General features: G+C 41.5%; 5 protein-coding genes across 9 annotated transcripts; 4 read left to right on the top strand and 1 right to left on the bottom strand.

Annotated features, from left to right (window-relative positions):
- Positions 1–92,864: 92,864 nt before the first annotated feature.
- On the bottom strand, positions 92,865–95,002 carry fam43a (family with sequence similarity 43 member A). Its single transcript, XM_069153463.1, has 2 exons — positions 94,933–95,002; positions 92,865–94,816 (listed from the first exon to the last, which is right to left on the bottom strand). Exon 2 carries the CDS (start codon positions 94,785–94,787, stop codon positions 93,747–93,749), a length of 1,041 nt encoding a protein of 346 aa, XP_069009564.1. The 5' UTR covers positions 94,788–94,816; positions 94,933–95,002; the 3' UTR covers positions 92,865–93,746.
- A 1,450-nt stretch (positions 95,003–96,452) lies between these two features.
- Positions 96,453–104,815, top strand: lsg1 (large 60S subunit nuclear export GTPase 1). The gene is made up of 14 exons (XM_069153473.1): positions 96,453–96,660; positions 99,339–99,465; positions 99,878–99,998; positions 100,374–100,460; positions 100,665–100,751; positions 100,852–100,912; positions 101,299–101,475; positions 101,699–102,028; positions 102,262–102,363; positions 102,452–102,595; positions 102,738–102,861; positions 103,173–103,252; positions 103,874–104,047; positions 104,202–104,815. The coding sequence occupies exons 1-14, from the start codon at positions 96,562–96,564 to the stop codon at positions 104,379–104,381; spliced, it is 1,893 nt and encodes a 630-aa protein (XP_069009574.1). The 5' UTR covers positions 96,453–96,561; the 3' UTR covers positions 104,382–104,815.
- Positions 104,816–105,607: 792 nt separating this feature from the next.
- tmem44 (transmembrane protein 44) lies at positions 105,608–112,326 on the top strand. Its single transcript, XM_069152902.1, has 10 exons — positions 105,608–105,844; positions 105,925–106,051; positions 106,131–106,221; positions 106,442–106,623; positions 106,956–107,042; positions 107,154–107,324; positions 107,531–107,683; positions 107,979–108,068; positions 108,201–108,314; positions 112,078–112,326. Exons 1-10 carry the CDS (start codon positions 105,660–105,662, stop codon positions 112,264–112,266), a joined length of 1,389 nt encoding a protein of 462 aa, XP_069009003.1. The 5' UTR covers positions 105,608–105,659; the 3' UTR covers positions 112,267–112,326.
- Positions 112,327–115,198: 2,872 nt separating this feature from the next.
- On the top strand, positions 115,199–151,602 carry atp13a3 (ATPase 13A3). Of its 2 annotated transcripts, XM_069153461.1 has the most exons (34): positions 115,199–115,420; positions 123,915–123,995; positions 128,301–128,387; positions 128,485–128,658; positions 130,018–130,251; positions 130,553–130,623; positions 130,916–130,999; positions 131,756–131,825; positions 132,802–132,936; positions 133,548–133,620; positions 134,426–134,557; positions 134,679–134,861; positions 135,305–135,462; positions 136,387–136,575; positions 136,798–136,859; positions 137,304–137,454; positions 138,137–138,256; positions 138,798–138,815; positions 139,154–139,307; positions 139,688–139,808; positions 139,982–140,106; positions 140,575–140,735; positions 141,340–141,468; positions 141,574–141,653; positions 141,853–141,895; positions 141,999–142,108; positions 142,546–142,642; positions 142,739–142,811; positions 142,925–143,102; positions 143,289–143,467; positions 143,563–143,651; positions 143,796–143,876; positions 144,641–144,733; positions 146,053–151,602. In XM_069153461.1, the coding sequence occupies exons 3-34, from the start codon at positions 128,337–128,339 to the stop codon at positions 146,248–146,250; spliced, it is 3,816 nt and encodes a 1,271-aa protein (XP_069009562.1). In that variant the 5' UTR covers positions 115,199–115,420; positions 123,915–123,995; positions 128,301–128,336; the 3' UTR covers positions 146,251–151,602. The 2 variants fall into 2 exon arrangements, with proteins under 2 accessions (XP_069009562.1, XP_069009563.1); XM_069153462.1 differs by lacking the exon at positions 144,641–144,733.
- A 2,715-nt stretch (positions 151,603–154,317) lies between these two features.
- opa1 (OPA1 mitochondrial dynamin like GTPase) lies at positions 154,318–192,332 on the top strand. 4 transcript variants are annotated; one of them, XM_069153457.1, is made up of 31 exons: positions 154,318–154,501; positions 155,484–155,808; positions 155,968–156,064; positions 156,195–156,302; positions 157,865–157,918; positions 159,892–159,974; positions 161,606–161,761; positions 163,622–163,675; positions 163,839–163,943; positions 164,278–164,364; positions 164,813–164,926; positions 165,131–165,211; positions 165,314–165,388; positions 165,490–165,561; positions 165,823–165,922; positions 166,036–166,166; positions 166,598–166,670; positions 166,952–167,024; positions 167,111–167,226; positions 168,595–168,659; positions 168,877–168,953; positions 170,044–170,209; positions 170,513–170,665; positions 170,939–171,047; positions 171,629–171,708; positions 171,947–172,087; positions 172,289–172,405; positions 172,519–172,612; positions 173,333–173,443; positions 190,380–190,454; positions 190,644–192,332. In XM_069153457.1, the coding sequence occupies exons 1-30, from the start codon at positions 154,473–154,475 to the stop codon at positions 190,442–190,444; spliced, it is 3,111 nt and encodes a 1,036-aa protein (XP_069009558.1). In that variant the 5' UTR covers positions 154,318–154,472; the 3' UTR covers positions 190,445–190,454; positions 190,644–192,332. The 4 variants fall into 4 exon arrangements, with proteins under 4 accessions (XP_069009558.1, XP_069009559.1, XP_069009560.1 ...); XM_069153458.1 differs by lacking the exon at positions 157,865–157,918; XM_069153459.1 differs by lacking the exon at positions 161,606–161,761.
- The last annotated feature ends 62,692 nt before the right edge of the window (positions 192,333–255,024 follow it).

The raw sequence follows: 255,024 nt of genomic DNA, 5'->3' as shown, positions 1-255,024 counted from the left end.
GTGAAACTGTAAATTAATCATGCTAAGCTAAGCTAAGCTAACTGACCAGTGTCTGAAGCCTTTATCTTGAACAGACAGAGAGTGGAAATGATTTTCTCGTCTCATGCAAATAAGCAAATAAATCAGTTTCAAACTTTTCCTTCAATAGACACAAGTATCAACAGAAAGCCTTCTTCAGCTGCTTTTCACATTTTCTATAAGTGAGAAATGAATAAAGTCAGCAGGAAATAAACCTCAAATAATTTATGGATGTATGCTGATACTTGACAAAAAGTAGACAGAAAGCTAATTATATTCAAATTATTTTACTGATATATTTATTTTATTAATCTGTCATACAACACTTCTTTATATTTCAACTTTTATGTGTTTTTGTCTGCTGAAATGAAAAAAAGATCCTCTTAGCCTACCTGATGCATCAGGTACTTACAGAATAGTAACAACGTGGTTGATGTCAGTCCAAGTCAGTCGAGTGGAATTATCTAACATCAATGTTTTCACAGATGGCAGCCGGAAGCTAAATGAGATTTCCATACAGTGAACACAGTATGGAGTAACGTCACCACGAAACAACATGCTACTAAAGGCCTCAAAGGGAAAATGTTCTCAGTTCCTGGAACACGGGGAAGCACAAAAACTCTTGAGAGACTTAATTTTACTCATGTTCTGTATGTCCCGTTTTTAATCATGAGAATGACATGACTCTATGTGAGATCAGGTGAGCGCGGGAGATAGATTCGGGAGGTGCGTCACAAACCACAGGGGGAACCCACCGCCTCACAAAGAGCAGAGACTGAGGTATATGAACTGACTGTCTCAAGAGCTACACCTAGACATATTACAGCTGTTTATTCACAAGATATGGAATCACAATGCCTTCATTGAGGATGCAATCTGTGAACACTGGCTGGGAGCCTGACACACATAATATATACCTCTGTCTGCTGGAAATTAGGTTTCTGTGTCGCCGTACTTCAAAGTCCACAGGAGAAATGTCCACGTTGATGTCTAATCTTGTGTTCAGCTGTAGAATCGGATTTAAAATGTGGGGTGGCAAATTATTCTGTTAAAATGAAAAGAGTTTGACTACTCGTCTCGAGGTTGTTGGGTATTCAGTGTACCCTAACGGTTGTGTTGTAGGCCCTCTAGAAACTTAATTACGTTTAAATAATAATATTATGTTATGAGTTTTATCTGTTTGTCCCTTTCCCTCTCAGTACATTGTTTATCACAGCTCATGGCTAAACAAAATGGTGTGAGATTTTAGGGAAGGCAAGGTGTGTCTATCTGTCCAACGTTAGAGATTGGATAAAACCTCAACAACTAGTGGATAGGCTGCCATTCAATTTCTTACAAACACTCCTGGTCACCTGAGAATGAAACCACAGACTTTGGCAATGCCCTGATTTTCCTTCAAGCAATACCATCAGATCAAACTTAGTCTGTATTCACATCAATTATTTATTGGCACACACAGCTCATAGGTGCATAGTTTCAGACAATGCATTGCCACAACTTCCTCTGAGCTAATATCAAAGTACCATTCAGCAATAACTCTAGGTGAAACCAAATATTGTAGTGTGTTGGGATAGGTAATGGGATTTTCCCAGAATGCCCTGAATTAATGTGTTAATTTTCATATTCGGCACCACGAGTGATGAAGGTTGGGCGTTATTGTTATCCCCTCTGCTGTGTATGTTTTAGTGTGTAATATTAATGGCATGTACTATGGCCAAGTAAATAGCAGGTCCTGGGATTGTGCGGTGTATGGGACACAGGATCTGCACTAAATTAGTGTTCATCTTTCTGCCTAATATTTTATCATTAAGAATCCCTGGGTCATTACAATATCAAAGGAAGTGTCCTTGCAGCAATACTGACCATGCCAGATTTGACAGATAAAAAAAAAGAAGTAAAATTTATATTTTGAAGTTCATTTTTGTATTGTAATGAGATTGTAATTTCAGTCAGTGGTTAATTGTTGATCTGAGGCACCAAACTTTCAGTACCTGGAAATGACTTCGACGCTTAAGGTCAGACTGTCAGGTCAAAGGTGAAAGGACACCACAAAGAGGAAACAGCTGAAGACAAATGGCGACGCAAGAGTGAAGATATTTATGAATGAAGCTGATCAAAAAAAGCGTAATCTAGCAGGTCAGAATCGACATCTGGCAGCAGGACAGATAATGAACAAGTACTCCAGTGAAATGTTGGCCAGGAAGAGAAGGTGAGGGGGGGCGCCAACGGCTAACGGCTAACAGCGCCAGGCTTAACGTGCAGCCGATCTAAGTTTATTTGTACAGCTCATTTTATACACAGGTGCGATTCAACGTGTTTTACATGAGATATAAAAGCACACTTAAGCCGACTGTGGCTGTAGTGGCTCAGTTTTAAAGCGTCGCATCAAATTACTGGTTTCATAATAAACTTGAGACATCCACATACATACACGTCCTGTGTTCCCCTCTAAAACAAGCAGAAATTGGTTGATGGTGCATCTGAGGGTTAAAGATATATGAGAATCTGGTTTTCATAACAGCCAGTGCACAGCTGCTGTTACATCATGTTTTTGTTTATTTTGTGTATGTTCGCTATAAGATCATCATCTCCTGCTGTGCATGTAAATAACAAGTCAGTGGGTGCTGTTTTATCACTGTTTGCTGTTTAAATCAGGCTTTCATATGAGTCGGGGTGCAGCTGCTAGTGTGTGTGTGTGTGTGTGTGTGTGTGTGTGTCCTATATTTTGTGTATTTTTTAATGTATGATGATACACCTTTCACAGACAAAAATCTTACGTTCATCTAGGTATGCAATGGATTTTGTTAAGGGCTATAATTATGTACGTGAGAAAATGTGCACAACCAGTGTGCATTTTACAGCGTATATCATTTATACAGGTCTTTTAAATGCTGTCTACATTTAGTATTAACATCTGTCCTGGGTGATCAGATCACAAGTGGTCAGCTCTAAGTTCACGTGTGAACGCAGAGATCCGATCTGCTCAGACACATGCGGATGTGGTCTGGGACACGCATGGACACATTCTTTTAACAGTGCATTTAAATGCATCCTGGGCCACATTGAAAGGAAACCTACTCATCTGACGTCCTCTAAATAAGCGATAGAAACATTGAATGTGGCCCTCGGTGTCCTGTTGCTGTGTTTCTATCTGTTTCGGTGCTTCAACATGTTACCGTAACGTTACACGCTCTGACGCTCTGTCTATTCTTTTTTGAACATCTTTTGTTTATCTTGCATCCCCTCACAGTTCATTTATCCACCGCAGCCCAGAGCCGGGCTCTCTCAACCCGGTGGGAGTAATTTAATAATCTGAGTCTGAAACGATCGGGTCAGCGCAGTAGAATGAGGCTCCGCTGATCAAGGATGTCTTCTTGTGTTAAATGCCCGTCGCTTCGACTCCTCTGCTCTTGATTCTGTACGTGTTCATGTGTTTGTTTACTTGTATATTTACGTGGTGTACATGTTCATTTGCATATGAAGTGGGGAAGTGAGATCTGATCACAAGTTGTCACTCAAGACGTATGCGGAGACGCATAATTCCCGGTGTGAACTGCTGCACCTATTACAGCAGTCCACTTGTGATCAGATTTCCCAGGACGTGTTATGCCAGGTGTGAACAGCCTCATGTGGCCTCATCCGCACACCAAACACCATCAGCGGTTCAATCATTAAGCTGTTAGGATAGTAGCTGACTGTTTACATGCTACCATCAGCATACAGCAAGGCCCTTATAACCTGCCACTTAACACTGTGGTGATCCACTCGTGCCTCCATCCCCCAAATCCCCTACTCGTGTGGTCAGCTCGTGGGATATTTGATCGAATTAAGATTTAATATTCATGACCGTATCAATTCTACAGATTTCTTATTAATGATCAGATTCTCCACAACTTTCCTCAAAGAACAGAACATTTATGAACAAATCTACTGTAGTTGTAGCCATTTGTGCCAAGTACATTTCCTCAGTCTCTTCCTTGATGTGAGTGTCTCTGATTTGAGCTCCCAGTCTACTCTTTGCTTGCCAGCTTTGGCTGCCAGATTCTGCTGTGCCTTAATGCATTTTAAAATAAAATAAAAAGGAAATAAAACGTTAGTACCTTCAACACATGCTGCTGATGATAACTGATTAGTTAACCTACTTCCTCCGCCCTGACTCAGCTCTGTTCATTCCTGTCAGTTCCGGCCGATGATGAGGATGATGACTGTGACTGAGCATAAAGTGAATGACCCATTTTGCTTGTTGGAGATTGATCAACTAAAAAATAACAACAACAAAAAATTCAATAGAATCAGAGCAATCAAACCAGAAAATCTTCTCTCCTATAAAGTTAAATTCGTTGATTACAAGACACTACAAAGACTTGTATATGTGACCGTCACAACTCCAGCAGGGCATCAAAATGTGAATGACCCAAAAGTTAAAATATGTATCAGTTCATATATCAATATAAGTTAATCCCTAATGTGTGTACTGTGAAGTGACACAACAGTTCTGTCCGCGTGGAGCTCAATGCTTTTTGTGTTAGCTACCTGACAAGAAAAAAAAATGTTGACCCCATTTTGTGGTATTTATCTGTGATATGATGTCCGATGCTTATTGAGGCCACACGGATCGCTTCTGCCGAGATCACAAGATGGCCTTTCTGAGAAATCTTTGAAAGAGCTGGCTAGAAGGTGTGTGTGTGTGTGTGTGTGTGGCTGTGCGTTTCGGTGTGTGTTTGGTCAGTGTGATGCTACAAGCGGTAGTACTTGTAAAAGACCTCGGTCTGCCTGTATGATTTGATAATACTGTCACTACCCTGCTCTGTTACTCAACACATATTTAATGGACATGCATTCACACCTACTCTTGTGCACATATTCACACACAGGCATTTGCAGGCATGCACCTACATACGTAAGTACACACAGGTAGTATTTATCTTACACAAGCTGGCTGATGGAAATATCTTGAGGGGGAAAGCAGAGGGAAAGGTTGAATTTGTGATATTTCGACCCTTTCGGATGACTGTGTCAGGCAAGATAGAAGACTCAAAGGGCAGACAAAAAAAGTAGGTCAGTGTGTTACAGTACATGCAACAGGCAGGCGGTGGAGAATCTCCGGGGGTGATTAACAGCCACTCAGGACTTGCCGCCGCACATATTGTGAGGGCAGCAGACTTTCTAACAGGATGCAGATATTGAGGTCACACTCAGGAGACCATCTGTGGGGAGATTTGTCAGATGTGCTCGGCTGGTTTTCTATTTAATCAAGAAAATATTTGGATTCTTCTTAGTTTGTAAAGATTGAAATTCTTTACAGTGGGCTGGAGGTTGGTGTAGTAAGTAGATCGAGGCCATGAATGGGAAACTTTGAGTCCAACCTTTTTGACAGTGAGCAGCTGAAGGCAAGCAGTGTTGTTCTGTAGTCGAGCCCTGACCTTTCACCTGAGTATGGAGACCACACATGCAATCAGACCACCGTGTTTCATTGTAATCAAGGCAGTGTACAATGTAGTGTTTCTGCAATGACGATATTCTTGCCGATATAAGAAAATATAAAAAATAAATTACTTTTTAAATTTAATGTCAAATATCTGATAGATAGCCAATTTTATAAAAATGCTCAAAGGTCCACAGAGGATCAATCTTAATAACTGTGATGACAGTAAAGTAAAAATTTACATTTGTGCAATTCTTTTATGACTCTACCTCTTAAACTAATGATTCATTTCTATCAGCCTTAGCTGTCTTTCAGGATTAATGATAGAACAGAAGGCAAATATTCTAAAATTGACCCACTAACATGTTTTTGTGGTACATATTTTCATGATACAGTAGTGTTGTAAAAAAACATTATAGTTCAGCTCAAAGCTGAGCCGAGTGCAGCTGAGGCTGATGAAGTGGAGTGAAATCATAAACTGCAGAATTGAGTATGACGTCCTTTAATGGCCCCTGTACACTCTCTGTTCACTCAGTGTTTCACATTTATTTAACTCCCTCCGTCCAAACACTTTTTCCTGGTGTGTATTGATCACTCCATCCTCGTGATGCTGCTGTCGTAACAACAGTGAACTTGCACGTGCAGCCCAAAATTTGTCATCGTGCAGACTGCTAACATGTCAGAAAAGTAAAGTGGATGCCCATTCCGTACGTCATGATTTATATCCTGTAATTCACATCCTTTGTAATGTTCTTATCAAGTATTTGTACCCAGTTTTCCTTTTGTGACTTTTACATGCTGTTCAGCCAAACACTGTAAACAAAGGAGGTCTTATAATTTGTCCACTTACAGTCTGCGTCCATCCTGGAGTATGATCAGGGCTGCTTCTTCTTGTGTAGATGCAGAGTGAATATTGACCAATCTAAAAAAAAAAATCAATAATCAATACCGGTAAAAACATTCTGTTTTACCATGGCAACAAGCTCTGTGCAACTTCTCAAGAAGCGCTGTTGGTAGCATCGTTATAAGACACCTTCAGATGGCTGTATGCCCCACTGGCAGTCGCTGTGGCCACAGCTCTGTCCTCATTCGTTGGCCCACATGGCCAGCGTCCACACCCTCTGTCTCTGCCAAAGCAGTGGTGCCGACTCAGTGGCATTTATGAAGTCAAACAGTCAAAGCCTTCTGAGCTGGTGCACATGCTGTTATTGGAGTGACATCATTGACAGGGTGGCACCTTAATCACAAGTCCCTCTTATGTACAGGATGTGAACGTGGAAGATACAGTGTGGCCGAATTAGTCGTGCGTTAATTTTAACGAGCTGAGCTTTTTAAAGGGATTAAATGAGCCCTTTCAGCCAAACCCTTTATTGTTATAATCAGATTTAAACATCTCTTGCTATGAGAAAAAAACTTTTCTGTATTACATTAATTATTAGAGGACAGATGCAATATACTGTATACTAAGAACTACATTAAGAAATTGCTTTAATTATATGCTGCATAATTAACACACTGTAAATGCATGTACACAGTACATTACATCTGTGCAAGTCTTAGCTGATGCTTTCCAATAGTGAACAGGGAGAGTTTTTTTCTGGGTCACCATAGAAATGGTTATTGTCCATTAACATATTGGCTTCTGAATGATTGAATAATAAAGCCTCTTGTGTTCTCAGAAATCCTTTATTCTGTCGCCACAACCTCATAATTCACATTCGTGAACCATCTTCAGTCTGATGGGAACAACAGCAGTCGGTGAGAGCAGAGTGAGGAATTCCTCAGTAACTCAGCTCAGTAATACAGGCAATAATTACCTAACCAGAGCAGAGATCTATTCAAGCCCCGTAAAAAATTCTCATTCATCACAGATGGCTTTGACTCCCAACTATGACTTTCTGAGGTCAGGGGGGCAGCTGCTCGTGACATCAGTGAACAGTGCTGAACATTTTTTTGACACTTGCTTTAAATTGCTCCTGCTAGATTTTCTGACATTTACTCAATGTTGTCGTAAATAATGTAAAACAGACTAAGAGCAGTGAGCAACGTAAAAGTACGTGGCGATTGGTATTGGCTTTAATTGCAAAAATAACTAGCGATGATTTTTGTATCACCGTCTTATGCTGTTTTGCAAAACATCTTGAGGTTATCTGAGGGTCTTTGCTGACCGATGAGTTGGCAGAAAGGAAAACCAAAACAATTAGCTGAAAGACATTAGAATGATCGACTGAGCTGAGAGGCACTGCAGAAATTGGTGTTTTTTTTCTGTGGATTTGTAAGTGCCCCTTCCACACTAAATCATTGCTTTGAGAGCTGCCGTTCTGAAGCTTGGCGTAGGGATTTCGGCCATCGCCATCTTCCTATTTTGGAGCCAGAAATGACCATATTTGGACAAGCTGGGGAGGAGCAAGCGGTGAATCAGACTCAATCCGATTGGGAACCCGAGGACACTACGCCCCGCCCACTATAGCGCAAACCTGACATGCCGCTTTTTGAGGCCTAATATTTAATCCATGTTTATTTTTAGATGGACCGTCAGAAAAATAGTAAAAGGCAGTGACTTAAGGGGATGACACTATAATGACTTGTGGAAACAATTTATTGTATTTCATGACAGAAGTTGAATGGGAGTCTATAAAGCCAGAGGCATTTTGGAGACAACCCTGAGCTTGCACTTTAAGGCATTTCTCCACTGACTTTAAATTTTTTAGATCAGGAAGCTACATCCACTTTTCTCTACAGTCTCTGCACTAGATGCTGTCCTTTATCTTCTCTGTTTTTCTCTCTTTCCCACTCTCTGCCTCTCTTATGTGACTGACCCCGCATACAATTACTGATGACTAAGTGTTAGTATCATGTCCAGTGACCTTGATAATATGCCGCTAATGTGCAGGAAAGGGAAATTCACTCACACGCAGATGAAAGTAAAGCCTTGCTTTTTTTTGCTCTCTTTTACATTTTTATCACTCAGACAAAAAAAAAAAAAGATTTATGTCCAAATATGAACATTTACTAAAAAATATAAGTTGTCTTCAACTGATCAGCATCAGTAAAATGTAAAAGTTTAGCTTATGAAACAGCTTTCAGTTCACTCCACATTTTCTCGTACATCTTCACTTTTTAAGCAAAAATTCAGTTTTAATATTTGCTGGGAACTAGTCAACTATTACTGGAAGACCCTCTCCCCACATGCAACTACACACACACATACACAGAAAGATAGTCTCACAAACTTGCACTCAACAAATACCACCAGACTTCCACACCCACTCCTTTTGACAAAGCTGATGAGAGACATGTCTTTCGCTTCATCTTTGAGATAACGGCTGTTTGTTTTTTTTTTTGCTCTGCATGTCTAACATCAAAATCACTTCGTTTGGTGACACAGCTAGCTGTTGATTGTTGATGCGTGGATGGACCATCGGCTCAATGCTTTGCTCTGAAATGACTTTGCACAGCTGTTGTAGACCGATGATTTGCTAGCTCTACATGTCAGAGTTTGCGCTGCACCTCATTTTCATGTATTCTTTTGCAGGAGCTCCACACAGAACTTTTTGACGTTGCTTGCAGTTTTTGCATTTTTATGCATTTTGTATCGTAGCATCTGATATCACAGCACCACGCCTTTTACGGACATCTGGTCGCAACATGTTCCTTTTCTTCTTTTGATGCTTAATGGTGTTTGGGAAAGAGCTTTTAGGTGCATTACTCCCACCTTCTGGCAATAGTAACACATTACTGATAATAATCACATATACCTTCGATTTTATATATATATATATATATATATATATATATATATATAATTTAATGTCTATCCAACAATTAAACACAATTTTAAAAAAATCCCTAGTTTTGATCTAAAAAGAATATTACACCATTTACTTGCCATTTTTCATGAATGATCCCACTCAGCCCACACTGTTTTATTATGCTTTTCTTCTGGCTTATGGGGCAAATCTTTGCTTGAATCTGAAACATAATGTTTAGGTAAGTGCTCAGCTCTAAACAATTTTCTCTCTGTTCTATCTCAGGTGACAAAGTGAGGTTATACAACAATGTAGGTCATGTTACTCACTTAAATGGCTTGTTGTTTTCTTATGAGAGTACTTTGCCATATGTTAGGGAAGAAAAATGATGAATACCAGGGATGAAAGAGAAAGGCCAAGAGTGACATCAAAGCTGTGAATGACGCAGAGAGAAACACAGGGCAAATAAAAGAGAGGGGGGGGGTTGTACCTGCAGGTGAGTAGCTGACTGATTACATCTCTTGTGATGAGGCTGAAGATGAGCAGATGTAAAAAAAAAATGTCTGTGTTAGCATACATGCAGGCACACACAGGCAGTTGTGAACGTCACAGGGTAATTCAATTTGTCCTGATGAGCAGAGGGATGTTCTGTTGACACTGCTGGTGAAAAGTGTCAGGCTTTGCCAGTTTGACCCACATTCTGCCTCCAAACAACACACAGGTGCTCCCACTGCTTCAATCACACTACTCTTCCTTTCTTTGTGCTCACTTCTTCTCTCTCAGATGAGCCCGCTGTGTCAAAAGAGGGATGACTAATGAAAATTACTCCTCCCTCTCCCTCAGAAGGTACTTTACAAACCAGCAAGCTTTTAAATGTGCAGCTGTTTCATCAGCGCGCCGTTGATGAAACAGCTGCACATTTAAAACTGCTGTATAAGTGCTGCTCTTTAAGTTTTGTTCCACATTGGAGTAAAAGCTTTGATTCAATTTAAATCAGCAACATAGCAATGGACTTTTTTTTTTTTTTTTTTTAGTTCAATATAATTTCTGCCAGCTGCAATATGAAAAGCAAGCTGCAAAGCTCCTTACTGTCAACGCTGGCTGTTTGAACTGAAGTGCACCCACAGGGGCTGTATTGTAACTCGCTTTGACGCAGGTGACCTTGTTGAATATGCGGCGTGCATTTTTAAGCAACAGTGTCCTTCTCTTTGTGTATAAAAGCGGCCCAAGGTTGCCCTCTGCGATTTTTATTGTTGCAATATGTATGCCCATTTGAGCGTTTCATACCTAATATGACTGTAACTTTTTGACAACTGCACACACAACATAGACATGCTTTGTACCTACAATCATGTTCCAGCTGTCCGTCAATCGACAGCTGTTGCTTTCCTCGAGAGATTTAACGTTTAACGCCAACGTGTGCATCATTATGACTCAATACTTGAGTAATGAGAAATAATACCTGAGGCAAACCGTAGCTGACCAGCTGCTGACCATGGCAGTTACAGTTTGTCTGTTTCATCCCAACTCCATTAGAGAGACGGTAATTTCTTATAATAAAGTAGATTTAATAATCTTTGCAAAACCGCATTATTTGTCTCTGTTAAGACCGTTTGATGGGTTAGTCTGGTAAATTTCAGGACCAGGAGAGCAGAATAGTTGATTCAATAATTATTACGTGGTGCTCCATTTATTTTTATCGTGCTCCAGCCCTCCGGTTGAGATAGGATTACACACCTGACAGCCATAAAACTTGGTTTGCATGCCATGCCTTACAAGTTTTTTCCTCAGGAATTTATATAACTAGAACCAAGCAAATTACTGTTACATCTGTGTTTGCACAAACTCGTATAATATATATGTATTGAAGAAATCCTTATGTGTCAACATTCTTGTCCAATAAAGCTAATTGACAGTAAACAATGCTGCAAATATGGATGTTGCTGCAAAAAAGCTACAAATTCTAAAACGTAGATGCTTCACACTCATCTCGAACTTTACAGCACAGAAGATCAATCGCTGGGAACGAGTGAGCAGTTTTGTCAAATTTAAAGGAATTTCTTTCAGGCGTTCTCTACATTTTGTGTTCACATGGTGGTATGTTTGTAGCCTTTATAGAACAGACTGCATCTTTATGTGACAGGTTATGTAGTGCCATTGAGGGATATCTTTTGATAAAATCTGATCCTATCTTCGTCTTCATCTCTCCAGTTTGATGTCTTGAACCACTCAAACGAGATATCACATGGACAGCAGTGCAACCACCCGTCCCACCCCCATGGCAGTGTCACCTCCTCCGTCTGCCCCAGAGTGGCTGCCAGTTCAGCCTGGCGTAGCACCCTGTCCAGCCACACGTCTCTGCTGTGACTTCAGCTCGAGTGACACCGGCCATGGAAACTTTGATCTTCTACGCACGGCACACATACATACACACACATTTTGTATGCACACGGTTGCATCTGTTGCTGTGTATGCTTTTTCATGTTATAAAATTTCACATATTTATGGAGTCAGATGAGGCATCAGACAAAATCTAGGACGATGATGAGAGTGGACAAATTACTATGGAGAAATCTCAAACACTTTTGTCCAGCACACCCTGTGCACAAATGCATACCATCACATAGACACACAAAATACACAGCTACTCCAGAAACCCACAAATCCACACATAGTTTGTCTAACACTGTCTCTACTACACGCTGAGGCTGCAGTTAATGGGGGGGATGGTATTTGGGTCTTCTTGGAAATGCAAATGGATGCTGCTGTGCTTCCAATTAATTGTGTTGCGTAACTTTGGTCACGGATCATTATTTATGGGTATCACTGCAGGGGAAGTTTGATTTATCAATGCCAGTTTGATCGCAGCTGCTCTCATTCCCGTCTGTGCTGGCGCTGTGATTTGGGCTACAGGCCTCGGTAGCATGAGGTGGCAGAGCAAGATGTTTGTTGTGCATTTTGTCATCTGCACTTAGTCTGCCTGCAAAGTTTTCTCTTGTGCTTGGTACAGGCACTTTGAAGTTTGACACGTGTTCATCTAAAATGAGAAAACAGCATGAATCTTTCCTCGAGCTGATTGGAGAAACATGCCATGCTCTTGGCATTGCTCTGGATTTTTCAAACTTGAATAACAAATTTGTTAATTTGATTACTGAACCAAAGTGAATCTTTAAATAAGCTATGCTAAATTTATATATGCAGCAAATAGATGGAGGAGCTGTTCATAAAGTTTGGAATACACAAAAGATAAAGATAGAAATAAGAACATGGGTAGAGGAAGACCTAAAGAAACTCATACCAGTAAAACAAGTCTATTAGTCAAGTCATAGTCAACTATTTTTCATTTATATATATAGTGAGTCATCAAAGGACATACAGATTGCTATATTAATAGAAGGATGGAAATCACTGACTGAACTGAGCCAGCAGCACAAACACATTCAGTGTGTTCTGCTGTACTATATGTTCTGTTCACTATGCATGAAATATGCTACAAATATCCTGTGGGCCACCTAACGGAGGCGCTGCTGTTCTCTGATGGGAACATTGTCGCTAATCATGAAATGGGACAATGCATTTGCATGCGCACACATTATCCCTCCCTATTCCAGGCAGTAACATGAAGTCCATGCAGTGCAACATGTAAATTTGTGTTTGTGTTACTGTTGGTGAGCACTGACCGAGAGCACTAGATAACGTGTAAGATATGTGTACCTCCTGCCTCGAAGGCACAGTACAGTTTTGATGCACAAAGGTGGTTGGAAGGGATTTTTTTTGTGGCTTATAATGGCCTGTTGTTCATTTATTACCATTAGCCATCGCCTCAGGTCGGTTTAAAAGATTTTCGTTTGTGGTTTAAATCAATGTCTTAGTTCATCAATTCTAAAAGAACTTGGCAAACATTGTAAACTGCAGTTTAGAGCCTGGGAGACTTCAGTGACTGATTGTTGACTGAAGTTCACTGTACTTATGTCTCAAATTGAAAGTTGGAAAGTTGAGGTATTTCTTTTCAAATGCTAGTACATATTGACATGTTTGAGATGAGAGGGGACAGAAGACACACCAGAATGACTGAAAACCTATGACTTTGAGTTGTTTTTGCGCTGTAAGCTGCACAGATCACAACAGTCATTGGTTTAAAATGTTCCACAAACCCAGGAGACAAAGGAATGTTTTAACGTTAGACATCTAACTCGGCTGCATTAGAAGAAAAATAGAGCCATTTCAAACACAAAGTATCTCTGCAGTGGCAGTACAAAATTGAATAAAAACATTAAATGACCTCTTGTCTGTCTGTAGTTAAATATTTGAACAATGTTTACATTTCTGTGCTTAATTGTTCTTCTGCACTGAACCCACCGTTGGACTGTTAATTGCATGGTTACACATTGTGATTCCCGAGCAGTCCAGGGCCATACATAATTAAACAGAGAATCGATTTGCCATAAAATATACGGCATCATTCTCTCATTTTACTTTGTCTCTTCTTTGCTTTCTAATTCTCTCCTGACTTCTAGATCCACTCTCCTGCTACTTTTAGCAACCTTTTCCCACATTGTTCATCTAATCATGTGTTTTTGTTTGTTTGGTGGACTGTTCTTTTTCTGTCTGTCATGCTCCACCCTGAGGTTATATCCCTTGTTTTTAACACACTGACACACATTTCTGTATTGGCGACCTACATTCACAACTCATCTATCACTCATTATGCCTCCGTCTGTCCCCCCGTCCATTATCGCTCTCCATTTCCCGCTCTCATCCTCTTTCCCTTTCACATGCTTTGCTGATATTCGGCCATCCTGTAATTTCCATCTGTAGCTGACTCATTATTTGTTTTTTAGTTGTCAGGTGTTGAGTGGAATATTTTTTATGAGGTTAGGCTAGCTTTATTACAAGCTAGAAATGTATTGCGACATACAGCAGTTTATTGTTATTGTTTATTGTTTATTTGTTGTTATTCAGTGAGTAATTCAGTGCAGCATCTCTAGTTGCTGCGTTTTTTGCAGTTAAGGTGAGCTCAGGTTTTATAGTTCTCTAAGGTAGAGGGCTATGCTTTTATTTGTTCACCGAACCTTACAAATATCAGTTTTGAAAAGGCGTATTTCTTACCTTAATCAAAGCCTGTCTTCCTGTGCTGGTCGGGGGTGCAGCTCTGAGTTGGACTGCTAGTTTGATCTGCAGCGGGGCATCCTTGCTACTTTCGGTAGATACAGGTAGGGTGCATTTTAAAAATGCTCATATTTTGGTCCGATTTTTAGCAGTTTGGAGTCATAACGAGTATGTTAACTGTATGTTCACCTGTTTCCACTCTCTGTTCTGCCTCTTCTACTCTGCTGCGTGTCTGTGAGTGTGGCACAGCCCTGCCTTTGTGAAAAACAGCGGTTCAGAAGAAATGGCACATAAAGTAGCACGACCCTGCTTTCATCTGCTTTTTAAAAAAAAAAAGAAAAAAAAAGGGTTTTATGTTTTTAAGGAGGAGAAGTATGTTTCAAGGTGATTAACAGCTCTGTCAGCCCTTGTACTTATAAGCACACCTCAGTTTCATATAGTACACAAGCACTCCAATTTGGACTGTCGGATTGATTCAGATGAACTGTTTTTCTGATCGAGCTGTGTTTTTCTTATGTTGTACAGTATCATTAAGAACCCACTGGTGTGCAGCGGAAATGCTGCTTCAGAAATAGCAGTCATCATCAGAGTGTGGTGGCTTCATGTTGTCACCTCACACCATGTGAACCTGCAGGAGAGTTAATCATGTTTATAAAGACGCAGCTCTCCTGGTAATGCAAATGGGCACGTGTTTAGTTTGTTAAACTGAGGCCAGCAGTCGAATATGTAGAGGAAGTTTTTGAATACATTTTCAGAGCAGAGATTTTTCTTTTTAATGAAGACATTTTTAGGATAATGAAAAATGACTTGCGGTTTATACAGACACTTTCAAAAAGCTGATAAGTAATGTCCCCTTCCAATTAACATGGACACAGAGACCCGAGATTGTTCTTTGTGTAGATAACAGGATGGTAGTTTGTGAAACAAAGTGTGTTTCCACTTTAAAAAAGTAAGCACGGGAAGAAAAAAAACAAACAGCTGTAGGTAAATAAAGTATTTTCTTAGTGAATCCTTTCCCCTCTCACCTCCTCTTCGCAGCATTTGTTCGATATCGGCATCAATCATTTCTCACTCAGAAGACACAGTGACAACCTTTGAACGTGATTCACAGTAATCAACAAAGAAAAGAGCGCCTCCGTCATCGCATGTGCCCGACACGTGCACTGAATGTCATTAGAAACAAGAGGGTAATAGATGGTTTCACCCCTCCACCTCCAACTGTATGTCCTTCTGGCTGCAGGTTCTTCCTAACAACAGTTTATTATGGTGGCGAGAAAGTCTCTTTCATCTCTCTTCATCTATTTCTCTCTCTGTTTTCCTTTTCCCTCTTCTTTTTTTCTGTCTCTCCTTCTTTTCTCCTTTGATCCCTTCATCATGTTTTGCGTTTGTTTTCTCTTCTGATCCCTAAATCCTCTTTTTCTTATTTTTGCTTCCCTCTATCTCCGCGTCTCTCTGTGGTCTGTGGACTGCAGCAGGTGATCAATCGGCCCGCTTTTTTTTCTTCCTCCCCACAAGGCACCAGGGTGCCACAGCAGGCGGCCATGACACGTGCTTGTGTCGTGCTCTCCCCACCCTCCCACCCCTTCAAACGCACTCACTCACAGCTGCACAAACCCCATCTCTACCGCTGAGCTATCGGTGTGCCCTTCACAGTGGGCTTTTTTTTTTGTGCTTGTTTGTGAGTGCTAACAGAGTATTTATCCTGCTCATGCAGGACTTTTTGATTTTGGTTGGAACGGATCCCTTTTGAAATCATGTAACTTCGAAAAATGAGCGCAATTTTTCTGCAGTTATTATCCCAGTCAGCATACTATTTATTGTCTCATGAAAACCTTTTTGAAAACATACAATGTATTTTGGCAATGTAACAGATTCTCCTTTTTGACTACTCAAAGCCTCTCGAGAGGAGCTGCTGAGAGTTGTGATTCAGACACAATGCTTTATTTGTGGCAAGAGTTTTATTCACATCTAAAATTATACAACGCATTAACAGTTTGTATAGCTCTATAAAACTGTACTGGTCAATGTAAGATAAACCTCCAATTATATTAAAAAAAAAAGTACAATCATGTCATCAAACAGAACATAAGTTCCGTACATGTGAACAATTCCTTTTGAATTTTGCCTCGACCATAAAGTCTTGTTTATAAATCCTTAGCAACCATTTTTGTGTTGCATAATTCAGACACAAGACAATTCAGAGTGCTTTTTAGAGGCATAGAAATACATTATGAATAAGGTATTATCTGCAGTTTTTCTCATTGGTTGTTCTTTGCTAACTTTACTTTTAAATGAGAGATTGGCCCGTTACAGTGATGCTGGCTTACAGTACAATCATTACATGTTTATCTCTCCATGTTTCTCCCTTACACTGCCGTGGTTCAATCCTGGGTTTCACTTTTGCTCATCTCTGTCTAACCTGCTGAGATAACCCTACACGAGGAGAAGAGGACATTTGGGCAGACTATACTGGAGTTACTCACTCAGTAATTACTGTTTCTATTTTGATTCTGCTTGAGTGTTGCTATTGGTTAAAAAAAAACCTGGACGAGGATGAGCCAGTCATTAATGTAGGTCAGACTTCTCACACGCCTCGCTCTGAGAGGCCCGAGTGCCAAATTCACACACTTGGAGAACATGCAATGGAGACACAGTAGCTGAAAGAGTTACGAAACTCAAGCAAGAATAATGTGTAAATAAATGCTACTCATGTCTATGGATGTGATCAGTATAGGGACAGAGGATACTTTGTTTTTTTTAACGAGGTCAACTCTGAATTATACATACACATTTTCCTGGTACACTTTCCAACCAAAAGAGGTTCACATAAAATACAACACCTCTTTTATAACTAGAGATTACTCCACTAAGTGGGGCCGAGACAATATGCCTATGTCCCGATCCGATACTATCAAGACACTTGAGTTATTTATTGATTTATTAGTACTGATAATTTCCCAAGTATTGTGATTCAATTTAGATTTATTATACTTATTGTAAACTTTTTTTTAATCATGGGGGAAGTAAATCTTCTAGAGACTATGTATATCTTCAGTTATATGTCCAAAAACAATGCACATAACATGTCAGGCAGTCATTTTTGAGTTTTATTACATCATTGTATAATGCCTTTTGTCTTAAAGCTATACTACTGCTTTACTTGTGAGTTAAATAAACCACAGTTATAATGAACTGAATCAAGGCAGAACCACTGGTGATTTTATTCTGAGGTACCCGACTCGTCTTGGGCCGGAAGTGTTGACGTTGTTGCAGCTTTGGGTCAGCGGTGCTCTCTGGTTCAATTTCTTCACACGCCGATGCTAACAGGCTAACTGGCTTGCTCCCGGGCTAACCGAAATAATAACACAAACTCAGTGTAAATACTAAATTAAATATCAAATTGTCATTCAAAAATAACATTAAGCGTTTCGTGAACTACTGGGGAAAGAGGATAGACATTGTCAAAAAAAAAAATCATGTATGGTAGCTTGACTGTCGTGCTTAGTTTTGCTGCGATGCTGTTGAATGTTGCACCACTTTATCACCACCTCTTGTCTCCTGAGGTGATCTGTTCTCACAGCAGTGAGATAATATTCAGTGTTTCTGCTCTCTGAGTGAGAGGCTAAAAATACACTTGCGCAAACAAGCTGAACTCATTACTGAACCAGCTGACAAAATCTTCTGCCCACTATCCTTCACTCAGTTATGATGTTCAGCTTCACTCGCACCATATACAGAGATCTGTCTCAAGTCCTGTCAAAAAAAACTTTCATTCCACCTGGATGGTTACTGGCTGAATGTCCATACAAGTCTGACCTTGAAGCTGGACTTGTGCTTGAATAATTTCTAGCTCAGTGTAAACTTCATTTGTGACTATAATATGTTTTCCCTCCTATTTTAGCAATTTACAAATTTTCCCTCGGATTAATCACACCAGATTCTAAATGTCCTGTGATACACAGTATAAGCAGATTTTCTATGTGCAGCAGAACATTGTTTAACAATGCAATCTAAGGCCGTGTTCACATAGGACTTTTATATCTGCAATTATCAAAGATCCTAAATGGCACTTCTAACGGTTGAACCCCCAAACAGATGTGTAGAAGAACCAAAATCATCTCTATCAGCATAGCAAAGCGTGAGAAGGTAATGAGACAGACACATGATGCTTGAAGGTATTAGATGATCTAAATACTCCACTTATGTCTTTATATTAAAACTGTGCACCCTACCAATTATTACATTAGCGCCCAATTTACCTTCTGCCCCGGAAAAAAATCAGACCTGGTTACAATCTTGTGTGAATTATTCCTTTATTATATGACAAAAATAATCATTGTAAAGAGATCGGAAAGTTTTTGTTTGAGACTGATTAAACTAATCAAAACTCATCCCATATCATCAAAATTACACATTACAATAATTTTTTTTCTAAAGAAAGTTCCCCTAATATCTTAAACTGTGTTAGCTGTAGCTCTACATCTTTGCCTTCATTCCGTATGCGCGGCTCTATAATTATGCAAATAGTCTCTGCCTCTATCTCCACCCAGCCCTCCGCTGCTCGCCTGCAGCTCAAACCAGCAGCTTGATTATATGAAAAGTTGACTGGATTGGTTCCCTAGATGTGGCATATAAAAACCCTATCCGTCTGAATGCATATTTTTCAGCTCCAAAGGGAAAATGCTCAACCATTGACTGCTTCTTTGATTCATTAGATGTCTTCAAGCACATAAAAACCACCACATAGACACGTTCAATTACTTAAAAGCTTGATTTTAATTGGAAGTGGTGTTAAATGATTACCATTATGTATCAGTGAAACTGAAGGACCCCCTCGACAAAGTATTAAACTTTTTCTGGGAGAGAAAGGAGTGCCATGACAAAAAAACAGTTACTGTGTCTCAGTCTGTGACCTGCATGTTCAACAGAATGATACAAGAAGAGGAGGAAATACAGCAAAATAGAGAGCGAGAGACGAGAAGAGGACAGAGTGATCCCAGGCTGATCTCAGTTTAAGTGCAGAGTCCTGGAATCCAGGATTACTGCAGGATGTTTGCCAAAGATTTTATTTCAGTCCTTTAATGGAGATAAAAGAGAGAGGGAGGGGTGTGTAAGGCAAGAAGAGAGAGAGACAGCAAGAGAAAGCAAAAGGAAGAAAGGAACAGCATATCTCCACATACTGTTCAGCTGACATCGATCTGTGCAGTGAGAAAGAAGAGAACAATTTGTGCTTAGTTTTCAGGTCAGTCGGTATTGAGCAACACCACATGCATTAACAATTCAAGCTTTATAATGGAATATATAACTGACACTGAGAGGCAACAACGTATGGGAAATTATAATATATAGTGTTGTGTCATTGTATGTGCTTTATCATCTTTTTTTTTTATCTTAACATACAATTAGAAGTAATTTGTGATTCAGTGTCTTGCCAAAGGTCACTTTAACATGTGGACTGGAAGAAATGGGTGATCGGATCACAAACACAGCGGTCAGTGAGCAACCTACTCCACCTCTCGAGCCACGGCTGCCTCGGTTTGGCTTTGTGTGTGTGTGTGTGCGCGCACAAAATGGCAAAACCTATTGCTCAACCACAAAACAAATTAGATATCAATTGAAGATCTATTTCAATATACGGAGGAAAAGATTCAGCAGGACTCAGGATATATTTTTAAATCAAGTAACACCTGAAGTGTGAGCGCAGCAGGTGTTTTGAACCTGTGAGAGGTGCTTTGTCACATTCTCAGAGTATTCACATTACTTTGCTCATCTTCAAGGCTGAGTTTCGTGAGTTTGCATCTGTCACACAGACTGCATCTGATACCAGTGAAAGACAAAATTCAATGGATCTGACCTGGAAGTGTCATCTTGTTCTCTTCTGTGTCTTTGGAGCGTGTTAGCTAAAAATTGAGAAGAGATTCTCCAGTGAGCACGGCACACAAAATCAGGATTTGTTTTTGTTGTTGTTCAGTTTGTTGTAAAGACAAGAATCCTCCCCCCTGCAGTTTCAGACTTTTTTGTGTTTATTGTTATCGTCACGTGTAGAAAGACACTCGTGTGCATGTGCGAGACCTGATGACCTGCGGTCCAGACCTCAGCTCTGCAGCTCATTACAGCTATAAGAGGCCAGAGCTGTCATCCCTCACAAATATGTCTCATCACCTCAACTTGCATATTAACTTCCTCTCTCTTCCTCTTCCTCTCTCTGTTTACAGTGAGGCTGAAGGGACAGGACTGTGCAGATTTCCAGCTCCACCTGCCACATCAAACAGTGCCCTGTGTTCCTTCAGTAATATACAGTATTTCCTGTATTTTATGTGGCTTCAACAATTTCATAACTATTTTTCATAACTGCTCTGGCATTTTGTGCACACTCCTATTCAGCTGGGTTCCCAGAGGGTGAAATGGGATCATGTTGTCAGTGGCTTTGTGATACCTTACTGTTCCACTTTCTTTGCTATGACACCCTTTCTTTGTAGAGCTGCAAGTGCTAATTATCTTAGTTTTTTTTTTAAATTGATAGGTGTGACTTCATTTCAGCTGTCTCAGGTGGAACTTCAGTCACATAACAACAAGGTTAGCACCCTGGTTATTGAGAAGAACTGCAGATGAAAGCTACAGAAGCCAGGGAAGTGGACCTTTGAGTTTAGATTATTTTACATGCACCAGAAACCCAGACTTATGAAAAATGATGTTGCACACACCCATCGTCAGTCACGACATGTCCTTCCCAGATTCGTCACGCCCATGTTACTGTTTTCCAGAAGAAAGGCATTGCTGTCCTAGTTGTCAATGGTTTCAGCTGTTGTGCAGTTAAATTCTGCTTTTTATAATTCTACTACTGCCTCCATGAACGTGAGATGATCTATTATTCGAGAAATTTTTGACAATTCACAAATCCAGCGTTGTTATCAGCTCGACATGGAGCACTGGCGTTGCACGGTATTTGGCGAACCATCAGATTCGTGTACGTGCCCTGATATTCTTAGCCTAAATGGGCATCTGATGGGTCATCAAATGCGATGTAACACTGGTTTTTGTTGGCATGCCCAGTGTATGTGTATGATATGCGTTTTCAGGCATGTTGGTATGGACATACATTTTTTCTGAAAAAGTGCTAAAAAGCTCATATGTATTGTTTGATACGTTTTCATTTGAAAATGTCGTTCAGTCTGGACGTGGACTATGACCAAGCCTCACAAGTTGTCCTGTTGGGGGCACTGTGGAAGTACTGTGGTTCCAGTTAACTTCTGGCACAGCATTCACTTTGTTTGGCACTTTTTTGGTCTCCACAATACAGAGCTCCTGTTGGTTTCCCAGCCAGTGTGTTGTGCCAAAGTTCTGTCCTGAGAGATGCAGGCTACCTTCCACCCTCTGCTCGGGCGTGATCTCATTATGGCCTCATTGGCTGGCTGTTAATATGCAGTGATGCCGGGGTGAATGTCAGGTCACAGCATTGACTCAGAGAGGTTTCCTAAAGCCTCTCACTGTGGATGTTAATTGGTGCTCCAGTCAGCCGGGGGCAGCTCTCCGCCTGCAGAGTAATTGGGAGAAATAGAGTGTTGGCCAGACAAGTCACCGCCCTCGCTCTTTTCTTCTATCTGTCTTTCTCATAATTAACTTGCACTCAGTCACTACTTCACAGGGATAATTTGACATGAAAGCGATGAAGACTGAGGACTGACTGTGTCAGAGAGCAAGACAGAGAACAACAGGGAGGGACTTTCAAATATGACTGCAGTTTCCAAGGTGATACTAAAGTCTGTCTAACTGTTACATTAATAAGTAGCCTCTTCAGAGGCTCTCAATCTTTGGAATTGAGTAAAAGTTTACGCTAATCTGAATCATTATGTGCAATAATGTATGACTAAAAACAGGATCTGGGATATGAGAAAATTAACAAGTAAGAAAATAGCTGTCAACTCAAAGAGAGGACACTCAATACTTTTTACTTTGAACAAAAGGTATTGATAGTCTCAGTGTCAACACGAGCTTTGCTGAACAACCTGACAACGGATTTTAGATCATGCTGAAAAGTATTGCTGTCAAAAAGACATGAAGTGTAATTAAATCACCCCTCTCCTCCATCTATAACCAGATACCAACAAGATTTAGATTGTTACTTTTTTCATAAATTCATTAAATCACATTTAAAAGGCATGCAGCTCTCAATATGATATAAAGCTACAACAGCTTGACTTTTTCTTCTTAACACAAATCCTTATAATTGGGCACCCAGGTGGCCAGGTGTGCTTGCACCTTAGTGTACAGCTCTTATGACACAGATTTACCATGAAGTAGGAAAGAAACTCTTCTCTGCATATCATCATATCTGAATCATATCTGTTTGTGCACAAACTTATGCTCGCAATAATATGTTTAATCCTTTGCATGTTTGTTTATGTTTTTGTTGGTAAATTGTTCAATGGCTTTCTGTTGCCTTAAGATAGCAGTGCATTAACAATGTGCTTGACAACACCTCAATGGGTGCTCAAATGGGAACTAGTATATTTGCTATTTAAACAATGTGACCACTGGCTGTGTTTATATGCTTTCCCATATTAAAATCAGTGCGATTTCTTTTGGGAGATCAGTGTATTTTAATCATCACCATGCTCGGTAGGTAAATATATTTCCAGGCTTGACTGGGTTCTCTTCATACAAAGTGAATGAATGGTTGTGTTTCATATCTTTTCATTTAGAGCAAGATTTGTTTTTTATGTCTGTATTTTAGGCAAGTAATTGTTTCTCCTTTCTCCTCCCACCTGTTTGATTTTCCAGTCTTCTTGTCACACAGAGTCAGCTAGGGGCATGTACACAGAACAATCACACTATCTAGTTGCAGGGATGACCTCTTTCTCCCCAGTCGCCCTCTGTTTGCTTCATATTTGATTACTCAAATCAGTCAGAGCCCTTGAGAGTATTGCATTTGCCCATGGCTGTCTGACAGCTTCCTGATTCGCTGAGGTAGTGGGCAAATGGTGGATGGGGACAGAAAGTCTAATTCAGAGATGGAGGGATGAGGTGAGAGTGAGGTTAGTGTAGGTATACTGCAACTTTTTTCATTTTTAGTGCGAAAGTCAGGTCACTACATAAACCAGAGCAAGAACAAAAGGGCTGTAAATGTCAACATTTGAATAAGTCAGTGCTGAATGCAAAGTGTCCACCATGGTACAGTGCACACAAAGAGGTACAGAACTGCTACATAAAAGAAAATCCATATCTGTAAAGCTGCAATAGGTAAGGTTCACTGAAAAGAACTGCCTCAGTAAATGAAAGGCACAAGATAAAAGATCTGTTGATTCTTGCCTTGAGAAATTTCCTCAGTATTTCAAGATAGATTCAAGACACTTGTCAGTGTCTTTCACTTTGTTGGATTAATTACTGGTTCATAAAGACACAAGATCAGAATGACCTTCAGCCATTACAATTATGCAAATTAAGAGAAATGCACATTGTCAGACACCAGCTGAAACTCTACACATGCTGCTGTTTCCAGGGATCTCCCTCGTTTTCTTTCTTGTTTATAGTAATGTTTTATCTTTTTCATTTCTTTTTTTCGGACACACCAAAGCCATATTTGCAGAGAAGCCATATGACACTGAAAACTGTCTAACAATTTACAACTGGTGCATTAAGATAGTCTTTATTTTAAGTTGCAAGAACAAAAAAAAGGAGACTCTGCCTTCACTTCTGCTTCACCTCAAGTTGCTTCATCTTTTTTGACTACACAGCAGATTCAAGCTTTTTCCATTTTCTCCTAAACTGATTGTGCTCTTCTACATGTGCCTCACACACAGGTCATGGATAGCCTGATATATTTACCTAACAAGAGCACAGCAGATGTTTTCTCCGCCTCTGTTTCCCCTTGACATCCTCACACACAGAAACTGAACCCGACAAGGATCCACTGATAAATGAAATGAGCTCCTATAGAAAACAAAATTGAACAAAATTGCCTGAAGTGACAAGTCGACCATTCGTAATCTTTATGGATGTCAACGTGACTGTGAATTTTATAAATCAGACTGAATGTTCCTACAGATTAAATTAATTTGTCACCGATTGCTCTCAGCCTGCACAGAAAACTACATGTGCTACTGGACCTTGAAAAATATTATTTGAACACTTCACATGAGCCTGTGTATTTTATGTCATTTCTAAGAACTGACTTGGGTTATGCTGCAGTGGGTGACTAGGTTAGTGCTCACTTTTTTTTGAAAATGAAGCTGAAGTTTTCACTGCCGCACTTCATACAATTATATTCCACAGAGTTACAGTCACATAAATGTCATCAGTCATTTCACCCAAGATTGTGTCATCTACAATTACAGTGGGCAATATGGCGCTAACATAATATTATAGTATTTCAGGCTATTTTTCCCATAACAGTATTCTCGACAACATACTACAGTACGATACAACACAGCCCTACATGACATACATTTATTCATAGTTTTGGCTGCTACGGTTATTTGTGGCTGTAACTGGGGCTGAAATAAACAGGGGATTGATAGGTACGACTTTTTAACTGTGTAAACCGAAGCTGATCTTTTGACGTTTACACTGAAGCCTGGGCTGTTATAAACGATGCACACTCAATTGGCATTCGTTGTTATGGTGACAGATGACACACTCAATGGCACAACATGCGTCTTCAGATTCCACAGTAGAATCTGTTGCTCTCTATGGAAGCAGCTTCCTTTTCATCTCTCAGTTTCTTCATGTACGGAAGTAAATCATGTCCTTCTCTGTCACCAACAAAGCCAAGAAGCTCTCTAAGGCCGCCAGGGAAGCCACTTGCATCACAAACATTTTTCTCTTCATGCTGTACTGAAATTATATTTCTAGAGTTTTTACTCAGAGTTTAGATGAAAAAGATTCTTCTATCGACCTCTGTAATTGCGCCAGTCATGGTTGTCTGAAGAAGAGGTACATTTGATGCCACTACTTTAGTTTTCAGACTACGACACACTTTTCTTTTTAGGGTCTATTGAGACAAAAATAAATGGTTAAAAGAAGAACAAGAAGGGACAAAAACAATGAGACTCAGGTCTTAGTAAAAAGCACGTGTTGTAGCACATGCTGCAGTGAAACCAGTTATTACTTTCCTCTGTTCTCACTCTCTTTTGAGAGGCCTTGGACAAAATGAAGAAAAAAAGGAACACAGATTGGGTTTTTAGTCTTCTGAAGGCAACAGTGTCTTTAGGGTTAGAGGCTACAGGAAATTGAGGTTTTAAATTGGGCCAGTGATGATGATGTGTCACATGAATTGTTACTTGCTTCTGTGACTGAAAATCGAGTGATGTACGAGCACAGCTACAGTAAATAAGCTTTTGTTGGCTGTCCTGACACTCACAGTTTCTTATAATTCAGCTATTGTCTTTAATAATTACATTATTATATACAATATATTACACCGGAGTGCTGTGTTTTCTAAAGGTTTGGTTACTGAACTTTGATGCTGTCATGACATTAACTGAATTGCTTCTGTGGTATCTAAAATTAAAAAAATGTCTTGTCATTCGGTACCAAAATGTGATACCTCGACACCACTCTAAAATGTTTTGGTTTTAAAACGTATAACTGCACACCAGTAAATACAAAACTCGAGTCCTGCTTCATAATTTAGACATCCCACTTACTTTACATTAAACAAAATGCCAGATATCCACCCTGCGATACTCCTGAAATTCAACATCTTTATTGATCCTGAGGAACTTTGTAGGTAAATAGTACAACTCTTCTTAGAAGCGCCTTTAAATCGTCTTTCTGTCCAGACAGTGCAGGCTGCAAAACACTCTCGTCTCTTTGTGTTGAAGGAAGTGGCATCACTTTGAACACATTCAGAGTACATCAGTCTTGTCTTTGACTAGAAAAAGGAGAGTAGGTTAAATGCTTCTCTCAGTCCTCGATATATGTTTCTTTAAGGCTTTATATAAAGAAAAATGGGAAATGTGAGGTTTTTTTTGTTCCTTTTTTGGCCTAAGATGCAATGTCCTTTACATCTCACCAGCTCAATTAGATAAATTGGAATTTGTTCTTTGTTTGTTTTTAATGATTTACGAGTAATTTATATGATATATAGCTATGATTAACAAAGGTATTTTTGAACATTTCCATTGATGTACAGATTGAATAGCACGAGTTTCAATAGCATTGTGAAGTGCTCTCTTCCATAATGAATGCACAGGCGCACAGGCACAAAGTGAATTTTGGGTTTGTTCTTTGGGGTTTGAAGGGAATTTGCATGAAGGATCACCTTGAGATCAATAGACTTGTAATCTCATGCGCTCCATTGAGGTCTCCTCCTCATGGCTAATCCATCGCTACTGGCTGGAGAATAACTGAATCCTTTTATCAGAAGCACTTAATGTCATCACAATACCAGCTGCTCACTCTTATATGTTTTAGTTTCTACAAGCTTGGAATTGGGTTTTAATATTTTTACATGACTATGTCATTTTAGACTTTGCAATATCGTAGTGGTATTCCTCTCTTTTCCTCTGCTTGGACAGTTATTCTGTAAAAATTGCATGAAATTTTCCACAGGTACCAATGGTCCCCAGATGTTGAATCTCTATTGCTTTGATAATCCTGTGATTTTTTTTTTTTTCCTTAAGGGGCCACTGAGATGTCAAAGTTTTCACTCATCCAGTGAAATGTCTCGTCTAGTGGATGAAGCAGTGCATTTTGGTGGACACATTCTCCAGAAGATAAAACCTCCTGACATTTTGTCTGATGCCAGCATCAGATCAAAATAATAATTTGTCCAATAATTTGGTTTATGACTAATTACCAGCAGCACTAATGCCATCAGCGCTAATTAGCAAATGTTAGAGTGCTAGCATGATAAACTAAGATGGTGAACATGGTAAACACTAAACCTGCTAAGCATCAGCATGTTGTCATTCAAAGCATATTAGCATGCCGATAATAGCATTCAGCTGAAAGGCCTGAGGGTACCTATGTACAGCCTCACAAAGCTGTGAATGTGGCTATGGTTACATAATCTTGTCATTACTATGTCTCAGCAATGTGTGTGTGTGTGTGTGTGTGTGTGTGTGTGTGTGTGTGTGTGTGTGTGTGTGTGTGTGTTTAGAGAAAGCAAACTTTCACTCTAAATTTTAAACAGTGATTAGCCTCAAAAGCCTCGGGGGGGGGGGGGGGGGGGGGGGGGGGGGGGGGGGGGGAGTTTTGGGTTCATATTTTCCCTCCACTCTGCATCTCTCACCAAGCCAGCCAGTGCTTCACACCGTGACAGGCTGCAGATGAGAAAATATTTTCCCCTAAGTGTCAATTTCCACTCAACAACAATTCTGAAAAAGGTTTAACTGAGTCATGAATTAATTAATTAAAGTTAAGAAAATTAAGCATGAATTTAGTGATTATTGAGTTGCACGTAAAGTGAATGGCTTGTTTCTTTTTCTGACAAGACAAAACGGTTATCAAGCATCTGTAATATGAAGTATCAGAAGCAGATGTAAGAAAACACAAATAAAAGGACATGGCTGATTGGACAGGTTTGCTATCATCTCTCATTAAGGAATATTGAATCTTTCATCACAACTCGTGTTTGACGATGCCAACAAATTCTTGCAGGTGGACATGACACATTTTCCAGTTTTCATAGAGAAAATCTAGCATTATCACACTTAACTAGTAGAAGTCATCTCCAGGTTTTTGTGATAACATATGTATGCAGAAATATAGAAAAAAAAAATCGAAAGGGTTCGCAAACTTTCAAGCTCCACTGTAAATCACAGGTTTTTTTTCCAAAGAGAGAAAAAAACCAAAGGCTTCTCTGAAGTAACAGCAACAGCATGTCTGAAATCAACTACTTCCTGAAATGATTCAGGAAAACCGCTGGAAGCCATCAATTTCCAGTTTCTCAACCCGCAACAGCATGACATTTTAATCTCCCCTTGCAAAGTCAATGCCAATCTACTGCACAGAAATCGAGTTTAAGACTTCAGCCCACTGAGAACATTTCTGCAGAACATAGCCAATAACTCAGCCGTCTGACTTTGATGAATCAAGCTGACAGATATAATTAGTTTATTGTTCGAGTAACAAACCAGAACTAAATTCTGATAAGCTGTAATATCAATTTGGTGACTCACTATTTACTGTATTCAGTACAGGACGGTGGTGATGACAAGACCCCCCCCCCCCCCCCCCCGACCCCTCCTCTCCTATCATTGTTTTTTGAGGATATAAAACACTAACTCTCATCCTGCTGGAAGATTTCACAAAGATACTATTAATCTAGGAACAGGAGAGTCCTTATCATTGAAGGCGGTTGTTTCTGCTTGAGGCAGTCAAAAGAATTTTCTCTGACACTGAGCATCATCTGCGATAGCTGTAATTCTCTGCTGTTTTAAAGATTTCTCTGGTTCTGTTCTGCAGTGAAGACTCAGAGATTTGAATCTGATAACACGCAATTCTCTGCTCTTGTATGACTTGAAAACAATTTGCTTATATGACAGAACGTGTAAATTCATGTGCATTTTGAATTACCTATAAAATTTAGTATTTCCTCCAGTTTAAAATATGTTTAGCTTGTGCTATCTTTGGTATTTCATCAGGTGTAATGAAAATCTTTAGTCAAGTAATGCACAAAAACACAAGGTCATTGTGCCCTCCTTGCTCAACAGTCGACAGTGGGCATTGTTATGAGAAGACATACTCTATACAGATTACTATGTTATAAAAGCTTTTTACTCATACTTTAGTCTCTTGCTTTGATTAGGTAGACATACCAAATCTATATATATATATATATTTTTTTTTTCTGCTGTTTACCTGTTGTCTCTTATGATTTAGACTGTTGTTATTGTGCCCCGTTTGTTTTCATTTATTGCCCATGATCACATCAGTGTTTATTCAGGGTGCATTAGTCTAAAACCCCAGCGTCAACAACTGGTGTATGGGGAGCATGATTGCATTAAAGCTGAAGGATCAATAGTTTCTGGGATACAGCAGAACCCCGGAAGAGGCGAGGAAGCGCTGACTCTCGGCACAAATAATGAGAAAGTGACTTGGACGTTTTATGAGTTTTCATAATTTTTTTATGAGCTCAGAATGACATCATTTTAAGTGATAGGAACTTAGATCCTGATCCTCTTTTTCATTAAGTTCATTAAACTTAATTTGTCACCTTTCACTACATCATACTGCACAGTATGATATAGTGAAAGGATCTGCACCACTCTCTGTGGCTGCTGTATTGAGCCACAGCTCCTCTTTCTCTCTTGCCTTTTTTCTGTCTCTGGATCTCCTGCTTTGTCTTTCAACTTGTGCTGAATAAGGCACCAGTGGTATATAACCGATCTTTCCAGCCTTCTGTTTTGTCAAGCTGCTGCATTTCAAATTATTAGATGAACTGCAGCTACAAATTTACACCCCGTCGACCCTATTTGCTTCACTGATTTGTTTATTATCACATGAAAGCCTTTTGGCAGTAGGCAAAGAACAAATAAACTGAGTAATAGCGCCATTGGTATTTGGCTTAGCACACACACATAGAAACCCCAGCCGTCCGTGTTATGTAAGAGAACTTAGTAAGTTGGTTAAGTTCATGCAAACACATTATTCATGCTCTACTAAGTCCTGAACACAGCCTCATTAGAGAGCACTGGCCTTGCATAACAGACTCTTAATTCTGTCCAAAACATTTATTGAGGAGTTCTTTGTCTATTCTTTTGAGGTTTCATTCACAGTTTTTGTTTATGTTTCTGCATCTACTGTCACACAGAGTCTTTGTTGATGGTCAAAAGTTCAGAATAATAAAGTAGTGGTTCTATCAGCAATTACTGATTCCCTGCTCTGCATCCAGAATATAGTTTACAAAAATAATCAAGAACAGTAATGAGAATGGAAACATACATAACCATGTGACAATCCGCAATCCCTTGGTTCTGTTCAGAAGAGCGAAGCAGAGCTGCCCGGGCCTCCTTACAGATCCTCCGGTAAGGACACAGATGTGATTGGACAGAAGGCACTGCGATCTCGTCCTCCTGGACGCCCTGGACGAAACGAATGCACTGGACGAAAACCAATGCACTTGGAGAATCTGTCAATGATGGTAAGTACAGTATTGTTACCTTGAGAGGGTGGCAAACCGGTAACAAAGTCCAAGGCGATATGTGACCAAGGGCGGCTGGGGGTGGGAAGAGGACGCAAGAAGCCAGTAGGTGGTTAGTGGGAGGACTTGTTGCAGGAGCACACAGAGCAGGCGTTGACAAACTCTCGGGAGTTCTGGAACATGGATGGCCACCACAAGCGCCGCTTGAGGAGAGACAGGCTTTGATTGAGACCCGGGTGGCAGGAGAGTTTCCAATTGTGGGACCACTGGAGAACCTGGGAGCGGATAGAATTTGGGCCCAAGAGTTAGTAGGGCAACCGTCTGGGGTTGTTTGAGTCTGTTGAGTCTCCTTCACTGCAGACTGCAGCCACAACACAGGATGCAGACAGGATGGTCTTTGGAACGCTGGGTTGATCTTCTGAGGAGAACTGGTGGGAGAGAGCTTCAGGTTTGATGTTACGGGATCTGGGGTGGTAGTTTTTTTGAATACTGGATCATCGGGTACAACCCTCGATAATTTTATATACTTTTGCTTAGTTTCTCCTGCTATGCTAAACCTCTCACCATTGACTGATTTAACTCAATTCAATCTGATGTGAAAAACACTGGAAAAACAAAGCAAGAAACAAGTCACAGAGAAGCAATCACTATTGCTTGACTCTGCTGTTCTCCACATCTCTCATCTCACCATGTGCAGTAGTTGTAGTGAACATGTGGCTGGGCCTGTTCCCCTCTATGTCCAGCTGAAGAGTAGACAGTTCTGGCACTGACCAGCCTCCTACAGTGGGTACGGAAAGTATTCAGACCCCTTTAAATTTTTCACTCTTTGTTTCATTGCAGCCATTTGCTAAAATCAAAAAAGTTCATTTTATTTCTCATTAATGTACACTCAGCACCCCATCTTGACAGAAAAAAACAGAAATGTAGAAATTTGTGCAAATTTATTAAAAAAGAAAAACTGAAATATCACATAGTCATAAGTATTCAGACCCTTTGCTCAGTATTGAGTAGAAGCACCCTTTTGAGCTAGTACAGCCATGAGTCTTCTTGGGAATGATGCAACAAGCTTTTCACACCTGGATTTGGGGATCCTCTGCCATTCTTCCTTGCAGATCCTCTCCAGTTCCGTCAGGTTGGATGGTGAACGTTGGTGGACAGCCATTTTCAGGTCTCTCCAGAGATGCTCAATTGGGTTTAGGTCAGGGCTCTGGCTGGGCCAGTCAAGAATGGTCAGAGTTGTTCCGAAGCCACTCCTTTGTTATTTTAGCTGTGTGCTTAGGGTCATTGTCTTGTTGGAAGGTGAACCTTCGGCCCAGTCTGAGGTCCAGAGCACTCTGGAAGAGGTTTTCTTCCAGGATATCTCTGTACTTGGCCGCATTCATCTTTCCTTCAATTGCAACCGGTCGTCCTGTCCCTGCAGCTGAAAAACACCCCCATAGCATGATGCTGCCACCACCATGTTTCACTGTTGGGATTGTATTGGGCAGGTGATGAGCAGTGCCTGGTTTTCTCCACACATACCGCTTAGAATTAACACCAAAAAGTTCAATCTTGGTCTCATCAGACCAGAGAATCTTATTTCTCATAGTCTGGGAGTCCTTCATGTGTTTTTTTTGGCAAACTCTATGCGGGCTTTCATATGTCTTGCACTGAGGAGAGGCTTCCGTCGGGCCACTCTGCCATAAAGCCCCGACTGGTGGAGGGCTGCAGTGATAGTTGACTTTGTGGAACTTTCTCCCATCTCCCTACTGCATTTCTGGAGCTCAGCCACAGTGATCTTTGGGTTCTTCTTTACCTCTCTCACCAAGGCTCTTCTCCCACGATTGCTCAGTTTGGCTGGATGGCCAGGTCTAGGAAGAGTTCTGGTCGTCCCAAACTTCTTCCATTTAAGGATTATGGAGGCCACTGTGCTCTTAGGAACCTTGAGTGCTGCAGAAATTATTTTGTAACCATGGCCAGATCTGTGCCTTGCCACAATTCTGTCTCTGAGCTCCTTGGACAGTGCCTTCGACCTCATGATTCTCATTTGCTCTGACATGCACTGTGAGCTGTATGGTCTTATATAGACAGGTGTGTGCCTTTCCTAATCAAGTCCAATCAGTTTAATTAAACACAGCTGGACTCCAATGAAGGAGTAGAACCATCTCAAGGAGGATCAGAAGAAATGGACAGCATGTGAGTTAAATATGAGTGTCACAGCAAAGGGTCTGAATACTTATGACCATGTGATATTTCAGTTTTTCTTTTTTAATAAATTTGCACAAATTTCTACATTTCTGTTTTTTTCTGTCAAGATGGGGTGCTGAGTGTACATTAATGAGAAATAAAATGAACTTTTTTGATTTTAGCAAATGGCTGCAATGAAACAAAGAGTGAAAAATTTAAAGGGGTCTGAATACTTTCCGTACCCACTGTAAATGAGACCATTGTATCCCCCGTATCAGTGCTGTCTCACAACATCTTCAGTTTCACTGCCGTATCGTCAACTTTGATCTGGGAAATTACATCTACAACCCTATGAGGACCTCACTAACCCTCACACACAGCAAGCTTTGTGCTTGTGTTACTCAAGACTGTAACAGATCAGAGAAGCAGACTCAGGATTAGAGCAAGCTAATGGCTGTGTGTGTATGTGTCCTGCAATATGAATCAGTTTACACCACTATACTGTATATATATACTCTCTGCAGTCTCCTATCATCTTATCATATATGGTTATGTAACATTTGCAAATGGTTCCAGATCATGGTCATCTTTTTTGATTTTGTGCAAATAATCATACTTTTGGCTTTTCATTATGCTTCTCAGTTTTGGCTTGTGGTGAGAGCAACTATGAACAGTATGTACATGTACTCTGCTTAAGTGGTCAACAGGGAACCCAAGGGAGGGTTTTCATCAGAAGGTCCCATGTTCAGTCTTTACAAAGGCAGCGTGTATGAGCCTTTCAATAAGCTTCTGAATCTGTTCACCCATTGCAAGGTTTTTATTTCCTGCATAAACCCATCAGCTAAATGGCTAAACCTCTGAAAGTGGAGTAATAAATGAATACAAATCCCCTCTGTCAGCTCTGTAGGCATCAATGAGTGAATGCGTGCTTATGTTCAGACGTACTCGGCATGTGACAATCTAACCTGCAAATTAAGTTAATGGATAACTTATAGTAGTATTTTATTAGTTTATTTGATTTAAAGTATTGTCGAGGCTGTCAGACAGATAACGCATAGATTTGTGCCGGTATGAATGTCTGCAACATAATCTTTCCTTACTAATTCGTCTTATCAAGCTATTGTTTTGGTTTTAGTCTGCTTACATGAAATCAAATTGAGAATTATAAATTGTTTCTACTTATTTCAAACAATTGTGAAAAACTGTGACGATAAGAAAAACAAAAATAAGTTACACTTTCAAAGAAGGGCTACCATATACTTCAGTCCACCTTAGGCAGGCTACATTTCACACTCGGCATCAGACTACATGTCAAATGTGTCTCCAGTAACAACATGATCAGATTGCATTGACCTGCTCACATTATTGGGAAGACACTTGTGTACTGGAAATATACCTTTCGCCGAGCAGGCAGCGAAAACCGGCCATGCACTGATATCACTTCTACATATGCACAAATACACTCCCACTACTCCGCTCCTCCGCTCCCTTCACTGGTTACCAGTAGCTGCCCGCATCCATTTCAAAACATTGGTACTTGCGTACCGTGCTACGAACAGATCAGGTCTAGTCTACACCCAGGACATGGTCCAACCTTACATCCCAGCCCGCTCCCTCCGCTCTGCTTCTACCAATCGGCTTGTTGCTCCCTCGCTGCGAGGTAAACACTCTACTAAATCATGACTGTTTGCTGTCCTGGCTCCTAAATGGTGGAATGAGCTCCCCAACGACATCAGGACAGCAGAAACTCTGTACATCTTCCGCCACAAACTAAAAACACACCTCTTCCGACTTTACCTTGAATAGTAGAACTTTAGTAGTGCTTAAAATGATACTTACTGATAGCACTTTGTAGTTTGGCTTTCTTGAAGAAATTGTATTTTCTTGATTCTTGTTGTTCTGGGTTTTGTACCCTCATGGTTGAAATGCACTTATTGTAAGTTGCTTTGGATAAAAGCGTCAGCTAAATGAAATGTAATGTAATGTAATGTAACATTATTAGAGTAAAAGAGCACAGGGAAGACCGAGGACAGGACGTCTCATTCCAGACTGAGAAGTATACCTTTGAAAACAAGGCAACAAATAAACATGTTGTCCCCATGAATGGCTTCGGCTGATCTAACCTGTAACAGGTCGTGTCATTGCACCAGGTTTTGGTGAAGCAACTGTGGTATTTTTGCAAATAGAAAAAAAAAAGTCTTTAATTTTAGCTCCTACATCAGGACAATTGATTCTTCACACAGCAATGCATTGCTAAAATTCAGCAAGAGGTGACCTGATCGCAGAGTAGTCAGTCTCTGGTTTGATTCTCACGTGGCCAGACTTTCATACACCTTCCCTCCATCTATTTCTCTACTTTCTCTTCTCCGGCCCCGTCAAATACAAGCTGAAAATGGCCCAACAAATAACTATAATTTAAAAGAGCATCTGCTGAGCTGTTTACAATTGTGGATATATGTAACAAGGCTAGAAATAACATGGATAGTCATGTTTTACCCTCAGAGTCTCTACTCACATGCAGTACATCAACTGATAAAAAAAAAAAAAAAAAAAAAATCCTCGTGATTTATTCAGCAGTCGATTCACATTGCCAAGGTTCCTGGGTTTAGTTAATGTCACTCATCTGTATGTATTTATTTGTTTTTCATTCAGAAGCCCAAAGAGCCTTACAAAGGCCACTGCTTCCATCTCCATACTGCTTTTGACATTAATCTGCTCTCCATCCATCAAGTCTTTTGGCCAGGTAGCTTCTCCAACTAAAAATAATATCAAGTTGTGTAGTTAATTCTAGCTGGTTTACAAAAGTGTGTTCTGAAGATTCACAAGGCCTGAAGGTAATAATGTTATAAATGTGGATTTTTACAATTCAGAAATTTAAGTGTCATTTAAAAAAAAGATTTTGATTTATTTCTCAAAGATCTCCGGTTTGTTTGCAGCATCTATGGCCATAAGCAATAATTGCAGATTTGTTTTAGGAACTTAGTTCCCCAAAAATCCTCCTTTTAGCTCTGTTTGTGGTCTCCAACAACTCCACTAAAAATCTGTCTCGGTAGCTGCTAAATACAAGATTGCAGATATTACTGTATTACCAGTACCAAATATACTACATAGTCACACTCCAACAGAGGTCATTATCAGTTGTTGCATCCTGATGACCATAGACCTGGGGTTATTTTTGAAACTATTGGAGCAGCCTTTAACCAATCAGAATTGACCACCATGTAATATTTGTTGTGTGTCTAAACTCTACCAACTCGGCCTGTGTTAGAATTACATTTAGAAACAAACGTTTAGTTTCAACGACATTACAGGCTAGCCAAATGCTTCACTGTGTTCTCGAACTAATCCCTAACTGTGTCTGTTTGCTGTGTTGAGCTGCCACTGTAGATTTCTTGAGCATTTTCTCTGAAACCAACTGACATTTCCACTATATTTCTTGATTTATTCCTCCATATTTCAACAATGTATGCAAGAGACTCTGTCAGAAGATGTATATTTGTACACATGCAGGGCTTGGTTTCAGCTGTTCTCACTGAAACACGCACAGCAACACTTAACACATGCAGCAGAATGTGTATTCAAATATGTGGATGTCTGCATCAGGTTGCACAACATTTGTGCTGCTAGAAGATGACCTGTGGCCATTGGACATTTAACCTGAACATTTATTGCCACAATGCTGTTGTGCTGTTGTTCCACCGTGGTGATTAGTGATAATGTGTAAGCAGTGGTCCTATTACCCTCTTGCCTGCTTTAGAGAAATGAGATTAGATGGTGCACAGCTATATTTATCCCCTATACTTACAAAATAAAGCCACACACGTAAAACAAATAAGAAAAACCAGATAAGTGGGAGCGACCGGAAGGGCAATGTGAGGATGTTTGGACAAAGTGTATTACAGTGCACTGCTGTAGTGCAGAAAAGTAGAACAGCTCCTGCTCATTTCCTGAAGTGATCTTACACCCATGAACTATTGCTCTAGAGGACTGGTTTTCAAGGCTTGGAGCTTAGCAAACCTAAGATAAAGTAAGATACAGGAAAGGATATAGCTTGTGATTGACATTTAAAATGGACTTACTATAGAGTGTTTCCCCTCGGATGGAGTTGTTGCAGCGGAGGTGAAACATACGTGCTTGTGAAAAAAATGTTTGCATATGTGGGAGTGACAAAAAAAAGTAAACCACTGCAAAAACAGGTTTTATGCACTCAAAACTATTGACATTTATTGAACGAAAAATATATATCAGCAACCAACCATACACAGTAAAATCAGAAAATTAATGTTAGGGAAACACTGCTATTACATTATCACTTTCAGGGTGGAGCAAAAACCTGGGATTCCATACATTATACATTTCATACTTATGGCAAGGTGTGTTTGTGAGGGATAAGCAGAAAAATGTGTTTTTTATTTTCCTTTTTCTCATCTTACATCCTTACTGAGTGAAAAACACAAAGAACAGAAGATAATTGTAATTTACACTTCCGTGGGCCATTTTCTATAAAGCACTTTTTACAACTGAATTGAGAAAAAAACGACAATAGACACGGGTTACTGACACACTCACAAAAAAAGCTAAATAGACAGAACAATACAACTGAATAGGTGTTGATTATGGCTTTGCTGCCATTTGAAAGAAAAGAGCAGCTGTTAAAGCTCTAAAGGAAAAACCGCCTTCTCAATATAAGCCCCTACAAAAACCTAAAGTGGAGGACAGGTTGTTATTTTCTCAAGCTTTGCTGCACACTGACGCTCGAATGCAAATGTCCATGTATACAGCTGCGAATAAATATTTGATGGCACTTGTTGTCTCCCAGCCTTGAGTTCCTTGCTCAGCTGCAAGGTGCAAGCAGTCTTTTGTCTCAGGAGCACCAGTTGACCATGAAAGATGATCTGATGCGCTTGTCTTTGTGCTACCCGGTAATAGAAACATTATCATGTCACACAGTGAAATAGATGCTCATCGGTTAAGCAGCATCGTATGGCAGAGAAAAGGGTGCAGAAGGTGATTCACGTACAGCACACACTTCTACATTACAACCTATCCAGCTCTGTGTTTACCATCCTGACAGTATTACCTGCATGGCTTTGTTGTAAGGCCTGACCAGTAAATCATCAGAGCTGATATATAGATTAATATTAACTCATTACGACATATTGTATTGGCATGTGAAGTACCTTAAATGGCAAAGACATGTTTTGAAACAGCGTGATTGTTCTTCAACTGTAAAATGTCCTCTACAGTTCACTTCTTGGTTGAAAAAAATTTCTTTATAAAAATCTCAATAATAAAAAATATGTATTGCCGTCATGGATTATGTAAAGGAAAGTCATACGAGTTCATTTCTTATCATCAGATAATTTTTACATTTTAAATTATACGACAAAATCATTTGGCTCCACATGTTCAACACAAAGACAAACTGTAAAGTCACAGGTTTCTTAAACAAAAGTAAACGGTGAATAAATAAATGTTGCAAATTTGTAATTTTGTGAAAATATGTAGCTATTGCATTGTGATAAGCTGTGGTACATAATATATTGCATGTTTAATTCAGGAGCCATGCGTTGTCACCACTGGAGAGGTAATGGCAATCAATGGTGTTAGATTTATATTTCTGTTGGTTTCTCATCTGGCCTTGCCATATATACAGTAAATATCATTGTTGTATTAATAATTCAAAGGAGTGGAAGACCTTGCTACAACTACATTATCCAAGTGAGAACTGATGCAACTTGATTTGAGAAGCTGACAACTCCTGTTGATGAGGTCACGCACCCTGATATTTACCAGTAGAGAAAACTTGGCCTCAACACCCAAACTGAGCAGCGGGGTGAGATCCTGATAATTGGGACAGACGTGTGTGTGTGTGTGTGTGTGTGTGTGTGTGTGTGTGTGTGTGTGTGTGTGTGTGTGTGTGTGATGGTTAAGGTTGGACTTTGGGTTAGACTCTACACTGTGTATGGAAGTCAATGCTACGTGCTAATAGCTGTGCAAAATTGTGTGCATCTTTCTCAATCTGCTAGTAAGCCCAGTTTTTGTTCAGTCCAGAAGTATCATGAGCTTAAATTTAAAGTTTTCTCACAATGTCACTCAAGGTATTAAGTATTAGCTTGCTAAAGAGGGGCATTTTGTGTCAAGCAGCTTCTTGAACTCACTTGGCAGTACTTCTACATTTGACTGTCATCCTTTGTAGATGAGCCAAATGGAACAGATAGATTTGAGTTATTTCAGCTGTCATGGTTTGGCCATCTTTACACCGTTTTGAGCCGGGAGATGTACCAGGCTTTCTTTGATCTCTGTTTATTGGAAGAAATATCTGACGGTGTTTTTGTTTTTTGTCTGCGATGCACATGGAAAACTTACTTTATGTCAGCTTGCAATTGTAAACTGACATCAGTCTTGGCTGCGAAATAAAGAATGACAAAGGCTGCATAAGGAGATCTTTGGGGATGGTTGGATAGATCGAATACTGAGAATCCTGTTATTATTCCGAGTGAAAATGTAACTCATGTAACAAACGTACTTCAATCCGAATCATGAGCATTTTCTAAACCTGACCACGTACTTTTGGTGCCGAAATCAAACCAAACTGCCACTGTTTCATGTCAACCACGTTTGTTTATCATTGTTACCATAATGGCAAAGGTCCAGTAATCCTATAGCTGGTACTCTTCAATGGTCATAAATGTTGTTTTGACAAGTGACCCATTGTCGTTTCGGTGTGAGGACATGTTGGTCCAATAGAAGGCGCTGAAAACGCTGGTGTTGATTTTGGAGTCCATGGAAATAGACCTATTTTTTTATGATGTGTAAAATGTACCATACAAATTTAAATAAGTCTTGTGGCACACTTGTTGGGTTGGATAGGATACCACTCTTCTAATTTGCATCAAACTCAAGTTTAGGTTCAACAATAGCCGTATATTAACCTCTACTTTTACTCTTATCCTAAAATAAACCTGTGATTATAATGAGAGCATGTCCTGAACTGTAAACTGGTAAAAAGATCTGAGCCTCCAGCTGGTTTTCAAGGGCAGCAAAGCAAGCACACAAATACAGGAAAATACAACAGCCGTCCAGGAAGACAGCATGGTGTAAGCCCCATTCCTAATAGAATCATTAATAATGAAAGGAGCATTAGAAGTGCCAGGCTTTCACTCAGCAGATAAAGTGGGCATTTATCGAAAACAACAGCTGGACAAATTCAATTGGGATTATCCAACTACCAAAATCAACAAAGGGCAGTGCCTCTGAGATGTTTTTGGGTTTTTGGACTGTGATGTAACAAACGGGTGGCAGCAAACCTTCACAGACCATTTTTCTGGTGGCCTCTTGTGAGAGGTGCTTAAGTTCAGCTGCTCTTGTCTGGTAACTCAATCAGAGGTAATGCACAGCAGGCCTGATCTCTGAAGGCTCCAGGTTCTGGGCAACCGTAATCCTCAGACAGCTCATATCACACGGGAGCAGATGCAGCAGGTCCAGGTTCAGCGCTCGTCCCCAGTGACCCCCCCATCTCATTCATCCTCTCTGTCCGCTCTCAGAGCCAAAAATAAAGTATAAAGTGTCCTTTCTACCAAAAGGAACCCGAACCCCCAGCTGCAGAAAAAGCGGAAAAAAAAAGTCCTGTCCAGTTTATTCTCTTTTACATCACTGCATGTTCAATTTCACCAAACAAAAGTGTTATTTTCTAAAAAGTTTTCACTCTAAACTATATTAATTATTTTAGTCAAGTAAATTTGAGGCTGCCTGAGTGACAATGATTTGAGCAAAGGTCCTTTTGTTTTACTTTTGACATTATCTGTGTAAATGCAACTTAACAGTATTTGTCTGTTCTAAGGAGGTAATGAATTACTTTAGTGAACTTAAATTTTGTTCCCAGAGTCATCAGGCCTTGATTTAAGCTTTGATTAACTGTGAACACAAAGTTGAAAAGAAAAAGGGGAAACAGTCTCACCCCAGATGCCCGCTGGCACACCTGTTTGTAATACTGAGGAGCATTTTTATATTCTCTCTTTACTTCACTGGTAATTTATATCATTATTAATAGTAGTTAGTTTAATTAGTTCAGTTTAATTTTAGTTTATTGCCGAAGTGGTGGAGAGGTGGAGGAGTTGGCACATAGTTAAATCTTGTTCACTATCCCCTCCTTCACTTTCTAATAATGTTGCGTGATTGACGTATGTGTTATTATATGTAATATATAAGTGTTTTCTGGACAAGTGTCCAATTTTAGAGGGGTGAAGCTCATGAATAAATATTCTGTTTATTTGAAGGTGACAGATCATCTGTGTCTGTCCCTGTCAAAACTACTTGTGACTTGTGAATTTGTTTTGTGAGTGTCTATAGTGTAGGCTCTCTGCGGGTCTTCACGTGTATCGACTATAACATTTACTGACCCTTCAAATATTTATAAGAAGTTGTTCAGTCTTGTTTATAGCCTGGAGGCTGAAAGCAGCATAACCATTTCTCATCAGCTCAGCTAAGTTTGCCAAGGTGAGGGAGCGGAGTGAGGAAAGAATAAGAAGGAAGGAAGGAGAGACAAAATTAACAGGTTTAGATAATCAAGGCAGACAGACAGACTAAAAGTAATCCTCTACATTTTTTACTTCCAAAACATCTGACCGGGCAAAATATTTAAGCTAAATATTAAAAACAGGAAAATATTTGGGGGATTCCTAGCCAAGTATACAATTTCTTATGCACATAATATACGTTATAATGATGATAGAGTTTTATTATAAATCATTAATCTTTTTGGTGCACTGGTCTGGAGTAATCATAACAAATCCACCTATATTCAAATTCCCCTTCAGCAACCTTAGATTGCCTCATTTGAAAATGCCTCACTTTTGAACACATACTCAAAAACCCTACCAAACACTGTACCTCATGCACATGTTAGTCCAGCTCGATGGCTCTGCATCACACGATTTACTTCCAGTGTCAACGTTCGGTGTCAGCGCAGGATTTATTGCATACTTTTTGTAGTGCAATGAATAAAACAAAAACAGTGTGGAGGTTATGGATGCGGATGGTCTAATTCACATTTTTACATTAACAAATAATAAATGTGCCGTGTGAAAAAGGTTGTTCATAGGGACAAAATCATACATAAATATCAGCCATCACTGCAGTTCCTGTTAGCTCTTATTTGTTTTTTGGAGTCTTTCAATGCCTTGTTTTAGTTTTCCAGTCCTCAGCTTTGCTATTCTAGTCCACCACTTTCTGCATCAAGAATTTTCAGCAAAAAGCTCCTAAAATATACTGTACTGGTGGACAAACTGAAATAGGGATAAGGCAGGGTACTGAACTTCGTACTTTTCTGGCACCAACCAAATTGCTCCGAAACTATCAAGTATCAAAAAATTTAAAAAAAATGTATACGTAAGCTACATCCACATGGACACATTTTCATTTTAAATCACATATTTTTTCACTACGTTTACGCAGGAGTAAATCTTAGTGAGCCAATACAGCGTTTGGAAACATTTCACTCTTTTCAAACTAATTCTTAACCATACACCTGTCTGAGTTGTGTGCGCTGCAGTAACTGAGTGAGGACTGAAGGCTTCTCTGTGAGCAGCTAGCCTGCCAGCATCTATCAATAGCCTGCATGCAAGGCATTTAAGGTGATATCTATTCATTGTATTGTCTACTGACATATGAGGTGTTCAGAGGACATCTGTAAATTGTAGGTACAGAAAATAAATAAATAAACCTAAGATTTGTACCGTAACGTGTAAAGTAATTTTTTTTTGGCAAAAATTGCTTTTATAGAAATATTATTGAAAAACCTAATGTTCAGGAACTAGTATTAAAGTCAAGTTATCGTTACCAATATCAAAAATGTTTGAACAATACCGACAATAAATATAAAGCATGTAAAGAAGGTAATATTTCTCTCCAGAGCTATACCAAAATAACTTAAAGGAGAGCTTAAAGGAGTGTATAATTGGATGTGCATTCACCAAAAGAATGATAATGTTGGTCTATTACTGCTGTAATCTCTGTAAAAGGTAATGACTATAGATTTACAAATTAACCTAATGTGATGATAGTGTTATAATACATCAGTCTTTCTGTTTACAGCCAGATGCCCACATGGCCAAAAAAAAAAAATCCGTTGATGCAGGTTTAATTACGCCATAGACATTCTGTAGTTTCCACACACAGATACCTTAGAGATAAACTTATTTTTTTACTGTGTAATCCATGTTTTTTTTTCAGACCGTAATTCTGTCAGGAAACATGATTTATTAGAAAACACTGACATGGTACATCTGCACATATTTGCTCCATTTTAAAATCACATCTCTTTTGTAAGGGGAAAAAAAAGAGGCATTGTGCCCAGGACTACAATCTCAGTTTGGCATTCGGCAGTGTGATTCTCAGGAATGCTTGGCTGTGGTGTTAGTTACATCATAAAACAAGGACCCCCCTGTGTGGGATTTAACACTGTAATGGCCCACTGCTCATCCTGAGGAATACACAGGCAGAGGTACAGATGAATCAATCAACACAACATCTGCACTCTAATCTGAAAAGGCCCCATCACCCTGGGAAAAGCCTCCATTAACATACTTCGTGCTAGACACTAATAGACACGTGTAAAAACTGTACATACACATGCGAGAATGCACACACACATTGGCTGCATTCATGTGCACCTAAGTAATATGATAATCCGAAGCTTTTGGCAGTAACCTAAATCTCCGAGACGACATCTGAATGAGAGACCCAGGTCACTTCACTGGGCTGAAGGATTAAGAAAACTCAGACAACAAGCTAGATTTCTAATGGGGGTAACCTGATTATTCAGAAATGTATTAGTTCAACCTGCTTAAAATACCTTCTTGTACTGAAGCCCATATAATTCAATCCAAACACTGACTGTAAGTAAGAAAAACTGCATTGGTTGTCAGAACTGAAGTTTTAAACCAATAAATAAGTTACAACTGAAAAATAAAAAAATAAATGAAATGGATGCAACAATTTGCTTGTAAAACCAATTGCTTTGGATGAAAATGCCTTTGGTAATTTGACTGGACAACAAAACTTTTTTGCTGCTAATCACTTTGCATCTGTTGTTGTTTCTTGATTTAAGACAACAATGCCTGGAAGTTCTAACAATCCTCCTGACTTTGTCTGTTGAGTCTAATTTCAATCCCTGCTGAATACAGAGAATATCAGTTCACTGATTAAGACAGTCACATTTTTAGTGTATTGAGTTTGAGCTAATTGAGTGTAAAGGGCACCTTTTCTTTTCTCGTGCTTCGGTGCTCCCAAAGGCCGCGTGATAGTGTTTGTCGCCCCAGGTTTCCAGGCAGAAGATCTGACTTTTCCAAGAACCATATCCCCTGCTGAAACCTCTGAGGCCATCAGAGTTTCATTTCTGAAAACTAATACTCCCCGAACCTTCTTTCAGAGCCAGCAACCATGTGTTCAGATTTGAGATTATGTAACCGATTCAGGATGCTGCCCCAAAACAACTTAACACTGCAGCTAATGTGGGCACATGAGAGCTGGATGTCCTTATTGATTGTTGTATCGGCCATGGGGGACAGAGACAAGCACAAACTGAGGTGACACCACATCCATCTTCACCAGCAGCTGCTGATACCGCAGAGAAGCAGAGCTGTTCTTCTCTGCGATGAACCATGAAGACAAATGCACGGGTGGGCCGGGGGTCCACAAAGCCTGCAGACAGCCTCACTGGATACTGAGTATGTGGGTCAGAAATATACTGTGCAGCCATGCACCCGATTTAGCGGATTCCTGCTATTGTTTGCATCTACACAGAGGATGAGAAGTGATTGAGTGAGGCTTGTTAGAAAGCGAGGCCATCTGTTGAGGCTTCAGCAAAGTCCTTTGAAAGTCAGAGTAGAGCCTCTCTGTGTTAGGAAGTGATGTTCCACTCATTTTTCAAGGACATGGGGGGGTTTACCGCTTCGCAGTAATTGGTTGGACATATTTCTGCAAGCTTTCTGTAGGGATTACATTAACACAGGGTGACTACCATGTCTAATTATTGTCTCAGCAGCCCTTTGTTGGCAAGCTAATGAGCCTGTGTGAACACAAAGCTCAATTATACAGTCCACACAGTAATAAAAGGGGAGAGAAACAAAGTTTGGCAAGGAAAGACAACCTCCAGCTAGTCATAATGAATTGGCTCAAATCAGTGATGATGGCATTTATCTTAATTATCAATAGAAATTAGGCCCTAAATACAACATTATCGACCCGATAATTGGAGAGGTCACGTAACCGGCCAAGAGAATATTACAGACAATCTGCTCAACTTTTTATGTAATAATGAGGCATTTGTGAGTCACACTGCTGAAAAGATACAAACAAACACAACCATGCAGAGCTCTGCCCTGGCAGTGACCTGGCCTGTAGTGTTGACTCCGACTCCGAGGTGTATTTGCCATTTATGTGTTATGTTACGTAATCGCCATCAGTTCATACCGTATGATAAGAAATGAAAGATGTGATTGGAAAAAGAAAACGTAGTGTATATATCGCTAACAAGATTAGAAGAGCCTGTAGTTCATTAAACAATGTGTTTAGCGAGAAAACCGTAATGTCATCAGGATGTTTGGCAAACTTTCAGAAGACCTTGATAATACATCCCTTACTGTGTAGATTATTCACTAGTAATGTTTTAGGAGAATGACCCATTTTCCATCCCGTTGCATCACACTATACAAACTCCAGTTATTGCCTGAATTAACTTTCTGTTTTATCTTTGTCTTAACATGACAGTGTTGTCACCACTCCCTCGTCATATATCAAAACATAACTCCCTGAGTGGAGACATTTCAAGGATTTTCGCTACTTGGCAGCCCAATCCACCATTGTCCACCAGCTCAAAACATCTGGGTTATAAAAATACACCTTTTATATCATGGTATTCTTGTTTGGACCGCAGGTTGTATTCAAGGTATTTAGAATCACAGTGAACTTAGCACTGATATTGTTTAACTAAAAGTAAGATTTGCCAAGCAAGTCTTTTCAGGTCAAACACTAATTATTCTGGTTTCCCAGAAATTTCAGCACTTTTAAAGGGGAGTGCGAGGGAAGCAGAAAAGACTGACACCTCTTTAACAATGGACTGTAAAACAAACAAAACATAATGCAGACTAATTCATTAATAAAGCCTTTTTCTGCTCCATAAAATGGTACCAAAAAAAGAAACATCATAATGTACTCAAGGGCAAGTAGAACTCTTTGGAAGACATTTATTCACTTTCATCAGTAGTTACAGGAGAATATTGACACGGCTCACCTCCATAAAACCACATGTCAACACAGGTTGTTTTTTCTTTGAATGAAGCAAATTAAACATAAAGTAGTGAATAGGGAGCTTTAAAGGTAATGATTGGCAGATTGTTTTACTTTTGGACAGAGCCAAGTTAGCTGTTTTGAGCTAAGCTAACTGGCAGCTAAAAGAAGCCCTATATTCAGAGATAACATAATTAATCTCCATTTTCAACTGTCAGCAAGATATTAATTAATGTTTTCTCAGAATTGCCAAACTTATACTTAATATTATTAATAAGTAATTGAATTGGTTGAACTCCCTTCTGGGGCCTTTTGGACCTGCAACTACAGTTTTCTAAGCATTAAAGCTAAACACAAGTTTTATAGACCTGATAGATATCTTAGTTGACATGTTTGTGAAGTTTCAAAATCCAATTTGTAAAAATCCCAATTTCTAACATCTCACTCATGCATATTGGTTTGCAACATGAAGGAAACTCTTGGAGGGGCGGGGGGGGGGGGGGGGGACGGGTCCTCAGACATTTGCCAGATGAAATCAATATAAAGACAACCTGTTCTGGGTGCTGTGACATTTTTAAGATGGAGGCATAATCCTGTTTTGTTTGTTGACAGTCTGCATTATCAGACACTCAACACTCTCTCTTTGCTCCCTGGCAGACGTGTGCCTTAAAAACAAGCTGAGCATCTAGCAGCAGGTAGAGGTGAGCTAACTATATCACAAGGTGCGGGGCTAAATTTAAATGCATCTCTGACTGCAGGGGTGATACGTCGTGGCTGCGCCCTCCACTCGCTTGCTCAGATGGTCTTTGTTCATTGAATGGTGTTACTGTCTGTGGTCAGAGAAAGCCAACAAAATCAATCAGTGAGAGACCAGTCAGAAACCATTTTTGCATGTCCACATCCTGCCAATTTCCCTTCAAAAATATTTTTATGATGACAGGCCTAGTTAAGACAAAGGCATCATGTGTAAAGGAGAATAAAGTGGCGATAGAAGGGAAATTAAGCTAGATGTTGCTGCACCAAAAATACCTCCCTTTTTTTTAATGGAGTCAAGAAGGTGTCCAACTCTTAATTTCACTCCAAAATAAATAAGTTCCAAAATCAAGCACAGAGCGAGAAATGGTTCCCAGAAATAATACATAAACAAACCCCTCTCACAGCTGACATTTTGATTCGTCAAATACAAGTGTAACAAATAATAATGATGGCAGGCTACATTTCATTCCACCCCAGTGCCTACCTGCCAGTTTGCTCTGCTTCAGACTTGTTGTTTTCGGCCAGTTGAGGCGGTTCTTAGATGACTGATATGTTTTTTTTTTCAGGGCAAGTACCGATACAGAAAGAGCCATCACAGAAATTTATAATAATGACTGTGATATTTCTTGTAACTTCTGCCTTGAGTATTGTAGCATTTATGAAAATTTCAACAGCATCTCCATTACCTTTGAAAACACAACCTCCTGTGATGCATTTCTTTCTGTGTTCATTCGTCATACGTCTTTCCTGCAGATGCGTAGAGCAGTGTCTCCTTGTGACATACAACCAATCTCATAATACTGTTGGTGGGACACTGAGTCAGACGACAGGCAGTGACATGTCAGTGAGAGGTGCCTGCAGCAGAGCCGAAACAGAATTTAAAAAAATCTTTCTACAATCAAATCGTGAAAAATAATGATTACAATAATTAGAAAATAACGACTATCCAATTTGAGAACTGTCCAGGCCAATGATCAGTAGACCCTTAATTCTTAGCATGCAAATAACTCCAGATTAGAGGAGGGGCTGACTGTGCTTACAAAGTAGACAGAACACAACCCAACTGAAATATATGCACACATGGCAGACTTCTGCCATATTTACCAAGAAGAAGAGAAGTGTTTCCTGAAATATCCCTTCATGGTCTGTTCATGCAACTAATCTGCAACAGCACGTCAGCCCTTGATCACACTCACAGTCAGTCACAGGGAGTCTGTCTAACTGTGCCTCAAGACTGTCATTAGCTTGTTACTAAAAAAAAAGAAAAAAAAAAGAAATGCAAGCCTGTGATCACAAATCATATCTTGAAAACTTAAAGCACAATTTTTTTCACAAACCACTGATGTTACAAATGAAATAAAAGATCATAAATCTTCTGGTATGGTTTTCTGAATGCAGACAATACAATATTCATGATAAACCTTAAAGAAGTTGATATCTGATACCTTAACTAAGCACAAGCATGTGTTTGAAGCCAGATGTAGTCTTCATGTGACACTAGAATATGAATCAATATAATTTACAGACTCAGACTTTTAACGTTAAAAGTGATTAAAACATCATAAATAATAATATTTCAGTGAAAGTTTTCTCACTTTATGCATCCAGTTGTAGCCTGAGGGTGAATTTAGGAACACGGAAAATGAACATGATAGCTTATTGACATCAAACTTTCCTGACATTTGTTTTAAATTAAGATTTACTGAGATATTAGTGAATTCCACAAACATTCAAACACTGAATTACAGTGCCCATTTTATCATAACTATAACTGCGTTATCTTGAACTACATCTTCTTAAAATGCTCAGTTTGTTGTTGAGGTGACTCTTGCACACACTTGTTACACAATACATTGGAAGTTATCTCAGCACATAGACTAATAAGCTCCCAGTCTCTGTTCCTGTTTCTCCACCAGTTGTGTCTCTTCACACATACACCCACGCTTTCAATCTGCACTCGGTAACAGTCTTCAAGCGACATGTGACAACAGCCTCTAAAACCTGATTGGGCTCTTGTGTTGCAGATCGTGCTGGTGCTTTAATGAGACCTTACTTCAGCTACCATAATAAAAAATCCACCGAAAGTCAAGCAAGGGCATTGTTTGTTATATAATAATCACTTTTCGTTATGTAAAAAACTCAGTGAAAGGATCTTGTATATTGTATATATGTTAAGACAAATACCTGCATTTGTAGATCAAACTCAGTATGTCGCATAGTGTGTAGAAAATCAAGTGGACTTGTTTGCTTTTGCATGCATCTGCTGTAGTTTGGCAATCTAATTTAATGTTTTTCAACACAGGCAGGAGCTTAATACCTGCTGGGAGGTAGTCAGGACCGATTGCTCTTGGTTTAACAAGGATTAACATAATTTAGTCTCATTGAGGTTTGAATGTTTGGAGCAAAACTACTCTTTGTTGCACAAATTGTGCAACAAGGGAAACCCAGTAAAGAATAGGCTGCTATCCAAAACCTAGGAGAAAACGAGGCAGAAATAGTGTTCAGTCCACCCTAAATACCACAAAGAGGCTCTTTAACCAAAATCCCAATGGTCTCTTTGTTGCTAAATCTGATCATTAGATTAAGTGAACATTATCAAATGAATCTATTTAGGGTTCTGAACACTGTGAATAAAACCATCTTCTAAATTCTGAGTGAAAATCAAATTGTAAAGTAAGTCGTCATCGGCTTCTTTTAAAAAAAAAAAATGTTCTTGCTTGAAATGTAAGAAATAATCTTCTTTTGTGATTCTAATTGGTCACAATTAAGTGCACTGATGTACGACCTCTCACTGTCTCTGTGTGTGTGTGTGTGTGTGTGTGTGTGTGTGTGTGTGTGTGTGTGTGTGCGCAAGCATGTACTGTATGTGTATGTGTATGTTTTTTACATAAGTGGTCTTCTTCACATTTAATTTGTCACGCATTGCAGGTGGGGGTAACACAGGTACTGATGGTGATCAAGTGACGTAAGTTGCTCCCTGCACGTCACTGTGCTGCGCTCCGTTTGCGTGCAGCAGAAATAGTCTTGAACTTCTTAATCGACCTTCAGCCTCCAGCAACCTATTTCTTTACAAATTAGCAAAGTTAGCAGAGTGTGTAACAATACAAAAAAAACATTAATAGCATAAAGTCTGGAAGTAATAATTCTGCCAACTTGTCAAATTCAGATTAGTTTTCTTTAGCACGTTAAAAAGACTGACGATATCATCACAGTTGCATATTTACACTGTTACTGCACTCTCTGAAAGCTCTTAAAAACGAGTTCTCTTCTCATTGTTCGTTTCAGAACATTGTTAGGCAACCTCAAGTTATAATCCATATTTCCTCTTTTTCTTTTTGTGCTGCTTTGTCCTGTAAGTTGACTGTTTCCTACCTTACCTTTGCACCGAGCTGATGACTCAAAATCTACATTCAGAGGGATGGAAAAGAGGACGCCTAATAGTGTCTGCAGTCCAAGGCCACCTGACACAACTCCATTTATTATCATTTTTGGAGACTGTGAGGAGCACTTCAGGGGCTCATTATCTTGGCTTGTGTTGGTGGATGTGCTGCTGTCAGACTGGAGGAAATGGACAGTGTGATACTGAAACTGAAGCACAGAGAGGCCCTCAGAATGTGCAGCCACAAACAAGAAATCTCACATTCAATTGCGTGTTTTCTGAATTGCTGTCGCATGTTGAATCTATCCCAAGAACGTTTACCGATGAAAATCAAATTGTGACGTTGCTTCAGCTGGAATGATACACATGAAAATATTATTCCTGGTTACAGTGTGAATTATATTCTATTGTGATATATTAGACCTTTTTTTTTTTTTTTTTTTACAGTTTTTGTTTGTGTCTATTTAGATAATGTCTGTGCCACTGGTAGATTCAGAAGTACTTCATGAATCACATTAGTACACAGTGTTCCCAGTCAAAATGTTACATCATCACAATGATCTGTTTACAGTGAGCGGTGCTAATACATGGAAGTTGTGTCTGCATCTGAAGTTGGTTCATGGAATTAAATACTGTGAAATTTTGACTGAGCATGCCATGTTGGTTTGGTATGTTGACTGAGGTGAAGAGGCCCTGCCAATAGATCGGCTCCCAGATGATGTCACTTTTTCCTCTAAGAGGACTTTATCAGTGAGGTCAGACCAGAATATTATGAATGTTTTTTTTCCATGCCAGCTGACCTGTTCTCACAAAGGCTTTTAAAAATGGAAAAAAAAGCTTTTATTGTACAGTCCGACTTCTCACCTTTACAGTCACCTTCACAATCTGTAGGTGTGTATGGAGCGATAGTAGTGCCACAATAAATAATTAATCTGTAAAAGAATAAGGAAATAAATGTGGAAATATAAAGGGGAATAAATAAATGAATAAATGTGGAAATAGAAAGACAAATATCAAAGTTTAAAAGTATTGATTTTGCTTTTCCCGTATTGTCTTTGCTTTTACTGTATTGTCTTTGCGTTTACTGTATTGTCTTTGTTTTTACCATATTGTCTTTACAATACGGTATAAGCAAGACAATTTGGGAAATGCAAAGGCAGCTCTCTTTTAAACTTTGTTATATGTCTTTATATTTCCACATTTTTGTATTTATTTATTTATTTCCCTTTACATTTCCACATTCATTTCCTTATTCTTTTAAGGATTTTTTTATTTATTGTGGCACTCCTATGGGAGCCATAGGTGTGTCCATAAAAACTTTTTTTGAATATTATAATTGATTGTACTGTAATAAGTAGTTTTTAATTCATGTTTATCAAATTAATGTTTTACAGCTGCTGCATACTCACTGCAGGTGAGTATGTTACTAAAGTTATAACTGTCACAGCCCGGCTCAAGGCTGGACAACAAATGGGAGACTCTACACACAAATCCAAAGAGAAAAGAGTGTTGTTGTTGTTGTTGTTGTTGTTTAAAAAAAAAAATTAAACTAAGAAACTCAGAACAAAATGTGGGAATGTAAGGTATCAGTAATGTAAACATGTGTGGCTGGGTGAAGAGTGAATAGAAGTGTAAATTGAAATAACAAAAGCAAACAAATCTAAATGTCAGCCATGTGGTCAGCATCCATGCTGATGCAATCACAGGAAGGCAGCACTTTTATACTCTTAGGCCACTACCTCCTCAGGTGCTAGCAACAAACTGGACAGACCTCTTTCAACTGCCACTCCTACAAAACACACAGGGGGAGAGTTAAAGTAACGAGGAGCGATAGAGAGGTCGAGGAAGAGAGACACACCCACAGGGAAAGGCAGAGAGAAAGAGGGCCGTCACATAACCTTGAAAAAATATTGACTTTCTTTAAATGTGATTAACATGTTGAGTTTTTCTCATGGCAAAGTCAGTATTCGTCAATCCAAAAGTCATCTCGAAGTGAGATATCTGTACATGACACAATGTTTCACAGAGAATATGTTTTCTCAGAGCTGACATTACACGGGAACTTATTTATTGGCTCATTTATTCATTGGATTTTGCTCAGCCAGAACAGGCATCAGCTCCAAAGCAGTAAAGCCTGACTTTTAACCCAGACCTAGACCTTTGGGTCAAAAAGACAGTCACTGGGACTGAACAATGTTTTTTGTAGTTTATTGTACATCTTTTTTTGTGTCTGATCATTTTTCATCTTGGTTCAATAGTTGTTTCTTCCAATCCAACCTTTTACCCAGTATGATCTTTAAATAGGGCTGTAAATGGTGTTTAGGTCAATATTTGACCAGTTGTGTTGAGAGCGCTGTTTCGATCATAATGACATTTAATTTGAAGGCTTGTTTGGAGAAACACGTCAACCTCATCAATAAAAATGATAAACTGAATGCCAGAGAGCAGAAAGATTTGAGTTTTTGGAGCCCAAACAAAACACGTCATACCAACTTGAACCATCTTTTCTCAGTTATTTTAATTCTCTCAAGTTGGCACCTCTTAAAAAGAGAAGTTCAGCCCATCTTCACCTTCACCTTCTCAAGTTCTCAACCACTTCAGAGGTTATCTGCATCTCGTGGCAGAAGGCCAAATAGCACTTTTATCGTTCAGGAGCTTAATTTCCTTTCGGCTGAAATGCACGTGAACTACTAGTGTGTGAAATCATCTTCGTTCAAAATGATCATGCAGGCTTCTTGGTGAACCAAATTGAAATGGTTAGATCCTCTGTATCAGCAATCCACTTGAGTTATTTCCACCCTAATAAGGTTCATCCTGCATTTGTAGCTCTCTTAGAAGGGCAGAGAGGTAGCCTGGCTCTGACTGATAGAACCTCTTTCGCCCTGCAGGTCCAGCTCACTTTCATGTTATTATCTCGCGCAAGAAATTTCAGAAGTCATAAGATTTTCAAGAAGTTGTAAGGTGATGGATGCCCTTAAAAAGCAGATGTTGGATCAAACAGCAGTGTGTGCATGAACATGTGCAGATGCATCTGCCTAAAGTCATATCAAATTGGAAAACTTTTCAAATTTGTGTTTTCTTGGGGATTTCAAAGCTCATTTATCAAAACAACCTTTCTGCTTTTGTTCAGTGGGACCCACTGAACAAAGGCAATTACTTTCAGCATCCATCTGTAGTTTATTATTATATTAGTATTCAATTCATCATCTATAAAATGAACTATAAGCCTTCAAGAACATTGAGATCATCTGCTGCTGGTTTATTGGAGGTTCCCAGCAACAACCGAAAGAAAATTGGGGATTCAGCTTTTGTCAGCTACGCTCCAAAGCTGTGGAACAAGCTACCTGTAGATATCAGGGAAGCTAGCTCAGTTAATATTTTCAAAAGAAAGCTCAAAACATATCTCTTTACATTAGCCTTTAAGTAGAAACTCCTGAAGCTCTCTTGCACCTGCCATGCATTTGAAATGCGCCTTTGAAATGCATATTGCTAATTTTATAAATTAATTATATATTTTTGATAAAACTTAAAAAACTGATATGTAAGTGAAAAGGGAATTTTAGTAGTGTACGAACGGTTTGGACCCGTGTGAGTTTTTAACCGAGGTTTAGCAGAAACCCAGGGGTACACTGACGAGTCTACCTTAAAGAATTTGCTAAGACCACAGCACAAAAGGAGATTTAATATCGAGTGTATTACTGGGTAATGTTATAGACTGTGTGAACTAAAGTTCTAGAAAAGTGCACAAGATGTACAACTGCTACAACTGCCTTTTCCACTACTTTATATCATAAATTTAATCCTAGAGAACGACCCAAATCAAGTCTACTTGTATTCATTTTTATGCATTTTATCTGTTTCTTATAATTTGTATCTGTTTCTTATGCATTTTATCTGTTTTATCTCATTTCTTTTCTATAGTTTTAAATGTTTCTTTATATCTGTTTTTTTGTGAAACACTGCATGTCATTATCTTGCTGTGAAGCACTTTGAGCTGCATTTCTTGTATGAAAGGTGCTATACAAATAAAGTTTTTATTATTATTATTATTATTATATAAAATAGTAAAAAATACTCATCACATTTTGACAGAACTCAAGGCAAAGTGCTCAATTACCTTGTTATGGCCAAAATCATATCTGACTAAGAAAACAGGCATATAATTACAATTAAGAAAATATGTGATGGATTAATCAATAATCAGACCTGTTGATTAATGGCCTAATAGTTTTAGCTGTATAGTTCAGTGTAAGCCAGTAGACTTAAGAATTGCTATAACAACAAAAGTGTTTTAGGGCTGGGTATCATTCAAATATTTTTAGTTGCCACGCAGTTTGAGGGGGAGAGTGTGACGCAGGTTTCTTACAGATGTCCTCACATGGAAGCTGTCGCTAGTAATGGTGTTCCACATTGTATCGTTCATAATAATATGGTACAATTTAAGATGATATGATATACTGATACAGCTGCACTCTCCAAACATGTCAGCTGATTCTGCATACAGAATCTGAATCTTACTCTAAATTACAGTTGTTTTTTACTTTAACTAAAGAGAGATCAGTTTTGTTTAGTTTTTACTTCATATTTGAAGGCAAACTTTTACGTTTATAAGCAGACATATAAAACTAAAACCATCTTTCTGTTGAAATTGTATGTTTTAGAAATTAGTGATGAAATATTTTTCATTTGTTGTCATTTCAAGAATGTCAATATTGGAAGAATACCCAGACATCTTGATATTACTTTTGGGCTTTATCGTCCATTCTGATCGCTTTGGTCTACAATTTACCAATGTTCATTAAACTCCCCAAATGCTATTGATAGATCCTAGCTAGCGGGCTGTTTACAGAGAAGCCACCAGTTACTGCCGTGTACACAACTCCAGACAGGTGTGTGGCCAAAATTTTGTTTGAAAAGAGTGAAATAAGGTTTTCTAAAGCAAGATTTTACAAAGCTAAAAACAAGTGATTTTTATCCATGTGGCCACCCAAGCAGTGGTTCACAGCTTCAGTTTTCTTCGCAATGATAAACGTCTGGTAACTCGGCTCGCATCAGCGTTTGCACAGCCACTCTGAAGAGCGAAACAATAAGCAAGCAGTGTCGGTGGTTAACCCGGTTGGTCCCGCCACTCCTTCACTGTGATCGGATGGCGGGTGACAGTGACGAGCGCAGTGCTAATTTTTTTTCAACTGTCGTTGACCACAGAAAATTATCAAATGTTCAGTGTTCAGCGCAGCATAAATGGTCAACACATCATTAAGCTGCTGGCATTCATTAAAACAATAAAAACATTTTAAAAAAATACTATACTCAGGAAAAAAGGGGGGCCGGACCCATATATTCACAGAGTGAAATTGGGTTCTGGTTCACACTAGGCTACCCAAGTAGAGCCTTTACATGGGAAACGCTGTATGGCTCACTAACACTAATGAGATTTATTGCTATGTAAACATTGTAAAAGTTATGTGATTTAAAACAAAAATCCTGTCCAGGTATTGAATCTTGGTATCACTTAGTGCCAAGGGATTATTTAATACTAAATGAGTATTAAAGCCAACTAGTCAATGCCAAAAGTATCAAAGTTCCGTATCCAGCCCTAAGACTGTTTGCCCAATTTAAACACATTGTAACTGCCAGACATATACAGTACAGAATATGAAACATTGTGGTAAACATAGAACACAGCCTTTTTTTTGTTTGTTTTTTTGCTGTAACTGATCATTTGATTTGTGTGGTTGGCCAAATGAACAGGATGAAATGCACCATGTGGATTCTTTCTTATGTCTAAACATTATGGGCAATAGTGGAGCAAAGACTTGACTGTCACTCTGACCCTGATGCTTACAGAGCAGAGCACCAAGCGGATGATGCTGATGCTGCTGTCTGTCTAATCTGCTTCCATCCTATTTCCTCCACAGCTGTCTCATTCACTAACACCATATCAAGATTGCCATTAGTAGACTACCTGCCAGATGAAAATGCCATCAGCTACATTGAATGTGACCTCTCATGGCAACGTGCAGCCTCTAAAGGTCTGCTAATACCGTCTCCTGCAGTGATGGAATGCCATGTCATCACATAATGCACGAGTGTAAAGATTTCATGTCCTGTTGGTCACTATATTAGAGGAATGGATCGAGAAAATGTGCTAATATCATTGATGCAAAACATCATGACATAAAGGAGACTAGGGGATGCACAATATTATTCTGGGAAAAACTATTCATCTCCTGGAAGACAGTATAATTAGCTGAAGAAGAGCCATGTTTGCATGGCCTCATTGTGACTTGTGTTCATTAGTGTGTACATATATGGCAACAGTGGCTAAGATGATGAATTTCCTTATATAATAGTACACTTTCCATCAGCTGCACTCTCTCTGCATTCATCACAACAAACTATATAAACAACCGGTGTCCTGCGAGTGTGTTTGTTCATGTGTGTGTGAGCACGCGTGCCCTCCCAAGTTTGTCCTATTTCATAACTACAGTCAGTCCTGAGGTCCTTGAACAAGAGCGAGGTCTAAATCTGCCAAAGGCGGGACGCTGAGAGGATGGATGGTGCAGATTTGGGATGCCGGCTCTGGCCTCTTCAGTGAAGGCTTTTTATTATGTTTTCTTTTTTATGTGCGAGGTGACCTCAACCATCCCTGAAATCCTGCAGGAGCTGGTCACTGCCATCCAGATCGCACTGCCCGGTCAATGTGAGCCTATTGAGAGTTGCAGTATTGATCCAGAGTGGGAGTCTCATTCAATACAGTTTTCTCCCTCTGTGGTTAAAATTTCCATGAAGGCTGATGGAGTCTCTTGTGAATGCTGTAAAGCTGACTGTTTGGCTTCCTGAATAAATGTCGCGTCCAGACTCGAAACAAAAACATTTCAATTACAGCTTGTGTTGTGTTGAATAACAAAAAAACATTGCTTTTTTTTTTTTTTTTTTTTTTTTTTTTAAAAAGATTGTTGCGATAAAAATGTTGGACCTCGATAAATAGAATTTTCAGAATTTTATATTATGAAAAAGTATTTTTCTCTCCTGCCCACATTCATATTTCATGAGATGTTTACACAAATATTATATTTTAGTTAAAAAAAATTAATAACTATATAGGTATATAATTTCACTGTTGTTTTAGTGTGGACTGAAATGTCTACTACAAAATGTAACAATAGAAGATATTTAATATCACTGCAGACACTCTTGAAAACACGTATATCCACTATTCAATATTGTGTCAATTTTGGTCACATTTGAATGAATATTTATTGGACGGTGGAGTTATAGGTTGCAGTGAGCCAAAGATTTGTCACAATGGTGTCTAACTCCTGGGAAGATAGGAAAGCCATATTGCTATTCGTCAAATAATTATTCTCGTTCCTTGTTTTTCTCCGCAAAGAACTGCATTTTTGGAGGCTTTATCATATTCAAAACCTCATGAAAGTTGGTACACACATCTCTCCTGGCGAAAAATGTAGTGTTCTCGTGGAGTCGCAAGTGGGCATGGCCAAATGGCTCGCTAGCGCCCCCTAAAGAGATGCCCCGGTGGCTACATTTACATACATGCACGAAATCCAGTGGACATGTGTATCACACCTAGACGTACAAAAAAGTTACATTGCACCATTACGTCAACTCAACAGGAAGTCTGCCATTTTGAATTTAGTCGCCATTTTTGGCCATTTGCACATGTACACGTACTCCTCCTCGGGATTATATTGGACCGACTTGAAATTGAGTCAGTTCACTCTTAACATGTTTGGGATTAAAAATTATCAAAAGAATTAGTTTTTGTCTATGGGTGGGCCCGTGGCATGGTGGCCATTTTGAGCGTCTCGCCATGAAACTACAAGTTGCTGTAAATCTTGTGTACATGGACCGACCATATCCAAACATTACAGGTATGATAACAGTCCCGCCCTGAAGACACCTGTATTGTAATACAGGCATCTGCCAGGGATATGGGTGCGACCCCCCCCAACCCACTTCTTCAGACGCTGCCTCCTCTCCAGGGGTCATGGTGGCCGGGTTTATGCTCTTTCCACCGCCCGACGATGTCCTCCGTCCGAGTCAGCAATCCCCCCGCCCCCCACCCACCCCTTCCCCACACTGAGAACAGCCTGGGGTAGTCCCTGCTTTCCCTTCCTGAGTCGTCGGATGGTTTGCCAGAACTTCCTTGACGCCAACCGAAAGTCCTTCTCCATGGCCTCCCCGAACTCCTCCAATGCCCGAGTTTTAGCATCCGCGACCACCGCGGCTACAGCCCTTCTGGCCTGCCGGTACCTCTCAGCTGCTTCAGCAATCAAATGCAAATCAATTTATAACTTATATATGATGATTTTCTGGATTTTTTGTTTTTATATTCTGTCTCTCACTGTTAAAATAAACCTACCATTACAATTATAGACTGTTCATTTCTTTGTCAGTGGGAAAACTTATGAAATCGGCAAGGGATCAAATAATTATTTCCTTCACTGTACATTTGAAAGCGTTTTTATATGATGCTCTGGTCTTTTACATGAAAAAAAAAGTTTTTTATTAGTCATCCTCCATGTGCGGAAATTCCACTTTGTGCTGCTGACCCTCTCTGCAGATGTTTCCTCTCTCTGTTGTTGTTGTTCTCCCTCAGCACCCTCGGGTCCCTGCGTCTAAGTTTTTGACCTCTGCAGCCACAGTAGCTATATTTATTAGCAATGTTTTCTAAAAGGAACACAGGTGGCTTTGACCAGTATACTTCAATGTTTCCCACTTCTGCTTTGTCCTGGGATATTAGCCATCCTCTCCATTCTGATACAGGAAGTTACTATCGTGACACTGTTGTAGGTTTCCTAACATTTAAGAGGCACTTTTACTATTGTCCTGTGCAGAAATTTATATTTTAGAAACTGAAATGAAGCCGGCTGGACACCTGCCAAAGCAGATAAACCTATCAGCTTTGGGCTGATTACAATCCTTTTCTGCTGCTGCTGGTTGTAAGCAGTGTAAAGTCAGATATAACACAGGTATTTTGGTAAAGGAAATAACCAAAAAAACATTGTTCTGAACATAACAAAGTATTGATTGTTTTCTGGCTTGTATCTAACGATTAAAGCCACGTTTTGTCTGTTTTTGTAAGCCTCTTTACCATTTTGTTTTATAAGAATCAAGACCTACTTTAATGTGTGAGGTGTAATCAATCAGGACCACAGCTTAATGCATTATCAGAGCTAATATTATTTGTCAATGGGGATGTGAAATAAAACATGAATAGAAAGAAAAGGAATGCGCAGAAAATACCTGATATGACCTTCATTTATCGCCCTGTTGTTATCTTCTGTCCCCCAGAAGAGATCTTGACGAACTTATCATGTGATGTGTGTGCTCGTGTGCACAAGTACTGCACTGTGTGTGTGTGTGTGTGTGTGTGTGTGTGTGTGTGTGTGTGTGTGTGTGTGTGTGTGTGTGTGTGTGTGTGTGTGTGTGTGTGTGTGTGTGTGTGTGTGTGTGTGTGTGTGTGAGAGAGAGAGTGTGTGTGCGGGGGTGTGAGCGTGTGTGTGAGCGTGTGTGTTTCAGTGGAAAGGACATGTTGCCCTTTTCCTGCCTCACCTTTTCTCTCATGCTTAAATGCCACGTGCGCGGAGCACACAGAGGGAGAGTGGTCTCATGACAAACATGGCTATGGTAATAAGAATCTGACTTTATGCCAACCCACACCTTTGTGGATGTAAATACACACCAACTTCAGGTATTTATAGGAGTCATGAATGATTTTCTCCTGCGGCAGTTGCAGCACAGGAGCATGTACTTCCAAAGATAGGGTACCCTGACCGTGTCGTACTAACGAGTTGCCCTGATTTCTATCCAGAATAGAAACGGGAACACTCTTAAGAGAGACTCCACCAATGTTGGAACTCTGCAGATTATCAGGGGATATTATCAAATCACATTGTTTTTGATAATGTGTTTCAAATAATTTTAGGTCATTTAGAAACCATTTGATATTTTTAAATCTGATTTGAAATAGAAAGCTTTCTATTAGTGATTTATTAAATTTTTAACAAGCACAGTCTGCTCCAAACCAAGAGATTTTTCATCATAAGATGCTTCTTAATAGGTTCCTTTATGTAGAATATTTCAAGTGCTCTGGCATCAGATGATTGCACTGTCTCTGTTTCAGAAAGCTCGTCCAATAGCCTGTCATCTAACAACAAACTAGTTCCCCCCATTTGCCTGTTATTTAAAGAGAATCCATCAGAAACAAAACTGTAACTTGAAAAGCAAAAGCATGCACAAGCATGCTCGCTGTGATACATCAGTTCAACATAACTGCTAGAATTTACTCAGAATGATGGATTGATTTCTTACTGCGTAACATGCTCAGGCAGGCTTATCTGTCAAATCCAGATCTGAAAAGCATTTTCACAACAACAGTTTGCCTTTTGAGGGTTTGATGTTTTTGGCCTCGGCGTGCCTGCTCTGTTTTTGCCCTCTACTAGGCACTGGTCCTGCACACAGCAGGGTTTCCTTGGACACTGCAGAAAGTGAACAGATCAATAAAAAGCTCATCACAAGATTTCTGGGCTGTCAGACACATGCAGCAATACACGTCTATAAATCGGTGGGATTCCTGGAAACGACTCAGTCTTTATCAGACGTTGTTCCTACTCCAACAAATAATGTTCATATGTTTTGCATTTTCGAAGATTTTTGGGGAGGAAATATAACGAAGACTGTTACAGTGATCTTGAACAAATATTTACTGTTCTTCAGAAATGTCAGGCATCTGAATGCACTTAGAAAACATTACAGATGGTTCGTAATTTGATATTGAAAATATCAATGTCAACTGTTCGCATGAGATGAGATGCATATGAACTGTGATGATCAGTTTTGGCTTTAGGCGCTGGGAGCTCAAAGTGGTGACATCTTTATGGATCGTGTCTCTGCTTCAGTGTCAGTTTTTGCTGCGTGCCATTGGAGATACAAACCAGATGCTGGAACAGGCTTCAGCACACTCATGTTATTGTTTAACACATCAGACATGACATAGTTATGGCAATTTTTTTCTAATGTGACTGATGTTTAAACAAAAGCTTGAAATGTTGTGTCATCTCAGGGCAGCACATGCCTCATGGGCACTCAGATGAGCGCAGGTACATTTGCTTTTTAAAAAACGTGGTTGCTGGATTGGAAAATGACAATTAACTTGGTTTGAAACTAGCAAAGACACTTACATTGCGCTTTGTGCTGCTTTGAGTGTAAAATAAAGCCTAAGAAAGTCAAGTCAGATACTGATATTTGATTTGAGACAATATATAGACTATTTCAAGAGAGATATTGGAAAAATACAATATTTGTTTGATTTGAGTAAACCTCTATAATCATCATTATTGTATTTAGCATCGGAGGAACTCGGCTCTTCCTCATCAGCTGCAGTATTTAGACTTGGTGGTGGCAATTAGCATGAGCATCAGGAGAGGGACATGGACAAGTGTGTCAAACAAAATAAAACATAGACAAACAAACAAGGGTATTGATAACCATGAAGGTAACATGAGGGAGTTCGCGACAAGGCAAATGTTAGCCGTAGTGAGGACAGGTTAGTCAAGTTGTCCTATGTACATAATGTTGTATAGAAAGACATAAACATTTACGGAACATAAATTGTGGGAAATATGACTGATAAAAGGTTTGAGGATGTGCTATGTGTGTGTTTGTTTGGTGTGTATTGTTTCTATATGACTGTTGGTCTGGCTTTTGTTTGTGGGTATGTGTGTGGGTGCGTGCGTGTGTTTGTTATGTAACTGTGGTATTTAGCAGAACATGGCCTCAGGCCCCACCATTGCAACCCCAAAGGAAAGACTCACTGAGACTAAACAGCACACTGTGCTACTCTCCGTGCTCTCCCAGTGGACAGTTGTGACAGTTTGCATTACACAGAGACATGTTCATGCAGCGCCACTTCCTCCGTCCTCAACCTCACCTGCACCCTGGGGGCGGAAGTAGTTGGAAGTTTAGAGAGATGACTTGATCACAGTTCTTTAAATATGAAAACCTGGAGAGTGAATGATTTATACTCACATCTATTTACAGGTTTTAAGAATATTTATTCTGCTCTACAAAGACACAAAGAAATCATATCAACAGAGCACAAAAAAGTTTGCAATAAAGCATTCGTCAACTAACCCAGAAAGGTTTTTATAGATTTAATAAATGAACCTGTTTCACATACATCTTCAACCCAACAGCACAGAAGATTTATATAGTACATTTTATAATCATACATATTCATAATGTTATCAGAATCTTTCATCTAAATCTTTTTAATAAAGCCCTGAGACTTAGCCCGCTATTTGAAGGCTTGGTTTACTAATACTCTCCTCTTCCACTACATTTATTGATTACAGTAGACGCCTTTGAGCAAGGCATATCTTCTCCTGCTGGTTTAGATGAGCTACTGAAAGCGCTTGTGCTGTGTACTTACAGTTTAATGAAAATGTGAAGCCACGCAGCGAAAAAAGGGAAAAGTCCAAATATATCAAGACATTTGACTGAAGGAGTCTGTTTGGCTTGTGTTGATAGTGAAATATTGATATGATGTTTTTGCAGCAGAGAGGCTTCATTTGTGGTTATAAGAAGGTCGGTGTAATGAGGTCATACTTAATGTGGTAATGGAAGGTAGTGACGATTAATAAAATGACAAGATGTTCTCGTGGTCCAGCAGCCTCAGTCGTCTGCCATTTAACCTGCACATAACTGGTTTGGCTCCTAGATCCAGGCTGGCACATTTATAACTAAGCGGTTTGAGAGATAACAAGAAAAAGAGATAATTTGTCATCAGCTGAGTTGTGCACAGTTTGAGTTCTGGCAAGCTAAACGAGTTCCTACAGAGACACAGCTATTTTTTCTCTCAGTATGTTTATCTCTGGATTTGATTTCATGCAGCTGTGTGTTTGGATTTAACACCGCAAACTGATGACCAGTGAGGTGGCCACTCTCATAATAGCAGGACACATAAATACTACCAGGGGACTTGTGTATAGTTAAAGTGCTCCAGAGATGTTTTGATATAATGTAGTGTTCTCACACAGATGCAGGTTGTGACCTTTTCTACTGTGCTGAGAGTTAAAGTAGAGCCTCATTGTATCTCAGTAACTCTTTTATCGCTGCGCTGGGACTCACAGGGGTCCTGAAATTCTTGCTAATTTTAAAATAGAAAAACTCAAATAAGGATATGTTTTTATGGTCTTTCTCCTCTTGCGCTCTCTTTCTTGTTACACTAACTCTTTTCTTTGACTGTACAGCATTGGCATGCCATAGAAGAAGGCCTGTAAGCAGTTCCTGCCATATTTAGATCAGCTACTCAAACCATACCCTCACTTTTTGTCTCTGCTCAGTCTAAATTTGACAAATCTTCTCCTCTAATTGTCTTATGGCGCTCCTGTACCAAAAGTACTGTGGTGAACGTCTAGTCATCACATATCAAGTCAAGATCCAGCTCAGACTGCTGGCTATTTGGGGAAGTTAATTTCATCAACAGATAGTCTGTGCCAGTACAGATTTCACCTTTAATTGTAGTAGGTATGGTAGACAAATTGACCTGAAACTGTGCATTATGAGTCTGTAGTAAGAGATGAAAAATGATTTCACAGATGATGATTATGAGATCATGGAATGTATTCCTAAATTTTCTGTTTTGTTGTTTGTTTTTTAAGCTTATTTAACATCTAACATTTTGTGCCTCATCAGTACAATTCATTAATTTCATTCACTTCCTTGTGCCTTTCTGCGTTTTATCATACATTGTCTGCCTTTTTTTGATGTCTGATTTTACTATTTACTTTTACTGTATATTGCATCACAATCTGAATACTATTAACTCACAGGTTCTGCAATAACTCTCTAAATAACTCAGGAGTAAGGACACTCCTCAATATGTTGAGAGTTTTATGTCTCTCAGCAAAGCAGAACCATTCAATTGTTTCTCTGTACCCATATAAATATTTAATTAATACAATGCAGTTGTTCCTCCTTTTTGTTCCCACTTCCTGAGCTGTTGGTGTTCCTCAGGTGGAGTGGGGTGATTTCAGCAGATTACATCAGACGCAGCCGGTATGTAAGTGGATTTGTATGGACAGCGTGTCGTGCTGATGGCAGGTACATCCCCAGTGCGGCTTGTAGGTCCACTGCGGAGAGTTCAGTTTGAAAGGTATGAAACAGTCTGCTAAACAGACAGTGATGTTTGAAAGAAGACTTGAAAGATCAGATTTCACCACACCCTGCAATTGACATTACACTTCACTGTATTTTTTTTTTCACATAGTAATGATATATAAACAAAAATAACAAGTGATCTTGAACACACTCCCATTGTCCTTGTGCATGTGCAGTGTGTCTTTGTGAGTTTGAAATAAGGCCTTTGGTTTGTGTGTAAATGCAGACATGTACCTGTCTGGGTCTCTTTACTATAACTTCAGTGTTAGACAGTAAATATTGTGGAGGATGGGATACTAGATGGGTGGCATGGTGGTGCAGTAGTTAGCACTGTTGACTCATTGCAAGAAGGATGTGTTGGCCCCATGATGCACTGGTGTCCTGTCCAAGGTGCACCACCCTCATCCATAGTCAGCTGGGATAGGTTCCATCCTCCCTGTGACTCTGTTCAGGATAAAGTGGGTATATATAATAGATGGATGGATGGATGGGATACTAAACTGCTGCTGCTGCTGCTGCTATATGCCGGGCAGTGAGGATATATCAGTGGGCAGTGATATATCAGTATATATCAGATCTGTCTTCTCCACAGCAACATGGACTTCGAACAGAAATAAAACCTCTATCTGCTTCTTCCTCTTTTTCCTCCTACTGCTGATGTGTACCAGTGCCTTATCACCTGCAGTGATAATCCACTTTCCCCATGTTGTATTCATAGCCACAGACCATGGGTACCTGTGATGATATGTAAATTATGTTTATGTAGGGACAGAAGCATGTTCCTTTAATTTATATCTGTCCCTGTGTTTAGCACTTACTGTACATCAAGCAGGTTAAAAAAAAAAAAAATTAATTAATTTAATCCAGAGGTGATGTCTCCTTCCCCTGGGTAACAACTAAGAAATGTCCGCTGGCTGTTCATCAAATCGGTGAAAAAGTTTAGCTTTGGCTGCACACAGACCTCTGCTTGTCAGACTAAATAAAGACATGGATGATAGAACTTGGCTGCACAGAGATTAACCAAGCCTTGTGACCATGCCTACCTGACATATGAGCGTCCCGCTGATGGCTTCAGAGCAGCAGACCAGACATCAGTGTGAGTAACCTTTATGATGTGACTGTCATGAGGTGAGGTGTAACAGGACCCAAACACAGGCACACAGACTCGTGTATACTGTAAGTTCAAAACACAGTCTTTATTGAACACAGGCGGTACCTACAGTCTATTTCCTCCCGAGTCGGGAGGGCAACTCAACCGACTCTCACCGGGGAGGCGAAGCTGGCAGGACAGCTGGTAGGACAGCGGACAGGACAGCTGGTAGGACAGCTGGTAGGACCGCTGGTGGGACAGCAGGCGGGAGCGTAGTCCGGTAGCACTGGCTGATAGCCCTGGCTGCTTATTCCTCCCTAGTCGGGAGGGCAACTCAACCGGGGGGGGAGGGGTGACTGGCAGAATCTAGCAGTCCTTGCAGTGACTAGCAGGAACTCGCAGTATGGACCGACACCCGATGACTGTAGGGGCAGGGCAGATATAGTCTGATGAGGTGATCAGTGGAATCAGCCTCCTGCAGGTGGTGATTGGGGAGAGTGGTAGCAGCTGCTGAGACCGGTGAGGGGTGTGGCCATGGGAGGTGACATGAGGCAGGGAGAGGAGGACACAGAACACATGGGGACACAATAACAAACAGACAGGGGAAAGACAGAAAACATGAGGAGAGGTGATTGGGGACAAAACAGAGGAGCAAACAGTAGGAGCATGGGGCAGGACAGACTGGGGTGACTGCTCCGGAGGACGGCCACGGAGCAGGACGGACTGGGGTGACCGCTCTGGAGGACGGCCACGGGGCAGGACAGACTCGGGGGTGCTCTCCTGAGGACACCCGCAAGGCAGGACTGGGTTGGGGGACCTCTCCGACATCGATACAGCCGGAAGATAGTGGCCCGACATCGGCGACCCGTCCGGAGACAGGAACAGGAGGGACGACGTCTTTGATCCAGCCGGAAACTGGTGGTCCGGCGTCGGAGACCCGTCCGGTGACAGGAACAGGGGGTACAACGACATCGATCTGGCCAGGAGATAGTGGCCCGACGTCGGCGACCCATCCGGAGATAGGACCTGGAGGAACAGCATCGTCAATCCGGTCGGAAGTTAGTGGCCCGACGACCCGTTTGAAGACAGGAACTGGAGGGACGGTGTTTTCGACCCAGCCGGAAACTGGTGGTCCGGCGGCGGAGATCCGTCCGGTGATAGGAACCGGAGGGACAGCGTCGTCGATCCGACCGGAAGCTGGTGGCCTGACATCAGCAACCCGTCCGGCGACAGGAAACGGAGGTGCGGCGCTACCGCCAAGTAGGCCGCCCCGTAGGATCCAGCGGGCCAACTCTCTGGCCTGAATGGTGTCTGGTTCTCTTACCGGAGCTGCGGGGGCGAGAGTGCCAGTAGTGGCCAGAGAGTCTGTGGCGGCTGCGGAGGTAGAGAGTCTGTAGTGGCGACTGACGGGGCTGTAGGCTCGCTCGTGGCGACTGACGGGGCTCTAGGTTCGCTCGTGGCGACTGACGGGGCTCTAGGTTCGCTCGTGGCAACTGACGGGGCTGTAGACTCGCTCGTGGCGACTGACGGGGCTCTAGGTTCGCTCGTGGCGGCTGACAGGGCTCTAGGTTCGCTCGTGGCGACTGACGGGTCTCTAGGTTCGCTCGTGGCGACTGACGGGGCTCTAGGCTCGCTCGTGGCGGCTGACGGGGCTGTAGGCTCGCTCGTGGCGACTGACGGGGCTCTAGGTTCGCTCGTGGCAACTGACTGCTACAAATCCAGAGACCAGGGGCACCATCTCCACATATACAGTAAAACCTCCTGAAAATATTAATCAGAGTGCAATGTGTGAAGTTACAGAAGATTGGATTGTGAGGAGAAATATTGGTCATATCTTGTCTGTGTGTTTGCTGCCAACTTTGTGGCATTGTCAAGGTGGAAATGTTTGTTATCTACAAAGAAATTGATTTGACCTTTTATGTTTTTTGGAATTGTGAGTTTTAATTTAAGATTTTCTGCTTGTGAATGTATGAGAGCCCAATAATGCTCACAGAAAAAGGGGGTCACAATGTGGTGTGTGTGTGTGTGTGTGTGTGTGTGTGTGTGTGTGTGTGTGTGTGTGTGTGTGTGTGTGTGTGTGTGTGTGTGTGTGCGTGTGCTCAAAGGTTAGGTGAATGTATAGAGTCACTGATCATTGTCTGTGATTTATTACCTGTTAAGTAAATATGTTGTTGAAACAAGTGAGATAACCACAGATGTTTCTGTCACTTCCTGTTGCGTCATTCAGCAGTTAATGGAATAGACACGTCCGGACAAACAGCCCAACAGAGATTACGCATCAATTTCACTTGAAAACCAGGGTGTGGCTGCAATTTTCATAAAATAACTACTCATTATGAAAAGACTGACTGATGGATTTCCCCAGAAGTTAGACTACTGAACCAGGCACCTGCTTTTATGAAAAGTGTGTATCATTGTTTGCGTATACCCAATTACTGGAGCCATGCTTTGAAAAACTGCTTTGAAGATTTCATTATGACGGCAGCTCTGTTACAAACAGCTTCCACAGTCCTTGTGTTTCCACTAGTGTGTGTTGCTGTGCAGCAAACATGCAGCACCCTGTGAGTCAGCTGGCGCAGAATCAAGCTGGTAACACTGATTACAGACTCCAAAAGTTTTCTTACAGTCAGCAGAAAGTCCTGGTGGCCAGCGGGAGGTCAACACTGAAAAACTCCCATGAAAGCTGATTTGGTTCAATGCTGCCAACAATTCTCATTTGATTACACACCCAGCAGTAGGCACAGCATAGCGTTAGTATTATTCACCATGCAGACTGACTCCAGAAGCAGTGTTTTAGGGTTAGCATCTTCCTTTTTATGTATAACAGCAATAAAAAGCAGGAATTAGATAATACATATAGTGGTATTCTACTGTATGTTTCTCTTACAGGCAAAAAAAATACCCTGAAAAGACTGAAACAAATGAGTCCTGTCTGTGTATTGCTTATTAATCTTTGTAATAGGACTCCACTGTTCCATAAAAACTGTTAATCAGTGATAATCATTATGGTGAAAATGTAGCTTCTTGATCCGATCCCACGTACACTACTCTGCTGCTGTAACAACTCATTAAATTAGGTTAATAGCTTAGGTAGGTTAACAGTCCTTGACAAATACACTATTTATTTTTACGAGAGTCATGTTTGCTTAAAAACTACACAAGCCGGCAAATATATAGGTGATGCTGGAGGGTGTCTGGTATTATTGTTAGTGTCAGTCTTCTGTATTGAGTACATTCAGTAAAATATGTGCATTCAACCAGCAGCCATACATGACAGCAAAACTACACTCCCAATACACACCAGCTCTCTGTAAATATACTGCAGCAGCAGTGATTAGTTGATTAATGATTCAACACAAAAATCATCAGCAACTATTTTTATAATCAATTAATTGTCATTTTTCATTTTCTGGTTTTAGTTTCTGATTAGTGAGGATTTGTTGCTTTTATATGTTTATTTATCTGTTTTTTCATTGTATACTGAAGATCTTAGTGTTGAACTGTTGTTCAGACAAAATAAGAACATTTAAAGGTGTGTCCTGGATGTCAGTGACAATTTATAGAGTAAATGATGAATCGAGAAAATAACCTGCAGATTAATTGATTATAAAAATGATTGGATCCAAAATATAAAGTATATCAAACATATTGTCTGGATATATTGCCTACAGTATTACTATGTAGTACTTGTCGCACTTTCCACTCCTCAGTGGTCAGCTATAGAAACAATAAAGAAATAAATGTTTAATATCAGTATAGTTTAATTTGGCTGTTATCTATCAGTTATTTATTGTAAGTAATGCATATAACATTTCACCTGCTACTGCTTGTCTTTTCCAGGATAGTTTTATGTTGTTTTTTTATCTATTTAGATGAATCAGAGATAGAAATGGTTAGTTTTAGTGAGTGAGTAATAGTTTAGACAGAGATACAAAGAACTGATTAAAAAAAACAAATTTATATGAAACAGGTGTCACAGTTCTGGTTAATGATAATTGTCACGATTAGCAATTAACTGACAGTGTCCTACTTACATCACCAGCTCATCTAAGAATGTATTCCTCCATTCATATGATTCCATGGAAGTAAAAGAAGACATGGTAGTCGGACAATGTTTAATCACTCTTTCTCTATTTCACGGTTGTACAGATAAGAATCTGCTGTTTTCCTAAACTATGTCAGTCTCACAGATGTCATGTTTGATAGCGTTAGAAAACATTCAGTTGTCTGTTTTTGTTGAAAAAGTGAGAAAAAAAATCATCCACTTACAGTGCACTCTAAAACTTTTAGGGTCTTATCAAGTCGGTGTCCTCAGGGTCTGGATTGCTTCCCACACACACACTTTTCTCCACAGGTTTATTCCTGGATTTGAGGGTTAGAGCACAAGAAGTCAGGACCCCTGTGCTTATCTTTGACTCTTCGTCCTCTACTTAAACCGAGCCGCTGCTAAGAATACCACACTTTAACGTATAGACACACCCTCCCACACACACACTTTTCTTTGAATTAAGAGTGGATTCTGGTGAAATTGCCGGTTACTTTGACCACTAATGGCAGCAGCAGAAAAATGTCACAGGCATGTTGTCATCTACCACGTCAGGGTTATGAGAAGGTCGCTGGTTCAGTTCTTCAGAGAAAATAATGGTGGAGACAGTGAAGGAGAAACACTCTTCTCCCAGGACGACACCTGCTGACGTCTGACTTCAATGGAAATAATGCAAGATCGGTAAAATACAGGCAACAAGGGGTTAAATAGATCTGATCTGAGAACAAAATTTCCATGTTAGTTAAACAAAAAAGATGCTGAGTCAGCTGTACTGCTGAAAACATCATTATGCACAACATCCTGTAACATCAATGGCCCTTTGTGTTGAATTTGATCAAAAGAGCGATCCATTACTGTCGTGTTTTAAACAAAGCCCTGGGTTCACCACCAGGTTGTTGTCTTCAGACTTAAACACCTCTGGAGGACTTTTTTTCCGGAGCCATTGCAGACACGAGCCAGAGCCAGGCGTAGATCAGGAGTCAGAATCCTCTGCTGTCTTTCTTCTCGCATCCTGAACCCGCGCAGGAGGCGGCGGCTGGAAATAGCCCAGACACACAGGCCAAGTTGGAGCAGAGCGCTCATTGGTGTCATCTCCTGTAAGACTTCCTCAGCCAGGCCGCTAATCAGCAAGAACAGAGGAGGATGCAGGACAGGAGCCAGACACAGATCAGACTAAGTCGGGTGGGGCAGGCGACAGGCGTGTGTGCCAGTGCATGGGTGTATATGTGAGCATGCATGTAGAGAGACAAGTGAGTGGTACACCTCTGGTTGGATTCTCTCATCTTCCACACACCTCAACCAAGAGATGGAAATTAAATCACAGAAACTGGCCTACATTTAAGTACTATGTTTGAAGTACTTGTCCTTCAATTGAGTATTTTTGATTTTATGTTTTTTTTTTTTTTTTTTTTTTTTTTTTTGCTTTTTTAAATAATGATATAATAAGTGATATAATGGAATTTTCATTCCACTGCAATTATGTTGCAGCTATAGTTTTGCAGCCTTGATGTAAATGTCAGCTTTAAGTGAACGGAAATAACAAATAAAAATGCTCTTCTTCTATTGCAGTTGAAAAATGTAATAATTAGTATAACCTCAACCATTCACGAACTCAGGAAATATTCTACATTTTATCAGTTTATTTAACAGCTATGGTTATTTGGTACTTTGCTAGTTGGCATTTTACATTAAAACATTTCTAGCAGTTAGCAGTTCAACTCAAGGGATATCTTGAGTACTTCTATTTTTGATACTTTAAATTCATGCTGCTAATAATACAGTTGCACTCTTACTTTAGAAGGAACCGATTTCCTAATCCTGATTTTATGGTGCATTCATGAGCAACTGGCAAGGAGGCAAGTACACCTGAACGCCTGTCGAACTGGGATTATCCCACTTGGACATACGGGATAATTGATATGACAGTGTTTGTTGTGAAAGGAAGAAATGCGCTCGCTCTGAAATTAGCAAGACTTGGTTAGCATAGCCTTAAGTACCTAGTTTGTTTGTTATATATATATATATATATATATATATATATATAATATATTCATCTCCATGTTGTCCCTATGTTGGTTTAAACTGATGATGATGAGGTTGTTCATCACTCTTCTGTAGTCTGAGCACATTGTCTGGAGGCTGTCATGCTGCCTGTTTATGAATGCTCTCAACTAAGAAGAGGGATGTTCTCTAATGGGAACCTTTTTAATTCCCAGATGCCTGAATGCACAATTACTTGTGATGGAAAATGTTTACATTTCTTAAGGATGTTAATAGTTCTTACATCGTTCCCTTCAGCTCACTTTGAATTCCTCCTGCGCTCAGACTGAAAGTCATTAAAGCGTGTTTCTTCATTTGTGCTAGAATGAGCTGATTCTCTGTTTCAATTAAGCAATCAATAAGTGTCATAGTAACCCACAAGTACCAAACATTGCTTGCAACTAGCTACACTTTGTATTATTTCTCTAATTACAGTAAATGTTTACATTTGACCGACAGCGACACACTTAAACTGATCAGCAGTGGTTAAAGATGTCAAAGAGTTTTACATTCAAGTTTATTGTTACCTGTAATCATTCTCTCACTAATGAAAAACATTTAGCACACTAGCATTTCATTTAGATATGAACATTAAGATTTTTTTTTTGAGACAGTAACAGTGTAGAGCTTGGCAGCTGAACTTTGTGCTCTGACTTCCTGTTTCCTTCCATCAGTGAAATATGAAGGTATTGAGCATCCCGTCTTCAGCTTTGATTTAAACGTGAGACCATTTTTAGTTACTTTCACCAGATGACTGTTTTATGCGCTCGGTGTTATTGCTTGTAGTTTTACCCAAGGAGAAATACTTGCAGCAACATCCTGTTCGCTGACAGTTCAATCAACACTTCCTCAGGATAGATCAGATATTTTTGTCTTACTTCTCCGGTGTCTGATTTCAGGAGAGATTTTTTTTCATGTTGAGCAGACTGTCAACAGTTAAGCCTGGTATTAATTCCAATGTTCAAACACATGTCTATTATTTTTTTTTAAGCGTTGTAGTGCAATGCATTGTGGGGAAAAAAATAGACATTAAACATAGTAAATCTTTCATTTGACCAGTTATTTGAAATAGAAGGTCACGCACATGAAAAGTTTCAAATGATTTCGCACTAAAGGAATAGATTTCATTTAATGAGAAACATTTTAAGTGATTGCTCAAGACTCTCAAGATCCAAAACAGACCATTAAATGAGTGTGCTTTATGTTAATCTCTGTACTTGTGTTTGTCTGGAAAAAGTTATTGCACACTATTAAGTCTTTATGAAGATGGAAAAAGGTCAAAAGCTCTTGACTCGAAAAGAAAACCGAAGAGTCCTTCACACTCTGCATCACTTGAACTCTCTATTCTTTCCCTTTCGTTAATAAAAGGATTTCAATTTGCATACTGATGCAAGTTGTGCATATCTGACAATTTTACTGATGCAGATAAAGGATTTATGAGATCTGAGGAATTTCAGGGACGTTTTTGCTGCTTCCAGCTAGAATTTGTTGTAGCACTGACATAGAATATCATCATTATTGCTTCTAACTCTCTGCAGTGTGCAGTGCAGTGTGTTTAACATCTGTATTCTGTGTTTTTAGTTTGAAAGGAGAGCCGTGCATCAGTCTCAAGCTTTCTCAGTGGTCAGTATTGGAGAGAGATTTGAATAAAATGCGATGGATTGTGGCATTTCAGCATTATATTTTCAGAATAAGACTAATTAGCCCAGGCTTACAGGGGGCACTGCATCATTAGTTCATTTTTTTGTCTGCATGTCAGATATGATAACAGAGCTGGAGTTGGTCCCACTGCTGCACTCTTTTAAATCACTGTGGATAAGGCTGTCAGCTCAGAGATGAGAAGTAAACAGAGAGGGCCAGTGTTTGGAGCTCTTTCACACTTCCCTCCTGGCTGCTCTCCGGGATTCTCAACTCTGTTTTGTTATTTGTGCAAACATGTCCAAAAGTGCTCTTTGTAATAATCCTGAACATCAGTTAATTATCTCCACAGAGCCATTGTCTTATCTTGTTGACTGTGCCAAGTCCGTTCAACACAGTATGTGAGTGGAAGCTCACTTTTTAAATGTATTAAGAGCGTGGCGCCACCTCCAGCTGACGCTGCAGTCCTGGGTTGGTGCGAGGTCAGCTGAATTCCTTGGATGCAGGTTAAGACACACACACACACACACACAGTCAGACACAAACACATGTTCGATATGGAATCATTATCTACAGTCATGTGTGAGAGATGATGAATGAACTGAGTCGAAGAATGAACGAGGCAGAGGTGGCAGATGGCAGAGTGGAAGAAGTTAAAGAAACACACACACTCAGAACCTCTGTCCTGTTTCCTGTTTCCTGTGTCATGACTGCTGTTATCATTCCCTTGAGGGATGAAGTGAGGCCTTCGACTCTAACAATAGAGCATGGTGTAAAGAGCTCTTCGACTCTAACAATAGAGCATGGTGTAAAGAGCTGCCATTTGGACTGAAAACACACGACAGACACGTATATTGGTCGTTTCTTAATCATTTCCTGTTTGTTTGTTCAAGTCAATCAAGCTTAAATTAATTGGTAGACACATTTCCCAGGCATCAAACAATCGCAGTATTGTTTTGAACAATGGCTTCATGGCTTCCAGAGTTTCCTAATCATTTTATGGAGAGGTGGATTTTCCGAAAGCAGATCTGTATTTTGTAGATTTTGTAGTCATTAAGATTTTAGCACTTTTCTACAAAGTAGTTACTTACTGTATAATCTCAACATTGTAATCAGGGTTAGCTAAAATGACCTTGAAGAAGCCCTTTGCTGTGTTCTGTATGCTCTCCATGTCTTTGCTACTCCTCCATCATGTTATAAAATTTCTTTAACTTTGATGTTTTTTTTATATTAGTATTTTAACATTGATTATTTAATGTGGTTGTCTATTATTCTTTTTACTGTAAGTAAGTGTTTAACTGCAATTGTATACCACTACTGCACTCTACGACTTGAGTTTTAACTGTAAAGTGTACTGGTACCAGGTTCCATTGTGATTTTACACTGTACAAAAATACTAATTGAATTGAATTGAATTTTCCAGCTCAAACAAAGGAAAAGGTTCTTGCTGTCTGAGGACATTGCCCCTATTTTCCCTTTAATTAAATTAGATTAGACAGATTTTATTTAAATTGATTAGATTGATTTTATTATTGTGTCATAAACAAAATGCCCAACCCCACTAGACTTACAAGACACCATTATTAACAAAAATAAATAAAAGCCAGAGTCACAACAAAGATTTCAAGTGATTCTTAACAAATGGACCCTTTTGACGTTTTTTTTTTTTTTACAAAGTTTAACAGCAAAGGTAGCCAACTTATAAATGTTAAACCTGAATAACAGATTCAGTCTGTCATCATGAGTGCACCAGAACAATTTCTGGATTTGGAACATACATTTGATTTATAATCGATATTCTTGACTCATCATAATATAGACAAAAAGGAAGCAAGTGTGATTCATTCTCACCTTCTCCTAATTCCTATAATTCACACAGCCTGTTGTCCTCTGTAATATTTTTAAATCTACCAACTTCATTTAGAAGTTTAAATTAGAGTTTAAACAGCTCTTTGTTTTATCCTTCTTTTTTGGTGTCAAGCTTTGAAAACAGAAAAAAATAAAAGTTCGACTTTTGGATGCGGGTCAAAGGTTGCGTGGGAGGTGGAAGAGTGCAGGTCACTGAGATGAGGAAAACAGTTCAGTGCAGCGGTATTTTCTGGCCCCGCTGCCATCTGTCACGACGCCTGTTTATCCATCACACTTCCTGTCCTTGCATGCCGCAGAGTGTACGTTTTTGGTGTGCGTGCAAGTCTTTATGTGTCTGTGCACACATTGCTCTGTCTCTGTTTTTTTTGTTTTTAGTGTCTGTGTCTTTCTGAGGCACATGAAAACTCACAGGAGGGCACGCAGACATTCCAGCAGATTCATCACAGCTTTGTGAACGTGTCACTTCAGACCTGCGAGGCTGCAGTGTTCCAACATGTCCACTGCGGAGAGAGGAGAAGTGAGAGGACAAACAAGCAGGGATGAGGCACGACATACACACACACACACACACACACACACACACACACACACACACACACACACACACACACACACACACACACACACTGTAAAGGGACACACTTGTACACATCAAGTCCAGATATCAAAAGTGTCAATCAGAAAATCAGGCACACATACTGACATGCAGCGCTGTATACACATATAATATTTGTACACAGATTAATTTACATTCACATGCTAAATAGTGCAGCTGTTGATAGAATTTCAAGTAATATAATGAAAATATGATTATTGAGTAATCATATTATTTGTCATATCATTATAAAGTAATTACCAAAACTGAGTTCACAGGGAGTTATGTCCCCAGACGTACATGTCCATGCGTGACAAGTTAATAATGATTCATCTGTTCTGATTGGTTTCTTTTATGAATAGTAAATGTTTCATTCCCACATCTTTCAGTAAGTCAGCACCAGGCAGCTCTGACTGGCTGAGGGCGTTCTGTGTTAGATGTTTTTGAAAGGAGTCATGACCCGATCAGATGTCATATCCATGATGTCAGAGAGACGTGCTCTCCAACTTAAATTTCTTCTGAGTGACAGGTCTTCCAGCTCTGCCTGTCTTTCTCAGAATACACAGAGAAAGTCTGCAATTTGACAGCCCCAAGTGAAAGTTAAAATTATAAAAATCATTTCAAGTACTTTTTATACCGATTAGTTTTCTTACTTCTCTTCTTTTGTGTTGTCCTGCTTGTTTAGTTGATCGGTCACATACCATTTCACAGTGGAGCCCTTGTCAAGTCTGTTAGAACATTTGAAGTAACAATCTTGATGATCTCTCTTTTGTTCTATAAATATGTATTGCAGCTATGTTTTTGGACTTCACGTCCCACAGAACCAAATAGTGTCACCTGTGTAACCTCAGTCAGCTGGCAGTGGGCACCTGTACACATGTACACACGAAAGGTAAAAGGGACCGATGTCCTCTGAGACTCGAGCAGAGACTGGAACAACACTCAAACGAGTTGAAAAGCAGACTTGTTGCGCCATTGTGTTATCTTCTTCAGTGATAGATAGTGACTTAACAGACATTTATGTAAATTAAAATCTCCAAGATTCATATTCTAACAGCAAAATATAGACATAAAAAGAAAACTCACAACTCGACACGGCAACTCACTCATTTGTTTGTGAACTTTTCGGCCATCACCATCTTTGTTTTTTGGAGCTAGAAGTGAGCATGTTTGGATGACTGGGGAAAGACCTGAGATAATGTGTGTGTTACTTCTTGTCAAAAACCTTTTTTGAAGTTTTTGAGTGAAAGGTAATCACCCCCACACCTGCAGAACATTTACTAAGCCCCTCCAAACCCAAATCCTTACCTCCTCTTTCTTCTGTCACACAGCATAAGCTCAGAGGCAGACTGTTCACTGCTTCAGATACCCTGTCGGCTATCTATTTTTAACCACCGTCCTTGTGTATTGGACAGAGTCAGCTTGGTGTGCTTCTTCGTGCTGAGCTCTGGTTTTAGCAACCCAAAATGCTGTTAACCCACGTTTCCCATCCAGCCGCCAAGATAAGAGGGGTTGTGCTGCTCTGGCAGGCAGCGAGCCCCTGCAGAACAACAATGAGTTCTGCCGAAGACACAGAGAGCTCAGACACATGCAAAACAAACACGCACATTCTCGAACACATTCTCTCTCGCACTCTGTAAACATGCGTGCACGTGCACATCTTTTTCTTCCTCCCACACAAACAAATGAACACAGTTAGTGATGTGCATACAAGGCTTTGGTTATTATTTTTAGACCAAAGCTGCTGATATGAAGTATTTTTAAATCTGTCCAATAATAAATAAATGAATTTCCACCACATGTTATTTTTGTCTTGGTTGAAACTCATCCAAATTTAAATTTTACACAACCTTCTTTGATCGTAATCCAAACAGGTTAGGAATCCATTATATCAGTCGGGCGCCACCAGCATGAATAGTAAATGAGTACAGGGGAGTTGATGCATACACTCTGGAGACATAGAGGAAAATACACAGGAACAAATAGACTCGTGCGTACACGTTCACGCCGTCACTTCATTCTTCAGACCCTGAAGTGTTTATTAAAGTTGGGATAAATGACACCAAACCAGCGACAGCAGCGCAAACGTTCGCTCTCAGGGGAGGACTCCGCCATCACTGAGCTAAATCTTATCCCACCTGGTTGTTGTTGTTGTTGTCATCTGCAGTGCTGCAGCAGCTGTTTTTAATTGTGTTCCTGCATATGCAACACTTGATGGGTTTTCTGACCTACTTTCACCTTCTATATTTTCTGATTTCATTCATCTCTCTTCTTCCTCCCTTTTCCAGGTTAAATGGAGGAAGAGAGGGGGGAGGCAGGATGTAGGGAATTTGGCAAATCACTTGAACTGTGAGTAACGATTAAGGACATTCCTTGAAACCTAATCAAAGTCGAGCCATGTCTGTTATTAGGCTGTGTTGGATCTCAAGGCAGTTAACCTGAGAGCTTTTGAACTAATGTGTCAAGTTGCTCCAGATTTACCCATTTAAATGAGGAGCTTTGCACCACTGCGGTGGGGTTTGCATGGGTACGATCTATTTTACAATCTGATTCCTTTCATCAAAGCCCTTTCCATGTAAATACCACTGTTGCTAGTCACGCACAGTATACGAGTTTGTGTTCAAATGTCACTTTAGAACTCAAGTTCCATCCCATATTTGCTTGTTAATTATAGTTATCATCCACATCACCAGGCGTTGCTCAGAATAAATTGCTATAATGAATCCTCTTAGCTCTGTAATGCACAGATTACATAGGCGGAGTATTATACAAACCCATTTCATTAATTGGTTTGATTTAAAATCTTGTGTCCACCATGTATCCTGTGTGTCTGTAGCAATGACCTTCTGACTGAAGTTTCATGTGGTACATACCGACAGACTCAAAACTTTAACTGCAGTAAAGTTTTCTTTTTTTACCCAGAAGTCAGAGGTCAAATCAGCGGTTCAGATCAGCAGCTTTGGAGCTGGTAGGGAGACATCAAACAGGGAGTTGTCATAAGATTGGTTGGTTCAAGTCAAACTTACCCATAGCTACCAAAATGTGGGGGACCTATTTGTGGTCCAGTTAACACATTGCCTGGATATAAACCACTAACTCTTCACCTGCTGCAACTTCCCACTTTTTTTTAACATCAACTTTGAATGATTTTCATTTAGGAGCTGTGAGTATTTTTGATGCCACCACTTCTGTTGCTCCTCCACCTCTTCAGTTACTGTTGTACCTTATTCTCTCTCTGCCTTCTCTTTGAACTTCATTCTCATTACTTTCCTTCTTCCATCTCTCTTTTTCTCAGGCTACTGGAGGAACGCCAAAGTCCTCAGAGAGGCCAGATATGAGCGGCTTTGCATTCCAGTCTGCGCGGGTGTGTCAAGGTGGGCAGGTTAGATTGTGCAGGTGGTGGAGGCACGTGACTCCTCTGGTGACAGATGGGAACAAGACTCAGAGGAAACCACCTTATTGTTGTTGGACTAAAACAACAAACCATCCCCTAAACGTTTGTACTTTAAGTTGACATGAGTCATCATGGCAAATGTGTTTCTGCAAAAGACACATTTCAAGTACTGCCATGAGGCAACTAAAGTACGCCGACACACTCTGCACATCCACTTAGCACGAACATGTGAGAGCTGTGCTGTTAAATTTGTAGGAAAAGAACTCTCTCTCAGCAGCTCTGTGTTTTTACACTTTTTGGTTTTACACAGACAAAAGCACACAAAGCTACACTGTGAACTACACACACACATACACACAAGTGCAATTCTATTTAATCACAAGAATCCTGACCGGGAGCATTCCTGTCGCACAGAGTTAGTGCCATTTGCTTATTAGAGCAAACAATGGTATCTGTCAATTTCATTTTCATAAGCTGAAAGATTACAGGGCAATGTGCTTGTCCTCGGTATCCAGTTCAGCGCGTTGCAGTTCCTCTGCTTTCCCACGTCTGATAGGCACCATGATGTATTTGAGTTTAGCAAACTGGTTGTTTAATGCATTCAAACTCGGCTGATCTTTCCCATCAAGCAGAGCTGTGAATGTTTTCTGGGTTGCTACGTATACTGTGACTCAACAAAAATTGGTTGCATGTAACACAACCACGGAGGACAGTTTGTGTTATTGTTTAGTGGCACATTGTCAATATGGAGGACCCTGAGTCACCATGGTGTCATTACTCACATTAAAGAACACCCTCTCAGCTATTATCTCCAAACCATTACAGAGGAGCCCCTGCTCAGCCCAGTTTTAATAACATGCTGCACCTGAAAGTCTACATCACTGTGTCATTACTAACTACTGTTTATGCTGATTCGATATTGTGAACTCAACAACATCGCCTTAGAAATGATTGACTCACAAATGTGCACAACATACTCGTATAATTTATACAGTGTAGCGTGTAAATGAAAAATATTCGCACAAAATATTCCATTTTACACTTTCATTTTTAAACACAATACAATACACCCAAGCAAACACATGCACACACACACATAAGCTGCTTACATGCACTGTTTACAAATACCATGTAATGTATTTGCTTGTAAAAGTGTATTCTTGAATATGAATGTAAGCTATATTTATGTGTGGGCCTCGGCTGCGAGGCTGGATTACTGTTGCTTTGCTTCTGAGAAAATCCGGTAGATGCACCTGCATTGTATTTGTTTGCTTTTGTGTTTGTTCAAAAGTATTTGCAAGTGCGTGAAAGGGATGGTGTGAGCTTGTTTGTATGGTGTCTCAAATTCTTTGTGTGTGTGTGTGTGTGTGTGTGTGTGTGTGTGTGTGTGTGTGTGTGTGTGTGTGTTTCCAGGTAGAGGAAAGAGGGGGCAGTTTGCAGGAGGAGGCCGAGAATGAAATGAAGGAAACGGGAAGGAAATGACGAAGGCTCGCTAACCCTGCAACACTGCTACTCTCCCTGATACACATACACATACACACACACACACACACACACACACACACACACACACATACACAGCCTGCTGTCGTTGATTGTGGTACAAAACACAGGATCTCAGACACAGGATGACAAACACTGAACTTTGAGAATAAAGAGAGAGAAAGAGAACACATGCACAGAGAACAGGAAAAGAAAAAAGACTGACTGATAGGAGACAAATTCTAACTGAAAGAAGAATAAAAAAAAAAAAGACACAAAGGTGGACAGACAAAGAAGGAAAAACAACCACACAGGAAAAGTTAAATGGCTCTTTGAAACTTGCATTCTCCAGATTTGTGCTACCTTCGAAGCAGAAACCTCACAGCAGCTGATAACACAACTTTTTCCTTTTTGTCAGCATCAGCATCCCATTTTTCAAACAGCTGTCCGCAATTATGCTCTCAAACATCAGGACATTTTTGAGTGGGAGCTGGTAAATCTTGAAAAAATAAAATGATTATTGCACATTTGACGGCTGAGCAGGGGCAAACAAAGCATTGCGTGGTAGTGGAGGAAGCCACATTGATAACCCAGCGAGCTGGAGTGGAGCTGGAGTGGCGACATAAACACAACTGCCGCCACCACAACACGACATGCCCGGATCAAACAGGAGCAGGACATGTTTCCCATTGTTTGTTTTAACCAGATCAGCAGCATCTAAATCTCAGAAGAGCTACATCGATTCAGGAATAACATTCAGGCCAAACATGATTCATCTGCAGAGGCCCATACAAAAACAAGAAAGGAATGTGAAGGGAAGGTCAGAGGTCACCACAAGAATGTCATTGGCATGTTTGTTATCACATACCTTCACATAAATGTGAATAACTCAGTGTATGTGAGGGCATAGACACATACTTTGAAGAAATCTGCGTTTCTTTAAGAACAATCTTTCAGCTCAGCAATGTTAATTTGATCCATTTTGTCTCTTCTGGGATTCATTTCCTTCATTTCTTGAAAACGGAGTGGAAATGTTTCTCTTACATAAGCTCATAGGCATTTCATATTTGATATAGACTTGATATCTTGTTTTTGTGTTTCAGATGTGTGTGTGTTTTTGTGTTTTCAGTTGTTCCTGTGTCTGTACACTTGTTTGTCCAGTCGGTGTGTTTGTTCTTGCATGTCCTTGAATCATGTGTATCGTGAATAATGTGTTTGTGTCTGAGGACACAATTATGCATTTAATCATGTGGGTGTGTCACAAAACAAATACAGCATGCTTTATTCCATCTATTTTTGTGCTCTAATTACAGTACATTTTGCACCACGTGGATATTTGCCACCAAATAAAAACCAGTGATAGATAAACTAAAGATTTAAGGCATTTTAATGTGCTCACAGATCTAAAACTGTCACACTATTTAAGAGATTACTAATGATAACTGCTGTGTTTGCTTTACTTAATTATTAAGGAGAAATCAGCTTTCTGCTACGAGTTAATAAAAGACAAAGTCCAACCTTTTCATGAGAACTTGCTGATCTAAGCACACGATGTAAGGTATCTCTTACACAGGAAAAATCCCCTGGTGAACAGGAAGTGATGCGTTTTATGGTCCTAGCAGCTGCAACAGGGGGATAAACTGAAGGAAAACTTTGTAGGTGGGAGTGCATGCAGTAACAACTCTGACTAACCTCCAGTGTCTCAAAGCAAACGTGGAAACTGTAGCAGTGAAATCTGTGTTTAAACCCAAATCAAAGATGATATCTATGTCCAGCCTCTTTAAGCTTTACCTTCAGGTATACCAGTGGACAAAGTGGACATAGCAACAGCCAAGGGCACTGTGTATTTCTTAGACTGTGTGGCTCATGGGACTTGATGTTAATTCCACACAAAGAGCATTGTAGAGGGGGTTGAGATTACAGTCTGGCTGTGGAAGTGCAGCAAGGTTGCTTTGTTGTGTCCTGTGGCTCATGGGCTGTGTCTTAAGAAGCTTTAAGAGGCTTGAAGGAGATGAGCTGCCATCTGGCTTAATCCTGAACAGTCAACCACACTCGGTTGATTGGGAAATATGTTGACACCGCTGATGTGGTGTGATGCAGCACAGGACTGCAGGTGACTCAAAGCCTGCTTTCTCATGCCTGAGAGAAGACTGCATAGCGATGGAGTGTCAATACTTATTTTTTAATCTGATCTAAAGAATCAATAGATTCAATAGAATGTACATATTTGAAGAATCGCCACTTTTGAGTGGCTCAGTGATCCTGGGAGCTATGTTGTCTGGGGCATCAGCCTTTGGTAGGGTCTCCCAAAGCAAACTGCTCCCAGAGGAGAGCCCAGACTGGTTCAAAAGATCCCCGATGAATCGCAGCCCACGGACTTCAGCCACCTCCCCCGGATCAGAGAGACCGGGGACCCTCCTGGAAGGGGAGCTCGCCAGTGAATGCCTGGTGGCCAGACCAAAGAACTTACGAGCCGCCGTCTGAGCGCCGCCGTGTTGGAATTCTTGACGGGGAACAACAGGGTCGCCTCTATGCGCCTGCGGGTTGCAGGGAGGAAGGCTCTGACTGTTGTTTGTGCTTATCACAGTTCGGAGTATCCGGCCTTCTTGGAGTCGGTGAGGGGAGTCCTCTACCGACTCCATAGTTCTCCTGGGAGACTTCAACGCTCATGTGGGCAACGATGGAGAAACCTGGCGGGGGGTGATTGGGAGGAACGGCCTGCCCGATCTGAACCCGAGCGGTGTTTCGTTATTGGATTTCTATGCTAGTCATGGTTTGGTCATAACAAACACCGTGTTCAAGCATAAGGTGGCTCATAAGTGTACCCAGTACCAGAACACCTTAGGCTGAAGATCAATGATCGACTTTGTAGTTGTATCAGCTGATCTGTGGCTGTATGTCTTGGATACTCGGGTGGAGAGAGGAGCAGAGCTGTCAACTGATATCCACCTGGTGGTGAGTTGGATCAGATGGCGGGGGAGATGGCTGGAAAGACCTGGCAAACACATAGTGAGGGTGAACTGGGAACATCTGGCGGAGGTCCCGGTCCGAGAGGCATTCAACTCTCACCTCCGGAAGAAATTCTCACACATCATCCCGAGGGAGGTTGGGGACATGGAACCAGCGGACAATGTTCAAAGCTTCTATTGTGGACGCGGCCGCTAGGAGTTGTGGTCGGAAGGTCATCGGTGCCTGTCGTGGCAGCAACCCGAGAACCTGGTGGTTGAGACCAGGGGTGAGGGAAGCTGTCAAGCTGAAAAAGGAGGCCTTTTGAGTCTGGTTGGCTCAGGGGTCTCCTGAAGCAGCTGAGTGGTACCGGCAGGCCAGAAGGGCAAAAACTCGGGCATGGGAGGAGTTCGGGGAGGCCATGGAGAAAGACTTTCGGTTGGCCTCAAGGAAGTTCTAGCAAACCATCCGATGACTCAGGAGGGGAAAGCAGGGCCTACCCCAGGCTGTTCCCCCTCCCGGAGAGGAGGACTGCTGCCTCGGACTGGGGATTCAGTAATAGTGAGTGAATTATGCAGGATAAATAAAGGGTACCAAAGAAAATAAAGTGCAGCGTCACTTGGTGGAGTTCATTAATACTTTGCAAAAAGAAAAGTATAGTTTGGGGAATTTTTTTATGTCTTTAATATTGGAGTTGAGGAAACCAAAGGCAAATAACGTGAAATTCTAAATATGTAGTAGTCAGTGCAGGAATCACAGAAAAATATGTGACTCTTGAATATTTTTTCTTTGTTCATCACACTTCGCAGCTTCGATATGCCTGTTAAAATTTGACAAAAAAAAAGCTAAATGAAAATGAAGGCTTCTCTCACCATGTGTAATCTGAAGCATTAACCAGGAGCAGTCCTCTGGTGGTGCTGCCATGTTGCATCGTTTGTTTTATATGTCTGTGAAGATTGTCAGTCATCCAAGTCACGATCAATCCAAGTGTTATTCAGTGTTATCCAAAGGCAACTGGACTTTATTTAGAGTTTCTTGAAGACATTTCAACTCGCATCAGAAAGGCTTCTTCACTTCTAACCGAGGTGGAGTTCCAAGTTTTAACCTCTTGTAGGGTCGTAAACACCTTGAGAGTTGGTGGGTGGGGTCACATGTGAGACCCATGTGAGTTGTTGGTCAACAATAGTCATGATATAAAAGGCTTTTGGGTCCTTGACCAACCCAGGTATAGTGTGACTCCTTCAGGTCATGTAGGTAACCGAGGTATGAATGATAGTTTATTTTTCTAGGCCGGGATCTGAGGACTGCATAAGTGGTGTCGTAGAACATCTTCTCGATTTGGCGATGGTCTTTCCAGTTTGATATTGATGGCTTCTGACACTCATCTTTCAAACCATCTGCCTTCCATGGACCAAATGTGCATATTGGTATCCTCAACTGAGTTTCTGTTTAGCAGTAGTTTGGTTTTGCAGTATGGCTGTTTACGGTTTCACACACCATCTGTGTCAAGTTCAGTAAAATCCCCGCAGGGAGGGAACATGCAGGCACCTGTCCTTCACCCTACCAGGCTGCCTCTGTCAAAGGCCTGCACACACTTAACTAAACTTCATTTGGTCTTACCGAGGCTGTTTAATCTGTTTTAGCTGTGAAGTAGCAGCTCTTCTCTGTTTAAAATATCTATACAGTGAATTAAGCTGCACCCACGCTGTCAGTCATTGTCCTGTCAGTCATTGTCCTATCAGTCAAACATGCAGAGTAGGAGTCAATCAAAATGAGTCCTTGACTGATTCAAGGAAAATTAAGTCAAACATCGATGTTACTTTCTGACATCAGCCATTAAAACCCAACAGAGTACAGTTTAAACAGTATCAGTAGAGGATCATGTACCTACAGTATATTTTTGCACTTGTGTTGTTTTCATTTTAGTATGACTATGAGGACGTTTTTTAGAGAGGCAACAGATAAACATTGCTGAGATTTCTGTGAACAAAAGACTCTGTTTTGTTTACATTCCCCCTTCAGGGAGACGCATGCTTTGGACTGTCTGCCCGGAGACACACAGCACTGAATGCTGGTCTCTTGGTGTGGTTTCTTCTGATGTTAAGTCCTCAGACCTGCTGGTCATGGGAACAGGGTGAGGAGGTGCAGTGAATTCCAAGAATCTCAAATTTAGCTTGGCTTGTGACACTAAACTAAAAGGTAGTCTTTTCTAAAGTGCTCACGAGCAAGGCATTCAGCCCTTCCTAGGGATTTTCTTTGGCCAACAAAAGCTTGCATGTGTTTGACACCTGACCACTGAAAAAACAGGAAAGACTCCCAAACCTGGTTTTAAAATGGTTTTAGATGAAACTTAGATTTCAGAAGCAAATATTGAAATATGTTTGATACTGTAAATGATGAACTTTAAGATGTTTTGTCCAGCAGCAGCACTAAAATGCCTAATGTATAAAAGTCTAATATTTTTATATACATTAAAATAAAATGAGTCCAAGCGATTTTGTTACATGAAAACAATTTAACTCTAATTTTAAGAATGTGACATTTCTTCTCATGTAAGTCATACAGTCAAACTAAGTACAAAGACACACTCATTGTTTAACCTCACGTAGACTGCTATACCACATCCTGTACAATGTGCAGTATGTATATATCCCCTTACAGAAAAAAAATCACATGGATTTAACATGTGCAAAACTCATGTGACTACATGACACATGTGATTGTGCACATGTGAAACATGTATTTTGTACACGGGAAACATGTAGTTTTGGAACATTTCATGGTGAAATGTTGGAAGCCCATGTAGATTCACATGTGAAAACTTTCCCACATATTTTCCCCATGTTATGATATGATATGTTCCAACATGTGGTAAACAGGTGTCATACATATGATCACATGTGTCCCAGGTGGTCAAATGTGAAAGTGGTGTCTTAACTGTAAGGGTTGTTCATGAGTAGAGGCAGTAAAAAAGCATCATGTCATCTCTTTATGACAGCATTATTTTGACACACAGTAAACTCTGTAGACCAGTAGGTATGGCCCAGCTGTGTCATGATCAGCTTTGAGCTGGGAATTCAATCAGACAACTATGGATGTCAGATAATGCCGTGCTATCAAAACACTATGAATCAAACAGACAGTCAGTGAAAGCAGAGAGCCTGATCCCTTCTCATGGTAAGAGTCCATCAATAGCTGGTGGCAGCATGCCTGTACACAGTACCGTGCATAGAACTGATCGACATACGGAAGTCAGGATGTATCTATCAGTAACAAGGTCTGTCTGTAACAGGTCACACAATCAATGGAAAATTCTGATTTGATTGTCTAATCAATGGCTCTGAGCTCTAGATGTCTCCCAGTTAATATGTCACTGTGTTCAAAACCAAAGGACCTTCACTGACACAAGGTGATAACATCTAAGAAAAATCTATGTGTGGCTCAAAACAAACTCCCTCATCGTGGCGTGCAGCCTTTGGAGCTTTGACAATAAAATGTCATGTGATGAGATAACAGGCATTCATCAAACCACCGGCAAGAATTTTTACAGGAGCTCAAACCTTTACACTTTTAAGTCAGTGATCTCAGACTGATATATTTGAATATATTCATATAGTTTGTTCCACAGATGTACCACAGAGGCCTGAAGCATTCCTGTCAGCAGATAAAAGCACCTCCAAACACTCACAGGTACGCTCACAACATGCACGCACACAGAAACATGTGCATCCTATGGGACAAGCCTGAGAACTGAGCTGTTGGACATTGCATCTGTTTCCTGTCTATATTTGAAACAGGAAAATTACACATGTGGATTTCACCATAGTTTCCTCACATTTGGACAGATCTGAAATATAGGCCGCAGTATCTGGTGAATAAAGTTTCTCAAAGGCTTCTCACTGTGCTTTTTACTCACTCAACATAAAAGCTGAAGAAAAACAAGCATTTTTGGGGGCTGGATGTACCTCCAATCTCCCCCTTTACAAAACGTGCTGATCGGTATCTCATTAAAACACTAAAATAACCTCACAAATCTCTTTTTGGATTCTGCTCCCTGCTCAGACAGCTTGTCTGTCTGAGGGTCACCCCGTGATTTTCTCTCCCTCCTCTGTTATTATTCCATTTCCTCCCTGTGAACGGAAGGACTGAAATAACCCTGCTGAAATCTATGGCTCTCTGGGGGCAAAGCCTTTGTGTCGGAGCAAGTGGAAAACAAGAGCAGCGGTGGCTGAATGGGACACTGCGAGATCTAGAGTTTCAAGGCCTCATGAGGCTCGGCCCATAGATACAGACACGGTTCATTACATGATCAGACTGTATGGAGACCAACTGAGAGGTGTCATGTGAGACACTCAGCATGAAGTCTTCACGGAGGAAATTGTGAGCTGGAATCCTGTCTGAGGTTGAATGATGGGTGCACAGATGAAATATTCTGTAAGTACCTGCAGCAGGGGTGAACTGAAGATGGAGAGGTTAAGATCCTGGCTCAAGGAACCTTCTGTGCCCCACAAAGTATTTTTCCCAAGCTTCTCTCATCATTTCCTCCTGCTTATTCCCTGATAAATGTCTGTCAGTCCAACACTTCGTCCAGACTCAAATATTTAACTGTAAAAGCTATTAGATGGATTGCCATGTAATTTATTACAGACATTAATGATTCCCTGGTGATGAATACTTATGACTCTGATGATAGCTTTGTTTACCTCCAGCCACCATGAGGTAGATATCTTAGGTTTTTCATGAAATATAAATTTTACACAGTCAATTATGCGCTCCTTGGGATTAACTGGAAAGACTTTAGTGGCTTTTCATCTGGTTCCCTCATCCGATCATTCATATGTGTGATACTTTGGTGTCAGGCCAAATACCTGCTCCACCAGCCCTGACTGTACTTTGTGCTTAGTGCTAATTTGCATTTTGCAATTTTATAGTGTGCTAAACTAAGATGATGAATATGCAGCCTGGTATCACGCCAAAGTGAGTTTTACACACATCAGTCTATGAGAGGATACCCTGACAGTGTCACATTTTGCGGAGTGAAAAGTACACGCATGTAGGACCAAGGTCGAAAAAGGATGTGACGAAGTACAAAGAGTGATAAAGCCCATATTAGGGGAAATTTGGAGAGCAGGATGGAGCAAACACGGGACATTGAACAACAAGACACGCGTTCAAGTCTGTGCAAAAGTTCAAGTTCAGGTTATTTTAAGTAACGTAAGTGAATTAAATAATATGTTCTAGCCTATTTAACGAACATAACATACATTACTTGCATAATATTATTCATTCAGACACTAACCAGAATCTTTTCCTAACACTATCCAAGTAGTTTTGGCACCTAAACCTAACTCAATTTCCACCATGTCACCAATCACGATCTTCTACGGAAGCTAACCTTATGGTTTTTACTTTTTACACCTTGGGTGTATTACACAATTTGGTGGGATACCAGGTTAGAATATGATGAACAATACACCCGCTAAACAGAAGCATGTTACCATTTTCGTAAGCATGTTAGCATGCTCATTTGCATTTTGCACAAAGCACCATCGTGTTAAAGCACATCCTCACAGAGCTTAGTTTTTCCCACAAATTAATTTTTCCATGTAAACGGTTCAATTTAGGTCACATCCAGCTTCCAGCCACCGATGCATAAAATCACTGACATCCATCTGAATGTTTCACAGACACAGACACCATTAATGGATGCACTTACTCAATAATTAAAGCATGTCTGTCCTTGCCCATCTCCACTTCCAGCACAGCAGCACCTTGGAGGACGCAGCACATGAAATGTTTTGTAAAACAGGTAAGCCTGAAAATGACTCGTGGCTAAAAGTGCCGTCCCCACACTCATTGTTTGCTTGCATACAAATACACACTCGAACTTACACAGCTCCTGCAGGGCAGCTGTCAGATTCAAACTAATGAGAGTTGAGGCTCTCACCATAATGGATTTCTGTCTCTCAGTCTGACTGTCTGTCTCACACACTCAGCCGTCATCCTGGGAATGTCACTGGTGGACTCTGACATTGACATAGTCTGACGCTGTCTGTGAAGGCCACGGTCAAAACACATCATGCTGCCCAAAAAAACAGACCAACAAAGTTCACTTCAAACTTGTCTTCAAGGTCTGCTGCACCTAAATCTATGTTGTGTAAAATTACCCTTTATCGTGGTTTCTTCAATTGTAGAGTGTGTTAATTACACTTCTTCATGCAACAAATAGCGGTGTTGTGCATCCAGATTGTGGTAACGTGTCCCCACCTGGTAAGCACAGTCAACATACAGCATCTAATTATAAAATGAAGGCATGCTGGGACACGTTGCTCTCTGCTACCATAAATTCAGATTGGTTGATATGTTTCCACCACCGAGGGAAGGTCACAGTCCCTCTGTGCTCTGATTCACTCCCTCTGACATCTCTCGTGCTGTAATCGGATCCAGCCGCACTAACTAACAGCTCTGGAGCTTTCCCAGCTCGTCTCATTCATTATAGACAAACAGATTTTGTTGCATGGTTCAACATTAAGCTGTGCGGCTGCCTGGCACTGGTGTTGATCTGGTACAGTGATGGCCTGCGGCGCCATTCAACTGGCTGATAATTAGGAAGCTCTGCTCGTCTGCTTGTGTGTCTGGTCAGACCCTCACTGTTAGGTCCAGCTATTGTTTGTCTGGGGACAAATGAGTGCACTTAAAGCTATTTCCTTAGTGAATTATGGTGTGGTTGATTTTTTTTGATGAAGGGGTTTCACGTGTTGACATTGTATCACTGCACAGAGCAATAACTGGCATGTACCCAGAGAAAACTAGATTCATTGAACCCTGTGAGATGCTTTTATTTACAGTGTTAGAAAGTAACTATACTCAGGTACTTGTACCTCATTTAAGTGTTTAAATTTAATGCAACCTTCTGCTTCTATTTCAGCACATTTCAGGAAAACGTTGTATTTTTTATTCCACTACATGACACTGCAGCCATTATTTGTCAATTTTAGTTACAGATAAAGAGTTTATGTACAAAATGTTTGATGTGTTTATAAAATAGACAAAGTAGAAGTGTAAACCACCTACAAGTGTATAGAATAGTTCAAATTGCTCCAGTGACATATCAGTGATAAACCAGTGATACAATAGTTTATACTGTACAATCATAGAACCCTTTTGAAAGGCAACATCATGTATGATGATTACTTTTGATACTTCAAATTTTCTGTCAATTGTTTCATACTTTTATTTGTCTGTATTTGTTTGTTGTGAATGTGGACTTGTGCTTGCAAAAGAGTATTTGGATCGGGTGTTATCACGACTTTTACTTGAATAAACTATCTGAAAACGTATTCCACCTCCAACAGAATAGACTAGCTAACCACAGTAGGGCTGAAAAGATGAGTAAATTTTTCATTTAGTCCATTGACTAAACATTTATCTGCAATTAATCTGTTTTGATTAGTTAATAGTTTAGGTCCAATGCAAGACAAGGATACAAACATTTCCACTCTCAGCTTCCCAATAATGAAGATTTGCCACTTCTCATCGCACAAAACAATGTATTTGAAGACACGGCCTTGGGTCGCTCGAGATTGTGGAATTTCTCCCGCTTATCCAATATTTTACAGACTGATTAATTCAAAGAGTAATCTTTAAATTCATATTAATTAAGAAATGGTTGTCAGGTGCATCTTTTAAGAGCAGTTTTGTTGTTTAAAGAAGTGAATTCATATTGTTATATTTCACTGTACTTAAATTCCTGACACATAAAAAGACACATTTTAATGATCATCCATCATCCAGAAATTTTGTATTTATCTGTCCACTCCTAAATTACAGTTTGTTTTTCAATAACAAAAGACAAGCAAGCATTAAAAACCAATCCACTTAACTTCTGGAATGGATAAATACTTTTCTTGTTGAATGTGTTGAATGTGTCACCTCTTTCCTTGACCTACTGCCAGCCACAAATGTCTGACAGTAGGTCAAGCAAACACCTGAGTGTTTGTCCAAGGCAAAGCCAACGTCAACCAACTGGCAGACAAGAAATAATTTCTTGTCTGTCAGGAACTTTGCTTTCTTTCTCAGCACTTTGAAAGGTGTTTAACAACCACTTGTCATCAACAAAACACTTCCAAACCATTAATAATGTGAATGGGCTGGCTGCACAAACGGCTGATATCTAGGTAACCCCGGGAGATTGTGAGACAGTGATTGCCAGAGGAGACACAAGGTGGGACACAAGAAAGGCTGAATGAGAATGTAGGTCACGGAGGAAAATCTAGCTCTAAATGCATTGAGCGGCTGTTAAAGGCAGGAACCGCAGGCAAATGCCCTGTTGCTCTGTCTTTATGTTTATGAGGTTATAGTGCTGGCTCTCCAGTAATTACATTAGGCTGGGCTCATACTGATGATGTCATGCTGTGCAGCTGGTACAGACAGGGCATCACACCACATGAGGAACAGAAACTTAACCATGTGGGTTTTGGTTCTCTGTTCATATTTCAGCTCGATTACTGTTCAACAAACCACAAATAAGGCAGCAACAGCCTAGATTTAGAGAGAGTGTATTTGTGTCTCCAAGAAGGATATCAATTAATAATGAGCTGCTGTGAAGCTTTTTATAGACCACACCGACCGCTGGCTGAAATACATTAACCTTCTGTCTGTGGATCTCATTCCAAGTCCATGGTGGGAGTGTTTTTGTTTTCAGTGAATACCTCATCGTGGCCAGCTGGTGAAACAGCTTGTCCAGATAACAGTGCGTGTATCCGACCTCCTCTTGGCCTCCATGACCCTATTTCCTCCCTCCTTAGCTCTTATTCTGCCCTGTTAGTGTGCAGTATCAGTGCTGGTGAGAATACACGCTGCTAATGTACATCAGTATCTGTGTTCGTGTTTGACTGTCTCATCCAAAAATGACTGGCAAGTATACTGTGTGGCATATATGCAGGCGTATTGCTGTCTGTTGAAACGAAGTGACAGTTACACATCTTTCAGCAGGAGAAATGGTGCCACTGCTGCTAAGTCATATCCTTTACTTACCACAGGTCACGTGGTGGTGTGAGAAGCGGCGCTGTCTCTTTTGCTCTAATATGAAGCCTTGCATGGTGACATTTAATAGAAGGAAGTAATCTAATCTTTAATCAGCGGCACTTCTGTTTATTAGCTGAAAAAAAAATATGAATGAAATGTACCTGCTGACTTATGCATGATTCTGCACTGCAGCATGTAGATTAACAGTAATGTTTAAAATATGATCTATGGTGTCTCGCCGAAGGAGGGCCGATCTAAAACAGTCTGTGTGTTGTTAAAGGACTTCTGGTGCTACTGCTGCCTTGTCATTAGTGGACCCATGTGATGTTGTAATAGCTTGTGCTTGTGGTGAAGTCTGCATGTGTGGCCTGCCTTCCCTCAGGCCAGTCAGTATGAATGGGCACAGCCTGTTCCCTCAAAGTAATTTGGCTGAAAAGGATAAAGATCTATCCAAAACTATGAAATCAAACTTACAACAACACAGATCCTCTAACACTACAGTTAATGTCGTGTTCTTCTCTCTTCATCATTGTTTCACTTTTATTCAGCAGTGTCTGTCTGACCTAATTTTCAGACATTCAAGGTAAATCCCCACTCAAAACGTGGCCTACTTATTATAACACAAATCTAACCGACATATAACATCCGACCACTTTATATAATTTTCTTTTTTTTATTGATAATTCTTTGAGGTTCACATAACAAACCACATTATATATATTTTTTTTTAAAAATAACATATTTATACTTAAAACATCTTTACATCTCAATACATAAAGGTATTTTCTCTTTTGCACAGCAAAGATATGACATTTATGTTTCAGACAACATACCAAGAGACATTATGTACATTGTAGTCAACATAATACTTCAATGAATAGTACAACAGTGCAAAATAAAAACTGGTGAACAGGCTGTTACAAAAGCGCCCTGACGGGGAAATTAAGGATGCCTGTTTCGACCCACTGAACCACTGAAGAACAAAACGTGCTGTAAAAACGGAAAGGTGTTTTTGGATCATGATGCGCATGTTTCACAAAGAAAAATGCCTTTTTCATATGAGAAAAAAAAACGTTGGGTAAACAAGCTGGATGCTACAACAAATCCTCTTAAATAAAAGAGATGGAATTAGTGCTGTGCGTCTGAGGGCGCACTGGGATTTTGTTGGTTAAACCAGACTTCTCTCAAATGTGCATGTACTTGTTTTTCTGTTTTTTTTTCTGCGTTTACACTATCGTCAAATATCATTTAGTAGCTCAACTATATGCTGCATTTGTCCCAGAACCCCAGACGATCTTTTCTGGATCCTCTCAAGAGTCGTGGAGGCACAGTTAAGACAAACAATCTCCAACTCGAAGTTAACAACGAGTTGCATTGTTCAACAGTAAGCCACGAGTTAGTGTTTCTTGTGGAGACATCGTGGCTCAACAAAACAACAAGAAATGCCAGAAGTTTCAGGCAATTCCCTGCACCTTCACCTCCTCAACCCCATTAGTGAGTGGAGGGGGCTCCTGGTTGCTCTCTATGGAGGATTCACTCCCCGTGCTCTCTCCGGAGAGAAGTCTGGTGACTCTGAGGTCCGCTTTCAGTGTCTGCACGTCGTTTCCTATGCTCATCTCTCCCAAGTCATTAATTATCTGAGTCAACTCCTGTTTACCGTTGGCTACACAATCACGGTCCGTGTCCAGAATGTCCTCACATTCAAAGTGCATCGCTTTCTCCTCTTCTTCCTCCCCGACCAAGTCCTCTGTGATGGAGCCCAGCTTGGGCGCGCTCCGGCTGCGCTCCACCGGGGGTTTGTAGTAACACTGTCCGTTCAGCAGCTTCCTAAGCGGGACCAACGGGATGGTTTGTTCCCCTATGAGCTGCTGCTGCTGGTGCCTGGCATCGTCCCTCCGCTTTAGTCTTTTGAACTCGGCCAGGGCTGTGGCCGAGGTCTGGTACAGCAGCAGCGCCATTGCCTTTGCTTTCTCCGGCTTGGACACCAGCACTGCGTGGCAGCGCAGCATCACGGCCTTGTGCTTCATCTCGTGCCTGTATATCCAAGCGAAAATCTTAGGTAGCCGCGGGTCCGCGACGCAGTAGGTTATCCGGTGCAGCAAGTACAAGTGTCCCGGCCTCCTGGCCTTGTCATCCACATGCACCATCCGGATGCCCTGCGAGCTGATGGTCAGCCTCATCTTAGTGCCGTTCTTTCCCATCTCGCTTTTGCCCCAGATCTTGCTCACCGCCACGTCTGTGCAGCCGTCTCCTTTGGACTGGATTGTGGTGGCGTTGCCCAGGTAGAGCACCGTGTATGTGGGGTCCTCACTGGTGATCTTGACCTTTTTCCTTTTCGACTTGAACATGCTGCCCACCCTGTTGAGTGCGCTCTCGGGGCAGGACTTGGCGAAGGAGGTGAGCGCCGAGTAGTTGAGACTCACCGCATAGCCCTTCTGCTTGGACTGCTTGTCTTCCTCAATCAGGTCGAACTTATTCTTCTTCCAAGGCAGCATTTTGTTGCTGATCCCAGTCAACAGTAACACTGAGAGAGAAAGAAAAAAAAACAACTTTTTATTACTACTAAATCCTAGAAGCGTTTGGTCTCTGTCGGGTCATTTATGAGCTACTCTATGAGAACTGAACGCAAAGAAACCGTACATCATCTGTCCATTTTCTGAAGTGCTCCCATCCATTGTCATGTCTACCGTCCTAACTCATTGCAGAGCAGTGTACAGTTTGACGGACTGGGACAAGTTTCACCATTTATATGCAGGAAGAAACCATTTCAGCGTGACTGCGGGGTGGAGGTGGGGGTTTGGAGGGGGGGTGGGACTGAACCAAGTGAGAACACACCTCTATTGGAGACTGTTCATTGAGTCGCTCAGGTTTTTCTGCTGCTTCCCCTGGCTGCTGCACAATTCTTTTTATACAGTTAAAATAAATACTTTTTAAATGATTAAAAACTGCTACAGGCATAAACATTGATTATTTAGGCTAAGTTGCATGAAACAGTTAGACATCATAACATTTAACAACAAAACTTTAACATTAGTTACCAAAGACACCTGGTAATAATATTTCCTTTTCATATTGCTATGCAGAAATATCACAAATCTAAATTCCTGTAAGTTATAAGTGGAGAAGATTGACACATGAAGCGATAATTTCTTCTAAAATGTCAGTTGAATACAAAAAAATAAAGTCTCCGTATGGGTGATGGATTTGTTTGTCACATTTCCACCTCCAACAAATGAGTAAAATTACACTATTTGTGTGTGTGTGTGTGTGTGTGTGTGTGTGTGTGTGTGTGTGTGTGTGTGTGTGTGTGTGTGTGTGTGTGTGCGTGTGTGTGTGTGTGTGTGTGTGTGTGTGTGCGTGTGTGTGTGTGTGTGTGTGCGCGTGCGTGTGTTTTAACAATTTTTACAAGTTAGATTTAGAGTAAATTTCCCTTTAACAGGCCTTTGGATACTCTTACAGAAATTTAAATTTAAATTCCATGTAAGTGCTCCTCTTCCTCAATGAAACTAATTAAATCAACGTTAACGTTCAATAATCTTGTACAGCATATAACTCTTAAACAGACAGTATTTACGAGTCAATGTCAGTTCTTCCTATTGGTTTATCTGAAAAGTAGCTTTTATATTGAATGTGAAGAAGGTAGAAGACCCACTCTGATTTTGCTGTGTTGTGCTGCCATCTGTTGGTCCTCTTCAGAAGTGCGTTTGTTAATCTTGTGTGCGCGTGTGTGGGAGAGGATTTATGTGTTACTTTTGTGCAAAATGAACCAAACCTTTATTTTGAGAATTTCATTCTACTTTGACATATTAGCGAGCTTTTCACAAAGCATAACTAGTCAGGTATTTACAGAAACCTGACCAGTTATCCATCCGGAACCATGTTACCGTCCGTGTTTCTTCAGGGCGCATTTAATAGGTCGGCAGGTAACAGGAATGTACCACCAAAGACATATGCGTATCACAGATACTTTACTATCCCTGCCCACAATAAAAAAAAAAAATGAGACATTAAAGTATCTCAAGAACTTGTCAGATTTACTAATCAGTTTAAATATGAAAAAAAATAGCTGTTATGAAATACCTTTACGTTCCAGCGTTACCCGAATGGAACTGTCCGTATATTGACTTCATTGGTTTGTCCCACTTCCGGTTCTTCCGACAACAACGCAGTGCACATGGAGAACAGTAGCTACTGACAAATTCGGTGTTTTTGTTCTCTTCAGTTTATATTTCTGCAGTGCTTTGTGACGTAACAGCGTCAGAAGTGATTATGGGCAAGAAGAAGGCAGGTGGAGGAGGCGGACTGGGCAGAGCTCTGATGAAGGAGCGACTCCAGGCAGGCCGAGGAAACAAGAGGGGCAACACCTGGGTATGACGCGGTTACAACGTGCTCATGTTAAATACGTGAAAATATGTCATAGAAGATAGCTGTCTGCCAGTTCATAATATATTTGTATGCTCTGACACTCGTAGGTGTTACATTAGTATGTTTCGTTTGCTAATGTCAAACTCCCTTAGGAAGATGCAATTTTACTGATAATTTGCACAGAAGAAATGTGAATTCACGAATCTAAACGATATTATTAATAAATAGGCGCCTGCAGTACATTTTGTCTTTTAAATATATTATCCAAGAGCATGTTTTACTCGTCATTTCAAGGGGTGTATGTTCGAAGAGATGCTGGGCCTGCTAATATTCAACACGGTGTGGTTTGGTGCAAGACAATAATGGGAATATAAACCTTAACAGCCATTTGGCAAAAATGCAGTATGTTACAGAGTTACTTTTTTCTATTAGATATGCTTCTTCAGTAGTACTCACTGCAATTCAGACTAATGTGTAGTTTGTTATAATTGGCCCCCCTGGAGAGCTACGCACAGCGGATTGGGGGCCATTGTTATTGTTTACTCGCGTGATCAGCTGTTCGCGCTGAGTAGGCCTCTACTGCTGCTGCCCGGAGCGAGGCCTGAAATCCCGGACGAACTTCGGAGAAGACGTCGGGGTTGCAGAGCTGGAGCTCAGCTGAAGGCGAAGAGGAGGAGATTTAAACCATCGGTACCGGCGATCTTAATGGGGAACGTGAGGTCGTTGGGCAACAAGACGGACGAGCTCGGCGCGCTGGTAAAGACCCAGCGGGAATACCGGGAGTGCAGCATCATGTGTTTCACCGAGACATGGCTGCACTCACATTTCCCGGACCACAGCGCGGCCGTACCCGGCTTCAGGACTGTTCGGGCGGACAAGGACGTTGTGCAGAGCGGCAAGAAGAAAGCTGGAGGGATTGCAGTCTATGTGAACGAGAGGTGGTGCAATCCCAACCACGTGTTTGTGAAGGAATGTTTCTGTAGCCCGGACATTGAACTTCTAGCCGTGGGGATGCGCCCTTATTATTTGCGAGAGAGTTCACGTCCGCCATTGTTATCGCTGTGTACGTTCCTCCATCAGCTGATGCAGAGGCAGCAGTGGACACCATCTACTCCACTGTGTCCAAACTGCAGACTAAGCATCCCGGTGCATTTTTGGCAGTTACTGAAGACTTTGACCAGTCTGGATAAAGTACTGCCAACTTTGCACCAGTATGTTAACTGCCCCACCCTGAACAATAAAACTCTGGACTTACTGTATGCTAATGCCATGGATGCATACAGTGCTACTTCCCTTCCCCCCCTTGGTAGATCAGATCACAACCTGGTCCTGCTGACACCAAAGTATGTTCCTCTGGTACAGATGCAGCCTGTAACCACCAGGACTGTGAGGAGGTGGACACAGGAGGCTAAAGACGCTCTGCAGGACTGCTTTGAGTCCACGGACTGGGATGTGCTGTGTGGACCACATGGGGAGGACATCAACAGCATGACGGACTGTATCACAGAATACATTAAATTCTGTGAACACACCACCGTACCATCCCGGACTGTACACTGCTTCCCCAACAACAAGCCGTGGATCACAGGGACGAGCTCAGGAGAGTTCAGCATGACCTGAAGGAGAAGCTGAGAGAGGTCAAGGACTCCTACAGGAGAAAGCTGGAGGCCAAACTCCAGCAGAACAACGTGAGGGAGGTGTGGACCGGTATGAAGGAGATTACTGGGTTCAAAGGGAGAGAGAGAGACAACCAGGGGGCTCCCTGGAGAGGACCAATGAGCTAAACTGTTTCTTCAACAGGTTTAGTTCACCACCCTCATCTGTCTCCTCCACACCTTACACCTCCAGAACACCTCTGCTGCCCCCCTCCCCCCTCTGCCCCCCCTGGTGAGCTGCATAGAGCCCTCAATCTCAAAGGGCTCTTCCTCCAACGACACCAGGTGGACATGGTTGAGGAGTACAAGTACCTGGGTGTCTCCATCGACAACAGACTGAACTGGAAGACCAACATCAACGCTGTCTACAAGAAGGGGATGAGTCGACTCTTTTTCTTGAGGAAACTTCGATCCTTCAATGTGTGCAGCAAGATGTTGGAGATGTTCTACCAGTCTGTTGTGGCCAGTGCATTGTACTTCGCTGTGGTCTGCTGGGGGAGCAGCATTGGAGCCGGTGACACCAACAGACTTAACAAACTGGTTAAGAAGGCCGGCTCCATCATTGGCTGCAAACTGGACAGCCTGGAAAAGGTGGTGGAGAGGAGGACGCTGAGGAAACTATTATCCATATTGGATAATCCTGACCACCCTCTCCACCACCTGCTGCAGGGACAGCGGAGCACTTTCTCCAAAAGATTCCTCCAGCTCCGCTGTCACAAGGACAGATACAGGAGATCATTCCTGCCGACCGCAATAAGACTGTACAATAACTCACCTCTGGCAAAATCCATCACACAACAATAACACTGTTGTCTGTGTTACTTGGTTGTTTGTATATAATATATATAGATATATACTGTACTGTATATACTGTGCATTTTATATTTAATATTTTTTACTGCTATTTTATTGCTTTTTATTATTCTATTATTATCTTATTGCTTCCTGTATGCTGCTGGAGTGAAAAAAATTCCCCTCGGGGATTAATAAAGTAACCACCTAACCTAACCTGGTTCACGTTTCCAGCTCCACACCAGTGAACTGAACGATGGCTATGACTGGGGACGGCTGAACCTGCAGTCCGTGACAGAACAAAGCTCCATGGATGACTTTCTGGCCACTGCTGAACTGGCAGGAACAGAGTTTGTTGCAGGTAAGCAAAACCCCACTTAAACTCATGTTAAGTTTTTCAGTTGTATATTGTACATTTTGGTTCTAGCCAAAGAATGTAGGTCATTTTCACTTACTAATCATGGCACGCTGTACTCACGGTCCCAATACGTACCATTCTCTGACATGGTTCAAGTATACAGACATCACATCCAACTGAATGCGAATATCACTGTTGATTCTTGTCTTTCGAACCAAATTCGCGCTGGTTGCTAACCTAGCTAGTTGTGTGTTATGCTTTGTTGTGTTTGTTGGATTTATCCACAAATATAAAACTAACAGAAGTGTTGTTGTTTTTTTCTGTGTCCTAAAGAAAGTTGGAATTTGAGACGTTCAAAGTTTATTTTGTTTTGCTGCTATTTCTGCCGGTTTAATTTTTTTCCTTGTTTTCCTAGAGAAACTCAATATCAAGTTTGTGCCAGCCGAAGCTAGAGCAGGCTTATTGACAGCTGAGGAGAAAACCAAGCTGAAGAAGCTGCACGAAGACAACAAGCATTTCCTCAGAATTCCCCGACGGTAAGTTCAACAGATTTGATTTCATAATGTAGCAAGGTTGGTGCCACCGGGGTCTCTCCTGGACACAGATGACACACTCAGTCTTACGTTCAGGTGTAAAATGCTTTTATTTGCCCGGCCCATACACCAATGTCCTCGTGCAACCGCTTCCTCCTCCTCCTCCTTCTCCCTGCTCCCCTTTATTAGGGGAGAGCTCATCAGTCCGTATTCGGCTCAGCTGTGCTCATTACACCTGCCCGGCACCGTTCCCTGAACCACTCCTCCCACTCTCTACCCACTGCAGCTGAGCTAACCACACCCCCGCCACCGCACATAACATCGACGTCTACAGCATTTTGCATTTGCAGGTGTCATTATGTCTTTCCTTGTTTCCAGCCCCCACTGGGATGAAAGCACCAGTCCAGATGCTCTTCAGCTGGCAGAGAAAGACAGCTTCTTGGAGTGGAGGCGAGAGCTCGCACAGTATGTAATATATTCTCACTTCTAAGCCACCTTTTCTAATAAAAAAAAGCAACGTGGCGATCCAGTGATTGCATGTTAAATAACTCGGAAATGTTTTCCACATTTAAGATTTTTTTTTTGTTACATTTTCTAATATAAAGCTTATCATACATTTGTATTTGATTATCAGTGTTAGTAATCTAACTATAAGTGTAATTTCCAAAGGCTGGAAGAAGAACAGAAGTTAATTCTCACCCCATTTGAGAGGAACCTTCAGTTCTGGAGACAGCTGTGGAGAGTGATCGAGAGGAGGTACAACCAAAATCCATCTTCTGCTGCCGTCAGTTCGAATCTGTCTTTAATGTCTTCATGTGATGCTAAAGGCAAAGTCATTTTCATGTTTTGCTTTTAGTGATGTTGTCGTTCAAATCGTCGATGCGAGAAATCCTCTGCTGTTCCGATGTCTTGACCTGGTAAGTGCTTTACTTGTCTTTCCCATGTTTCTTAATGACAGTTGTCTGCGTTAGGATGCACATATACATGGTCAAAGTGCTGGTGCATTCATTTTTATACAGTTACTATTTCATTTTATGCTTTTTGTTGAGTATCAACTTCTTTTGTGGTTTTATTCTTCACCGAGTTTTTCACCTCCAGAAATATGTTCAAAGACCTTCATTTAATTGTTTTTAAATTAAAAAAAAAAAAAAATTGAATATAAGAACTAAAACCAAAATTTCTTTAGTTTCATTTTCACACCAGGATAATATGAGAGCCTATATTTAGCTGTGGCATTGTATCAAGTTGAGCTTTTGGGTGATGTTGCTGTAACTCGTTCTTTTTCCCTGTTTTGTGCCACCAGGAGGCGTATGTGAGAGAGGTGTCAGGGGACAAGGTGAACATGCTTCTGGTGAACAAGGCAGACCTGCTGACCCGGGAGCAGAGGCAAGCCTGGGCCAAGCATTTTGAGAAGGAGGGGCTGAGGGCAGTTTTCTGGTCTGCGCTGGCTGAGGGCGATAGGCTGGATGCCGAGGAAAAGGTGAGGAGGAGGAGGAGGATGCTTCATGATCTGTACTCTGAGCTGTGGATTATATTGTTTGTGTCAATATATATTTACAGTCTTTGGATGAATATAACTCTCTGGACTCGCATTCCTTATTCATGGGGAGCTGGATGTTATCAGATTGTTTTGCAGAAAAGATTTCAGCATGTTCAGACTGGTTTCTGCCTATGAACATAGTTGAAAACAGCTCTTCTCACAGGGCATGGAGGTGGATGATCCGGAGTGTGTAGAGAGTGATCCGGAAGAAGGACAGCCGGATAATGAAGACCTGAGTCAAAAAGGAGCAGAGGAAGAGGAGGGAGAAGAGAGTGATGTAGAGGAAGAGCAGCGGGAAATGGTAACTGTGGATGAGGAAGACTGGCACACCTGCTCAGAGAATGAATGGGAAGCAGAGGAGGGGGCTGCTGGTTCATCCAACAAATCCTTCCACAACTCAAGCCGACTGCTGCACAAGGATGAGCTGCTGGACATGTTCAAGTCTGTTCACAACGGACCCAGGTCTAAAGAAGGACAGCTGACGGTGGGACTGGTGGGTAAAATAATCTGTCTATCAATCTGCAATAAAATGCAAGCTGTGATCAAGTTACACTGTGAATTTTTTAGACTGATTATTTCATTTTCATGGATGGAGATTGCCGGAATCAGATGCAGTAAAAAAAAAAAAAAAAAATAGTTTTTGAGGGATGGAAAGAAGCTCTACACATTCCACAGCACCGACCTATTTCTGACTTCTTAAATTTACATCCTGTTTGTATTCGACAGGTCGGCTATCCTAATGTGGGAAAGAGTTCCACCATCAACACTATTTTAAGGAACAAGAAGGTGTCTGTTTCAGCCACTCCTGGACACACCAAACACTTCCAGGTACAGGGACACTCACCACATGTTTTCAGCTCATGGATCACATCAACAAAAAGTTGAAGTTGTAGTTTTTTGTTTTGTTTTATTCCAGACCCTCTATGTGGAGCCAGGCCTGTGTCTCTGTGACTGCCCAGGTCTAGTCATGCCCTCCTTTGTTTCTACTAAAGCTGAGATGATCTGCTGCGGGATTCTGCCCATTGACCAGATGAGAGATCACGTACCTGCAGTCTCCCTTATATCCTTCATTTTACATAAAACTAGAGTCAGCTAATGCCGCTGACATCACTTTACAATGTTATAGGTGTATGTTTAAATGCCAAACCATGTGCATTATCAGTGGACGCTTGCAGTGCTTCGGTCCTTAATAGATTTTTCACATATGTCAGTCAGTCCCTCGGCACGTGTTAGAAGGCACCTACGGCATCAACATCATCAGACCACGAGAGGACGAAGACCCCGACAGGCCCCCCACCTCCGAGGAGCTGCTGATGGCTTATGGATGTGAGGCTTCCAGACATTTATAGTGTTTCTGTAGAGAATAAATCAATAATAGACAACAACTGAACTCTGAATAGAAACGGGATCCATCACCTCGTCTTTATATTAGTTTATAGAACACTGTGTCATAGACTTGGTTCTATTTCTTGTTTCCCCTCTTCATGTCTTTTTGTTTATTTTTCCAACATCGTTTCACATGAATGTGTTTTGTCTATTTTTGTGTTTGTATGTTGCGCTTTTTTTTTTTTTTTTTAACTGTGGTTGTAGATAAGAGCTGTATAAAGTTTATTATTCTGTCTTTTCTTGTATTTCAGACATGAGAGGTTTCATGACAACGCACGGCCAGCCTGATCAGTCCAGATCAGCGCGGTACATCCTGAAGGATTATGTTAACGTGAGTTTCACAGCTGGGTCAGATGTGGGTTCAAATGAATACAACCAGGTTGCTTGTTTTTGGTTACTTTTCTTCAGTTGGTGGGCAATTTTTGAGTCACAGCGAGGGACTATGCACCGAGTTCTAACATGTATAAACAGTCTCTTAAAAGTCAGTGGAAAAGACATCTAAATTATGAATCCAACCAGCAAAATTAAAGTGATCTTTCACCTCCAGCTGTCATATTACATTTCATTTAGCTGACGCTTTTATCCAAAGCGACTTACAACATACCGATAGTACACCATTGGGAGCAATTATTTTAGGGTTCAGTGTCTTGCTCAAGAACACCTAGGCATGTGGATAGGAGGAGCTGGGGATTGAACCACCAACCTTCAGATTAGTGTGCAACCCACTCTACCGACTGAGCCACAGCCTCCTCTGTACAGCTGTATATTTAAATAGACAGTAACGGCCTTCCATTGTGTCATTTCAGGGTGTAGCTGTTATGTAAAATTATTTTGCAACCAGTGATTAACATTTTATGATTTTACCAATTGTTGCAATCTCATCAATTAATTAACTCCAAACATGTGAATCCTGGATGACGCTCACCAACACTCTCAATGTTTACCTCTGCAGGGCAAGCTTCTGTACTGCCATCCTCCTCCTCATATTGATGCTGAAGACTTCCAGCCACAACACAACAAGTTCCAGAGCAGAGATTTAGAAAACTGTGACCTCTCTACAGAAACAAACTCGCAGCATAAAATCAAGAGAATTGAAAATGTAGTTGACAAGAACTTCTTCCATCAGGTAAAAGGCACCTACTTACCTCTTACTCGTTTGGAAAAATGCCTGTATATTAGTTATTTTTGTCGGAATAACCTTGTGTGTAAGTATGGCTGCAGCTGAGAGGCTGTTTATTATAAAATGAAATGCTTTATTACTGATAGACTTCTCTCTTTAGGAGAATGTGCGGGCGCTCTCCAAGGGAGTTCAGTCCGTCATGGGCTACAAACCAGGCAGTGGACCTGTCGGCCCAGGAAAAACTCAATCAGAGATGGTGGTGGGCAAACCCTGGAAAAAACATGGCAACCGGAACAAGAAGGAGAAAGTACGCCGGATTACTAAGCATCTGGAGGCCTGATGATGATCTGAAATCGAAGCCTTTTAAATTGAAGAACATTTCAACCGAACTGGAAAACCCTCAAGTGCAGTTCACATGTGATTCCAAGGGAATTAATGCTGAGTACTACTGTTGGTAGATGAGGGCCCCTTAATCCTGCGAGTAGGGAAATGTCCGGCCATCTTGACATTAACTAATGAGGAGGGTAATCTGTCATGTAGTGCTCTGTTTTGAAGATCATATTGGTGCAATGCATTCCATCAACTGGATCACCAGTTGTGCAGCAGCTGATGGACTCAACATCCAGAGGGTGTGGAATTTATAAGAAATTGAAATAAAATCTTTAGTACAGTCAAAAGAGACCACACACTCTTTATTAATCAATAAAATTGCTGATTACTCCCTTTACTCACATAGTGATGATTTATGTTGTAGAATAAACTCAATATTCTCTATATACTCTCTGCTGTCACTTTACTACATTTCCATCTTTGATTAATGCTTCACTGCAATGTTGGAAAGGAAAAAAGACTGTATTTTAGGTAATATTTGGAACTTTCTCCGTTTTTTTTTTTTTAAAGCAAGAGTATGCCTTCAAAACCTTTTTCCACAAAGTAGTTCTCTAAAATCTTTTTATTTGTTGCAGTCATAAATACACATGCATGTGGGTCTTTGGGTCTCGTGTTTTATACCTGGTGGCGTTTAGGACTGCCAGGAGTTGGTTTTTTTATGTCTTGTTTCAACTTCAGTGAGTCTGATCGACCCCGCAGTCTTTTGAAAAGAGACGTGAATACGCATATATCTTGGGTTCTCCTGGCTTGACCTAGCCGCACCTGCTCAGCCAGGACCAGACAAGATCAAACCTCGTTTCACTCTGTTTTCATTGATTTTCTAATTCTGCTTTTGTGAAACAGCCCCCTTTGGTTCTTCCCACAGCATGTTTGTAAAGAGCAATTACTGAGCTCCCATATCACGACCATCATTGTGGGTGTCATACTTAAAAAGAGACCGCACCTGCAGGGCTTTGCAGTGATCCTGAACATTACTCAACCTCTGGGCAGGTGGGTGAGAACAAAGCAGAACCTTTGCTTTTTGCAAAGACTTAAAATTGAGACATAATTTATCACAACGCACATGGCGACTTCTCCCAGTTAAGCCCCTCCTCCCTACAACAAGCGGGCCTTTTTTTAGTTTGCTCCTGTACGCGTTTGACGCACGCGTTTGCACGTAGTTTGCGTGGGGAACGAGCACGGGTCAGTTTCTCTTCGATACGACGGAATGTAAACATTTGCGCTTAAAATGGAACGATATACATGGTTTACTGATGGTCAACCTGGAGGAAGCACCAACAATTTCCTGACCAATTTGATCACCTTTTGCTTGGATTCAGTGTCCACCTGTTTCTCTCATGACGCAGACGAACTTTGCGTCCCCGCTGGTCTCACTTTACTCTCCGCGCTGCTCTTACTGCTGTCATGTCTTCTGTAAGTGCATTTTGATTCACACTTTGCCCCAGTCATTTCATACAACAGTCCTGTCATTGAACCCGTGCTGGCTGTTTAAGGGCCGTGTACCAGAGGTGCAAATATCGGGGAGAGAGTCGGGGAGAAACCTTGATTGTCTTCTACTGCTTCCTCGGTAACCTGTGCAGCACAGTGGGAGCCATTCAGTCCAGACAGCTGCATATACAGGTATTACAGTTTTAACTAAAGGCTGTGTGATCTTTTGCATGCAGTAACGTGCTGTAACTTATTGCTGTTCCCTCTGTAGATTTTGATGGGTGCTCTTGCTGCTGCTATTGATGCTGTGAATTGTATTGTGTGCTGCTTACCAGTGTTAATGTGCTGGAACTCAAGAACAGGTAAGTTTTAGAGAAATTCCATATTTCAATAATACAAAACTTAAGTTGTTTTTTTCCCCCCAGACAATTTCAAACAAAGTACATCACGTAAATATTAGCAGCCAGCTGGCCAAACAGTAAAGAGATTTATCAGAGAATCTCTACAGATATCCTTACAAATGAACAGGAGGCATGTTGGAACTGTTTCTAACTGTGACCATCTTCTCTGGAATTCCCTCAGAAAGGAGGCTGAGGATGATGAAGAGTCGGAGGAGACAGTATCTCCTAGCAGTGTGTGTGTTGCTGATGGTTACAGGAGACTTTCTGAAGTCCAGGGTCACCCAGCCGCAATCATTAAGTCCTGGCAGAGGGAGGAGACTGCTGTATGTCCCTCTCCACGTGTCCAGTTGGAGTCCTTTAATGGTGTGCTTGCACAGACAAATAAATGTGGATAGTGAGCGGTGGAATGTGCTGAAATACTTTGCCGGGACATACAATTTGTCTATTTAGTCACGCTCAGTTGTATTTTATAGGTCTTAAATCCTGTCTCCACTGATCTCTGCCATGCTGCAGTTTTTTTATTTTTTATGCTGAATCTGTATACTTTTCAATACATTAAGTTAGATTTCACAGCAACAGTTTCTGCGCTGTGGATAAATATTGATGTCCTTCAGCCTTGTCTGTTTAGATATCCTACATATTCTTGCGTGATATTGTAGCTGACATTAGAACAACTTTATACTGTTCTTCTAAAGGACAACACTGAAATCCTGGGTTACATCCTTGGGCTGCTGTCCTTTGTCATCACCTGTTCCTCCAGGTTTCCTGCACTCTGCCGAGCAGTAAGTGACAAACAATACATGGGTGTCAGAGCCACTTAGAAACATGTTTCCCCAAAAGTGTTTCCAGTGATAATGACTTTCAAGGCCATGGCATTTACCTTTTCCCTTTAGTGCAGAGGACATACGTTGACCCCGGTAAACATTTTCTCTGGGCTGCTGTGCTCACTGGCTGGTGCCCTCTACACTGCTGCCATCCTCCTCTATGACACCAGGTTTGGGTTTCTGATAAGAGTCATGCCGTGGCTTCTGTCGTCAACAGGCTGCGTCACTCTAGACCTTCTCGTATCCTTTTGTAGCAGAGTTTCACTGCATCTCACTCCCTCTGTCTTGTGGCATTTACTCAATATTGATTCAACCTATGAGAGCATTCGCATGTTTTCAAGACAAAAAGTGGGCTCGTGTGCAATACAACTAGATTTAAATGACTCGATTGAATATGTAAATAGTACTGAGGTGTGATCTGTTGACCTTTAACCAGGCCCTGTCAGATTTTAGTCACTCACTGGTGCAAAAGAGGAAGCAGGCAGCGGCCTAGGAGGTTTTCTGCAGACATGGAGAGCCTTTTAGCTGACTCAGGCGAGGATAACATTGTTCTAAAGAGTAAGAGACAACAGCACATTCATTCATCAGCACAAACAAAAGTAAGTTTATTTCAACATTTCTTTTCTGTTGCATGTACAGGATTAGTACTTGCATTTACGATACCTCGGTCACAATGAGACTTCCCTCGTAGATAAAGTGCTTACTAATTGTTTTGTGTGTAACAATTGTGTGTACTAGAATTTTACTTATTGTCCCACTTAATTCAATTATTTATCTGGATGTGGCATCTTAAATGGGCATAAAAGAAAAAAATTAAGAATTTTTTTGCAAGAGTCATTTTACAAAATGTATGCTCATAATGCTCTCATTCATGTCTTGGTTTTAATATTTTAGTATCCAACATTTCTGTCAAAGACAACAAATGTCCAGAAGATGACTGAGATGGGTCAATATATGGACATCAGTGTTCAACCTGCAAAAAAAGTAAGTAAAGAATCTGGTGTGGCACTGCAGTGTACGATCATGTCTATATATTTTCTTCACCTCAATCAGTGTTATTCTTGCAATGGATGTGCTATTTTTTTTTTAATGTTCCTTAACAATGTGACATGTAAGGGGGAGGAGGAGGAGGACGGGCCTCTCAACTGGATGGTGCGAGTGATCAAAGTCAACAGCCTCTACTCCTCAGATATATCCGATGACTCTTCAGTAGTCAGCTCTGATCTGGAGGTGGGTTGGACTTCTTTGGTAAAATCACTTGGATAGGAAACAAACTGGAGGGTGACACAGAGATGCAGTGGTCAGCACTGTCGCCTTACAGTAAGAAGGTTCTGGATTCGAACCCGCTGGTCTTCTGGGGCTTTTCTTTGTGGAGTTTGTATGTTCTCCCTCTGCATGGGTTTTCTCTTGGTGCTCTCTGGGTTCAGTAAGCTAACCAATTAGGGCAGAAATCTAAAAGAAATATTTCATCAATACATCCAATTTATTAATGTTCTCCGCTGAGTTTCCTCTCTCCCCTCACCCCAGGCAGTCGAGGCAGATGACCATCCACCTCTGAGCTTTCTGTTAAAAGGGAGTTTTTCCCCTCCCACTGTTGGATGTTTTTCTTCCTGTTAAAGGGGAGTTCTTTCCTTCAAGCCGCTCATGTGGAAGTTGTTGAATCGTTGGGTTCCTTTGTATAATGTTGTAAGGACTTTACTATGTTAAGTGCCCTAAAATCACTTATGTTGTAATTTGACGCTGTATAAATAAAATTGAATTAAATTTAATGTTGAATCCCTAATAACCCAGATTAATTTCAAAGCAGTTCAGCAGTATTTAGTCATGTGAACACTTTAGATACCTGCCTCAGTTTTCTATTTCCTTTCATCTTGAAATTGTGTAAATTTACACAGATTTCTGCAACCTGTCAATCATCGTATTTTCAGGTACAGCGTTGCCTTTTGAAGTTACTGAAAAAGTGAAAACTATTTTGAACAGTGATTAACACTATGACAAGTACTTTTCACAGAGCGCCACTAGGTGGTGACAGCATGTTGATGTAATCGAGGGTGTTTGTGGACTGAAAATATGAATGAGTAACTGAATGTTTGACTGCTGCTGCGTGACATACAAGGGGACTTGTGGCCTTGAATGAACTTCAGTGATGATCTGAAATCTGTTCCACTCATTACCCTCTCATGTGAGCTCACGTAATGAAGTTTTCGCTGACACACTACAGCACAGAGGTTCATGAAGCGGTGAAAGTTGAGACTGATGCTATCTGATGAATGTTTGACTAATTGAAGGGATTTGCGTTTTTTATTCCGAGGCTGTTTTCTCTCGATGTAAACTGTCAGATTTGATGCCTCGCAGTCATTTTGACTCATTGTGATGAGAATACACATCTGGAGACGGCTTGTTAAAATTGTGGTCATTAATAGGACTGACAAAATGATTGTTTTCGTGCCACTGGATTGTTGTATTTTAATGAGATTATAATGTGTTATAAATCAATGGCGTTTACTTGTCTACTTATTAAAATCCAGCTGTGAGAAGAACTCGTAAGAAGAATGAATAGTCAAGACAGCGTTTCTGCTGCTGCTACCCAGTCTTAGTCCTTTTCACATGTGACTCTGGGGGAAGTAAGTCAGAAGACAGCCGTCAGAGGTTCTTGTAAGATGACAATAGTCAGCATTTTCTTTTAGGACTGATGAGTTGAAGTCTATGGAGAGACGTGTGTGCGTAAAGGCTGGTTTGTGGGTAAGAGTGCAGGATTTGTATTGTAACTTTTCTCTGCAGTGTAAAATAGTGCTCAGAATCAAATTGTATTGGCTAAGCAGCAAAACCAGTCTCGTTTTAGAGGACAGCGTACATTTATATAATTTTCCCTCTTTGAAATGCATAGTTTGAGTTTGCAAGGGGAGTGAAATTACAAGCTTTTTCTTTTTCTGGCCTTCACAACCACAAGAGAAAACTCCCTCACTGTGCTGCTGTCGAACGCCAAGCCATGGAGGATGTCATTTAATCAGAAACAAAGGCAAATGGTGCACAAACAATTGCAGGTTGATGCTGTTCACCAAACAGGAAAAAGCAAATGACGTGAATGCCCTTAGCACAGTTGGTTTGTTAGACAAGTCGGAGGGATTTAACAGTGTTCAAAACGTACAGAGAGTATATGTTGTACATGATAAAGAATACAGGGAAAACTCCTTTTCTTCAACTAAATCTAAAGTCCAGCTTTCACTGGTTGATGGAGGTCCATTCACCTAAAACACACTACAGGAGCTTTCCGAATATTCATTGTTCTGAGACCCAGTCTTTAAACTTATTTTACAGAGCACTGTAACAGGCACGGAACTAATCTCTTGTATCTGGTCTTTCTGATTTAAGACTATGGGAGGTAAATACTATGATTAACCCATCTCTCTCTGACTCTCTTTCCACTTAAGAGTAAGAATTAACAGAGGCTGTCTACTTGGCGATATAATGGAAAGATAGTTTCCTTACTAGTTGACTCTGTGTAATGTTTAATGAATTCACGATAGAGTGAAACCGTCACTTTTTATATGGTTGGATTTTATTAAACCCAGAGCTGCTGCAATCAGACAGAAAATGATCATTGAACAGTACTTCCATAAAGTATTTTGCCTTCTTTACAAAATATCACCATAATCACTACTCATGGGAAAACCTAAAAAAAAAATTTGGAGTGTGCTGCCTGCCTAAACTGAGAGTCAGTGCAGCCAGCAGCTTGAAATCTCTATTCTGCTGTGTGTTTCTTGCACATTTCTGCTCAGAGCTGGTTCTCGGCTGAGGGGTACAGTGATGGGTGGAATTATTTGAGATTTGCCATGTGGCCCAAGTGGGAACAAGTGTTCTGCTGTAGAGGATCTTTGACTAAAGACCAACATTGGGTTGGGTCTGTCTGCCTAGGAAGTGGTGTGAAATGGTTGCCTTGTCTATAGGGGACTAGTGCTGCCCTCTGCTATTTTGGGAGATGTTTATGGTCTCTTGTGTGATGCCTGTTGGCCAGGAATTGAACTTTGTGAACAATGCTCAACCTTTTAAACTCTCATAATCTTTAACATTATAACACGGCACCTCAGAAAAGCAAGTCACACATATTCCTGTGCTCTAAATGGAGAACTCCTACCTGAAATGAATTTACTAACTCAGTTGAGCAAACTGCAGCTACCCAGTTATACCTGTCAATTCAGCAAAACATACTTTTCTTTGTTCCTTAAAGGTACAATCATTTCCACAAGGCACCTAAATATCATCATTATAGAGATATAATTTTAAAAATTGCCTCCAAGACACGTTAGAAAGTAGCTACTTATTACTCTGCAGAGATTTGCGTAACCATTGACGGTTCAGTGCACCTGGGCCCAGGAGCTATCGGGCATGGACTGTCTCACACAGTCTTAAAAACAACCAATCAATAACATAACCAGAAACTGCAGTGATTGTGATAGCTATATACACAACCTCTCCATCTTGTGTAAAACACTTGAGGTTCAGCGTCGTAGCCTGTTTTATGTCCCTTTATTTGTCTCTATTGAAATGTTCCGAACGGCACACTATTATTTCCACCCATTACTTAGGCCTATTTGATTTGGTTTCTTTATTCTCAAAAGTAACCAAAGAAGGAGACTCGCTGGAAAATATTTTTTTGTTTGTCCAAAGACCTTGCTCCTTGTCATTTGTGATGGCTTGTGTTGTCCTCATAAAAAAACGTTCTCAACGGCTCAACCTTTAAGCAGGAAGCTCCTGGAAATGGACAACAAGTTAAGCTTGTCTAAATCTCTGTGTCTGTGTGTCTGTGTACACTTGAGCGTGTGCTTATGTTTGGGGCGTTTGAGGCGAGGGAAGGGGCCCAAGAAAAATATTTGCACGGGAGCCAATCACAATCATACGCTGCAGTCCGTATATAAACTTGACACAATATAAAATCGTAACCCTTCTACTGTAACTCTCCATGATAACACTTTGACCTGTTTGTGTTTTTCAGTGGGAGTTCGAAGCAGCAGATGCACAATGGAGTGAACCAATTGCAAAACAACAGGAGGGGGAAGAGTTTCCCCTCCAAGAGTGGCCATCAAACCCCAAACCCTTCAACGTCTGCACATGCTCCATATCTAGACTCCCACAGAAAACTCTGTCTGGTACAGAAGAGCCTGCTGTAAGCTCGGCTAAATGAACTCTCAATCACGCACATGTGGTGTATTATTTGAGAATTAATAAAAAAGGCAAACACTGACCTGTTACCTGTCTTTTTTTTTTTAGAGTTTAGCTAATGTGTGTATAGTACACTGTGACCTGAACTGACCAGCGTTGTTAAATTGATGTTGATTGGTTTTACCATAGGTGCATTAAGCTTTGCCACTGACTCATGGCTGTTCGTAGACGAAGCTAACGCTAACATCAAACCCTCTGAGAACTCCGATATGTTCGGTAGATTTACCGTAAAGACCTTCCCTAATAAAGCACTATCACTCCCCTGCTGCCATTCAAGGTTATTGGGTCATATCCTGTATTTTGCTAGTGGACCTGGGTTATCAGGGCTGGACTGGGAAAAGGGCCGGCAGAGTAGATAAGCTCCAGACTAGACGTCCAGGGCTTGTCTGTCCTCTCCATCATTCAGCAGACCTCTGTCCATCTGCTTGCTTCGAGGCCATGCAAGACGTTTCTGGAACAACATACCAGGGCATTTTTAACTGATGGGACTTCCTAATGCCTGATAACAAAACAATACACAGATTAAAGCATAGTTGTGAACTGTATTTCACTCCTCCCTGTTACATTTCCTCAAGTGACATGTCTGTCTGAGACAACTGATTGGGAAATAACTAATGAGATGTAACAAAGCAATTGCTGATATCAGCAGTAGATATTAATGTAACTCAACACCTTGTTCTGCTTGTAAACACAAGCCAGTAGGTTGGGAGATAATTCAGTATTATTTATTGAATATTATGTGGATGTTTTTGTTCTGCAAGTGATTAAATCAATGATCTTGTTCCCTCTGGAATTAAAAACTATCAAATTTAGTAGTTAAAGTTTTTGTCTGACAAATATGAAGAAATATGGGCCATGTACTGCGTAACACATGAAAACGTTAACTGCTTTGATTATTGTATATTGTGATTTTTGCCTGCATTTGTCACATCATGAAATCCCTCTCTATTTTGTGATCCTGTTTTCAGCCATGTTGCCGAGCGCTGCCAATAGTAGAAATACTTTAGACATATCTAATTCAATCAATTCTTCTTATTTATTTATCAAACTGGGTTGCCCTCAGGGATGTGATTAGTGAACCCACTGTGGAAAGACATGGAGTGCTTCTTTCTCTTGGGTTGTCTATTGTTGCTGATGGATAGGAACGCATCCTGTGTAATTTGGAAAATCTGAATAAGATGAATCATTACACACATTGAGACAGTTTAACTGTCTTATGTTGTCAAATGTTTCTCCTGAACTTCACTGAAGCATTCCGTTTGTCTCTGTCTGTTTGGTTGTTTTACACCTGAGAATTTAAACTATTGACCATCTTGGTAATAGATCAAAATACAAGTCGCTGTTTTAGGGGTCTGATGCCATCACAAATGCTGAGCAAGCATTGCGCGATCTTTGGGCCTCATCTCTGTCCCTTCTGAGACTGGGCTTAAGGAAAACAAACTGAGCGTCCAACATAAAAAGGAGGAATTCTGTTTGCAAAAGTGATGAAGAGCCCGGATTAGCACATCTGAAGCAGCAGTGGGGAATGGGCCTTTCTGTTTTTCTTGGCCCGTGCGTCAATGATCACTCCACTGCAGACTGCATGGAAGATGCAGAATGATTTGGACCTGCAGGACATTTTGTTCACCTTGCAAGTTGACCAGAAGAGGAGGAAGGGGAGGGGAAATTATTCAGGAGTTACACAATAGTCAGTGACTAAGCCAGGAATGAATCAAAAACTTAACACTCATCAATGAACACATAGTTGTGACTGGATAACTCTGAATAAAGGATTATATAATGGTGAGCTGCTTGTCTACTTTGTCAAAGGGGCCCTTGACCGATTTTACACATAAAGATATGAACAGTTTTTTGTAACAGTAACAGTATATGAAGACAATGTCTTCCGTGGCTCTGGAATATCTTTAGAAAGTCTAGAATAATGCATCTCAACTTGCACATGGCGTGATACGAAGAATTTCTTACAGAAAATGTAATTACAATATGGGCACATGAAGTTGAAAATGTAAGGACTTCTTCAATTGGGTCAACTTTATTTTAAAACTTTAAAATTTTGAGGAGAAACCCTATCAAGTTAATAGAATTCAGCTTAGTCATAAATTCCACACCCATATTTGAATTACTCAAAAGCTATAAAAAGCAACCTAAGATTCCTGGATTTGTATGTACATTTACTTGTTGAACAACAGATAGACATATTAGAGAACGTTAGTAGGAAAATAATACCAAAAGGAAAATCTTTTTTGTGACATTAATTGGCCTGTTTCCCTTTAGATTCTTAATCACTAATAAAATTCAAAAAATGTACCTGGAAAAATGATCTGACATGTATCCAACCAGCAATTCAATTTCAAGGTTTTTTTTAGACATTGATAAAAAAAAAAAAATCCTTTCTGCAGGACTGAGGTACAAAGTGTAACTCATCATGAAAAGGCATGAGTGAGTAACATCGAGGGGCAAAATAGTATTACCGTACTTATTTTGAACATAAAGATAAGAATTTACTGACTGCCGTTAACCTTGGAAATTTTATTCCATAAAGCTACATTTCTTAATTCAGTCTAATTGTTTAGGTTATTTCTAATTGAAATGTAATGTTATTTTGAGTCTCTTAATTCAGTAACAAATAAGAAATTCAGGGCAATTGTTAAAACATTTACTCAAAACTGTTTGTCCCCTCGGTGAATCTATTTTTTTTTTCTTACGTAGATATTGTTATCATTATTACGATAGTCGTTGTATAAATGTTCACTCGGTGTACAAATAATAATAATAAAAAAAAACCCCCTGCGATATATGACAGCGTACGCGCTCCGTTTAATTGCTGCGATAATATGTTTAACGAGGGTGACTGTTGACGTTGCGTGGTCCTCCGTGACGTCACGTCCGGCCGTCAGACAGCCAGTTCAGGCCAGTTCACCGCCGCCGTTGTGCTCAGTCTGTCCCGCTGAGCTGTCAACGCACGGCCGCTCTCCTCCTCCGCCTGTCCGCCGCGACAACATTTTTCTATTCAACTCGGCCCGCTTTCACCTTCAACGACGTTTTCCTTCAGATAACAGCGACTCTCTTCTCACCATGACTCGAAGGTGATCTTCAGCGTGTCCAGGTGGTTCTGGGTGAGTACGCTGCTCTGAAATACGTTTTGTCTTCATCGCTGTCATCATCATCATCATCATCATCATCACCCATGTGTCCGTTGCTACGAAGCGCGGCTAATAGCTAAAGCGGTAAGCTAGCTGGACGCCAGCCTCCTCCTTTCTGCGGGCAGGGTCTGGGAAAACTGGCCGGCGCTTTAAACCAGTGAGGCTCGGGTTTTCGCTCCGGCGGTGAATTCGACTGAAAACGCGGGGTCGACAGAGGAAGACACGCGGAGGTTGTTGTTGAGCTAACAATGAAGCGTGGCTAATGTTAGCCAGCTAGCAAACGTCCAGCGATGTTTTCCCGTTAACCCAGTTGAAGCGCTCCCCCCCCCCGGCGTCCCGGATTGCCGTCGCCTTGGTTCATTGTCAACAGTTTGGCACCTAACGCTGCCCTGTGTTATCCTCTTTGCTATTAACAACAGCGCATCAAAGATAAGCCCTGGTCAAAGTCTGGCTAAGTGTCCAAACAAGAGTGGAGATTTCAGATTGAACAGAAGCAGCCGAAGTTGTGCGGTCGTGTTTGGTCTTTTACTGACCTTTTTAAACGGCGCAATAAAACAAAAACAAAAAAAAAGTTGTCTTTTGTTGCAGACGATGATGGGAGCTGTCCAGTGTTAGTTGTCATCTCGTCAGTGTACAACAGTTCGGTTGTAGACGCTTTACATCGTTGACCAACACGCCTCCATTCTGACAGCTTCATCCCCTGAAACACCTGCCACCGATCTGGTTTCCATCCAGTCAGCTTCATGAGATCAAGTGGTTTTACCCCCCCACCCGATTTAAGTCCTTTAATATTGGCTAACTGCTGAACTTTCATTCTGATCCTCACTATTTCTCGAGATAATCCAACTCCACAGTGCACACATCGACTTCATTAAAATGATTAAACTCAGTCCAATCTTTATGCTTGACAGTATACAAAATCTCTGTAATGCTTTTTGAATAAAATCTGCATCCCAAGCTGTTTCTCAATGGGTTTTTTTGTTTTTTTGGTCACTTTTTGTAAAATAATAAAGCAAGTTTTCATTTTTTGTTTTGAAACAGATTAACTGTTTTTAGTCTTGGCCACAGCAACAACTCTGTACTTCTGTCTTGACTGCTGGCTTTAAAGGCTTTTTTTTTTTTTTGCTGCCGAATAGATTTTGTATTGTCTCAAAACATGAATGATGATGGTGATAGAAAGTGAGTGAGAGTGAGTATTCAGCAGAATATCCCAGGGGACAAGTTAGGAAATGAAGTAAAACAAAGGGCAAAAATTCCTCAAGAATTCTCAGAACGCCCCTAAAAACTGTGTTTGAGAGGTAAAAATTGGTCCCAAAATTGTTAATAGTTAATTATATTTACAAGTCTAGGGCAGTATCCTAGTCCCACATGAAGTCATTGGTTTATGTTCATTCATTTCATTTACTTTAAATTTTTGCCTCTAACACACTCACATGAACAGCGATGTTGCTCACACTACATAGTTTTATTACGATATTGGGGAGAGACCAGGCAGTCTTGCATCGGCAATAACTGGTAAACGTACGATACTTTCTAAATTGTTTTGGGTGTTACCGGTCAATTTAGTAATATTGAAAGCACATTTGTAACTTACTCCTTGCAAGATGCTCCTCTTGCAGACATTACAAGGAGGTGATGGGCTGCTTTTGCTTTTGCTTTTATTTTAATATTTTTATGGTGCACGTATGCCATATAAAGTAGGCCTCCTGCCAAAAATCTAGCTTTCCGTTTATGACACCTGTGCTACAGTTGCCGTATAAGAACGGATTAGGGCTAAGTATACTTTAGCTCGGTATAGCTGTTACCCATAAGTAAAAAAAAAAAGAAGAAAGCCTTATCAGCCTCGATATCAATCTTTGGAATTGGCTCAGGACATCCCTAATTGTATATTTATACTGTGATATGAGATTAGAAATCCTGTGATGACATAATTGTTATCTTTTCATGGTTTTAAAAGTTGTATAACAGTAAAGTGATGTAATTTTCTAAACTTACCAGACTGTCCAAGGTGTTCTTTTATTTGCTTTCTCTCACCTCGTCATTATAGTCACATTAATTTTTCAAAATCTCATTGTATAAATATTTTGTGAAAGCAACTTCAAAGTTGTTAGAATATTAATATCAAGCATTTTGGTCAAAACCAACATGATATTTAATTTTGTCCATTTTACCCAGCCCTGTTATGTATATTAGATACAGCTGCAAGAATTTAAGTGCACGAAAACATGGAACTAAAATAACTGAAAAAAGCTCCTTCACATGTAACGACTACCAAGAACTTGACTCAACATTTAATAGTAGAAGTCTTGTACCATTTGACATGGTACACATTGTCCAGTAAAGTATCAAAACTGTTTGACAACTGTTGTGAATGCAAAGTCATGACGAGGCCGTAAATATGTAAACTAATTGATTGCACTTGATCCAGGCACCTTTTGGCCTGTGGTACATGTCATTGCTTTGTAAATCTGGACTTGGATGCTCCCCTGTTATTGCTAACCATTAATTTACAAGCCCTGCCACACATTCTCAACTAGATTGAGCTCTGGACTCTGGACTCTGGACTTTTAACAAGCGCTCTGGCAAACATTAGCACCCAAGATCATTCCTAGGTGCCCCTTGGTGGACTCCCGTCTGACACTGAGTGAATCTTTGAGGCTTGTATGGGTGTGTCGCTTTCCATTTTGTGTTTGTTTTACTGTACTTAGGTGAATATTAAGTGCCTCGGAAGCCTTTTTGTTTCCTTCTGTGAAATGGCGCTTTTCAGTAATCTTGTTGCAGACTTGTTTGAAATATTCATCTTCATGATGTAGTTTTTGATAATTCCCTTACCAACAGCTCGATGTGTATAGAACCTAAATTATATCCTAATAATACAACGTGACATCCAGTTGGCTTCAAAAAGTTAGCTGCATGATTAAATATTTAAGTGCCACCGTAAAGTGAATGTGCCTTTGTGAATATGTGTGTATTATATTTGTTGTTCCTAATTTGTGGAGATTTATTTTCACTAAATTAAGACTCCTGACCCAGAGAGACTGTCCCTGCATTGGTTGTGTCTGCATGCTGTCAGTGTGGATTTCATTAATCGTGACTGCTATTTATTTATTTGTGTTGCGGTCTGGCTGGCACGCCTACGTCACAAAACGTTTCAGTAAACAAAGGATCAGAAGGGTATTTGGTTTTATTTAACCAACGGCAACAATTTAAAAAATGCCCTGATCGATTTCCGGTTTCTTTGTAAAGCACAAATAGCAGTCGTACTGAGCACCTCAGGGCAAATGTTTTCATTGTGTATTAACTTTGCTGTTTATCTAATAACGGAGACAGTGGTGCTGGCTTGTACAGTTCACCTTCTGTGTTTTCTTTGCTGACACATTGAGTTAAATGAATATGTTTATGTGGTTTTAATGCAAATATGTCCTTTGCATTAAGAGGAATGATATCCATGCACATTTTGTTGTTGTTGTTTTCCTTTAATCTATATGAAGACAAGTTTCTCACTCACACACACTCAATTTGGATGTCATATGTGGACTCTCTATGATGAAGTTTTGGTCCGCCTGTCTTTTATGTTGGAAAATAGGATTTAGAAACATTAATATTCTCTAACTGTGCATGCACAATAGACGGATGTCCACCTGCTGAGTCAAAACGTCCTTATATTTCACAATTTGTGTGTAATATAAGTAGACCATTTACAATTTGAACAGACTCGTGTCTTTCAAAAACTTCACAGTTAAACTGGAAATGATTGTTAGATTGCTTTTTCAATTTGAAAGTAGAGATAGAAAATATAATTCCTGCAATCAAGGAATTTAGAAGCTGAATTTAACCTTTTCACCTTTGAACTTGCTTCTGCTCGAGCTTAAGATATTGTCAAACTGGGCATTTGGAAGCGGTTTTGTCTCAGTTTAAGAAGTGAGGCGCCAATGTTCCTCAAGACTTTTCACAGGTGAGCTAAAAGACATCAGCCTGTGATGGAAGGCCTGCCAGTGTTGTTTCAGAGGGGAGATGGGAAATATCCTGACATGGTAGAAGTCCCCTCAGCAGCCCAGCACTGTTTGATGTGGGAGCCACAGAGCAATGATAGAGAAACAGATCGTTCCAGTGCTGATATAGCGGTTTGCTTCCAATAAGACCAGGGAAAAAACTGTGAAAGTGAGAACACTGTTAATAAATATCGAAACATCTGTACAAATTTTACAGAGTAATGCAAACCTGAGAATAGAAATGTCCCATTGATTTTTAGATTTTATGGGGGACTTTTAAGGCTTTGCATAGCCTGGCACCTAAAGCTTTTTTTTTTTTTTTAATTCTTGACAAACTTGCATGCAGCCTGAGGTCCTCGGTCAAGGGCGTCTTCCCTACATCTCCTTTACAACCTAAAAACACTAATTCTTGTCTGTTGGGTGCTGTGCAGACATGTACGGCAGATCATCAGACCCTCAGTGCAGGAAAGAGACGCTACCGCAGGTCGTTTGTTCCGACGGCTGTCGGACTATTCAACACCACCATAAAATAAGGTTGCACTGTTCATTTCATTTCATAGCACCTGCCACTTTTCCATTCATCAAGATATCCAAGCTGTTTTTATTTATTTTATTTGTTTTTGTGTATATGGTCTGCATGTGTGTATTTATTCATTGCTCTTATTTATTAATTTTGTTTTTCTAAAATAATTATTTTTTTTATTTATCTCATTTATGTATACTTATTTGTAAACTTTATCTTATTGTGTGCGCATTTTTGGCCACATACCTGTCCGAGTTGTATACGTTGCAGTCACTGGAGCCCTCTTTGTGCGTAGCCGGCGAGCTAGCGTCTCCTGATAGCATGTGTGGCATTAATGGAACGCCGGTAAATTGTAGTGTCTATAGTGACAGGTTCTTTGTGAGGCATTCAGGAGATCTGTCCATTATAGCTGCAGGAAACATCCAGGGTGACACTCTCCACCTCTAAATGCATGAAAACACTTTCTTTTTTTACTGTAATGTGTGATGTAATTTTCTTTTTCTTAAAATGGATTTTTAGAAAAGTTCTTGAAATTGGAATCGAAAAAGTATTGTTTATGAACAGGGCACCGAAGTCAAGGTTTCAGTAAACTGTTGAGTCTATTGTTTCGGCGATTGAGCATGTTGAATTGTCAGAGGGCAGTCTGCGACAGAACACTCAGGACTGAGATCCCGGTGGTCCGTCCTTAAAACCATACTCCTAATGATGATCATGAATCAGCTCAAGAGATCATATTGTATTGAAGCAGCCATTTTGATGTCCTTTTCACATACCTGGTAAGAATACCAAATAGGATGTGACCCTCACACTTGTTGCATTGTGAGTTTCACAGCGGTTGTTTTCCGGGTTGCTTAACTGATGTGTCGCAAGAAGCTGCTGCTGAAAATGTACCTCTATGATCTGTGTATATGCTGAACTCAATAAAAAAATTAAAAAAAACACACTTATTGCTTTAAAAAATAACCTGGAAATACCTTAATTCCCTTGACTTATGTGGGAAAACGTCTGAATGGAGTAAATTTAGGCAGCTTTCCATCATTCATCTTGGTTTGCCCTCACACAAAGATGACATTTTTAACTCAGTTTTGTTGTAAAATAATGAAATGTAGAATAATTCACTGAACAGTTGCTTTCTTACAGAAATATTTTTTCTCACTCTTGGTAATTTTGTACCAGTAAGAAGCTCTATGAAGTAAAAATGTGTTTAAATCTCTTTCACAGTAGTAAAAGGACTTTTTCATAGACTGTTAATCCAAAAGCATGTGGTCCTTCTTAAAACTCAGCATGCTTTTGATCTGTAGGATTAAAGTTTTTCCCAGCCCTTTCCCTCCACTTGTCTTCTCATAGGGTTTCCTTTGCAGAACTCGACGCCTTCCACTTTCTGATCTCATCCGTGTTAACTCCCTTTTTCCCCCACAGCGATGATAGCAGTTCTTTATCTATGCTGCATATGAAGCAAGGGCCTTGAATTATCTTTGCTAAACTGTTTATTGAGTTTGATTGATTTAGTGAGCTTGATCTGAGTTTACAGTTTGAGAAAAAGGAAGCTCTTTCAAGTTAATTGCAGATCTGCCCCATTAGCTTTTTACATGAAAACCATTTTCCTACTCATGATGAAACTGGAAGCAGTTCTGTCATTGTTGTTTTGCCACATCTGCTTTATATGCATACATGTGACATAAAATGTTCTGTAGACATGATTTTCCTTTACAGTTTTTGTTGTTGTTGTTGGTTAATTATATTATCAGTGTTTGTTGACTCTTAAAGCTGCCTGTGGAAGAGTTTTTACAGCGACACCGGAGGAAGGGCAGGTGGTCAAAGATTTTTCAGTAAGGCCAGTGGCTACAGTGAGCAACAACATGACTGGCTTATGACGGGGAACAAAGCTTGGCTATAATATCCCATGAGTAGGAGGGGAAGTGATAAAGAAAGCACATTGAGTGCAGAGTATGATGGCAACAAAAAACATTTTCCTCCAAATGCTTCCATGAATTATAGACTTGTGTCATTAGGTCATGGCTCATTGTTCACTTTTTCCTTTTTGTCTGTGTGTTGAAGTACGGGGCCACAAGGGAAAGGAGAATATGTCTAGTCTTGGCTATCCCAGAGTTAATTATTTGTAAGTCTTTGCTTTGCTCATATTTAGAGTTTGAAGATCAAATCGGCGCACTGAAGGCATAATGTGCATATGCTAAAATAAGTTGATTAATCAATACATCTAAATAAATAAATGTGACTATGATGAGCATAAGCAAAATTTCCAAGAACGTTCTGGATCCAGGCACTCAAATGTGAGCCTTTTCTTTGTCTTATTTGACAGTAAACTACTTTTGTGTGTGTGTTTTCGAATCTTTTACAGGGCAAATAGCTTATCAAGTGACAAAACAAAAAGGTTTTATTTGTAGCATTAGTTGCGCAGTTGTACAGCCATTGCTTCTGTGAATGGCATATTAATGTTTGGTAATGGTCCATTTGCTGACTTTAATGACAGCATTACTGGTAGGTTGAAAGCAGGTCACAGCACTGTCAAATCGATTACTAATTAATTGTCTCTCTCTGTTGATAATCACTTTATAACATACACCAATCAAACACGACGTTAGAACCACTGACAGGGGAAGTGAAAAACATTGATTATCTGGATGTAACGGCAGCTGTCGAGGGAGAACGCTGCAAGTGAACAGTCAGTTCTTGAAGTTGTTGTTTTTGAAGCGTAAAGATCTGAGCGACTCTTGACAGGTCCCATCACAAATTGTGACGGCAATGTGATGGTTCCTGGTATGCGGCTGCAAAAATGGTTCAGGAATGGTTTGAAGAACGGGACAAGAAGTTCAAGGTGATGAGTTGGCCTCTAAATTTCCAGATCTCAGTCCAATCTGGCATCTGTGGGATGTGTTGGAAAAACAAGTCCGATCGATGGAGGCCCGACCTTGTAATGTACAGGACTTAAAACATCTCCTGCCAACGTCTTTGTGGTCGATACTACTGGATACCTTTTTAGAGGTCTTGCGGACACCATAGGCAGGTGCCTAAAAATGGTGTTTTAATGTGCCAAAATGCCTTTTGACTTTGAAAAGGCTGCACTTGACCACGGTAGATTTAAGACTCGAATAGCTCTTCATGTTTCTACCTCTGCTGCGGTTTGATTTACAGACGGTATTCAGAGGATTTTTTTTCCCGGACTTCTTACAGTTTGTTTCCAACAACGCTGATGATTGTCATGTTTAATCTTGTTTGTAAAAAGATCAACAGCTGCTTTGTGTTTTGTTTTGTTCCCAAGCCAGCATTGCTTATTAATACAATAGCAGACTAATCAAATGACAGACAACAATGTGGCTTTAGGCTGGGCTCGAGGAATCTATAAATATCTCTGAAGTCATGCTGACTATAGAGGCCCCGAACAGGGTGCTCGACGTTCCAGTAAGAACACCGATTTCCCAGGTCATCCTCGTACTCCGAGCAGGAGGCATACCTCATCTGTTGTTATTTTTGTTATTGTTTGTAGTGAGTGGGAAATTTATTACATTATGACATTAGCTTTGGGTGAGTGAGTGAGTGAGTGGATGCGAGTCAGAAAGAATCACCTGACAGTTTCTTCACATCATCAACACAAGGATGATTAAGTGCTCTAGGCATATCTTATCATTTTGACACCTACATTACTGACTTTGTGGGGAATAATTGCTGGGAGTGAAATGTAAAACTAACTGATTGATGCAGGGCACGAGGACATTTTGGTATTTGTCTGTTCTTATTGTATGTACCTTGGTTTTAGGGTCATGGAGGAAACAAAAAATTACACTTTAACCATGATTGTTTTTACCTTGGGATAATATGTTACTGTTTAGTGAGACTGTCTCTCTAGTGTGTCAGAGCAGATTTAGTGGAAGGACCTGAAGTTTTGGAAAGCTATTTGTAATGCGCATTATATTTTCTTTCATTTTTCCCCCAGGGTTCCAGGTTGGTGTGGTGAGAGAGCAAGCTAACTGTGGGGAGGAGGACCGCCTGGGGCATTGTGTCCCTGGCTCTCAAGGTAAGAGCACACCAACCAAAAAGATACTTTTGCCTGTCAATAAACTGACTGAATTAAACACATTGTTTCGGTGCGTCAAAGCAAACCAGCAGAACAACCATAAAACTGTCGAGAAGCTTCTTCAGTCTCTTAAGTCACTCCTTGGGGCTCTGACTGTGCATGAACTAGTTACTTTTCCCAGGAATGTGAACCAACTTTGTAATTATCTGCTAATGGTTGTAGTTCTCGGCATCCTATGTAGCCATGCCAACCACAAAAATTCACATTTCAATCACCTGTCAACCAGGATGTAAATCACAATGGGCCTTTTGCACTGCAAATGTACTGACAAACTGCAATATGTGAAGTAACTTTGGTAGCATAGAGAACCTCACAAAGTCGGTTTATTTATGGGAAATGGGATTACTGTGGATTATTTCGATATTGGTTGACTGAGCTGCACCATTTGTTTTTGATTGACTTCTGTTATGTTACCTAATGCATTACTCTATACATTGAATGCATGTAAATACATTTTACATTTGAAAGATAGCAGAGTTTTCCCTACCATTATAACACGTTCTTATTGGTGCCGAAGTGGAATGAACAGAAAGACCTATGCTGAGTGCGTTGGTTATGTGCGAAATTTAGACAGAGCAAGCTTGTGTTCAATGTTGAGGCTGGTGACCAGACACTGGAGCAGACTATGAAGTTCGCAGTATAGCTGTGTGAATGTAGCAGTGCAGTGTGCGTACAATTTATTTGTCAGTGAATAAATGCTACAACTCCTCATGACCCAAACCAAGTTTCCATGTCTTGCTTGCCACCTTTGACAATGGGTTCACCTAATTAACCTGACCAGGCTCAGTTAAGGTGGATATGTTATTCTCATTGTAGTGACAACCTCAACTGCTGGCTGCTGGAGTTCTGCTTAGTTTGTATTGTTTATTAATTAATTAATACGCAATAATTTTGTGATCGTATCCCATCCTGCAGATGACATACATGGAAATAAAACTTGACTTGGCTCTAGTTTGAGTTAACATGCCATAAACACAGTCAGCATGTCTGGACTGTCTGCCACAAGCCTTAACTTCAGCCTGTTGTCTGTTTGGAGCCTGTAATTACAGTTTATAACCATCTGTTATCTGAACAAAATGAGCAACAATCTCGGTTTCAATGACCACACAAGCTTGATACTTTTAAATCCTTTCTTGGGTGCCGCTTTCATTGTTGCATTATCTGGGAGTCATCATTCCAGGACAGAAATCTTGTGAATGATTGTGTGCTTGATGCACTGGTGTTGGCATTTCCAGACACAGCAGAAATTGGGGAGGGAGTGTTCTTGTTGCACTGCCCCCACTGCCTCGCACCGGCCAGGGAGGCTGCTATTGTAAAATACTAGGAAGGGCTTGGTCCTAAGCAAAATATATCGCAGTATGCCAGAGAAAAAGTCCACCCGGGTGCAGCTGCGAGATAAGATCTGAATGTGGGGGGCAGCGGTACAGGATCAGCGGGATTTGTAGGGCGGTGGGGGTAGTAGAAGGGTGGCCCTATGGGCGCCATGCCAGCGAGCAATAACTGGGGTCAGGGTGCTCTCCCTCTTTGTCTCCCCTCATGTGTTTTTTTTTTTTTTTGTGTTCCTTTTTTTTCCTGTTTGTGTGTATTTTTAATGCCCTGATATATTGATGTCCTTTAATTATTTTGTAGTGTTTTGTGCTTTAAGTTGAACTAAAGCCAACTTTGACTCCCACCTATGCTTATCCATAAAAGGCACAGCATTCTAGCAGAATGGAGTTTTTTTTAAACTTTTATCCCCCGCAAGTTTGCCTTTAATTAGACAAAAATCCTCAAGATAAAGTATAAAACGTGTGTATAAATATTTCAAGGTGTGTTGTTACAAAACATACAGACGGTAGTTTTGCTTGGTCTTCGGCTGGATTGATGAAAATTCAATGTGTAGGAGCAAGCCATTGATTTGAATCTCCAACGTATCACTTCCTGGGCATGATAGGACCGTTCCCCCAGAAGAAGTCCCTCGTGTACCTGATTGACTAATTGATTGTCATCTCATGACCTTGAAGCCAGTAGCCTCGCTGACCTCTTTCACATTACTTTCGGAGTTCCACTGTTTGCACACATTCAGCTTTGCTGTATTGAGTTGTCATGCAATGAATCAGCAACAAAATGGCAAAGAAACCATCTCGACCAGGGGTCTTCAATGTTTTTCAGGCCAAGGACCCCCAAACTGATGGAGAGATGGAGCAGGGACCCCCTACTATATATATTGTATAAAATTGTGTTTTATATTAAACTGGGCCTAGTGACATGTATAAACATACCTTGTTATTGTGCATTCAATACTAAGCTATTCAAATAATATATACTGGCGTCAGTAGTTGGCTGTTGTGGATAGGAGCTGCAGTGTTTTAGCCAGGAATATCTTGCAAAAATGATTGTACAAGGATTCGTGGGTGACGTAGATGTTGTTTTTAAAAAAAACAATTTTTTTTAAATTACACAACAGTATCTTCTTTTCAAATAATATTGCAGCATGCGTCCTTGTGTCTGGGATCTTAGTCAGCTGGGGACTGAATAGGCTCTTGGTCAGTCACGGGGAACCTGACAGAGCCAACATGTAACATGTGACCTTGTGATTGGCACAGCAGCGATCAGGGCGGGTCCTCCTCTTTGTGTGCAGCAGGCTTGGATGGACAAGTCCAGGCTAGTCTAGCGCTGTGAGTGAACTGGCTGAAAGATAACATCTTCTGCCTCCATTTATCCATTCGCTACAATATGTTGGATTCACGTTGATGTGTATTTAAAGACATTTACATTTGTGGAAAAAAATTGGGAGGAAAAAATATGAAAAATTGTCTAATCAACCAAAAATTTCACAACCCCCTGCAGTACCTCCACGGACTCCCTATGGGTCACGGACTCCCTGTTGAAGACCTTTGATCTAGACAGAGTGTCTGCCGCTGAACCAATATTTCCAAAGGCCTGCGTGTTTTGACACAAAAGCCCCTCGCTGTCATTCTGACAGCAGAGTTCACTTACATATTCACGCAAAGTGACAGGAGTGCCTTCCTTGGCAGCTGGCTATTCTTCTGGGACAGCTAAAAGCAGGAAGCAGGAACGAGCTTCATATTGGGTAGCGCACACTTCGATGACTCGGTCGGTCTGTGTGGGGGCGTGTTTACTCTTTTATGAGATAATCTCAGGTGTTCTGGGGTCAAGCAGCTGTTTGAGAAGTGCTGTGCATTCTTGTAGATTTCCCATGTGCGCCCGTGAACATCAGACCTCAGTTAGCTTTCCTGTGTTTTTCATATACAGATACAGTTATCTCCCCTTTCTACACGGTAGCTTTTTTTATGACAGGCGGTTGAAGGGTTCACACTGAGTTACAAAGATTTGACGAGAAAAACAATATGATCCCACTCACACTTTCCCTTTTCATCCTGCAGTAGGGATGGGCAGAAATACTGTTCAATATATGTGGGAACTATTCTAGTAATATTCTCCGACTTGCTGCCGCGCACATGCAAAAACACACACGTGTATGCAAACAAAAAGAGAGCGACTCACACCATGGAGTTGGTGTGCCGTCAAACTTCAAATCCCTCGCCTTTGTCAAGATAATGAGAAGCCCGTCTTTGGCTTTCTTCTGCGAGATGATGGCCATTGTTTGCTCAGCACATCAAACATCAAACTTCGTCTGGTGACAGAGCTTGTCACTCATTGTTGATCTGTGAATTGACCTTCTGCTCAGTGCTGCACTCTCAAATGATTGTGCTGAGCTGTGGCAGATTCCCAATGTGCTGGCCTTAACTGGCAGAGTTTGCACGGCATCTCAGTTTTGTTTATCTTTAGTTTTTTTTTACATAATTGCACGCAGAGGTTTTTGATGGTTGTAGTGGTGCATCCAATCTCACAGAGCCACATATGTTTTAACGGCACCTCGTAGTAATGTATTCTCCTCCTCCTTTTGTAGTTTTATGGCTGTTGGTAAACAGCTTTTAGGTGCATAACTGCCACCTACTGGTGGTTGTAATGCATTACCACCAGGCACTGGTAAAACTAAGAGGCACATGATAAGACGATTTGATCTTTTATTTTTGAATGACTTCAAAAATCATGACCATGATCCATGTTGATGAAAAGTATTCAGCAGTTCTCACGCAGTACTCTTTTCGATGACAGCATCTTGTGACTCCTGCGGTGTCTGACCCTCTTGTGTTAAGCCTCTGTTTTCAAAGGTTGTGGTGGAGCTGAAATGTTTTTCCACACTGTTCACCCTGACATTTTGTTTGTTGTTTTTTGCAGTGACTAAGGAAGGGGCTTGGCAAACTGTTGTGCAGCATGGAGAAGAAAGACCTGAAGGTTCTCAACAAGGGGGAAGAGGAAGAGATGGTGTGCTTCTTGTAATTATTTGACATAAATGCCGATGTGAGAATTATTGCTCCCTGCTTTATCGTACTGCTCTTCCTTTTCTTCTCCCATCCTTAAGGAGCTGCAGGGCTACCGTCTGTGTCGTTGGCGGCTGGCCCTGGTGGGCCTCGGGGTGCTGTGTACAGGGGGCTTCCTCCTCCTGCTGCTCTATTGGATGCCAGAATGGTGCGTCAAGTCCACCTGCACCCGTACCACAGCCCGTGATGCCGAAGTGGTGTTGATGCGCTCCACGGTAGGTAGCAGGTTGAGCTGGAATGCTTGATTAATTAATTAGTCAATCAACCCAAAAAAATTATCGGGATGTTTCATATTGTCGTTTTGAACATTTGTCAGACAAAATAAGCTAAGTGGCGACATCACTGTGGGGAATTGTGAATGTTAGTTTTTCACGTGGTCAACATTTCGTAGACTAAACATTAATCAAGAAAATAACCAGCAGATTAAGTGATACTAAAACTGTTTTTTAGCTGCATCCCTTTTTAAAAATGTACATGTTCCCACTTCTCCTTTTTAACCATTGAAAGGTATGAATGGATACAGTTGACATTTGACACAGATTCCCCCAGTATGTGTTGTGATTAAAAATAACCATAGCATGTTTTTTTAAACCATCAAACTCCCAACGGGTATATGCAGAAGAGACATGTTCAATTAAAGCTGCACATGACTACAACTGATGTATTGTAGTTGCATTGTAAATGCATTGAGACTGGCTGATTCCTACATGCAGACACATAAGCAGGAATGCACAGATAATTGACCATGTATTCAACTGTGTGCTTGTATATGTTTGTCCATGTGTGTCTGCATTCCTCTCTCTGTGTTGGTCTCATGCTTGGTTGTCTCCGTTAGCCTTCATCCTTCACCATCTGTGTGAGAATCTGTTTGTTAGTTAGTTTGTGGGTGCTGGATTTTAAATGCTCTCATGAGGGTTGAAGCATTATGAACAAACCTGTTGTTCATTATTCATGTTTTGCTACCACTCACTATCAAACATGCTTGATCACAACTAGGAGTTTGATTTCTGGTTATGGTTAGAGTTAAGACGAGGGGGGCGGCGGAGTAGGGTTGGGGGGTGGGGGGGAGTTATCAGGGTGTGAAAGTATCACCTGGGAAGAAGCAAGACCAACTTTGATGTACATAGATGCCCATAACACAAATTGGGCTCCCCCGCCTGCACCAAATTCGTGTAATGGGGTAAGCCAGGAATTCCGGTTTCAGAAGATAATGTCTGAATACTAAGGGTGTGTGTGATGGTCATTACTGCAGATAATAATTCACCAATATTACATTCTCTTAACTCGATTAATAACTTTCACCAGATAAAACACTGCAATCACTATAATAAAATACAAAACAACAGCTTAAATCCTCTTAACTTCTCCCTACAGTGTTTTGCTGTGGAAATATAATTAGAAACTGTATTGATTGTCTCTTGGTACATCTTCCTAATGATTAAAATCACACTATCTAAAAAGATTACGAAACAGCTGATGTGTGTTGCCCTGAAGCCTAAAACTGAGTTGGTTATGGAGGGGGTGATTTGGTCACTGGGAGTTTCAGTAGGTTCACTTTGTGTTTTGTTGAACAGGATGAGTTCCGGCGCTGGTTCCTGGCCAGGGTGCGAGTGATGCTGGCCCCGGGGAGCAACCCCTTCCACAGCCTGGACACCCAGACCACCTCCCCCTCCTCCTCTTCCTCTCCCTCCTGCCCCTTCTCCTCCCCTGCCTCCCCCTCTTTGGCCAACGGACACACCCCTCACCCCTCCGATGGCAGCCCCGCTCAGGAGCTCATCAGAAGATTTGGCGACTACCAGCCCACACAGGTAAACGCAACACTTGACTCCACAGCATTCTGTACAATATATACTGTTCAGGTGGGTACTCTTCTTTGACCACATTCATTACATTGCATCTTACCCTAACAATAAACTCAACAATACAAATATAATGTAATTTTTTTCCACCAATCCAAATCCTACAATTAATGCTATTGCAGTTGGCTTTTTATATTGTTTCTATAGTTTTCTGTTATCTTATATACTTGTTTGTTCCTGTAAGGTTAATGACAAAGATTTTGTAATTCTGTATCTTACTTTACCCCCTTCCTTCTTCTGTTTCTCTCAGATTCGCTATTTTACCTTCCATAGCACAAAGTATTATTGGAACGACGAGCTGCAGAACTTTGGGGTTTTAATGTAAGCATTCTTTTAACTCTCTACAGAAATGTTATGGGCTATTTATATACAAGTTTGGAGACAGTTTTGCTGCAGAAAGCTTTCAAGCAAGCTTTTATGGATAAGGATCATACACATCAGTAATGAGAACTAAATCTGTAAACCCTCTTTAATGACTCATAAACTTGCCAATAAATTAAGCAAAACAAGTTTTTACAGCAGTTATAAATGTCAGTCTTGCCTTGTTGGCTCTGTTATGTGTAATTTAGAAGTGTCAACATTGTCTCCTACTTTGACCTACATGTTTTTATAGCGGCCTGGAGGATCTGCAGGTCAGCTGCTCCACCCTACACTCGGAGCAAAGTGAAGGTCTGACCAGGAACCAGCAGGAGTACAGGTAACGGGGGTTCAAATGACGGGTCACAAGTTTATATGGCATTGCAGACGGAAGGCACTCCAACCTATTAGTCAGATTGTTCTGTTGTTAGAGATATTTTTTCTGTAGCTGTAAACCCTCTACCCTGACTGGGGATGTACATGTGCACAAAATTCCCGGTTCGGTATGTACCTCTGTTTTGGAGTCACGGTTTAATACATTTTCTGCACGACGGAGAAAATAAAAGCAATGCAATAGTTAATTAACACATTGTACAAGATTAATAAGAGTTGCAGTGACTGGTAGTTGATAAACAGCAACTTCTCCCCTGCTAAAATGTTCCAGGAGGAACTCTTAAATTTCCATTACAGGGGTACGTAGGCTTACAGTATTCTGATAGAAATGATTTGGATCAGAGGACCTGCTGAACTGACGAGGCCTCACAATGAACCCAATGTATTTGCCTCAAGCCATTCAGAACTGGACATGATCTTTTTCTTAAATTTTTGTCAAGGTGGCCATGAGACGTCATCGCAGACATGTTAAAATTAGATTTATATTTATTCTGTACTGAATAAAAGCCCTTCATCAAAAGAGGAGGGACTAATCCATGCAATCATCTGGTATAATTGTTTAGAATGAAAACCTGCATACCCATACTCTTTAGTATGTCGTTGTGTAATTTTGGTATGTACTGTATGTATGTATGTGTGTGTATAGATATATGAAGAGCTGGTTCACAACACTAAACACATTGTCTCTTTCACCTCTCGTCAGGCGACTGTTCTTCGGAGTGAATGAAATTGCAGTGAAAGTGCCTTCTGTTTTCAAGCTGCTTATCAAAGAGGTAGAGCCCAGTTTCCACTAACACATGCAGCATTTTCCTTTCTTGAATGAAAGTGACCGTGTCAATTTGTGTGTCATTAATTTTGCACGGTTATTGCCACAATTAACACGTTTATATCCCAAATATTATTGATGTGATTTGGAGTGTTGTGCACACAAAGTCTATATACAACAGATATGCTTCTTCAATTCTCAGAGCTCAAATCTCTATTTGTGTGCTACTGATTTGTACTTGCTTCGAAAGAAGTGCTGATTATCCATGAAGCATAAAAATATTATTATACGTGTGCCCTTCATTTATTTTTTTTCCCCTAGAAGTACAGCTGAAAGGATAAGTCAATTATTGCAACAGTTTTTTACCTTGATAGCTTCTATATAACAGTTTTGTTTTCTTAGTCTTCCATCAGGATTGGAATTTTCTGACATTTAATACACCAAATAATTAATTGATTAATTTAGAAAGCAATTGCTATTGATTGATAATGACAACAATTAGTTGCAGCTCTACTTCGATGTTTGCTTGCAGGGAATTTAGTTGGTCATTCGGACATTAACATACTTGAAAGTAATTCCATCGTTTTGGCTCCTTCAACAATATGAAAAAATATCAAGCCAATGTTGTGTAGAAATGCCTCATTCAAGACAGATCGGTGTGTCATGTACAATTTCCCATGGTTCATGTTGAAAAGCACTAGTCACTTTAGACTTGGGGTGTACTACACAAACAGGATTAATTTATATGTGGTATCTAATTTTCTTACACCTTAAACACTGCTATGGTGTAGATAGAAAAGTTGGTAAAGGTGTGACACCAGCATATCTTAAACTACATAAATGATAAAACATCTTGAAAGTGGGCTTTTGCACACATATGGCGACATTGCATTTAGCAGATTTTTTTTCTGTCACCGTTCTGGTTGCCTTTTAGCTGCATCTGCATTTACCACACTGATTCCTCTCTCTGTCTCCTCCTGCAGGTCCTGAACCCTTTCTACATCTTCCAGCTCTTCAGTGTGATCCTGTGGAGTGCCGATGAGTATTACTACTATGCTGTGGCCATTGTTTTCATGTCGGTCATATCCATAGCTACCTCTCTGTACACCATCAAAAAGGTGAGGTCGACAAAATGAGACTATGGCCGTTTAACAGAAATCATGTCTATATAAGGAGCAGTTTAAAGTGAATGGAAAGAGAAATTAGATCCGTGTGCTGTTCTACGTTCCATGTTTGGGTTTTATTGATGTAGTTGTAATTAAATATTTCTGAAAGACAAATATTTTTAGATTGATACTTTTTTTGTTGTTTTCTTTTGTACCAAACGCCCATTGTTTAGTGAGACTTCAACATCGTTTCATTTATTTGCTTTATCTCATGTTGGCTTACACCTAACTGTGACGTGGGTACATGGAACAGTACAATATCAAAGGGAATCACAGCAATGCATATTACTGCTTTTTTTTTTTTTTTTTTTTACCCGTTACTGCATGCGTCACAGTAACTGAGCTACCACAGTGCAGCGACGGACACACTCACTGCCCCAGTCATGTCTAATCCCGGGTTTTTATGCTAACAGAAAAGCTTATCTGCACACGGTCTGCTGCACCTTCAGCCTCCCGGTTCACAAACTCAAATGAAAACACCCTTGCGGTCACACAGATGTTTGTGGGAATCAAGACGCTCTGTAAAGTTTTTAATCACTGTTTTCTTCCTTCTCTTTCTCCAGCAATACATCATGCTTCACGACATGGTGGCAACTCACAGTATTGTCCGAGTGTCTGTATGCCGCACCAATAATGGTTTGTTAACTTTTTGTTTGTTTGTTTGTGTGCAAATTGCCTCTGTAGAGTCATTTAAATAGTAACACACAGCATTTATTGCTCTATGATCTTTCTTGCTTTTCTAAGGAGTTCTTTCCAAACTAAACCTAACAGTAGACATTTCACGGCCTCTGCAGGGCCAGGCTCAATTACACGGTCACCCAGCTTTGGCCGTCCTCCAGATGGCTGCTACAGTGGGACACTGTAGACTCAGGGAGAGAGTGCACGTCAGACAGTGGGAGTAACATATACACACATTTAAAACCTGGTTTCTGCATATATTTTTTTTATGTCTGCACACCTTTTAAAATCGTGTCTGCAAAGGTGATGCTTAAGCATTTACAATAATATATCAAGTATCTAATCAGCTTCAGTAAATTAAAATAAATTCCATGAGTTGTCCAAAGGGGAAGATTAAACTCACATTTAAAGTCAGTAAGACATTGCTATGGAAGCTCATACACCGCTTAAATTATTGCTTATGCATCCTTTTATTGTACTGGCCACTGCTTGTGATGCCTCAGCTTTTTTTTCTCTGCTGCCTAAAGCAGCGTAAGTAATGAGAGATGTGCTGAACAAGACTCTGAGGCTGTGACACACAAAATATCTCCTTTCTCATCCCCCACTCCCCTCCCACCATTTGCTACTGTTGGCTTACACACTTTTCACTTTTCTGTATTTATTTATTTTTTTACCCATGATGCTTTCCACCTGCCTGTATTTAATGCACATGTTTACCCTCTCTCTGCTATTGCTACCCCTCCACCCCCTTCCTTCCTGGCAGATATCGAGGAGATTCTGTCTACTGATCTGGTGCCCGGTGATGTGATAGTCATCCCCAGCAATGGGACCATCATGCCATGTGACGCTGTGCTGGTCAGTGGCACCTGTATCGTCAATGAAAGCATGCTCACAGGTTAGAGGAGAAATCGGTCCCCTCAGACGTTGGAATATTTTCAGAGTAAATTCCAAGCTGCAAGGTGCTTTTCCTGTATACCTACCGAAGCCAGTCCTAACATCAGTCTACCTTCCATCAGGTGAGAGTGTTCCTGTGACAAAGACCAACCTCCCAAATCCAGCGCAAGGGGAGAGGGGGGAGGAGGCTGATAGTGCCTACAACACAGAGGAGCATAAGAGACACACACTCTTCTGTGGCACCAATGTAATCCAAACCCGCTTCTACACAGGCGAACTGGTCAAGGCTGTGGTGGTCCGCACAGGTCAGTCTGGGGGCCTTTTGGATGTTGTGTTTTTCAAAAACTTTTACTGTAATGGTGAGATATTCAAAGGAGATGTATATTTGTAAGTTTTTCTGAGAGGCACAGTCTCTGTTGTAATCCTACAGAGACTTCAGACTAGCTGCAAATGCTAGTTCCATAGTGAGCTCAGTGAAGTGGACTGAAATATAGTAGTTTACTGCAGACAAACAATAGTAAGGACTCATAACTTTAAAGCCCTAATGCTAATTGTTACAAGTGCAGTGTAGCATTTTAGTGATCAGTAATATTCCTGAATATTCCATTCAGACAGCCATTTTTTTTTAATGTGATCTTCTAAATGCTCTGTGTTGAAGTCTTAATTGAGCCTTTTTCGCAGAGGACAGGACAAGCACAACATCAAATGTTGAATAACGTTTGACCCAAACCATAACTTCCTCCCTCAGGTTTTAGCACAGCCAAAGGCCAGCTGGTGCGCTCCATCCTTTATCCCAAACCCACTGACTTCAAGCTCTACCGCGATGCCTACCTCTTTCTGTTGTGTCTGGTGGCTGTGGCTGGAATCGGCTTTGTGTACTCCATTGTCCTCAGTATCATGAACGAGGTAATCCAGGAATTGAAGAGAAGATTAAACAAATGTAGTGTTCTGATTTGGAGCTACAGGACTTCAGAGTTTCTGCAGTAAAGTCGGATGAAAATTAGAAAACAAACCTTGTATAATAACTCAAGGAACATTCACTACTCTGTCTATTCTACTACTATTTCACTACTCTATGATCTATTTACATACTTTATACTTTACACTCATAACTTTAACCAACCAGACCAGGAAGCTGGTCATTGTAACAGTCAAATCAGCTGACTATTGACCAACTCACTGTGCCTGAGGCTTAAAACTGAATTAACAGATTTTTACCCTCTACATAGCAGAATCGGTCCAAAACAGCAGAGCCGCTTGTTATGTCAGGTACAGCCACATCTATGAATCCAGGAAAAATATTTTGTGTTTGTAAAATTTTATGTCATGTGATTTCCTTTTTGGTTCAGTCCTGCTTAATAGAAAGTCTGAGGAAATGTAAAAAAGCTGCTCAGTCAGTCCTCACTGTGGCCAGTGAAAAAATTATTTCCTCAATTGTTGCAATATTGCGCAAAGGTTTTTCCAATAGAGAGCACCATAATATTATGGAGCTGCGTGTGCTGCAGAACTATCTGTGACATTAGTTTTAGGCTTTTGGCAGGATTAGCACCAGACCTGAAGGATCAGCCAGATCAGGCCAATACACTTTGAGCAAATGGAGGCGACACGTACACCGGAGAAGCTATTGTTCCCCACAGGTCAGACCTGAAGTGGGTTTTCAAGCAGCTCATGCTGTATGCCACATATTTAACTCTGAAACCATGATTTTAGCAGCTCTTGCAACTATTGAGTGAGGGTAAACTGTGAATCCCTGCTGGAGAGGTGACAGCCAACAACAAAATGATTAGCAAACATGTAACGGTCTGATAGATTTTCCTTTCTGCCTGCCAGGTGCCAGCTAAGACCATCATCATTGAGTCTCTGGACATCATCACCATCACTGTGCCACCGGCGCTGCCAGCCGCCATGACAGCTGGCATTGTGTACGCCCAGCGACGCCTAAAACACATTGGCATCTTCTGCATCAGCCCACAGAGGATTAATATCTGTGGGCAGATCAATCTGGTCTGCTTTGACAAAGTGAGTATCTTATACAGATTATAGAGAAATGTAAAACAGTGATATGAGCACCAGTTAGACGAGAGCATGAACTGGAGTCATAGTGTTGAATTTTGGGGTTGGTAAGTACCATTTCATATAAAGAAAGTGAATAAAAATGTTACCCAGTCTCTGGTTGTCCGGCAAGAAAGATCAACTTGAATTAATTTAGTTGAACTTTGATTGTATTTCTTATTTTTTAAGACTGGAACCTTGACAGAAGATGGATTAGACCTGTGGGGAGTCCAGAGAGTTGAAAATGGCAGGTAAGTTCTAATTTAGAAAGAAATATGAAACTACCACTTTAGTGGTGGATTTAAGCTGCAACCTAAAGAAACTTTGGTGATCTCGAGTCATTTTATTTTAGCCATCGCTAAACTGCCGTTGCTTTACGAATGAATATCTGGTGGAAAGGATTTGGAAAAAACTAGAATACGTTTTACTGAAAGTCTCATTTAAAGGCTAAAGTTTTCTGAGCAGTTGGGATGATCTTTGGTGGTTGTGTCAAACAGTTATTTTTATAAAAACTTTTTACAAGGCACTGAAATCCACTCCTTTTGAAAGCATATTTTTCCTCATGAGATACATTTTTACGCCATAAAAATATAAATATCAATTTTTCCTTATTGCACCTCTAACCGTCTAATTGTGACAGTAAAACTTGTCTTAACTTGTCTTTCCTTGTCCACCTTCTTCTCCTGCTCCTCCAGTTTCCACCTGTCAGAAGAAAATGCCTACAAGGAGAATCTTGTCAAGTCCCAGTTTGTGGCTTGCATGGCCACCTGCCACTCTCTTACCAAAATAGAAGGCCAGCTGTCTGGAGACCCACTGGACCTCAAAATGTTTGAGGCTACAGGCTGGGTGAGTTGTTCTCTATCTATCCATGAGCTTAATGCTGGTGAGGGCAGCACAGTGGTAAACAGATTAGTCATATCACCCTGAAAAGTTGTTTGGGTACCAAAAGCCACTTGGATTCCATTTTGTGTGTAGGCCTCCTGTAACAGAGGGAGGGAGACTAATCGATGGCATGTCAAATATCTTTACCATTTTTGATACAGTGTCTCTTAAGGCCCTTTGAGACCTGCGCCCCTTTACGTTAATAAGCAGGCTGGATAAGTTTCCATGAAATTCACAACAGCTATGTAACTAGATTGGTTGTGGTAACACTGCTGTATCGCTCACAACACAGAACAAGTCTGCATGAATGCAGTCAGAGTCACAGAGAGGCCGACATCAGAGAGGTGCTCTCCTTTTGTACTGAAAATGAAATGATAATGGCTGCTTAACCAGACTGTAAGGGTCATACATTATACATAAATACCTGTACTGTTTTGACTTGCATGTTCAATGCCAAATATTGCAATGTTTGTTCTGGGACAGTCTTGGTATGTCTGAATACGAACATTATCTTAAATAGCACCCATGTTTCCACGACCCTTAGCTGTCACTTTAATGACTTGATGAAGGCAGAACTGAAACATATTCTGTGTCTGAAAAGAGCTTTTTCGTTGAGAGCACATTTTTCTGATCCTTGTCTGCCCAGATCCTGGAGGAGGCCACTGAGGAGGAAACTTCTCTCCACAATCGCATCATGCCCACTGTAGTTCGACCCCCAAAGCAGCTGTTGCCTCCAGAGCCTGCCGTATCACCAGAACAGGACATGGTATGTAGAGCAACCCAGCTGTTAAATGGGATACCATAGTCCCTCAAAGTATGAGAGAAATTGTAAAATATATAGATAAACACTCTACAAAATCACGACTGTTTTCTGTCCTGGCTCCTAAATGGTGGAATGAGCTCCCCACCGACATCAAGACAGCGGAAACTCTGTACATCTTCCGCCGCAAACTAAAAACACACCTCTTCCGACTTTACCTTGAATAGTAGAACTTTAGTATCGCTTAAAATGGCACTTACTGATAGCACTTTGTAGTTTGGCTTTCTTGAAGAAATTGTATTTTCTTGATTCCTGCTGTTCTGGGTTTTGTACCCTCGTGGTTGAAATGCACTTATTGTAAGTCGCTTTGGATAAAAGCGTCAGCTAAATAAAATATAATGTAATATAGATGTATCTATCCAGCATCTAAACCTGCATTTTCTTGTGCATTTGTGTAAAAAGGGGCCACAACCATCATGGCAAACAGCAACATATTATTCATTTGAAAGACTGGTGTATTTAATTTGACTTTTTTTTTTCATTATAGGAACTCTATGAACTTTCAGTAAGTGGTCTGCCTTTTCTTATACAAAGTTTAAAATGAAGGCTAAATAGTGGCCTTCAGTTAGTAATGTAATGTTGTTCATTTAGATTCAATTTGAGAGACTTTTAGAAAGTATTTTAAGAAGTTCAAGTCAAATAAAAAGTTAATTGAAATTCATAACAGTGATAAGTTAGAGGCTCCAATTTATATAACAAAGCACTTAAGTTATAAAGTTATTTGGCTTTTTTTTTTCCATTATCAATCTTTTTGAGTTCAGCAGATTTCCATTTTGTCTTAATGTTCTCTTTGAAATACATTATAAAAACTGTAATTTTTTTTCTCTGTGTGTGTGTGTGCAGTCATCATATGAGATCGGTATTGTGCGCCAGTTTCCCTTTTCTTCGGCGCTCCAAAGGATGAGTGTGGTGGCTCGTCTGCTGGGGGAGAAACGGATGGATGCGTACATGAAGGGGGCACCAGAGGTGGTGGCTAGTCTCTGCAAGAAAGACACAGGTGAGCTGTCCAATAAGTGTCACTGCTTTATTGATGAACACAATTTATAAGTGCTTATTTGTGCCCGTATATTGTGAGATGAAGAATGTCTCTAAATCTCAAATGTTTTCTTTTTTTTCTTTTTCTTTTTTTTAGCTTTAAACTCCTCAACTGAAGCATACATAAATACTTAATGAATCTGTCAGATTCTTCTTTTTCAAATTTTAATTCAGTTCTGGTTTATACAATATTTGGATAAAGCCACCTCAAAATTATTCATTGATTTTGTGATATGTCAAACTTTTATAAATAATTCTGACTTGAGTATGAAAGCCCCAGAAGTTTGCTGATTCCTCTTTATTTTCTGCTTTTCTAACTGCCCTTATTTCTGTAATTCGCAGTACCAGAAAACTTTGCAGAGGTTTTGGAGGGTTACACCAAGCAGGGTTTCAGAGTCATTGCTCTGGCTCATCGTCGACTTGAATCAAAACTCACCTGGCACAAGGTCCAGAACGTCAGCAGGTAGTGTCCTGTATATTGTTGTTTTTGACCGTAATTTTAAACCTATCCTGGGAAGTGTAATCTGAAGACTGCTGCACCTTTTATCCCTCTACTGTCTCTGCGAACATTAAAAAGTCCCACCTGCATTCCTCCTGTCTCTGATCTAAATGTGTGTGCATCGTTTTTTAAACTAGGGATCCCATCGAGACAAACATGGAGTTCCTGGGTCTTATCATCATGCAGAACAAGCTGAAGGCAGAAACCCCAGGGGTGTTGCAGGACCTTCATCAAGCACACATCCGCACTGTCATGGTTACTGGTGAGAACATGCAACAACAACAAGCCAGTATTTTGCTAGTCACTAATGAGAAAACACACGCAGATATGCAAACAACAACTCTCTGTGCATGTACACACAACATTCATGTTTATCTCTGGTGCTGGTTAAACCTCTTTGATTGCAATCGCACAAGCACCACTCTAACGTTGATTTAACTGTGGTTTTTACTCAGCTGTACCTGTAATATCAACTGATAACATTTTATATGCTGCTTTGTGTAACTGGCACAAACTAATAGCAATGTCTACCACAGGATATTTTGTTGTTCAGTGAATTCAGTAATTCACGACTGATCTACACACATCAAATGATATTTTAGACTCAGTCGAGGTTCCAGATTACAGAGTTTTACTGGATAGTTGATGGTGGGAATGAAAACCTAAAAAGCTGACAAATCATTGAAGCTTGGGATTTTGTGCATAAAGGATTACTTTATCCACTTCTCAGGTGACAACATGCTGACAGCCATCTCTGTGGCCCGGGACTGTGGAATGATCCCTCCCCAAGACACAGTCATCATTGCTGATGCCCTCCTTCCCCACGACGGACACGCCGCCAAGATCACCTGGAGATACGCTGACAAACCAAGCAAGGCATCTCGCCTCGAGGTGAAGCGACAGGGCTAGTGTTCACACAATACTTCCTCAGACATAACATAGAGCTGAACACGCGCGTAGAGAACAAAAGGGCTGCATACTGAGGGATGGAAAGACCAATTTAGGCCATGTAGAACAAATATTAATTCTAACACTGAAACCGGCAACACTGTTTCCCCTTTTATGTCCTTAACTTTTGTTGGTAATGTAAAAGCCAAACAAAATAGATGTTGGTAGATTGATATACAGACTGAATGATATCTTGTGTACTAAAGACTATGTATGTATTTATGTTGTCTTTTAAAGATCTTATGAGCAACAGCGATACCAAAGTTTAAACCCAGCAATTATTTTCATTGAATAGGAATCATGATGTCCTTTTTATAGCAGTAGTTTCCTGATTAGATGAAAACACAACAGATTTTAGAACTCATCAGAGTCTTCTTCGTGTGTAGAAAAGAAAAACGTTTTCAGTAAACCCGCTGACTAATAATAAAAATTCTTAAGTTTTAACATGGTTCAGAAAGTTCATTCAACTCTACAATAATAATTGAGGCTACTTTATATTGGTATCTCAATAATATATTGACTGTAATGCTTCCATTACTTTTAACAGGAAGTAAACATCAGCCTGGAGGATGTGTGTCACGTCGACGAGCCCAAAACACAGGAGCTGTACCACTTTGCCATGAACGGAAAATCATTTGGTGTAATCGCTGAGCATTTCCCCGACATGCTTCAAAAGGTATAAAGTCTCTTTAATGAAAATTGGACCTACTATTTTTTGGGGACAATTACAACAGTGTTATGTAATGTTTCCACTGTGGTGATCTGTTGTTCTGCCTTGTAGCTCGTGCTGCATGGGACAGTGTTTGCCAGAATGGCGCCTGACCAGAAAACCCAGCTCATTGAGGCACTGCAGGGAGTAGAGTGAGTTTCTAAGTCCAACATGTGATGTGACTTCAAAAAACAAATTTTACAAGTCGTACATAGTTTATCATTGCATCCCCAATATATGCTGCTTGACAAAAAGCTTGTTATACAATCTGTAATAGTAGAATCAGCCTTTAGTTCAAACTAAATGAGATGAAAATGAACAAAAAGATAAAGATTTATCATTTGCTCACAGCTACTTTGTGGGGATGTGTGGAGACGGAGCAAATGATTGCGGGGTACGTACAGCTACTTTCACAGTATTTAATAGTGTGACAGTAACGCCAAGATGGTTGGACTGCAGTGCGTGTAGAAGTCATCTTTCTCTCTTTCTTCACCCAGGCTCTGAAGAGGGCGCATGGTGGAATCTCTCTGTCAGAGCTCGAAGCCTCAGTAGCCTCCCCCTTCACCTCGAGGACCCCCAACATATCCTGTGTCCCCAGCCTCATCAGGTTGTTCTTTCCCTCTTTTTATTTACATGCTGTTCCATAAATAAACTGATGTTAACGTATGAAAGGTCAAAGTGAGGATTAAAACTTTCCTTTCTAGTTGCAGCAATATTAGAAACATAGACTTGTTTATATGGGATGGAAAATGCTACTTATTTAGCAGATGTATTTCAGATTTTCTGTTGAAATAAAGATATGATGTCCTCTAGGGTGAACTCAAGGTTTCTTCTGTGTTGCCAGGTTTGAAAAATACCATAGTGTTTAGTTTATGCGTTTTTATCATGCTGATGGTAGATGGTCTAGAGTACTGCATCATATGTAGACAGATAAACAGTGTCACTTTTATTCACACATATGGGCAATTAAGTTGTGGGACGAAATGGTAGTTTTTCTAGTTATGTGTTGGATAGAGAGATGACAGCGTTTGCTTGCTTTTACAGGGAGGGGCGTGCTGCTCTTATCACCTCCTTCTGTGTGTTCAAGTTTATGGCCCTCTACAGCATCATCCAGTACATCAGTGTCACCCTCCTGTACTCCGTATGTAATGCGGCCTCCACAATCAACAGAAGCTGTTGAATCCAGTGAATTTACAGATGTGTCTCATTTGTACGGTCCATTGTTTTTATTTCTTAGATCCTCAGTAATCTTGGAGACTTCCAGTTCCTCTTCATCGACATTGCTATCATCCTCCTCATTGTCTTTACAAGTAAGTAACAAAGATAAGGTGATACGGTTCTTTTTTCCCCCATAATGGATTCTGTCACTCTCAATATCTGTTTGGCCCATCTTCATCATTTCCTCTGCCCCGCTCCTCTTCAGTGAGTCTCAACCCCGCGTGGAAAGAGCTGGTGTCCCGGCGTCCCCCATCAGGTCTGATCTCAGGGCCTCTGCTGTTCTCCGTGCTGACCCAGATCCTGATCTGCTTGGGCTTCCAGACCATTACATTCCTTTGGGTCCGACAGCAGCCCTGGTACACAGTCTGGATGCCACTTACCGAGTGAGTACCGGTTATCATTTATAATGTAAAAAATCATGACACTGTTGCTGGCCAGATGTGATTTGACAATTGTTTAATCGTACATTTTCAATTCATTGTCACGTGCACAGTGAGATTTCTATATGTTGAAAACACAATGGAAAAACTCCCTTGATTATTCTTGAATTAAACTCTGTCCCCACCCAGTGTCTGCAACCTCACATCACACATTAACGTGTCCGACCACAACGACACAGAAGTGGACGACCACAACATCCAGAACTTCGAGAACACCAGCCTCTTCTATGTCTCCTCCTTTCAGTATCTCATCGTTGCAATCGTTTTCTCCAAGGGCAAACCTTTCAGGCAGCCCAGCTACAAGAATTGTAAGAGACTTGTTTCCCAACACAAATACATTTGTCCCAAAATAGTTACTTTCCTGTATTGTAATTTTGTTTGTGCTTGCGTGTCATCTCCACAGGGCCTTTTGTGCTGTCTGCCATCAGTTTGTACTTTTTCCTGCTGTTCATCATGTTCCACCCTGTCGAAAGCATTGATGAGTTTCTAGAGGTATTAAGACCTTAAATTTACACCTTTACTCAACTCTGGTGTAAACTGCGGCTGTTTGTCTCACACCAAGTGCCAATATGAATTAGTATTAATTGCTGCATGAATTTGTATTGTCACCACAGTGATGAGTGTTTTTCTGTGCAGATTGTTTGTGTCCCTTTTGAGTGGAGGGTAAAACTTTTCCTCATCATCCTGGTCAATGCTGTGGCGTCTGTCTTGGTGGAGGTAAGACACATACGATGACACACGGTAACAGTAGATGTTTTTCTCGTGTTCAGTTTTTATTTTTTTCATGCAGTGTGCTCATCTTTGTCTCATTCAGTTGGACAGCAGGATCAATCTTGTGTTGTGAAAAAAATTATGTTGTTAGGAGACAAACTCTTAAATGATGTGACATTTTGGTGAAATGTGTGCATATGTGGGCTTCTGTAATCTCTCAAAGCAGCATACGTTTGTCTTCCGAAATAGTTTTTCAGTAGACGGTTGCTTTTTAAGAAAATACTTTTTAGTGTACAACTGCACAGCTATAGATAATTTATGCTGACCTTCTGAGTCTAGAGCACTATCACTATGTTTCTGCCTTCCTTTTAGACAGCTGCCCTTGTAAACATGCACTGCTTACCACACCCTAGATGATGCTTTTTTATAAACTACCAGTGCAAATGTCTTCACCTTTTAAGTGAATTAAAAAAAAGGCAACCGGAATGATTCTGCTTAATCAAATGTTTTCAGTATTTTGAGACGATGGTATCCATGCATGCTCTTCTTACTAATTGGTTAATTTTAACCTCACATGTAATGATTAACACATCCTAATGGAAAAGAAGAGTTGCCCTACATGATAACTCACAGTTCTGATACAGTGTGGCTCGAAAAATCAGTTGAAGACCTCTGTGCAAAAAAAAAAAAAAAAAGAAATAGCAGGAGCTATGTGAAATCAAATTGGCCTCTCTGTAATTCTTTCCCCTGCCCACTGCGCTATTTCGTAGACCTTCATCCTTGACATCATCTTATGGAAGCTTGTGTTCAGCCGAGACAAACAGGGCAACTTTGGCGTCACCCCTGCCGCCCCGACACCACAGGTTGGGAAAATCTGTCACCTTCTTTCTAGCCCTGACTCTTTCTTCTTGTTTCGTGTTCCCTCTTTCTGTCCCCACTTTTTCTCTAATGTTACCAAACACACCTTCCTAATGTAACCGCTAACCAATACATGCATGTGCAACACCCCAGTCTCACTCTGCTCTCTATTCAGGGTTAGATGACAATATTTGTGACAGATTTTTTTACCTGATAGTATAACTGAAAACTATCTCTAAATTTAAAGTCCCCTGTTAAAAGTGACATTTTAAGGTTGTCAGTTAGAATATAATAGGTCTAGGCAGAAAGCATATTGACGCTCATGTAGTCAGATGGTGGAACTATTGCACAATTTATTTATTTTTCCTCAAAGAAGCAGCAGAAAAATTCATTTAGATTAGAGCCATGATGGTATTTAAAGCAACTATAAACTCCTGTTTGTGAAATGCACTTTGTAAGGTGGTGACATACATCACAATGCAATATGAAGACTGAATTTGCTGTAAGTTCTTAGTTTCTAAATGTGCTTGATATGTTGCCATGTGCTGTAAATGTGCACCATACACATACAGACTACCGAGGAAAAACAATTCTCAACTGCAACGAACAATAAGGAAAATAATTATTATTACATTTTTTAAATTTCGTAACAATTTCCAAGCCTTTGATATCTCCCGTTGCTTGCTAATTATGATTACTTGCCACTCTTCGTTCCCCATCTGCTGTAGCTACAGTTCCAGTCTACAGGCTCGACTACATGCTGCGCTTATCTCTTAGTTTCCCTGTTAGGTCCTCGCTAACTGTCAGTCGACACTGTCAGTGTTTCCCATAAAGTACTCTTGTGTTTAAAATCAAAGCAGTGTAACCTGAAATGTCTTTGTTAGTGTTTGGTTGATAAGGTACATTTTTATTCTTTTTCTTTTTAATCTGAAAAATATGCTGTAATATCCTGTTTGTTTGATCTTTGACTCCATGAGTTTGTTTTTAAAGAGTAGGCTCAATCTTTAGCTGTCAACTGCCGACTCCTTCAAACTATTATCATGCTGAATTTTGTTTTGAATGACTTGCATGCATGCATGCAGTTCAGCATTGTAAAGAAGTATGCATGCATATCACGAATACAGTAAGTAGCTCCTCTTCAGTTTTCTAGTTTGCATGCAACAGTTGTAATGGCATGCTGCTGTCTGATTTTTTTTTTTTTTTTTTAGAAAACCTGAACAAAGCATGGCACCAGCTCATGGAACCTTTTCTTTCTCCCTGTCTTCTTTTCTTTTGCATTTTTATTTACATTATTGGTTTACTTTTGGCGCCGTGGTATTTTCAGGGGTTCATTGACCTGCGGGCGTACAAGTGTATCTCCCGGCTGTGCTGTCCAAGCAAGATGACACCCAAAGCTCGCTACATGCACCTGGCACAGGAGCTCAGTGTGGACCCCGACTGGCCTCCGAAGCCGACCACCACTACTGAGGCCAAGCCCCGCCCAGAAAATGGCTCAACCTATCAAATCATAATCAACTCCTAGCACCCCCACAGACCCTACCAGCATCCAACCTCCATCTTTCATAACAGGAGACATGCATATGAGGTGCGCTTAGTAAATGCACATTCAAACTATTTAAAGGAAATTGTCACTGGATAATTGCTTGTCTTCGACGTCCTTGCAAAACTGAAATATTCCTACAAAACCCATAGGGTTACACACAAATACCGAATTAAATGACACTTTAATTCTCTCGGAACTCATGCTCTCTCTGGTTCACCCTCTCACATGCTCTCAGGTCTCTTGCTCATCGTTAAACGTCAGTGTAACACTCTTAACATTAAATTAAAATCCCATCCTCTTTTGCGATGTCTGTTCACCAAAGCTTAGCAGCATTCAACTCAGGCTGGGAGGTGGGTTGAAAAGCCAAGTCAGAATTGTGCATTGACACCTTCAGATCGACTGCCCATACAGATTAAACATCCCCTCACATTTATACTTGTCAAAGGGGGTGTAAAGAAGAGCCCAATGTCCCACTACACTTCAAACTAAATGTCATGGAAGGTGTTGAATGCCAGAAGTAATGTCTGTAATCCGACTGTCATGTATAACAAGTTCTTCAGATATTATTAGCAACCACAATACAAGATTTTGGATAAAGATTTAAATGGAGAGTCTTTCAGAGAGCACTGAAACAGACAATGAATGAAAAGTATAGAGAAGGATAAAACCGATTGTATCCCAGAAGGATCGTGCTTTGCTCCTCTGAGGTACAACCCAGCCTGACTAAAAGGGAGCATAAAAGGATGGAGTGACAATGAAAGAGTCTGAAAGAGTGAGAAAGAGGACAGAAGAAAGTGGTTCCACTTTAAAACGGAGATATTCTGTTGGTGGAAGGAATATTGAATTGATAAGTTTGATCATACAGCAGCAGCAAAATTGTCCACTCTGTTTCTGAGCAGATGTTTGCGCAGATCTTGTCTGATGGTAGTACTGCAGACTGTGATTACTACTGTGTAGAGGTCATGGACAGCTAATGTACCCATACATAGAATCATTACATACATGGCTTAACCACCTGGCAAGCCTTCAAAGCGCTTGGAGAGATGAACAAAAAGTAGTTTAAAGCCTACCATGAAACCCAAGAGATGAATGAAATGACAAATTTCAGAGCATTATTCAGTCAGTTGTTCGGAATCTGCAGTCAATATCCTTTTCAATTGCACAGCCCAGGAAGAATTTATATTCACAGGTGGAAGTAACCACAAAAACGCCTGTCGAAAGGCATGTCACACGTCAGGAAAAGTAAAGACAGTGAATTAGAGCTGTCCATATTTTGTAAGGTTTGGAAAATGGTTTCAGAGCTGATTTATACATTTAAATATCTACAGACCTGCCTTAATGTGACATGGTCTGTCTGAAAATTGTATTGCTGTCTTCGGACACTTTTAATGGAAATCCATGGAAATGCAAATAATTACTTTTTGACGTGTTAAGTTGGCAAAATAGGTTTAGGGAAAGCAGATTTTTTTTTTTAAATCGCATGATTTGATCACAAAAACCTCAAAACGTATGTGAGGTTGCATTTCTTCCTCATAATATGGCCAGAACTTTCATACATGGTCAAGACATTTCGGTTTGTTAACAGTAAAAGACTGAAATAGAACAGTGAGGGAGACAGATGTACTCGTACACTCCTGCAGGCTGGGACTTGTAGCGAAGTCTCTGTTGTGTTTGTCTGATTTGACCTTTTAGAGTTTTTATGAAAGATTTAAGTATGAGAGAATGAAAGAAAATTAACACACACACAAAAAAAAAACCATATAGTACTAGTGTAAGGGATCTGTTGTGTAGAATATTTGATGTATTGCCATGAAATTCAGCTCAGATGTTAATGATCCCCAGAGCTAATTTTTTACTTCAGATTTTTGTCTTTTTAGTGTCATAACAGGATGCAGCTAGAACTAATAACTGAATTCTCATCAACCTTGACAGTACTGGCGTCAATGCTAATATATCACGCTCACATTTCAAATGTAAATATATGTTAGCATCATGTGCTAATACGTCTGACTGGGAACAACATGGGCCTTCTTCTGGCACCTCCTTCTCCGTCTACACTGCTTTGCCCCTCTAGTGGTAAAACTATTAACAGTAAACTTGTCGTCTCGACCTTTTCATCTATCAGAAAATATTTTTCTAGTTTGTAACAGGCTTTATACACTCATGGGCTGTTAGTGTGGTAATAGACCTTTTTGTCGTGTTTGCATCATTGAGCCGTGTCCTGTTGGCACAACACATACAACAGACTTGCATAAAGCCATCTATCTTATCGTCATGCTCTGAAGACTTGATGGTTGCAATACTAGAAATATTACCGCAAATATACATGATTACTGTCGAAACATTTACATCAGCGTGTCTGTATTACAAAAAAGATCTGCACCAGAAAGAGCATGCATCTGGCTGGTTATCGTGGGCGGTTAACCACATGCATGAGGCCATACAAATCACAGCATCCTACATCTTCAGACTCCTCTCTGATTTGCTCCAGGAAGTCAGAAGTACTGATTATATTTCTTTTTTTTTTTAAACAAGATTTCTTCCTGTGGAAGACTGATTAAAAGTGTGATACTCTACCAAGTTATGCATCTCATCTGCTTGTTACTCCTGGCTGTATCAAAACATCCACTGAGCAGTGCACCCTACATGAGCTGGGCGCTGGTTACACAGCTGTATTCATGTATTACACATAGGCTACCTGCTTAGTCAGTTAAGGGCTATATTTTATCTTCACTGCTCTTTCTTTGACATTTAAAGTGATGCTTTCTGAAATCTGTTCTTTCAAACTCACCCCCACCAGACTGTCGATATAAAAGTTTGCATTTTCTTCCTAAATAAAACCTGACAGTGGAAATTCAGTCTGTTCAAATGGACAGCAGAGATGCAGCCATGAAAAAAGAGGAAAATGCAAACTTTTTACAGCCACATTTAAAGCCATTGAAGAAGGTGTTTAATATTGGAAAAAGGAGAGTTATGTGGAAGTATCACTTTAAACAAAGACGGCACCTCACATGCGCCAGGTTACCGGTGTCAGTATAATTGTGTACTTTACATAGCGGCCTGCCTTTCATGTAATGTACAGCTTCAGTATTTTCAGACTGCTGATTTGTTGTTTTGTTGCCACGTCAGAAGAATGTCAAACTAAATGTAATGTTAGTTACTCTTCCTCCGTGGCAAAATCAAGCAACTTGTTTCTCAGACATCTGGTAGCAGCGCTGTATTATCTGACACTTTATCATGTGGGACACGTAACATCATATTTATCTTTCCTGTTGATTTTTTTTAATGATTTTATTCATACAGAAACAAAATCACTACAGATTTCTTGTAATGGCAAAATCATATTCATAATAACAAGTCTGAAGTTGCTTGATTACTCGGTTAAAGCCATTGTCTATTGAGATACATGTAATATTATTACTCATTCATATGGAAACTGAACTTCATGCTCTTTTCAAGACGAACTACAGCGTAACATGTAACCATACTTTTCATCGATGCATCGTTTATTATTATTATTTTGTCAGTGTGAGAAAAAGGATGTGCAGATTTGATGATGAGGATAACACAGTTCAAATTGACACTCTTGTGCTAATTTGCAGAACGATTCTCACAAAGTGTCGTCAAAGATTTTCGAAATATATTTTTATTGCTTCTGTGCTAAAACATCCAGCACGTCACGAGTTTCTATGCTTTTGAGTATTCAGCGGTATTTTTTTTTTTCTCTAGATACCTACTGAGGCTAAGATTGAATGTTGTGTAAGGAACAAAATTTAATGCAATACAAAAAATATTTATTTTATTTCCAAAGACTTCATCACACTGGTTGTTTGAAAAACAGAGAGCTACAGAGAGAGAACCAACGAAGAGTTAAATTTTAGATTATGTTTAGTTCTGTCAAATCTTATTTTCAGAGCAGAAGTGAACTTAAAGTGGTGATAATAATATAAGAGATTGGATTCTATCTGTATATATGAGATGTACATTTCTAGTGTGTGCATAAAAGTCTAAAGATTTAGTTATAAAGATGTATGGCTTTTGAATTATCAAAGGGCTGGTGTGTCTTTTTCTATTTTTTGGTACTGTGTTACAATCAGCTGTCGACTTTTGATTTGTACTGTCTGTCGGATTTATTTGTTCTTTTCACTTTTGCTATGGAGTTGCATTATCTTGGATCTTCATTTGGGCATGAATCCTGGGCATTTATTTCATCAGTAATTGCAAAGTATGATTGGGGCACTTTGGTTATGTGTCTTGCTTTGTCTTGGTTAAACAACATGCAGCAAAAGTCTATTTTAGAGTTTGAATGAAGTTGAACTTTACCCATCCTAAATGGCAAGTTTTGCCTCTGCAGGTTCCTAAAGAAGAAATGTTTTTTCAACTTCTAATTTTCCTCTCTTTTGCCTCAATGCTTTGTATTACACTGATAATTTGACACAAAAGGGAATTCAGCTGCTTGGCACCTCCGCTTAGCGCATTCACAACAATAGAAACATCTGACGATCTTTTCTGTCCGATCATCCAATGTTTGTTTTTCACTTTTTTTTGTCTCGATCTTTTAAAAACTCTTTTTGCATCCATGTAAAATTTTAATGTAGTTGGCAAACAGAATGTGCATTGCTGTTCAGTATCAGCAGCCTGTCGTAGAGGTGATTATATTTGTGCTAGGAGCAAAACGATTCAGTCTCAGCCGAGTCAAAACTGTGCACCTTGATACAGAAAATGCGATTTAAAGACGTGCAAAGTGTAAATACTATCAATGCTTTTCTTCTGTGCGACTGTTTTGCCTTTTATCAGAACACAGCAATGTCAAAGCAATGGATTTTATGCTGAAACCTCTACGCTCTTATACAGGTACAACATATACCAACTGTTAGCGTTGGCCTCTTATTCACGTCAGGTATTTTAAACAAACCATTAAATGGCATTTAGATTGAATCCGCCACTGAGTGAATGAAAACTCATGTGGATGTTGTTTCATCAGGGAACTGTGTCAATTTGTAACGAATAGAGAAAAGAAAAGTTGAAACCCAAACTGAATGGAAAGTCTTCTGTTGGTCAAACTTTGTCTTACAGTCCATCTGTTTGTCAGATCTTTCAGAACAGTTTATTTGATGTGCTCATTATTTGCAGCTCCCACACCTCAGAAAGAGGCTCATCTGGGGTGTATGTATTTTTTTTTATTGGCTGAGATGTAAATCTTTTTTTGGGAGGGGGGGATTTTTGTACTTTATAATTTATTTTTTATTTATTTTAATTTCTTTTTCTCCCTGAGGATTGTATTTCAGATTTATCTTGATTTCTTTCTTTTCAATAAATGTTCTCAAAGCAGCCTACAAGTGTACAAGTCATTTGTTTCTATGAGAAGTTATTATACTGGGATGTTATTATACTGCAAAAGCTACAGAAAAGTAGGTACTGTTTAAGTAGAGTGTTTAACAAGCTTCAAGTTTGTATATTTGTAGAGTTTACCTGTTTACAGAAGGGAAATTAGTGAAACTTCAATGTGCTCACAAAGTACTTAAGGAAGTTGACAGGCATCACCTAAAAGTGAACATGAGCATCACAGAAGATTTTGGAACACTGAGGGCTGCAAAAGTTAAACAGTAATTATACATCACTTACCTTATTGCCCCATTTTGATGCGTCCAAACTACACATTTGGACTTTGGAAGAAGCATCCCCTGAACTGGGACTCTACAGTAGGGCCTGAAAGTCTCAGATCACACTGAAAATCTGTTGTATTTTAAGCCTAGAAATAATCAAAGTTCTATTACTTGGCAATATTTAGAAATACATAAAGTTATGACATGTAAAATGAAGAGGAATATTTTAGATTTGTCCCAATTTGCTAGGTCGGCAATCAAACCGGAGCAAACAGGCTGTCCGAGAATGAGCAGCTGTGCCTAAACCACTCGGTGTTTATTTTTGTTCCACCGAATGCAGACTGTCCCTTAATCTGCAAGGTTGTAGGCTTTTTCTTAGAAGTATTTCACATAATATTCTTATATTAGAAAATAAATATAATGGTATGATAAATAAATATTCGTAGACGAATAAAACCCGCATGTTGGAGAAGATGAGTTTCATTTTACTTGTGTAAAACATTGTAGTAAAAACTACATTGTATTCTTTTGGTCCTATGGAGGCATCATTGTAATGTTTTTGAATTATCTGATGACATTATAATTTAAAACTGCAAGCAGTGAAATGCGGACCCTCGCACGCTGCACGTCCGACTTCTGAAAGTTGGTGCTTGACGCACGTGCAACATTTCGTGAGGTTAGGACCATCGTTTGACCTTAAACATCAACTTCCTGTGTCACGGCGAAACATCAAACTTATCGCCCTGGCTATATATACAAAAATTACTTTTGGGTCACTTTTTGGACAACATGGTATGTCTTTTTTTTTTTTTTTTTATCACTTTTTGGAGTCTGACCTTTTTCTGAACTGACATGCATGCCTCAAGTGGCGATGGAACCCAGTTACTTCTCACTGTGAGGCAACTGCTCCAACCACTGCACCACTGTCATACTATAAGCATGTCATCCGAAATATGAAAAAAAAAAAAGTCATACTATAGCATTAAAATATATGAATGGGATTTTGAGGTAATTTGTGGTTGTTTGGACAGAAATCCAAGAAGAATTAGACTCACCCTTTATTATTGATTTTTATTTTGTAGTAGGTTTTTTTTTAAATTTTGTATCAGGTTTTTGTTTTGTGTTGATGTTGACCGCTGGTATTAGTATGACTGCATTTACAACACAAAACCATGTGGCTCACCCTTAGGGGGACTTGCCCTCCGTGAACTATGTGTAATACCTTGAACTTCACCATGGTTGCTATTAATGGTTCAAATTCCACCTTGGCCTGTTGATGGTGATTCAACTTTAAAAAGTTTTGCATACACTACACATTACAGGAAGATATTTAATATCACTGCAGACCCCTTGAAAACATGTGTATCTACTATCCAAAGAATGTCTGCGGCAATTTTGGCCGCATTTGAATTAATATTTATGGACGGTGGAGTTATAGTTTGCAGTGAGCCAAATATTTGTCACGATGCAGACCGTCTCCTGGGCAGATTGGTGTTGCAGTGGTTAGCACTGTGGCCTCACATCACAGAAGGTTTGGGGTTTTGAGCCCCCCCCCTCCCTCCTTTGCCATGACTTAAAAAAGTTTTGTCCAAATTATATTAAAAAAAAGAAAAAAAAAAGTCATACTATAATGTTATAGTATGACTTTTTGGCTGCCACGCTACGGGCACGCTGATTGACGAAAACAAAATCTTTTAACAACTTTTCCCAAAGGTGTTAAGAGTGTACTGACAAAATTTCAAGTCGGTCCAAAAAAAATTCTGTAGGAAGAGTTCGTCAAAGTACAACATGTGCGAATCCGCAAAAATTATAAATGTTGGACTTCATGTTAAGTTTAGGTCTTAGTGCTGAGACTTTTTTTTTTTAGATGTAGTACTGCTCCACCAAATTTCTTGCACGTCCGTGAAACTAGGTGCCAGGGCTGCAGTATAGGGGGCGCTAGTGAGCCATTTGGCCACGCCCACTAGCGAAACCACTACAATACGTAATTTTTTTTTGCCACGACTGACGCGGGTTCCAAGTTTCATGAGTTTTTGAGCATGTTAAAGCCGCCAAAAAGGCGATTAAGTTTGAGGAACGAGAAAAATAGGGGAGAAGAATTCCTTGAAGAACAATAGGGCTTTCACACCATTCGGTGCTCGGGCCCTAATAATTACTCTCCAGCCCAGGTCATTTCACAAAGTGCTGCTACAGTTTGATCGCATGCACCCCTGACACGACCCATTATTGAGCACACAAAAACTTTACAACACTTAAAATGGTTCCGGGCTGATTTTGAACCTTTTGGGGCCAGACAGTTACAGAGGACGTTGCCATTTGGGAAGAAGGTCCTACTGCAGTGGGACGTGTGGCGTCGGACGGATATCACGCTACATAGGAACTAATCCACTGGTGCGGTTTCTGTCCGTGCTGATTCGGAGGTAGCACCCTTTGCAGGAAGTGGACTGTCATTCTTGGCCGTGTCCTTGTGAGCTAACGAGCTAGGTTAGCTGCCATTGCAGGCAAACAAATGTGTACCTTCTGGAAAGATGAATTGAACTGTCCCTGAAGAGTGAATTTTGAAGAGACTTTCGTTTGCCCGCTGTTGACGGCACCATGTTGCGTGTCGGGAGCCAAGCTGCCTGGTGAGTTTCCGTGTAATGAAGGTAACGGCAACTCAAGCTGGTGCTAGCTGTGCTGTCAAGAAAGCACGTAGGACTGACAGCCGAGGACAGTCCAGCTAGCGGTGTTGTTACGTGCCGTTGTAGTTGGAAAGGCCTCATTTGAATCAAAAAAAAAAAAATATATATATATATATATATATATATCTTATACCTGTGATATATATATATATATATATATATATATATATATATATATATATATATCACAGCTAACTGGATGCAAAGCGTCTGTCCACACTGTCTCTGACATTATTATCAGCTGTGAAGCTGCCGGTGCTGCAGTTTAGTTAAATGTGTTTGTTTGTTTGTTTTTTGCACTACCTGAGCACGCTACTTTTAGTTTTATTAAACTGATTTAAAATGGACTTTATAGAGATTCTTGATTCTCACATGGAAGCGACGCTCTGAACATTTGGCGATAATCTGGACGATGACAGAGTTACTGCGGATTAAACTAACCAACAACATAAAGTCACAAAAACCTGAACTGCAGCAATAGGATGGCACGTTAATTTAACAGTAATGTTGATTGAACAACATCATATATGGCAGTAAAAACACCGATGGGGACCATTTTACTGCATAATGTGTACTTTTACGTTTTGATACTTTTCAGTATATTTTGCTGCCAATATTTACATACTCTTACTCGGTTAAGATTTCAAAATGAGTACTTTTACTTGTAGTGGAGTATTTTCACACTGTGATGTGAAGGACCTGAGTCCTTTTTTTTTTCCACCCCCTGGTTATTTGAAAGCAAATCAACAAATTGAGGCCACTGTAATCTGACTTGACATGACCTTCAGTAATTTATTATAAGTTCAGCTAAGTACATGGTAATAACAAACCATTGGGTTGTTGCTGACGGGTAAGGCCTGTCCTTCACCTGATGATGAGGTCACAGGCTTGTGTAATTTGTTGTTTGGTTTCTTTGTAATCTCAGCATGGCCTGCAGGAACCTGGTCTCCACCAACATGGGGGTGAGATTTCGGGTTCCGCTGCAGAAGCTGCACCCTCTGTCCCGTGCCATCCACCACCGCTACTCTGGAAACACCAACCCTCAGCGGCCTCCTCATCGCACGGCAGCTCGCTATTTTACCTCTATGTCTCGTTTGCCCATGCGGCCGCCCAAGCCTCCTCCTGGGTCGGGGGGCCGTAGCCACCAGCAGCAGCGCCACTTCTGGGTGGCCCGCCTCGCCTCTCGGCTGCTCAAGCTCAGATACATTCTGCTGGGTACGGCAGTGGGAGGAGGGTACACAGCCAAGAAGGTCAGTGACGATTATTATGGAACATTAATAGTTACCGACTATCATAGTTTTACTCGTCCTGTCAAGGTGTAACAAAATCCCTCCCTGGGAACTTTGAAGGGTCCCTGCCCACTAAACTTTTTAATTTATCTTTATTTTTTTATTTTTTTTTATCTCCAGACCTATGAAGAGTGGAAAGACATGCTGCCTGATTTTAGTGAATACAACTGGATCATTCCTGATTTTGTCTGGGAACTGAGTGAACAAATTGATTTGGGTAAATGTTTCAGTATTAACGTCATGACTCAGATTAACGTGCTCATACCTGATATTGTCCTTCTCCAATTGCATCTTGAGATACAACTCTCAACTGTCCGTCTTGACCTGTTACCTTTTTTCATCTACAGATAAACTGGCTCAAGCTCTGCCAGAGATGGAAGAAATAGCCAAACTTCTACCTGATTTTGACAAAATAGGAGAGAACTTCACTTTCCTTAAAAGCCTCCTCTCCTCTGGTGAGTGAATGAAACATCAGCTACATATTTATAAAGTTATTAATAACAGTATGCCCGGAAATCAGAGTAGCAAGTTTGAGGTTTGAAATGAAGATTATGGACATTTCCCCAAAGGAAACCTACCTTCCACATCCTGATGGGCTTCTGCCTTCTTCCCTGTACCATATTTCAACTATTGTATTTTTAGTCTCTCCTACCTCTGATGCCGTGTTTCCACTGCTGGTTGCGACTCGAGTCGACTCGACTCGACTCGACTCAACTTGGCACCAGCGACTTTTTCCATCTTGTTTACACTGCTGATAGTGCCCCCTCAGTGTAGCTTGTTGTCATAGCAACGTTGTGTGAAACTACTGTGACATTATTTTCAATGTGACACGTACACTTGCTGGATCCTTTCGTTGGCAAACAAACAGGAGTGTCTGCAGGTCTTTAATTGACCGCAGCGTTGTTTTGCGGGGTTGCCATGTAATCAAGTCGTCAAGTTAATTAAAACAAACAATTTTGGCTGCAATTATAACTTTGCTATTTAACAATGGTGGGTTTGTGCAGGATTTCTCAGGAGTGGTGACTCTGGTCTGCAGTGTTTTCATGTCAGTATTTTCTGTCATCTCTGCTCGCATTGAACTTTGACAGAGGCGGTACCAAACAATATCCAGGAACTATCCTCAACTTTTGCCCGATGGAAAACTGAAACGGAGTAATAGAGTCGAGTTGAGTTGAGCTGCACCATGCGGTGAAAAAATGGGCAGAAGTGACCCAAGCAGAATGAGATAGTTTGGACTCTTGAGTCAAGTTGAGACAAAAACATGAGGAAGAAGCCTGCTTCATCCTTTAATTTGCAGCTTTTCTGCTCCAGCCTGTCTGCCTATGGTTGTGGTTGTTAGAGGATTCTACAGCGAGCCCTGTATACACCCAGTTTTATTTGGATCAGTAGTAAATCTAAAATGTCTTTTTGTGTGTATACTGACTTACTGTATGAATCATGGTGTGACAAAGAGCTGCTTATTCAAATTTAACTAAGTGTATATTACTGCAGCTGCCAAATCAAATGTATCCACGTTCATTATTTCACTGGACTATTCCTGATTTATTTTTCCTTGTAGAAAGTCATTTTGCCACAAAGATGAAAGCTTTCATTATTTAAATTTTCCTCTGATAACCTTTGTAGAAACAAGCCCAAGTGTTATCCAAAAGGCTTTTGATGCAACCATTTCATCGGGTCAGAGGAACTGATGATATTTTGTATCACACTGAGACATTAGCCAATAAGTAAAAATTATAACTATTGGCATTTGAAAAAAGGCTTTTAAATAGATCAATTTATTGATTATCAGGCCCAGTTCGGAGTGTAGAGTTGATCTCTTTTAACAGTTTCTCACTGACAACTTCACTTAAAGCTCCGGCTCAGCAGCAGCAGCAGCTTTGTATCAATACACATCATTTAGCTGTGTCCCTGCTTTGACCACCATCCCTCTGCTTCTGTCTTTTATGATTTTTATCTTGTGTTGTTCTTCCTTTTCTCCTCCCCCCCACCCTCCTGTCCTCCTCCACATTCTTCACAGGTGTGAGTTTGGGTAGTGAAGTCAAAGGAGCTTCTGGTCTGCATCTGTTGTTAGGTGTGTAAACCCCGCACTCGGTAGCGCTGACCCCCCCCTCCCCTCTCTCTGCCGCTGTTTGACTACCACTACCGCCACGGCTTTGGCATGATTAAATTCTAAAGGCGGTAGCAGACAATGTTCCCGGGACGTTGGCTACCAGGTTGCAGACCAATGCTGCTTTCAACGGTGGCATTGTTCATGGTTAACAGAGTCTTTAATCAATTATATGTTTGTCAATAGGAGGGTTAAAAGGAGGAGTATGCTCATTAGTTTTTGGCCTGTGGCCGACATCTTGAATCAGTAAATGCCTCTCTCTCTAGATTTCTCTCCCACTTTCTGAAAGCTCAAAATCCTTAGAGAACTTGAATGGTTACTATTCCATAGTTCATTTAAACCAGTAAAAGTTACACAAAACAGTCTGGAGAGCTCTTAAATGCAGATCCATTGTGTTTGCCTGTAGTATGTCCCCCTCTTCCCTGTTTACTTTCTTTAACCTGAATGTCCTCGGCTGTACTTTGTCCTACCCGTGTGGTTTTTGCTTCCTTTGACTTCCACCCTTTCTCTCACCTGATCTGTGTTTCTGCTTTCTTTAATTACACTCTCATTATTAATCTTTGGTGCGATCTTTTTTCCTTTAGTCATTCACTGGAACTCAAATGTTTGGAAAATGCACGAGATACAGTTTACTGAGGTCGTCCATTTAAGTTTGAAATGAACACATGCAAATTTATACCACTTCTTTTTTTGTAAATGGTGCCAAATAGTTGAGATATAAATCAATTTGATAATACTATGGCCCTAAAATGGGTTAAAGTAATGAAAATAATCCACAGTGGTGTGTGGAAATCTTCTTAAATCATTAGCACAGAAGCTTGCCAGGCCAGACGTACCACACCTCTGCTCTGAGTCATAAAAACAGCAAAGGAGTGTCGCTGGCTCTTTCTCATCACTCTTAACTTTTCATGTTTCTTTTCATGGCTTCAGTAAATTTTCATCACAGTTTGACGTTTTTATATTCATATATTCAGTGTACTTATTTCCTCACAGATGGTATTTTGGATTATGTGCAACACATGACGATTTGGGACTTTTGTAAACACCCACCTCATTTTTATGGCTCAGCAGACTTTGATTTGTGTATGGCAATAACTGCATGTTAATTCACATCATAAAAATATAAGTTGTCTACTTTTGATTAGGCACCCATTAAGTTTTGAACACAAGTATTAAATCAAAGTACTTGATTTAAAAATAGTTTTTTTTTTTATGTGTCATCTCAGTGTCAGGGTCTGTTTATTTTGACATTGACAGTAACTCTATTTTTTACCATGTTTCCCAATGAAAGTTCATAAATCAAAGTTTCAGTATTCGGTGTCTAACCGTACACCTAAGTGCAACCACCTACAGCAGTTCCAGTTTTCTGTCAACACTTAATAGAGTTGATGAGCAATAACTGCATGTTTTTAAACTTACTCAAAGGATCCCAGCTGCACTAAATATTTTGAGGATATGTTTACTCTTACTAGAACCAATTACATAATAAGTGTCAATTTGTTCTCTAATCAGTCTTATTTTGTTGTGTCCGTTTAAATATTTCTCCAGGTAATAAAAAGATAAGTCAGTTTCTCCAGTCATTGAATCAATGATCACAAAAAACCTCAAGATCCCGATGTACAGCTTTTTTTACACTTTTGAGAAAAAAATATTTATTTTTGGTCCGTTAAGTTGAATGCAAAATGAGGTTTGGTTTGCACAGTGTATTTTATGTGTGTTATCCATGTATTCATGTATCAGTGCAAAATTTCCCAAACATTTGAATTTCAACCACACTGATGTTTACTTCTCTAATCCTCATGCTTTATTTGAGCGCCAGCTGGCATCTTTTAGCTCAAGATATATTATCTCCTGAACTTGTTTATATTCAGTACGTAATGGTCTTCATGTATTTTCATTGCTAACCTTATTCTGGGTTGTTCTGTCTCCTCTGGTAGAAACTTCAGGCGATCCTCCACTAAAAGCCACAGATTCTTCTGCTGCAGCAACACATGACACCAGTGACAAGCAATACAAAAAGGCAAGTTTATGAAACGTGATGACACTTCTCAGGTTTTTGTGCTCTCTGCATCAGAACAGCTTCGTCTCACTCGGCTCCAGTCTGCAGCTTGGCTACTTTCCCCTTCAGTGGCAAGAAATGTAGTCAATTGAATCAAAACTTACTCAAAGAAACTTGAATATGAGTCTGTTCTTGTTCAAGGCATTACATATTTAAATGCCCTGAGGCACGCAGCTTCAGAGACTTGGCAGCAATTGACATAAAAGTTAAACTTCTGCATACGATATAAAGCACTTTAAATAAAAGTGACTCCAAAATGCTTTTATACTTTTTATGTTTTGATGAGACTGGAAATGTCATGTTTTGGATTCAGTCAGTTCTTCTGAATATGAAATGTGAGTTTCACGCTGGCTACCTGCCAATAATACCGATAAGCCATTTAGTCGCTTTGGCAATGCTATTGTAAAAAATAGTTCTCTATAACCTGGGAGTTTGCACACACTAATAACTGTGTGAAAATGTACTTTCTCACTTCCTCAACCGGGCCTTAGTGCTTATCATGCTTTTCAATTTTTTGCTTCCCAGAAGCCTCATTCATGGACACAGTTACATCTTTCAGCTTTCTATTGGTTAGCATTCTCTGACCAAACACTTCATATGCTCATTTCTTTCATTCCTGTTGTCCTTTCTCTTTCCTGTTCATTTTGTGTGTTTTCCTGAGCAGTTTCAGTGTCTCCATGTTTGTGTATTTAAACACTGTGCAAAGTTTAAACACAGAAAAAATGACATGAAGGTTTGACAGAGAATATCAAAAGAAGGTGTATTTTAAAAAGAATGACTTCCCTTTCCTGTGCCCTGCTTCTAGTCTGCCATCATGGTCTCCAACATGAATACAACACACGTTCTCCTCAGGTTACCTTTGGCAGGTATTATATGCAGTGAAAAAGGAAAAAACAGCATCAAATTGAACAAACATGTCATGTTGGGGACTCCTGAACTTAGGCAGATTTCACCTGCTATTCAGTATGTTTTGTGCTTCAGTATCCCAATGCTTGCTTTGCTTATTTAATCATCATCTTTCGCATCATCAGACCCGTTGTATTCAGGGCCGGCTGACATTGTGTTGCAGCGCATTAAAACGTGGCCAGAGCTCAAAACCTGGTTATTATACCGCTACAATTTGTACTCTGTATTATTATCCAAAAATATAAAGTCCAGTTAAAGTGTTGTCAGAATCACGATGAGCGTACAGTGGTGCGTGATGGTGAGGGAAGACAACAGAAGCACTGTTGTTGCCACTAGCTGAGAGGCACTGGTTGCGGTATTAGTTGCCTCCTCTGCCTTCAGTCTGGCAAAGTTTTGCATCTCCTTTTGTTTATGAGAGAGACTGACTTTGTTGGTTTGCACTGATGATGGTGGCAAGATTACCAAAGCTTGAGATCTTGATTCCTTTAAACATAAACCTTGATTTGATATTGATTCCTGCAGCCTGAAGAACAAAAGTGCCAGTGACTGAGATGCAGGCCAGGTTGCCTCTGTTGTAGCCCTGTGTCGGGGGGGCAGCGTCGGCCTGTATGGCTGACCAGCCCAGTGGCCGGTTATTGTTTTTGTTGCTCCTCCCACCTGTCTCTCACTATGACGTACCCCAGCAGGGTCTGCTTGGCGAGCTCATTCTTATTCAGCAGCAGATCCAGCAGCACGAGGAGGAGGTCCGTCGGGCCGCTGCGGCCAATAGTACGCGTGCCTCACCGCCAGAGCCTGCTCCCAGTCCGCCTCCGAACCCCAGCCCCCCTCAACAGAAACGCAAGGTGAAGGACCCACCCCACTTAGATCCGCCCGATCCCACCGACGGCTCCTGAAAGATTACAGCTGTAGCACAGGAACAGACTATGTATTCTAGGACAATTTGAGGTCTACCAGCTGCCTGAACTAAACACAGCAACTTAACATCAGGTTGAAAGTCAGTGTTTTACTGGAAACCTGTTACACCTCTGACTACAACCAGTGATACTGATGGGTGTGGTCAGAATGTTTTCTGCTGAACCCATAACCACACCCAACATTGGTGTCACGGTGTACAAACATACCTCAGACTCTGAGGTGTGTGGAATATACTCCAAGGATCAGAGTATACTTCCATATCACTGAGAAGTTAACCCAGCAAAGGTCAGAAAAAAAACAATATTTTCAGCTAGTGTAAAGTTGCTCTTTAACTTTGAGAAAAATAGAGCTTCTAATTTGAATATTAAAATACAATGATTTTGTTTTATATAAAGAGTTTAGGATTGAAAGTTCAGTGGAAGTGCTTTTGTTTATTCCTGTTAAGAATAAACAGGAAATAGCTGCAAAATACGTCATGAACACAATAATACATTCCAGTGCTGTGGCCATCCAATAAATACAATCTTTAAGCTTGTTCAGATTGACTGTTTTCTTGGTTCACCACATAAAAAAAAAAAATATCAACAAGATGTTAAAATCAAATAAAACACACAACTAATGTGTGAAAGTATATGTTGGATTGCTATAGCACTGGATTGCATTATATTTTACAGGGCTGTGTGTCTTGCCCTCTGCTTTAAATTATCATTTTCGATGTCGTAGATATTTTACATTTTAAAATGAAGTTACTCTGCTTGTAGTCAAGATGAATTGGCCTGTCGCTATATTTGAGTCTGTGTCCTACAATACCCGATAGTAGTCTCCACGTATCACCCCGTAGTCATGGTAAGATTTGCTTTGCCAGTGGGCTGTAGGAGGGGCACGCATGGACCTTCATAGCTTGAATTCAGGAAAACGGCGACTAGCTCAGCCTCATTCTCTCATGCAAATGGCTGGAAAATCATCAGCAGTACCCCATTAATGTACGGAAGCCCGGCATGGAGTGGAGTGGCAACGAGCTGCATGGTGTGAGTTGCACTTTTTGAAACTAACGTGAATAAACATAACTTTTATATATATATATTAAAAAAAAAAAAGTTTATCAGCAGCCAGGTAGAAGCCTTAAGCTCATTAAGACTTGTTTTGTAATAACCAGACACCTTCATTCATTAAGTACAATTACAACTGTCTCCATACACCTGTGCCACATAGAAGAAAGTAGAAGGTAATTAATAGCACAATTCTTACCCCTGCTATAGAATGGAAGTAGTTCTTGATGAAGTAGTTTGGTGTGTCTGTCTGTTAATTTCCTTTCTTCTGCTGTCAGTCCCATTTGTTCATGATTGCTGTGTCTCCTGCTCTCTGTCCTGCTTCTCATCCTAACACACATGTTGCAAGTGATTAAAACATACAATCAAATGAAGTTTGCCCAATCATAAAAAATCAAGTTGCAATGACTAAATGAGCTTGTGACTGAATTCAGTCATTTCCAGGGCTCACTCTGTTATTTGTGCCTGTTGGTGAATCGGAGCTTGTTGATCGAAGCTGAATAATACCAGAATGAGAAGTATCTGCCTGAAATTTTTTTTCCTGTCTTCATGCATTAATTTGACTCAACTGTTGTTCTCTCTGTAACACAGTGTGCACGTATTGAACGTTTGTGGTGCTGGTGGGATTTCATTCTGATGAAGTTGAGAGTAAAGGATAGCCCTTCATTTCAAAACCGAAAGGCAGCATTAACACAACATGCTGCTGTTCTTTTTCTTTGTTTCTGCTTTGACCTTTAGTCATCAGACAAAGAAAAGCTAGACCAGCTTCAAGAAGAACTGCTCCGCACCCAGGTACAGTAGGTTGTCTCTTACTTTCTATCTGCTAAAATCCAAACTGAATTTCTTTTTAGCTAAATCTTTGTGTAGCAGACCAGACCCGATTTTTGTCAGACACACTCCTTTAGAAGTGCTACTCACACTGATTGTTGAATGTACACCACTGTTTATCCTTTAGCTAAAATATCAGCGCATGCTCGAGAGACTGGAGAAGGAAAATAAAGAGTTACGGAAAGTGGTGCTTCAAAAAGATGATAAAGGGATTCACCAAAGGAAAGTGAAGGTGGGTTACATATATAGACAAACACACTGAACACTCTGGTACATGCTAATGTGATTTTGAAGCTTCCTCCTTTACTCTGGTGTTTATTTTGCTCTATTTAAGATTAAATATGAGTGTTAACGGATAGAGAAATATCCTGCTCCATGCTTGTTGAGTGGCAGGGGACAAATTTTTTTGTATAGATTACTTGTAGAGCTCCTACAAGTGTTTATTACCTATATTACTTTAGGTATTCTCCTATTCCATCTGTTATTCCTTCTTTGGTCCTGTTAACTTATAGCAATGTGAAGTTACATATAATTGATATTAATTACTACTTTATCCACTTGTGTAGAAATCCCTTATTGACTTGTATTCTGAAGTCCTCGACATCTTGTCTGACTACGATGCCAACTACAACACCCAGGACCACTTACCCAGGGTAAGGAGCAAAATCTAATCATATTGTTAATGGATAATTACGTTTCATTTGTTTGTCTGAGGTTCTCGAGTGGATTTAAGATAATATCATTCAGTTTTTAAGAAACATGCTGATATCAAAATTGTTGTTTTCCGCTTTTATTTATGTGTTAGAATTTGAATCTTAATTTTGATGAATTAAACACAAAATTTCTGAACTTGTATCACTAATCGTGATCACTTAATAGTTATAATTATAGTTATAATTATAACCTAAAAAAAAAAAAAAAAAAAAAACACATTTCCCCTTGGGGATTAATAAAGTAACTACATAACCTAACAGCTCTTGTTTCCTTTTCCACTGTCCTTATTCCTTTGGGTTTAATTGTCCTCCATTTATAATCTTTTATCCTCTATTAATTGTGTACTCTGCTCCACAGTCTCACCCATGTTCTTCTCTTGCGTTTAAGGTGGTTGTGGTTGGGGATCAGAGTGCTGGGAAGACCAGCGTGCTCGAGATGATAGCCCAGGCCAGGATCTTCCCCAGAGGCTCAGGAGAAATGATGACACGCTCTCCTGTCAAGGTGTGTGGCGCTACACCAACTCAGAAATCGTTGTCATGATGTGGTCATCAAATGGCAGCATAAACATGTTCAACCAGAATCAACAAGGGTTTTATTGACTACTGTAAGCCAAGTGATTAAGGTAATTTAGGAGTGTAAATTAACCCAGTATCAACCAGGTTTTGATAGAATTTTACTTCATATAAGCCTTTATTCTTTCTGTAGGTAACACTAAGCGAAGGCCCCCACCACGTGGCCATGTTCAAGGACAGTGGCCGAGAGTTTGACCTGACCAAGGAGGAGGATGTAAGTCACAGTCATTCATTCATCCGTCTAATGCGAATTACAGCTTTAACCCAGTTTCCTCTTCACATCATCTGATATGGTCTTTCTTCCTCTGTCCTGCAGCTGGCTGCTCTGAGGCATGAGATTGAGCTGAGGATGAGGAAGAGTGTGAAGGAGGGGCAGACAGTCAGCTCCGAGGTTGGACATAGTGTTTCCGTTCAGATCGCTAATCAGGCTGTTACTTGCTGGTTTACCTTTGTAATGTTTCATGATGATCATGCTTATGTTTTGCATGTTAGACAATATCCTTGAGTGTTAAAGGCCCTGGAATCCAGAGGATGGTACTGGTCGACCTACCAGGTGTCATCAGTGTGAGTATATATTCTTTACTTTACTGCATCGTGGATTTTGTCCATTATGTAAACACATTTGTTTTTATACTGTGCTTTATTTGAAATGAGAAAAGCTAAAAGCAGGAAAAAAAAGAATATTTTTCATTTATGATCTATTATGTTCATTTTATTTATATTTCTTTCTTCTCATCCAAAATGGTCCATATAAAATCTATGCCTGTCTACTTTGTGCTTATAAATGCCATCTTTGAAAATGTACTTAATGTGTGTCTTTCTCAGACGGTGACAGCAGGCATGGCATCAGACACTAAGGAAACCATCTTTCGCATCAGCAAGGCTTACATGCAAAACCCCAATGCAATCATCCTCTGTATTCAGGGTCAGTCATGAGCTCTCGATTCCCATTTACAACAATCATACGTAAACCCAGCAAGTATTTTAGTGAGCCAGGAGATGATACGAAGAGGGCTGACCTTCTTTCCTTTTGTTCAGATGGCAGTGTGGATGCAGAGCGGAGCATTGTAACAGACTTGGTCAGCCAGATGGACCCTCACGGGAAGAGGACCATCTTTGTTCTGACCAAAGTGGACTTGGCTGAGAAGAACCTGGCCAGCCCAAGCAGAGTAAGACGGCTTAACTGTCCCAAAAAAATATATCTGTGTATCTAAAGGGCTATACTGACTATTAATGGCTTGGCACCTATTCACACAGATCTGTCTACAGATTCCTTAAACCAAAAAAAGTCCCAGTTACATGAATGTCAAGTCATAGTTAGTCATAGTTAATCGGTCCTAACAATTGTAATTCCTAGTTGAATGGGATACACACAAATATGAAAGAAAACTGTCCTAAAGCTGACTTTTGCACATCTCTTCAAGCCATTCGATAAAGTTTTAGGCACAGTGAATGAAGTTTAATTTGCAGCTACTCCACTAGAGGGAGTTCAATCCTTTTAATTGAACCTCATGATCTATCAGAGAGGCAGTCTTTGAGAGGGCTCACAGCAGAGAGGAGACTTTGAGTCCTGTTTGTTTTTTTACCTCTTTTCCTTCAGATCCAACAAATAGTAGAAGGCAAGCTGTTCCCCATGAAAGCCCTGGGCTACTTTGCTGTCGTGACAGGAAAAGGTAACATCTGTCACTGAGTATGCTGCAATTGCTTCCCTTCTCATTTATTGATGACTTTGAAATCATGATCCTGTCCCAAAAATCTTGTGGTAACCAGGGAGCACTTGCCCTGTGGTTTTTCCAACATATTGATGATTGCCTACACCCTTTTATAGGGAGGTATTTGCCCTGTATGGCTTTAAACATGTGGAATGTATAATTACATACATTTATGCTCGATTGTTATTCTGTATGAAGTTGTAATTTACTCATGTTTTGTTCTGCTGACTTGTTGTGCCCAGGGAGCACTGGTGAAAGCATAGACTCCATTAAAGATTACGAGGAGGACTTTTTCCAGAACTCCAGATTACTGAGGCAAGTGTGACCATATATTCAACAAACCTTTAATGCTTCTTCAAATGAGTCATTTCAAAGATGACACATAATTTGTATGCACACAGGGACGGCATGCTGAAGGCCCACCAGGTGACCACAAAGAACTTGAGCCTGGCAGTCTCTGATTGCTTCTGGAAGATGGTCAGGGAGTCAGTAGAGCAGCAAGCTGATGTCTTCAAAGGTATGACTGCTCCTCCAGGAGTAACCTTTATGCCATATAGGCTGGTTGATTTGTACGGCTTGGAATATTTTTGGCATTCAGGAAATGTCCAAATCTACTTGCAGTGCCTTGTATGTTTTAATAATGTGACTGGACATAGCTGGATTTTATCCATTAACTGTAAGGGGAGCAGGTGTTGCTGCTCCTCTACTCCGGACTTTTCAGTCTCCCTGTATTGGCCTTCCTCCGCCCACCCTGCCACACTTTCCCACTCCCTCCGTCCTGCCTTCCAACTACAATTAGTCTAGACAATCACAAGCCCATTGCTAACAGCATAGGAGATTTATGGCCATGAGACTGCAGTTCCCATAGGCCCATTGTGTTGTGTATCGATCCATATCCCATGAAATCACACACAGCCGGCTTCCATCCTCCATTCTTGGCGCCGCCACGTCTCCACAAACCAGCAATTAGCCTAATCTCCACTGTGGATAGGGAGCTGTGAAAAGGGATAGCAAGCTTGGTGTGCTTGTGTATGTGTCTCTGTCTCTGTGTGCATATGTGAGAGCTAAGACTGCGACTCTTGATAAAGAGTGTGTGATTGACCCCATCGCCTTTACTCCTAAGGGGCCAGTTAACAGGTTGAGTGCGCAAAGGCGTCACCCACTCCTATTAAAGGATAGACACCATTAGCAATCTGAAAGCTGCCTTTACATCATCCCAAGTGAAAGCAAAGCACACCCTGTCTGTATGGTCATCACCTGTTGATTATAGAGAACTGCGGTTTGATGAAGCATAATCAAAGGTGAAAAAGCAACGGAAACATGGAAGAGAAAAGTTTCATCCAGGCATGAGAATAAACAACTGACACGTGACTCGTTTTCTAATAAGGCTTTATGATAAGGGCTGGGTGATAATATAGATAGTGTCTCATAATGTCATTTGAGGCTATGAATAGTTCTAGATTTTGGATATCATAACATTGTGTAATATTGTATACACGTGTTGTTTTTTCCTGGTTTTAAAGGCTGCATTACAGTAAAGTGATATCATTTTCTGAATTCACCAGATTGTTCTCGCTGTTATATTATTTCCCTTACCCACTTAGTCATTTCTGATCATTATTTATCCACAATCTCAATATGTAAATATTTTGTTAAAGCACCTGTACTTATCCCTACAATAAAGAAATGGTAAATGCAATATCGATACCGAAGTGTTTGGCCCAAAATATAATGATGTTGGATTTTGTTCAGCCCTACTCTACGGTGTTAATTATTCAATTATAATTTCACTTATTTCAAATGTAACATTGAAAATTCTTCATATAAATTTTGAAAAGGTTTGTTTCAATCAATTATTCATTGTCGTGGTCTTTCTTTTCTCCAGCTTCACGATTCAACCTGGAGACAGAATGGAAGAACAACTACCCTCGTCTGAGAGAGCTGGACAGGGTACGAAACCAACTGAACAGCCCCATTTAATTTCTACTTTGCTCTTTAGTAAAGGCCTGAGACAAACCTTAATGTGGCAGCTGTTTTCTGAATGACATTTATGATCAAATGATTGATAAAATCAATACTTTATAAAAAAAACAACAGTTGGAGCAGTTGCCCGAAAGGTTAGACCAAATGATAGAGATCTTACAGATGTTATTTTGTCCTTTTGCAGAATGAACTCTATGAAAAGGCCAAAAATGAAATTTTGGACGAGGTCATTAGTTTGAGTCAAGTGACCCCACAACACTGGTAAGTTGATGAGGAGCTAATATCTAAGGGTTCATCATTTTTTGGTTATGATCAATATTAGTAGCATTGTTAGTATTAGTGATTTCTGTGGAGAATATCGGTCTTAATAAGAGGCCACCTTATGGGGACTGAGCAGTGTAGATTAGTGTACCTTGTCTTTACCTAAAGGCAGTGAGATTATGTATTTGCGGCTGCACTCAATCATCCGCAACTATGAAGCTATTTTGGAAACAAACTGCAGATCTTTTACTTGTGCGTTTACCTGCGTGTAAATCTATCATTATACTCAATCCACCATGAAGAAAACCTAGCTTAAATGAGACGTATGCATGATGTGGTGGCCATCCCCCGTGTGCGTGCCATCAGTTTTCCCACATCAATAGTCTGATGAATGGCCCATGGACCTGAACAGGGGTGGCCCTGTTAGCCAGCAGCCAGCCAGCCAGCCAGCCAGCAGCCAGCCAGCCAGCCAGCCAGCACTATTGGAGATAGCATGTATTGACAGGAAGGAGTGCTTGCTGAAACAAAAGGGGAGCTTAATGAAATATGAGCGTGCGTTTATGATAAATGAGAGAGGTGCAACACTGCATTGGTCTCGGGTGGGGGTGGAGGGGGAGGGGGGGACTCGATACTCAGGGGGACTCAGGGTTTTGTTCTATAGCCACACTGCCATGGAGAGAAAGAGTGATGCTGTTAGCTGCTAACAGGGTCACAGTACAGCTGTGTTGGGATTTGCAGTCAAGTGCAATCACAGTAGTTCTGACTACAGAAGTGAAAGCATCTTAGCCAGGAACGATCCCTCCTCGCTCATTGTTGTCCTGTCCCACCAGGTGCCCTAACTGAGCTCAACTGGACACCTAAAAGTATCTTTAGATCAGAACACCTCCATCTCGCATCCGTAACTAAAAAAAAATGATAACCCAAAACCCGAACATGTTAGCATGCATCAAAATTAAAGTTAAGGTTGTAGCACCCTCGGGATATTACCAGAACATGGAGGACTTAAAGTCTCAACTAGCTCCAGAGTGTGGTACATATCATCATATATCTGTTTGGAAAATTCATGGGTCATTTTTTTATCTTCTTGCAGGGAATCTATCCTGCAGAAGAAACTGTGGGAACGTGTTTCCACTCACGTAATTGAGAACATTTACCTGCCTGCTGCCCAAACAATGGACTCCGGTACCTTTAACACCACTGTAGACATCAAGCTCAAGCAGTGGACCGACAAGCAGCTTCCACACAAAGCACTGGAGGTAAAGCAGACAACTAACCGTGTTAATCAGATGTTAATTATTACATAAAATAAAGTCGGATTTTGGTTCAATAATGTTTTGAGTTGACTCTCAGCTGTTAAGAGGACGTTTCTCATTTCAAATTGGTGAAAAATGTTTTAATTGGTATTGTTCTCTTTTCTCTATTTATTTATTTATTTATTTATTATTGCTACGTTCGGTTGAACTCTGTTGACACAATCTGTAGAATTTGTAAGAAATATGGCAATGACCTTAATGTAATATGAGCCCTCTTCTTTCTTTCAAATACTTTGCCCCCGTCAGGTTGCCTGGGAGACATTGCAGGAGGAGTTTGCCCGCTTCATGGCTGAATACAAAGGCAAAGACCAGGATGACATTTTTGACAAGTTGAAGGAGGCTGTGAAGGACGAGAGCATCAAGAGGCACAAGTGGAATGAGAGGGCCATGGACAGCCTGGTAAACACACCGTACAACACTCACCCTGGGTGCAAGGATACAGAGAGCGCACACACTTGTCGATTTTACTTCTTTAAGCAGACACAACTTCATGATAAAGTCTGACTCGCATAAAGAAACCGTTTTTGCTGACATTGATGCAAAGAAGCGTAGCTTTTAACAATATCTACTTTAAAAGGCACATATGGGACCGTACTTAATATGGATTGTGATTATACTGCAGCTCAACTAAAAATTTTATTTTTCTCTTTGCCCTGTGTATGTTCGCATCAGAGGGTGATCCAGCACAATGCCCTAGAGGACCGATCCATCACGGACAAGCCCCAGTGGGATGCAGCGATCCAGTTCATGGAAGAAACGTTGCAGTCACGCCTCAAAGACAGTACGCTAGCTATGATGGCGTCATACGTTGGCCCTCCTTTCCCATCCTAACCATGTCATACCAGGCAAAATATAGGAAAAGGAAAGCATTAACACAGTCGGGTGTATTTATTGTCGTTTTACAAATACCGATGCTAAAAACAACAATAAGCCTTATTTTGTTTTTATTTTCTATGATCGAAACACTAAATGTGACAGTACTGCTCATTTGTTTTCCCCCCAGATTGCACACTAGTGAGTTGAATGTATGGAAATGGCATCCATTTACATTGCCTTACATGTGGCCGGCACATTTCCTCTTTTACATGAGACAAGTACAGTAATACAGTCAGTACAGTCTGATCCGCTGAAACTACAGAACAAACTCCTACTTTGGCCCCAGACATTATGGTGACAAACCAGACCGAACTAACATTGAAGTGGTCATGCATTTGTGCTGTGTTCTACTCCCTGTTTTTACATGATTTATATGATCATGCATGTTTGCGTGAAATACTTTGGCTACGGAAGACTACTCAACATTTATTACCATCTAATTTTGGTTCTTTTCTCCGCGTCTTTGTCTCTCTTGTCCTTCTGTAGCTGAATCAGTAATCCGAGACATGGTGGGTCCAGACTGGAAGCAGAGGTGGATGAACTGGATAAACCGTACACCAGATCAGGTCAGAATTGCAGCGTTTACCTAAAAATGATGGCCATGATGGTGCTGTGGTTTGACAAGCGCCTCTGAAAATTTGAAGTGGAAGAGTTTTAAAGACACTTATAAGATCCAATGGTGTATATTCATGTGCATGTAGTTCATAAATCCAAGCACGCAATACGTAAAAGAAATCCTTTGCATCTAAATATTATTTTGCCACCATTACGACAATGCTCAAGCACTTCTCTGTGACTCTGTAGCACATTCGTAATGAAACCAAAAATGAGCTGGAGCGCTTGCTGAAGCTGCACGATGAACACACAGCCTACTTGGCCAACGACGAAGTCACCACAGTCAGGAAGAACCTGGAAGGACGAGCGGTAGAAGTTGACCCAGTTCTGGTGAGATCAAAACACCTGATAATCTAAAGGTTTTCGGACGAACACATTTATGTTGGAGTTACTGATTATTGTGAAAAGCCTTGTTGTTTCTCGGGTCATTTATTTTTTTGCCATCTTGGTCTTCAATGAAAATGGTAACAGTGACAGCATGCATTACGTCTGCTATTCTTTAACTGCTGGAATACTTTAATACCCGGGCAGATAAAGGACACGTGGCATCAGCTGTATCGCCGACACTTCTTGCAGAAGGCACTAGCCCACTGCAGCCTCTGCAAGAGAGGTTTCTACTATTATCAGAGACACTTCGTCGACTCTGAGGTAAGTAGAGGGGATGAGTTATCCTGGGTTGTCTTTCTGTTCCATCTTTGTCTCACCTGTATTCTTGGTCAGTGTCTAAAACATTGAAGTGTTTTTCCTGTGTTTTCCTCCAGTTGGAGTGCAATGATGTGGTTCTGTTTTGGAGGATCCAGAGGATGTTGGTCATCACAGCCAACACTCTCCGACAGCAGCTCACCAACACTGAGGGTAAAGACTGAAGATTTACTCACAATACAACTGTTCTACAATGAGATTTCCTCTGTTTACATAAAAGCAGCAATTGTTATATATATGGTTATGGTTGAATAACTGAATATCTACATATCAAACTCTTTGCCTATGTTCTTTTATACCAGCATTTTCCTGTTTATCAGCCATCAACCTTTTAAATTTTATTGAATTATGTAATTGCCATGTAGTTTGGTTGGGCTCTTTCACACTTGTAATACAGGTGGTTGTTGGAAATATTACTGCTTTCATTTTTAGCTTTTTCCGCTGAAGTAAATTGTTTCATCAGTGAGAATTTGAGGCAAAGATTCAACTCTTACGTTCAATGAACACAGATTTTTGTTGTTGTTGTGTTTTGCTTGGGGTTTTTTTGGTCAAAGAGTAATGATCAAGTGGGTCAGATTTGGTTGACTGGGGCAGCTGCGTGACCTTTACTATTGGCCTGAGCTTTGTGATATATTTTACCTCGGCTCCATATCCAGTTATCCAGATTGTCAATAAATATGCAATCATGAACTGAATGCTTAAAACTGCCCATTGTAAAAATAGACAGATCGTCTCTCAACCATTTTAATGAATGTAAAATATCTTGATCACATAATTCAAACAGAACATCAACAGAAAAATACAATGCAGTTTTGTTGGATCAGGCATTGATTATCATTCTTTGTGTGTGTGTTTGTTCGTTTGTCTGCTCAGTGCGCCGTCTGGAGAAAAATGTGAAGGAGGTGCTGGAAGACTTCGGGGAGGACATGGAGAAGAAGAGCCACCTCATCACTGGCCGCCGAGTCCAGCTGGCTGAAGATCTCAGTAAGACACACAAATACTTGCGCAGCAGAAAAGACACAGCTTATACGCCGTATTTGAAAATTTGAATTATTGTCACATTTTAAACTTGTCGCATTGGTGGTTGTTTTAAATCACGAATGTAATTTTGATTCTATATAACAATCGTATAACTTACTCCAGCTTGCTTGCATTCAAATACTGAATGCTCACAAGTGCTCAACTCATGGTATGGCATATTAAGTAAAAGGATCCATTATAGGAAATCTCAAAGTTGTCAGTAGGTGGCAGTGGTCCTTCAAGAATCTGCATTAACTGGTCTGATTTACCAGTATTAGTAGAGGCAGGTTAAAGCGTCTCGAGGTCAACTGACAAGCTGCTTTTCAAGCATTTTTTTTAAGAGGGAATCGCTTTATTGTTTTCTCAGACACGTGGCAGATCTTCATATGTAAGCAACAATGTTTCATGTTGTATATTTTGTTAAAATTTTGAACTAAGGTGAGCACTTTTAATGATCCCTGCAAGCTTTAGAGGCAAAACCTAAAATGCTTTTCCCATTACGTGTACACCCTTCATACATGGCTGGCCCCTGGAGATATTTAGACATAAATATACTTTACATACAGGTCTGTGATGACGTCCCTCGTACGTGTAAAGGTGTTTCTGCGGTATATTTGGAAGCTATTATTGGCACATAGAATAGAAGGGAGCTGAATGTGTCTGTTCAACCACCACCAGCCATGCTCTCTGTTAACACAACCATGCTGATTAAATGCGGCACAATTTGCAGACTGCTCGTGTTCCTAAAAGACAACCTCAAACTTGTGCTCTTTTTCTTTCTCTCTGTCCATCAGACTTCTGACACGCATACAAACTATCACAACGACACAAACACCTTGATTTTACTGTTGGGAATATCTGAATGTGGTAAAAAAAAAAAAAAAAATGTAAGTCGTGTCAAATGGGAAAACACGTTCTAAACTGCTCCGGTAGCCTTAGGTCTTCCTGCATACGCGAGAAATGCGGTTCCAGTGATGAAGTGTTGACACCCACTTGGCATGTGTTCTCGATTAATTCACAAGTTATGTTATGTTATGTGCATCAACAAAAAGGAAGAATTGTTTATTTTTCCCTTAATTTTCTTAAGTAAATGAATCCTCATTTGGAAAAATTATTCTGCCTGCAAAGGTCATGAACCAGACCCATATATATTGTAAATAAATGATATGCTTTCTCTGGGTTCCATTTGTTATGTGGAAAGGGTTGGATGTGGCTTGTATGAGTCAGAGCACCAGCACTGCTTTGGTCTCCGTTTTAGCCGAGCGTTAACGGTAACCAGAGATGGATGGAGAGGATTTCTGCGCTTTTGGCGCTCGTGCAGACACGCGTACAAATAACTAGCCCTCTCGTTGTTGAGGATTAGTCATGTCTTGGACTGTGCCACCAGTTACATGACCAGACCTGTGCATACTGCCTGGTGTTTCCATGGATATCTAAATCTAGATTTACACAGAGTTGATTGAGGCACACAGACTGTTGGTCAGCACCACCACACAACGGTTGCCGCGAGTGTTATACATGACACTTTCTTCCCTTTTTTGGTTTCTTTGCGAGTAGCATTCAAGCTAGTAACACTCTCTGGAAGGGTGATAGAAACAGGCGACCCATCCTCAGTCTGTGGGATACTTGTGTGAACTTGCTTAAGTATGAATGTGCATTTGCACAAATAGATTCAGAATCCGTACATGCATGTTTTTCATTTTCATTTGTTAAAATGCGCTTCGTGTTTGTACAATGACACTGTGCACTTGTACTGTATCTACTGTGTTAGTAAGTTTAGAAAAACCTTTCTTGGCGGTGAACCCATATATCAGCTAATTTTGACTTGTCAAGGCTCCTAATTATAAGTTGGTACAATGAGTCGTCTCTCCAGCAAAGCTCTGCTTGCTAAGCAACTGCCGTACTCACAAAGAGGCCTGCAAGGCTCGCTGCCATTTCCGAACTTTCTGTGTGACGCACGCACACGCACGCACGCACGCACACACACACACACACACACACACGCGCACGCACACACGATGATAGTTCCTGTCACCACAGGGGCACACACTGACAAACATCATTTACAACACACCTACCTCGAAGAATAAGTTGCACAATTAAACACCAGAAATACCTGCATGATCTTTTTAGGGAACAGTAAAATGCTTTCGATATATAAATTAGAGGTAGTACTTTAGTAATTAAGAATATGATGAATGAATGTGCTGTTTTCTGAGATATCCTTTGAATAATAAGTCTGAGACAGAACACCGCTCATTGCGATCTGAAAATGACCCCCTTAAAAAATTCAATACAAAAGTGTATTTGTTTTGGTAATACCTGGTGCAATCTTATCTCAGACTTTTATGATTTTTTTTTTTTTTTTAATTATATAAGGCTGGATGACTTCAGTCATGGCTGACTGGCAATATTTTTCTAAACGTAAAAGTTCGTATTTGCTTTTCTTCATCAGTAATAATATTTGTAATTCCTCGAATCCAATTCCGCCTGAAATAATAAAATGTGTTTAAAAATGTTTTTTTCATAGACAGGTTCATTTACCCAGCAAGAAATTCTTAAAATGCCATCTATCCCGACCCCTCTACAAATATGCAAATATTTGTATATTTAAAAAAAAAAAAAACTAAAAAAAAACTAGTGCATACAAGATGTCCCCAATATTTGATTATTGGCCTCAGTTTTTTGATGTCAGAAAATATTGCTGTCCTTGTACAATGTGTATGCGATCTGAAAGTGTTGTGAAATGAAACTAGAGGTAAGAGAATAGATGCTAACACAAAGAACCGAGTCCTGGTAATCTTTGGGTTTAAGCACTGACTGTCTCCCGCAACATTCCCTCATTTTCATCTAGATGGAGAGTTTTGTTGCATGTTTCTCCCCATGTCTCGTTCCTCTTATTTCCTTTGTTTCCTGTCTGTTCTCCAGTAAATGCATAAAATGCCCCACAGAAAAAAATAATTATATATATATATATATATATATATATATATATATCACCACTCTTTTTGTCTCATAACTTTAATATTGAACTGCTCTGGAAATATACCTCTCAGCATGCTTATAACACTCAGACCTAATTCCATGGTGATGTCAGATTTTGCTTTTCCTCCTACTAAGAAAATGTATGTTTCACAGTTTTAGCTTTGTCAGTCTGTCAGGTTGAGTTAGTGGGTGAGTGGAGGATCTGGGTCATTAGCTGTCTGACACTTTGCACTGGGCTTTTTGTGTAATACAGCCAAGACCCAAGTGTGTGGGCAGGAGTATGTGGGGCCATCAGTCTAGACTGAACTGCATGGCTGATGGGCTTTAACCAAAAAGTTCATGCCACAAGTTTTCTGTGCAAAACTTTTAGTTCTACTTAAGTGTCTTTTAGAGAACTGTTGTACGTTTTATCTCTAATTAATTATGTATTGACGTGTCCAGTTGATGTCATGATGTTGAAGTTTCCAGGGGCGAGCTTTAACGATTCTTAATTAGTAGTATCAGGAGTGGAATAAAGCTATTACTGTTGCTATTAGCAGGCACTGCACCTGCAGTCTTTCAGTTGGAGGAGTGTGCTAAATAACACCAGTCTTTCACCACAGTTATTAAGTGTGGTTATTCAAATCAGAGGTTGAGAACGCTTGATAGGAGCCGCACAGTCATGCAATACTCTTCAGGGAAAAGGATTTGTCCCTGTCTGTCTGTGAAGCTACCTTATTCAATGTATTGTGAAATCATCTTTCATGCAAGATGTTGTGTCTCCCCCCGCCCCCGCCTTCACCCTTCAGACCTTTTTAATGATAGCAGGTCATATTGCCTCAGGCCCAAACTATGGCCTGACCCTGCAGGTCAACCAGCTAATACCGCAGGCCACTTGATCCAGCTAGATCTTTCTGCCACTGTTTTGCTGCCTCTGTCAAATTCTGTCCGACTGACCCCGTCTTCCCGTTCTCTCCCTTGACATAGGGAGAGAAAACACGTGGGAAATCGGAGAGGAGAGCCCTGTTTCACCTGACAACTTCTCCTATAAGAAAGGGAGGGAAGAGAGGAGGGAAAAGAGGGAGAGCGAGGAGACGGGAGAAAGGATAAACATAGTTAACAAAGGCAGAAATGTGCTCCCGGGGGCAGTCTGCTGTTAAGCTCTGTTTGCCCCTACTCGCAGACAGGTCCAACATTGCTCAGGTTACAAACACAGGTCAGGTGTGTGCGTCAGTGAGCGAGAGCGTAAAAGCACCGTTAATGAATGGTACAGTGTACACTGCAGAGAGGTGTGTGTGTGTGTGTGTGTGTGTGTGTGTGTGTGTGTGTGTGTGTGTGTGTGTGTGTGTGTGTGTGTGTGTGTGTGTGTGTGTGTGTGTCAGTCAGCGTGTGCCAGACCAGCTGTATGGCACAGTGCCGTCTCTGGAGCAAAGCCCAGGCCTAATGTGCAAGCACAGGCCTCTTAGGAGACCACTGGTCTGTCGCTTGGCTGCTTCATTGGCCCTCACAGAAACAATGCTTTGTGTGCGTGTGTGTGTTGTACTGGAAAAAGGACTGTGGTGCCTTATCTGAGAACGTGCACTATGTCACAGTGTTTTCAGAATTACTGCTCTTTAAAAGAAGTGTTGAATATCAGATTTAATACTGTGAGCTTCCAGACACTTGACTTTCATTTGCAAATCATCACTGATAACATAGCCTCTCCTTTCAAGGAGATGTTGGTAGAATTTAAGGGTTGAGTTATTAAGCTAACAACGTTTGTATTCATGTATTATTCCTTTTCAGTTTACCCCTTATTACCTTGACTGGTACACGGAACAATAAGGAGTATGCATTCACAGAGATCCCCCCCCCCGCCTGTCGCTTTACTTACAGTGTTTGCAAATTGCTGTGTAAATGGAGGCCGGAACAGTTCTTTTTTTCTTCCTTCACTCCACCTCTCCCGCTGTCACATGAATCGGCCGTTCATGAGCGGGAAGAAGCCGTTTCCAGCTGTCACTCCCTTGTTGGTAGCTTTTTATCCGTCTTGTCACATTGATGAAGAGCTTGTGTACAGTGCACTGGCACCAGCACCTGAATACACAAACACACGTTTGAATCTCTACCTTTGTGAGGACCTGCAGTCCCAAGCCTCTTAACCTAACCCTTAACCATCAGAACTAAAACTCTCACCCCACTCAGCCCCAAGGTATAAAACTCAAATTGGTCCTCACAAGGATAGACATACAAGTACACTCTCACTGACATATTATTACTTCATGTCTTTTCTTTTTGAGGGTGGTTGTTTAGTTTGAAACCTTAGTCATGAGAAAGATGTAATGAAATATATAGAATATAATATTATATATATAAATAAATAATATAATATAATATATATATTGGCAGTTTCTAAGCACTTTTAAAGATCCAGTTAAGTTCTTGAAAACAAACAAACCTCACTGGATAATTTTCCCCCCCAAAATGATTTCAAGTCATGCACTTGCAGCAGCAAAAAAGCAGTTATTTGCGTGTGTGTGTATATATACACAATATACTCTCAGAGGTTTAATTGACAATCAATATATTTAGCGCTAGTGTTGAGGATAAGTAGTAATATGAATCTTTTGTTTTATTTTAACTGTAACTTTTTTTGTTTGAATCCTTGTTGACAGTCCTTGTTGATTTCTGTTACACCCAAAGTTTGGCATTTTACATCACCAGAATCAAGTCTGTTAATATCACCCTTTGGCTGCTGGCAGATTTTTGATTACGCTGACAAGGATGAACAACTGGCCACTGCACAACCTCGTACGATAAGTTCATCGTCTTCACTGGAGGCTTGTTGGCACTGATGAACCCAACAATGTGTGGAAAATTATGGATTTCAGCTTTTGTGCTGAGGTTGTTTGAGGGTTAAGGAATTAAAGGTGTCAACAGAAGGTGTTCTTCAAAACACTGGTAATGTGTGAAGTGCTCACGTGTTTGCGCATGCAGTCACTTTCTCCTTTTTCTTGCGTGGAAGCGGAGTACAATGAAGCTCTGGTTGTCTGGGCTTGCTCACCGGAATGCCCTCTCAGCCTCACGCTCACTTCGTTTCCTTTAATCTCTTCCCCCTGGTCTTCCTTTGAGCTGCTTCCTCCAGAGTGATTAGTGAGGGCTGAATGAGAAATGCTCCTCTGTTCTCCTCGGCTGTAAGGGATGACATATCATCTCGACCTGCGTTCAGGAGAGAGAGTATCACAGAGTGTCAATATGTTTTTGTTTGCGCGAACCTTTCAGCCAGTTCACCTTTTCTGTGAGGCTTGAAGGGAACGTTTGATGAGGCATTAATGCTTCTGTGGCTTAAATGGTTGGCCATCTCTTGTAAGTTTTAACTGTCTTGAAAGAATGCATTTATTTCTGCATATACGAAACGGAGTCTACGCCAGAGAAATATCATAGCATCTGCTTAACTCCTGAACTTCTTATACCGAACTGCAATGACAACATCATCGCTGTCTTTTCTCTCTGAATCGCAAACTCCAGTAAAAACAGTTTACAATATACATGACAATGGTCTGTATTAGTTCTTACAAAAGCCAGTTTAAACAGTGACTGAGCAATTTCACAATACATTTCAGTATATTTTACCACATGGAGCTGCACTATTTGGATGCTACTGATGACGTAAGCTGTCCAAGCACACTCAGGAAGGAATGAAACAAAACATTGACCAGTTAACCGTTTTGCAGGAATTATTTCCATCACCTTCTACTTCACTTTGTTTTTACATTAGATGTACAACCAGGGCACCCGCTCATTAGGAATCCAGTTTAAATTGGTTTAATTTACACATTAAGCAGAAAATAGGCCTGAGCATTACATAAGCAGTAACATACTTAATCCCAGTACATGTACAGTATCTTGTCAAGTGTATTTTATCTTTTGTATTGTTTATTTTAGTAAGGTCATGACTGCACTTATTTTGAAAAACATCTAAAATGCTAATATTGTGGCACAGTTTAAAAAAAAAAAAAAGAAGTTTTTATTCACAATCCAATTTCTTTTCTGGAATATCACTTTCTCAACGAAATAACAAAGCTACTTCTTTGCTCAGTTGTCAACTAAATCATGCATTCCCCATTATCACCTCATTATCATACGTCTCCTCTGACTTGTTATTGTTATTACTTCCTTTGTGATTTGTTATAGCCGAACACCCAACAGAAGTGGACTACTAGATAGATTCTCACCCGCTGCACCAACACTGATTCATGGCATTGAGACCACAGATCAAAACACCATTTTATGAAGGTGTTTGATCTCCGACAGTTGATTGGCTACACTAACGTATAAATGGAGTGATCACAGAAATGTAACTTCATAACTCTGGAATCAGATGTTCATACAGAACCTGACAGTCCATGAAAGTTGGTAAACAATACACTTTTTACATGTTTGGTTTTGACATTCATGCTAAAAAGCTAAACTTGTGTTTTGTATCCACTCAGGACAAAATGGGTTCTCTAAAAAAAATGTTTATATGACTCGACATGGTCCGGTCCGCATTTTGGAGCGTGGGGGAGTTCTGTTTGCAGTTGGATAATAAGCAGACCGTCTGCTCTTTCGCACTTAGTCTACATGCGCTCTTCCTTAACTGTGACGTTTATGAATTTGAATTGCTTCGTGTGTTGTTTTGTTTTCCATCTACACTGCGGTCTGTTGTGGCCGCACTCCCCATCGCTCCCTCTTTCACACTGCCTTATTTCTCTCATCCCTTGACTCTTCTTTCGCTCCCTGTTGTTTTCCACCCTTTTTCTTTCTGTACTACTTATTCTTCCTGCCATAATCCTCATTGTATTTGAAATACATCTGTCCCAGTTGCAATGTGGTTCTGTAAACTGAGAGGTGTCGTTTTCCTACTGCAGAAGTTGTTGTTGTTTTTCAAACAAAGGAGAAAAACCTCAGGCTGAAGAATTGCTGCCAAATTATCCATTTTCTCCTCAGAAGCATACAATACACAAACAGTAGATTCTGAAATGTCATAATACAGCCAGAAATGAGGCTGCCCGTTCTGCATTTAATCAAATTTTGTTGTGTAATCACTGTGGGAAACGACTTCCGATATGAATAGACTTATTGTGTTTTTATTACATTTCTTGAGTGTTTTTTTTTCCACATTTTACGACAGCTGTCTTTGCGCTGTGCTCACTGTCCTATTAGCGCTGAACAGAAAAAAAAAAATCAAAGGCATTTTTGTTGTCATATCTGGTTTACTACAGAAGTCTGCTTCTCCTTTTATAAATGATTTCCTGCTGCTCTTGTTTTGATACTGCCCACACTGTATACAGTTGCAGAAATTTGATCTTTAATATAGTGTTTGAAGTGGTCTTACATTAAATACCACCGTTTAAACTTGTAGCTTTGAAGTCCATCGTTTGACCTTGATACCTTGTATTGCTCCAGTTATTCATTTTATAGCTTCTTTTGCTTTTATTCCCTCCTTACCGTTGCTCTCGGAGCTCTGTCTTTCGATGTCCTGTCTGTTATAGACGCAGCATATTATCTACTTTAAGTATATATTTTTGAACTGCTGTATAATGCGGGGATCTACGTCCTTCAAGAACCAGGAATGTCTTTTCTTTTGCACAGACATATTGTGCACACACAGGCAGCTATCCAGCATCTGATTGTGCAAGCTCTTGCTTACACAGCTGTTGATCACTTGCCATGATCAGTTGTTGAAACAGGCTCAGATTAAGCACTTAATTACCTTTTCATAGTAGCTCAAGTTGAAAAAACATTGCGCAATAATGAATTTGTGGGCTTGACATGCTCTTAGCGTACATGTATTCCTAGCATTTAAACAGCTATCATTTAATTTGTTGATAATATTTAGACAGAATTATTCAGTTGTTAGCTGAAACACCATTGTGTCTGCTTTTGGATGTTCTCCCAGGATATATACTCAGAAAATAAATCCAGTAGACCAAGGGAGCAAAAAAAAAAAAAAAAGAGCAAAAAAAAAAAAAAAAAGAGCTGTGTGTTTTAGATGACAACCAATCAAGACGTGATGATGGAGGTGGTGATAAAGAAATAAAACGATGACGGAGACTGTGAAGTCATCTCTCATCCTCCACAGGGAAAGAGCGAGCGTAAGTGTGGGAAAATAGGAAAGAGAAAGATGTGGGGTGATGGGAGGGGAGGTTCAGGAAGGCTTCTGTTCACATGTTCCCAGCACAGTTTGGCCACCTGGGACCCATTCCCACTGATCGTCCTGTCACTCACACACACGCACGAAGATCAGGAAATCAGGTGCTAGTTGAGATGAGGTAATAGGAAAACCATACACCCTCGCTCTTTAACAGTATTTAGGCCGCAAAGTTTACTCGGAATTTTTTTTTGTGCCATGGCCTTACTGCCCTGAGAGATTAGTCTACCCTTCTTATTGATTTATCGTTGTCTGGTTCATGGACAAAAAAAAAAAAAATGTGGATCGCGTTTGTTAAACAGTATTGTGGCTAAGAACATGTTGTTCAGATAGGAGTGGAAAATACTTTAAATGTGTTTCTTGTGTGCTGTTGTGAAGATAATGCAGAGCCTTGTTCTGGATTACTTGCAGAAAATAGTCCAAATACAACAAACAACATATCAAAGCATTAGGTTCCCAGAATGTCTTTCACAATACGAATGTTAAATATGCGCGTGTAAGCGTAAAGGAAGTTATTCTTATTCTGGGCAGTTTAAAAGTCCCATAGTAGCTTTTATCCGAGACGATGACCCCTTTAGAGGTAACGGAACTACTTTGTTCATCTCTGCAATTATTGGTGCTTTCACACTTGTTAGTCTGTACTGTGTTTCGAGTACGCTTGAGTCCAAGATCCAGTATGTTTGATAAATGCGAGCTGTGCATGACGTGCCTGTTTGGACGAGGCATCAGAAATCTGGCTGTACTGACATCGGGCAGTGTACCGCTCGAGGCTGTAACCTCAACACATCTCAAACATTAAAAAAAAAACTCTCTCTGCAACGCCAAGTCGCCTCGGAAATCTGCAAATGCGGGAAGATTTCAACACTCACATCTGTTTCTTGGCAGTCGAGTGTGTCGAGTGTCTTCTTTGTCTTTACCGCCAAAACAAAAGCAGCTGTAACGTGAAGTCCTCCTCCATTGTAGTTAAGTATGTTGTGAGAACTGTATGATTTGGATTTGGCGCACATTTTTATGGTCTGTACAACCACAGTGTGGATGATGACTTAAACGTTCTTGGGTACAGAACAAGAGTTGGGTTGGGGGATAATCACTCTCTGTCACGGGACACATTAATTGTACCTAATGTGGAAGCGCCCTAAAACACCTGCAGTGAAGTAGATGCAGCCTGTGGGCTTGAACAGGCCTTTTCTAGTGGCTCAAAGGAATTCCAGGTGCGATACATGGATGTGAAGGTGTGTGGGGTCCAGAGCAGCTGGAAAACATGTATTTACCTGAGGGCAGCAGGGGGATCTGTCTTATCTCTCCGTGTCGCCATGTTTGATCGGCCGGTTTGGAGTCGTTGCCACGTCGACGACCGACCGAGACAAATGGAGTTGTCAGCGGCCCTGTTTTCATCCAGTAATGTTTACTTGCATGTGTATAGTGTGGAGTTCATCAGCAGTTAACTTTGTCCACAGATCTGAAGGGGGGAGTTTTTCTGAGGGATTATGACAAGATCTCAGTTTAAACCAGACTTGACAGCCCCACATCCCCAGGCTCATGTGGATTGTCAAGATTGATTGCCACTTAGCCTCAGTGCAGGCCTCAATTTTGAGTGCAAAAGGTGAGACCCAGAAAACTTCAGACTCCTGAGTTGCTGTGATTTACACCATGAGTCATAAGTAGACTTACTGTCTGAGATCTGTTCTTTTTTAAGAAGATCTATGGGTAATGATGGTGACTGTTTACTAATAAGTTCCAGTTAGTCTGTGTTCTCTCCAATGCCTTAACTTAATTTACAATTGCTTTTGTGCCTGTTCAATTAAACCCATCAGAGTTAGACTTAAATCCACCATCTCCCAATTTTTTGTCACCAGTATCCTCATCTTTACAACCTCCTGCACTAAAATCTTTAACGTCTGGCCCTTCAAAGGCACAAGAATTGCTCGTCAGTAAAAACCCGTGCCACGCAGCCCAGCGACGGTCATCACCTGGCTCTTTTCAAAGAAATCTTTCCTGCAATTTGCTGTTTTAGTTTCGTCTGCCCTCTGGCTGACCCCGAGCTTTGACCCATTCAGACCTGTGCATGTCTCTCCCCAGGTTGGGCTGCTCTCTCCCAGGCATCTGTTTTCTAGATAAGAGCCGTGAGTGCAAGGGCTGATTCATTGCTCTGTCAATGACATGGTGTTTGGGCCGTCGACATCCCGCTCTCCCTGCGTCCATGTCTCCCGTGGCTGAGCTTTTATAGCGTGACAATCCAGATTTAGTGACAAATGAAGCAGCATGCTGAGGAAAAAGGCTTTTTCTGTTTGTTACATTAAGGGATCCGCTTTCAAAGAAGGAAATAGCAGACCGTTTAAACGTTCACTGTCCCCACCTACACTGTGACCTTGGCAGTCACGAGATATCAAAAAAAAGTTTCTTCGTGAATGATGACGGGTTGGGACAGGAACCAAACCCCTCACTCGTTCTCCTTAGTGACCATGCTGTGAACTGCTGCTCTCTTGTCAGTAAAAAAAAACAAAAACGTCAGCGCGGCAGGCGAAAGTAGCCTCAACCTTGGCACCAATCTTCATCCGCTGAAATCTCTCTGTTGCCACTTCTTCATAACAAGCAGCCTTTCTTTACGGTTGCCTCCGTTTCACATCCAGTGAGGAAGAGTGGCCATCTCCCATAGGAAGGGGATTAGTTTTTTTCTGCTTCACAGTAAGTTACAGGCCTCTCTGTCCTGTCTCCCTCTCATCTTTTTCTCTCCTCTGTTCTCCCTCTCCTCTGTGTTGGCTACTTGTCCAGCAGGGCCACACAGTCTAATTACAGGTCAATTAAAGGCTTTCTCGCTCAGTCCTCCTTCTGCCAGCGCTTCGGCCACAGCGGGCTTAGGGGACTCTACAGAGTGCGAGTGAATGAGATATCATTTCATGTGGAGATCAGCCGAGAGAAGGCCTTGAAAGAGGGGATTTGGGGAAAAGGCTCCCCTCTCTTTCTCTCAGTCTGCCAGAGTCCCTCCACCCTCGGCAACCCACACACCACCAAGCATCTTAAAGAAGGGGCCTCTGGGATAGAGGCCAGAGGATTATGGGAATATTCATGACCAGATAAAGGGGTGAGCGGTTGAATGACTGTGTTTTGGGGCTCATCTCTTAGGTAAACAGGAGCCTAAATGGAGTTTTAGATTGCTACTCCCGCTGCTCAGTGAGAAACAGGCAATGGTGACTGTCCACTGTTTTTTTGTTGCATTTCCACAGGATGGTGAAAAGAGAGCCTTGTTGTGGCTTTTTCTCCCTCTGGCTGCTGTCTTTTGGTAGCAAACAGATGGTGCCGGGGCAAATAAATATCTGTTTCTCACAGTTTTTATCCACAGAATATTGGCTTTTCTGAAAGACGGCATTCACATTCACCCGTGGCCTCCTGGGCTCCTGAAAGCTGCTGAGGGCTCATTTTAAAGTCATTAAGCATCATGCTGCAAGGGAATGCCTGATTCGGTTTCGATAGATCTACGCTGCGTCGTCGACAAAATGCCAGGACAGACATTTAACACACAAGTTGTCGTGCTCGGTTAAAAGTTTGCGCTGGAATTTATATCAGGATTAATGGCCGGTCCTCCCGAGAAAATTAGCAAGTTTTTGCTAATCGCCATTTTACACTCCAAACTCTTCTTTTCTCTGCGTCAAACTTATTACACTTGATATTTACTGAAATGTTTTCAGTTCGTAAGGACTGCAGTACAGAAACCGAACTGAAGCCCGGAGGACTAGCGGTTAGCTTGTTCGGGACTTGCATCGATTCGGGTTTGACGGCTAGCTCAACCAGAGCTGCCGCCGGTGGCCGACCCGTTCGTCTCCGATGCCCTCGCTCTGGTGCTGATTGTTTGTGGTCAATCCAAAGACGCCTCGGGCAAAAGAAGGGTTGTCTTTCTCGGTCCGGCGGTATCTCGACCAAAGTCAATCCCGAATTCTGCTACGTGACACGCAAGGAGCGTAAACCGTGTGCGGGCGCCGGTCCGGAATAGTTCGGTGCTGGACGTTCGGCTGAGTTGCGAGACTTCGGCGGTGCGACGCGCCCTTCGATCCCGACAGGATCCCGTCACCATTTTTTTTTGACAGCGCTATTCGCGAAGCAGCGTCGGCATGATAAGCATGATTAGCGTGCACCGCAGGGTTTTAAGCCTTTTACGGTGGCCCCTGGTGGTCGAACACGCTTCACATTTCAGAAAACACAAAAAAAAAAAAGCATTTCAAAGAATGCAAAAACGTTTAAAAAAAAAAAAAAAAAAAAAACATTTTACAGAACACAACATTGGGGGCCTTATCGGTTTCGGTAAGAATTATGCGCACCGAAACGCAGCAAACCCCAAAATCGAGGTACATACTGAACTATTGAGTTCATGTTTACTGTTGCACCCCGAGTCAAAGCAAAGGACTAATAACCTGCAGCTCAACACACAAAATACACCCAAACAAAAATAGGAATAAGATACACTTTTCTTGATTAGGGGGGGGGGGGGGGGGGGGGGCTGTCCAGTACCGCCACGGGTTTGAACTGTGCTCCAGTGAAGCACTGGATCAGTGATGGGCTTTTAGTTGCCTCAGAAGCAAATGTTGCGGTAAAATAGAGCTATTTAGACCCTCTGGTGGTTGTAAACTCTCGATCCACAAAAATCAAACCAGTGTATTTTTTCTTACCTCAAGCCCTCTCATCTAACCTTTAGACCACTGCTGCCCCCAGTGATCTGACGGAGCTCGGCATCGCTGCCCGACAGTTGGTAAGATCTTGAGTGTTTGACCTGTACAAAGCGCTCTATATTTGAAACGCCGAGGCTCTACGGAGGACCTTATCATGAGCCACATCTAAACCCGGCGAGGAGCTTTGAAGCCTGAGCCAGGGGATTTCCCATGTTTTGATGATCTGACAGTCTGCGCCCTCCTTTCCTCACACCAATCAAACTCCCCCCCCCCCCCCCCCCCCCCCCTCTCCCCCTCCCTCCCCCTCCCACCCCACCCTGCACCGCCCATCTCTCTTTCCTCAGGTCGGACAGATGTCGGTAATCCCGCTCTGATTGGCTTGGATTGAGTTATGTTGTCCTGTGGTCAGGGCGCACAGCCCGTGTATCTGAAAACCTCGTGGCTGCCCGTGAACCGTGCCCCGCGGTGGGCTGCGTGTCGGAATGGTGTACCGCGGGGTTATGTTTCATCCAACCCTCACACCTGCCGCAGTGACTTGTCAGCATGCCCCTCGACAGGCCCCCTTAATGCCTCCATTAGGTGTTGTAATCTCCCCCTAACGCCCTGCCATTTTGCTTGAGTGTGTTAACAGAGTATCAAAGGATGGGGGATTTTTTTTTTTTTTTTTTTTTTTTTTTTTCTTTCTTTCTTTCTTTCTTTCTTCCCCTGCCACCTGCCAACGGTGAATGTGTAGGAAGGTGAAAAGAGGTGGCGGCGGCGGCGGCGGCGGCATGACTGTACAGCTCTTGCTGGTTTTCGAGACATTAGAGTGGTTGTGTCTTTCACAGCTTTTTCTGGCTCTGTCTATTTTTCTGAGTTCTGCCTACCTGTGTGTGTGTGTGTGTGTGTGTGTGTGCGTGTGTGCGTGTGTGCGCGTGTGCGTGCGCGTTGTAACTTTTCTCATGTTATCCAGCACTTCTCAGCTTTGACAATGTTTTCCAGGCGAAAAAACCAAACCGTATGCTTTCCATCCATCAAGAAAACGATACCTCAGCAGCCATGCGCCCATCAAAGAGGGGCTGCACATAAGCCCCCCACCCCCCCTCCCCCCCACCGAGTATGATATTCAGTTTCACTCCGAAGCACGCACACAGTTATCACCTTTGTGCCGACCTGAAAATGGACACTTAGGGACGCTCCTGCACTGGTCCAAACCGCAATGATTTATATTCCTCAAAAAAAACAAAAAAAAAAAAAAAACACGTCCGAGTCTTTTCAAGCTGTGTTTTGAGAAGGCCCCTTCGTAGGAAAACAATCGACAATAGTTGGCCTACGGATCTCGTGTTGCTGATTGATCAAGATAGAGCGGCGCTTAGTTTGTTCTTCAGAGCTGGTGTTTGAGTTTGTGCTTGGGGGAGATCCAGACAGATTAGTGAGGGTGACAGGGGAAGCTGGAGAGGCAGCCAGGCCTCGAGGTGCAGCTGGCATCGCAAGCCGCGGCTTCCTTTTCTCTGCGTTGGCCCACAGGCTTCCTTCAGCCACTGTTTAATCAGCGATTAAGACTGCTTCAGATGGCTCGCTCATCTCGTGTGACAGTACACGTTGGGTGGAAGGATTGCTCGTCTTACGCCGTCTCCGGACAATAGGGAGTTTAATGGTGAAAAGAAGCGAGTGACTGTTTTTCCAGTAGATTCCCCTCCTTCATGTGTTGTTGTTGTTGTTGTTGTTGTTATGGTGCCTCCTTCTGTCCATTAGCAATGTGCCACAGAGGTGTACGCTATAAAATAAAATAAATAAATAAAAAAAAATTTAAAAAAAAAAAAAAGGGGGGAGGGCAGGAGCTTCGATGTGGTCTACGCTTTCTGGGAACGGGTCCACAAACCTTCATCGTCAGACGTGTGACGGACGTCTGCCTCGAGGTTTGCCTGGAACCGTCGTGTGGTGAAAAATGCCGGGGTAGTTCTACCTGCACATAGGGATAGGAATTTCGTTTCATATTTTCTTTGTTAAAAAATATCGATTTATAACCAGCCTACCCATCCTGGTTTTACTCAGTTTTTGTACTTATGTTTCTGCAACTTGCGAACCACAAAACAGACCGTTTTGAAAAAAAAAAAAAAAAAAAAAAAAACTTGTCGATAGGTCGGAAATCCCAAGTTCAGGTCTCAAAGTAACAATTGTGTCCATGATCGATGAATCTGTCGGTTACGCTCGTGATGATGAGCGAATCGTTTTCTTCATCTAACAAGGGTCCGACACCGTTGATGAGCCCAATTTGTTGACTTTACATTGGTTGCAGATTAATATCAGATTAATGATCCAAAACCCCAAAAGATGGCAGCTAATGAATCTCTTTACTGCTCATTTATCCAATAATTATTTTCTCACTAAATCGATTCGTGGTTTTAGGCTATTAAGCTGAAGATTTTTGTGTCCAACCAACAGTCCAAAACCACAAAAATATTTGCTTTGCAACTAATTAAAACCCAGAGAAGATTAAAAAAAAAAGCTTGACACAGAAAATTGTTAAAGTATTGATCAAATAAGGCCCGTTTTAGAGCACTATTCCTACAGAAGGAGTGTTTTATAGAGGCTTGGAAGTACAAGATAATCAAATGCAATTCCAAATTGAATTACATTTAAATCGGGGCTTGTTTTCCGCCCTCATTTAAACGCGCCGGCGGTAATCGGGAAGCTCGTCGGCGGAGCGCAGAAACTGAACGCTGCTTCCCCGTGGTTGGTTTTTATTTTGGAAACACTGAGCGAACCTGTCTCAGATGACCCGAGGGGGTCTCGGCCGCGTCGTACAGGACGTGTAAACCGGACATCTATTTAGAGTCGAGACTATTTAGGGCTTGATGGACAAGTCATATGATTTAAAAAAAATCGTATCACTTGACGTACAGGCCACCGGTGCAGTGGTTTAAGGACCGGTTAGGAACACGTAGATGTTTGAAAAGAAGAGGCCCGAGGATGGAGGAACACCGCATTTGATATTTGTTCGCTCGGATTCACGATGAATCGTAAATAACGATCTAATCTAAAAAAAAAAAAAAAAAAAATGTGTTTGAAATCGTCTTTGACCGTCTAACCCGCCTTTTTTCTTTTTTTTTTTCCTTCTCTGCAGAGAAAGTTCGCGAGATTCAGGAGAAACTTGAAGCCTTCATAGACTCTCTTCACAAGGAGAAATAACAGAACCCAGGTACTTGTCTCTCCAGTGAGTTTGAAACGACCGCGACCGAAGACGACTGAACCGATCCGTCGTCCCTCATTGTTGTTCTGACTTGAACGGTCGTCGAAGGACGGCGAACGCGTCGTCGGCGCAGGCGGCGGGACAAATTGTAACCGTGTGCCCGTTTTTGTTTTTCCCCTCTGGCTTTCTTCTCGACAGAGCCGCTCGAAGTAAATGTTTTGGATCACCGCGGAGAAAATGCACTGAAGAAAAACAACTCATCTGTAAATGGCCGCCATTGCCCCCCCCCACCCCCCACTCCCCCGTTGGCCCTGCCGCAACACGCACCTGATTCTACCACCCCGCGACCTGGTTTCCCCGTCCCTTCTCGGACCACCGACGGAGAGATGGACCTGAGCAGAAAAATAACATGGGGGGGGGGGGGGGGGGGGGGGGGCAGTTTTCAGGCTTTCTCTCCGATCTTCTGTTTTCTTGTGTTGATTATATTTCTCCTGGTCGAGAAGGGTGGATTCTTCCCGCAGGAGCCCGAACACATTCGGACCGGAAGGAAAACATAAAGCTCGCGCGGCGATGTCAGACAGCTGACCACTTGTTTCTAATAAATGAGGATTGCGTACACGTTTATTTCCCACTTTCTTACTATATTTTTTTTTTTTTTTTTCCTGGTTTCCATCGTGCACATGTGACTGTACAAGTGTGTGTTCACTGATGCGCTCACCGGGGAGGCGCCGGTCCCGACGGCTCGCGCGGCCTCGACACTTCGCACCCGCGTTCTCACCCGGTGCTCCTTAGAATACGCCGAGTCGCCTGCCTGGCGGACGCCGGAGTTTGTCTCTATTTAACTTAAAAAAAAAAAAAAAGACTGTTTTAGTCGCACTTAGGATCCAAAGCACTTAAGTTATCCCTGCGAGCTGTAACTGTGTTCTCCCACTTAGTCCACGAGCGACCCCCGGGAGAGACGATTCAACCTCGAAGGCCGCGGGGGACGAGACCGAATCCCCCCCGGTTCAATATTCGGCTCACTTTCCGTTGCAAAACCACCACGACGACTCCCTTGGCGAGATCAACCCGGAATACGCCGAGCCGTCGCGGCGTTGGAAAAAAAAAAAAAAAAAAATCCTTCGTAGATTTTATTTTTGATTATTTTTTGTTCTAATGAGGTTTTGTTTTTTTGGACAAATATTCAGCTTCTGTTTCTGCCAAATACTTGCGACGCCCTGCTCATGCAGTCCTGTAAGTCTGTGTAACGTTCCAACGTTGCATATTGATATTTCATCCACACGTTGCAGCCGATAGATCATTTTACAACTTTGAAAAAAAAAAAAAAAAAAAAAAAAACAACAATGAAAAAAGAAGTAAATATTGTCTTAATTAAACTTAATAAATATTAGGATGCGGGATGTTTTGGAATCATTTAGGCTCGTCGCTGGTCGCGCGTATGTAATGATGACTTTTAACACGTTACATCGTCGTACCTGTGTTAAAGACATTACCGCATACGTTATATCAGTAGAAGTGTTTGTCAAAAATACACCATCAAACATTTTACAACCAATTTTGTTTGATTTTAAAAGGCTGTCAAATTTTTTTTTTTTTTTTTTTTTTTTTTTGTCTTGTCTTTTACTTTTCTACTTTGAACCCGGCGTTCAGTCCTTCCTGGTTCAGTTGATCCAATTTCACAGGGGTTTGGCTTCGTTGCCTTTAAATGCGTTTCCAAACTGCAACAGGTTTGATGTCGTCCCCTCAGTAATGCGACGCGTTTTGTACACGGCGCAGGCTCACCTTGCGATTGAATGATTATTAAGCTCGAACACTGCAAAATCAAGAGATAACGGCGATCTCGCTTTGCCCACAAAGTCGAGGAAAAGCAACAAAAAAAAAAATATATCTATATATATCTGACACGCCGGTGTGTAATTCTAAACTTTTGCAAACTCCCTGATTCTCCTACACGGTCACAGTTCAAGGGTGACTCGCTTCCCATTCATTTTTTTTTTTTTTGCTCCTTCCTCATTCATATCATTTACCCTCTTTTGTCACGTCCACTCTCTCTCTGCACCTCCTTCATTTGTACTGTCCCCGACTCTTTCCGCCATCCACGTAGACACGCAAGAAAAGCTTGTCATACACTTGCGTAAAAGGTGGGAGCAAAAAAAGACTGTGTTAAGCCGCCATTCATTCATATGTGTATATGGGTATATAGATAATATGGCTTGCATTCTGTACAGGTGAACTTTACGGGCAGTCCTTGGAGTTACGATCATGTGCGGCACGTGTGTGCAGAGTGAGCCGCCTGTGGAACAGAACATTGGCGAGATGGTTCAAAAACACGTTTTATGTCGTAGAAAGTGATGTTTGCATGGTGTACCCCATCGATGTGCTTTATTTATTAAACTTGTGTTTCAAAGAAAATTGAAAATAAAAATTGATATAAATTAAAAAAAAAAAAAAAAAAAAAAACCTGCCTCTTTCATGCAATCAGCTTTCAACCAGTCTTCATCTTCAATAGCTTTGCGATCCTCTTGACTTTTTATTTTTATTTTTTTTAGCACAATCATCACGTCAAAACTTTAGTTTGTACATCAAGCAGCCGCAGATTTACTGCGTGTTCAATGCCAGCTGGTAAATATTAAATATTAATATTAAAGCTAAGATGGTGAAGATAGTAAACATTATACCTGTCTGATGTTCGCATTTAGTCATATATTTCACAGAGCTGACTGTGTGTCTGTGGAGGAGGAAGTATAGAGTTGTTGTGAGTTTTATTTTTTTTTTAATATATATTGCGACACATCACATCACAAGTTCTCTCAGGAGCACTTAAACAGTAAAAATGTGTACATTACAGAACCCAACAATTCCCACGTGAGCGTTAGGCGGAGGGGAAAAAAAAAACCCGACCTTTTAACGGGAAGTGACTTTGGACAGAACCAGGCTCAGAGGTGGTCAGCCGTCTGCCACCACCGGGAGAGCAGAGAGAGAAAAGAACAGCGTAGAGATAGAAGAGACAAGAAACTGTCGGCGGGGCAACAAAAAAAATCGCAGACCAGAAACGTGCAGAAATTTGGTTTTACGTATTAACGCTGAATAAATCCGCATCGCTACTTTCCACCGCTGCTGGTCTTTCGGCCTTGTGCCCTCTTGTTACCTTGAAACAGATTAAAGGTGCGTTCGGGAGAACCTTTAGTGCTTGAAACGTCCCAAAAAAAAAAATACAGCAAACCTTTGATGCGTCGTTTCCCTCTCAGCCTTGGAGAGCTGCGAGTACACGCGTGTGTGTGTGCGCTTGTCGCATATCCAGCCGTTCTCCTGCCGCCCGCGGGGGGGGGGGCTGATGTGCCGGGGGGGAGGGGGGTTCTGCTCCAGGTCCGGGCAAAGCCTCGGGTCTCTTCAACTCTGCAGCCCGTTATCTCGTCCCGGAGCGGGCTGAGGGGCACGCTGTGGCCCGAGGGCGCCACGGAGAAGGAGAGGCGGGCAGGCAGCTGAGTGTCTGACTGATTAATAAGTCACAGTCCAGAGGTCCTCCACTCCTGGGCATCCTCTCCCCCTTTCACAAGAGGCTGGCTGTTACCGCATCTCCGCATTGCTCAAAGGGCAGCGCGGTGTGGGGGGGGGGACTGGCCTCGTCCTCGTCCTCGCTACCATCACCTGAGGCTTTACGCAGGAGGATAACTGCCTCATGTCAAATTGTCGCTTTCCGCGCTGCTTATTGTATTCCCCGGGTTTTCTTAAAAACAGTGAAAAAAAAAATCCTAATGACTTTGTCGCAGCCATGAAAAGGAAGAGGGGGGGGGGGAGAAGTCAACCTCCAGCAGAAGGCCTTTGTGCTATCAGATAGCCACGTTTCTGGGAGGAGGGAGGCCGGCCAGGACACACTATAAGCCATTAGCATCTCCAAAGGCCGTCACGTTGACTAATAGCCAGCGCCACAACAGCACAGTGGCTCAGTTTGTGTTTTCCCTCAATCCCCTTTATGCCGGCGACACAAAAGCAGCCAGGCCAGACCTGTCAAATCTGCCACAGCAGCGGACGTGCACAAAGCTTCATTTCTAGTCTTTCTGGAGAAAAAGAAAGGGCCGATCTTGTTGCTTCATTTTTTTTTTTAATCCCCCACCTAACCATACAGACACATTCAGGGTCTTTTGGCAGGGGGTGTGGCAGGTCGGTCGATGATGAAAACCTTGAATGCGTCTCAGAAAAGGGCAATAAGTTGTGGGGATGGGCGTTTTCCGGCAGCGGCAGCAGCCGTGTTAGCGTTTGTTTGCCTTCTTGTTGGCCGCGCCGGCTTTGTTCTGGTCTTTCTGTCCCCTCTGTTATCGAGCTGTTGGTTGACGCCGTGGGAGCGGCAGAAATCCGGGCGACCAGATTGATGTACGAGGCCGCCACCCGGTAGAGCTGCTTTAAAGCATCCTGTGGTGGAGAGTGGTTGAAGAAGCCAACTTTCAAGACTGCTGAATGAAATGTTTCTCGTTGGTTTCAGGCGCACGCACACACACACACACACACACACACACACACACACACAAAAGATGCTTTTCAAAAAAATCTACGCCGTCGTGTTTATCAACTGCTCTCGTACAAAAGCGCAGTGAACAGAAAAAAAAGAAAAGTAAAAAAACCTGCATTAGATCAGTCGCGGGTGTGACCTTTTAAACATCACCAGTTCTCTTCGGTACACTTGTGCGCAGTTTTTCACAGCACCTTGAAGTTCTTTGGATTTATGCCGCCTCCGTGTCTCTTCATGTTACCTCAGAGTGACTCCGTGACGTTGAGATTCAGGGCTCTGCGGAGGTCACGTCGTCTGTTGCGCAACGCGTGGTTTCCTCTACTTCGCCGAAGACGTCTCTTTGTGTCTCCGGCTGTACATTTGGCGGTCGTCGTCATGTTGCGGAGGGAATTTGGGAACAAACCGGCCGCCTCCCTGATGGTAGTGAATAATGACGAATCACAAAGCCGTTTGCTCTTCCGGTGAGGTCTTTGCTCTGTTTGCTTACCGTCGGTCATTCTTGTTCTTAAATGCCCTGAAAACTTTCTCAATCAGCTTTTCTTTCTCGGCAAATGTACGACGATGGAATTCTTTTCCAAATTTTGAACGGTCAAATTCTTTGTTAAACCTGAGATGACCACAGTTATTTCAGCGACTGGGATTCATGTTGTTGTGTACATTATCTGAGTTGCAGCTTTTTCAGGACTTTTACCATATACAATGAAAATGTGATGTCATGGCTTTGACATTGCCTCCTCTGGATATGGAAATTAATCAGATTGTTCCTGCATTTGCTATTGTCATTTCACAGGTTTGCATAGTACAGCTACAATATTATTGTTGTATTTTCAGTATGCTACAAACACTCACCACCCTCTATTATGCGTCAGTATTTTTTCCATATTCAATCGTAAAAAAAAAAAAAAAAAAAATGGCACTCAATTCCTGGATGGTTCATTTTGAAACTCTGACCATAACAAATTGTGACACTCCATGACTCCTTGTAATATTTAAAGGGACACTATAATACGTGAAAGACGCTGATTTGGCCTGTGAGAGTCACTTATCAGAACTTCGGTCAACAAGTGCAGATAAATACAATGGATGTAAATCTAACACTTTGTGTCCCAGAAGACAAACTACCACTGTTGAGTCACCACTGATGAATCTTATCACAGGCTTGTTGAAGCAACAGGCTTCCTACTCCGTCTCAGCCAACAAAACCTTCTACTGTCCCCGGGGCCCGCTGCTTTCTGCCCCGCAGAGAATAGCGTCACAATTGGCCTTTGTCTTCATTATGTTGAAGCCATCTTCCCATTGCGCTGTGGGGTCCATTCCGATGCTGAATTAGGCCCACGGGGATTTTAGCCAAGTCACAGAGGTCGGTGACCTTCCTTGTCACACCCCCAGCGCACACACACACACACACACACACACACACACACACACACACACACACACATACAGAGAGCCCTGTTCTTATTCTGAGTGAGCTATAAATTATCGCAGTACTTAGTGTTTAAATTTGAGAAGGCTCGACCCGACCGTGTGAATCCTGTGGTGGTCCTGTATCTTTATTTGTGTGTGTGTGTGCGTGTGTGTGCGCGTGTGTGTGTGTGTGTGTGTGTGCACAGGAGTGGCAGGGCAGAGGACCACTGCATGTTCTCACCATTCACCTCTGACATCCACCCCGAAAAAAAAATCCATAAAATGACCTCATCGTCTCACAGCACGGGACGTCATACATGAATCAGGCCATTGTGGAGGGAAACGGCCCCCATTAATAAACCCCTGATGGACCATCTATGTTTTCCTACTTCGGTCACGCACCGGCTCACCTGTTCGACTGCAAAGCAAACACCAAACCCCTGCTCAAAATATCACATATCACTGTTTGGTAATTACTGCAAACAGATTAAAAAAAAAACCCTGCATGAAGGGCATCAAATTCTTACCTGGGCTCCTGAGCAAGATACCAAGTTACACTATCTCTCTTAGAAAATGGACTTGTATGTAAGAAAGGACGCCCTGTGTGCAGATTACAATAACAACCTTTTATTGACAAACCAGACAATGTTTTAACCCATCAAAGATCTTTCTCAAGTCAAAATGCTGTTTAGTCAGTTAAATGTCCCAGTTTTGATATTTAGACACATGAAGTGTGAAGTACTCTTTGTATGATGTTATTCCTGTTGCATGGCTCCTCTGAGAAACCTGCCACTTTTGACTTTCAAATCAAATATAAGGACGTCTTTTTTTCTTAGTACTCAAAGTAAAATCTATCAGTGATGACACAACAATAACTTAATCACATAATGGGACAACATTCCCCTGCAACCGCCTTCCTTTCTGGCCCTGAAACCAGTTTAACTAATCAGCGTTAACATACAAAACAACAAAGGACACATAAAAACAAAACTGAACAGCTGATTTAGAATAGCAGAATGAACTGATTGTAATTCTGTTTTCATTTATTTAGTCATTTATTTTTGCCTGCGTTAGAAAAGCACATGTTGATACAAAAAAATGTACTCATTTCAGCAAATAATCAGTCAATTCTGATTGCTATTGGTTACATCCCATAATAAGGTATAAACAGTCATCCGGAAATATGAAACCTCAGTAGCGGTTCAGAACTGAGGCGGCAGCGTAAACACAGTCATAAAGACTGACAGACAATTGGAGGGACTCCAGTCAAAGCGCACCCACCTTTAATGTACACGGCAGGTATACAATGCTGAAACAGAGGATGGAGAAATCAGTGTGTGTGTGTGTGTGTGTGTAACAACAGGGGGGGGGGGGGGTCAAACTTTCCTCTGCAGAATAGAGATATGCAAAGTTGCCATGGAAAAAACGATCGTTGCACAAACCGTTTCTTAATCGAGTGGAGGTCTTAGTGAGAGGGCGGGATGTGGAGCTTTTAGCACAAGAAGCGGCTCTGCATGGACTTAGTGGGATTATGAGAGCCTTCATGGCAACCAGTGAGGCCAGCAGGTGAGGTCTGGGCTCAGCTGCCTTAGCCTTTAGGTAAACACAGAGGAGGGTTGCCAGATCCTGCCTGGGTTGCCAGGCTGAAATTGTATCTGTCCACACTACTTACGTCAGTCAGGCTGAGCTGCCTCCTCCCGCAGACCGGCGGTGACAGGGGGCTGCACTTGTAGCCGGATGGGGGACGCTGAGGACCGTCTTTCATCGTCTAAGTGCCGCAGTGAGGCCAGACCAAAAACGGTCTGGTGACGTTACTTGACTGGCCATCAATAGTATCTTGGCAGGCTCTAAAACCAAAAGTAAACACACAGCGAGGCTGAGCGTGAATGTTTGAGGCGAGGCTCCGTGTCGGGAGCAGGAATCATGTGTTGAGACGTAGCAGAAATGACAACACATTTGGTAAAGTGATCAAGTTTGTGAGCTTTTTGTCTCTTTTCAGGAAGTGCTGATCTTATTTTCCCTGAGATTGTGCTTTTAATCAGATTTGCATTTTCAAACAGGCCTGTTTTAAATGTGTTCAGGGAGTTCAACAGTAAAACAGGCTTATGTTACATGAATGGTTCAGTGTTTTCCCAGAACACTTCGACTTCAACCTGCCTGACATCACACCAGATTAGGACAAGAGAATCTCCACGTTACATCCTCTGTGGTGTCAGGAATTCTTGCTCATTTGTTTCACACGTAAAAAAAAATTGCTCTTCCGACTTGTTTTTCACATGACCTTTGCACGAACGAGGTAGAAACAAGATTAAACAGGGCTCTGGAAGCAGTCGGTGTTGGTCTGAACGATGAGCAGCTCAGAGAGGGTGGTGTTTGTGCAACGTGAACGTGGTGTTGATTAAAACATTTAGATTTGCTGTGTGCATGAGAAACACATGACGGAGTGAGAATGAGTTAAAGGTTGAACATTAGGCATCCGTGTGTGACTTTGTGTTCCATTCCTCTGTCTCTCGTTATCTGATCACACATTTTGTCAGGCGTATTATTAGAAGGCGAACTTTTGTGTTGTTCTGCGTCCGTCCGTACAGATTGTAAAACTAAACACAACGTTCAAAGTGAAATCCACTTCTGTGCCAACCCATCGTGTCACAGTTTTGGTCCTCCTCTGTTTGTTCACCTGCTGGTCAGTCATATCCGAGCTGAAAGACCACCGCTTTGCCCCGCTGACCCCCCCTGACCTCCTGCAGCCTCCACACGCCTCCTCTCTGGACCAGCAAATATTGAACCAGTCAGTCAAAGTTTCTCTTCTGCCCACTGAGTGTTTGACTGTTGCCAGAGAACAGCTTTACTACGACTGGACAACAGCAGGACAGGGCATGTCCCTGTTTGTGTTTGTGTGTGTGTGTGTGTGTGTGTGTGTGTGTGTGTGTGTGTGTGTGTGTGTGCGTGCGCGCGCGCGTGTGTGTGTGTGTGTGTGAGGACCGTATGAGTTTGAATTACCTTTAAACCTGCATTCAATCGTGTTTTTCTTATCATTTCTGCATCAAAGCTTTAAACCTGGTTTTAAAGTAAAAACAGAACTTCGTGTTTTTGAGCTGAAGTATCAGTTTAACATTCACGATTACCAATCATGTGTTTCTCCAAACTTTGAAATGATCATTTCAACACTGATCATTGTTTCTGTGTAGTTTGGGAAATATTAATTCAACCCAGTTTCAGAGGTCAAATTTAAATTAGGATTTCATAATTTAGGACCAGTTCAGCTAAACTATGTTTAACCCTTTTTTTTTTTTTTGATGAATCCGTGTCAGTGCGACCCACCTTAAATCCCTCTACCATGCTCTGTACAATAAATGATCAGCTACGTCCCAACTCCATACTACATGCTAATCTTGCAGTAAAAAAAGTCAGCAAGCACATTCAATTCTTAACTTCTGTCTGTGTGCTGTTGATATGTCCTTTTAATTTAAAAAAAAAAAAAAAAAATTATTGTAGAAAACAAAAACAATTTCCTAAAAACATATTGATTTCCATACTATCTGTGACAGTTATTACTACAGTGCGGAATTGGGACAGTTATTATCATAGTATTTAATAATATGTTCCATAATGTACATCAAGCCTGTGACTGTGTGTTAATGAAATTGTTTCCTTCAGATTATAAGAGTGTTTCTTTGAGCTGTTGCCTGGCTTTATGTGTGTGTCCTTCCTCTGCAGTGTGTGTGTGTGTGCGTGTGCGTGTGTGTGCGTGTGTGCGTGTGTGCGTGTGTGTGTGTGAGAGATCCTGGGTGCTCAGGAATGTTTGCTCTGCCAACACTCGGCGACTGTAGTCGTCGTCGTCTCTCCAGCCTCGAGTGAAACAGACACTCTGCAGCCTTTTATCAGCCAGACGTGGCCGGTCCTTTTGAGAGGAGGAAGGTAAATAAGGACTTTAATAGGTGGATAATGTGGTCGCATGTCACAAGACTGACTGTCCCTGAGCAAACAGGACCACAGCAGCTCGTGCACGCACTCACGCACACACGCACGCACACACACACACACACACACACACACACACACACACACACACACACACACACACACACACAAGCGCCAATGGCTCTCAGAGAACATGATCTGTAGAGTGTAAATTAGAAATGGGTACGTTTAGACTTTTATCTCAGTCATGAGTGTCGTCACGCAGATTTGATCCCTCTGTGAGGATTTAAGAATCGTATCGTGCTCACATACAAACACTTCTGATGAGGCAACGAAATGTTCAAACTAATCACTTTGCACTGCACTATCTGTTGGATTTTATTCCCCCAATTTAGCAAGGTTTTACCAGGAAATCAATGAGAATTTACTCAGATCAAATATAGACAACACGTCACACTTCTAATTCATTCAGTTCTTAAATGTTCTTCTTTCTCATGTATTTGAACTTCAAGTTCTTTTCTAGTTATAGATTTATATTAGATTAATTTAGATTGCTTTGATTGGTCACTTGTGTACAGTGACCGATATTGAAAACAAACCGAAGTCAGGCAGGTTAAAGTAGACAACGTAAAAGAGCAATACTCGCACTGACACACTGACACACATTGCAAGAGGACATCAGTGTTGCTCAGATGCCCACCAAACTGCTAAATTAATGTATTCTATATATTTGATCAATTAAACCTGATTATAAGTGATGCATCTTTTTGCTCCTCCTCCTCTCTTGTTCTACAGTGTATCTACTGCATCAGACGTTCACCTGTAGGTGTCAGGCTAAGAAGCTCTACCGAACACAAAACACACACATCATCATCATCATCATCTTCTCATATCATATCCATAAAGGTACATCAGGTTTATCTTCACGCACAGACACACACACACACACACACACACACACACACACACACACACACACACACACACACACAAACACACACACATTCGTTTAAACACCCACAGCACACACACACACACTCCCTGAAGTCTCCAGAGGCCAATTAAGATAGTCTATCTACCTTGGGGCATTTGCACTGATAGCCCCCAACCCTCCCAACCCTCCCCCCGAGTCAGCACCAACCACCTCCTCCTCCCCCCACAGACCCTTTGACCCCTGACACACGACCTCTGTGCTGAATGAGTACACACAGGGGTGTCAGAGCGAGACCCCCAGCGATTGCTGCTCCACCATCACACACACGCACCCTTTGGCTGTGCACACTAAACTGAACAGTAAAAAAAAAAAGTATGGACCGCTGGTCACACACAAGGCGTCTCGTCTCGCTACACTGCCTGCTCACTACACACACACACACAGCTGGGAGGTGAGGGGTTAGTGGTGGGTCGCAGGTTAATACAGTCCAAATGGACAGGACAGATGCAGGACGCAGGGGGCGCTGTGGAGATGTGAGGAGTGTCCCGGTTGGTTAGGACCTCTAGAAGATTTTTAACACTAGCACAGGCTCATTTTTTACAAAAGGCAAGACCATCTTACAGTGAGGTACTGTGACATAATGAAAAATATAATGGATAATGGAAGAGCATTTAAAAATGTAGATTAACTTAAGTGAAGAAAATGGATTGAAGAAGAAAAAGGAAGTAAGAAAGAAATGAAAAGATCGAGGGACGAAGGGCAGATTCCAGGAAATGCAAACCTCAAAATGAAAATTTCTTCCTTGTCCACAGTGATCCTTATGGTTACTTGAAATAATAAAATGATTCCCCTGTTTCGTATTTATGCACACTGTTTGTTTTGAGATATCACCCTTGTGATTTTTGCCTCCAATTCAGTAAAGTTTTGTTTGTGGCGTTCAAAACATTCAATATTTTTAACATGTATTTTGAGAATCAGTGTCTTGATAAATTACGTTTTCTTTTCTACTTAAGAAAGAGTGGCTGTTAAAATACGGAGTATCCCGTGGATAATTTTAATTTAGGTGAAACAGATGTTCATTTTTTTGGAGCAGACTCAACTCTATTTGTAAAGATCAACTTCCTGTGTCAAGGTGTCATGTGACAGTTTTGCTCCTTCATATACTTTTTGATATTTGTAAATGTGGCCTTTATTGGAAACGATAGGAAACGATGTTGTGAAATCCCATCCAACTCACGTTTTTATGACAATAACTGTAATTTTTCACCTCATATAGTTAATAAGTCTTCTCACTACTACCACAGCTGTGGTCCTCTGTGTTGTACGTCACCTTTGCAGAAAATCTAACACAATCCCTTTCATTTTTTTTTTAAAAAAAGGACAAAATGTGAATTGTTGCTATCTGGTGGTCAGTGTATGAGGACATCAAAGGGATCAGCTCAGTGGTGGCAACACTGGGAGGAGGATCAGACCAGGCCCATCCAACAAAACTAAGCCCAACCTGAAAGGCAGGCAGGCCCAGTAATACGGGATCATCCCTGGTGTAATTCCTCCCTCCTGGCCCCCAACAAAGAGACCTGAGACAAGAGCTGCACATTTGGGGGAGGGAAGGGGGTTCGGGGAAGGTCCGGTGGTCCGGCAGTCACTGACCAGGTCGCCATGCCAACAACATACATGCACACAGACACACGCACAAACGACTGCCTGCAACAGTCCGGAGCCCTCTTGCCCTCTTTCATCCCAAAATATTCTAATCAGCTGCCTCGGGCCGTACATTGTGTGTGGACGTGTCCAAACATGGCGGGAGATCAGAGGTCAGCCTGGCCGCTGACCTTGGCCCCTAGTGGCCCCCTCGGAGGCCCAGTCAGAGGGGTGTCGTTGGATGTGGGTGGTGTCAGACCGTGGCTCTATCCCTCTGTGGCAGGTCCGGTTCCTAATCGGCTCAGAGGCCAGTCGGAGGCCGGACGCCAGTTGGTATTGTCCAGCTGCGTCTGAATGGTCTGGTGCTGAAAGGCCGGGGCAGGACGGGGTCACACTGGCTGCGGCGCTCTGTTGCCTTTCAAATGCCATCGATACCCCCCTTGATTCTGGTCAGCTCTGCATGGCGAGCACCCAGCCATGGGCAACGTCTGCCTCTGTCACCAGAGGATGGCTCGGCTTGGGTTTGGAGCGTCACCTTATATGAAAGAATACAAAAATCTTTTTTGTGTATCGCAGGTTAGTCACTTGTCATCTTAATCCACATATAAACACAGACGCTCCATACGTCCTCTACTTGTTGACTCAGGACTAAATTAACAGCTGATTAAAAGATGTTTCCAGACTCCTGATTCACTTTGACTCACACATCTGCCGATGTCTTCAGAGACTGACCCGCATCAGTTAATTCTATTAGAGCCCTCTGCCTGACTAATTTCATCAAGCATCTCTCACTAAGTTACTACACGCACTAATCACACATTCAACAAAACAAATACTTATCAATGAGGTGGGCAGGCAGACGAAGTGGAGGGAGAGCCGGCAGGGCCACTGAAGGGTCCCTCAGGAGCAGAGAGGGAATAATGACGGCGCAGGGCATTCACATTTTCTGATAAATGTTTTCTGCTCTGTACGGAACAAAGAGCTGTTTGTAATAATCTCACAGGGTAACTGTGTACGCAGATATATTTAACACATGCTGTGAGTCAAATTTGAACCAAGAAATACTTCTATAAACTGTAACAACAAATAATTTGCATACATATTTTACTGCTGAGGTTTGTTTTCTCTTCCCATGAGTTTGGCTAATATGACATTTAGTTTAAAATGTGTTTTGCCATTTCATCTCTTGTATCTCCTACCCTGTTGGACTGAATTTCATTGATACAACAATATCAGCAATCAACTTTGCAAGCACAGTAAAAACAGCAAAATGATGGCAGAAACTGCAAAAGTAAGACTCGAGTAATAAAAAACTTTTCTTCCTCTTTATTAAGTGGCCTTCGTGTCACTCTGCCTCTCTACTGCTGTACCCGACTCATCGTAGGTCGTCCGGTCTTTGACACACGACAGTGACATAGCAGCGAGTCAAGGGAAAGTCCAGCTGCCCTGAATGAATGTATTTTAATGAAGGTGGACTCGGCCCTACACGTCCTCTTCAAACACACGCTCACACGAAATGCGACATCCCAGACTCCTCAGCTCTCGTCACCTCACAGGCTAATAGGACCTGCCAATGAAATCGTCTCTTTTTTTTCTCTCAGAGCCAAGAGAAAGGAGAGCAATTAAATCCAATTGGAGCCTGCGGTAATGCTGGGACCTGGTCCCCAGGAGGCCCCTGCGGTCCGGATGTTTAATCATCATCTGACCTAGTTGCTGGTTCTGATAAATGGGCCTGGGGAGGGAAAGTGTTGGCTGGTCATTAATCTACAGTCAGATGGGGACAAGCACACACGGTCGCCGCTAAGTTAATTGGCCACTTATTTTAGCACGAGCGGAAGGCTAAGGCGAGATGGAGATGGATGTTCCTCCGTTGATCCATAATTTGGCCCTCCGGGGTACTAATACAAGCAAAACAAACAGAATAGGAGGAGGTGAAGAGGATAAGAGGAGCGGAGTGAGGGAGAGGGAGAGGGGGGTACATCTCTGAGGAGATCTGAGGCCTTTCCACAACTTCATGGCTCATAAAAACACAGTCTTTAAAGGGGCCTGTTTGACTTGAACTCAAGAGAGGACTTGGTTTCCTGGATAAATCTGACAGTCTCATTGGCTGTTTTTTAGCTGTCATTTATAGTGTAACATAAAAAAAAAAAAAACGTACGTAAGAAGAAAGCATGATAGACTTCCAAACTGTTGTTACGTCACGAGAACAAAATGCTGAATTACGAGAATGTGCTCAGGCTTCTTATCTGTCTTATCTCCTCCACTCCTGTGTGTCCTCTCTGCCTAACTGTCCAATCAGGTTGTAGCTAGGGTCAGCAGTCATCCAGGTGGCTGCCTGCCTGATGGATGATGGGAACAAAGGGGGCTGTCCCGGCCATGATAAGGACCCTATCTTGACAGGGGCTTCCTCTCCGAGCCTGAGCTCAGTCACACAGTGTCGACAGAGAAAGATGGATGTGTGGGTGGGTGGATGGATGGACGGATGAGGGGGAGACAGACACGATGGTGTCTTATGGAACAAGACACAACCTGTCCTTGTGTGTTATCAGTTCACCTCCCGACCCCTGCTCTCTTTCATTTGTCTTTTCTCTGAATCCAGGCTGAAAACAGGAGGTGAATGTGGAGAGCGTGGCTGTTTTGGAACAATTTTGACGTCTGGCTGTGTGTTTTTAGTGGCTGCAGTGAAGGCAGCGTTGGTCAATCCACCACAACAGTCCAGACCGTAGACTGTACCAAAATATTTATCCTCGACAACATTCAAAGTTGCCAGAGGATGAAGATACTGGTCAGCCCTTAACATTTATTCTAGCACCACAATGAGGCTGACATCTTTGGTTTTCAAGAGAAACATCTCAACAACTATTGGATGGATCGCTTGAAATGACACACAATATCAGTTAATTTGTTGAGCCCCTGACTTCCCCTGTTTGGATTTGGAGAAAAATGTGGCTGTCCGATATTTTGGTTTGTGTAAATGTGAGCGTACTCACAGGGTAAACTCAGACTGCAAACACGGTAAATGTTATAAATCCTAAACATTAGCATATTCGCATGGTCATTGTTGACACTGTGGCCTACTGCCATGAGTGTTTACCTCAAAGCACCACCGTTACATGACTGTAGACTGTTTAACATCGCAGCTGAGGTGATGTTTAAAAAAATGCATCGATGTTGCATAATCACAAGCAGTGACTGTTTTAACCGAAAGCCTTGCATTTGTTGTCATTATTACAATTTTGTTTGTTTTTACAAACAAAACCTTGTAAAAAAAAAAAAACACTTCCCAGTGCTGATTTTCATGAGAAAGAAAGACTCCTTTTTTCAAATTTTATTGTAAATGTTTGACAGAAAATCCCAAAACACTCACTAACTGTGAATTTTAAAATGCTTGAAGCAACTTTTTAAAAACATGAAATCCATGTAAAATGAAGTAACACAGTTACACAGTATTATATGTAACATTGCATCTTTTTTTTTTAAATACCAAAACAGTTGATAAACTCTGAACACTCAAACATGCACAGGTAGAGGACCTGGCCCATCCATCACCCTGAGATCACATATTCCTCAGAGGATCTGTGTTAGTGAGTGAATGTGGGTCTGTTTTATATGTTCATATTTGCCAGTATCGATTGTGATATGTTATATTGTTGCATGTGTAATATTAGGAACAATCACCATCCGGATTTTCTTAGTGTCAGTGCTGCATGGCTTGCGCTGCCCTCCATCACGCCTTGGCGAATACTAGGAATTGGACTGAGCAACAGTGGTCTGATCAATATGATCAATTGGGGCATCACTGCCCCGTGCAACCTAATTCCAGCTAATTGGGACTTTTCACACATATCTCCAGAGCAGAATGCCGTCTCTAATGAGCATGGCTGCTTTCACTCTCTGATCTGTGGCCAGCAGCAGGAGTCTGGCCCGGCTGACCTGCTCGGTCCCGGGTGGTCCGCGCTGTGCCGGACGCAGCTCCTGGTTCAGCCACACTGAATAGTTGCTCATCCCCTGTTCTCTGCAGGAGATCTCGGTCTTCTGAGCTCCAGGCCTGACCCCGCAGGATAAAACTAGGCCAGGGTCAGGTACCAGAGTCAACAACCCTGGACTGACCTCCACACCAGCGCTGAGCCCTCCGGCCAACAGCCTATCCCGCCCTGACCCCGCTCAGGCCCGGCCAGGCTCCCTGTGGTGAGTCAGGGGGTCAGTCTCCAGGAGGCTCATTGTAGCGGCCGCTGACCATCGATAAAAGGGCTTGTGGTCAAGCCACGGGGGCCATAGGAGCGTGAAAGCGAGGGGACAGCCGCACCCCTGGCGCTGCAGTCTAATTTGGCAGGATGCTGGCACGTAAGCCACAGACGCTGGACCAACAATGGCTCCGCACTGGTAAACAATAATGTTTGTGCAAGGTCTCTTTCTTGGGGCCAATCTACTGCTCACAAAGCCCATCTGGCATCAATAAGATGTCCTGAGATGCTATTCAGCACATCAGTCTTCATTTTGTGTGAGGTCCTCTCTGGATGCTCAATACACAGTGTTGGCTAAGTGACAGATGCTATAGATCTAAAGTTTTGTAAATGAAGTGAAATCTATAAGTTAATACATTTTAAATTTGAAGGTGTGAAAGCTGATGAGACCTCATTAGGGGGTTCTCACATCCAGAGGTGACAATCAGAAAGAAAAAAAAGCAACTTTTCGACACTTCGACAGCCTCTTTGCTTTCTTGACGAGAGTTAGATGGGAACATTGATGTCAATCTTAGGTCTGTCCATTAAGTATGAGGGTAGAGCCGGAAGCTTGTTAGCTTAGCTTGGCTTATTTTAGCACAAAAAACTGGAAATAAGAATCTGCTCTCCTGCCTCTTTCCAAAGATTAAAGAAAGATCAGTTCAGAATATTCTGTATCCGGTTGCTCTAGTTATACAGTGTTTACACTGATGCTGTGTTCCAAATGGTGTATTTCCTCTAGTACACTCACATACGGTACTATTACATGTTAGCACACTTACTTGTGTTGTACTTGGATAGTGTTGTCTCACTGCCGTTTTAAATTTGCCAGAAAATGCCATAACATTTGAATGCATTAGTATATCTACCAGCTTAAATTATTTTAGCCAGAAATGAACATGCTTTGTGGCCTCAGTTTAACGCACCCAATAAACCCGCTGATGGCTTCTGTCTGGCCGCAGTATAGTGATACTCACGGGTTCAGTAACAGCTGCAGCTTTCTCAGACGCTGCAGTTTGAAAATACTTTCGTGTCAGTGGTCCCTCTATTTTGGCTACGTATGGTGACCGTTGAGTGTGAAACGTGTCCATCGTTTCACACTCAATTTGGGGACCATTTTTGGTCCACCATCCTGTTCAGTGCATGTTTCCATACCTGACCGTGTGAACGCACTTATCCACTCAAAATAGTAAGTGTTAACATGTAAGTATGCCATTTGGAAGACTGCATGAAAGTGTTCACACCTGAAACTCAATGTTTTTCATGGCTCCACCGTTTCATCAATTGAAAACAAAAGAAGTTTTGTGGATCCATTTATAAAAATTTCCCCCAAATTAAACCTGAACCACAACCTCCTGTTTGTACTGACTGGTCCCTTGGCAGGTTGCTGCCTGTTCAGGTGATAATAGTTCATGTTGCTGCTCAAAGAAAAGTAATTCAAAAATTTTCCCCAATATGCTGAGAAAGTCCCAGTCGTAAAAACCTCTTCATTCATGCTCGATTCAGACCAATATGACTCATGTCTTTAAACGGAGGAGTGTGGGAGGGAAGTTTGGAACAAGATGGCCAGTGAGTATTTTGTTCCCAGTGCTGACGCTGGGCCGGCTGGGCTGGGGTGAATAGTCAGGAGGCTAATGAATAAGAGCGAGAGCCAGAGAGGGAGCGTGAGAGTGGAGGAAGTGAGCACAGCAAGTGGCAGATAGAAGCCAGGACTCTCTGTCTCTCTCCCTCCCCATGTCTCTCTGTCTCTCGCCAAATGTGGGACAGGAAGTAGGATTGTTTGTGACCAGCACGTGTGATCCATAGCCCAGCATGCTCTGCTCTCCTGAGGGAGGTCAGGCAGGAAGTGGCCAGGCGTGGGCTGTGACCTCTGGGTAATGAGCGAGGACCCTCAAGGGGGAGCTGCTGCCTGCCGCCACGTTCTTCTCCACTTACATACAGTACACAGACACACACACACACACACACACACACACACACACACACACACACTGCATGTGGAGACAGTTGACTGCTGAATTAGAATCAGTTTGAATTATGAATGAATGAATGCAGGTGATATTAGTGCGGAAATGAAATGAAAAGGGACTTTTTGAGTGATTATTTGATTAATGTGTTGGTGGTTTCTGCTCTGTCTGACCGTGGCCACAGTTTCAGGCTCCAGTGGCATCTGTTTCTTTTACTTTTGAACAAGTAACAGTCTAGACAAGCTATTTTAAACACATTTTTACCAATGAGACTGCTGTTTTCAGTCAATTAGCCTGCAAGCCACCTATTAAATAAAAAAAAAAAAAAAAGGAAATTTAGATGTAATGGACCGGACTGTCAACTGCAGCTCTTCCCCAAGAAGTGTTTGAGAGTCATCTTCCAAATAGACATTTCGAAATCAGTTTCAAATGTCTCATTTTGTATTTTCCCTTCAGTCTGTTTTGGAGGTTTTCTTTAAAACGCTGTTATTTCTATAAATGTTATTATGAAGCACTACACCAATACAGATCTATATTGGCCGCACAGGTTAGACTGTCTTAAAAAACTAAGCATGAAACACAAGCAGGATCTTATTTTGGTCTAACACTTGTTATCAGGTGTCCGTTTTGGTGCATGTTGTTTAACATCTGAGACAGATGCCCCGGTATTTTATCATCTGTTAAATGATGTAGACACAGTACCTGCACACGTAGCAGGTTTTTCAAATCCACATCCAGCATCATACATGTATCGTCCACTGATATTAACCTTCATATTTAACCATGGTCTGACATCAGACCTTATGAGACACAAACTGAATGAACCTGTTTTAATTCCGGAAGAAAACAACTGACTGCTGTGTGAGTGTGCGTTTGTGTGTGTGCACGCGTGTGTGTGTGTGTGTGTGTGTGTGTGTGTGTGTGTGTGTGTGTGTGTGTGTGTGTGTGTGTGTGTGTGTGTGTGTGTGTGTGTGTGTGTGTGTGTGTGTGTGTGTTCCTTTCTGTTCTTGCAGTAGAAAATTCACTTTGGCAAATTGCTCTCTTCCCATGCCTCTTGGCCTTTCTCTGGCAAACTGCTTGTTAAACTCTGCCATTGTCAGCACTGTGTGTGTGCATTTGTGTGTGTGTGTGTGTGTGTGTGTGTGTGTGTGTGTATTCGTGTGTGTGTCAGCAATTTGGCATGTATTTGCTTGTCACAGTGCCTGTGTGTTAATGTGGCTGCTTTATATGTCATTGTGTGTATGTAAAGCGTGTGCATGTCAGTTAGTGGCCAGCCTGGGTGTCAGACAGTGGGCTAACAAGGGCTAATTCAGTGGTCCATCCTGAAGGGACCGGGGTGGGTGTTTGGCGGTGGCGGTTGGGGGGCTGTCAGCGGGGCAGCCAGCCAGGTTCCCAGGACACCCTCTGCAGACCACTTGAGACTAAGAGAAAGAGAAGAGAGGGAGCAAGGGAGGAGAGAGGGAAGAAGGAAGAGACATTCCCAAAACAAAACACAAAAACCTGAGGCCACAAGTCAGTCAGGGAGGCATTCAGATCCCACGCAGGTAGCCGGGCCAGAGAGAAACCAAATTGTCCTTTGTGACACAAGAGCCATTCAGTAGGAACAGGATGCTGTCTGCGGGATGTCCCAGACCCCTCGGCGCTGTATTGTCGTGTGTGTTTCAGTGCGCGTGCGTGCGTGCGTGTCTGGCCCAGTGTTGACTTTTAGGAGAGATTGACGAGGGAGGACTTGGCTCCCTTCTCTGTCAAACATCTGACAGTGAATGAACGGTTCATAGACAAACTCAATTAGCCAGCATAGTGGTTTGAAGGAGGTGTCTCGTGCCACAATAGGACCCCTATTTTGACATATGGCCATGGTGAATGTACGGCAAACATATCTCTTTGGTGGGTTTGAGACAGTGGCAGACAGGTTAGAGACAGTCTGGGACACTGAGACAGACAAAGTGATGAGGCAGAGTGGGAAAGGAAGAGATAATAGCATGATAATGAATACAACAGTTGCAGCTCTCAGATACAGGCGGATCTGCATCTGAAGTAATCTGACATTAAAGAGTGATTTTACCCACAAAACAACATATAGTTTTTCCCACTTGCACCAACTGATAACTCAGTTAGTTTCATTTCATTTAATGACTATCTAAGGTTTCTCTCTTTGAGACCTCAACAATCACCCCACAATAATGCTCCTTTTAACTTCTTGTAGAAAATACCAGACTGCTTTATTTTGTACTTCTGAACGGTGATGAATTGTCAAAGGTAACGAAGAAAATCTACTCAAGCACTGTACTTTAGTATGACTCAACACAAAAAGACAATGAACAAGTGTGTGTGTGTGTGTGTGTGTGTGTGTGTGTGTGTGTGTGTGTGTGTTTACTAAGCAGTCAGTCTAAGTTCCAATTTTGGTGTGATTGTACTTAAATTATGATTATGGATATGCAAAGAAAACCAAAGTAAGATAACAGGATAGATGGGATCAAGTTTGTGAGAAATGAACGAGAGATGACCAAACCGAGTGAGGTTCTGTCGCAGAATTTTTGATGGAGAAGTAATCTATTAGAAGGTTTTTCCAGTATGTAATATGGTGTTCTTTGATTTCCAGTTCATGAGGATAGTTTTCTTCCCGATAGTTAGGGCCACTGTTTGTTTTGTTTTGTTTGATTGTTCATAGGTCACCTAGTAAACAGAGTGAGGGGGATGATAGGATGCGGCAGGGCAGGATGAGGGGTGGGGGGTGTTGTGTTGGGATCATTGTGAATAAGTAGGTTATTTTGGGGAGTATTGTAATTTTAATGGTTGCTATTCTGCCCATAATGGATAGTGGAAGGTTCATCCAGCGGAGAAGGTCGTCAATTATTGTTTTCAGTAGTGGAGTGAAGTTGAGCCCGTACAGCTCTGACAACCTGGGGGAAATATTAATACCTCAGCACGTGATGTGACCTGTGCACAGAGGGATAGGTGGTTTATAGGCTGCCACGTCCCAGCTGTTTCTCTCTAACGGAAGTATGGCAGATTTATTCCAGTTGATGGCGTAGTTAGAGATGTTGGGGTATGATTCAATACGTTTAATAGTTTATTGTATGTAATGATGACTGAAGGTTTTGTAAGAACAGCAATATATCATCTGCATAGAGATTCATTTTATGTGTGTTTGGTGTTTGGATTCCTTGGATGTGAAAAGAACCATTTATTTCAATATACATGTCATTTTCGTTTGTTTTTTTTACTTTAATATTCTTCTGAAAGATTTGTTGTATTTTGTATAATCTGTTATCTTTATCTGACAGTGAAAGTCAACAGTTGCTGTACTGATTATTATTACATACATGTGATCATGTTATGATGTATTGGTGTGGATTTATCTCCCTGGCACTTTACCTTTATCCCAGCCAGTTATAACATTAAAATGCTGTTTAAAACATTAAAGCATTCAAACAATTTAGTTTACAGGTAATATTTGGACTGTTTAGCATGAGTACTTTCAATTTGACTGATAATACTTTTACTTTTACTTAAGTAGAATTTTAAATAGAGGACTGTTTGTTGTAGAAGTGAATTCAGAATAATGTGAAGCTGAAATATTGCATAAACATATATTGAGTATACTGTATTTATAATGTATTAAACCTGATGTTTGTGAGAACAAGATTTAAATTATATATGAACTAAATCTTCTCCCCAAGTGAAATCACGTGAACATGTGACATAAACACATATCGTAAATGAACACAAGTCATGCAAGTCTCTCTATGTTTATATTTTCCCACGTTCCTACTCATGTATGTACACTTCACATGTACACTTCATAGATCACGTACAGGCGGTGATTTCCTGAGGTCATGTTTAACCCCCCACTGCAGTCAGCTCTGCTTCTCATCTGCTCTCTGTGACTACTTTGAAAGCCCTGATGAATAGCACTGGCAGTCAGCGGTGGCACAGGCTGAGTTATACACAAGACCTTCCTCTCATCCCCAGGCCATACCATCATAAAACATATTTCACCCCCACCACCTTTATTTTACAGAAACACAGAGTTTCCTGGTTCATATTTTAAAGTTCAGGTGCTGAAAGAAGCTTTGTGGTGGGAGACGAGACGGCATGTCCTGCACAAAAGAATGAATTTATGTCAGCTAAAATCAGTACAACCGGGGGGCGGTTATGTGTCTGTCTGTGTGTGTGTGTGTGTGTGTGTGTGTGTGTGTGTGTGTGTGTTCATCCCCATGACAACAAGGATGAAAACATGCACTTCCTTGCACAGTGAGCCCATATAAGGGGGCCGCTGGGCCGAGCCCGCCTCAACAATACCTTTAATGTCATAGCTCAGTGACTGCTCTTTGTGAGCGGGGCAGCGCGCTGCGACCCACACAAAAACTCAAAGGCAAAATGGATTAGAATATGAGAGAAAAGATGACTGAATCAAACCCAGTGGATTGGAGGAGATTAGCTGAAGGGATTATGGGAGAAATGACACACTAATTACTTTCTGTTGGGGTATGGGATGAATTTGAGTTTAAAAGTTTTTTTTATGTGAGGGACGTGTGCATATGGTAGACACTTTGTGAATTCCTTTTGATACAATTTCTCCTCTTCATTTGAATTTGAATTTACTGTACAGAAGAGATGCAAGGCAAACTGTTCAGAAACAGAAAGTTCATCATATAAACCTACTGAGCAACCTTTTACAGAATAGGGAGAAAGGAAGAAAAAAGTAAAAAATAAAAGTCATTAAATTGTTGGAGTTATTTTTCCAAACATTCCCCCACATTAAGCTTAACAATTGTGTGGAGTTTCATATTTTCTCAGTTTTGTAGATGATTTAAACTGAATATATTTCGGTTTTAGAAAAACAATAAATTTGAAGACTGTAACCAGATTAGTAGCTATAGTCTCTGACACCTCAGAGACCTAAAAAAAAAAATTTGAAAATTAAACTATAATTATAGCAATCTTTAGTTTGAGCCCTAAGAAATATATGCTGTTTAAAAACAATGAAACATATTAAGATTTCTATTTCTAACAGTGCCTACTTCATTAGTCTTGAATATAACTCAACACTAAAGTGTACTTTAAAGATGATCCACTGCTCTGAAAAAAATTATAATTTGAAGAAAATCAAAGCTAATTTTGAAAACTTAAATGAAAGACTCACAACAAACAAACATTTGTATTAATGTTGCAAAAGTTTGAACCACCATGTTTTTGTGCAATATCTGGAAATGAAAACGTTGCCTTCAAATGTGTCCATGAAAAGCCTTTTCAGTGTCTGCCTCCTCAAAACAAGTCAAACTTCACAAAGCATTAACTGGGAAGCTCGTACTAATTCCTGATCTGTATTTACTCAAGTACTCCAGTTCGTCCTGTTGCGTTTGTGAGGAATTCAAACTTAAGTCAAACACTTTAAGAGAAACAACGGCAAACCACTCAGACCTGCAGTCTGACTTTGTGACTTCCACTCCTGAATGCTTGTCTCTCACTGTTAATTATTTGACCAAACTGGAGTCGAGGAGCTTAGAGGACAGCCTGTCTGGAGTTTGCTCTACTCTCCAGGTCTCCAATTAGCCTAAAAAGATCCAGAGAAGGAGAGCAGAGACAAAAGAGGAGAAAAAGGGAGCAAGAGGCCAAAGGAAAAACAAAACACAACAATCAACAAGACCTCCTGGCGTCCTTGTGGGGGAGGACACACGCGCGCACGCGCACACACACTCACACACACACACACACACACACACACACACTCACACTCACACTCACACTCACACTCACTCTCCTCCTCCTCCCATCCCTCACAAGCTCTGTGGTGTTTTCAGAGCTCAGGCCGTCACTGTGGAAACCTGGAGCTTCTTTCGTACATTTCATGCGTTCACTTCCCTTCCTCCCTCCTTGCGTTTTTTTTCTCATCGCATGCACACACACACACACACAAACACTGAAACCTCCCTCCCCCTCAGTCCCCACCTCCTCCCGCCCCTCCATTCACGCCCTCTCTTCTTCCTGGGCTAAAACAAAGCATGCGGCTGAAAGGGCTCTGAGGTAGGTAAATGTATTCAGTGACACCGGCCGGATGATTCCATTCTGTGCCAGCCCTGTAACATTTGTTTCAGGGCTTGTCTGAGGGCAGAGACAGCGTGTTGGGCCTTTTGTCCCACGTGCCCTCTGCACAGCCCTGCAGTTAATGGAGGCCTTGTCCCAGGCCGTTCGACCAGAAACCTGCAGCACCGCGGGACGGGCGGACATGGTGACACGGGAAGAAGCAGGGGACGGTGAGGAGGATGAGGGGGACTTTGGGGAACAGGAGCTGTCCGATGAGTTAGCCCACCTCAGAGGTTTCCACGAGTTAATCTCGGGAGACCAAAATGCTCTAAAGAGGAAGACTCAGCTGTCCATGTCTCCTCCCTTCTATCACTACCCTTTGCTCTAGTCTTTCCCTTGTCCCCAGAATGTTACATCTTCAAATCTACACATTTAGTCCACCCTTTCCTTTCCTTTCCTTTCCTATTTTTTCCTATTCTTTCCTATTCTTCAGCACAATACCCCCAGCCTCCCCTCTTTCTTCATCGCCTGTGAGTGACAGGCCATCCATCCGAGGGGCCAGGTGCTCGTGCAGAGGGTGAACTTGATCACTGGGGGGGTTGGAGGCAGACACCCTGCTGCTATCTGTCTGAGGAGGGCCCCCAGCGTTTAGCAGTGAGGGTCGCCGCTCTTTCACTGCCGGCTGCTTAAGAGAGCATCTTCACTCCTGTTTTGTGTGTCTCCTTCGCCGGGAGAGGAGTGGACTCCGGGGCTGAGAACTATACCACACTTGACTCTGGTAATCTGCTGAACACCAAAAGGCCTGAAGCCTCTGCTGAAGTGAAAAGGGAGCAAAACTGCTGGTCATCATGTTCCTTTCAAAAACTTTTCGTCCCGGTCAGAGGAGATTCAAGGAAATCGTTGTTGAGTTAGACAAAATAATGGGTGACAAAACTTTGCTGAGGCACATCTTTGAAAGTGTGTATCATCTGTTGCTGCCTCAGTTTAAAGATGGCACACATCCTTTAAATGTCAACTTTGTTAAATTTTTTAAATTATATTTCTGTGTGTATCGACAGTTCTAATTAGGTTTCTCATTGACAGTGGTAAAAGAAGAATTGGGAGCTTTTTCTCAGGTAAAAGTTGCAGTGACACGCTATAAAGATATTACATTAAAACTCAGTGGAAGTGAACAGTGATTACAGCAAAGCAAGTAGAAAATTGTTCCAACTTTCTGAGGCGCTTGTTGATAAAATGTATTCTTTATATTTCCATACAAGATTTTGTACTTCAATTGGTTCTAGAATTGTGTTACTTTAATGACTTCTAATAATTTACCTGTGTTGGAAAAAGAAATGATTAATTTATCAATTCTATATTTGTCAGTGCTTTTCATGGACGATGATCAATCATTGAGGTCAGTCTGGATGAAAATAGTAGCTCCTTTGAAAATGTCTCCCGGTCATCCTTGCTGAGTTTTCATTTCAATAAACTCACGCCGGCATTGAAATGCTATTATGCCAGGAATCCCACCAGAGTATTTGTCTCTTTGTGTAAGTGGGTGTGTATATTCATAAGAGCCAAAACCCAAATCCACCCCCCTCTCTCTCTCTCTCTCTCTCGCTCTCTCTCGCTCTCTCTCGCTCTCTCTTTCTCTCTCAGTGTTCGGCAACAAAATCAGCTCTTGTATTGGGGGCCACCACTACAAACAGTGTGTGAGGGGATTAGTGGCTCCTTGACCGCTCCTTCAAACACATACCCAGCATGGCCGCCTCGATTATGACCATTAGATACCCTGAAAATGAGACTGAGATGAAAGGGAGGAATACTGAGGGCTTTTCCCAGGGACGAATTTGACCACACGTCCAGCAAAAATGAATCTATAATCCAAAACCCCACAAAGGGCAGAGTGGAAGCTGTCCTAGAGTGTTGTGCTAGCTTGCTGAGAGAGGCTTTATGTTTCTATTGCTTTCATTGTGTCTGAGAGTGCCATAATAATGATTAGAGACTTTAAAGGCTAGATTAAAGTGAGGACAAGGGCAGCTTAGTGTGTGAAGTAATTTTAGGGCAGCTGAGCAGGTTTCTTAATGGGAAAATTCCTCCAAACAACAGTGTAAAGGACACAGGACTCCATCCAGCTAAGGACAGGGCTGCCCTCAGATTAAGCTGGCATTTTAAATGAGAAAATTAAGGTATACACATGAAATTTACTCGTACACATGCCTCATTTCACACAACCCAGACACACACACACACACACACACACACACACAGTGCTGTCAGTGAACAGCTCATCTCTGGGCTGTGTGTTCAGTGAAGCTGCAGGCGGTGCAAGGTGATCCTGTATTATCCGGGCTGCCTTTACTCGGCAGGTGAAAGTGCTGAGAGGCACAAGGGCTTAATGTAGCTGCTGTCTATTCACCGGCCGAGGAGACGTGGGGCGAAGAGAGCAGCTGAGAGGCCGAGAGGCTGACAGGCCCACTGCCTCTCAAATGACAGACACTGGAGAGGCAGGGCAAGGTGAGTCAGCGCTGCAGGAATGAAACGGTGAATGGGTCACAGAGGCTTAAAGAGCGATGCTGTTATCACTGAAAGTTTTCTGACAGCCATTTGTGATATATTTGTCAGTGTTAATGCTAACTTCAGATGGACAGTGCCAGGCTAATGATAGGCTCCTGACAGTGCATGAACACAGTATATGAAAATAAGGTTCAGTATCTTCCTCAAGGCCACTTGGAAATGTGTAATGAAAGTGAACTACAAAACCTGTGATTAGTGGACGACCTGCTCTAAACTCTAAAAGTTTTGTTCAAATTCTGATGGGCAGTGACCAAAAGAATAAGATTGTGAATAAAAATCAGGTCCTTCACACTGAGAGGAGTCACTTGATGTGATTTTTGTTGCCTCTCTGCTGCCCACAGTTTACCAGTCCACCTGTGTTCAACAGTGTCTTTCAGTTTGGTTGGAGAACATGCTTTTAATAACTTGATATGAATGATATGATGAGACATATACCAGATTTTTGGAAGAGCAGAAAGTGTATGTGAAGCAGTGAAGGTACTACCTTATTGGTTATCCGCTCACAGCAAAATGTGCCAAACATTTCAATAAAATTCTAACTATTTGTATTGAAATGTCCTCAAAACAGCATATATATGAAAAATTTGCTCAGTTACCCCAAAAGTAAAAAGTCTGCATTCAGCATCAGAGATAAAGGCTGATGTTGAGACAAAACAGAGAAACTCTTGAACATCTTTTCTCCTGAAAGTTTCAATATCAACGCAAAGCGATTAAAAAAAAAGTAAATTTTACTGGAATGAAAACCACATTTCAGTGAAATAACAAAATATCCCTGTTGTAAGCCATAAATTATCTGAACACCTGTCACAAATCACATGCACATTTTACATGTACAGTATTTACAGCCAAGTCTATCCCTCCCCACTCACAGCCCAGGATTCCCTTCAAATATCCACTAATTCCCAAATGGAGCAGATAACAAAGCCGAACGGGATGCCAGCAAAGCCCCAGGAGATCCTGAAATATCCCACTACCAGCTCCCTCTCCCCTTCAGGCAGAATAACCCCCTTTCCTGCCAGGATTCCTTGTCTGTTCATCTCAGGTCAGACAATATGTGTTTCAGAGAATGTGAAACTCCATGCAGATGTGCCCTCGGGGACGTGTGCTCACCACATAGGTTTGGGATAAAGGGTGATCTGCCGTCAAAAGGACAGGTTATTCATGCATGGAAAGGAGAGATGGGACGAGCCATCCAGAGGCCCGGTGTTAAGGAAAATACGACCTGGGTTCAGTTCCCTCTGCACGTGGCTTCCACACCTCCATGGCTCAGGTGTGTTTTCTCTCCTCTGGGAATGTTTACTGGGAACGTCTGGGCTGCTTTCACCAGGGTCTGAGGTCAATTTGCAGACGATGCTCTTAATTCGGAATTTGGTCAGTAAAAAAAAAATAAAAAGGGGAATTTGTTGCTGTTGAAAATGTTCCAATGTTGAAATCTGTGAAAGGGTTCAACTTTTCCAACTCCATTTAATACTCACCTCACCGCACCTCCAGCATTTCAAATTTCTTTCATCTTGATTAATACTTTTTAAAGAGTTCAATAAAAAAAAAAAGCATCATTACTTGAAAGTGAATTAGTCTTGTTCTTATGTCTCTTCACAACAAATTCATAATTTTTTCATGCATTACTTTCTCTATAAGAAATGCAGAACAAGCTGACTAAATTGTTACATCTCTTCATGACTACAGCCTTATTGTAAATTCATTGACTGTTGATACACTGGATACGTGTCTGCATAAAAGTTCAGCTTTTTTTTTTTTCTTTTTTTTTTTAATATATATATATATTTTACTCTGTGTTGTATTATTGTTGAATATAGGCTACAGCAATTAGATCCGGCCATGCAGGAGATGCTGTAGAATGGGATGCTGTTCAGACCGCCACCACTCGAGGGAGGTGTTGGCTCTGAATGGTCACTGAGGTGAGGTGAGGGAAGAGGGAGGACGGATCAATGGCGGCGGCTTCCTCTCCTGCAGAGGACCGTGGCACCCTTCAGCAGGTGAACAGTATGCAGGAGTTCAAACAGTCAAACGCCACCGGTTAACATCACCCAGTCGCAGCACACGCATTTAGATCTACCACACTTTCCTGAAACTGCTCCCACCTGTCGAGCCACAGCGATGGATAGTTACTTTTCCTTCCAGGCGTTTCAGCTCAAACTAGAAAGATTTTGCTGGTTTGGAAGTCCACTCGTGTCGGGCTGAAAGAGAAGGTGTGCGTGCAGATGTATCGTTCTCTTATCGTGTAGGGAACAGCTGACACTCTCAGCTCCAACCAAGCTACACGTTTTCCAAGCGAACTTTCCCCCATACCGCTCTCGCCGTGTCATTTCATGTTTGCGGAGACCTGTTTGAAAACCCTTTTAGCTGTTTGGTAACACTGTTGCTTACACAGCACTATGACTGTCAAAGTGTCCCCTTCCTTTGACTCATGTTTGTGCCCTATAACTATGATCAGGTATGCATGCAGTGTGAGTGTGTACCCTGAAGGCTGTGCACCTTTTACTGTAATTTTTTTTTTTTTTTTTTTTAAGATGTGGATCATCAAAGTGTGCTTCTTTCCTGAAGTGAGGCATCCACAGAGGACTACACCCTTCAGAAGTCAGGAGGCCAGTGTTTACTCCGGGGATTACCACACCAGAGACTGAACTGCATCATCATCCAAGGTAAGGCCTCTCCTGCTTGATGGGAGCAGTGGACGATTCATGGATGGGTGCAGGGACATCATGGCGTGCACCTCTTTTCTGCGCCGTTCGTCCTCGTGTTGACTCAGATGGGACGAGTAAACAGAACCGGGGGTGACGGCATGTGGGCGCTTCATTCTCATGGAACCCCGGCCCAGTGGATTAGGCTAATGCTGGGAGGGGGGTGTGTGTTGCAGTGCGGCCTCCTCTGACAGGAGGTGATGGATTAGGGCTTTGTCAGGGCCCATGTCAGCCTGAGGGACCCAGTGATGACGGAAAGAAGGAGACAGAGGGGAGATCAGGGCCCAGGGGCAGCCCAATCCCAGGATCAGCAACATGTTGACAAGGGATTATCCCGATTGGTGTGTTGCTTCAGGAGCTGAGGTCTCATAGACGACCAGAGAGAGGTAGCAAGTGCACCGGCCCCGAACAGTGATGAGAGGTGTCCAGAGGCCTCGAACTGATGGCGTGTGTGAGGGGGAGCGACACAGATGGTTGTTGTTACAGGAGAAATAATATGCGTGTGTTTCCCAGTTATATATAATCAAGAAAAGCCATGTCAACCAACGATTTATTTCCCCCTGTGAGATATGAAAATCAGCAAAATATGAAATCAGCCTTCATCGTTTTGATTTTAGTGGCACAGGATAGAGAACTGCTGATTTAACAACAGCCATAAATCCCCACGCATGAGCACATATTGGGTTACTGTGAGCGCTGGCGATAGCAGCCCTCACTGGAAGCAGCAGCGGCGGCGGCTCGATATCTCAGCCACATTCTGCCTCCTTCGTCGAAATGTGAAAACCAGATTGTTTCTTTTTTACGGGTTCCCTTTGAAATCCGGCACACTTGACCCTCCCTCGGCGTGCATTTTACTGCATGCTCTGGTTTATTTCTGGAAACCTCCTCTGCTCCTCAGCTTGTTTAAGACGCCTGCACAAGTGTGCCTTTTGTTTGTTTTGCCGGTCGGGACAAACAGTAAAGTGAGGTGATTAAGCATTTGCATGAGGTCTTGTGCACCCCCCCTACCCCCCCCAACCGAGAAACCACAAGGAACGTTTAGAGCGCTGCTCGTCAGTCCACAGTTGTTGGTGCTGTTGAGTCGTGGGGTCTGGAAGAGAATTACCAACACTTGGCACTATCAGCTGCTCGCCCTGCCGCTACATCTGGGCTCTGTCTGACGTTATTAAATGTGAAAAATGAGTTCTGCTCGCACGGTAAATGATACAGAATGACATTATTTGCTACAAGAGCTTTCTATCATCTCGATTAGGAACATAAAATGATACTCCGAGGAGGTCAGATATTTGTCACGCAAGTCTGCAGTCTGTTGCCACGAATGCATGCTTCAGAAGATGGATTTGGACTGAGGTTACGCTGTGTTCGTCTGAAACACAAATGATTAGCGTTACATATTCAGAGGGTGAAGGGGGAGAGAGAAAAGGGCGAGAGTGAGACGTGACTGTGGGAGATAGTGAGTGACATGTGGCAAGGAAGCGCTGATCCGTCTCTTGACGAACTTGTCACCTCACCACGCTCCATGTGTCAGAGCCTGGCAGCACTTCCCCTGTGTCAAGCGTGGGTGGCCTCCTGACACGCGTTTGAATGTGTATGTCACGTCCGTCTGGGGTGAAACCGCTCCCGAACACACACTCGCGTAATGACACTGACGCGGTGCCATCAAGCCCGCCACCAAGCCCAGACGGAGTCGCTGGCAACGCGCAACCTTTAACTCTTCCCTCTGATTTCTCTCAACCTCTCACCCTCCCTGTTGCTTGCTCTTCCTCCCCGCAGTCTATCACTCACTGGTTGAGTTCAACCACAGCCATTTACTAGCAATTTGGGCCTGGATGGTTATATTTATTGTAATTATGACCATGAGGAACAGAAAGAAGGGCCTTGGGAGCGGGCCCAGCTCTTGGACGCCGTTCATCTGAAAATGAACCCTGTGCTGTAAATTGTAAGTACCTCTCCGAACGTCAACGAGCACAGTGCCAGCCAGTCCTACACAGACGTCACTCATAGACCCCACTCTGTAATTGCTTGCTAGCTGGAGCTGCTGTGTAATTTTTGACGTGGCTCTGTGGCGGTGGCGGCGCTGACAGAAAAAGGGACTGGAGATTTAATGCCTGCTCTCAACTTTCTCCCAAGCTTCTGAGTCTCTCTTTCTGCTCCATTGGTGAACCTTTTTTTTTTTTTTTTTTTTTTCTGGCTTCAATTATTTTTGCAGAGCCAAACTGCCCAGGTCGCTGGAAGAAGGGCCGTCTGGCATGAATTAAAAGCAGCTCTTGTGTTAGTTGTAGAGCTGGATCTGGGCCTGGCAGGTACAAGCTGTTGTTTTTGCGGCAAAAAAGCACTACTGAGGATCGCATTAAATCAGGAGCATATTTGGAGCGATGTCATTCATATTCACAGAGGAAAGGCCGTGTGATTTCACATAACAGATGTCGATCCATTTGCTGACACGCTGCATATTCATTCCAGTGTAGTCCTGCAGGTGTGTTTGTGGGCGGTTATCTCCCCGTGATGCACCCGCTCAGCATAAAGAATAGAAGGAGTGGGGGAGGTGGGAGGAGGAGGAGGCACACTGAGTCTTTAGTGATAATAGCCCCCCTCCGGTTGCTCTCTGTGGGTGTGGGCGGGGGGGGGCATTTAAAGGCCATTCGGCCCCTGGGAAGACCCCCTAAGACGCCCCCACATTCTGGGGATGACTACCTGCCCAGGAGCTCCCTCTGCCCATCTGTCCCATCCAGAGACTGCAGGGGAGTCCCTCCTCTTCCCTCCTCCAGCCTGCTGCTGGAGATGGATCAGCGCCCCCCCCCCCCCCCCCCCCCCCTCCCCCCAACCCGACATACAAGCCAGTGGGTGATTGCAGACTCAGCTCTGCATCAGGCTGACAGTGCAAACGTAGGAAGGCAGGGGGTAAAGACTGTGAGCGTAGGTGTCTGTCTGGAGGAGGACATGGCCTACTGTTGCATTTGTTGGCGGATGAGTAGGTGTGTGTGTGTGTGTGTGTGTGTGTGTGTGTGTGTGTGTGTGTGTGTGTGTGTGTGTGTGTGTGTGTGTGTGTGTGTGTGTGTGTGAGTTACACGGTGGGTGATTGAGCATTCATTAGAGTTGATGGATATGTGTGTGGGTGTTTGTATGAGCGGCTGGATACATGTGCAGGGGGGTGGAGGGTGTGTGGGTGTTTGTATGTGGGAGGAATTCAGTGGGCGGCTGTGGGTGTTTTGCTGTGTGGGTGGTGGTGTACTAATACATATATTCCCCATATTCAAATGTACACACACAAAAACACTTCTGTCGTTATTTATGCTTCATTGCTTTAAGTTTATTATGTTTTTAAAAAAAAGAATTTAAAAGCCAAATATTCAGCTGTTAAGTGGGTCGTATAAATAACAAAATAGTCTTAACTCAAGGTCCACTTACCAACTTGTTCTGGAGCTTTTGACCATATCTTATGGTCCTATTTCAGTTACTCAGTTCCCATGGAAATATACGTAGATTCAATTTCTCTAATTATAAACACCTATTCTATTCTATTCTATTCTATTCTATTCTATTCTATTCTATTCTATTCTATTCTATTCTATTCTATTCTATTCTATTCTATTCTATTATTCTGTCTTTGGCAAAGTGTTCCTGCAAGACAAGGGCATCTATATTTTGTATTTATGCCAAATTTGTATCTAATTGGGATGCATTTTTAGCTGTGGGATATTTTTGCCCGAGATGACCCTTTTAAGAAATTTCGATGCCAACATGTGGGTGTTTTCTCCACAACATGCCCCGCTTTTTTGCGGCAGGGCAGCAGTTTGTAGCGTTATTCCCACAAGCGCGTCCGTAGGAACGGGCACACAATGTGACCTTGATCCCGGTCCCAGTGTGCTCAGCCCATTAGTCCAATTTACTCAGCTGTCAAACTCCAAATTCACACTTTCATCCATTCTGAGAGCAGCAGGTTAAAAGAAGAAAAGCGCTCTGCATTCCTCTCACCCTCTTGGTTTTAAACCTCATGGTCTTTGCACAGAAACTTGCTGAATAAACCTTGGTCTCTGTCCAGCAGTGAGAAAACTAAAGCTCAACCCCCTCCGTCGGTGGGAGGATGACTGTAGATGAGTTAGCTAAACACTTTCTGGCAAGCAGGCACGCCGCCGGCTGCACACACGAGGCCTGCAGGCGTGGGAAAGACCTGCCTCTGATAATAAGCAGCGTTTGGCCCTTTTAACCTCTGCGGGCTTCGGCTCGGGCTAGTTGTCTCTTTCCTCCTCACTTGTTTTCTCTCTCTTTCTCTCTGTGAGTGGAGGACTCACAGGAGAGGAGGTCAGCCAGGGAGAGGCCCACAGCTGTGGCTGCGAGGTCCCGGTGTGTTTATTTGGGCAAGCCCAACCATAATAAGCTCCAGCCAGGCATTGCTCCTGAGGACTGGGGCCACCACCGCTGCGGCGCTTTTCATCCTAACAATGGGGAAAGTGCTCTGACCGAGTAGGGAGCTGCACGGCAGAGTTTACCGTACAACAGCTGCCTCATCTGTGGGGGAGGAAGTGCACTGTAAATGTGGACAGGATGGATGGTTCATGTTCCCACACCTACTCCTGTCGTACAGTTCTTGAGCCGTGCTCAGTGGTCGGTGAATGAGTTCCTTTGTTTAACATGAGAAACTTTGCCTGCTGAGTGGAAACACCACAAGGCAAAGATGCCAAAAGACTAAAGTGTTTAATATTAGGGTGTGTGGTGTGAATTAACAGAGCTGTGTACAGTGCTACAATAATTAAAATAAGATCTTCATATAACTTTGAAGGCAGCTACATGTGTTGTAATAGCTCTCTTTGTGTAAATGTTTAGGTTGCAGTGTTGTGAATGTTTGTGTGAACTGGAGTTGGAGTGACTGGTCTTCTCAAAGTGAATATTGTAAAATAACTTTTTTTTATTTGATTGGAAATCAACAGTTAGATGTTCTTGAGCAAAGAGAGTAAGCGACTCCAAGCTAAACAAAGTCTGTTGAGTGTAGTTACAGGTGTTACTCCTCAGTGTGTTAATAGTTGGTACAATAGAAGCCAGCTTTGGGCCATAAAATGCATGAGGTCACCACAGTGCCTTTGATTCATTGACCTGCTCTGCTATCACCCAGGCGATCCCTACTGGGTGTCATCAGACCTTTTATATGCAGAATAACAACATCCTGCTTTACTCATCACACTGTTGTGCCCCGCCCCCGCGCACTCCCCTCTCCACCCATTAAATGGGTCAGTCAGCCCCGTGCAAAGGTGCACAGGTGTGCCCCAGGTGTCTCAAGCAAGGCTGGATCACAGACAGCTGCCCACCCTCTGCCCCCTCCAGCCACCCATCAATCCTTCCCGCCTCAGCCTACTCCTCTCTGCCACGGCCTCGCTCATCTGTTATGGGTTGTTAAGTTGACAGATGATTAGCTCTCCTGCTTATCTTGTTTGCCCCACCCATTCCACCCACTCCGTCCATGCTGTTACTGTCACCGTCTGCCCGTTTGCCTGTAGTTTACTGTACCCGTGCTCGAGGCCTTACCTTACAACACCTCCTCCTTTTGACCTCTCATCATTTCTCACCCCATCCTTCCTTCATCAACAACATCCTCCCCTGCCTGCCTTACACAGCCCCTGTCAGTCAGTCAGCACTGTGTGTAAAGGCCCTATTTGCCTGTTGAGGCCCCTCTCGGCTCTGACTGTGAGATCCCCGCATGGGACTGCAAAGAAGAACACGTGTCAGCAGAGCCGACAGACGAAGCAGGTGTTGTGGCCGGGGTTGGAGGTGGGGCAGCTGTCCGTCAGACCCGCTGCACCCAAACACAGTGCACAGCATATATGGCCACTAGATCAGGGCCTGATCTATTGACAGCCAAACTGTTGGCTGGAGTCAACACTGTCCTTAAAGTGACCACAACTGCACTGAAAAATTTGCATAGCTATAATTCTTTGCAGAAGCAATGAGTAAAACATTCATAGTCTTGTAGCACAGTATAAATATCAGTGACTCAACTACTTTTTTTCTTCTTTTTTTCCATTCAAAAAAGTGCCCAAAGTCTACATTTTTCTGCATTTCTTCATATCCCAAGTGACAATTTGTGGCTGTAACAAGCAACAGATGCCAACATACAGTATCTGCCACATCTGCCGGCTCTCATCTGTCGCCGGTTTGTGCTACCTGCAGGATCACGCCTACAGGGGGCCTCAATTCTTAACCATTACCCCCCACCTCCTCTGAAATTAAAATGCAAAAATGCAGACTGCCCGATGAGATTCTTCGACATAATTTGCTGTCCTCCCCCGCCCCTAACCCCAGCTCCCCTAACACATCACTCTGAGCTTTGACAGCAAGTGGGCGACTTCTGACAGGTCGCATTGATCTCCTGGCTGGGAAAGAAGTTGGCTTGACAATGGAGAACATGTGTCCATTTTAGGACAAGCCTTAACTTGTCTGACCCCCTCATTTGGGATGCGCCCACAGAAAAGCCATCCGTTGGTTAAAGAAAACTATTTCATCTACTCAGACAGGAATCTGGTCTTTGGTAAATTTTCTTGGTCTGAATTGTTTAAAGTAAAAAAGACATGATTGTGTTTTGTTTTCCTCTAAATAATGAATAGAAATATTTGTCTGTGATTCGTTCAATCTACAGTGTTGGGCAGATTGGGGGCTTTTTGGGGGTTCTTTTAAAGCAGCAGAAGGGAAATGTGTTGTTGTCTGTGTGTGATTAGGTACTTCTGTTCCATTGCAGTTTCTACCATGTGAACATTAAATAAGAGCCAGCCCACTACTGAAATGTCTTTGATAGATGATATGAAGGGCTAAATTCTTTTATGCAGTGCTGAAATGGTTCATTCTGGTTGCATTAATAACAGGGATCATAATGGGGACATGGCTAAGCAGGAAGATGGCTTAGTTTACATTTGGCTGTGGCTGCAACAGGGATTGTTGCTGCATTACACATTACATTGATTGTCGGAAAACCACACAGTTTTACACAGTGATGTGCACTTAGAGCAAAGCCGTGCACGCCTGAGACAGTTGGCTTCAGCACAGGGTGGATTTGGCTTGATGTGTGTGTGTGTGTGTGTGTGTGTGTGTGTGTGTGTGTGTGTGTGTGTGTGTGTGTGTGTAGTATGTGTGTAGTATGTGTATGTATATATATAAAAATATATATATACACATATATATATATACACATATATATGTGTATGTGTATATATATATATATATATATATATATATATATATATATATATATACAAGACACTGAACCCTAAAAAAAATTGCTCCCAATTTTGTACCATCGGTATGTTGTAAGTCACTTTGGATAAAAGCGTCAGCTAAATGAAATGTAATGTCATAAAACTGAGACTCTGGCAGGTAGAGCAAGTGTACATTTAACGGCCACAGTGACGCCAGTATTTAATTGTGTTTCTCACCTATTTACTGTTGTGCTGATGGGTAACACTTAAAGAATGAGCTGCCTACATTGTTTTGCCGTAATCGTGAAAATCCATTCATTCATTCCTTCCATCCATGCTTATTGAAATTGGGATGTCAGCAGGTTATGCCAGGAAGCCCACGCATCCCTCTGCTGCCATGCTCTGCAACTCCTCCTGAGGAACCCCAAGACATTTCAAGTCGAGAAGGGGTATCCGAGATCAGATGGATGAAGCACTTTAAATGATCACAGCTGTGAAGGGTTAGGGCGTAAATTCTGTCAGAAAATCTCCACAACATGCAGGTACTAAACTTGTTATCTGGTAGAACACCTGGACACAGAATTTGTGAAAATACATATTTCAAATTTCCAAAATTTGTTTCAATGTAGACCGCAGAGTGGTTGTTTTCTTGGTATGAACCTGCTTGTCATCACCACAGTGGTGAACACACAGCAGAATTTACGTGGCCTCAGTAAATGCCTTTGAGTGTTGAGGTTGAACAGCTGAGTAGACGTACTGTGCTGTCTCTGTTTGTGAAAGGAAGGTTTTTTTTTTCATTGGTTGCTGCTCAGTTTTACCGTGAAGGTTGCATGTGCCCACGACAGCAGGTTAAATGGGTCAGATCGACTCATCAGTGTTGACGTCTGTGAAGTACTTGCTAAAATAGTCACTCAGTGCTGCAGGATGAAAGGTGATAGAGTCATGCATGACAATCACTGCCAGATTGTTTTTGCACAGATACTCAGTTAATAGTGTGAATGTGTCACCTATTCAGAACAACAGGCTTTCTTATCCAAATTGTACTTTTACATGTCACAAGTTTTTAGGAATTATGATTGATATCACAGATGCCAGAGGCTAATTAAAGACCAAAAAGAAAGCCAGGGAGTAGCTGTTATGTTGAAGCTTTCAGTACACATCTCACAATTGCAAAATGCTTGCTCGTGTGTTGAATTGTTGGGTTTCCCTATAAAATAGTATAATCAGTACCTTACAATATAAAGTTCCCTAAAATGAGCAATGGAATGATTTGGCCCTATATACATACAATTTACTGGAGTTTCTGAAAGTAAAAAAAAAAACTGGGCATTTTTTCAAAATAAAAGCACCTGCATTATTTTAGACTGAACATCTGCTCTCTCTTTTTCTGTTGAGCAGATTGTTAAGTTTATAGGCACTCAAAAGCTTGCAAGGTGGGTCAATTGATTTGAGCCTGGAGACATGGAGTTGATTTTAGAGAAGTTGAAAAGTTTAAATCAAACAGGATTTACAAAATGAAATTAAAAGTTGTTCAAACTTCTCAAACAGTGTAAAAGATATAATGAGTGATAGTGATCGCATGGACAAAAACAAGCAAATGAGGACGGTCCATGCAGTTTGTAGGCTGTTTGAACTCCTAATGCATGGACCTGCCATTTACAAAATATGAGGTAAAAACAATAAACAGACAATTCAGTCATCATCTTTTTAGTGAAACAAATTTCCTATCGGTGTCTGTTTGCTGCAAATTACCATAATTTCACTTACAAAATCAACAAAATATGTTCTTTGCCAAACCTTTTGCATAAAAATTATATTTATTTTTAAAAATGTAATGAGTTTTTCTAATTGCAATACAAACACTTTGAAAAGTTATAAAAGAGTATTGTGTTATCACTGAATATGGACGGAAAATAAACTGCTAATGCAATAAAGTCAAATATATTAATAATTCTTACAACAAAAATACTATAATCACTGCATGGTATGGTTATTAGACTCAAATGAGCCTATCTTCAGATGTTGACATCATTTTTTTGGTACTTTCTCTGTTTTTCACTTCTGAAATAATTGCTTGTGAGTCAGTGCGAGCCCTCATGCAGCTCCTTTGCAGTCATTTGTATGATGATTTGCCTTTTTGCCTTGCAGATGTACAGATTTATCCCCAAAATTTCTGGGCCTTCCAGACATTGTCTTGACTTCCTCAACTGCCATTTCTTATTTCACACAGGGAAAACTACAAGCCGGAAGCACTTTGATATCTTTTTTTTTGTAGCCTTTCCCTCTTTGTAGGCATCACTTAGCTTCACTTTTAAATCATCAGTCAGTTGCTTTGAGGAGGCCAAGGTTGCTGAGTGTTACCACAAGAGTTTGAAGATTCAGAAAATGTATCTGCTCTGAATTGTCATCAGCTGACAGTTGCAATAATTGTTGACAAGCAAGTCTGGATGAGTCCGTGAACGCCTAATTAGCTGATTAAGTTGTGTGACTTTGCAAGTACAAGGGAACCTAAACTTTGTCACAAGCCACAATAGCTGTTTTTTAATAGTGCATCAACATTTAAAGAAAAGCTATTATTTTAAGTGTGGAGGCTGCAGAAATCATGTCTACTTTTTCACTTAAAAAAAAATCAGCAAAACGTTTCATTTTCAAAGGGATGCCCAAACTTTGCATACATGTGTATGCATATTCATGCCCGTCCATGCTCCTCATGCTTTTTTGATGGCTTGTAAATCTGTCATTAGTTTACAGCAAAAATTCTTTTAAATCAGTAGCAGATGCTCAGTTCCTGTTCTGTTGCAGCTGCAGTTATTTAGTGATTCCCCTGCCATTAACTTTCATCCTATTAGATCCCTGATAGATGTGTCAATAGCAGTTTTGAGTTCAGTTTTTATCCTCTGTAATCTCTGGTTCTCAGATGTAAGTATAAGTTTTTTTCACTGCTCTTTTTGTTGAAATACGCAAGACAACAATGTTTTGAATCATCTCATCTCTTAGGAGACTGCATGTAATTGACGACATCCCTCTTTGCGTCACTCGCGACACCACAAACCGAAGTGTGGTGAGTGTGAGTGCGTGTGAAAACGACAGCAAGCGATCCAGTGCGAGGTGGGAGGGAGGTCGAGAGTCTCTTTCATCCTTATGTGAAATGAAATTGTGTTCTGATGAATCACGACTCGGTTGATACGTCAAGCAGGATGTATTTGAGGGCTCCAATCTGCATGGAAGCTCGAGCTGAGCACGATTACAGTTTTACTCGATTATTTTTCGCCTTTTTTGGTTTTGAGTTGTGATTCTCTGGTTTAAATGTTGTTCAGAAATTGTGCTGTTGGTGTTTTTTTAGTATCTGCCAGTTTTATGCACGTTATTGAAGTAACGCACACTCACTGCAGGAGACCACTTTAATAGATTATCTGTTTGTACCTAATGTAGATCTTCTACAGTTTAAAGCAGGGGTGTGGGATTTTTGAGTTAGTGAATTACTGTTCCTACGGTGGCAAGTTTACATAGAATAGTCAATAATATCGGCTATAGTTGCATCACTTTAATTTGATAAAGTGAACGATATAATCCTGTTATTTTCAATGGTTGCTCAGGATTACTTGTGTGTGTGGTTGTCTGAATTCAGTCACAGCACGTTCCTGCAAATGTTTCAAAATAAAAGCCTTATTCAAAAAATCAAGGGTTTCTGTCTGAAACATTAGTGGGCCTTTAATTTGAAACACATACAGGAAGTGGAGTTCGTATTAATGTATAACGCAGTAACTCCAACTGGGCAAACTGTAGCGGATCAAAATGAGGCTTCGCGTGGACGTTGTTAATCAATCAATACACTAAATGTTCATATGACAACTTCAGTGGTTTCATTTGTTTTTATTGTCTTTTTTGCATGACATATGTTTTAGAGTTGATTGGATCTTCAAGCAATTACAAAATTTAAAAGAATTCCTGCCAGATTCAGAGAACTCTGATCATGTTATTTCTTCACTTGGGGGGAAAAACAAAAGTGATGGAGTGTTGCTTTAGTGCGCTGCGGCAGCACTACAACTTTGGTTTAAAGACATTTTATAAAATTCTTTGCCTTAAAATCGGTTTCTTTCTTAGATAGACCATTAATTTAAAGGCACAGACAACATGAAATTCATCTTCATTTTCAGTTGCATATCACATTTTGCCTGTCTTCTTCAGGCGCCCTCACCAAATTGCTGTTTTCCCCTCCATTACTTCTGTGACCCCTGATAACAAGAACACATTAACCAGTCATTGTCTGATGTTGAGCTCCATTCAGGGGTCTGAGGTCACATTCAAAAATCAATACCATGTTTTTTGTGTCAATGAGCCAGCCGCTATCTCCACAAGCAGAAGCTTCTAATTAGTTGGGGACTAAGTGGATCATCTTCTTCAGAGAGGAAAACATCTTTATCGATGTTTTATTGTCCAGGTGAGAATTTACGTATCTCATTGGAGAGGGGCATTAATGAATCGCTTTTTTTGTTCTTTGTCCTATTTTTGTTGGACATAGATCTTGTCTGTTGTCTAACCAGTGTTCAACACAGAAGTCTGGTATTTCAAGCTCTTCTGTGAGATATCACTTTGGCATTTGAGGCACTCATATTGACAGAAAAGGGGTTTGCCATTGGAAAAATCATCATGGTTCAAAAGGATTGTATAGCTAAAAGCTTCCTCCCGTGATCACCTTCGATGTGGACAGATGGCAAATATCACGCTGCTACTTCCTGCAGTCGTTCAGGGGTGACGAGCTGGCACTCAGTGACATTCTCCAGCTCCTGTCTACCATGGGATCAGCAGACAGAGGTTTACCTACACAGTCAAAATTACCCTCGTGCTCTACTTCGTGTACGTCTGGGCTTTGATGTGGGCCATGTCGGGTCAGACCTGAGACGTGGCTTTCTTGTAGTCGGCCTGTGTGAAAGCATTCCCACCTGTGACTGAGATGGCGGAGGGATGTGTGAAATATCAGTCTGAGAGGGCTGGAGGCTGCGCGGCAGCTCACAGAGACAAAGAGTGGGACAGCTGTAGATCTAATATCACCTATGGGTCTGCTGGCTGGAAAGGTCGGCCTAATATGATACATGTGCTACATCCTGTCTGAGCCACTGCCTCGCTTTCTGGCGGTGTGTGTGTGTGTGTGTGTGTGTGTGTGTGTGTGTGTGTGTGTGTGTGTGTGTGTGTGTGTCTGGTGTTTTATTGGCTGTTTGGATATCTAGATGAAAACAATATTTTTGTAGTTCTCAGTACCAGAAACCATCGAAGAGTAGTTTTACATATCCGCTCTTAAGCCTCTCTCCGGAGCTTTTCCAAGAACAGACTGTGTTGTGTCTGTGACGTGGCGTATTGTCTTATCAATGTCCCCCTCTTCTGATTGGCTGACTCTTCTCTGACTGACACGCCCAGACCAACCGCTTGTTTTCTGTTTTGGTAGCTCTGAGACTGAATAACCGCTCTGTTTTCTGCCTGATGAAAGGTTGGACAGCGGGCCGCTGAAGGTGGACATCTGACATCAGCACGAGTTTGTGACACCACAAACTTACAGAAGTCCAAACGAAACAGTTGCTGAATACAAGCTGTGCGCATTTCTCCGTGGACTGAGCGTTTTGATACTTGAAAACAATTTTCATAGAACCATGACCTGCTTTACAATAATAAAAAAAAGAAATAGAAATCAAAATTTATACAACATGGGACCTTTAAGTCACATTGTTAACTTTCACTGATGACCACGCCAATTTAGACAAACTCCTAGTTGCTTTTATATGAAGGCAAAAGCGTCACTCTGTGTAACTTTCTTTTGTAATTAGGTAAACAAAGACAAAGTAGAGATACATGTTTAATAATTTCAAGTTTTAGCTTCAAGGTCATGAGTTTTATTCGTAAGCTAAGAGCAAACAGACTTTTTTTTGTGTACAAACCGGGTGTGTTGGAATGTGAGTGAAGTGAAGCCTTTCCATTAACATACACGTTATCTCTAATTAACTCTCTAGTGGTTACTGATTGACCCTGATACACCTGGGCGGATATGCCAGAGCTTTTACCCGCCTCATCGAGGGGGAACAGCTCTTTTGACTTAAATCCGCCTTGAATCTCTTAACTTAACCACCGGGTAAAAAGAGTTTATAATGCAACCCTGGCTGACACCGGTGAGCTGAGATTACTCCGGAAGTGGAGCAGTGTTGAGAGCACATTCATGCATCCTTAGAGTCTTACGCAGTAATACCAGTCTGACTACCTGGGATTCAATCCATATCCCTCCCCCAGAAACCCAAAATAGCCTTGCTTTGATGGCTTAAAATTAATTACCAATTTACAGAGTCCATAACTTTAACTTTTAACTCCAGCTTAAGCTGTATGCTCATATCTGGTGCCAATTTAGGGCAATCATCAACCAATTTTAGAGTTAATTGGGAAATGGCGCATGGCCAATTAGAAAAGTAAGGTGCAAGAGAGCGAGCCCAGCTCGAATGATAAATCCTGAAATAAAATCCACATAATAAGGAACTTTCACATTAGGTACTCTTAATTAGGGAGTTCTCTTTCGTCTCAAGTCTTCTAGTCTTATACTGTGTCTATACTTTAATTATTAAAAGGATCATGATTCTTTGCTTGGTTAGTGAACTGCACCATTGTGCCTGGGAGACTGATTACCAGAGGCTCAGCAAAGGCTTTTTGGAGCCACATGCCTGGCTTGTTCAAAACGCTGGTCTCCTGAGGAGAGGTTAAGGAGGGGAGTCAGCACCTCCCTGGGAGCTGCAGACTTGCTCTTTGCCACCATGTCATCCATCCTGGAGCCTAATCGAGTTATCATATCAACAAATCTCCCATCAGGGGCACTGCAGCTGACACTTTAAGAAAGACACCCACAGTGGGGCAACAAATTTTGAGCAGCAGGGCGTTGCTAAGAGAAAAGCTGAGCCACCTGTAAAGGTCTCCTCTCCTGCCCACGGAGAGGGCGCTCCCGCTGGGTATCACGCTGCTCTATGGCCCCTGGTCAGCTGCGGAGCACAAGAGCAGGGAAGCGGGAGCCATAGTTAATGCCGTTCACAATAGGCCGAGGACACAATGGAAGCAGTATATCACTAAGACTGTCAATAAATTTAAAAGCAACCCACAAACAATTAGCTGAAAGGGCAGCAAGGTTTCGTGGCCACAGGCCGCAGCTCTTCACGCCAGCGGAGACAAACTGTCCACCCACGTTCAGATGGCAGCTGGTAATTCTGCCCAGAGAATACGTTCCAGGCTCCTGTGGATTACTGCCTGACCTCTAAGTGTGTCCCCCAAAAATAAACCACATGCTGGGCCATTCCTCCAGTCAGGGGATGGTTTATGACTCCTTGAATGTGGGAAATGTCGCCCGATAGTTTGTCTTTATGGCCATATAGAATTGCGTAGTTTGTTCATTCCATGCTTGCATTATTGTTAGTATAGGCCAACCAGCTGTTTCCCTTGATGTTGTGTGATGTCAAAGCCAATTGTTTACTTTCTGTGATGATACAAAGCAAGTCTAGCTGTTTGTGCTGATCTTTTCTAACTTTTAAATATTGGTTTTCTTAACAAACTCCTGCATTATGCTGTCTTGATTTAGCTAAATGAGACTAAAGTGAGTCATCAGCGAATCCTGGAGAGCATGATGTCCTCTTGATTTGACTTTTGTGAGATCATTCTTAAAAAGGTTTTGTTTGCCTCGTCTCTGCAGCCCTAAAATCATCCAACATGAAAAACAAATGCCATCTTTGATTTGGGCGAGTGGGTATGAGGTCCATCTGTTCACAATACCCTAACAAGAACAAAACGCCCTTCAGGGCAATCAAAGCTCGCCTGCCTTCCATGACCAGAAAACTTGTGAGGCTCTAAACTTATTTCTGAAATGTCCCAGTTTGATGGGATCACTTAAAAAGGTTGGCAAGCGATAAACGGTTTGCGACAAGATGACAGATCGAGCTTTCTTGTACTTTTAGCTGCAGATAGTTTTAAAACCACATTTCTAAAGATGTGAACTCGCCCAGGTTTTGTTCATTAGCAGAAGGTTTCAGGGGAAACATGCAAAGGAAAAATAAAAGATGACTCAATGGCATCTGATTTGCGAGATTAAATGCATAAAATACAAAAAGTCTTTAAAAAGCTGGCCGCTCCAGTCCAGAAGTTCAAGTCAAGCACTTGTTTAGCTTTTAGAGAAATTTTAAGAAGAACTCTGGCCAGATTTAAGCGCAGCCTCTTAGCATTCTCTTCATCCAGCCCATCTATAAATCATTTGCTGACCACCACCTCCTCTCCCCACCACTGACCAGCTCGACCCATTGGCCAGGAGCCAGGCCTGTGTCCGGACAAGGCCCTGACCCGTGAACCTTGGCCGAAGCCCTTGGGCCAATGGGGCGAAGCCGCCAGAGCTGCGACCCCGGCAGCCAGGGCTACCTGCTGCTCTGGCATAATGCAATTGGACACAGCCATCAGAATGATGGAGCACACTGAATTCTCCACGCTGACCACTCCAATGGCTGCGGCCAGCACTGGCTTCAGCCCCTCCAGAATTTAAGAAAATAGCCCTTTTGATATTGTGTCACAGATGCTTTTTTTGTGTTAGTTGCCTCTGATCCATATACTCTTTGAAAGTTTCTTAGGTGCTGCAATTTAGGGCCTTTTGAAGGGGGCCGGGGAAGGAACATATTCATCACAATTGAAAGGCCCCTAATAGAGTTCAGTTGAACAAGTTTAAGTCTCACAGTTTGAGTCTGTTTTTTATTAGGTATATGCTGAAACTGTGCTTTAATACATGAGCCATTCATTACCTTTTTAAACCTCTTGTGTTTGCTGCAGGTCTAACTAATTCTTTCACATTGTTATGTCATATTTGAGGTTGGCCCAAACTCAGGCCCCTGCTGGCATTTGCTCCCTCTGTCTCCACCTCTGTTTTGTTAATGGCACGGGGTTCACACTGGCAGTGTAATTACTAACATTAGACCAAACCAAGAAAGACTCTGCGGAATGCTAACCCAATGAAGCCCGAACCGCTGTTTGGCAATCAACAGAAAAGGTGTGCCGGTGATTCCCTGCCTGGCTCTGTGTAAACTGAAGGCATATTAGTGTATTCATACAGGTGCCCCTCCCCCCGCCCCCTTCCCTCCATCCCATAAAAACACACCTGAGACCCCCTCCAAGTCAACACAATTAGCATCCTCCATGCCCTGTGGAGTTAAACTCTCTGTGCAAACACATGCATCTGACTGACAGGTAGCTTAGGCAAATGACTTGTTTGGGGAGTGGGTCGGGTCTCTTCGGGCTTACTGAAGGGCTGAGTGAATTTCAGCTGGGAGCGTTTGCATTACAGAACAGCGTGAGAAAGAGAAGCACCTGGATACAGCTCACCTGAATTCACAAAGGATATCATGTTGAGAGTGGGATTTAGAATTTCCTACATCATAGGTTTATACACCTCAGCTGGGATGTTAGATGATGTATAGAGGGGAGTATAATGTGGTAGAAATTTAGTGCAATTCAATGGTAATGTCCCCAGTCTTGTCGTACTGAAAGCAGCTGCAATGAATGAGGTGTGATCAGAAATAACTGCTATAAAAATGATGTCGTCCATCACATGTATGATTAGAGGTGACCATCTGTCACTACTGTCTTCTATTTTTTTTCTTCTAAAAGAGCTTTGCATGGTGACGGCATTGTAGTCTTCACACCACTTACTAACATAACATGTTGTATTTAGTCCTGAGTCACACAGATATTTCTGTCATTGTTCGTTTCAAGTGTCCTGTTCAGTGAGTACGCATCAGCACACAGCGAGAACCAGACTCAGTAAGACACTCCAAGCAAATAGGGTCAAAATATTTATACTTATATAAAAACTAATAAATGCAACTATAAAACTTCCTCAGTTGAATACTTATGTCAAGACAATTATTTTTGGTTTTAAAGGTTTTCCAAAATGTTATCCTTAAATATGCAAATGGTGCATTACCTTATTTCGAACCTGGCTTTGACATACTAGAGTCAAAGGTTTTTACAGAGACGATTTTGGATATATATTTTTTTAATTTAAAAATAACCCTCTCCACTTCAGTTGCACCTACATACACCAATCCTTTTAGTTTTAGTCGATGTTCTGAAGTTTTTTTAGGGGGTTTGGTCATATACTATTCATAGCCTGATTTATATAATATTTTATATACGCTAACTTTTGATGAATTTAGGAGAAAACTACAGATGCAAATACGCCGAGTTGTTAAATACACCCATAAATGTGTATTTTAGAAGTTTTCTTTCCACTGCTCTGGAGGGAGACATGCTATAAAAGTAAAATAGCTCAAAATCGACCAGTGCATGGGAAAAAAAAAAGAGATGTTTTTGCTTGCAGTGTCTTGCTTTAAAGTTTAGTCTATTTTTGGAGTACTTCAGAGATTCAAAAAAAGTTTATGTACAACTTGACGCAGGCTCAAATCTGGAGAAAGTCATGACCCATGATCCATCAGTCCTGAGCAGAAATTGAAATGTCATCCCAGAAATGTTCAGTCCTAAGACATTGCGGAACATGCAGAAGAGTTGTGATTCCAAGATTAGGGAGACTCTTATAGACAGATTATTTCTGTGCAGTCCTTCAGTAACACTTGAATTCTTGGTCATTTTCTGCTTAAACTTTAGGTCGTGGCATTGTTTTTCCATGAAAATGCTTTTCTGTTTTAATGTCAGTGATTATTTTAGTGATTTATGTTCAAGTTTGTCTTTTGTCAGTTGCTGTGTTGTAAATAAATGAAGTAAAATTAATAAAGGGGGAAATTCCTGTCAGAAAAAAAAAAAAAAGAACGTAGGATCCAATAAACTCAAAAGTTTCACCTCACTATGAAATTAGCCATTGTGTTATCTTTCAAAAACCCGAGGAATGTCTTCAAAGCATTTTCTATATGGGCCAGTAGATCCCATTACTCATCTCTGGAGAAGTTTAGTTTGGGGTCCTGTCACTTTGAAAGGGGCTGTAGGTTTGGTACAATGTGTGATGGGCCAGGGTCTCCAAGCTGCACAGACAGAGGAAGAGAGCGGGAGGTGGGCGTGGTATTATGTCCTAATAGGCCAATCTGGACAGATGAACCGATAGCAGCATCTGCCTGCTTTGTCAATAGAGGAGAATTTAATGGAAGAGCTGAGCTCCAAACGTTCAGCGGGACCAGATGAGGACAGAGATGGATGGCTGAGGGGTCACAGGCTTCTTCTGGCCAACGGGTCTAGCTTCTTATCTTTGACTCTCACTGGCCAATCGATTGGTTGTGGGGCATTAGTCATCAACGAAACCCAGCTCACCGCTTTCTTCTCCATCTCTGGCCTACAGGCAGAGCATTGTCAGTCTTCATGTATGTGCCAATGTATGGAGATGGATGAACGTTCAGAGATAAGTCAGACTATCAGATAAGTTCATAAAGGTCATCTGGATTTGCAACTGCAACTTTGTTCAAATATTATGGGATGTTTAGGGAGTGATGCAGATCGATTTTCTTTTCTATTCTGTCTCGGTTGAGATAGTTTTTTCTTTCCTTTTTTGTCAGTTGTTACTTTGGAGCTTCTGAGTGTTGAGGAAGAACTGTCCAAGTAGCTCTCTGCCTTTGTGCTTGTGCTGTGTTGTTTGTGTCAATGGTAAAATTCAGAAGTTAGTGCAGGTGCATGAAAGCTTTCATAAACTGCATTGGTTGAATCGCTAATGGTCAGAAAAAGTCATTCTCTATGTCTAGATAAGAATGAAAAGGTTTTTTAACCAGGTCATAAGCAGGTGTGAAAAATAACCTGTGAGGATTTTGCAAATTAGGACCAAGCAATATTTACACAGCCCAAGAATCACAGAAGCAACACATGAAACAACCTCTTCTGCTTCCCAAAAACGTCCATAAAAAAGGAGCTTTGATTTTGAAGATGTGTGCAGTTCAGTTTACTTTCTCCTCTGAGAGGACAATAAAACAAGGGAGCTCAACAGCACATTGCTCTAAACAGTCTCTATGTACATAATATGCAGCTTCCTGTATTGCCTCATCAAGTTGATTAGATGCCAGAAATTGTGCAAGTAATTAGGGCTCTAGCCATAATATTCTTGTCAATGTGGAACTTTGCTCCAACAGAAACCAGCATTACATAAACCAGAAAGCATTAAAGTCAGACGTACAGTGCATCCGGAAAGTATTCACAGCGCTTCACTTTTTCCACATTTTGTTATATTACAGCCTTATTCCAAAATGGATTAAATTATTTTTTTTCCCTCAAAATTCTACACACAATACCCCATAATGACAACGTGAAATAAAAAATTTTGAAATTTTTGCAAATCTATTAAAAATCAAAAATGAAAAAATTACATGTACATAAGTATTCGCAGCCTTTGCCATTGCACTCAAAATTGAGCTCAGGTGCATCCTGTTTCCACTGATCATCCTTGAGATGTTTCTACAACTTGATTGGAGTCCACCTGTGGTAAATTCAGTTGATTGGACATGATTTGGAAAGACACACACTGTCTATATAAGGTCCCACAGTTGACAGTGCATGTCAGAGCACAAACCAAGCCATGAAGTCCAAAGAATTGTCTGTAGACCTCCAAGACAGGATTGTATCGAGGCACAGATCTGGGGAAGGGTACAGAAAAATGTCTGCAGCATTGAAGGTCCCAATGAGCACAGTGGCCTCCATCATCCGTAAATGGAAGAAGTTTGGAACCACCAGGACTCTTCCTAGAGTTGGCCGCCCGGCCAAACTGAGCGATCGGGGGAGAAGGGCCTTAGTCAGGGAGGTGACCAAGAACCCGATGGTCACTCTGACAGAGCTCCAACGTTGCTCTGTGAAGAGAGGAGAACCTTCCAGAAGGACAACCATCTCTGCAGCACTCCACCAAGCAGGCCTGTATGGTAGAGTGGCCAGACGGAAGCCACTCCTCAGTAAAAGGCACATGACAGCCCACCTGGAGTTTACCAAAAGGCACCTGAAGGACTGTCAGACCATGAGAAACTAAATTCTTTGGTCTGATGAAACAAAGATTGAACTCTTTGGCCTGAATGCCAAGCGTCATGTTTGGAGGAAACCAGGCACCGCTCATCACCTGGCCAATACCATCTCTACGGTGAAGCATGGTGGTGGCAGCATCATGCTGTGGGGATGTTTTTCAGTGGCAGGAACTGGGAGACTAGTCAGGATGGAGGGAAAGATGAATGCAGCAATGTACAGAGACATCCTTGATGAAAACCTTCTCCAGAGCGCTCTGGACCTCAGACTGGGGCGAAGGTTCATCTTCCAACAGGACAACGACCCGAAGCACACAGCCAAGATAACAAAGGAATGGCTTCGGGACAACTCTGTGAATGTCTTTGAGAGGTCCAGGCAGAGCCCAGACTTGAACCCGATTGAACATCTCTGGAGAGATCTGAAAATGGCTGCGCACCGACGCTCCCCATCCAACCTGATGGAGCTTGAGAGGTCCTGCAAAGAAGAATGGGAGAAACTGCCCAAGAATAGGTGTGCCAAGCTTATAGCATCATACTCAAAAAGACTTGAGGCTGTAATTTCTGCCAAAGGTGCTTCAACAAAGTATTGAGCAAAGGCTGTGAATACTTATGTACGTGTTATATTTTCGTTCTTTATTTTTAATAGATTTGCAAAAAATTTAAACAAACTATTTTCACTTTGTCATTATGGGATATTGCATGTAGAATTTTGAGGAAAAAATTAATTTAATCCATTTTGGAATAAGGCTGTAACATAACAAAATGTGTAAAAAGTGAAGCGCTGTGAATACTTTCCAGATGCACTGTATAAAATATCACTGCTCACCAAGTAAAAGCTTGTTGAAGATGCTGTAACTAAGATACAATGAAATGCATCCTCAATCTCCCATATGTGCAATATTCAAATAGATGAATCTATAAGACTGCAACTGTTAAAAAGCTATATAAGACGTCCGACAGGGGGACGGGGAGAACCTGACTGGGCCGCAGACAGAAATCATGGTGCCCTGCAGGGTTGCCATTAGAGTAAAAGACAAGGGGAGCCAAAAGGATGTCTGCACTCCAGGGATCTAATCCAGTACTCCGCTTAGGAAAAGACGAGTTTTGCTGCTCCTGAGATCCTTCAGGTTCCGGTAGGTGGCTTATTCCATCAACTATTAGTCATCCCCGCAGCTTGGCTACTTGAGTGGCTGAATTAAGCTCAGGAGCATTAACTATGGTCACATTAGTCAAATAGAAAAGTCAGCAGGGGCACCTTTTTTCTACTTGGTTACCTTTATTGTTTCGGGTTTTTTTGTTTGGACGTTAATAACGTCCAAATCCTGACTTAGTCCCAAAGATCTTTTCATACAATGTCAACCACAAAAAAGAAGATTGAAAGACTCTGCATGTGCTAACAAACTGCCTAAGTGGCATAGTCAGTCAGTTGTGAATGCTGGCCACTGTTGATACTAGAATCATGTGTAGGGCCACTGTCTTACTCATTATTGGTCTCCTCTGAGTTGGTTGACCTATGAGCATCTGCTCAGTGCTCTTTTTAGAGGAGTTTTTACTGCCTCACCTTTTAAGCCTGGTTTCAGAGTCAGCCCTCTTCTCTTATCTGGAAGCTTTGAGCGGCTGCATGAGAGTGAAATTAATTGTGTGTTAAGCAGAGTGGAATTAATGGCTTGCACTGAAACCCGTGGCCACGGCCGGCTTAGCTGTTCGCAGAGCCCCCTGATCCTGCTTGTTACAGGAGCTCGGCCATTGTAGATGGTGAGATGGTTGTGTGGTTTCGGCCTCTTGTCTCTGTCTCTTTTGTCTTTTTGGGGGGTGTGCAGGGACCTCTCCTTTTGTCTGCCTTCATGTTCCTTTCAGGTGGTATCACAGCTGGCCCCTTTAATTCTCTCAGGACATCATGTGACCCTACCCCCCAGGAGGCTACTGTAAACACACTATCTCACAAATTCAGTACAAACAGGTGCTTCTCACATTTTAAACATTGTAACTTGTAATAACTTATTCATTTGATCATATTCGAAGCTAGAACTTGTAGTCGCATACGTTTTTCCTAACAAGTGCTGATAATCGGGCAAGTACCGAACATGTTTGTGTACATTGTATCTTCCTTGCCCGATCATTTTCCAGTTGGCAACCAAAGTCTCATCAACAATGTGTGAGTCAGGTCTCCAAATGCATCAGGTTGTCCCTGGGAATCCCCAGCATGTGTTGTCTAGCCATCTGCCCACTCTAAAGATGCTGACTCATTGAGCTCCACAAATAAAACTACTATACAGTTAGACAATTACCCTAAACAGCTTGGTAATGGGTTTATGGTGACTGGAGTGACGGCCGGCAAAATAAAACTACAGGATCCCCACAAAAGCCTTACATGGCTGTAAATATGTATTAACCAGAAAATGGGCCTTGTGTGGGATCATTTAGAAGAGACAAAGACTAACCCTCAGACAAAGAGGCAAGACAGCAGTGAGAAAGAGGGGATTCTACTTAGCTAATGAGTTGTTCCATAGAGATGTAAAAAGGTGGGTCTTTAGGAAGAGCGATTACCCCGCTGGTTGGGCCTGATAGACTGTAAAGTGTGGAGGTCCAGCCACTATGCCCACTGTCCATTGTGACCATGCTAATTCGCCAGGGCCCCCAGTTATGCCTCAGAGGATTTTTTTTTTTTTTTTTTTGTATTGTGGCGTGAGGCAAGAAGAGGAACAAAGTCATTATTGGAGGGAAACTCTGATAAACCAGCGAGCAGAAAGAGGCTTTGTTAAGTGCTCATCCTTCAGGAGTCTCAAAGAGAAGCACCCTCCTCCAGCCACAAATAAAAATAAAACTTCTAACATAAGCGATGAAGGACCTGCCCATTTCCCTCAGGGTCCTTCAGCGTCAAGGGCCATGTCAGACAGTTCCTCCTCTACCCCAGGAGAAGTGGTCAGCCATTAAGAGGAATTGACAGTGAAACCCTTGTGTCAAGTGAACATCATACAAGGAGACTGACATCAAAACACGCAGACCTGCCTTCTTCTGTATGTTTCACAAGGACTTCTTGGAAATAATGAACAAAAAAGAAATATTCCCAGTGATGCAATTTCTCCAATTGGGAACGCAATGAAAACGCAAGACTAGAGAAACAACTACAAAACACAAGAAAAATTCTTAAACCATCAGTAAAATACAATAAAGGTATACGTTTGTATCCTCCAACCACTATGTTTGAGTTGTCCGAAATGGTGCAGCTCTTGTGCTTTCCCAACAGATGTTTTTTGCCCAATCTCTTCATTATTACATTTAAATGGCTGAATTAGGGGGATATCAGTTTTTTTGTGTTGGGGAAAGATGGGGACTTGGGGATTATACCGCTGATTGAAATGTAAAACAGCTATTGCAATTACCCATAACCTCAGCGCGAACTTTGCCTGAAACAATGCAACTAGTTTCAAAGGCTAAGAGGCAGGCACATCCCTCAGAGGCACGGCTAAATAACAAGAAGGCATCATTAAAGGTAAAGGAAGGGAAAAGAAGATTTTTTTATTTTTTTTTTGTAATCTTTCCTCAGTGATATGGGCAACAGAGGAGCTCCCTCAACCAAATACCTTTTTAAATCTTCTTTTCGTGGGTAATGAAATCATTTAAAATGAAATGGGAGGCCAGGTCAGTTTGTGATTTATGAATTTCAATATCAAAGCGGGAAAAAAAGACTTATTCAGTGAACAGACAACTGAGATTTAATACGTTGCGACGGCAAAGTGTTAATATGAAAGAATTTAACACATTAATAATAATATGAGGAAAATGTACAATTATTCTCAGAGGTGTTCTCCCTGGATTGGTTTTATCAGTTGTGTGTGGATTACTCCTCCCTGACCCGCCATGTTGTGGCATTTCATCGAGCTGTGAAAGCTGTGTTCAGCCTCGGACAAAGCTGGATTACACAGATATTTGCATGTTAATGTCCCCAATAGAATCCGGCACAGAACCGATATGGGATCAGAGACACTGCTACCTTTTAAAAGAGCCCTGTGCCCCCCCCCCCTCCCCCCCCCCTCCTCACCACCCCTTTTTTTTTTTTTTTTTTTTTTTTTTTTTTTTTTAAACCAGGGAGGTCTTTTGACTGTTGGAATTAGCCAAGTGCACTGTGTCGGAGGGATGGGGGCTCACTACCACACACACACACATACACTTTGGACACACATAATCTCACCCTCCTTGATTGTCCCAGATGGATAGGTTTCTCGCTCTGTTTTGATGTTCGCTGCTGTCCCCTTAATTCCAGCCTTTAATCACTCCGTGTGTCAGCGCGGGGACCTCAGCTTGCCCTCAACCCACTTGAGAACGACCTCGATCCTCCTTCAAATCTGCTCTGCCGGCAGCCCCAGTATGAAGAGCAGATGTGGGACATGAGCCAATCTTCTCCCTGAGGTGTTTGCCATCTCCATCCTCTCTGTCAACACACTGCTTTCTCTGCCACTCTGTCACTCTCACAATAAAGAGGCAGAGCTCTTTTGTCTGAGAAGAGTTTAGACGGAGAATACAAACTCTGTCCAACACAGATTGAGCTCGCTCGATGTCAGAGGGGGTCGTTTGATGTTTGATCCGCTGTTGCCATTTGTGCTTTAAAAGGCCTAACCGTTTGTGCCTTGAGTTGTGTCCCTAACAAGTATTCTTTGGTCTGGTGTTTGCATGGATTTGCATAACCGGCCAGAAGATGAGCTTTAACGAAGAAGTGGGTTTGGGTGTATTTACGTTTGGAGTGAATTGTTCAGCATGTTGATCAATAGATCACAAATGTTGAGCAGCTTATAGCGAGGAGTTGTTCAAGTCTTTCTACTTGGAAGTCTTGTTGGTACCTGCAGATAGCATGTTAAATAGTATCATTAGCTGAACTTCTTCTACATTTGAATACCAAAATTGGTGAAAGGCATTAAAAAAAGAAAAGGAGTTTTTCTAGTTTGGGCCACCAGCAATTTTGGTCTCTCACTCCCTCAGTGACACACATTCACTTCATAATCCTGGTCGTGTTGTTGCAAACCAGCTGAAAATATTGTATTTATGTTATTTACCTAATTTATGAGCCCCTGTTTCTTTTCAGCTCAGTGTGAGAGTCTCTACTGTGTTTTGCGTGTTGCAGGTTGCTCTTTCTGTCCTCTGATGTCTGTGTTTCAACTGCTGCTGCACTGACACGGTGTGGAACAGACACAGGTGAAGGAGAGCGAGGGGAGATTGTCCATTTGTTAATCGATAGCGTCATTCTCTCAGACAGATTAACAAATAAATAAATAAAAAATGCTGAAATGGGTCGCTAAATATAGTTGGCCGATTGTTTATGTATCTAGGAGGCCCGTCCAATTAAGTCTACGTATGGGAATCACTGTCTAATGGTATGCAGGTTCGGAAAATCTTTGACGGTCCAATAGGTAAAGAATAGTCAACATTATTTGGACCATAATATAAAAATCGTTATTTCTATATTATTAGTTTCATCTTTTAAAATCTCAGTAAATATGACATGTTAGAATGAATATTCACAAAGGGTGCAATGTCACATTCTTGGTTCATTCCATATTCAGCCCCAGTTTTTACACCCATAATCTTTGCTCTTATTTTTGCTGTAAGGATTTCATTTGAATCACATAAACAAGCTATTGCTTTGTACTTAAGACTGCCTCTGGTGGTTGAATGCACTTTACCTTTCTGTTTGTTGCAGTCCCTCCAGAGCCTCTCCCTTTGGCCTACACTGCATCTCAGCTGACTTTGTATTAACATGTAAATTACTGACAAAAGTCACCTGATTTTTGGGAAGATAGATGGTTGTAGTGTTGTTCAATCTTCTTAACTCAGTCTTCTTAAGTGATGCCTGTAAATGTGGTTGAGGACCGACAGCCACGTATCTTCTCTTACTGGGCAGCACAAGGGTCTTATTGAGTTGAACAACCCCTAAAATGGGTGCTACTGTTTGGAGAAGGAAGCTGTGACGCAAACCACTGCCTTTAGCCTGAAGGTGTGAAACACATTAACACCTCTTAAGCCCAGTGACACACCTACCTGATGTGTACGGAAACGCCACAATGTAGCAGCAGGAGCTTTTAACCTAGACAGCTACATCACAAGGCAATGCTGCATCAGCTGACCCACATTTCACGGTAACGTGACAGGCAGGGGTTTGTGTGTGATAACATCTGTGGTAATGAGCGTTGAGATGATGAGTCCGGTCTTGTGACCTGACTGGATACTTTACAGTCTCCCCCTGGCTATGCTCTAGTTGAAGGTTTAGTTCAATGGTGGCTAAAAGCAATAAGTTCTGATCATGTGGCTGGGTGTTTTGATGCAGGCAGGAGGTCGGTGAGGGCTGAGATGACAATTTGGAGAAAGAAAAAAAAAGAAGAAAATCCCCACAGGACCCTTTCATAGAAGAAAAGTAGCAGCTCTTAGATCTTATGATCTAAGAAAACTGATGATGGGATGTCATTTTGTGGGCGAAAAGCAGCTCGATGTGATGGGAGTGATCAGTTCATATGTTTTAACCATTTTTTTTTTTTTTATTGTGTTGCTGTTTTGTGGATTTTTTTTAAAGTTATGCCTTCTGGTATAAAATACCACAATTACCACAAAGGTTTTTCTGGTTTAAAATGTGCTTAAAGGCATGTATCTGATAATACGATGAAGATGAGCACATGCTGGGACATTGCTGCATGAAATACTGATTTTGTGTGAACCCACTAAGGAAATCGATTCTTCTAGTTCACTATCTTGTCTGACACCTGGTCACGGTGCTTCACTTCCATCTCAGATCTTTAATTGCACTGCTTAACATGTACCTTCCTGTGGCAGGCAGAGGCGTGTGGCATGTTAGTAAAGGAGTTGGAGAGAGGCGATGAGGTGCACCTGCGGCAATTACACCTCATGCACCTAAATGTGTCTCTGCTCCCACACACAGTGGTCCATGCTGCATTTCAGACTGGTTGGAAAGATGGAAACGAATCCCAAGATTACGAAGATATACTTTGAGATCAATCTGTTAAAAATTCAAAACATAAAGTTGATCATATTTTATAACAAGGTAGTTTGAACTGGTAAGAACTGACACAATGTTAGCCATGTTTTAGTATGAAAACTCAAAATATAGTAAAATACTCTACTGCGGGCGTCTGAGCAGGACGATTCAAATGTCCAAGGGTTTTGATTCTTTAGAAAGTAAGTGATAAGTAATTAGTCAAAAGTTTTCTACTTGCTGTACTGTCGAGGGTTAATGTGTCGTGTTTTCTAACAAATATGGCTGCACGTCATACTCTGGACAATTAATGTGAAACCTGTAGAAATGCGCTGTGCCTGTCAGCTCAGCTCAGCCGTGATTAGTTAGTTGTCGATGATTAATCTGATAGATGTTCTGACGCTAACTTTAGTTTCAGCCTTTGTTCACGTATATTTTTGTGTAGACTTTTTGTTGCAAATTAATAGTACCGCAGATGAAACTGGCAGTTTCTTTTATCTTATTTCCTCCTACCTCTTAAGAAATCAGAATTTACTACAGCTGCTATTTATCGTGGTTATGGTTGGTCATAAAGGAGATGATAAGTACGCCTTTAAAGTGCGTCACATCCATACTGTTGATGTAATGGCTGTTTAACGTCTGTGTCTACTCCAAGTTTAGTGTGCAAGTGGCTGCTGATTGCCAAACGCAGGCCAGGTCTCCTCCCCACGGACACGTCTAGAGGCTGGTGTAACACAAGGCCAAGACCTGGCTGCTCATACGCCATCTTTGCCGTCCTCTTCTCCACTGCTGCTTTCCCGTCTCCTTTCATGCTTTTTCTTTGTTCTGTTGTATTTTATGAGGTAGTGTGAAGATGGTCATTTTGGGTGAGAGGTGGCTGGATCACGAGGGGAGTGGAGTGTGCCGTCCATCAGACGGCTCGGCCCTCGCTGTCTCCTGATGATGACATCACTGGAGCCAGGCACGCAGCGCACACACACAAACACACACTCGCAGACACACGCACGTCTCGTGTCGCCTCGCCTCAGGCTGCTTGTCTACCAGGCTGCACAGGTGACTCACAGTGGCCCTGATGGAGTGTGTCACCATGGAGTCTGGTGTCTGCATTAGTCTGGGTGTGTGTGGCGTCAGCGTGTGTGTGTGTGTGTGTTTGTGTGTACAGCTGAATGCAATGGTGAAATGGAGCATGATTTACCTACTGACCCCCTAGAGCGCACCTCCCTTATGAACTCATCTGTGACTCAACTAATAGCTAAACCTGCCACCGATTTAGCTGCGGCCTCATCACCTCACGACCCCACTGCAGGTTTATTGGGGCACAGCGGAGTGTGCATCACCCAGCTGGCATCTAGAAAGGAGCGGGTGCTGAGTAGGAAGGTGTGTGTGCGCGCGCTCATGCGTGCATTTTTTGGTTGCCTTTAGGAGGCCTCGCTCGGTGAAATCAGTGTGAGCATCCTCTGATGGCAGTTACAGCCAACAGACATGAGGGATCACTAATCGTCTGGAGCCCTTTGCACAAGACATTACTAATGAGTGATCAGTCTGTTTTACAGCCATCTGGTGACAAGACATTCATATGACTGCAGTTCTCTGGGAGCGCCATATGTTTCAGCGCTTTGAGCAGTGGAATGGCAGTGACGTTAGATTTAATTGCGACACAGAAGCACATTTTACTTTATGGCCTGATATTATTAACTGTGTGTGTGTGTGTGTGTGTGTGTGTGTGTGTGTGTGTGTGTGTGTGTGTGTGTGTGTGTGTGTGTGTGTGTGTGTGTGTGTGTGTGTTAAATGGTCGGTTAGACTTGTGAGGGGTCAAAGTTCTGTCTTATCGTGTAGTGCGGGTGAACCTGCCCGCCTGCTGTTGGATGATGTTTGTAGTCCTTATCAGGCTTTGCAGCAGCCAAGTGCACACACACACACTACCACACACACACACACACACACACACACACACGCTCTAAACATACACGTATCTGCCCTCTTGATTGCTTTAGTGGAAGAAACTGCACGCAAACTGAACAAACATGTATTCTCACACACATACACACACACACACACACACACACACACACACACACACACACACACACACACACACACACACACATAAACACACACAGTTCCTCTGGCCTCAGTCTTTTCCCACACTGATAGAGATCAGCAGCATGCCATAAAGCACAGTCTTGGATCACAGGGCACAGCAGAGGCCCTCCTCTCCACTCTCAGCCCACTTAGATCACTTGCGGCTCGCAGGGCTGATAAGATGACCACGGTGCCTCCCTCACCCGCTGCAGTACCTCCTCCCCTGTCTGCCTCTCCTCACCCACTCCTCCCACTTTTTTCTCAGTGCCACCTTGTCTTCACCTTTCTGCTTCGTCATCCTCTTAAATTATTAATCACTTCCCCTAAACAAGTCTGCCAGAGCAATTAAATGCCTGCTAGCTCTTCCAATGAATGCTTTAAGAGCTATAATCCAAATCACGGCTAGATCAATCACCTAGCAAGACATTATACTGGTCATTTCATATCGATATAAAACAGAGCATCACCAGCTATAACTCTACTGTTTCCTTGATCTCATCGTCACACAATGAGCATGACCTCAGCTGCAAGAAAAAAAAAGTTTCTGCCCCCACGTACCTCACCTACAAGCTGAAATATCTGAGCTATTTCTATGATGTCATGACTTTATGTCCAATTAATGGATAGCAGTAGAAAATGAGATTGTTTAAACTCAGTTCTGCAGGTTATTTACTGGTGTTTGAGCATGTCCAGCCCTTTACCGGTTGTAAATAATCTGCCCTCTCTTGACCCTTGCAGCTCTATTAAAGCCACACTTCCACTGGCAGGAAAGCTAAGTGGGCTTTATTGGAGCGTGCAGTGCAAGTTTCAGCCTTTACAAATTATATTTAATTGAGTGTTTGTGTTGTAGACAGGAGTTTGTCAAACAAAGGTCATGTAAATATAGATATTTTATGTAATTCACACACTTTCCTTACTTTATTAGCTCAGTGCTGTTGAAGCTCGTAGACAGAGGGAATGATGAACTTCTGTACAGAGAGAATGCAGGTGGTTTCGGTTCTTTTGAGGTTGTGATGGATCCTCCCGTCCTCCCCAAGCAAAGCACTTGGAGAGGCAAAGTTACTAATACTTGCATGCAAATGTTTTTACAGACTTTTCAAACTATTTTTGCTGTCTTTGGCAAAAAATTACATCTCCTTTCAACTGTACCATCTGTTCATAGTATGAATTTTGAGAAACAAAACGTCATTAGTAGCAGCAACATCCTCCAATAATCTACATTTCTTGATCATCGTCAAAACCACAGCCACGTCTCATTCTGTTTGACTAAGAGGTCTTCGCTTCATTGCCAGTAGGGCCTTCGGGGGTTGTGTGAAGTGGAGGTGGTCATCTCATCACTCAACGGTATGTGGGGTGTGTAGCGTCTTATCAGTCAGTGCATACAGTCACAGCATACAGCATAAAGGAGCCAAGGGAGTAAAAGGAAATGACTCCTGCAATTATTCACCGTTCTCATTAACCCTCTGACAGGACACACAAAGCTGCCCAACAGCTCCAAAAAAAACTCATACTGTATGTAAAGGATGCACTCCTGCAAGTCGAAGTGTGCTTTGAGTTTTGATTGGCTCCTCCAGTCACTACAACACAACAGAGAAAAACTGCAGCTATTTAGATTTTTAAGTGACAGTTGAAGCTCTGATTTGTGGTCTGTGCATATGATTATTTAACAGTGGCACTAAAAATCAGTGTAAATATCCATAATTGAATCAGCTCAAGGTTAATAAAAACTCTGTAGTGATTGCCCTGTCGCTGACCGGTAATACAGCATGACAGCTTTATTTATCTTAATCGCTCACTCACAACTGTTCAGTCTGCTCCTCTCTGGCAAGATTTGACATTTGCTGTTCTGAAAACTTGTTGATTTACTTTTCTTGCCAAAATCTCCAGGATGAGAGTAAAAGAGTTGAGTTTTATTTCACTACAACTGACAACCAGTGTTTGTTTGTAATTAATAGAAGAATGCAGTTGGCTGTTAATATTCACCACGTTCCAAGAAGAAAATACAGAAACCGAAATGCATCAGCAGAAAATCCAGGAAGAAGAAAGTACCTTTCACACTGTTGACTGAAAACATTCAGAGAAGTGAAGTGCAGAACTTCCACTGCAGCATCAACAACGTCCCCAGAATCAAAATGTGTGGCATTAAAACACTTATAAAATCAAATCTGCATACGTTTTCAAGAAAAAGCAATCCGGGTTGATGTTTCAGAGTTTGTAGTGTTGCACTGGTCTTGCATGCCACTTCATCAACATTTTACACTGCAGTGCTGCTGTGATGATGTATGCCGGTCAAATTGTTTCAACTTTACCACAGACAGATTAAGACAGCAGGATCGTTTCTGAAGAAGTCAAACATAATATTAAAGAGCCACAAAGAAACCTGCAACTGTGCACGTCTGCATTACTTTCTCCTGCCGAAGTGCAAACATGTTGGATAAAACGGCATGTGTTGGAGAAGACTGCAGTGGGTGGGTCACATGAAAGGCCAATGACCACCCCGACTTGATTGTTATGGAAGGGTGTGCGTGTGCGCGTGTGAGAGAGTGTGTGCCTGTGATGATGGGGATTCCCAGCACCAGCCGCAGAGCCAGATATGGGAGTGTGGGAATGAGACTGAGGGCTGGCAGGCTAACAAGGTCTAACACAGGAGGGGGAGGCCCAAACCAATATAGCACAGAGACTGCTTATTCAACCAGCAGAGAGAGCCAGGACCGTGTGTGTGTGTGTGTGTGTGTGTGTGTGTGTGTGTGTGTGTGTGTGTGTGTGTGTGTGTGTGTGTGTGTGTGTGTGTAACCCTTGGCCACTTATCCCACCCACTGGTTCGGTTAAATTGCACCCATCCTTGGACTTGCAGTGGTATAACACACACACACACACACATTATTCTTCCTGCTGTCTTTTTCTCCCAGGAATATTTGTATTTTATTTCAGTTGGGGTATTTGGCGCAGCCTTTGCGTTGATGTGGAGAAGGGAGATTTGGACGAGTTGCGGATCTGCTCTTGGCGCCTGGCTCGCACTCAGTATTGCTGTGTGTGTGTGTGTGTGTGTGTGTGTGTGTGTGTGTGTGTGTGTCTGTGTCTGTGTGTGTCTGTGTGTGTGTGTCTGTGTGTGTGCGCGCACGCTCAGAGATGGTACTTTGCAAACACGGTGAGGAATGAATGAATGAATGAAATGCCTGAATACATTCACCAATATCTCATCCACATAATGGTGTGTTTGATTTATTGTGTTCAGGCTTTAAAAAGTGAGCACATCTTTTCTGCTAATGTTAGTGCAGGCTGAGTACACAGACAAATCCATTTCAAAGGAGAATATAAAGGAGACACTTGGCTTGTTGACTGCTGAAAAGCAGAATAAGCTGGTCATGTGTTGGGTTCACGTTTGGTGATTGGAGATAGATCCCACAGGGCTGATATGTAGATCTGAGGCGCTGAACAGGGGTCAGCTTTAGCTTGTGACACTCTGGTTGTCACGGTCAGGAAACAGCAGATCTGCCAGTCGTCCCTCAGCTGCAAGACAGATCAGGCGGGCTGAGGCCTGCTTATGTCATCAGTACAGTGTGTGTAAGAGTAAGCGTGGGTGTGTGTGGGTGTGTGTCTCAGCAGAAGACATGTTTTATGGCATGTGGGTGAAGCACAGCAGGTGTAGGGAGTGTATTTTTAGGCCCTGTTGTGGAGGCGAACGGGATGATTGACAGACATGTTGTAAAACCTGCTGACTAAAGAAACAAAAACGCAGACAAACAAGGAAAAACCGAGGTAAGGTGTAATAAGCGCGGATGAATATGGCTGTTACAGTGGGAGGCAAGCTCTCCGTTTACACTGCACAGAAAATGATCTAAAATCAGAATTTTACTTCCTCGCTTTCCACGACATGGAACCGATCAGATTTACACGGTGAAGACAAATATGACCAAAATTACAACAACACAGACGGATGCGGATAAAAGGCAACAGAAAGCAAAGACCAAATACAGACAAGAAATGGGAGAAGGGTTGCTTGAAATATTTTACTGACACGTAATGTCAATGCCAGGACACTCATCTGATTTGATTTTAGACCCCCCCAAAAAAGAGAGTGGAAAGATGAACAAATCGTCACAGGAAAGTGACCAGACGGGGCTGTTGGCTAGAAGCGCGTGGAGATACAACGTTGATGTGTTAGGCGCAAATTTTCTGTTTGGAATACGAACTTTGCAGTTTGCAAGGTTTGCACTTGATATTAGACAGATTTATAGTTGAATTTGTCATTTCTAGCAACTATCAAGCATTTTTTTTTTTGGCAAGCATCAGAGACCAGCCGCAGCTCCGGATCCTCAAAGCAATAAAAGCGGGCGTACACAAAGAGAGGAAGATGTCAGTGTTTGTGTTTAAGAGAAAGAAGCAGAGAGAGTGAAACGGGAGACAGAGAAACAGAGAAACAGAGAGAAAGAGCAGCCTTCCCTCCTTCTCGGGGTATCTTGGCGGTTGCTGATGAGGAGTCGAGGAGGTTGCCTGTGTGTGTGTGTGTGTGTGTGTGTGTGTGTGTGTGTGCGCGCGCGCGTGTGCGTGCGCGTGCGTGCAGGGGCTTGGTGTTGGCATAGAAACTGTCTGCAGGAAGTGGCAGTTCCAGGCGGAGCTCCGCTGGCAGACGCTTGCCGCTCACTTCCTGTGCGCTGTGAGGGAGGCAGGCACGCGCATGAGCACACGCGCGCACACACGCATGCACACACACTCGCACGGGGTTGGAGCGGGGCACGGCGCTCGCCTGGAGAGTGATCCAACGAAATGAGGGAGCGAAGGAGGGAGGCGCGGAGGGAAGGCGAGAGGGAGGAGGGAGTTCAGCAGAGAGCAGCACTTTCCCACAGTCTGGGGATTTGACACATGGCTCTCACACATTCCTCAGCCCTGCGGCCGACTGAGCACCGGCACTCAGGGAAAGGAGGGAGACACAGACAGACAGACAGACAGACAGAGAGGAAGGTTCCACCCTCGGTGCTTGCAAACAATACGGAGTTATGGAAGGCAAGGAGTGTGTTTGCGCGTGTGTGTGTGTGTGTGTGCGCGTGCGTGTGTGTGTTTTAACATGTGTTTGCCTCATGCTCCAGCATTTAACCCTTTCTTCGTGGTGTTTGACTCATCGGGCGGCCACCGTGCAGAGGATAGCCGCCTGTTTCACTGAGCTGCTCCAGCTGTGCTGTTCAGCCCGTTGCCAGCAAGAGTACAAACACATGAATGACTTTTTAAACACATTCAGATCTTTTTTTTTTACTTCCTGGTCTGTGTTGATGCGGCAGAGACCGGCGTGTTAATGTGTTATGATAAGAGGGCTTTTGTTTGTGTATCTCCAGTAATTTCTCTGTGCAGCCTGACATCCTGCTGCAGTCCTGTTGTCATCCTTAAGATATCAAAGTTAAAACGCGTCACACAGCTCCTCTGCAGTACGCTTTAATATTTTCTCGGATTCATCGTGGT

Source organism: Embiotoca jacksoni, unplaced genomic scaffold (assembly GCF_022577435.1).
Source record: "Embiotoca jacksoni isolate LCO1_2020_lvr unplaced genomic scaffold, fEmbJac1.0.p SCAF_19, whole genome shotgun sequence".
Taxonomy (NCBI): Eukaryota; Metazoa; Chordata; class Actinopteri; family Embiotocidae; genus Embiotoca; species Embiotoca jacksoni.
The sequence above is the reverse complement of the archived record's forward strand: the minus strand, read 5'-3'. Positions and strand labels throughout refer to the sequence as shown.

Bases quoted from the DNA above. Each gene is read 5' to 3' on its own strand.
- opa1 (XM_069153457.1), top strand. From the start codon at position 154,473: ATGTTGCGTGTCGGGAGCCAAGCTGCCTG. The intron at 167,025-167,110 runs GCAAGTGTGACC...GTATGCACACAG, and splicing joins CAGAACTCCAGATTACTGAG to GGACGGCATGCTGAAGGCCC. The intron at 173,444-190,379 runs GTAAGACACACA...CCTTCTCTGCAG, and splicing joins CCAGCTGGCTGAAGATCTCA to AGAAAGTTCGCGAGATTCAG.
- atp13a3 (XM_069153461.1), top strand. From the start codon at position 128,337: ATGGAGAAGAAAGACCTGAAGGTTCTCAACAAGGGGGAAGAGGAAGAG. The intron at 136,576-136,797 runs GTGAGTATCTTA...TTATTTTTTAAG, and splicing joins ATCTGGTCTGCTTTGACAAA to ACTGGAACCTTGACAGAAGA. The intron at 142,109-142,545 runs GTTGTTCTTTCC...TTGCTTTTACAG, and splicing joins TGTGTCCCCAGCCTCATCAG to GGAGGGGCGTGCTGCTCTTA.
- fam43a (XM_069153463.1), bottom strand. From the start codon at position 94,787: ATGCTGCCTTGGAAGAAGAATAAGTTCGACCTGATTGAGGAAGACAAG.
- tmem44 (XM_069152902.1), top strand. From the start codon at position 105,660: ATGGAACGATATACATGGTTTACTGATGGTCAACCTGGAGGAAGCACC. The intron at 105,845-105,924 runs GTAAGTGCATTT...TGGCTGTTTAAG, and splicing joins TTACTGCTGTCATGTCTTCT to GGCCGTGTACCAGAGGTGCA. The intron at 106,222-106,441 runs GTAAGTTTTAGA...GAATTCCCTCAG, and splicing joins GTGCTGGAACTCAAGAACAG to AAAGGAGGCTGAGGATGATG.
- lsg1 (XM_069153473.1), top strand. From the start codon at position 96,562: ATGGGCAAGAAGAAGGCAGGTGGAGGAGGCGGACTGGGCAGAGCTCTG. The intron at 100,461-100,664 runs GTATGTAATATA...TAATTTCCAAAG, and splicing joins TGGAGGCGAGAGCTCGCACA to GCTGGAAGAAGAACAGAAGT. The intron at 101,476-101,698 runs GTGAGGAGGAGG...CTCTTCTCACAG, and splicing joins GGCTGGATGCCGAGGAAAAG to GGCATGGAGGTGGATGATCC.